The sequence below is a fragment of the Podarcis filfolensis genome (assembly GCF_964270895.1).
Source record: "Podarcis filfolensis genome assembly, chromosome: 3".
Classification (NCBI taxonomy): domain Eukaryota; kingdom Metazoa; phylum Chordata; class Lepidosauria; order Squamata; family Lacertidae; genus Podarcis; species Podarcis filfolensis.
In genome coordinates this window covers 60,297,348-60,585,705 of record NC_139606.1, presented here as the reverse complement: position 1 = coordinate 60,585,705, position 288,358 = coordinate 60,297,348, and the positions used below count along the sequence as shown (strand labels likewise).

Below are 288,358 nucleotides of genomic sequence, written 5' to 3'. Positions count from 1 at the left end.
TTGGAACCCGAATGTCCGACGCGTCTGATTGAGTGCAGGAAGCTCCTGCAGCCAATTGGAAGCCGTGCCTTGGTTGCTGAACGTTTTCAGAAGTCGGATGGACTTCCGGAATGGATTCCGTTCGACAACCAAAGTACAACTGTATGGTGCCCTGAACGAGAACAAAATTTGGCACCCCCTAAATATAATAAATATGTATTATTATAAGTATTAGTATTAGTATTATTTGTCACCCTCTCAACACAGCACTCTAAATCCGGAACTGACGACAGCCCAGCAGCATCACTGCCATTTTCACTCTGCACAGAGCACCTAAGAATATCTGTTGCACCGCAAAAGAGTTCTCTGTTTATATGCCTTTGAGGGTGCCTGCCCCAATAGTCTCCAGAATCCTGAAATGCTACTGAAGGCATCACTTGGTAGAGGAGAGTATTTATAACAACTGTAGCACTTAGGAAAGTGTTACTCTACCAGCAATCAGTTAATGGTACCATATTCACAGCCCAATACCATTGGTGTTATATTGATGCAGCACATTTTTATCACATCTCTTTATATGCTCAAATAACAAAATAAAAAATGGTGTCGAAGTTTTTTAAAACAGCAATTTAAAACAAAACAAAACAATTAAAATGATCCGCAACATCCCAAATACAAATTCAGTCCACATAGACTTTCTTGGCCATGACTCCTGGCCCAGTTTTAGTGTGGTGCTCTGTTTTGATGTCCACACATTTGAGCATGGATGTCTGCAAAGGGATGCCTATGTATGAGCAACTGCTCACACCTAAGTGTTCCACATTATCAGGATTCTTTAACGCCCTTTTTGAAAGGCTAGATGACTTCAAATGCTGTGTTACTAGCAGAAATCATCAGATGCAGTGATGTGGAAAGTTGGCCATAGTTGCTTCTAAATTCTCTGGAATTGTATCCTTTGCTTACTCGCTTTTTCTCAGACAACTTTGACGACATTGTTGACAAATGGCTGCATTCTAGTGTTTTCTTGTGTTGACCTTCCATGTTTTTCCAGTCTTGATTAGTAATGATTTTAAAATTGGGCTTGAACTTGCATCATACCTGACATTTGGCCATGCTGGCTGAGACTGATAGGAGCAGAAGTTGAATGTCTGAAGAGCCAGATGTGGGAAGCTTTTATTTCTCTTCAATATAGCTATTAATGAATGGATAGCAATGTTCTGTTTTGCAAATGTGCCTCACATACTCTGTTCTTTACCTCATCACAAGCATTCGTTACTGTATGTACCCACATGTTTGCCAACGGTTGTCTACGCAAAACCATAACTCCTGTTCTTGCTTTGTCACAACATTGTAATTTATGTTTCCCATCATCTAGCTATGCTACAAAGAGCACCACACATGAAAGTATTACAAAACCGTTCCTTGGTTTCTTACGCAAAACATGCCCTATCAAACTGGGGTCATAGCCTGAAACTAGTTCAAGCCTTGAAACATATTATTATTATTATTATTATTATTATTATTATTATTATTATTATTTACTCAGAGCCCTAAAAGCTGCTGCATGATTCCTGTAACAGCATGCACACACATACACAGACAACTTTGTCTGACTGGGCTTCTGTGTCTTTCATAAGTGCAGGCATTCAGAAATTGAAATATACCGTATTTTTCGCTCTATAAGACGCACCAGACCACAAGACTTTGGAGGAGGAAAACAAGAAAAAAAATATTCTGAATCTCAGAAGCCAGAACAGCAAGAGGGATCGCTGCGCAGTGAAAGCAGCAATTCCTCTTGCTGTTCTGGCTTTTGGGGTAGCTGCGCAGCCTGCATTCGCTCCATAAGACGCACACACATTTCCCCTTACTTTTTAGGAGGGAAAAGGTGAGTCCTATAGAGCAAAAAATACGGTATATAGGAAAAGTATATGAAAAGCTTTGAATGCAGATGTTCTCCTTGTCCCTGAGTTGTTAAATGGTCAAGTGCTTTGCCAGGAAAAGTTGGCAATGTTACTAAGCTGCCAGCACCGTTTAAAGCTTGAACAAATGTATGCACAAGAACAACTTTTTGTAAGTGATATCTCTGACATCACTTTTAACATCCCTATTAGCAAAATACAAAGCTTTCAGTTTCAGTTAGCAAATGATACGTGCATCTAACAATGTTTCATTTGATAACTTCCCTGTTCTACAAGATTTTCTTTTTCACGTGTGTGTGTGTGTGTGTGTGTGTGTGTGTGTGTACACCCTGACAGATTTCTTTTTGGGAAGGGTGGCAACCCTTTTTGGGGTAAGTAGAGGCCTTGACACCAGATGTTCTTCATAGTTAGTTCTGTTTTACATTGAATAAACAATGGAAACCTATTCTTCAGCATTTACATTGTAAACATCCTTGCCTGACAAGAACTCACATGCTGCACGTCTGCATTTATTTAGATGAGCCTGAGTGGAAGAATAGGAAGGACCAGCCTACTGAGGCAGCCTACTCTTTGGTCTTTTCTAACCAATCAATGAACACTGGGTGCGTCTGCCGTGTAAATCAATATAAGATAAGTCAGTAACATTAATGATCCTTGTAATAAGAAAAATAATTTAGGGGGTAATGTTGTTACTGTGGCTGTCTCAGTTAGCAGAAGCAGGCCTTCTGGTTGTGCCTAGTAAACCTAATTTACAGAAATATAACAGGAGGATTTAATGGTCCTTAATGTCCCAGAATCGCTCTCCAGACTTGGCCAATGTCACATCCAGGAGAACCTGAAGCAGGACAAAGAGACAGGATTAGTAAATGAGGCAGGATTGGTAGTTGTGATTCCTGGTACAGATGTCATTTGCTTACAATAGCCACTGTTTATATGTTTGTATATGAAACAGATATTGCAAAAGCACCAGCCCTATTACCCAAAACACACAATTGTCACTGAATAAGGCAGGAGATAGGGGCTGTGTGAACTAGCCTCCACTTGCCCTATTGTCCCATGATATCTGTAGTAGGGCAGCTGGCCAGATGCACAGAAGCTGTAACTCAGGGTTCCAGATCACAGGAACAGCTCATGCACATTTCTTTGTTGAAATCTTTATAGTTTAGAATATGCGCTTTAATATAGTATATCAAAGCAATATACAGCATACAATATATCATAAAACCAGTAGATTATCTGTAAAACCATAACTAAAAACATCAGTGAAACATCAGTAAATACTGGTTGTTTAAAGGGAGAAAATCATGTTGCTAATGACTCCCTACATAACATATTTCAGAAGACATCTAAAAGAAGATGGGGATGGTTCCTGCTGAACCTCTGCTGTTAGGGTGTTCCACAGGGCAGGGCCTGCCATACTAAAGGCTCAGTCCCTAGTTAAGTGTGACTCAGTGGGGCCAAGAATGGTTATTTTAGGGCACAGTTCTAGTCCTGAGGATAAGCCCCATGGAGCCTCAATGGGACTTACTTCTGAGTAAGCCTGCTTAGGGCTTCACTGCTAATTGCTTCACAAACTGTTCTGCCAATCCACCCAACTGCTGAAACTGCTTTCCTTGCAGAAACAATGTGCCGGCATAACAACTCAAAATGAATGTATGATTCTCACAAAGGAGAATTTCTCCCCAGAGAACTGTCTCAATTTTTTAAGCATTGCCAAATATAGGTCATGCTAATGAAGAAGTCGGCGAGGTTGCTATGGAAACCCAAATTGAATTCGTCTATTGAATTGTGATTTTAAAATGTTGAAATTAGAGTTGTAATTATTAATTTTTTAACCATTGTCTATGGAATGAGTTTCCAAATCACCCCAAAAGGTCTGGAAAAATGTGAAATACAAGACCATAGAATGATGTTGGACAGCCTCTGCTGAGTGTTGTGGGGTACCTCATGTGGTTTATGTTCTTGGACTATGTTAGCCCCAGCCAGCATGGCCAAAGGCCAGGGTTGATGGGAGTTGTAGCCTAGTAATGACTAGAGGGCACCAGATTGACTACCACTGGCCTAAAGTGCTGTGTTTGGATGTAGGAAATCCTGTTCTAATCCCTCCTCAGTTATGAAGTGCACTGGAGCGGATGGTCTTGGGCTGTTTCAAAGTCATGCAATTGTTATTGATACTCAGTGGGGTGGATGAGATACTATCCTTCATTTCAGGCCGAGTCTGGCCCACCTAATAATTCAACTTCCATTCTCTATCTCACTTCAGCCACTGGTTGTTATGAAGCTAATATCTCCGCTCTGAGCTCCATCGGAGGACAAGGATACTGTACAAAAATATAACCACTAATGATAAATGAGCCTGTCTCATGAATGTTGCAAATACATCCAACTTAATTACCAAGATCTTCAATGTTTATACTCTTTTAATCACAAATGCTGTAAGAATTACGTGCACAGAGGGCCCAATTATGAATTCAAAGTAGCAATTGCTATGCCCCTCATTGGGAGGACAACTTGGTAAACAGTCCAACAAAAATAGTGAAAACTGGCCCTGAACTGCAGAATGGCCAAATCTTGAAATGGAAGATTTTGGTCCCCGAGAGAGCCAGGGCCAAGGAGAGTGGAGGAGTCCAGCAGTTTTTGATGGCTCTGGTGGAAGAGTCCAGAACGAAAAGCTGTTCACTTAGGAGAGCTTGCAAAGAAAAAAATGGTTGGGCAATTGGCCCCTAAAGGAAACTATTAACAACAACAACAGGCAAGTTGGTTAGCACTCTTTCTGCATAAGAACTTCCAGAGTGAGAGAGACTAGAGTCCTAATAGGCTAGAGTAGATTGGATGCAAAGCAACCTCAAGACATAGAGGTAGATGGAGAATGGTTTCACATTGCTCTCATATGAGCTTACCCAGAGACCCTGTTTTTGGGTGTCCAAGCCAAGGAATGTGATGCAATTTTGGTTGTTGTGCCACCAAAATGTGGAACATTCTCTCCAGGAAAACGTGGCTGGCATTCTGTCAAAAACCATATTTGTTTCTTCCTCTAATAGGACCCCCGTGAAATCAGCAACCACATCTTAAAAAGCCTGATAATTCTTGGTAAACTCTTTTGTTTAGCCAGACACCCTTTATTCTTAATCCCACATATTTTGAGAAAAGGAATCAACCCTCCACCCTGTAAATGGCCTGTCAGATTATACCCTTTTTTAGCTTAATGAAGGGTGAGATTAAGTATGCTTGAGGCAATACACCACTGGAGTCTGATAACATGCCTGGCAAAACAGTTGCGTTTACCAAGAGTTCATGGGTTCATTAAGATTACTATGTGGTGGAAGATTTTATGGAAGTCCTATTATGAGATCTTTTGACAGACAAACAGTAGAATGAAACAGTGTTCTTCATAAACAGAAAGCCAGCCGCTTTTATGCAGATACAGCTAAAACACCACTGTATATATGCTAGGGTATGTGGTTGCTTTGAGGACTTTAATATTTCCACTCATGTGATCCTGCAGAAATCCTTTAGATAAACTGAAAGCATAGCAGTTGTTACTTAGGGGTATTGCTCAGCGGAACAGAATTATGCTGTGTTTTGAAAAAGTCCATGGCATTGCGCAAATTGATAGAAAACTATGTTAAGTGGAGCAGTGCATCAATAAAGGCCATAATGATCAGCTTAGATGCTACTGCAGATTTGTGGGGAACACTGAAGTGATAGACTAAACCAATAACTTATTTTATTGATTAGACTTCATACTGCCCTTCATTGTAAGATCTCAGGAACCAAGTGAATAGGGCTTTTATTAAGTGCAGACAAGGGTCAGAAATAACTTTTTACTGTGATTGTGTGAGGGAACATGAAGATAGAGGAGACCTGCCTGGGAGAATGAACTACCTTTCATGGGCAAGGCAGCTTCTGAAGTTGCACATCATGAAGTTTGCTGGACAGGCACCATTGGTTTCTCAGTCTTGCCCTTGCAAAATGCCTTTCTCCTATTTTCTCTCTACTGTGAATATATTTCCTGTGAATATATTTCTTTTAATGAACAGTTGCTCAAAGCCCCTCCACAAGATGCTCCCAAAGGATGCATTATGAATTATTATGCACTGCTTTGTCAACCTTGACCGCTGATGTCTGAATCATTATGTCTGCATCGTCATCACATTTCCCCCTCATGCTAAGACGTGTGGATGACTGAATAGGAACCTCAGAAAATGCAGGCAATATATCTGCTGTGGGTTGGTAAGGAGCTGCTGCTACAAATGACTGGGTTTTCATCAAGATGTTTGCTCAGTGCCACTTTGTTTCACATACAAAACAACAGAAGTCAAGCATAGCCAATGTGGCACCCTCCAGATGTTGGATGGCCCATCAGTCCCAGCAGAACTGCAGACTTGGATACGGCCCTTAGCAAGTCAAGTTACAGAAAGGGGTCAGAAGGAGGAGGAATAACGCTGTGACAGTGCCCCAGCCCCCCTTGTGCTACTTGGGGAGCAGAATTGATAGGAATCATAGTCCAAAACTCTTGGAAGACATCAGTTTGGTAGGCTACCCCAGAGGCCTTCTCAACTGTGAAACCCGTAAACAACATAATGGAATATGTATGTGAAAAAGCTTGTTTACCTTTAATTCTTTTATCAGTAGCAGGCTTAGCATGTTTAGCAAAGGTTTCAATTGCCAGCTTTAGACTGAAATGGCCACCTATGGCTTTTATTCCAAAAACTCAAAACCTGCTCTAAATTTCTTCCATTAACTGACTTCCATTCTATGGTTTTCCAGCCATGTCCCCTCCTGAACAGTCTGTGTGTCCTTCTGTTGCTCCTGGCTTCAAGTCATTTGTTGCACTGTTAAAAAGCCCTCATGAGTTAAACATTTGGCACAAGTACCAACCCCTTAAGAGCTGAGCAAATATTTCTTTTTGTGTATGTGTGTGAGAGCAAATGCCCATTGCCTTCATAGATATTTCAGTGTTAATAGAGAGAGGGTGCATTTTGACAGTCAGATAAAGACCAGATGCTTTAATGTCAGTTGCTCTGTGAAAAAAGCCTGCCAAAGAGAGGAAGAAAAAAGAAGGAATTTTTTTCCATAAGCTCACACAATTTAAGGCTTCTCTCGCAGGGAAACCATGCCTCTTTGCAATCAAGCTATTCCCTTGGGATCTGGATATTTTGAACCACGATTCCTTGTACATATGAACAAGGAATCATGGTTTAAAATATAGTTCCTTGAACAAGCCCACTTCATAACCCATGGTTTGAAGCTGACTTGCTTTGTAATTAACTGGAGTTTATTTTAAACCATGATTCCTGGTTTGCACATAACACTTAACAGCAAGCCAGAAATCGACAAGGGTGAAATTTAATCCTGATTTTTTCCTCTTCCTGGCCACAGGGGAGCAGTGAGCCTGCAACTTTGCTTGGGCTTGCAGATTCTCTTGCACGTAACACTAAACCATGGTTTAGCGTTACATGCAAAGCCTCCCAATGGGAATTTGGAAATCCCAGCTCCTCTCCTCAAGAAAAAGAAACAAATATTAGTCATAAGGTACACAATATTAGCTGCATCCACAAACAATCAAAGGGCAACTTTTCAAAGCTGAGTTGGAAATCCTAGTTGAGTGGATCTTGTCATTTGGCCACAACTTCTAAGATGCCAGAAGGATTAAAACTAGTAAATTGTGTCACAGTTGTGCAAATACCTTCAACTCCTTGACACTATGCATTGCTCCAGTCAATGACTCAAAAATGGTTTCAACTCAAAATGCAACTTAGGACATAGTGTTCTACCACTCAGGCTTCCACTTCACAATTTCATTGTAAATATCTTGCATAATAAAATATAGTATCATTTATTATGTAAAAGGTATATTTCTGTCAACAACATAAGGAAATTGGTGTGTATACATATGATGCTTCCCGAAACAAAGCATTAATGCTCTGCTGAAACCTGTCCTCCAGTTTCCTGAAACTTCCTTCCCCTCCCCCCACAAGAGACTTCTGTTCTTCTGCCTCATTCACAGGACATTTTAGAATTTCTTTAGAATTTTGATGGGTGCAGAGTTGAGCTTGTGGGAAGGTGGCTGAAGATGTTGTATGTTTTTGTCTTCCCATTAAACATTTCTCCAGTGCTCCGTGGCTGTCTAGACTTCTTGATCTGAAAAAGTGTTGTGAGGGGAATTACCTCATGACATTTCCCCCCTAACCTTTAATTGACAAGTGGGAAGCTAGGGAGACTGGCTGCCGAGTACCCGTGTTCAGTGCACCCACTGATTTTAGCTTCCTTCTTTAAAAGTAAAAATCTTTCATGTTAAAGAAAGATGAGCAGTTGTCAGAAGCATAGTAGATATCCCATCCACCCAGCTTCCTGACCTTACAGGAACTGAGGGTGTCATGGTGCTTTTTTTTGGGGGGGGGGCAACCACCTGAAGACTAAACCCCCAAGCCACCTTCCTTCTTCAGGATGAGAAGTAAGAGAAGCAGGAGCAGACCTGCCCTTTGATGTTCCATTCAATCCTCCTAGAATTTTGGGTTTGTAGTTGCCTTTCCTGAAATTAGGGGAGAAATGGCTTCCATGGACTTAGAATATGGATGACGCTCTTGATTTCTTCAGGCTATATCTTCATCCGGTTGTTTGGGTGAGGCTGATGTCTCACTCACACACATGACATCCACGTTGAATCTCTGCAATACAAACTACCAAGCCATATGATCAGCACAGCTGGCATAATCCCCAAGGGGAAACATGACTTCTGATACTGCTCCCTGCAAGTCTCATTTGCAGAGAAGAAAGTACTGAGGCAAACCTCAGTAAGTGTTAGTGGCTAGAATCTTGTGGAAAATACAACCACGTGATATCAGAGCAGAAGTTCTGACATGGAGCTATTGGAACGTCCACAAATTGACTTGTTTTCACCACATGCTATTAGAGTCTAATTCCTTTGTTTTTGCTTTGCTGTCTCAGTAGAAAGACACTGGCATTCCAATGACGATGTTATCTATAGTCACGTTCCAGACTCTCAAGTGTGAATTTCACATGTGTCGAAATACCTGGAGGTGGATTGTCATTGTTCGTGGAAAGAATTCTAATTGATTGGCTTAATTGATTCCACGAATCTATTTGACTGCCAGATTTCCTCACGGGATTTTCACCGTCTATAAGAGGGAAGTAGCAGTCACACAATCAAAACAGCCTCGCTGAACTTCTGCGACATAAACAACTATTACAGGATTGTGACATTCCATGCAACATTGCAAAATTTAAGAGCTGGCAGAGTGCAGAAAATGTTCAGGCTGCCAATGTGTATTTAATATGCATTTGTGCATTTTTACTGCTGCCAATGAGGGCAACTGTTCTTGTGCTTTGAGGATTTAAAAGCGTTTGAAGAGTCACCTTTCCCTCTTACTAGCAAACAAAGCAAATGTAATGCAGGAAAGCAATGATCAGATCACAAAATTGCTTTACTGCAAACCAGCCCCCAGGGGCTCCTGCTTAGAACAGAGCAGTAACACTGGGGGCCCCATCTGCAGTATACATTTAAAGTAGTACCATACAACTTTAAACAGCCATGAGATCCCTGGGAAGAGAAATTGATTGTCAAACCACTCCTATGGCTCTCTGAGGGGTTTAGGGTGCTCCTAATGACTATTGGCACCCTTACCAAACTACAGTTTCCAAAATTCTTTGGCTCTTTGAAGAGGTATGACAGATGTATAGTGCAGATGGGGCTAGGTTAGGCTGGATCAAGTTTACTCAATTTATGTATTGTTTCCCACTGGGAAAAACTTTTTGAAGTGATTTGCAACCAAGGAAAAAGAAACAGAATTATAAAATCACATAAACCTACCTATTAAAAATAGATTTAACAGTACAGTCATATCAGTAGTGGTGCCCACATGCCTGCAAACACAAAAACATATATGTGTGACACATGGAAATGTTGGCACTAGGTGGGCCTCTCTGGAGAGTCTTCTACGCCTTAAGAGAAAGCCCAGTACACCCACTTGAGAAGAATGAACCACAAAGCAGCCTTAGGAGAAGTTCCCATGACCGGAAGATGTGACACGCAGCCTGACAACAGTCGTCTCTACATTTTCCCCCTTAAGATTAGTGTGCTGCCCTGCTTTGCAGGCTGAGTGCTGATTTTAGAGCCAAAACATGGGGGCTGAAAGTTGCATCAATTTCCCCCTGTGATGTCACGGGTGCTGTGCTACAGTAACTATACAGTGATGGTCACTCACAGAATCACATGCTCACTCAGAAGGGCCCTCAGTGTAAATTTCCAGGGGGAAGTGAAAGATCTTCCCACACTTCGGTTCCTTGAGATGAAGAGTGTTTGAAGAAGTGACCCATAAGAGCCCTAGGTTTAAAGGGATATAAGGGTGTGGGGCAGGGCGCACCAGAATCCCAGTGCCTGATTCTGCTCTGGCACCCTGCAGGCCCACGTTGCTTTTTTGGGCAGCACGGAACCTGCAGGCACCCAAGCCACCGCTTCACTCCCAGGAGACACATGGCTCGGCCCCTGCTGTGTGGCACCCAGTGCCTCCCCCGGCCCCCCTAGCTACACCTCTGGGCTGGACATACTATAAGGCAGGATGAGGTGCTCCACCAAAGGTGAAAGATTTAAGGGTACCATTAAAGAGGTCAAACTGTGGCTTACTGTATTTATTTAGTAGCAACAGCAACTGTATTTGCCATTATTACAATGGGGGGGGGTTTGCATAGGGTTGCCTCTAGTGGCATTCATATTAAAAGAGGAACCCCCCCCCTCAGGCTTCACATTTATCCCAAGGGCTTTGCATGCAACACTGCCCCCATTCTGTATGCCAAAACAAGAATAAGGTGTTAAATGTTGCTCAATTGCCTTTTCCCACTCTTAATAGCAGCATTTTTTAATGCTGGAGTTATGCTGATGGCCACTTATCCGAGAGCATTTACTCTCTGTGAATTTACTATTTAACGAATGATTGATTGTTCTTCTAAGCTCTAAAACGGATACACACTGTTCAGGTTCAGTTGCAATCAGTGGATTCTTCTGGCCCAGTGCCTGCTGGAACAGTATTGATTGGATGGGAAGATCCAAAACCAAGAGCAATCCTTCCCTACCATTACAATTTGATGGTATTAATACAGAGTGGGTAACTCAGCTTCCTGTGTGTCCTACAGCAGACAGGCATGCTTCCAATTCATTCAGAGTATATCTTGAGAATAGAATTCTGAAATAAAACCCTACTGGCCATTTCCTTTTAATTAAAACAGGTCCAAATATTGACTGTGTCTGGATCTATTATTTGTGGTGAATAGAATCATAGGCTACCAGGTTTCAAACCCTTGTACAGCTGCCATGCATACTGGGTGGGAGGGCTGGTCCATTAGGGCACGTGGGGCACTACCCCACCAAACTTGGTCTGACCCCACCTGCTTACCTCCTTACTTACAAACAGTCTAGGGCATGGTACTGGCTGCCCATTTCCTCCTCTTCCTTAATCTCAGAGTGCTATTTTTGTAAAGCTCAGCTGGGAAGAGGATGGTGATAAACCCAAAATTGGTTGGCTCTACAACTGGCTCTGGTTCCATCTACTTTCTTTCTACCAGTCTTGATGCACACCAGGCTCCACAGATACTGGGTCTATCTTGGGGAAACTATCATCACCAAGGTTCGGTTAAACAGGGTTTGTGTACATACTCCTGTTCCCTCTGCATCCAGTGTGCTCCTCCTACCACTGCTTTGGGAATTGATGTACACATGATGCTACCCACCATCCATTTCTGTCCTGTTGCTTATGAAATTCTGTGCTTTGATGCATTTCCCCACAAAGCAACTTTTATCTGAATTGAGAAAGAGAATGCCATGGCTGCTTTTGAAGCCAGTAATGCGTACACAGCCTTAAGCTCTTCTCTTGCTCAGATAATGAACCAAGCCGGAGAAGAACTTGGCAGGGAGAAGGATGGGACTTAGTTTTGAATATAACATTGCAAAAAGCAGTGTCGTGTTAGGGGATGGAGCATCAGCAATTCCTTCCTGGTGTTGGTGTGGCATTGACTGGAATAGGGCAGGGCAGGGCTGGGGTGAGGTCAGGAGAGCTCTGAGTTGGTGGCAGAAGCAACTCACCAGGGTGCACAAACTTGCAGGACACTAACACAGGCTCAGCACTCCCATGACCCAGCTGCTGTATCACTTCACCCCACCCCACCCCACCCCAGCAAAGGGCTTGCTACTGATTCCAGGAGGACACCAGTTGTGCTCTGCATGCCCACACAGGGCTGCTTCTTTTAAGTGGTCCACATCCTGATCTGCCCTCCCCCTGAAATTTGACAGCTTCTCTAGCCACAGTAGTTGGTGGGTGCATTTGGCCTGCAAATGTGCCTTACTTAGAGATTTGAAATGTTACAGAGGTAACAAAATAAGGAAGTGGTGCCAGTCGTGGAGATTACAGAGGAGGTCACAGAGAATGAAGACATGGTAGTCAGTTCCTTATATTGCTTCCTGGATTAGCTCATCTGTTCCTTGGGATCATGTATAAGAGTGAAACACAGATCTCTCTTTTTATTTTCCATTCATACATTTAAGTCTCTGGCACCTACTCCAAAATCTATTCTTCATGCTCTACCATCATTTCAAATAATATTTTGAGGATACATTGCATCACCCCTCTTTCTTTCCTGTTACAAGCTAACCATTGTTTAGGCCGTTACACCTGGTGTTGATCTTTAAGCCCTGTGTTCCTCTATACCACCATTGCTAACACTTTCCCCTTCCCTAGGTCCCAAATCTAAAATATGTTATTCTCTCTGCTGGGGACAGAGGTAGGAACTCAGCAATAGAGTGATGTGACATCAACACCCCTCCCTTTTAATTCTGCTTCCTCTGTTTTCTCCATCCATTTTATTTTTATTTTTTGCTTTCAGGAGCATTTGAATTGTGGAACTGACATATACTTAGAGTCCTGTAGTGATTTCATGCTCTTTATTGCAGCTTGTAAAACAATGATTGAATTGCCCCCCAAACCTCAGGCTTTTATATACATTACTTACACAATGAGTCCCGTCTGATTGGCTGATTCTGCTCCCCTCCTGGAGCCTGATTGGTCTTTTCCTGCAGGCCAGTTGTTGCATTCTAGGATCCTACTTGCCTATTGTTCTAGGATCCAAGGTTAGTACATAACAGGAACCATGACAAGTACAGCTTCCATGCCTTTTAAAAGGAAGTGATTAGCTATTTGTACATGTATATTTCACCCTGAATTTATTACTCTTAAAAAATAATACTTTCCTGACACTTAAATGATCACAAGTTCTCCCCCTCAAAGCTCAACAACTTTTGTGTCTGGATTTTGAAATACAGCAACCCTCATTTAAAGTACGTTTCTCTCTGCCCTAAGAATCCTGGGAACTGTAGTTTTAACTGAGAATTCTAGTTCTGTGAAGGCTAAAATACAGTTCTTGGGATTCTTTGGGTGGGTTTGCTTTAAATGTATGGTGTGTAAGCAGCCAAATAATATTAACAACATCAACAATAACAGCAACAATCTCTTCTGATACTTACTATTTTCTGCTATTTTTCCAGCTTTCATTTTTTGTAAAGAACCATGCACATAAATGTATTGTAATGGTTGCTTTTGCTGTTAATAGCCATTATCAATCCTTCAAACCATGAAGAAATAAGGGAGATATTAATGCAGTTCTCTTCTTACATATGAGTTCCATCTGCACTTTTAGCAGAACAGAAGCATCATGAAGCTGGTAAAATCATTAGATCACTCTGCTCATGGACAAACTGGAGAGTTGCACCCACTCTCCTTTTGCCTTTTGCCTACTTTGATGCAAAGCATCCACACCATACATATAAAGGACATGACTTTCTCCAGAGAATCCTGAGAACTGTAGCTCATCCTTCACAAAGCTACAGTCCCCAGCACCCTTAACAAACTGCCATTCCCAGGGTTCTCTGGAAGAAGCCATGCGCTTTAGATGTGTGTTAAACATGCTTTAAGTGTGAGGTGCAGATGTGACCTCTTCCCCATGGTTGCTTTCTGTTTCTTCGAAGGTGACTGGGGCTTCACCTGTTGTTCTTGTAAACATTCCTTGGTTTATGAGAGAACAAAGAGAACCCTTTGTTCTCTTTCACAGGTATTTGATGTAGGGAGCCCAAAGGCACGCAAACAATCAGGTGCCCTATTACCACCACAAAACTTTTAGATTGGCCTGACATTTGCAAAACCATAATGACAGCGAGGGGGGGCACAACAACCCTGTACACTTGTTGTCTTGTGAAGGGTTGCACTTGTATTAAAAAGTGTGTGTCTGGGTGGGGGGAGATGTTTAAAAATAAAAAATTGCTTCATGTTTCCCACTTTGCTGAGCAATGAGAAGTTTCTGGGGCAGGCTTTCTTTGGATGAGAGAGAGCACTGGAGACATGGCATCGTTATAATATGAACTTTATTTACAAATCTGCATCCTGGACAACAGAAATGTAGGTCACGTGGCACTTCTGTAAAGCAAGAAGTCCCCAGAAATCTACTTGGGCAGCCTTTGCAGGTCTAAATTCAGCAAGAAGCTGCAGTATCTATATATCTATATAGGTATCACTTGCACTCTCTCTCTCTCTAACGCGTGTGTGCGCGCGCGCACACACACACACACACACACACACACACTTGACAAAGAGGGATGTCACCTTGTCCAAGCTATGAAACATATATAATCCCAACACATTTTTTCCACTTCCACACATATCAGGAAACCATCTCCGAATAATACGATCCCATGAAAGAACCATCAACCAAACTTCCAGGACTCTGAACAATCTTATTTATTTTTAATGCTTATTATTTATTACATTTATATCCCACCTTTCCGCCAAGGAGCTGAAGGTGGCATGCATAGTTCTGCTCCTCCCCCTTTATCTTCACAACCCCCCTGTGATGTAGGTTAGGCTGAGGGTGAGTGACTGGCTCAAGGTCCCCCAGTGAGCTTCATGGCTGAGTGGGGATTCAAACTGTGGTCTCCCAGGTCCTACTCTGACACTCTGACCACTATACCACACCAATCTGCCAACAAAGCTGTAACAATATATTCTAGCCAATGTAGAATTTAGCTAAATTTAAGCGGAGGGGGAAAAGCAAAAGCCTGTTTCAAGAATGACTTTTGCAAATAGCCTAACATTTGTTCTACATACTGTTTCTGACTGTGGTTGGTTGCCATTGCTTCAGAGGAAATGACTGCACAGGGCAGCAATCAGCTTCCTGTGATTCACGTCTAGCTTTTTGCAATCTAAAGTTATTAGGAAAGCACTTAGATGGCTGTCCTGATCTCTGTAGCAAACAGCTGTTTATAGTCTTGCCTTTGTCTAATGCTTTCCATGCCCATCACCACAATAGTCTCCATAGTCCAGAACCCTGTTCTACAGTGCATTTTGCCATTGGGTAAGTCTGCCCTCTAAACTGAGCTTGGTCAGTCAGAATGTGAGATGAGAAAAACAGTTTGGGCACCTTCCATACTGGGGGTTGTGAACTTCTGGACCTCCAGATGTTGTCTATTGGCTATGTTGGCTGGGACTGATGGAAGTGGTAGTCCTGCAACATCTGGAGTGCTATTTCTTGGACAGTGGGGAAAAAGTGACTCTTTCCTCATCCTAAGAAGGAGTTTAAGAATGGTCTTGCACAGAGGTGACACCGGTGTTCAAGGAGCAATGCGCTCCTTATATTTCTTGTAACACTCATTAACCTGCCTTCTACCTATTTTGCACTGGTAAAATAATATCACACGGTTCTGCTGCTCCTTTTTTTTCACATGGCAAGAGGAGCATGTAACCTTTACTAGGAGTGACTAAAAATCAAGTAACTGTGCTAGCTTTCTTGGCCTTGCCCCAAACACGCAGATCAGGGCCTTTACTTGTATGTAAGAAAGTGATCTTTATTCAAGCAAGTAATGGTACAGATGCATCAGCTCTGAATTTCGGAACTGGATGGAGGTAACAATGATGTTCCAGCAAGCTTCCCGCCCTCTCCTGCCTAGTTTTTAAAGACAACGCCTGGCATGCTCCCTTTCTTGCCTTGCAGTAATATCAGAATTGCAGGGGTCCACTCCACTGGGGTGTGTAGGTCTGCTCCTGCCTGTGAAGGCAGTGCCTAGTTCTAGACTTCACCTTCTTCTTGAGGCTTCTGCTCAGTTTCTGCCACCTCCTGTTCAGTCTCTCTCCTCAGCTGGCCAAAGCCCTCCTCAGTCTCCAATGAGGCTCTTCACTACACACCAAGGTTGTGGAAGGGTAGAAAAGGGAGATTTCCCTCCTCGAAACCCGAGTTGCCATGGTTCGGCCCCCCGCCCCTGTTTTTTCCTCCTCCTGTGTCAGAGCCTGTGACAGCACTGCAGGGCTCTTGAAAAATATTCTGCTGGCAAAGGGCCTTATATGACAAGGTGGTGATTCACCTGTAATATGTGACAGTTTTACGACGTTGATTCAGGAAGCTCTTTGCAAACAAAGACTGAAACCCTTACAAGCAAATGGATGATTCTCATTGAGCACAAAGGGACTTACTTATAGTAAATACATACAGAATTGTGCTGAGTTAGTGTGTGCAAAAGATTCCAGGCTGTACCACAGCTTACTGGAATAAAGAACCAATTCAATGGCCACTCTCATTTTTAAAATATAAAAGCTTGTAGTTACCTAAATCTATCTCAGTCCCTTAGAAACCAGATCCTTTGTAAGGAGGTTTCCCATAAACCTTTCAACGTGGTACAGAATATTATTGCATGGAGTTTCCTAGCAGGAATAAACATCTGACTCTACATAGCTTCAATAGCTATGTTCTGTCCCTGCTGTTGGAGACAGTGTGCCCCTGAATGCCAATCACAAGTGGGGAGGCTGTTGTTGTGCTCAGGCCCTGCTTGCAGGTTTCCTATAGGAGTTTGCTTGGCCAACAGGATTCTGAACTAGATGGGCCCTGGCATGATCCAACAGGACTCTTATGTTCTTAATAAAACAGAATTGTTGGACATATCACTGCTAAAAATATAAATGGATGTCCTCCTTGAGTAATACATGAAAGCAGCTTAGTAAAACACTGATATTTTCCTTGTCAGTGCCAATATGTCTTGGGGGGGGGGGGTGAAAAGAACATTGTTGCATTCAGATTAGAGCAGGGAGGTTAGGTTGGATTGTGTGTGTGAATGCCCAGAACAGGGAGAATGACACCTGTAGGTCATGCCTGGACCCTAGCTATTTTAACATCTGGAAACTAGAAGGGGAGGTGAGTAGTCAGGCACCAATTACACATCTGATTCAGTTGAACCCATGACAGGATTTCCTAGCTTCTCTGATGCCCTCAATCAGATGAGGGTACCTATCTGGAATCCCAGGCTAGAAAACAACTTTCTGACTGCGCTCTCAGGCTTCCAGTCCCTCCCATTTGGCTCTTTTCCCCCAAAGTGATCTGGGGATTTTCCATTTGTTTATGAAATCTGGGTCGTGACATAATTCCTTTCAGTGTGATTTGTTTATGGATCTCATTTGCTTTCATTACATCCTTATCCTTGCTGTGTGCTTCTTTTGAGTTTCACCTTCTGTAACCCCAATTAGAACTGGAAATAAAGTTCAACAATTCATGGAGAAAGACACAGCGTACGGGGTTTGGGGGGAATCCAGGACAGGGAAATCTTACTGCCATGATCCCAGGCAACAGCCCAACTATTTTCAGATCAGCAACAGAAAAAAATTAACTTGTTGGTTCATACAAGCTATTTAACCAAGCAAATGAACCAAGTTGCTGCATATTTTTCTTTTGACACATCTCAACAAAAGTCTGATAAAATGCTCTGGGATAATAAAGTTATTTTATTGGGAAATGGCAAACTCATTTTTCTCATTTCCCCCTCCAAATTCTCCAGCTCTTTTCTCCTTGACACAGTATGGATTAAAAAACAGTCTTGCCACAACAGTGGCCACAATTTGACAGGTCCTGAAAAAATATTGGGGGAGGCGGAGTTTTATTTTTATCCCAGAATCCTTACCCCACAGAGGCCCCAACAGCAGTTGAACTAGCCTGAGTCATACTACCAACTGAATACAACTTGAACCTTTCAGAATACCAGGTGATTATTTGAAACCCACCATCAACATCAATGGGTAACAAAATATCATGCCAATTGCACCTTCTAGCCAAGAGATCTGGAATAGTCTATCTACCAGTCCATTCATGGCCACTCATCATTGTTGAGCAACTGCCCATGGACCATGGATGTTTGATGAGCCTGCTTAACTGAGCCATGGACTGATGATAACAATTAACCTATGCTCATTTATGCTTTTCCTAATTCCTTTCCACTGTAGTTGAATGTAACCCAGTAGCTGAATGTTGTGATCTGAAATGAAAAAATAAAAAGACCTTTGTAGCCTCCACTCTAGATTCCAGCCTCATAGTGATGCTGACATAACCAGTCCTATGTGCATTCAACTTTAGGAGCACTGTTATGAGTATAACATGGTAACAGGTACATTAGTAGTAGTAGTAGTAGTAGTAGTAGTAGTAGTAGTAGTAGTACAGTATTAAAAAAAACAAAAATGCATGACATAATAGCAAACAAAAACATACCCACCCAGTTTAAAAGCCAAATATTGTTTAATTAGCCAAAGATATGTAATGAAGGTGGCAGGCATGCCACCCTGGGGAGAGCATGCCGCAAGCAGGGAGCCACCACAGAAAAGGCCCGTTCTCATGTTGCTGCCCTCTAGAGGGTAGGACCTGAACCAATGGCTTCAAATTACAAGAAAGGAGATTCTGACTACACATCAGTAGCAACTTTCTGATAGTAAGAGTTGTTCAAAAGTGGAATGGATTCCCTCAGGAGGCTGTGGATTCTCCTTCATTGTAAGTTTTTAAGCAGAGGTTGAATGGCCATCTGTCATGTCAGCTGAAATTCCTGCATTGCAGAGGTTGAACTAAATGACCTTTGGGGTCCCTTCCAACTCTACAGTTCTATAATATCAATGGTGTCAACAGTAGAAGCTGAAATCTTGTTCCCATTGATGCTTCTCCCCCGCCTTCTGTACGCTCTTTGTTGACACCATTGATATCTGATGAGAGATGAAGGTTTCTGCTAACTTTCATCAGCTTTTTACAAGCTTGAGTTCTATTTCAAATAACCAAAAGACAACCACCCTAGCAACATGGAGTACAAATAGTCACAACATTCCTGTCCAAAAATCATTGTTGATATTACGTAAATGATAGTTTGCTATAAATAATGTATTTGAATGTTCAGAGTGTGTTTGTTTTTACAAAGGGCTTAATTGGATGGGTGCTTTTTTTCTAATAAGTAAAGCATGATAGTCCGTCTGCTCCTGATGTATAATACGCTGAGATGTTCGTTGTTGATAACTGCTATTATATACACAATGAACTTTCTGAATATGTATTGTGATCACACTGGATGACGTACTTGGGTTACAATGTAACAAGTATGGCATGATGGTCCAGTGAGGTTCAAGTTGCACAGTCAACAGATTTGAGCATAATGAACTCAGGACCAGGTTACCCGAAATACTGCCTGTCCCTGTATTAAATTGTAAGGTCACTTATTATCTGTGGAAATTCTACTCATGGCACCACACCCAACAGAATATCTATATCTATCTATCATCTATCTATCTATCTATCTATCTATCTATCTATCTATCATCTATCTATCTATCTATATATCTATCATCTATCTATCATCTATCATCTATCATCTATCTATCTATCTATCTATCTATCTATCTATCTATCTATCTATCTATCTATCATCTATCTATCTATCTATCATCTATCTATCATCTATCTATCTATCTAATATTCCATGGATTATCAACGCTTTTAAACTAACTAACTAACTAACTAACTAACTAACTAACTAATTCTCAAAGTATTATCCTTTCCAACAATTCTAATTCCTAACGACAAGGCAGGTCCTACCATTAGGCAGTGGGACAGCTGCCTCAGACAGCATATCATGGGGAGTGGCAGGAAGTTTTTGAAGGACAGAGCTGTGACCTAGGCAACATCCTCCTCTAAGCTCGTCTCCTACCCTCCTCGGGTGCAAGTGAGTGTGCTGTCTTATTGCCAGTGTTGAAGTCAAATTCAGGTTAGATTCTATATGTGTAATGATGGGGGGAGGCTGCTGTCTTGGCATCAAGCAGCACAGTATCTTGGACTGGCCCTGTCTAATGAGTCTGCTGTTGCTCTGTTTGCCCCAGAGGATACCCAGCCAGCTGCAGCATCATCTCTGTCTCTGAATGCTTCAGCATGAATGGCTGCTAGCTATGTGGGTTTCAGGTGAAGCTAGATCCAGGCACGAGAGAGGCTTGCCTATTTCTATTACAACCTCTTCTCCCTCTGATGGCCTCAGTGATAAAAATTGTTAGCTGGGTCCTATATTTTGTCATATTTTTAAGTTACTGCAAGATGAGTTAAAAGTTACCCACTTTTCTTTTATATCAGCACAATGTTCTTAGAGATGGATGCTTGAAGCCAATCACCACATCTTATCATTCTAGTATGGCTCAACAGGAATAGTAGAAGCTAAATAAATTGTGGGTTAAGTGCTTACTCCCCAGCTTCTACCCACACCTCTAAGCTTCAGTACTTAGGGAATGTGTCTCCAGTGATGGATGAATGACTTTGTAGTTAGGTAGAGTGCAAGGACCAGATACTTTGACTATGAATAGCAAGTTGACAGAGAAAACAGAGACCTATCTTGTTGTTTTTTTGTATGTTGCATCACCTAGGAGGCACTTTCTGTGGTGACATTGGCTCAGAAATGGCACTGAAATCACCATCCTAAAGATTCCACTTTGGGTTTATAAGAAAACATTTTCTTAAGGTTTATGGGCAGATTAAGCTGTCATATACTGAATCAGACCACTGTTCTGCCTAGCTCAGTATTGTCTATTTTGGCCATTGGTTTTCTTTCCCAGCTCTGTAAGCGAGGTCTTTCCTATCAACAGCGCCCTAATCCATTTGGCCAGAAATGCCAGGGATATAGGAGACCACAATGCCTGTGTTTTCCCTCTTAGCTATGCCCGTTCTCCATAGATATACAGAAAATACCAAGATTTCTAGTTATGAGAAGAAACTACAGTACTCAGCATATCTAGCAAAAACAGAATAAATTGTGCAAAATTTGCATGCACGCATGCACACACCTACCTTGTGCAATATATACACAGCACTGATATTGCTCTTTGTCCTTGCATCATTGTTAAACTATGAACTATGAAATTCCTGGGCTAACAATTTTGGTGGACCCACCAGTTGTTCACCTTTCACCTATATAGGCACTCACCTTTACCTTATCAGGATAGATTCTATCAAGCTGCCAATTTCTTAGTGCTGCTCATTACTGCTTTGGGCTTAATAAGAAACTACAGGGAACTAAGTACAGCTTTAACAATCCTCTCCCCCCCCCCACCCCCAGTGTCTTAGTTATGGAGGAATCCCACAAATATTTCAGGAGGATAAAGCTTTTTAGCAGCCACCAGGACTCCCCATCCTTATATGATTGCTATTTTATAGATATGGGAAATGAGTCTCAGACACTCGTTTACAATTATTTCCTGACATGACTTCTGCTAGGAGCTGGGATATCAAACATGGAAGGCCTGTTACAAATCCTATGTTTTATGTTTTCATTGCTGTAAACTGCTTTATATCATTAATACATCCAAGATGTGTTTGGTTTCTCACTGGTGAAGAAGAAGCATATTGCATAGGTTTCAGGGCACCAACCCAAGCATCCATTTGCAGCCATCTCCATTTGAATCAAAAGGTGTATCCAGCCAAAAGATGCAACTGGATAAGCATTATAATGCAGGCAAAAATGAGCATCTAAATCAGAATCTACATCAGCATTCAGTACATAAATCTCTCTTGCTGAATGGATTGAGGTGGCTCTTTTCCCTACTTCTTCCAGAATTGACATAGAACATAAATTTCTGGATCTGAGTCCATAGTAAATTCTACAGCTATCATCTTCACATGTTCTCTTTGATGCAGAACTGGAAGAGGGTGGTGCAGGGAAATTATCATCGCTCTGATAACTATTAGGTTCAGGGCCAGCTCAGGTAGGATGAGGCAATCTCAGATGCTGGAGGGAAGCAGCCACAGCCCCTTCAACTCTGCTGGAGTACAGAGCTGGGTATCCCACATGGCCTATGCTGGGCCCCTAAACTAGTCTGAGTCCTTGGGAAACAGTGGAAGTCACTGTCCTGTCTCCAGAATTGAAATAAGATTCAGCGGCCCAATCAAGCTGATTGGGGCACAATTTTGTTACTCTTAGACAGCAAAATGTCTTGGCCTGTTCCTGATGGGGCCCTTTGTTGTATCACTTGAGGGCATCTCTGTGTGAAAATGGTTCTTTGATCTGCATCTCTCTGCAGAGATCCTTCAATATTCCTTACAGCCCAAATGGTAATGCACAGATCATGCCTGTTATGTCATTGGGTACTCCCAGACACAGAGTGAGCATTTGGCTTTTTGGTTGACTTCTAGGCAGCTGAATGCTTCTTTGGCATCTTAGTTGCAATGGAAAGTATGGTGTTCAGCCTGAAAGGGCCTCTCTCTGGGGTTAAAAGCATAGCTGTTTTTTTAGTAGGACCCTTCTACCTTTCAGGGTCAAGCCCAAAGTCCAACTTTCAGTGCTGGCCCTATCAGAGAAATAGATTACTTCTCTTTAAATAAGAATTGTCATTGTAAGAAAACACCATTGCAAGTAGGAGATAGGTTGGAAGTGCTGGGGCCTTTTTTTTTTTTTTTGGTAAAAGACTTTGGCTTGGTGAATGGATATAAAACATGACAACAGCCTTGATGATGAAAGTCCTCAAAATCTGTCAAATGGCACAGTGGTCATGGACTAATGGCTTTCATGTAATTACCAGTCAAGATGGGGTGGGAAAGAATAGAAAGCAATCACCAAAAAGGTATGATGTTTCCAGTGTAATTAGGACTGCTGGCTGTTGTTGTTGTTGTTCAGATTTCCCAGTTGTTGCAACCCATTCATTCTTCCCTGTGTGCTTTTGCATTATTTTGTAAACATGCTGGAGTTTACCTTAAATAATAGCTAGCCTGATTTCCTGGAAAGAAGGAGAAGGAATGAATTAAAAGGATTAAATGAGGGAAAGATCTAAATCATAATCTAGTAGCAAGCTGAGGATTGGCTGACATTCAGGAGTTTTCTGTTGTCCCTCGAGTGGTGTGGTGCAGTGACTTAAATCATCTTGTGCTGCTTCATTATCCAGAGCGCAGGGACTGCTGCTGCCTAACTTAATAGTGGTGTTCTGAGGATCAATGTGAAGGTTATAAATCACTTGGGTATGGTGGTGATAAGGGCAATTTAATCAGTTAAGGAATGACTTCCTCAATACTGGCACAACCTTTGCAAGCAAAGGCATGCTGCTGTCATGTCCTGAAGAACTGGGACATGCTTCAGGTGGAAAGGACTTCAGTCCTCAAGGATGTTGATTTGGCACCTTTGATTAGTGCTAAGTTCACTCAACTTCCAACTGGCTGATAGGAAACCAGAAATCAATTCTGCTTAGGTAGGCATGTGTACAGTTAAGTGATGAGTCTGCATCTTTGGAGTGAAGGGCAGGGGTCAGTGCTGGTTACTAGCTGTTTCTGCAAGACATTCTATCAGCAATACAATCATGCTTTTAAAAGATTATTCTTTTTTCCACTCCCTTGGCATTTGGTGTCTATGCCAGTATTTACCCAGCTAAGCAAGGTGTGGGCTATAAATATACTTTGCTTATGTACTGGAATGAAGTTCTTACCTGGAGGGTTCATGAGGACACAGTGCATGAGGCAAGCTGCCTTTGACCTTGGCTTTTGTATCCCTGTTGAGATGAGCATGCTGGCTGGGCAGACTGCCTCTGCATGCATTCCCAAGAGACTTGGTGCCATCTCAAAGAAATGGCACTTGTTGCAAAAGAATAAAGTGTTATCACCATGCTTAATGACATTTCCTTTCTCAGCTGACTTCCAGCCTGAGAATGGAGCAAAGGCAAGCGGGGATAAAGGGGTACACCACCAGGGCTGGCCCGTCCACTGCTGGCCATGCACCAGGCAGCTGCATGTCACATTTATTCTATTCTGTGCTCCACCTTGGCTAAGATTACTCAGGGCTGCAAGAGTTTGTTGCCTGTTGCTGTTGTGGTCCTTGCCAACAGCAAAGAGATGGGTGGCTGCCCCAGAGAAACAAGTGTGCCTTGTCTCACCACTGGGTGGGTTGCAGAAGCGGGGGGGGGGGGAGAGATTATACATGCTCATGTATTATTTTATAAGGGCATCAGTGTGTGCATTTGTGTCAAAATGGAAAATGCACAATGGTAAGAAAACTCTCCATGTGAATGCAAGCAGTTAGGTAGCCCGTCTTTCCCCTCACTTCTGAAGGTTTGGAAAGGTAATATGAATGTGAGGGTTGAGGAGGAAGTAATTGCAGATCAAGATTTCCAGGAGGTTATGCTTTCTCCTTCAAATATATCCCAAGCTAAATTCCCTCCAGTTAAGTTTGTCTCTGTTTTAGAACTCAGGTGGAGATATTAAAAGCTGCTAGGTAGAAAGCTTTTGTGGGGAAGAATCAGCAGAAGTGGAAAAGGTTAGGTACCTCCTCCCACTAGCTGCCTGTCTCTGAAAGTGTCGCAAACCTTAATGTTACAAGAGAAGCACAAGTTAAAGACTCATCTTCTCCTTATGCTGTGTACTTCTTTCCTAACAGGGCAAAGCATCCTCTTTCTGGTTACACCAAGGCAGAAATTCCAGTGCAATAGGTGCTGCACCTCCAAGAATGGCTTTGCTACAGCAGTCTCTGAAGCCTGTGTTTTGCTCAGGATGCAAGCAAGTCTGTGAAACAGATGGGCACTGTCCATTTCTATGCAAGAGGACTCTGTTGCAATTACTACAGTGCCCTTTCTCCCCTTCTGATCGAAAGGCAGCCTTGGAAGACATTGCATTGGCTCTACTCCATTAATCATTTAACATCACAGGTTGATCTCTGTCCTGATCAGAACCTCCCGGGACATAGTGAAGATAATGTCAGTTGACGTGGCCTGCTTTTGATTTTGCTCATTTCATGTACAGTATCTCCACTTCCCATATAAGGAGGTCAAGAAAGTGAGGAATAATGTGAAGGACAGAATTCTGTGTGCATGCAAGACATTTCCAAGAAGCACTGGAGCAGAGCTGGCTGAAGAAAAGAGCTGTGCTTTTAGCAGAGCTTTTTACTTTAGCCAAGCAAAGCAAACTGCAAACTGAAACAAAACAGAAATAAATATTATCCCTATATTTGCACTTCGATTTGCCCCCTTCCCTATCTATTCACCTATACAGTGGTACCTCAGGTTACATATGCTTCAGGTTACATATGCTTCAGGTTACAGACTCCGCTAACCCAGAAATAGTACCTCGGGTTAAGAACTTTGCTTCAGGATGAGAACAGAAATTGTGCTCTGGCAGCGCGGCAGCAGCAGGAAGCCCCATTAGCTAAAGAGGTGCTTGAGGTTAAGAACAGTTTCAGGTTAAGAATGGACCTCCGGAACGTATTAAGTACTTAACCTGAGGTATCACTGTACAACATGTTTGAAGCAGATCTCATTATTTAAGACAATCCCTTGACTTCTTAGGCCAAACTAGACACTACCTATGCTGGCTGAGACTGATGGGAATTGGAGCCCAACAACATCCTGTCAGCATTCTGCATGCTCTTATTTTGGTGTAGTTTATTATGTTAGTAAATTGGTGCTAAAGATTGTCAGCTGTCTCAAGCTTCTGTCTATCTGAAAGCTCACCCCCCCCCCCTGAAATAAACAGGAGTTAACTGTGTTCATATTTGGAAGGACTGTACTCATTGTTTAAGGAATGTACACACCTTCCTTTGAGACCTGAAACTTTGAAATCAGGTGAGCAATTAATTTTGCCTAACTTCCTTGTCTTTATGTAACACACTGTTCTGAAATTTGATACGTTATTGGCAGAAATGTGACACAGGGTTAGGGAGAGGACATTTGACTGTATTATAAGTGCCTTCCCCTCAGCAGCACAGTTGAAAACAAAATTACATAATATATATTTGGATGTGTCAGTCATGCACTCAGCTACTGTGAGCCTATTCGGAGTCATGCTGTCTTCTTTGCTTCTTGTTCCCTGAGAGGGCAATAAACACAGTCGCTATGTACAGTCTGAATCACAAGGTTATTTGCATGGCATAAATAACTATGTCAAGGCCATTCTCTCCACAGCCTTTCAGGTGTTTTGAAGATACAGAGTATCAAAGTTTTTTTTCTTTCTGCAACCTTTGAAGGCTTCAAGGCCTGTGGGGGTTAGGCTTTGTCCTACAAAATCCTTATTAATTCCTTGGTTGTGCCTGAGAATGTGGGATATTTATGTGCTCGTTTATGAAAAGGCAAGAATATGAGTTATCTTTTTGCTGCTAGTATCTCTAGCAAATCACATCACCTTTAAAAGTGGAGGCAGCAGGGGCTGAAATGAGGACATTCAGTACACAATGCATATGGCAGGGTTTCTCAAACTTGGATCTCTAGCTGTTTTTGGACTACAACTCCCATCATCCCTAGCTTGCAGGACCAGTGGTCAGGGATGATGGGAACTGTAGTCCAAAAACAGCTGAAGACCCAAGTTTGGGAAATGCTGACATATGGCATATTCTGGGGCGATGATCCATTTCCAGGGTCACCTACTTTCAACTTAACTCTCTGTCCCCAGTAACCCAGTTAACAGAAAATGGTCATTTTGTTAGTGCTTATGCAAGGTAATCTACTGGTATGCTGGATTCCCCTACATCAGAGTTCACCAACCCATTTCATTTTTGATAATGGAAAGGCACCCAGTGCAGAGCATGAGAATTTTAAAGAAGTCCAGCACAGAGTGTTGCTCACACCAGTTTGGTTGGCACCCTGTTCCACTGCATCTGTAGTATAATGTTTATCTAACTTGAACTACAACATCTTTTTTATGTTTGATCTGGCAACCTGCGTGGAACAGTTTTGTTTATGATCATTCTTTAAAAGGTGTTGATTTGGCTATAAGGGGCAACTTCCTGGATGATCACTGATGGTTACATAAGTCCTGGGTACACTGCTCTCAGCTAAGCTACTGTTCTGTTCTCTCTTCTGTTTGCCCTGCGCTCATTAATTTTTCTATACAAGACCCAAGGTTATGCTCGGATCTATAATGTTTGCTATGTGAAGCTTACACATAGAACAAACCAAGGTGAAATGGAAAAGTCTGTTCCTTGCTGACTCTATAGGATGCGATAACCTTATCATTGTTTGCTTCTGGAATTGGCTGTAATGTTATTGAAATGTAGATTGGCTGTAATGGTTATTAGCGGAAAGTGTGTATTTCCACCACACTAATAACTGCCTATTTTTTATTTTTTATTTTTTCAAACTACTTAGGAAAGCTATGCTGGATCAAGACAGTCCATTTTTTGGAGAATAAATTCCACAATTTTTCACTAAAGTGGGATTCTAGTGCATAATCTGAAGCATATTTGCTTGGGAATCAATTCAATGGGCTTACTGCCAAGTTGTACAGGATTGAACCCACAACTTAGCTACTATAGCATGAAACTACAATTGTCTTGTGTAGGCTAGGGCTGCAGGATAGCTCAGTTTAATACAGTAAGGGATAATGCTTAACATTGACTTGACAGATATTGCCCTTGAACAAGGTCATCATACATCTGAATTATGTCATAAGTATAAAAATTAGATACTCCAGCTGGATCAGTGGTCTGGACCTTGAGAAACCCAGATAACAGCCTTTCTACTTGCATAGTGTGATGTGTCAAGCTTGGCCTCTTTGCGACTAAGAGCAAATGTCATCTGTGATCAGCAGGGACCAGTCTTCTAGCTGCTTGTTTCAGAAAACAATCCTGACCCATAGATATATCCCAAAGGGTATCTCCTGACTTGCTCTGTTGTGGTGTTGGATGGAAATTTATTTATCTGGTGTGCTGGGTCACTCCATAACTAGATGGTGGCATAATGGCTGAAACCTTGCTTGACTAGTGATGTTGCTGAAATTTGTAAACAACAGGCTCAGAACTAGACTATGTATCTCAAAGTAAGCTTGATTGCCATGGAATTCTTCAGCTTTTTGGAATTAGGCATTCAAAGGTCATATTCACCATGCAATGAAAGCACTATGATACCCCTTTGAACAGTCACGGCTTCCCCAAAGAATTATGGGAGCTGTAGTTTTGTGGTTAGGAGATTATTTAAGGGTACTGAGAGTGGTTAGGAGGCCCCTGTTTCCCTCACAGAACTACAATTCCCAGAGTTCCCTGTGAAGAGGAATTGATTGTTAAACCACACAGAGAACTGTGAGGGGAATAAGGGCCTCCTAAACACACTCAGCTCTTAGAATTCTTTGGGGGAAGAAGCAATGACTGCTTACAGTGGTATTACAGTGCTTTGAATGTATGGTATGAATGTGGCCAAAGCCAATAGGTGCCAAAATTGATTTCACCAGCTTGCTGTTTAAAGTCCCCTGCTCTCCTTTCTTATGGACTTTTATATTTAAACTAGATTTGGACCAGAAAGTCCTTCTAACAAGCAACTCCAAACTGTAGACCACCATTATCAGCCTTTGAACAGTGGACTCTTCTCTGTAATGACCGGTGGCGCTGTGGGATAAGCTACAGAGTCTAGGACTTGCCGATCAGAAGGTCGGTGGTTCGAATCCCCACGAAGGGGTGAGCTCCCGTTGCTCGGTCCCTGCTCCTGCCTACCTAGCAGTTCGAAAGCATGTCAAAGTGCAAGTAGATAAATAGGTACCGCTCCGGCGGGAAGGTAAATGGCATTTCCATGCGCTGCTCTGGTTCACCAGAAGCAGCTTAGTCATGCTGGCCACATGACCTAGAAGCTGTACGCCGGCTCCCTCAGCCAATAAAGCTAGATGAGCGCCGCAACCCCAGAGTTGGTCATGTCTGGACCTAATGGTCAGGGGTCCCTTTACCTTTACCTATACATATGTGAGAATCAGCCCTTAACTCATTTTAGATGCTGTGCGGAGATTATCTCTAAAGACATGTTTTTGATGGCATTTTAGCACCATCTATAACCAAAATAAGCAGAGGTAGATGTACAGAATTTGTTAACATTAAGCTCTGCAGGACAGAACTGGGCAGGGAAATGAAAACAAAACATTCTGAAATGTATGTTATGGACTGGAACCTCAATTTCCTTGAATTACATGCAGTTATGTTACCAATCTTCTTGGTATTCAGAACCTAATATCTCCATTTCCTGACCATCATAGCAGCAATACTCTCTGCAATTGAAGACATTCAAGTCAGGTAATATGAGTTCTGGCCTTGCTATTTGTAATAAAAATTCATCTCAAGTTCTGAAACACATTGAACTGCTAAAATCAACAGAATGCTGACAGAGAATGTACTCCGAGGTTATTTTTAGATGGAATCAGCTTGGACATTTGACACCTTTTCAGCTATGTGCCTAAGCATGCAACAAACAATATTATCCCCAAAGCTAAAAGCATTGTGGCAGGTACCGGCTCATTCTCAAGGGGATGGGGTTGGGGAGTAAATGCATTTTCTTCCCAAACTATATCTGCCTTTTATTAGTAGCTTTTAAAAGACATCACTGCTTAGCCATGGTCATAGGCGGGAAGCAATGCCCTTGGAAGAGAAAAGCAAACTTGGGATCTAGGAATATGTCACTCTGTCAATGGCAGTTTGCAAAGTGGCATGTAGATAAAGCAGTATCCACGGTGATTTGTTTTACTTTTAATAAGCAGAAATAATTAGAATGTAGTTGGACCTTGGTTACAGTAGCTGCCTTTGGGCTTACCCAGACTTCCTTTTGCGCCATGTATCCCAGCACTTTCCCTGGGAAAACTCATGTTTTACTGCTGAATTGGAGCAAACAGTAATTGAGTTTTCCATGGAAGTCTAGATGGGCCCTTTGTTGCAACTCTGGGTGGAATCCAGTGCTGCCCTGACTTCCACTTTCGTATCTGAAATTTCCACCATTTCCTCCCCCTGTGCGGCCTAAATCTCTTCCAGGGATTCTTCCAACCCCCCAGAGCAGATTTGGGAAGAGTGCAGAGTATATAAGAGAGGAGGACAGAGGATGGGAAAGTTCCATTATGCAAGTGGGAATCCTTGCTCTGGTGGAAGCAGGGCTATGGATAACACTTCTGTCCCTGTCCCCAGGTATAAGCTGAAGGCACATGAGGCCAGCATCTTGTTGAAGCTCAACAAGCCTGGGTATGGTCAGTGTCTGAACATATGCTGCCTTGGAATATAAATGAAAGAGAGAAAAAAACAGTTCTCCTGCCTTGTTCAAAAACTTCCTTCAGTTTAACAAATGTGCTTCTGATCTTTAATGCTCTTAAATTCCTGCGCTGTTCAACTTGCAGTGCTGCTCTTTCCATACTTTTGAGTCCATGGTAACAATGCTTTATGTTAAGAGATGTGTGGTGTGGCAATGATGGATGCTGAACTCAGACTGAAAAGCTGCAGGTGTGATTGGGTACCACTATGTTGGGAGCACATTTGACACATACTGCCAGTTTTCCTAAGTATGGAGTAAACTTCACTGGAAATGGTTGTAGAATATTTTTGTGGCCAGCATTATATGGAGCTTGTTGTACCTGCTTTAGGCAGAATCATGCAGTCTGAAAGCTCCTGTCAGGTATGCTCCACCGAGCAGCTGTCTGGTAATTTGGCCTGCTCTCACCTCAAGCCTCTGTTATGACACAACCATGTCATTTCAGAGCACTTGTATGGGTGCCATGCCATGAGTCATGCAGTGAGAAAGAGACAAAATGGCAGAACAGGTTCAATCCCTGACACCTCCAAGGAGGGCTGAGAAAAACTCCTGTCTGAAATCCTGGAGAACCAATGTAGATCAGAGATGGGGATTTCTGTTGCACTCCAGATGTTGCTGGAGTCCACTTCCGTCATCCTCAACCATTATCCATGCTGGTGGGGACTGATGGGACTACAGGGATTACATCTGGTAGACTATAGGTTCCCCATCCTCGGTGGAGAGAATGCTAAACTAAATGGACCAATGGTCTGGCTCTGTGTAGGGCAGTTCCCTATGTTGCTGTGAATTGGGTCAGCTGGATGTTGCATGTGAAAGGAAACTCGGCATCATGGAAGTATTGGTGTTCTTGCCATCCAACAGAGCAGTCACCAAAAGTCTTTCTCTCACATCAGCTATCTTGTGAGAGCAAGCAGAATGTGCCAGATACAATCGATAGGGGGAAGCTAATCCCGCTGTGTTGGTGAATTTTCTGACTGTTCAGGCCCCAATCTTAATGGTTATTCAATAAACACTTTTACTGGTTAGAGTTGTTAGACTCAGTGTAAAGCATAGGGTCTGGAGAGACTCAGTTCATAAAGGAAATAATGAGCTAGGTAGACCGATGGCCTGGTTCAAAATAATACAACTCCCTATGTTCCTTCGGCAAGAAAAGTATTGTCTACTTGGCTATCTTAATGCAAATAAGAGAGAGAACTTTGTCCATAATTAGTTAGGCCTATATATTTGAGATAACTTTTCCTGTTTCCACAGTAACGCATTAATCTAAAGAAACATGTTTTCACCTCTGCTGTGTTAAGTACTTTAATAAATGTGGGGGTTAAATTCCAGCATTTCTGAATAATACCAACTTATTCTTATACAGCCTGGTGTTTCCTTTCTCCTTTCAGAGAAAGGCTAAAAGGCTTTTTGATTATTCTGCACTCGTGTGAGATATCATTCCAAAGTCCATGGCATGCATACAGTTTGGTACTGTCTGAGTTGGCCAAATTTGCCCATTAACCTCAGAATTATTATTTATCTATTATTTATCTATTATATTTATGCCTCACATGTGCTTAAGACAATGGTTCTGCCTGCCCCTATATTATTCTCACAACAATCTTTGAGGAAAGTTACACGAAGAGAAAGCAATTAGCTCAAGATCCCCAGTGAGCTTCATAGCTGAGGAGAGAACTGAATGTGAGTCTACCTAGTTCTTGTCCAAATACTCTAAACTCTGGCTTATTAGTTTTCCCTTTCCCTAAATACTAATATTAATGTTTTTGATAACTAAAAATTTAACATGAGAATATGGAACCTCAGCCTCTGGGCACAAATGTGGCCCTCCAGCCCCTCTCTCTGGCCCTTGGAACACTCTCTTAGGCTACCTGCCCTCTCCCCAGATCCCCCTCCTCACTAGTTCACCTCAAACCTGAAGTGTTCTTGCTTGATTTCAGTGTGTGCTAAAATTATAATAATATGCTTGTTTGGGTGGAAAGGGATGTGTCAGTGTGTATAAGCCTACTATACAAAGGTAAAATTTACAGTCAGTGTGCTGTCTGCTTTTGCCTCCGATCCTACCCTGCACTGGTGTGTGGCCCCTGGAAAGTTGTCCAGAAGCAGTCCTTGGCCCGAAAAAGGTTCCCCACCCCAGATTTATAAGGTAGGTTTTGCATTTACTTCATACTTCCATTACCCATAAGAACAAGCCCATTGATGGGGCAAGTGAGACATTTGCCCAGAGTAATTGGCTACATAAAATGCTAAGGAGCACTTATTCATATAAAATCATTGCATTATAAGGATCCTCAAATACCACCTAGTGACCTACTCCAATCTCCAGCCAATACTGGGATTCAACTACTACAGGACCTTTGACTGGTGGCCATCCTGTCTCTGCTTTAAAATTTCTAATGAAAGAAATTCCATGTCTTCCATCATTCCTGGATTTCACTGTCCCTGACTCTATCTAGACGTGCCCAGGTGCTTCCCCATCTGCTGATACTATGTTTTTGGGTGCAATTATACATCAGCTATGTCTGGTTGTTGACCAGCTGATTCAAAGGTGATTGGACATCATGCCTACCAGCAACCAACACTCACTTTCCCACCTTCTCCTTCATTCGTTGTGACAAGGCACTGTTACCGCTGGAAGAGAAAAGGGCAATGCGTTGGATGATTGTAACAGCTGAACTGGCCTTGCTCTCTTCAGGGCAGGCTACCCTAGTCCAAAGGTGAGGTTTCACCTTAGTAGACCAGACTTTTCATTTCTAAACTCCTTCTAGCTCTGGAACAAGAAAGCAGTCAGCACAGCCAAAGGCTGTAATCCTGAAGCCAGATAGTTCTGAGAATGAAAAGATGAAAATGCCTGGAAAGGGGCATAACTTTAGCATGCCATGTTTTTCATTTCCTGGACACGTGCCACCTTAAATTATCTCATCTATTCCAGCTGAGGCTCCTTGACACTGAAGCCCACTGTATTAACAAGAGTGTTCCCTGCCTAGCCTGGTTTGATTGACAGAGGCCTCAGTAGCCAAGTCCAGTTTGTCATTCAACCAAAGAGCAGGCAGTAATCAGCTCTTTTGCAGAGCTTCAGAATGCGACATCTCATTCTACAAATAAAATTGTGTTTTGTCTTAAATAATCTTATGTTGCAAATTTAGCAAACTACAGCCAAGTTAGCAGAAAGCAGCCCTCCAGGCATTATTCTTGTTTAAATCCCTTTGCAGTCTCAGCATATGCATACTAGTTGGTGTCTCTCATTCACTTCAATGATCCAAGGAGGGGGGTGAATGGGGCAATGCCCACAGAATATGTGCACTCGATGAGCAAATAGCTGGTTGAACTGAAACCGGAAGGCTGAGTAGCAATGATGACAGCAGTAGAGCTTCAAGCCCGTCACAGTCCAAGCACAGAAAAAGGTTGGTCTGGGACTGGGGATGGAGAGAAGTGAAGTTAATGAGACAAGGTGTGGATCAGGCAGTGAGGAGAATAGTATAGGGCAGCGGTTCTCAACCTGTGGGTCCCCAGATGTTGCTGGACTACAACTCCCATCATCCCTGAGCTCTGGCCTTGCTAGCTAGGGGTGATGGGAGTTGTAGTTCAGCAAGATCTGGGGACCCATAGGTTAAGAAAGGCTGGTATAGGGGCTGTTTGGTGGATGCAGGTGGTGCTGTGGTCTAAACCACTGAGCTTCTTGGGCTTGCCGATTGGAAGGTCAGCAGTTCGAATCCCTGTGACAGGGTGGGCTTCCATTGCTCTGTCCCGGCTCCTGCCAACCTAGCAGTTTGAAAGCATGCCAGTGCAAGTAGATAAATAGGTACCACTGTGGCGGGAAGGTAAACGATGTTTCCGTGCACTATGGTTTCCGCCACTGTTTTCCAATGCACCAGAAGTGGTTTAGTCATGCTGGCCACATGACCCAGAAATCTGTCTTTGGACAAACACCAGCTCCCTCAGCCCGAAAGCGAGATAAGTGTCGCAACCCTATAGTCGCCTTTGACTGGACTTAACTGTCCAGGGGTCCTTTACCTTTACCTTGGTGGTAACAGGGAGGTTGAGTAATAGGGGGAGCCATATCATCCAAGTGTCTTCTGCAGTAAGAAGGGTTTAAGGATTCGGGGGGGGGGGCGGAATAAAAGGTAGTACCAAAAAAATGAGCTGGGGGAGAAAATACGTCGATGTCTGATAGGAAGCAGTCAGACTTACATTATCATTAATATTGGATTGTTTTCTTTTTTGAGAATTCTGGAAAGCAAATTGTGTGGCACATTTGGACAGATGTGCATGCTGGTCAAAGAGAGGAGAAAAGATCTGGTTGAGTGGCAGTGGAGTTTCCTGGTACATATAAACAACAGCGGGATGGGGTGGACATTAAATAAGACTTTCAGAGTAGAGTGCAGAGTTCATGTGTTAAACGTGTATATTAATCATTAGGTAAAAACTCAATTATATCATCAGAAAACAAACTCTGACAACTTTTTGTGGATTGTAGCTATATCTAAATGTTCTGAGATTTTAGAGCTTTTAGATATAGCCACAATCCACAGAAAGTTGCCTGTGCTGAAGTCCTAATGAACAGGATGTTAGTTGCAGCTAGCAGGTCCCACTGATTGCCATGGGGCATATGCACAGTTATATTTCTCAGGACTAAACCCTTCACCTTTATATGTGTATTAAATTCATTTTTCAGGAAAAATAATAAAATTTGTGCTGGACCCCCCTTTTTTTATTTAAACCAAAGCAATTATCCACATCCTCCGTCATTAAGGAATTCTTTCAATCTGCCTATTTATAAAATTCAAAGGCAAAGTTACTGTTTAAGATTTGTCATTGTCATGGCTTTATCATCAGTGCTTACCAAGTAGGCTGAGTCCCTTTCTCTTCCCATGGCTATCAGTCTTCCTCTGTTCTTCTGAGAACAAGCTACTGAAATATGTTCTACAAGGCAGTACACCCTTGAACTATGTACAAACCACAGTTTTAGCAAACTAGACTCAGCAAACTGATTTGTGCCAAGAACGGATTGCACCTGCTATGCTTTATGATCTTAGCTGACTTCCAGTTTAGCTCTGAATGATGACCGGGCAACATTGTGTACATGACCTTGAGAACCCTAAATAAAAATGACACATCTTGACTTAGATACTCGTGAAACTTTCTTTTTCTCTCTTCTAATCTAATTGCGTACTGAGCAAATTCAGAACTGTCCCCGCACAAAACTAATTTGATACTTTAAGAAGTATCTATGTGTATGAATGCTGCTCAGTAGAATCAACCTAAATTTCCACTCTGAAACAAAGTGTGTTGCTACTCTATCAATGGTTGAGGACAGGTCCAAATCAAAGCATTTAAAATGTGTTAAAAAAACAGGGTAAAAACGTAACAAGTATTAACATCCTGCTCATTGGCAACTACTGCCAAAGTATTATCACCAAAAGAACATTGTGGTCCATACATGTCTACTCAGAAGTAAGTCCCATTGAGTTGAACAGGACGCAGGCCAGTTGGGATGGGGCTATAGCCTAGAAATCCTATAAAAATTATTCATATTCCATTGTAATTCTAATTCGCATTATAATTACTACTTATAATACCATCAGGGAATAAAGAAAAGCAAGTGTAATGACATTCTTATGTTATTCCTCCAGCACCCCAGAGTACAAGCTCATTTCACCAGTGCCTTCTGATGGAGGAAATCCTTCCCATACTTCATTTGGGCTTCTCAAAGCTATTTCACTGGAAAGGCTTTATGACTTTAGCAGCTGATTGCTTTGACCCTGAAGTCCTTTTCTGCAGGGTTGCTGAGTTGCTGGAGAGCAGGGGTGCATTCACTACCTTATATACCGAGTTATATATTATATACTGAGTGCCACACTTGCAAGATCAGCAATATGTAGGGAATAAATAAAATAAAGATATATATTACCTGCCATGCTCAAGTAAATATGAGCAGTTGTATAGTGCAAAACAAGAGCCCTGAGCAGGCAAACTAATAAGTTTGACTGCAGTCTCCCACACACTCAACCTGTGGGGTGTGAAGCAGGATAGCAGTGGCATCTACACATAGCCTTCAGGAATAGATTGTGTTTATTTGAGGCACTTAAATCTTGCCTTTATAAAGCTCATGAGGGCTAACACGAATAGGGGTGTGTGTGTGTGTGTGTGTGTGTGTGTGTGTGTGTGTTACAAACCTTGTAATTTCTTGTGCAGTGAAGCTTTGTGTGTACAAGCTGTATGTGTGTAGGTTCTGTACATTTAACCCAAAACCTGCATCCAGTACAGAGCCTATACATGTACAACTTGTGTACATGGGGGTCTTCTGCACAAGACATAATTCACCTATAAAGATCCAGGCTGAGGCCTCCCGTTGCAATCCCCTTTCTCTCCTCCTACTCCAACTTCCACATTACAAGTAATCTGAACTGAGCTCTTGAATCTTGTTCCTAAGTACATGCAGTGACAAATTTAACTCCCTATTTGATCCATGTTAGGAAAATAAATTATTTTGGACCAGGCCCACAGTCAGTATTTTGTCTTTGAGTGTTACAGGAGATGCTATGTAAGGACAGGAAGGAAGATTGAATCAGCTAAACTCTCCACTAAAAAGTCTAAAAGATGGATTTGCCATCTCCTTATAATGAGAGATGAATGACTTGGGGCATTTTTACAGCAACAGCAAAAGAAAGAAAGAAAGAAAGAAAGAAAGAGAAAGAGAGAGAGAGAGAGAGGGAGAGAGAGGAGGGTGCAAACCTAACCATGTCTCCTCAAAAGTAAGTCAATAAATTCAATGAGGCTATGTCTTTGATATGTGGAATTGCAGACTTCGTTGTTTTAATATGGTGCCCTCCAGATGTTGTTCAACTCCCATCAGCCCCAGCCAGTGTGGCCAACAATCAAGGATGATGGGAGTTGGAGTCCAACAAGATCTGAAAGGTTACTTTGACTGATAATAGAGGCCAGGTTATCTGTGTCCAGGTGGAATCACAGCCAGCGTAACAGCCTAAACATATGCATTTGTACTGAAGGTGCACGAACTAGAACAGGGGTAGGCAACCTAAGGCCTGGGGGCCGGATGTGCCCCAATCGCCTCCTCAATCCGGCCTGCAGACGGTCTGGGAATCACATGAGTAAAATGTGTGCTTTTATTTAAAATGCATCTCTGGGTTATTTGCGGGGCATAGGAATTCATTAATCCCCCCTCAAAAAATACATATAGTCTGGCCCACCACATGGTCTGAGGGACAGTGGACTGGCCCACGGCTGGAAAAGGTTGCTGACCCCTGAACTAGAGGGAAAGAGATGGGATTTTCCTTCTTTGACAGCTGTACCGTTCTGGCCTTCTCCCAGTAAGTACAACACGAGTGAACTAAATTTGCATTGGTTCCCAGCCCTTTGCATGCGCCGAGCCAGAGACGAGCTTTTGACAGCTGCCTTGCATAAAACCAATGCCTGGTTTTGATGGCTCATCCTCCCCAGTTTCTCCTCCTCCGCCCCAGCTTCTCTCAGGTATTTAGCTGCTTGCTACTGGCAACGGTCCCCAGTGTGAAGTAATGGCCTCCCCTTCTCCCCACTCCCCCTGGCACGCCGCCAGCCAGCTCAGAGTGCTGCAGCAGCACAGCAGGCAAGCCAGCTGCCAGGAATCTGCTGACACAGATCACTTCAGAGGGAGTGTGTGCTGTGCAGCGCTGCGCTTGGCTCTGGGTAGCAAAAGGCAGGAGCAAGCCATAGCAGGTTCTTCAGGCAAGACACCACCCTCCAGCAAATTGCTTTGCATTCTAATGAGCAAACCAATTAAGGAGTCCTTGTCGATTCTCAGGGGGAACAGAGTAAGAAACTTATCAGGCAGGACCTCAGTTTCCCCTCATGTTCACAAGCCGCTCTTTCCCTCCTCATAACTTATTTACCGTGATTTGGAAAGCCGGATGAAAAAGAAATGCAAAATCACGAGGGGCCTTTGCTATTCTGGTGCACACCTGAAGCAACAAATTGAGAGAGGCGTACTGCATGCCCCCTCACAAATGAGAGCACTAATGGAGTGTCACAGTTCAGCACAATTATCCAACTGCCGTACCGGCGTGCAGCCTCTGCTCAAGCCGCACCAATTTATAAATAGCATTATGAAATATTTGCAGAGCCTTGAGCGTGGAGCCCAAACCTGGGACTGAAATAATGTGGGGCTGCCTCACTTGCCAATCAGAATTGGTTGGGTAGCAGCAGCAGCAGCAGCAAATGTTTTGTTTTGACCTAAGCTGTGTGATGGAGGGGACTAGCCCATCCAAATGCTTAGGTTTTCAAGAGTGCGTCAAATCATAGAATTGTAGAGTTGGTAGGGACCCCAAGGATCATCCAGTCCAACCCTCTGCAATGCAGCAACATGCAACTGTCCTACACGGGGATCAAACCTGCAACCTTGGCATTATCAGCATCATGCTCTAACCAACTGAGCTATCCAGGCAATCCTTGCTATCAGAATTAATGTTGTAATGTTAAAATGTGATATAAGTCAGTAATTTGTTGTTGTGGGGGGGGGGGATGTGAGAAGAGAATGCCCAAATATTTCTATCTCCATTTTGCTCTGTTTTTAATTTTACCGGGTGTGCTGCTGTTGGAGAGATACAGTATGTGACAGCTCAAGGAGACACTGCAGCCAGGCATACACATCCCAGGAGTGTGTGAAGTGAGGTCAGCAAGGGGTGTGGCCTGGGGAGAGGGTGTGGTCTGTTGAGAGAGGGTGTGGCTAGGAAAGGTGTGTGGCCTGGGAAGAGTAATGAAGGCCAAGCATAGATACCTGGGGGCGGGGCTGAGGTTCCTGACTCCAGCTTTAGAATGCAATCTTTGTTTCTGGTGATGCAATGTAATACCACATGCCATAGTACTAGTGCATTATTATTATTTTTTACTTCATTTACGAATCGCTTCCCGTGAGGCGTCCCAAAGATATTTACAATATAACAATGTATATAAAACAGTTACATATATAAAAACAGTTAAAGCAGTTACATCTATGGAAACATTTTTAAAAACCAATGAGAAATTAAAAACAAAAAGAAAACTGCAGCATCAATTCAACATCAATTCAAATCCAAGACATATACCAACTGAGGTAAAAAATTTAGAAGGCTTCCTGAAAGCGGAATGTTTTTAGTAGGCACAGAAAAGACAACGGGGAATGGTGCTAAGAGAAATGATTGCAATGTCCTCTCATATTTTTTTGCAGTGAAACACAAAAGGAGTTTGGAAGATTAGCTAATCTTTTCTCCAGAAATAAGAGTTGAAGATCCTATCATCCTCTTTACACATACAGGCAAACAATATCCCTAAACTGGAATGGAATGGAAACCACAGAGAGATGTTCCAGAGCTATGAACTGGTACAAATGACTCACTAATCCATTAATGCTTCCGTTCATAATGAGTCTCGCATCTAACAGGCAGTGACATGATCCTTTTCAATCCCAGGGAAGCTGCCTGAATCATTTGCTCTGTTTTCCCTTCTGTTGTTTGTGTGTGTGTGAATGTTGAAAAAAAGAGTGTGTTGTTTGTTGCTGTGCACCCATTACCATTTTCTCCAACTCATTCCCACTGTTGGAGTTTGATGCCAAGTACACATGAGATTAGCCACAATCCACAGGTATCCTGTAGCTTCTTGAGAAATACTTGTGTTTGATGTGCATTCCCTCAAATCAGTTTCCATCCAATTTGAAAATGGTAGCCGCAATTAAGCTGAAGTGTGTACATTTCAGACAACCCTTGCATATACACAAACGGCAACACATGGAGATGACAGCTTCGGTGAACTTGAGTTTGGCACAGGGAAACAAATCAGGGAACTTGCATTGGGCAAAGACATCCCCGCCCCTCCTCTGATCTGTACAGTAACGTAAGAATGCAGCTTGAAATGCACTAAAGGGAAATGACCTTGCTACGTTTCAAGCTGCTAATATGTACATAGCCTGTGCTTTAAAAAAAGAAACATAACCCTTTGGAGAAGCAGTGAAGCGAGCGCTCAGTTTAGCCTGCCCTGCTTAGCAGGACACCAGCCCAGAATAAGGGAAGCTGATTAAAAATATACTTTGGGCACCATGACTCAACACAACTAATCAAAGGACTGTTATTGATCAGGTGGAAAAGACATAAGTGGCCTTCAAGCTCCTGGCGGTAATTAAGGGAAATCCTGCATCTAATTTTACACACCGAAGGAGCAAATGTTAAAGATGTATGCTAGAGCACGGGGAGCGCTGCACAGAACTGACATATGTTTCCTTAGTCTAGCTGCCAATATCAGTAATCAGGGCTGAAGGCAAAGGGTGCCAGCATGCCTAGGACTCAGGGTCAAATTGTTATACCTAATGCCAGAGGTGGCTGGTGCCCTTTGAGATGGGTAAGGCAGCAGGTGGGAAGCCAAAAGTGCAGGTGGTGCCAGAGCCAAAAAGAAGCAGAGCCAACTCATTCAAGTTTTGTCCCCATCCTTCTTCTTGCTGAGTAATACAAGGGCAACACTGAGACTAAGGAGGAGGAAGCTGACAGCCAGTATCACCACCTGGAATGGTTGTAAGAAGGCAGGCAGGGGAGGAAGGCAGACTGATGCTGGTAGGGCAGTTCCCCATTCACCCTAATGGACCAGCCTCCACTGCCTAGTGTATAATGGGCATGGGGGATATCTATTGTTTTTATTTAACTGGTTATGGTTGTGGGATGTATATACAGGGAGGTGAGGTTTATCTCCAGCCATGACACACACACACACAACACTCAAATGTTCCCCATCGGGTACAGCTGCGAAGTCCCTATTGAAACCAAGACAAGACTGATCATGTACTTTGTCACAAACTTTCCAGAGCAAATCAACATGTTCAATTATTTCTCTATTATTTATTTCTCTTTCTCTCCATGCTGTATTTGTTCTAGTCCACCATCATGCAGCCACCACTGGATTTGTAGTGCTCCCGTGCCACAGCCGTTCCTGTTGTACAGCCTGCTTTTGCTCCCATTCTCCACCCTGACAAATCTCAGATTGTGATGAGGCACTACAACTCCTCCATCGGGGGCTGCACTCTGACTTCATGTAAATGAAGCACTTTGAATTGGGACTGGAAACAGGTTGGAAGCCAATGTAGATGGCAAAGCCCTGACATAAGGAGAGGATCATATTGGCTTGTTCCAGTTTAACAATATTGCTGTCCTAAAGACCAGCTGCCCCATTTTAAGTGTCCTGTTTTGGAGTATGAATTACTGAAAACTGTCTCCTGGTCTGGAGAATTGTCTGAATGGTATACAAAATAAAAATCATGGGGGGTGGTGGACAGTGTTAAATGTACTTCCTTAAATCCTTGATTCAAACCTTTGCTTAGCCATGAAGCCCTTGAGCAAGTCACTATTTCAAACCCCAACCTACCTCAACAGGTTTGTTGTGAAGGCAAATATAACCCCGTGGTTGCCCTCAGAGCTGACGTAATGCCTTAGAAGCCAATCACAGTACCTTATCAATAGATAATTTTTCATGTTGCCTCCCACATTTATTCAACAAATCCTATCTCCAGAGTACTGCACCCCTTTGCACTAGTAATTTCAGCATAGGTTCAGTGTCCTCAATTCAGCTCTAAGCTGAAATGCCAACTTAAATTATAGCAGAAGATCCTATCATTATTTTCTTTCAGAAGTAGGGGGAAATGTTTCCTAATATTCACTCAGTCTGGCAGGAATGTAGATTGGTAAAGGCATTTGGGAGTATCAAATAAAAGTTAATCCCATACTGAAAAAATTCCAAAGCAGCTACCAGGATATGCTCTATTAGAGTAATTTCTCTGCCGGTGATAGGCAGGCACCTCTGAGATGGAAAGTTACAGGCCTTTAATAACATAGAATAATATTTTGCTGCCCTTTGGCCAAATGATCTATCGAGTTCAAGATGCTTTTGCAGTTCTCTTTCAGTTTTTTAAAATTAAAAAAGGCAAAAGCTTGTTACCTTTCATAGATCTTTCAAGGCTCTGAATTTGCAACTGCAGTTTGTCCAAGGAGAATTGCCTACAATATGATTGCAGTTTGTATGGGCATCTACATGTATGTATGTACATTCATGCATGCATGTGATTCCTCTAGGACACTGATGTCCCATCATAGGCTTCAGAAAAGTGGGGGGGGGGGAGAGAGATAAAAGCCACTAAGAAACCCTTGAGAATTGTGTGAGGAGCAATGGAGCACATCTCATCAGCGGACAACTGCTGGGGAAATAACACTTCATCATAGTTCAGCATTACATCTGAAGAATGCCTAAGCCATAGTGAAGGAGTAGATAAAAGATAAAACCATGATTTGAAATGAGTTTTAGTCCATAGTTTGTGTTTCTTAGAAGGAAGCAAAGTTTTAAGCCTATCTATATCAAAGAAACCACAGCTAAAGCAGTTTCCTCAAATGCAAGACAATAAGCTGATATCTTCCTTCACAAGCTCTGAAGGAGGAGAAGGCTCAGTTCATCAAGGTACGCTACAGTTTCAGCCTACACACTTGACAGCTTAATCAGAGTTAAGACAGCAAACCTCTAAAAGTGGAAACCATAGTTAAGCATTAAGTCTACACTATCCCAAAACGGTTGCAAGAGCCTTCAAAGCCCCTTCCAGAGGCTTGATGTGGCTCCCAGAGGGGCAAAATAAGTAAAACCAAAACCTTTTTGTTGAAATTGCCTAACAAGCATGAAGAACAATGGCACAGGGCTGAAATATTACTTTGAGTTGACATCCACATTTGTGTATATTTGGAGATTATCTTCCACTCTTTGCAATCTTGCAGTAGCCCTGCGAAAGCCTTTCCACATGGCTATTTTTGTATGCTTCGGTGAACCAAACACAGTGCAGCCAGCTCTGCTTAATTGAGTCCACAGAAAGGTTTAAAATAGCCATCTGGTAATACGATATCTCAGGGTCCGCACTTGAATCAATACATCGATCCAATTCATTTGTTCTGCCCGCCAGGTCACTGAACTGCAGTGCCTTGGGGCTGGCTCTTGGCTTGATTAATTGCACCAGCGTCCCGTTTCACATGTTTTCATCTGAAAAGTAAATGGGAAATGTATTAATGGCTTGAGCTATATAATGCTGTTGTACTTAGCTAGTTGGGACCTTTTACAAAGCGCGGCTATCACCGCAAATAACCCTTCCCAAGCTTGCTGCAGATAAGACCTTGGGAGGGCGGAGGCTAAAGCAAGAAAGTGGAGTACCATCTTATTTATGCAACTGTTTCCTTGCCGTAATTAGCCGTGTGACCTAAGCTTGGATGTTTTATTCTTGTTCTCCAGGGTGACACAGACACAGCAATTCCATCTTTAGCTGGAGAAGATTTACAGGTCTTCTCTTTGGAAGGAAACAAAGCTGCAAAGCTCCTTGCTTAGTAGCCCAGTTAGATTACTGCCAAAGGAACTGCTAATCTGTTCTTATTGGTGTCCAGAAATAACTTAGATCTGATGTCACCAAGGGCTTAAAAATAAAAGGCCTTTATCTTTTGAGCAAAGGCGAAACTGAAGTTCCCCCCATGAGAGGCCAGGGAATACCTTCTGACGTATCTTGTTTTCTCTCTAAATAGTGCAGTAAGGAGATCCCTTCGGCTGTACCTAGAAAAGTATACATCATGGCTGATCTGCCAGCACCACCGAGACAGAGGCTTGCTGCTCTTGGAATCCAGATCTCAGTAAGCACCAGAGAATCCCAGGCATCACATTTAACAAAACACAGATGAACGTGGGCGTTTAAAGCAAAGATAGAACACAATAAGAATCAGATTGCCACCAATTAACTAAGAATAACTGAACTGATCAGTTCTCCAGACCCAGCTCCTGAGAACAATTAATGACTGCACACCTTGCATTGGGATAAAGCAATTTTCATGCATAAAACCATAGATTGCAATAGACAAGTCACAACTTTGGTGATCGAGAAACTCCAAAGCAACTGCTATAAAGGTTGTGGCAATGACATTTATACATGGTATTGGAGGATGGGGCTGAGAAGAAAACCTAAGCAATATACAGCTAATTATTTGAAATAAGGCATGGCTGGATGCTCAGGATAATTCACACAGTATTCCTCATAATATGAGCTACAGGAGTTGTTTAAACACAACAAAGACAAACAAACAACCCAATACCCCTTGACACAAAACTTGGAATGCATATTAATTACAATGGGGGGAGAGCTGTCATTCTCTAGATTGTATAACCAGGAAATTCTTCAACAATGTTTAACACTCCTTACAGAAAGATTACTGGAGTAAGCTGTAGAACCACCAAACAAAAGAATAACAATAAGGAATAACTGAGGGTAGATGCACACCATACATTTAAAGCACATTCAATGCATACTTAAATCACATGGCTTCCCCCAAAGGTTCCTGGGAACTACTTTGCTAAGGGTGCTGGGAATTGTAGCTCTGTGAGAATGAAACTAGAGTTTCCATGATTCTTTGTGAGAAGTCAAGTACCTTCTGTGTCTGTTGAACGTGCTTTAAAAGTATGACACAGATTTGCCACAATTTTAATATTGTATTTTTATATGCTGAACCTGTCCTGGGACCTTATGCTGAAGGGCAGGTAAGAAATCCAGTTAACAACAACAACAACAACAACAACAACAACAACAACAACAACAACAACAACAACAACAGCCTGTCAGCAAAAAGGAAGCAGGAGTGAGCACCACTTACTCACATACAGTGCTACCTGATTACAAAGAAGAAAACTACATATTTTTATATTCTATGTGGCCTTGTGTTACTTTCTGATGTTGTCTTATGCTTTTCTGAACATACTTTCCCCCCTGAACATACTTTTTGTGGAAGAAGATTATTGTGTCTTCGTTCTGTAATTATTCTCCAATGCCACATAAGGGACGGGAAGGCAGAACTTTGCCTGCAAATTTCCTCTCCTGTAAGCTCCTCTCCTGCTTCTCTCTATGACTTTCTTCTTGTGGAGCACACAGCAGTGGGAAATAAAACTGCTCGTTCAGATGTTGGCATCAGCTGTGGGTGCAACATAATTATGCCTTCTTTGATCCTAAAATAGCAGGGCAACTCCAACACGAGGAGTCTGCAGAGGGCCAAGGCCAACTTTTAGAGTTCCTCTTGTGCCAATACTGCATGTACCAGACAGAGGCTCAGAGCGTCTGCCCTTTCAAAGCATGCAAAGTTGTTTACAGTCATGATTCTATTCATCAATACAGAAACAATGTTTTCCGGACTATCTCAATACTATCTGAAATCTGGGATTCCAGAGAAAACATAACCATAGGTGCTGTGAATGGTGGGGTGGGGTGGGGCGGGGGTGGGGGGAATCAGAGAAAGACCCTGAGTTTGAGCTCTGAGGGACTTCTGGTGGTTCCCTCACTGTGAGATGTGAAGCTACAAGGCATTAGGCAGAGGGCCTTCTCAGTAGTGGCACCTGCCCTGTGGAATGCCCTCCCCTTAGATGTCAAGGAGATAAACAACTACATGACTTTCCAAAGACATCTGTATCAGGAAGTTTTTAATATCTGATGTTTCATTGTACTTTTATATTCTGTTGGAAGCCACCTGAAGTGGCTGGGGCAACCCAGTCAGATGGGTGGGGTACAAATAATAAATGATTATTATTATTAGAAACACTTGCTGCTAAGTTTCAGCTGAGAGGGAGGAGAGCCCTGGGTATGTTGAATGCAGACATAGTGCAGTGCCAGGCAGACTACATGCAGCCTTTGGTGGGTTTGGGCTGAGAACATCACTGGCTTGTACCTATGCTGTTGGCCATTTATTAGCAGTGCCTGGTGAATCAGCAAGGCACATGCATGGTGCTGCATGATCTATTTCCCACGTCCTTATAATAACCTTGAGAAGTGGGGTTCTGGCTGTGGCTCTTTTACTTGTTATTGGTATTCCCATTTTACAAAATGGAGAGCAACAGAAAGCAAGGGAACAATGGCTTGTCTAAAATCACCTGGTCGTGACCAGCAACTACCCCACAATAACTTCCAAGGAGATGGGAGGTTCCAAAAAGATGATGGCTTTAGGCTCTCTAGACCAGCAGGTGGCTTTTATAGTTCTGCATGAATAGGAAAGCTATTTAGTTCGTCCTCTACATAATTCATAGATTCTACATTTATTCATTTCGGTTAAAAAGATGACTTTGTTTCCATTGCTTGTCTATGTGGTATAGAAAATAAATATTCATTCCCTTCTCCAGACCAGGGCACCTGTACAAACATTGCTATCTGTCTCCAGATAGGAAATAGAAGCCCATGGTTGTTAGGAACATGCTAGGTAATGCCAGCTCATAGAGAATTAAAGGAGAAAGACAGCCAAGAAAATGAGTCCATGTGGAGAAAGAGCAGGTTTGATCTTTGCTATTGACATGTTGCTTCAGGATCAATGTGGTGCTAGTGGCCACACACAACCTCAGCCGATGACATAGGTGAAATGGCTGAGGAGAGCCCTTGAGTTACAGAGGAAGATCTGCCACAGAATTAGAATTCTTGACCTTATGAGACAAGGAAATTTTTTAACTTGTTTGTAACCCTAATGGTAGCAAACAGGAGATTTGACAGCAGATGCCTTGTATTAAATCCATTTATATACACTCCTGATCTACGTCTTTATTCTTGACAGCACTGTCGCCAGCGCTGTGACCTAGTCACATTTCACAGAAGGGGAATTGAGGCTGAGGGACAGTGACTCACCCTTATCCTCATGGATAAGGCTGTCAATGGCTACTAGCCATGACAGCTGTGTTCTCTGTTCACTATGTGAACAGTTGCTGGGACTTGAAAGTTAGGAAAGCACTCTTGCCAGGGGGGTCTGCTTGTGGGCTTCCCATGTGAGAACAGAGCTCTGGACTAGATGAGCCCCTGGCCTGATCCAGCTGCTCTCTTATTATGCCCAAGGCAACCAAGGGATAGGATGACTGAAGTGGGATTTTGAAGATTCCTGAAGCCAGGCCAAGTCTCTGCCCCTTTGCTGAAGAAGCAGAAGAAGAGCTTGTGTCTGGGATGGTCATTTGTGAATTGTCAAAAAAGACAGTACGTGCACCATTAAAAGGGGACACAGATTTGAGAGAGGGGGAAAAGGAATGGCATATGCTCGTTTTTATGTGCTGATGCAAATTAAGAAAGAATTACGATAATTTTAATATAAATATAATACATAGGGACAAGGATGAGAACAGGGGAGCTGTGTGACTTCTCAGCATACACTTCAGCAGCTGCCATTGGTGGCTTCCCTCTTATGGGTCTTTCTTTTGAAATTGGGCATGGACTCTTCAAATAGAGAACTATCCTCTGTCACCTCTTCAAAGACAGGAGTGTCCCATTCTCTGGAAAACAGGACACATGGTCATTCTATGACCATCACAGCTTTCTTAAACCATGATTCAAACTATGATTGCAAGAAGGCATGATTCTAATATGAAATTGGAGATGGGAACATCCAAATGCAGTAAACCTAAGCAGCACATAATGGAGGACATAAAGATTGTTTGTAAGGCCAGCTGCACAGCTCCTTAATTCAGGTGGGAAAGAAAGCAAATGTTTACTTAATGTTCATATGGCGTGGGAGTTAAAAATAGCATTAAAGAGCTATCATTGCTCTTTAACCCAGCTCCAAAGTCCCTGAGAGTGCTTTTAAAAATAAGCAATTTAAATAATGATTTACAGTTGCTATCATCTCAGGATGCCCTCTTCCTTATATTAGTCAAAGTGCAACATTATATGGGAGCTTTAGAAAGGCATCTTGCCTTCTATAACTTTGGCCACAACAGTAAAGAGAAATATTGAGAAATAACAGAAAGAAATTGCAAATCTCCTTGAAGAGCCAATAAAGGACAATGTATTCCAGGATCCGAAAAAGAAATAAAAGAGGGTAGTAAGCACTTGATTTAGTTCTTCCCTTCTGATCTCTAGAAACAGTCAGTAGTTTGTACATGGATATATTTATATTATCTCTAGCAGGATTTCTAGAAGATGTCATAGGACTCCCAACACATACCAGTGTCATAATATATCATCACAAAGCCTCAAGCCAACTTAACCTCATATCAACTTGAGGTTATCATAGTTTAACAGACATTCTTACACAACTGCCAACAGCTGAGTGGGACGGATTCAGTACAAAAAAGGAAAGAGACACAACTTTGGACCAGCTGCTGTAAACACATAGAGCAGGACCAGCTTGTCTGAAGTACAGCATTAAAAGCATATCAGTGAACTATGGACATATTACAACAAAATATTATGGGTGCATTTAGATATGGGGATTATTAGTTTTCCATGCTAGTGATTCTGTCCCAGAATCTAATATTCCTTTAACACCATATCTCCTGCTGCATTGTGAACTGTGGCTTTTTGATAAATATACCACCATGCTGTGCAAAACTTCATTCACATCACAAAACCTTGGCCATATTGCCACCCTTTATGTGAATGCATGCTTCTGTTCTGTCATGATTCACCCATGAAAACAGAAGAAAAGAACTGGTTACTACTCCAAATTTGTGATCCATGAAAATAATGGAGAAATTGCAGTACAAAAGTCCAATGGTTTTCTGGGTTGCAAATCAGTATTTTTCTGTATGCAATTAACACAGAAATGAGCACTAAACTTCTGCTACTTTTCCAGAAGTGGCTTTTGCATTGTGTGAAAGTTCATATAAGAAGCTGAAATTATCCGCAATGAAATGCTGTCTGAAGGTAGCCTGTGTCAGGCAAATATAAACTACTGTGAAATGCAAACCACTGCTACTAGAACATCTTTTAAGTCTGATAACAATTGTAAAACAGATATAAGATCTGCCAGAGCGTTTCCTCAGTCAATTGGTAGTTCCCATATCTCCATCCATGTTTTTTGCAGCCAGCATTTCTCCACTATCACATTTCTTTTGTGCTGTGTAGAGACATATTTAATTCACAAATTATTTCCCAACAAAATGGAGCTTTCCCCGCCTAGAAAATATGAATCTCAGCACATTACCTTCACTTGAGGCTAAACTAGATGTGATGTTTAATAGGTGACTGGAGATTGCATTTGTAGCATTGATAGGGGGAAATTTCCATTGGAACCATGGCAAGTGGGGAAGGGGATTAACCCTTTCCTCCCCTGCTGTAGTCTCAAAGGAAATCATCCACAAAACTTTGAGCCCTAGGTCCACTGGAGGGACCTAACAGGAAGCTTTAGCACAGCCTTAGTTTTCAGAAGAAAAATACTTCTAAGCATGTTCCTCCCTGCCTCTTTATCCCAGCTATTCTCTGGTGCGGTCTTTTAAACCATCATGGAAGATGCTAGCACCAGAAAGTAGTACAGGTGAGGGTTAGTAGTTGCCTTGCCATCCCACTACAGCAGGAAATGCAAGGTACAGCATAGATCACTGGGTAAGCTGGCAGCTCTATAAATCCAGCAACGTTTTCCCACCACAGCTTCCCTGCTTTGCTATGTGGGCACAGAATGAGACTGATCGCAGCCATCGCTGCTTTACTGCAAATGGAAAATCTGCTTTTTTGGGTGGTCTCTGAAGGCCCAAGTTCTAACACATCCTTCATAGCTCCCCCCCCCCCCCCGCCGACATTTCCAAGAAGTCAAGGCAGAGAAAAGTGATCTTATGAAGAGCACAGATGACTGAATCTCCATGAAAAGCCTTTTGCAGAGTCTGGCAAGAGCTTTACATAAGAAGCTTCGCCACACGCTTTTAGCAGAGATTGGAAACTTCTATGTAGGGCAAGGGAATGAATATTTGCAAATGACATTTCCTCCTCCAAGTCATAACTTTGCCAGACAAGTCAGTGGAGCACTGGCAAGCAGGGGCTGGAATGGCAGGAATTGAAACGTATAAGGGAGAACCCCTTGAAGGGGATAGAAGAGGGACTGCACAGAGCTGATTTCACAATTGCCTAAGAACAAATCTTAGCCCTGGAGAGATGCTTCAAGTACAGGGAGAGCTGCACTAAGAGACAGGAGGCATCTAACCTGAGCCCTTTTCAGGGTCCCCACAATGCTGCTGGCATATGCAACACTCTCTCCTCCACCTGTAGACAGAAATAGAAGGAAGTCATAGCAAATGGTCGTGGCTGTAGGGAAGGCTTGTGGCTCAGTGGTGGAGCACCTGCTTTGCATCCAGAAGGTCCCAGGTTCAATTCCTGGCATCTCTAGGTAGGGCTTGGAAAATCCTAGAGTACCACCACCAGCCATTGTAGACAGTTTGGGTAGAAGGCAGCTCCCTGTGTTTTCATATAATAATAATAATAATTTATTATTTATCCCCCACCGATCAGGCTGGGTTTCCCCAGCCACTCTGGGCTGCTCCAAACAGAATATTAAAAACACAATAAAACATCAAACATTAAAAACGTCCCTAAACAGATGTCTTCTAAAAGTCAGATAGCTGTTTATTTCCTTGACATCTGATGGGAGGGCATTCCACAGGGTGGGTGCCACAACCAAGAAGGCCCTCTGCCTGGTTCTCTGTAACCTTACTTCTTGCAGTGAAAGAACAGCCAGAAAGTCCTCAGACGTGGACCTCAGTGTCTGGGCTGAATGATGGAGGTGGAGATGCTCCTTCAGGTATACTGGGCTGAGGCCAGCAATCATGCATCCATTATAGCTTCCAGTCCCAAATTAAATGATTTTGTTCATTAATATATTTTTATGCTACCCTTCAATAAAACATCCAGGACAGCTTACAACATGCTTTTAAAACAAAACAAAAAATAAGAATAATAAATAAGAAAAGCTAAGACATATCATCAGCAATGAAAAAAACAGTATTTTTTTGCTCACTAAATTTATAAAGCAAATGATCCTGCAAGATAGTAGCTAATATATATCCCTCTCTATAGAGAAGTGAAATTGTTTTGACCACTGGTGCACTTTACTCTGAAATTCAAGCACAGGTTCATTGTTTATCTGGGAAGAGTCCTGACATTGCTTTCAGCTCAGCTTATTAACCACCTTAATGCATTCATTAAAACCAGGGTGATTATCATACTGCTTAATAACATGAACTGTGATAACACTCCCAACAATCTCCCTTTGCTACAGTTCCTTCCTTGGTTTTTGGTGCATCCAAAACTCCCATTATCGCTGACCATTGCCCATGCTGGCTGCGGCTGAAGGGAGTTGCAGTCCAAAGTGTCTGGAGGGTGACAGGTTAGAAAAGGCATGCTTGCATGGCTCATAAGGACAGCAAAAGTCCTGGGGTTGGATCCAGAGTTCCCTTCAGCAGAGTTATTTTTATTTCTTTTACTGAATTTATATACCGCCCTATGCACAGAAGTCCCAGGGCGGTTCACCTGCTTCTCCAGCTGACAAAAGGAGGGAGAGGACCACAGTTTTCACTGATTTCCCCTGTGCACCCTGAAAAGCTGCTCTGGAAGATTGGGGAACCCTCTGGAATAGTGTGGGAGGCAGAAGGAGCTATGGGCATAGCCAGGGGGTGAAGGGGGGCAGCTGCCTCCTTAAATTAAGTAAATAAATAATATTTTACTAACTGACCAATTGTGTCCCAGATAACTTGGCTCAGCCCCCGCCCCCAATAAATCCTGGCTAAGCCAATGGAAAGGGCTGCAGAAAGTTTGAAGAATAAGTCAAAACCACTTCTTAACTTTCCTCCTGTGAGTCCCCTCCCCCGCTGGAACTCAGCCTCTCTTCTTTGAGAACAGAAAGAGCCCTTCCATTCATTGAAGGAGCACTCTGAAACCAACCCACAGATATATGAGAAACCAGCCAAGAAAAATATGTGTTGCCTCCCCCCCCCAAAAAAAAGTTATTCTTGCAGCTCCACCCCATGTATATTTTATAGGAGCTTCAATAAAAAAACATTACAGAAACATATTCAGTTCCCAGTGGACTTCCCCTCATCTACTTTCTAAAAATGATTACATAATGATAATCACTTCTGTTGAAGGTTTGTACCAGCCTGAGTGTCACTGCTGATGAGCATAAGCCGCTGTCCATGTCAGCTCAGCAGCATGAGACTCCATTATTCAGTTAGGCCATATGATGAAAACATTTCGCGATGGCTCAGTCTGGCTCGCCAATTTGCATGCAGTGAGGTAACACATTCAAATCACTGCCTCACATGTAGAAACTCCTCCAAGCTGGAAGGGAGATTGCAATGGATCTCTTCTGCCTGGGAAAGTGTAGAATTCTAAGAGATGCTGGCCCTTTTGGGGGATTACATGTTGGGAATGGGTCATGTGAGAGGAGGGGCAGTGTTGATGTGTACACTAGCTCCGCCCCCTGGTTCCATCCTCTTCCAAACTCATGGAAGGTGACTGTGTGAAGCAGGGGGGTGGTTTGTATCTGTGGAGGTCCCCTGCAAACCAGAGGTCCAAAATGCATGTGGAGCCTTCATCATATTGCATACAAAGTCTGCACACACCCCAAACCTAGGTGACACAAGTTGACCACCCAAAGAGCAGGAGTTGATGGAGTACCTGGGAGACCATGGACAAGCTAAGACTCACTGAGCCTAATGCTGGTCATTGTGGCACCCCTTCTTTCTTCTTATTATTAAAAATGTTGCACAGTCAAGGGATGGCAGACCAGCCTTTCCCAACCTTGCACCCTCCAGATTCTTCAGACTACAAATCCCATAATCTCCAGCCACCATGGCCAGCTTCAAGCTTTCCTTCGCTCCTTCCTTCAGAGCCTCCAGAAGCACCATCTCCTTTCTCTGTATAGTACCAAAACAAAAACAGCAACAGGAACCCACATTTCTAGCCATACACTTATAGCAATCATTTATTGGGTCTCATTACCATAGCAACTGATTGTAGCATCTCTGATAGTGATGTTGCTTGAGGGTAATTATCTGAGAGAGGAGTTAGAGTTGGATGCAGAAAAATAATGGATGGATAGTCGCCATGTGGTAGGAAATCAGCCGATACTGAGAGATACTCCTTACAATTGAGTATCTCTCTCTCTCTTCTGCTGCTCTCTCTCTTGCTCTGATTTCTGGAACATCTTGTGAGGTTTTTTCTTAGCCTAACCACACCCAAGAGCTGCATACTTTTCACACCTTAACACATGCAGGTCTAAGATTGCCAATCAGCCAGATAAAACATAAATATAGGTCTATCCAACATGTTCCACTTTCACTCAGATTAATCTGAATCAAACAAAGATCAACTCAGTTACATATCACACTATTCATGGAAGTTGCTCACTCTCTGCCTTTTTAGCTAGTGTGGAAAAGAGTTTCATTTTACAGTTTATTGTCAGTGACTGCTCCTCTCTTAGGTGGAAAGTGGATCACATATTTTATAAATTAATGTTAAAGGTTAGTCAAGCACCAAGGATGCCTTTCTTTGTGCACACATCAAATTCTTAGCAGGAATTTAAAAGTAGGTTTAAAAGCCATAAATACAGGTTGAAATTGTGTACCTTCTTTGTTGTTGTTTAGTCGTCCCCGACTCTTCGTGACCCCATGGACCAGAGCACGCCAGGCCCTCCTGTCTTCCACTGCCTCCCACAGCTTGGTCAAACTCATGTTTGTAGCTTCAAGAACATTGTCCAACCATCTTGTCCTTTGTCGTCCCCATCTCCTTGTGCCCTACATCTTTCCCAACATCAGGGTCTTCTCCAGGGAGTCTTCTCTTCTCATGAGATGGCCAAAGTACTGGAGCCTCAGCTTCAGGATCTGTCCTTCCAGTAAGCACTCAGGGCTGATTTCCTTAAGAATGGATAGGTTTGATCTTCTTGCAGTCCATGGGACTCCAGCACCATAATTCAAAAGCATCAATTCTTTGGCGATCTTTATGGTCCAGCTCTCACTTTCCATTCTGGGAAAACCATGGCTTTAACTATACGGACCTTTGTCGGCAAGGTGATTTCTCTGCTTAGGTTTGTCATCGCCTTTCTTCCAAGAAGCAGGCGTCTTTTACCTAGGGCTAAGCCTCACTGAACACAAATGGACATACTTCTAAGTAGATATGTACAGGGTTACGATGTTCAGTAAAAAGAGTAAGAGATGCTTCATACAAAGGTGCTGTGAGAAGAAACTGAGTGAAAGGCAAAAAAGTAGATTAGAATGGCATATACTGTACAGTTGAAAGACACAACTGGATGGCTTAAGAGAGCCTGCCAGTTTTAATTATAAGCAAATACCAACATTATAAATAACTGTCAGGGAACTGACATCGGAGCCAGGAGTGGAGGCAAGGCTCCCAAGCGATGCCGGAGAAGGGCCCAGCAGGGAGAGAGGGGACTCATCGGCTGGGGAAGGAAATCAGCGTAACACCAGGGATAAAGGGGGGCGGATGGGGGAATCGGTGAGGGGGCTCCAGGACTCTTCGCCGGAGACCAGCGGGGAGAGCACAGGTCCTCCGCTACCCATACCCACCCTGCGCAGAAGACTTCCGTGCAGGGAAAGTAGGCGTAGACTTGGCGTCAAAGAACTTCTTGGCTGGAAGAAGTTCAAGAAACGCCCACTGACGGATTCTGCTAGCGACTGAAACAGCCACGAAGTGAAGGGCTGTCCAGCCAGGAAAAGGTTTAACCAGGCAACCTCGCCAAGAGTGGCAGCAACTTACGCACGAGCAACCCCATATAACCATTACAATAACATTATAAAAAATCATGTCTGACCACGGAAGTTTTGCCTTGGAAAATTCGTTTGTGGCCTAAAAGTTGCTGCTGTCGATTGGCCATCTTATATATTGAAAAGAAGCTTTGAAAACTGCACAATATCTAATTTCATTTGTATTATTGACCTGTGTTCCAAAATCTCATTACATTACAAAATTGAAAAAAAGCTGCATACAGGTTTTAACAGAGACTTATTTGCTTTTAAGGATTATTTATAACCAAATAATTAAGAAATGCATTGATCTGAACAATAGGCATGATCCTCTTCATAAATCTGATACAAGAAAAGAATGTCCATGAAGAATATTTCATACATAATCACAAAAGAGCAGTTATTTAAAACTGACAGGGAATTTGGAGAAGGAAAAAATAAAGAAAGGAAACACTCTGGCATAGCCTACACCCCAGCTGCCAAGTTAGGAATGCCCTGCTATTAATTTGGGACCTGGCATTTACAAAATAACTTTATAGTTCTTGCTTTGTAATATTGGCATGACAAATAATTGCTGCATATGTCTGCACAGTTCCTTTTCCAACTGTGTGACAGGAAAGCAGTCTTGATGTTGTTAATTAAGGGATCCTTGTTATAAAACAGTGTGCATTACAAATAACAATAAAGACGCATCTTCCACACATGAAAAAGTGTGTTATGAACCCATAAAGAATAATGAATAGAATTTTGCACTCTCAGGTTCCCACCTGCTCTTTTTTTTTTAAAGTTTCTAGCCCTCATGCCCACAGAAAAAGCTTTTAAAATATGTGGGTCATCTGCCTGTCCATGTGACCACTGTACATGGGATGAGGGGCAAGCGCCATCTTGTTCTTTGCCTCAGGTAGCAAAACAGTTGGAAATGAGGAGGGGAGGCAATCCCTGAAGGCCAATTCACTCATTCCTGATGCAAGAGATGCAGCACATTTACACACAGTACATGGCAGGCATAGGCAAGCTCCGGCCCTCCAGATGTTTGGGACTACAATTTCCATCATCCCTGACCACTAGTTCTGTTGGCTAGGGATGATGGGAATTGTAGTCCCAAACATCTGGAGGGCCGGAGTTTGCCTATGCCTGGTATATGCCATAATGTGTGAGTCAAAACTGCACATTTTAACCACATATTTGTAGCTGTAGGTGTTTGCATATGGCCTTATCCTCTTCTTTTCTACCTCCTCTTAAGTAACAGTGAGTCCACCCACTGGGAAGGTAGTGCAGCAGCTCCATCCCACCTAGCAAGCCTCTTCTGGGTCAGGCACTTCATGAACACAAGATGAATACATGGCATGCCCACCCAACTAATATACACGGTATATATTAGTCCACCTAATATACACAGTAGCTTTAAAATGTATGGAGTGCTATGGGCACCATGTAGAGACTGGGGGAAGTGGGAAGGTTGAGAAAAGGAATGGAGGAATTTGTGTAAAGTTCAACAGGCCTCAGGGACAAGCAGATCAAGTGAAGTGTCTCTTAGGAAGGCTTTGAGGAGCATCACTTCAACATTGCTCCTGGAGGTAGACTTGAATTACTCAGAGGCCAAGGTAGCAGGGAAAATACCTTTCACGCGGCGTCCCACAAACAGTATCTTTGAATGCACCATATGAAATGCACAGATGCTGCTCATCAAGTATTGAAAGCAAAACAGTCCTATAGATGCTGTTGCCAGAGGCAGTGTGTGTGTATGTGATGGCTACCCTGCTGAGTCAGTATAGGGAAAGAGTGAGACCCCAATCCTAGTTAATGGTCTGTGTCTCTCATTTCATTTCAAAGTAATGAGAACTCTGCGAGCTGGACAGCTCTCCCCTAATGTGCTGTTGGAAGGACTTTGCTGTAGTGCTGCTAGCCATTCCAGATCACTGATGCATCGCTTGTGGTATGTAGTTAGAAGAAGCAGAAAAAGTGAAAGACATTCTGTGATAGGTTTTATAGGTATGGCTGTTACAAGTGTGTACCTGGACATATAAGGTGACACAGTAGATACTATAATAAGAGGCACTCAAAATACAAATGCTGTTACTTGCTTAAGTTTACTTACTACGATGGCTGTCAATAACAGACACGCTAATTGCTTAATCTATGGATTTTACAGAGCCTTCCTATACCTCAATTATGCAGGGGGCAGGCAGGTAAACCACCACAATATTGGTGCATAATCCAGTATATCCTTTAACAGGGGTGGGGAACTTTAAGCTCGGGGCCTGAAAATAGTTCTCCATGCATGCCTCTTTATTTCATCCTTGGTTCAATGTTATTTACTTTATTTAGGACGTTTAATTAACAGGCATAAAATTATTCGCATTTCAAGTAGTGGACATGAAACTATCCACAGAAAAGGGGATAATGAAACTATCCAATTTTTATCCATAGATGTGGAAGAACTTTTTTCTAACAAGTGAGCATTGACACTGACCCTTTAATACTGAAAACATGGGGAACTCCATCAAGGGGGCTTGATCTCACCACTCATCAGCTGCTGATGGGCATGGCTTGTGAGTAATGACCATGTGGGTGAAATTGCAACCCCTGCTGGGCCAAATCAAGCCTCTGATCCAGAGGTTCCCAATCCTTGCACTACACAAACTTCAGATATAAAGCCTTCTGAGTAGCAGAAGCTTAATGGTCTCGCATTGGAACTCGTGGTTGAAACAACTAATTAAATTTATCAGTCATGGCAAAATAAGAGCTAACATCTTCAGCACTTAGCAAGACTAATTTTAATCAGAGAACCTTTATGTAACTGGCTCTTAGGTATTTACCATGGGAGTCACAGGGGAAGAGTCTAAAGGTGATAATTGAAAGGGATTCTGTGGAAAGATATTACATTATTCCCCAGTGTTTGAGATCTGTTAGACAAACTGTCTCTTTTGAACTGCCATGGAAGTGGGGATTTGGCAAACTGTCTTGATTAATACATGCAAGGGTTTTGGTGTTTTTTTTGGTCAATATAGATATTTCTGTTTTCTAAACATTTTAAATCAAAGTACTATTGTTCAATCTTTTTTCATAGATTTAAAGTAATAAATCAAAATAAATATTTGGAGCAAGTGAATACAGTACGAGATGTCGTTTCATGGTGCATATAATGTAGAAGGTTTCTGGGTAAATTTTAGAGGCCAGAAAAAGAAAATTAGTCTTGCAAACATAAGGGGCGGAATTCAGCTAATGAGTCCTGTTAGCAGAAACCTTCTGCAATGGGTCTTTTCCTTCCTTCCTCCCCCTTTATACCCCCTCTCCAAATTGCCTCCAGTGTGAGTTAACAGAACTCCCGGAACAGAGACCGGGATCCTTCTTTCTGGCAAGCCCAAATGCTTGCTGTGACAGAACAAAAGCCTTAGTGCAACGTTGAATTCCTCTGAAAGATCTTAGCTTTCTTTCACAATTTAGATAATTTTTGGCTCCACCAGTGGTAATTCTGAAGCTACTGGTGGTAACCTTTGCATATAGCTCTTAGCAAAATAAATAGGTAAAAGTCCAAATCCTAAATCCTTTTACATAGAAATAAATAGAATGCTTTCAGGATCATGGTATACAGTGCTCTGTAAGAATCTGTGGATCAGCTGGCTGTTGACTGCCTGGTGGTGATCAGCCAATCTGTGCAACCTGCACCAGATTATGGATCAATTGGGTATCAGTCTACACCAGTGCAATAACTAGGGCATTCAAATTCCAGTGTAAGGCTGTTGTGTCACTGTATTCTGCACAAGCTCTTGAACAATGTCAACATAGGTTCTACCCACCCACACCTCACTTCCTGCAGTCCACACACCAAGCTCTCTTCCTGCTTCCTGCTATGTGCCATAGCAGTAACTGGTGGTGCAGGCATAGCCTAACTACTAGTTATTGTTGATATGACTTGATGTCACAGAGTAACTGTGTTTGGCTTTCTCCCTGTCTAGTACTTGTGATCATGTACAATGCAAGCATCATCTTGTAGCAGTTCAAGAGTTGTTATTCATCCCAAACCATTCTGATAGTCAAGGCTATAGCCAATAGTTATGCTATTACGCTTTCATGCTGTTTTGCTAAAGTTTTGTGCTGATTCTGTGTGCTTTCATGCTGTAGGTACAGACAGTGCTGGGTACTGTAATTGTAATTGTAGTGTATTTGTTTATTTCATTGATTTTTGTGGAAATGGTGCAAAGAAATAGAATAAAGAGCACACTACATAGTTGCACTGTCAAACTCAAGGGGACTTACTTCTGGGTACACATGCACATGGTTGGACTATAATTTGCAGTAGTGACTTTTCATTGGTGTTGTTTATTGCCCCACAGTAGTTACAGCTGTAGGTTGGGGAAACTAGTTTTGATCAGCAGTCACAACTGAGCACCAGCCACTTTAGATTATATAGTTGAACGTGAATTTTTCGTTCTTATAGCTGAACTCTTTTGATTTGGCTAGAATCCCTAAGTTCAGAGGCAAGGATAAGCAAGCAGGAGCAATTCAAGATGAGATTACAGATGCTTCCAAAGGAGCTTTGTAGCAATTGTGTATTATCTCATTCTAATGTACAAATTCTAAAAATTCTATTTCTGTTATTGTCTCTGGATTTGGGAGCATTACTGCTTGCTGAGGTCTCCGGGGAAGAACAGGCGATAAACTTCAAGAATTAAAAAGAAAGAAGCCCAGCTTTTGTTCTCACCAACTTTGGCGAGGAAAGTGGAATAAACTGAAAAGTGAATTTGGCTGCATTTGCACAGCATGCCAAGCCATGGTTTAGTGTGAATGTGCAAATAAGCTGACTTTCAAGGAGGAGATTGGAGCCATTTTGCTCCTCCATGGTTTTTTTAAGACAGCATAGCATAGCAGCTAAACCAAGGTTTGCCTTAATGTCTCATCTACCCATCCATGATATATGAACCGTTCCACTGCCTTTTACATGCACACACAATCTAGACTGCCTGAGCAGGGAGGAAGGCAGTAGCCAAAAAGGTGAGCTCAGGGCAGAAGAGGCAGCCAAAAGAGTAGGTTAAAAGAGGAGATGCAGTTCAATAGCACGTGCTTTGCATGCAAAAGATGGAAGGTTCAGTTCTTGGTATCTAGAGATAAGGCTGTGAAAGACTGTTAAGTATAATTGTTTAATTGGCACTGAAATGGAGAGTGCCTGTATATATTGCTGAAAACGCTTAACAGGGAAATTCCGCTGGAGTATACTTAGAACTCTCTGAGCTCCTTGATGGGTTGATAATAAACTGTTGTTCTCTAGTAGCTAACACGTGAGTGATTAACCTTGCATCATATGAGAGCTGTTAAATTGCAAATTTGCCATCTTGGAAAGGTGGTGGCCGAGTCTTTTGTTCTCAGGCTCTGTGGGAGTAAAGATGTGCCCCAGGCAAAATGGAGGCTGTAAGGTGAGAAACCTTTGCTTGCAGGTCTATTTGGAATAACCTTTTATTTCTAAGAAGGTGAACCTGTGCTGGACTTGTACACAGTATTGTATGGAATTATTTGGATGTATCTTTGATGTTTTTGTTCCGTTTTGAAGAAAGTTCCGCAAGTAAAGTTTTCAACAATCTAATGGGTCTGGACAGTGTTTCATTGCAAAAGGAGTCAGTTTTAATGCATCCAGTTGCTTCAAGCTGCACAATATGAATATCTGCAATAAGGACTGGTGCTTGAAACACTGAAAATCTGCTGCCCCTCAGCATCAGTGGTAGTAATATAGATGGACAGGCTGTGGCGGGTTACTGATTATGTGTCTGCACTTTCAGTTTTATGCCTCCAAACCCTATTTCATTGTTTCCCATCCGCAGTAGTGGATGGTGCTAGCTGGGACGTATTTGTGCCATGTGTTGTCCTTACCCCTCAGTTGGACATCCCAGTCCACCATAAATTCTGGAAACCTGAGGTCTGCTGTGAGTGTACATGTATTTTTTCAGAAGTGTAGGTGCACAGTGAACCACCAAGACCTGCCAATTTCAGTTTATTGCCAGTTTTATGAAAGAGCAAGAAGATGGGGGATGTTGAAGTTAATGGCATGGGGCAAATAATTCAGAAAAGCAATGTTACATGCTACTGACCCAACCAGGCAGTACAGTTGCACCAGTCAGTTCATACTGTAAAGGGCTGCAATGCAACTGTAGAAAATGTTTTCAGCATTTTTGGAGAAGGAGAGGAGGATGGCAGAAACACAGCAATTAAACTGTTCAGAAGGAACATAATGGGGAAACAAGAGCTAGAGTGGAGGTCATCTGTTAAAACTGCTCTGGCTAAACCATCAGAAAATAAAAGAAGCAACTTATTTTTATCATGCAGCACATTGCCTCTATAATCCCCACAATGTGTTCTCTAAATAGAACACGTTTCAAGAAAGAAAGAAAAACCCATCTGGTTAATATGCTTGTCCAATATTCTACAGACATTGAATATATAAAGCTGGGCGGTCTGGTGAGCCAGTGTCTGAATATGTCATTAGTGCAAACTTGCTTTAAGTGCTTGGGGGTGCTTAGCTCAAACGTCTATATGCAATCCCATTCTTACGTAATGCATAGACGTTCTGCTGACATATGATACCACTTTACCCAAGCTCACCCTCCCTGCCTGTCTCTGCGCTGATCAAATGATTCTCACAGTCTCAACACTTCTGTTCATGTGTTCCAAGCAATCTTCCATGGGAACAACAGCTTTTTACAGTAAGCCCCGAGTATATGTGTTAATAATCAGGCTGGCTACATCCATCTGGACATGCTGTAAGTCACAGCTGGCAAAGCAAAATTCACAGCATGCGTGCTCCATCTTGCTCTTGCATTGACGTGTCCCAACATCGACGGTGTTTTTCATAAGCAGTTCACTGCTTCCTGCTGGAATAGTCATGAATCCATTATTGGAGCTACTGCAGGAGTGGGAACATGAAATGGAACACATTTACATTCTGTTCTTATAACGTACAGGAACTAAATATAAAACAATTTATTGATTATTCTTTCTTTTGCCACAACTTGTACAGCGGTGAGTGTTGATTGTCTGACTGTCTGTCCATCAACTGTCCCCTCTTGAACTGCTTTGCAGAGAAATATATGGGGGATGGAAAGCATGGAAAGAGGTGAAAGCAATAGGATGCATTTGGCAAACCTGCAACCTGCCATGTGAGAGAGATACATCCATCTCAAAACCAACTTTTCCTAGGAATTTAATAGAAAATAGCAAAGTTTTTCCTTTCCTTATGGAGCCAGCTAGGAATACCTTAGTAGCATCAGTAGCTTTTATGCTAAGGCTGCGTGCATACCATAGATTTAAAGCAGATTATTTCCCCTCACGAATCCTGGGAACTGTAGTTTGATAAGCATGCTGAAAATTTCACTTCTCTGAGGGGTAAGCTATAGCCCCAGGATTTTGCAGGGGAAGTAATGTGCTTAAAATGTGCTTTAAATGTACATTGTGTGCACAGACTAACACCCACACTCATCTCATAGTGAGTCTGCAATCCTAAACACATAGGTCTACACAATGAGTAAAGCTGCAGTCCTAACTCCATCTAAATAGGAGTAAGCCCCGCTGAATTCAGTAGGACTTACTTCTGAGTAGACATGGTTGGGACTGTGCTGTAAATGTCACTGAGCACAGTGAGAAAACATGCATAAGATTGGACTGCCAGTTGAAGCAGGAGAGCACACATTGTTCAAAGAACTAAAAACTCAGAGAAAAGCAGAGGTTTTTGAGACACTAGGCATTGTAGAAAGGGAAGGGATAGTCTCACATGGGCTCTCCATGGTCTTTTAAAAAGTGTTTCACATAAGTACACCTGTGTGGTACTAGAGAGGATGATTTTTGATTTTTTATGTCTATATAACACTTTCCAAAATGGTAAAGGCAAGTGTGGTGTTTGATTTATTATGGGTTTTTTTTAAAAATAAAATATTTTCATCATGCAGGGTGGCTTACAATAACTTTAAAAGAGATGACAAAACTTGTCCAAATTTTAGTGTTATTATAGAACTTTACAGTGGTACCTCTGGTTACGAATGCTTCAGGTTACGAGCTCCGCTAACCTGGAAGTAGCTGCTCCTGATTGCGAACTTTGCCCCAGGATGTGAACGGAAATCACACGCCAGAGGCCCCATTAGCGAAAGCGTGCCTCAGGATAAGAATGGTTTCAGCTTAAGAACGGACCTCCAGAACGAATTAAGTTCATAACCAGAGGTACCACTGTACTATGCTTTAGGATTGGGTGACAATCTTGCATTTTACTTTTTGGTGCACCTGTTGAAAAATTAGGAGATCCAGGTAAGGTCAGGGAACTCCTCTTTCATATTTCTCTATTTCTCAACACATTTGCTTATTTTCTTTGGTACTGCCTCTAGACCTTCATGTGACAAATGGCTTGCCAGGGGAGAAGGCATGTCATTCCAGCTTCAGAGAACATACCGTATGCATATCTCAGCAGGCTAACTCCAGTCTGGCACAACCACCCTCCATTTTCTGATGACTGTAGGGATTCCTCATGCAGGTGTTGGTAGCTGGGTCCTAAGGAGGTCATTTCCCCCATCATGCTGTGCTAGTCTCACTTGGCTTGCAGCTATGTCAGGTATTCCAGATATCTGCTTGTCTTTGGTGCTGAAAGAAATGTGAGACAACAAGGGTACATGTAATTCTGCCCTCTCATTTTCTTGGTAGACATGACTATTTGCCGAGAATATTCCACAGATTGAGACTGTTTTTAGACCAAGCAAAACACAGCTGATGTTTTGTTTTTTTAAAAAAAGAAAAAATGTAAATTTTGATGAATGGTTTTGATAGCCAAATTTAAAACTTGAATACCATATATATATATATATATATATATATATATATATATATAGATATAATGTCACGAGTCAGATGGTATAAATCATCCAGCTGTTGATTGACATCAAAAGCTTTTGAAGACAAGAAATAATTTGTTGGTTCTATGTTCATAAAATTAAGGTTCCAGTAGGTCTCTCAAGTATCCAGACTACCACATTAGGAGACCACTGTTAGATTGAAATAAGGAACTTGTCTCCAATTATTGCTTCCAGCTATGTAGCAGTTGTGTCCCCCATTGTCATAAGAAGTCTTTACTTAATATAGTTCAGTGATTATCCAACATAAAAGGAGTGTTACACAGTACTCCTCTTTAGAACTTACATCTGTATGGTATTAATAAACAAACTGATCAGTCTGTGAGACTGCACCATTATAAGCAGATCCTTTTTAAGCCTTGGAGATTAAAAAATATATTGGAAACAAATGAACAAAAAAAGAACAGTACTACATGATTGCATTTATCTTATATTATTTATGCATCATGCCACTCAAACTGAACTAATGCTGAAACAAAATAAAGAAAACACTTCTAAGATTACACTAATTTTATGCATATGAAATTGTCAGATGTCAAACTTTCCACGTGCATGTCAAATCAAGCTGGACAAAATCTGAACTAGAGGACTGTGAAATGCCTTCTTATGAAACTCACATCTTTGAAATTCAAAACCTGCAAAACTCAAAATGTGTTTCTTTTTGGCAGGGAACATTATGGTTGCGGAAGTTAAAGAGACTGAATAAACCAAGGGCACCAAGACCATATAGAAAGGTGATGTGTAACTGGAGGTAAGCAGGAAGGAATGAGCTGCAGGCTGCCTGCCTCAAGCTATGAAACCTTTTATGGGCTTTCCCCCCTCAATTCAGAGCTTTTGTAAAAATGTGTTTCTCTTTTTTAAAATAAAATTAAATGGCAGCACTTGCAATGAGTTGGTTGCAGAAGCTCTTATGAATGGACTTTTCCTTGGTACACCCTGAAACTCTTAAGCTGTGTACACACACCGTACATTTAAAGCACACACACACACATCAGAGAATCCTGGGAACTATAGTTTACCCCTCACAGAGCTACAATTCCTGGTGACCTTAATTATAGCTCCTATGATTCTTAGGGAGGGAAATGAATGTGCTTTAGATGTATGGTGTGAGCACAGCCTTACTTGGATACGGCAATGACACCTCCACAATCATGAGGGGTAGAAATATTCTAATGCACAAAGATTCATACCAAGCACCAGAGTTTTCCCCAGTACCATATCTGCATTCATGGAATCTCAGATGACAAATTGCCTATTCACAACACCCTTCTTGTTTTCCATGGATTTTGAACTCCACCCACCCAGGATAATGACTGTGCTGTTGTTTACACTGACACGATAAAAACCAGAGAGGAGTAAAGTCCCAAATAGTTCTTGAGTTCCTTTTCCTTGCTTTCAGCTTACTTCTGCATCATGTAAGCACATCGGAAAGAAAATCCAGGGATGAGGTGATCTTGGAATAAAGGCCAGTGTTACCCCAAATGTTTTCCAAAGAGTCAAAGCCACTTATAGAGAAGTAATCATAACTGGAAAAACAATATTGGAATGCTAAACCCTACTCCCTTTCCACTGATTCCCATTCCAAATTGTACCCCTATTCCCAAATGCCTTTTCTGCCCACAATAATTAAATGCATGCCTCCCTTGTACAGTGGTATCTCAGGTTACAAGCACCTCGGTTACAAACACTTCAGGTTACAGACTCCGTTAACCCGGAAGTAGTACCTCGGGTTAAGAACTTTACCTCAGGATGAGAACAGAAATTGTGCGGCGGCATGGCGGCGGGAGGCCCCATTAGCTAAAGTGGTACCTCAGGTTAAGAACGGTTTCAGCTTAAGAACGGACCTCCGGAACAAATTAAGTTTGTAACCAGAGGTACAACTGTAGTTTCTTCTCCTGTCCTCCTACTCTTCCTTGGCAACAGAGCAATGTTGTAACTGTCCTTCAGGAAAGTCTACTTTGTAAGCCAGCCAGTTGTGAAAATCGAGAAGGGCATGGCTTCAGTTAAGCAGAGGCTAGGCTGTGGGTGCTGTTTATTGAGCGTTAATTCTGATTTGTTTGTGGCAGAGGGTGGTGAGTAGATGACCTTGCATCAAACCTAAGTATTACCCCACACTTTCCATTCTCTCATCACTTTCTGTATCACAAAATGTCTGATATTTTGGGGAAGTGGGGTTTGTGGTACAAGAGCTCCTGATCAATGATAATTTCACCACCTGAATATGCTGGCGTGTGACTGAATCTCACCTGAAGATAGGGACAGTCTGGAAATCCCCTTTCTGGGCAGAGTTCTACCAATCAAATTCTCTTACCCTGCCTAAAGGCCTCTGTTCTCTGCAGTGGCTGGAGTTTGTTTTCCATACGATGTGGTTCAATTCCTCCTGAGCCTGCTGTCAGTTTTCATATAGCACAATGGCAGTGAATCATCTGCAGTGTGTTTGAAATGCAAATTCTAACCTGGCATTGCTGTGACTTGCTCAGTGAATCACCCTGTCTTATAATTACCCAATGCAAATTTGAATGCAGGGCAATGAGTTCTTCTCTTAGGACTAAGGCAGCAGTTCAATCAGGGATGCACAGATGTAAATGAGGTCTAAATTTAGTTAAAGGTCCCAGGGGTAGCCCTTATGCTGCTTCCGCTGGTTTTATACCCTGCATCGTTCCACTTCTTTGTGCTTAATTATATACATATATACGTATACACACACACACACACACACACACACACACATTCTGCCTTTTGGGAGCCAATTTGCCTTAAAAAAAAATTACATGTAAAAATGACAACGATTTCAAAGCAACTATTATTTTTAAAAGAGCATCGGCCCGGCCCACCTACTTCTGCTTCCAGCCCCACCCACCACTGGCATGTGGTCCTCAAAAGATGGCACAGAACATAGGTGACCCTTGAGATGACAAGGGGTCCCCACTCCTGACATGGCAGGTTATCTTCCAATACATGAGTAAAGTTCACCTGCAAAAGAAATCCATAGCAAAAATATACCAAATGAAAACATACCCACTGGGTGAAAACCAACAAAATACAATACTCTATGTACTTAAGTGTCCTTTGACACCTAAATCATGGGCAGTGGTCACATCAAAATGCTCTTGACATTTTCATGAGCGGTGATCTGTTTTCTCTTGAATTTCAGGAAATGTTTATCCTTGCATTTCAGAGAGATAAAAACAAGGTTCCTGTTCACTTGGACTTCACATTAAACTTAGTGCTTTCTCTCATGATCCCAAAGAACCTCAGAGGTGTTCTGGATGCCTTTTGCAAAGTAATAATCAATGCACTTCACACGCCTCTCTAATCAGAATGAAGGAATCATCCTCTTGAAAGGTTCCTCCAGGGTACTTGTATGATGAAGACATGTCTGCATGCAGACATATATCCATACCGCTACTTTATTTTTAGATTGTGTTTATAGTGGAAGGTTCAAAAACCTAGAGGCTGAGGGCTTGAAAAAAGCACCGTATGTCCAAGCTATCATGTGCAAGGTCCACGGAGGTTGAAATATGAGCATCAGGATCAATCAAATGCACACAGGTGAACTAGATAGCATTAGGGAATGATCGCAGTGTGACAATGCATCCTGTTATAATAGATGCTTTACTTTCTGCTGATAGCAAAACGCAAAACATATTTAGGCTGGAGTCTGCTTTGCTACTTTACTTCTTCCAATTGGGCAGCTTCAAATACTTCTGTAACGTTCAGTGCTTGTCAGATGGAAATGTGGCAAGGCTTGTTTTCTATTATGTGAAAGAGCATCTTCATAATGGACCACAGAAGAAGCACTAGTCATGTTCATAAATCAAAGCTAGTCACGTTCACAGGGGTCCTGGAGCTCTGCATTTGAAATGTAAGGGACAGAGGACTGAGAGTTTACTACTCATAAATCGTAGAGCAGCAGATGGCATAGCTGTGGGCTAGAGATGTTAATTCAGAAGCAGGGATTTTAACTGTTCCACATTCATTTTATTCATTGTGGCTCACCATGCCTGGTTTAATACCAGAGCCACAAAGAATTGTAGGATTGCAAAGGTATAGAGTTCATCTACGCCTCAGATGGCCAAAGTTTGCATTCTGAGGAATTGCTCCATTTCCAAAGTGGTGGTCCGAAGACTAGAAGTCAATTTTCCCCTTTAAGGTTTGGCTTAGTCTACACTATAGTTGCACTAAAAAGGTAAAGGTAAAGGACCCCTGACAGTTAAGTCCAGTCACAAATGACTCTGGGGTTGCAGCACACATCTCACTTTACAGGCCAAGGGAGCTGACATTTGTCTGCAGACAGTTTTTCTGGGTCATGTGGCCAGCATGACTAAGCCACTTCTGGCAAAACCAGAGCAGTGCACGGAAACGCCATTTACCTTCCTGCCGGAATGGTACCTATTTATCTACTTGCACTTTGACGTGTTTTCGAACTGCTAGGTTGGCAGGAGCAGGGGCTGAGCAATGGGAGCTTACCCCGTTGTGGGGATTCAAACCGCCGACCTTCCTATCAGCAAGCCCAAGGCTCAGTGGTTTACACCACAATGCTGCAATAAAGGCTTACTGGATAAGAGAACTGCGAATTTGAGCAATGTGAGCTCATCTTCCAAGAGAGAGTCAGAAGAACAATTGCACTCCCCCAAAAATCCTCTCAAGAGGCAGGTTGGTAGTGTGCTTACCAGTGTGAGCACAAGGTAACAATTTAACATGAAATGTTCATGCTGACTATGTCTCATTGCTGAGGCATTCTTATAGACCAGTTGACCATCCATATAATTGCTAGAGAACAATTCCTATGAGAGGAGCACCTTTACTAAAACATCCCTAATGGAGTAATCAATATAAACCATGGAGGAATCAGTGGACTGGAAGAAATCATTGTATTCTCCTCTGTGCCCTAAGGCACGACTCTCCAAATGCAGAGGTGGTAATCTCTGAATGCCAGATGGTGAGAAGAAGAATGGACTATTGCTTTCATGTGGTGCTGATTTGCTTCCAAGAGGCAACTGGTTGGCCACTATTTGATACAGAACGTTGGACTGGTTCAGGGGTGGCCATGCTGCTCACCAGATGTTGTTGGATACCAGCTGCCATCAGCACCAGCCAATATGGCAAATGGTCAGGGAAGATGGGAGTTGTAGGCCAGCAACATCTGGAAATGCTTGATTTTGTTTATTTGTAGCGGTTGCAAAATGCTGGAAGAATTCTAAAGATCTATCAAAAGAAGCATGGTGTAAGGAAGTATGAAAATTGACAGTATTGGCAGCAATAATTACCTACTAAGTATAAAAAGTGATGGTCTTTATGCCGTGATTATTTCAGCTTGCATTATACAGTCACCCCTTACAGTTCCATATCTTAAATACGACCCTGCAATTGGCTCAATGAGGAAGCTCAGTCAAGCCTTGGAGACTAATGGAGCAGAAATGCCTTAAGCAACAGACAACCTATCGATTCCCTCAGGCATCTTTATAATGATTGTCTGTCATAAGTTATCAATATAATGAGCCCCTAAATGCCTTTCCTTTGACTTTACTGTCACAGGTCACCAAGGGTTACAGATGACCTTTCACAAAGGAGATGTCACGAAAGATTGGTAAATTGCTGCATGCAAGGCTTCTTGTTTCCCCTAAAAAGATTTAGATTTTTCACTATTCCAGTCTGAATATGCAGGTCAGGAAAATGAGCTGTCCCCTTTTAGGGAAATATAAAGAAACAACTCCAATTTACACTGTACCCCTGGATTCTGATCAGTGTCGGATCCTAATTGAAAGGACCCTCTTGAGCCTTTGGAAGCAGAATGGCTGAATTGGTCCTACTTGGGCCAGTGAGGAGGCCAGGGGAGAATTAGCTGTGGGGTCTCAGAGCGGGTGATCTTCATAAAAGGGGAGGGGGAGGGAAGAAAAGGGGAAAGGAAGGGAAAAGATCAGGCTGAATTCAAATTAAAGGCCAGGCGGAATAGCTCTGTCTTACAGGCCTGATGGAAGGAGGTTAAATCCTGAGTACATGACATTTCCCTTCCTGTTCTATTAAGTTAGCTCACTAATTAAAATATGGTACCTTCCTTTTCAGCATGTGTAAGTCAATTCCCAAACATCACTTAAAATACAGCAACAATCAAAATCTACTTGGAGAGCAACAGATCAGAAGAATAATAGCAGCACCAACAGTCAGCACAATTGAAACCCAGTTGAGACAATAAAACTGTGCCGGAGTTTTCTCAGAAGAGAAAGGAATTCTTCAGTTAAAATAAAAAGACTTCAGAGGCCCTAAAAGCACGAGCACACAACTGTGCTGTTCATAATTTCCACCTACCAGACACACCACTATATTTGAAAGGGAAGGCATTATTACAGCTATTATAGATCTCATTTTGTATAACCTGAGAGGTGAATAAATTGCACAGCCCTGGAAGCCTTTTCTGTAAATGACAAAAGCATGTGGCGGTGCCCCTTTTCGGCCCAGTGTTGCCAGCTGCATCATGCACGTGCTGTAATCCATTTTGTATACTAACCCTGCCTATTTCTACTGGAAACAGGGAATGAATGTGTCTGAAGACATCCGGTGCGTCTTTTACAGCCATATAGCCATAGATATTGCTTTATTGTTCAATGAATATTTATCAATATTGCAGTTATTTATATCCCACTTTGGAGGATACAAATCCTTCCATGGCAGCTTAAAAGTAACATTAAAATACTCGCTAGTGCTACTGCTGTGCTGTTGTTTTATTTAAAAAACCCCACAATAAATATCAACATATAAAAAGACTTGATGGTGGGTAGAGTGGCCATGTGACCTACTTAACAGAGGATAGTCCTCTGTTCCATGGGCTATCTGGTCCAAAGAGAAAGAATCATAAGAAAGGTGAGCAGCGGCCTTGAAGTTGCCCATCAGCAGTTCATTCCTAGGCAGCAGACTGAGAAGGCACACAGGCCACCGAGCTAGAGTCTTCCCCACAATGGTGATATGTATTTCTACATTTTGATGCCAATTTGTGTCCTCTTTTTTGGTGGTGCCACAGAACATTGGTGGCATAAGAGCTTGTTGTGGGTGGAGGGCAGGGAGAGGGAGCAGATAGTCCAGCTAGTGCAGTGCCTGAAATAATAGTAGTACAGTAGTACCTCTGGTTACGTACTTAATTCGTTCCGGAGGTCCGTTCTTAACCTGAAACTGTTCTTAACCTGAAGCACCACTTTAGCTAACGGGGCCTCCCGCTGCCGCCGTGCCGACGGAGCGCAATTTCTGTTCTCATCCTGAAGCGAAGTTTTTAACCCGAGGTACTGTTTCTGGGTTAGCGGAGTCTGTAACCTGAAGTGTATGTAACCTGAAGCATATGTAAGCCGAGGTACCACTGTAGTAGTAGTAGTAGTAGTAGTAGTAGTAGTAGTAGTAGTAATAATACCCCACCCATCTGGCTGGGCCACCCCAGCCACTTTGGGTGGCTTATAACACATATAAAAACATAATAAAATGTCAGACATTAAAAACTTCCCAATACAGGGCTGCCTTCTAAAGATGTCTTCGAAAAAAATTGTAGTTCTTTATCTCCTTCGCATCTGATGGGAGGGCATTCCACAGGGTGGGCGCCACTGCCGAGAAAGCCCTCTGCCTTGTTCCCTATAACTTCTCTTTTCAGTGTGGGAACTGCCAGAAGACCCTTAGAGGTGGATCTCAGTGTCCCTGCCTCCATCACTCTTCTTGGACCCTTCCCACAGGACAGTTTTATTAGATGGCCCTGTGTGAGAGGGAGCAGGGGCTAAGGTCTTCTGTCACTAGGATCCTTCCTGTTATTGGAACAAAATGGCTATCTACCTAGTAGAGAGCTTTGCACTAATGAGAGCTATCTATGAATAAGCGCAGGTGGAAATATTGTAGGAAGAAGGTTATCTCCATGGTAACTACTTAATACTACTTGAAATGCCCATGCATTATCTCATGCATGAAAGTGAGTTGTCTGGGGGCACAGCAAATGACATTTTAATAAGCACCAGTATAAGTGTGTCCACTGAGTATAATACGGTTTTCAAATATGGCTTGTATTGCATTGCAATACAGGATGTACTAACACATCAAACAGGATTTCCCAATTGTAACTTCTAGTTGGCCAGATTTGAAACTTCGAGATGAGCAACCTATTCCTACTTTTACACAAATACTCTGCAGATGTAGTGGACCATCAACTCATTATCTATGACCCAGATGTTAAAAATAAAAATAAAGAGGAACATTACTTTTGTGGAAACCAACTGATATTTTTCCAAGAGACAATCATACAATTTTTTAAAGGCCCATAAACCTTGCAATAAAAGATTTGGATAGCCTAAGGTATTTTCCTCCCTTATTTATGATATATATTCGTCTCCCAAATCAACTCCTTTCAACTTTCACCAGACAACACCTCAAGTGTTGTCTGGTGAAATGTCCACAGTTCATACTATTGCCAAATTAGAGGTCTTATAGCATTATCATTACAATCAAACAGTGTATAAATGTTGTGAAATGAATGAATGAATGAATGTTTTCTTGCAAACAGGGAATGCATGCAAGGAACATTTCGCGTCTGAGATATTATGATAGTTGTATTTTCAGAAGAGGAAGAAAACAACAAGAAAATTATGTTTATTCTGTGCTCTAATGTTCCATATTCTGGTGATTGGCTATCTGAAGAAAGTGCTGTGTAGGCAAGATTGATGGCAGACAGATCAATGGTGTCCCTGTGCAGTTCCCTGTGATTTTCTTCTGATTCTCCTGCATCCTGTATACCTTTTCATTTCCCCAGTTTTGCTCCCCGTGTGGAACCTGTCCAACTTTTGCTGACATCACTACCTTAGGCCTCACTTTCCTTGTCCTGCTTCCAGTCTATCCAAACTTGGAGTGGCTTTTGCACACTCAGACATACATTATTACACACCTAGCTCCAGTCTGCCCATTTGAGGAAGCCCTGTGTTTATCTGATCTCATTCCAAAAATGCTGCACTGGGAGAAAGCAATCTTAGACCTCTTTTTTCAACTCAGATCTCACACTCTAAAGCCTTAAATTATATTCCTTGCCATTGTGGGGACCATCCCATTTCACAGAAGCTGCTTTCACCTTGCTTAACTCTGCCAGGAAAGGTAGCATTTTAAAATGACTCACTGTGACTAAAGACAAACAATAATTTGAAAGAAAGATGAAAGTAGTTTGAGTGAGACATCTCTCCCCCCTCTCAAATTCCTTTTGTCCCACAGCCTGTTTGCCAGAGGTGAAACTGTGCACAGCCCCAACAGTGAGTCTCTTTTAACTTTTCAGTTTTTTGAAAAGCTATTGTCATTCTCCAGACTTACACATTTCAAGATTCAGAACCAGTCCACACGGACTCATTTCTGTGAAAGTGAAAGACATCCAATGGTGGTAGAGAGACTTCAATAAAAGAACATTGGCTTGAAAGGGAAAACAATGGAAAAGTGCATGGCCCAGAAATGCAAATTTTAAAACTATCGAAATTTGATGTATCCCATGGCATTTCACAAGGATTTGGCAAATGTGGAGAAAGCATTTAAAACATCAAATGTCTATTTATCTTTTGCTCTTCTGCCTTCATCTGTTGTACATGAGAGCATTTCCACTCTCCGTTTTTATACTGTGGGAGTCACACAGTACAAACACCAGTTCTGCAAAGGTTTGCAAAGGCTCTGTGGGGAAACATTTGGTAATTAAAATGGAAAGATATACAGCACCAAAGATGTGCACAGTATGAATACACAGCAGAAGCCTCTGATAGGAAAGTCATTTTTTTTCTGCTGGAACAATTACGCCACAATCAAAGCTTTGCTACAAATGAAACTGCAATTCCCTAATTGCAAATCTGAAACAATTAGTGACTTTCACTTTACTGCAGGAAAAATGGACTTTAGCACAAACGCTAAGGCAGGAAAATGGAGCAGCTCATTGAGAACGGAATAACATTGCCAAGTCTCACATGGCCATTTCACACACACACCCACCCTAAGAAATGTGACCTGAGCCATTCAGTTTAAAGAAGCTGGTTGTCAGCCAGGAATATAGCTCAGTTCTTATAGGTGGACATCTTCCATTGTTGTGTATAGCGGGGGTGCGGGGGTGGGAACTCTGGACTGTGTGCAGGGCTGTTTCTTCCTTAGCCAGTACTGGGAACCTCACATGTACAAAGCGCTTGGGAAGACAATCTATTAAACGTAGTCCATTTCTCCTTTTGGAACTCAACAATTTATGCTTGCCAAGCCAAATTTTCAGCAAAGGATGCCCAAGGTTTGCACATAAGCCATCACCAATGAATGAAGCATTGCCAGCATCATCTCATCTCACCTTGTCTTTCAAAGCAGGCGCTACAGGCATTTGTTCTCTTCAACAGACTCTTCAAGTGCTATTGCCTGATAGGAGGGAAGTTTGCATGGTCTCCCACCCCAGGTCATCCTTCGCATGTGAGTGAAACATCTTTATGCTGGAATTTGAGAGGACCCCCCAGTAAAGCAAAGGCAACAATGTTGTTTACCAGCCCTTCATATCACAGATAGTTCTTAAGAGCTGTGTGGTCGGTGATAATAAAGGGTCAAACGGTTTCCTCTGGGTAGGCAAATCCTCTCAATATGCATAAAAGATACTTTATGATGAACATACAGTATTCCCATAAACTATGTGATCTAGCCATATTTTACTGCGCCTGTGCATCGTGGGTGGGAAACATTGCGTGTGAATAAATCTGGGATTTATTCAATGCATTTGCCTCCATCTGGAATCACTATTCTATTTGTATTATGTTCCAGAAGATGCCAGCTAGCTGATCACCATCACTTACTCAATTGTATTCACACCTCTTCAATTGTGAATCTTTGTTACCAGTCTGTGTTATTCTTGCAATTTTGCTTCTCTTCCTCTGAGACAAATGTTTCTTAAAGCATTTTTGCCCGCTTTGGAATAATTTATGAGTAGTTTCCTTCCCCCCCAAAAAAATTCCCTGCATGTTCTTATTTAAATGATAATTGGAGAATGCTTGCAATGTTGATGACACTGAAAAACCATTTTTTTAAAAACCAATAAATTTTTAATCTGTGCAAGTATGCCTCTAATTTGGGGAAAACCCAAACTATCTCCCACATGGATATTTACTGAAGTTCCAGTTACTGATGTGAATTTTTTGTGAAAATTCATTTATGAGTGTCACAGTTCCCATAGATAAAGTCTCACCACTGGGTTTACAAACCCAGAACTAATTTATTATTCTTTCATCTCTCTCTTGCCCTCCTCATAGACTGACTCCTTTCTGTCTTCACTACCTCCCATTCCTCAGTCTGTAAGCCTTTTCTGGTGTGTATTATTTTCTCTATCCATATTTGTTCCCACTTCTCTAGCAGTGCCCTGGGACATTTCTCCAATGCTCTTTTGCCCCCCCCCCCTTTTATGCAGCACAAAGTTATAGGTATAGAAATACTGACACCATACTTAAATCAAATTGTTCCTAATATATTTTTGAATCGTTGTTCATTTGTTGTTCAGTTGACAAGTTCTGAGTCACTTTGGACACAATTTTGTGGGGAAATGGCATAGAAGTTAGCACATGATGAAGAAGATGTCTAAAGGAGGGCATCAACCAAGATGATGAAAATCGTGGAAACCAAGTCTCATAAAAGGATTGGCTGAAAGAGCTAAGTATGTTTACCTTGGAGAAGAGAAGATTAAGGAGAGGCATGATAGTAGTCTTCAAATACCTGGATGGCTGTAATGTAGATGATGGTATTGTTCTCTGTTGCTCCAGAGAGCAGGGTTAGACCCAATGGGTGGCAACGGCAGGAAAGCAAATTTCAGCTAAACATGAGAAACTTCCTAACAGTGGGGCCTTTTTGACAGTGGAGCAGAATGCACTGGAAAGTGGTAGGTTCTCCTCTCTTGGATGTGTTTCAGCAAAGGGTAGACAAGCATCTGTTAGAGATGCTCTAGCTGAATCTTGTACTGTAGACCCAGTACAAGACCTAAGCAAGGGCTTAGGTACATTCAAAGCACATACTTTCCCTCAAAGAATTATGGGCACGGTAGTTCAGCCCCCACAGGGTTATGGTTCCCACCAACTCTTAACAAACAGGGGAAATGTGCTTCAAATGTCCTTTAAGGGAACAGCGTATACCCTCACAACTCCATAATTCTATAGAGGTACTGTCATCTGCTCTTCATCTGTTTGAGGGTTAAGCTCCGGCTCTGAAAACAGATGCTGAGGTTAAGCCCTGGAGAGCACAGCCATAAATTAAGCCTGGAGATATATTTGTCCCTCTCAGCACGAGATGTTCAACAATGTTAGATCACTCCCCCCAGCATCCCCAACCCTGCTACCTGTAGCCAAACTATAAATGGATTTGGTTTGATTTCCTAGCTCTCATGTGGAAGACGATTAGCATCTAGATCAGTAACTATTATCCTGCAATAACAATAAAATGCTGCCTTATTATGCCTTGCTTCCTATCTCCTCAGTTACAGCCACCTGTTCTTTGGGGGGGGTTATACCCACCTGTGATTTGTTATCCACAATGAAAATCTCATTGATGCTCAACTGTGCAACACAGACTGATTGTGTACTCACAGTAGTAAACAAATGCAGTTGAACTGTAGGAGGCTGAACTGGGAGATAACTCATTTAACATCAGAATTGATAGCCTACAACCTGTATAAGGTAGGATCTAGTAATCTAATAGAACTGCTGTTCAATGAAGTTCCTTGTGTAAATGGATCTCAGAAACAAAAAGAAAAAGACTTCAGGAGAGTGGGATGGTGGGTGGGGGAGATTAATAAACTTTCTGAATAAATATCCGCTCCTGCTTTTACATTTATCCCCGGCTGATCAGTCTAGATAGAGCAAAGAAATGTAATTAGCAGCCTGAGATAATAATGACCTTTCATTACCTTGCCTCTCTAAGCAAGGCCATAGAGGATGTATTCAGACATAATTAGAACAGCACAACCCCCTGAGTTCCAGAGAAGCTTAATCTAGTCTTCTTCCCAGGATGCACTTGGCATTCTGCGCTTCAACATAAAATCCACATTTGGTGCCCATATAGAAGCCAAACTCATGCAATTGGTACAGCAGCTACAGATTGTGGGGGGTGGCTCGATTCAAACCATTTATCCCAAGGGCAGCATTTGAGCAGATGGTAAGAAATAGTGTGGCAACCAGAATGGTGGCAACCTCCACTGTCAGAGCCAAATTGCTGGGGATGTCATGCAGGGAGAGCGTTGTTGCTCTCTGAATCTGCTTAGGGGCTTCCTGTAGGTGGCTGGCTGGCTGGCTACTGTGAGAACAGGATGCTCGACTGCATGGGCCTTTGGACTGAACATGCAGGACTTTTCTTATGTTTTTCATTGATATAATACAACCTAAAATAAAGGGGGCAATAGGTTCAAAGGGTGCAAAAAGGATAGGCACACAGGAGCTGGACTTAGTGCTGGTTCCAGGCTTGGAGGAAACTTATGGCCTCTGGGCCACTCCTCCTCCTTGCTGATGTCACCTCTGCCCCTTTGCTTGTCCTCTCCCTTTGTACTTTATCCACACAGCCAGGAGAAGGCAAGCAGAGGTTATTCCTCCTCCTTTTTGCTCCTCTCACTGTTCACTTGCTTAGAGGAGTTGCACAGTGACAGCAATGAGGAGGAACTGCGAGGCTGAAGAGCACCAGCAGTTGACAGCAGGCCTCCTGTTGGGGTGAGAGCAAAGGAAGCTGCCAGAGATGCCAGCCTCTGTTGCTAGCCATGGCCAGACTTCCTAGCTCCTTGCAGTCCCCCTGTAGCTTCTGGGAATCCAACAAGTTGCTTACAGCATGAAAGTCTCTTCTCCCACGTATTGCATGATGCAGACCTGATTTCTACTAAAACTGGGACAGTTGAAGAATCGGACATCTTCAGGTGTGGAGAGATAGGATCAGTGACAATCCTCACAGCTCCCTACATCATCTTGCCATGTTGTGCAAGGGCTTTGTCCTTCCCCCCTTTCGTAAGTAAGGAACAAAGCTCTGCTGAAGCTCTTGCACAACATGGCAAGGTGATCTCTGACCCCACTTCACACAGCACGAAGGCTGCAGTCAAAGGAGCCCAATGTCGCTTTCGTTTGCTGCCCCCCCCCCCTTTCAGACATAAAAAAGCAGATGCTGGCAATCACAGTGAGGTGACTCTTGGCATTCATTGGCATCTTCCTGAGTTTGGGGGTGGAGAGCATGCACAAACATTATCTGAGATTGTTGGCCTTCCTGTATAAATGGCAACATGCAGCAAGTCTCAACGTTTACTGCAATGTACACATCTGCTCAATGTTCAGCGTGGGTGAATGAGTGGGTGCGTCAATGCAGATCGCTACATTGCACACACGCTGCACAATTTTAAATCAAGATGAAGCTCTGGAGAGAAGCCCTAGATCCCCTCTGGGCAAAGTTCATGTTTCATCATCACTACAGAAACAGGAAAAACCAGAGTCCTGAGGCTGCTCCACAACAACCCAGATTTTGCACATGGCAGCCCTTTCCTCTGCTAACCCCTCCGGACACAAAGCGGCCTCCAAGGCTTACAACTCTGGAAATTCCCTCCTGTTCCTCTTCCTCTTTGCTGAGAATGCTGAAGGAGTTGTCATTTCAAAATGGCACCACGCCTCTGTTTACCTCTGCCTGCCAACTTGATATGTTAAGTGACGCTTTCCAGAAATTTGTCAACATTGAAAGGGATGGGTGTTAAGAAGACATGCTTGCAAAATCACGAAAACGGCAGAGAACACCAGCAGGGAATGGCACAGTTTAATGGTCATCCTTCTAAGCTCTTTCATGCAAGCGCGCGCGCACACACACACACACACTCTGCAATGAAGACCCAAAAACAATATTATGGGAATAGGGCTGTTTTATAAGGCAATCACAAAAGGGGGTATGTGCAAGCATGGCGACTGGCTTGCCACCCCAGTGCTGACACAGTGCTATCCAAGTATCTATCATAGCTATCCAGCCATAAAGGCCAGCTGAGGGCAATGAGTTTTCAGCCTCCATTGACTCTAGCTGCTGTTCAATAAAGTCTTCCCCATCCCACAACCTCTTGAGCTGGCTGGCAAAAAAAGAGGTGGGGGTGAGCATTCCTTCACCCTGCAGGTGACTTGAGGTGCTCACCAAACTTAGCCAGTGGAGGCTGGTCCACCAGGGTGAATGCCACCCGCTCCTGCCTACTTTTTTATTTACAAGCAGCCCAAGTGATGGCACCACCCATCAACTTCCTCCTTGCTAGTGTCAGTATTGCTCTCATAGAACTTAGTAGGCAGGAGGATTGGGATGAAACTTTTGTCTGTCATTGGCTCTGGCTCCAGATGCACTTGCTGTCAGTCTCTCGGCCTTCTGCCCTGCAAGACCCAATGGGCATCAGGCACCACCGGTGATGTCCTTTGCCAAGAACGCTCAGGTGTTGTTGTAAGAATATTCTTACTGCTCCTCCATTGTAGAATTTCCAGGTGGGCAGAATGAGAGAGTGAATGGGGGAGGCTTTGGTGGAGACTTATGGACATTTTCTGACGATCTGCTTAGATATGTACAGGTTGAGCAGGTATGAGGAAAGCACATGTGTCAGCAGTGCTTGTTCCAATGCAGCATCAGTGATCCTGGAAACCAAAACCAGCTTGCCAGCTAAACTGCATCTCTAAATTCTTCTGCTTTTAACTTCTTTGCATACATCACCATCAAAAATGGCTCCCATGCCTACAGATTAACCACCAGGGAGAAAAATTAAATGTGGTAAATGTTTATGCCCCAAACACGAATAAAGCAGAATTTTTCAAAAAACTGGAACAAATATTACTGGATTTAGAGCCTCATAAATTGATCCTACTAGGTGATTTAAATGGAGTTCCAATACCAGAGTTAGACAGAAGTGCAAAAAAGAAAAAATTGAGTCAAGGGAAACTACCAAGATCATTTAAAAACCTTGAAGAAAACTTAGACTTGACGGACATTTGGAGACACAAAAACCCACTGACAAAACAATTTACATACTTCTCAGAGCCGCATCAGAGCTGGGGTAGAATAGACCAGATTTGGGTATCAAGAGAATTAGTAACAAGAGTTGAAAAATGTGAAATACAACCCAGAACCCTTTCTGATCATAACTCAATATCCTTGGAAATTAAGTGTGGAGTACAGGGTGTGTACAGATGGAGAATGAACGAATATCTATTTGAAAATGAGGAGGTAACTGAGAAGGCCAAAAAAAACCTTAAAAGGTTTCCTTGACTTAAACCTTAATAAAGAGACAAATATTGACACAGTTTGGGACGCCAGCAAGGCGGTGCTAAGAGGCTTTTTAATTCAACAAAATAGCCATAGGGAAAAAATAAGAGAACAAAAGAAAGATGAAATCCTGACCCATTTAAGAGATTGTGAGAAAAATTAATAATAAATCCTAGTGATGAACAGACCAAACAAACATCCAAATTGTTACAATCACAATATTCAATGCTAATTAACCAAGAAGTCGAATGGAGAATCAAATCAATGAGGCAAAAATTCTTCGAATCAGCAAACAAAACAGGGAAATTCCTGGCCTGGCAACTACGAAAAAGCAAAAAGCAAAATGTGATTAATAAGATAAAAATAGAAGAAAGGCTTGTGGAAGAACCAAATGAAATAAAGAAAAAATTCCTAAAATTCTTTGAAAAACTTTACCAGAAAGAAGAAGAAGACATAATAGAAATAGGAAAATATCTAGAAAATAACAGAATAACATCTATAACGGAGGAAGAGAAAACCCAACTGAATAAGTGCATAACAGTAGATGAAGTTCAGGAAGCAATAAAGAGAACGAAACTGGGGAAAGCACCAGGTCCAGATGGATTATCGGCCAAATACTATAAAGTTCTCAAAGAATACTTAGCCCCGGTGTTATGTGAGGTAATGAATAGTATTCTACAAGGAGGGAAGATACCGGACTCCTGGAAAGATGCTCACATAACGCTGATACCTAAAGCGGACTCAGACAAATTAAACATAAAAAATTACAGATCGATATCACTTCTTAAAAACGATTACAAAATATTTGCTGAGATAATGGCAAACAGACTTAAGAATTATCTAAAAAATGCAATACATACGGATCAAGCTGGATTCCTTCCTAATAGACAATTAAAAGACAATGTTAGGCATATAATAAATATCATCGAATACTTGGAAAAGAAGAATGAAATTCCTGCAGCACTGATTTTTATCAATGCAGAAAAAGCATTTGATAATGTATCATGGCGATTCCTATTAAAGTGTATGGAGACAGCAGGGATAGAAGGTGCTTTCATGGAGGGAATCAAAGCAATTTATTCAAATCAAAGAGCCAAACTGATTATTAATAACAACTTATCTGACACATTCGAAATTTCAAAGGGTACGAGACAAGGCTGCCCCTTGTCACCGCTTCTTTTCATAATGGTGTTGGAAGTAATTGCAAATAAGATAAGGAAAACATCTGAGATACGAGGAATTAGAATTGGGGTGAAAGAATTCAAACTGAAAGCATACGCGGATGACCTGGTAATATCAGTTGAGGAGAAGATCTAAGGAGGCAGCTAGAACTCCAATCGGGAATCAAAGAAGCAAAAAAGATAAAATATCTAGGAGTGTGGCTAACGATGAAAAATATAAACTTAATGGCTGATAACTATACAAACACCTGGAAGGAAATCCAAAAGGAACTAGATACTTGGAATAGGATAAAACTCTTCTGGTCAGGCAGAATGGCTGCAACCAAGATGTGTATACTACCGAAACTTTTTTTATTTACTTTTATTTTTATTCCAAAATGTCCCAGTGATTAGAGGAAGTGCAATATTTAAAAATTGGCAAAAAATTCTCTCTAAATTTATATGGCAAGGTAAAAGACCGAGAATTAGATTTAAACTGTTAACGGACAGAAAAGACAGAGGAGGATTCTCGGTCCCAAATCTGAGACTGTATTATGAAGCCTCGTGCCTTTGTTGGCTTAGAGAATGGGTCACTTTAAAAAACACAGATCTGCTAGATTTAGAAGACTTCGATTTAAGATTTGGTTGGCATGCTTATCTCTGGCAGAATAAGAAAAAGGTGCATAAAGGCTTCTCAAACCACATTATCAGAAGAACATTGTTAGAAGCGTGGGAAAAGAATAAAAAACTACTGGAAAAAAATACCCCCTGGTGGCTATCCCCTATTGACATATTAACTACCAAAAAAACAAACATGGAAGGTGAGAGATTGACCTATGAAGACCTCCTGGAAAGATCGGAAAGAGGATGGAAAATTAGATCTTATGAAGAGTTAAAAAGCAAATTAACAGGTTGGCTGCAGTATCATCAAATTAATGCCTTATGGAAGGAGGATAAAAAGATTGGAATAAATGAGAGAAAATCAAAGTTCCAGGTAGAGATAATAGAAAGTAAAACTAAACTGCTATCTAAAATGTATAATCAGCTATTAGATTGGGACACCAAGGACGAAGAGGTTAAAGAGGTTATGGTAAAATGGGCAATAGACATTGGATATAATTTGGATTTTGAAAAATGGACGAAGTTGTGGACTAAAGGAATGAAATTTACAGCCTGTACTGCCCTCAGAGAAAATATGGAAAAGATGATGTATCGTTGGTACATCACCGCTGTGAAATTGCAAAAAATGTATAAGACTGGCGACAAAAGGTGTTGGAAGTGTAAATCTAAAGAGGGAAGCTTCTACCACATGTGGTGGAAATGTGAAGAAGTTAAAAAAAACTGGGACTCCCTCTACAACAAACTAAAGAAAATACTTAAATACACCTTTGTCAAAAAGCCCGAAGCCTTCCTTCTGGGAATGATCGGAGAGGAGATTAAGAAAGAAGATTATATAATGTTTCAATATGCAACTGTAGCTGCCAGGATTCTGTTAGCACAAAATTGGAAAACCCCAAATACCCCGACCGTTAAAGATTGGCAAATAAAATTATTTGAGTATATGGATCTGGCAAAAATGACGCAGAACATTAGACAGCAAAAAGGTACAAGGTTTATCGACAATTGGTCTAAATTCATAACATATATGGAAACAAATTCTAGAGATATAAAAATCACAGTAGGTTTAATATAACCCTTGTGATGTGTTTACGTTAAAAAATGAAAAACTGCAGAATGGATTTAATATTCACATAACCCAAAACTGAGATGGAGGGAAGTCAAACGTTATTTATTGTTAATTAATGTTTGTTTTTTGGTTGGTTTAGGTGTTTTGTTTTGGTTGATGTTTTCTTTTTCTTTTCTTTTTTTTGGTATGTGTTGGCTATTTTTCTTTTTCTCTCTTTGCTGTTGTTTGGTTATAGAAAATGAATAAAAAGAAGTTTAAAAAAATGGCTCCCATGCCTTTTTCTAACCTGCCACATACTACAGAATGTGAAAAAACTGTGTTTCCCCACAATTTCTCAACTCTTTAATATTTAGGAGTCCTAACGATTGACCGTTCACAGTCATTACAATTTTCCCTTTTGTACTTGTTTTGTTTTTTCTTTTGAAAATCGGGTTCCCTCGCCTGCACAGGTTGGAACCACTTTCTGCTAAGCCAGTACTGGATACAATTTCTATATTTATTATATTCAAAAATAGGCCCAGCCGGATATAAATTGCTCCCCCTATACACATTGCAACAAAAACTTCCCTATAGTGTGCAAACTACACTGGGAGGGAGGAGACCTTATTTTCAGATATTTATATATAAATTATTACCCTCTCTATATATGTGCATTTGTATCCTACGTTTCTTCCAATGAGATCAAGTTGACTTAGTTTCTCCTCCTGCTGCCAGTTTTATCCTCATAACAATCCTGTGAGGTAGGTTGGACTGAGAAATGGTACCATGATGTCTGCTTGGCAGAAGCCCTATTCAAGCATTTCCGTACATGTAATGCTCTCTCCCTCCCCCCCATGTAGTTCCAATTTCATGAAGGGAAAAGAGAGGAGTTAGCCCCACCCCTCTGTGGTGTCACCATCAAGGGCTTTATTCCTCTCTACGTTGGGGACTGAACTTCTCCAATGAAACACAAGAGTTTATAAAGTTGTCTTATGCCAAGTCAGAAAGTGGCTTTCCAAGATTTCAGGCAGGAGACATTCCTCAACTACCTGGAGATGTTGGAGATTGAACCATGGACCTTCTGAGCACAAAGTGAGTGCTTTGCCACTGAGCTACAGCCTTTCCTCACTGAACTATGGTCTTCCTTGCTTGAGTCTGTCTCAGCTCCCCACATAATTTAGAACTCTGAAGCATTAGGAAGAACATCTGAATAGGACAATTGGGTGATTTCACATGTATCTCTTGTTTGTTTTTTAAACAAAATTTAGTGAAGCTTCTGTTGATGAAGTGATAAAACCAGGTTTGGTTGGGTTTCAGAAATGGGGGGGGAGGAGAAAAGACTGTGATATCAAAGCAAGAGGAAGTAGGGCAACAGCCATGGTGAGAGGCATGAACAAGGGGCATGATCAATAGGGTGTTAAATGCGGTATTAATTTTCTCAGGAACAGAGTGTGAAGTGAAAATTTATACTCCAGGCATGGGTCAATAGCAATTTGTCTAGTCAACTGTCAAAAGCAACAATTGCCTGCAGAAGACCAAACAAGGAAGATCGTGCAAAGAGGAAGAGGACTGGGTTTTTCTTCATTTCCAAATAGTTCATGTCCGACATATAATTGACCTGTGTGTTCAGACAAGCTGCCAAAAATTATTTGTGGACTTTGGTGGACTTATTTGCAAGGTCAACATTAGGACAGGTTATGCAACAAAGAACAAAGCTACACTTACCATTCACTTTATTTCAATGCGAAAATCACTTGGATCACTGTGCTGGTCTGGATATACCCTATTCAATGGGATGTGTGGAATTTTCCTAACCTTTCTGGTGATGCTTTCCCTCCAAGTCACTTCAGAATAGGTGTCTTCCAGTGGTGACATAGCTGGCCTGGCTGGCTAATAAAGTGTGGTAGTGTGTAGCAAAATATAGGGAAGAAATAAAAAGTAAGAATAAGTTTAACAGGCTTTTGTTGAAGAGGGGGATTGTTGTGGCATGTAGAGCAGATACTCATAAAATAGTAAGAAATGATACCACCACATCCATGAAGTATCACTAAAGATATGTGGTATACAATTAATATGCTAATAGGAGCAGTGAATCTGTTCAGGAAACAAGCAGAAGGAGTAAAGAAATTCTTCTAGAGAGGTACAGAATTATGTTAAGCTACAGGGGGAAATAACTGCAAGTGGCAGATCAAAGCTTTGTCTGACTCAGAACACATTAGAGATCTCAAAAATAACTGAAATTTTTTTTTTAAAAAAACCTTAAATTTTATGGGGGCAAGGGAGTAGTTAATTGTGCAATTTGGTCATAAGCACATATACTCAGAAATACATCCCACTGGCTTCAAACCGATGTGCTACTAAGTGTGCATGTTATTGCAGATTTGAGATAGGAGATATAAGCTGTGTGCACACCAAACCTTTAAAGCACATTTATCGAACACACACACACAAAATAATTATGGGAATTGTAGTTTACCCATCACACACCTACAGTTCCTAGAACTGTTAATCACAGTCCCCAAAATTCCCACAGTTTCCCCAAAAGGGGAGAAAAAGTGCTTAAAATGTGCTAAAGGTTTGGTGTGCACATGCATCACTGAGCGTGTTGACTGGGGCTGATGGGAATGGTTGTCCAAAACATCTGGAGGGCACCAGTTCTATAATAGGCTTTATTCAAAAGGATGCCCATGAATCACATTCTCCAAGTAGGGAAAATGTAACACCCTCAGAACAGAAGCATCTTATCTTGCACGATAAATATGCATTCACGATTAAAAAATGGACTATCCAAAAAGGTGCTGTGTGAGGGTACAGTCTGTTACTCAGTGAGGAGAGGAAAACCTTCTGCACATGCTTAGAGATTCTTAATTTCTTTGTGATCATTTCGTATATACTCTGTTTTGAGGTAGGGGTGGGTGGATGTTTACAATCAAGCGGTATATATATTTTTCTGAAATAAATAACATATTCCAGGACTACCTTAATGTTGATAAAGAACTTGGGGGCTTGTGAGAAATTAAGCCCAGCAGAAACACATCAGATGCATTAAGCATGTCTCTCCTGGTTCCTATCCCTGCAGAAAATGTGGCAGGGGGGGTGTATGATCATATTTTTCTTAGAGCATCCTATATGTACCCCTAGTAGTTTGCTCCCCTGTATTTTATCTTGCCACCACAAATCAAGCAAGCAAGAGCAAAACACCACCACTCTACCATCCTTTGAAAATTTAGATACGGTTTTGTTGTTGTTTCAAATTAATGTCGTCTATTGTGCTTACAAGGCTGGCATGTTCTCGTCGAAGATAGTCTCCTTCGCCTGTCTGTATTGAGACGGCTCTGTTGTAATGCGAGAGCTGCCAGTATCATTTTCCCCTGGGGGAAACAGATTGCCTTGTGCTCCTTCTGTGCCCTGAGCTCCCCCCCCTCCATCCTTTGCACTTATTTCTGCTCCGCTGCCGCTTCCTGTGCATCTCTCCCCCCCCCCCCACTCCACCCCGCTGCTGCTGTTGAACTGCATCTCCCTCTGGAACTTGCACAAACCATCTCTCTCCTCCCAAACAGCAGTGAATCACACCATCACCTGAAGAAGAGCAATCGCCTGCCTGCCTGCCTGTCTGCTTTTGCTTAGGAGGCTTTCAGGAACCACACCGCGTAAAGCGAAGCCAGGTCCTTCCCCCCCCGCCCCGCATCTCATCCCCAGCTGATTGGCTAACTGTCTCTGGATTCTATAGCGGCTCCTTTGATGTGCATGTATATGGAACGTTCTTTTTAAGCACAACTGGGGAGGGGGAAGAGCTAGTCAGCAACAGCTGCTGCCGAGGCTGCAGTAGCCAGTGCAGCAGAATGAATGTGTGAGAGGGGATAAGTCGCCTGAGCCCAGCCTGTGCTTCTCCTGCCCTGCTCTGTCTTCATTCACCGGCTCCAGGAGGGACGCTGAGCGAAACAGATGCGCTGCTAGCGAAAGGGAGTCCTGTCCTGGATCTATTGCTGTGTGTCTGCCTCCCTCGAGGAAAATGGTCAACAAAGACATGAATGGATTCCCAGTCAAGAAGTGTTCCGCTTTTCAGTTCTTTAAAAAGAGGGTAAGGATGCTCTCTGTTGGGTTTTTTTTTTTAATTGATGTGATCATTTACTGTGATGCCAAAAGAGAGAGAGACGCGGGAGCATTAGGAGCGTGTTTGTGTGTGTGTTTAAGAGCGAACCGCCAGTATGGATAGCATGCAAAACTATGGTCATTTTTTTTAACAGTGGCGTAATTGTACCAATTTCAAACAGAAAGTGCATTTTGGGCGATGATTGTGGCATTACGTAAATGCTGTTTGGTGAGGAATGTGTTGCTACTACTCACAGACCCAGAACAAGGCATTATCTGGAGGAAGATACCTAAAAAAAGGTGTGTGCATTAGCAGAGAAGGACCAGAGGTATAGTGAGAGAGAGAGAGAGCCAAGTGGTCTTGATTCTTGTTTTAGCCACAATAGCTAAAAGGAACTTCCATGTACAGGAGCAGTATATCTCTGAATACCAAATGCTGGGGACTAACAACAGGAGAGAACTGTTGTGCTCTTCCCAGGGGTATCTAGCTGTCCACTGATGGAAGCAAAGCACTAGGCTAGATAAACCATTGAGCTAACCTAGAGGGACTTTTCTGATATTCTGAAGTTGTCTAATTAACTGTTAACTCTCTTTGGCAAATCTGTTTGTTTTTTTCTCCTCCCTCTCAATTTCCCATCTTGGGGTGGTAGGGTGGTGGAAATGCTCTGCGACCTACTTTAATTCCTCTTTCTGTAAAATGGGGGCATATGCCCTGAAATGTAGAATTATAAAGGTGAGCTCTGACAGGTGAAAATATAGGAAAGCATTATGCACATCAACACAATACAACAATATGTGGCTATAACGATGAGAACTGAGTGCCAGTAGGATCCCAGTTCTGCAGTTCTCCCACTCTGTGTCTCCCTCTCTCTTGTCCACTTCACCTGCTGGCTCCAGCCCATTCATTCACACCTAGCAAAGTGCTGCATTATATCACCTCCATTCATTGCTTTGTGCTAAGATGTTTGCAGGTTCAGCAAAACTATGGCACCGCCTATAATCTACCCAGTAACCCACAGCCGACCGAATAGCAATAAGAGCAGAGGCAGAGAAGAAGCATCAGGCAGGCACTTGCTGTGTAAGACAATGACAGCATCCCTAGCGCCACTAAAATACTTGGGTTCTTCTTAGCCTGCTTGCCTGATTCAGTGTGTTCGAATAATTGCAATTAGTGTTTCATGAGATGAAAGGCTGCATATTGCAATGCATGTGGAAATCTCTGTGTGTATACATGCAATTATGTTCCCATATAGTTCCTTAGTAGTATGTTAACAGCACCCACCATCATTCAGGGATCTGATATTCCATCAAATTTTGCTAATACAGCAGGAACATTTTCCCCGTATGGTGGCAACACAGGAATTCTGAACAAACAAGACAAAAGCAAGACTGTGTTTTTCAAGCCAACACAGGTGGATAAGCTTCTACAGAGTTCCTTCTTGTAAGGATTTCTTTTGTTTTTCTGAATGATTAGGGCTGGGGATTCTCTTTAATGAGGCGGAGTAGTAAAACAAGGCAGACAGTTCCGTTCATTCATTCACCCATTCCCATTCACCTCCCGCCTGCCTTATATGGAGGAAGCTGTCACTTCATTTAGCCCACCAGTCAAACGCGGAGAACCTCTGCTCAGACACCCGTGCCCAGCTCCTCTTCATTTCTGTGGCATAAATTAGGACCTCTGAATGATAAGTCAAGAGCAACAGCCTCCATGCATCAGATAGAAAACTGGAGACATCTGCCCAGCAAGGAAGGACCATAACTCAATGCTAGAGCATCTGCATGAAGAAGGACCCAGGTTCAGTTTCTGACATATCCATGTAGGGCTGAAACAAACCCCTGCCTGAATCTCAAAGAGTCACTGCCAATGAGTTAGATGGACCAAAGGTCTGACTTAGAAGACAGCTTTCTATAAAGCTGGTATGGCAGTACTTGTCCTCACTGCGGCCATGAGCCCTGTTCAGGTGTTCATAATATGGCTTAAGACACAAGGAGGGGAGAGCATCCATGAGCATGCCAGCTCTGCCCCATCTGCATTGCTCCCTGCACATTCAAGGATGGCTGTCTGCATTGGGGAAGCCTCCTGAACTCAAGGAGGCTTCTGCACGTTTTGTAATCTGGGTTTTCCAAGGTTCTTAAATTCATGGTAACCTTCTGCAGACTTGAATTGGTGGAGCGCGATGTGCATGGAGGTGGAGCTAATGCACTTGCAGGTGCTCAGAGCTCCTCACATGTTCATTTAAGCCACATTATGAACATATGACTAGGTCTGCAATCTGTCACTAAGGATGCAATCTTAAATTCACTTACTTCTGGATTCATATACAGGATGGTGTTGTAAGTCCCATTAAGTTTCAGACCTATAATCTCTTACTCCCAGGTATAAGATGGTAGAATTGAAGCCCTGGTTGAGAGTAAAGTCCCACTGAAACTGGGCTTTACCTTTGATTAACTGTGCATAGGATTGGGCTTCAGGATAGAGATTGCAGGCAGAAAACCTAATGCAAGTGGTATATTTTTGACAAATTGCTTTGAGACATTTTGATCCCTCACTATCCTGAGTTCTTCCTGTGATCCAAAGCTACTGTGAACTATTTGCCACAGAATCCCTGATGTTTTAGACCTTGAGTGGCTATTTCTAATCAATAGCTGATCAATATCAACATGGAAAGGTTACTCAGCTCTTGTGTTTTATTTGCACAACAGTACCTTGTGTTACATTCAGTCTAAATTCATTGCAGAATTTTCTCCAAATAGATTTTAACCATCACCAAGGAATTCTTCTAGCTTCAGCCTCTGCCAAAAATCAGACAGGAAAAACACATTATGAATATTTGCCTGCTATGCTTTCCCTATGTTGAACTCATTTATGTGTGTTCTACTTAAAAGTGTGTGTGAATCGGTAACCACAGGTAAGATGCACCAACAGACTCATGAAATCCAGAGCCCCTTTTGGATGTCCAGATTTCAAGGATCTGCTGAAAAAGACTTTACCCTACCCTTGATTATAGCATCTCAGGGGTTGGGGGTGATTTTTATTGGAAACATGGCAGTGAGCAAAAGGGCGAAGTCCCACAGCTCACCCACCAAAATCTCAGTACTGGTCAGGAGGATGTTGTAGCTATTTACATTTTTAAAAAAGAAAGAAAAAATGGGCATGTTTAGTCTGGCCCTTAGCCATTGGCATAATACATAAGCCAACATATTTGGGAAATATGGAAAGAAATTTGATCTTTAAAGTTGCTGGAGATTTGGGTATCATGCTGAATGAACTTGTATGAATTAAGCAGGTTGGATTGCCATCTGTCATGGATGCTTTAATTGAGATTCCTGCATTGCAGGGGGTTGGACTAGATGACCAACTCTACCCTTCCAACTCTACAATTCTGTGATTCCAGGCAACATGAGAACCTTTCTAAATTTTGTTGCCTGCTTCCTTGGTGATCTGACCCCCACAACAATACTCTGTAGAAGTGCCTGCGAATGAGCTTATAACCAGTGTTTGTTTTCTTTTAAAAATGTTTAGGAGTACTCTCATTTTCCTACTCATATTGAAATACTGCCCCTCAATGAGGCCAAACTTAGATTCACAAAATGTTTAGGAGTATGCGTACCCCTGCGGCCCCCCCAGAAAAAAGTACTGGCTATAAGTAAGAAAATGTTATTTTGATGAACTGGATCCTGAAACCATAAAAAACCCAAAAAATGTTATTTTCAGCCACAAAATCCCAAACTGAGAGTACTTTGCTTATGACTTGAGGTTCTTCTGATGTTACACGCACTGCTGCAGTAGCCCACCAGTGTAGTCATTCTAACGCTGCACATATAGGAGGCAGTAACCTGATTTAAATGTTATAGCGATTGTATGAAACTTCACACTCTTAAGGATTATGTCCAATGCTAGCCCTACTCAGAATTAACCCATTGAAATCAATGGTCATGATTTAACACCATTAATTCCCAGTGGGTCTGCTTAAAGTAGGACCTGGTTGGCTACAGTCTAATGTTTATTACCAATACTCTGCATTCATTTAAATCAGGGGTGGGGGGTCTGTGGCTCTTCAGATGTTGGACTGCTTCTCCCCTGGTTCCTCACCACTGAACATGCTGGCTGAAGCTGACAGGACTTGGCACCTCACAACTCCTGAGGGAACACAGCCTGCCAATTCCTGACCGAAATCAAGCATTTAATTTTTCAGTCATAGAAGAAACGGAATAAGACAGTAAAAGTGTCTTCAGTAAGCAGACCGGAATTCTTGTTTCTTAAGGAGACAAACGTGTGCTTGTTCTTGTCTCTTGAAACCGTATTCATAAGAGAACAAAAGCAATAACACACAATTCATAATTTATATGCACCCTGAAGCAATAACCTGGAATGCATTCCATATCTTTCCAGCATTGTGGGGTTGCCCTCTCTTTCAAGTGTGTGTCTTAAAACATGGTGCAAACAGAGGCATGGGGGGGTGTTTCCTACAGGAGTTACCTGTTTCAGCATGCAAATGGCCCCCCTTCTGAAGGTCTGGACAATTATGCAATGCCAGGAAGTGGGTGTTTTAGACAAGCTATTTTTGTTTCTATTTTATTATAGTAAGGTAGGGATTTTCCTATAATTTCTTGCAGATATAATTTCTTAAGTTTTTGAGAAAAATCACACACGCGTTTATAGCTTAGGCTGATAGTGTGTGTATTCCTTCATTACCTTGCTGTTTTCAGTAGAGGAGAAAATAATTACTATCTGATACAGAGTGGCATCATTCTGGTGCATCAGTAGCCTAATCTACAAAGACCAAGGAAATAACTTCTTAAACTGCTCCAGGCTGTGTGTGTTTCTCCTTGCTGAGGTATAATTCCCCCTTGGTTGGCTTCACGCTGTCACACGCTGTCTCTTGACATTTCCGAACATTTTGGGGTCATCAGAATAGAAATATTTGAGTTTGCTAGATGGAGGTCAGAGGCACGATGATTCATGCTTAGAAACTTTTAAGTGATAGTTATTAGAAACATTGGTCCTGCTCAATGAGAAATCAGATGTCATCCCCATTTAAATCAACATGCCTTCTTTGGCATTACCACAGCAATTGTGCCTGGGAGGAAAGCTTGATCTTACATTGCACGCCACCCCAATCACCAAGCAGGGATAGATTTCAGGGGTTCCAGTCACTTACCTAGAGATCTGTGGTGTCTTTATGATGTATGGTTTATTTACATATACCGTATATACTACCTGAGCCTATGATGAAGGGGTTCATAGCATTAACACTCAAGAGAGTCTTGCTTCTCCCATAGCCCAGCCTTGGGTTTCAGCAGACATCAGGCATGGTTCTGTTTCCCAGATGTCCAGCTTGCCAACTTCTGGCTCACACACACAACACCCAGTTCTGGCCTTTGTCTTTCTAATTACAGTGGTATCTCAGGTTAAGAACTTAATTTGTTCTGGAGGTCTGTTCTTAACCTGAAACTGTTCTTAACCTGAGGTACCACTTTAGCTAATGGGGCCTCCCGCTGCCACCGTGGCACAATTTCTGTTCTCATCCTGAAGCAAAGTTCTTAACCTGAGGTACTATTTCTGGGTTAGCGGAGTCTGTAACCTGAAGCGTCTGTAACCCGAGGTACCACTGTACCAGTAAGCTGAGGAGGGGAGTGCCCTTCTTCTTCTTCTTTGATTACTCAAAGCCAAGTAAGATTGCCTTCCATGAACATGGTCTTAACAGTGAGTCTGTAAGTGACTGTGGAGGCCAATTCTGGATCCACACATCCTTCCACAGTGGGGACATAGGTTTCCAGGCAGGAGTTCATCACGGTGAGGTTTTGCCAAAGGTGCCTTCCTCTTAGCACATGTTTCCGTTTCATCCTGAGTTCAATTGTCTTCAAAGTCTATGACACCTTTGGTAAAGACTGTTCACCAATTGGAGCGCTCACAAGCCAGTGTTTCCCAATTGTCTTATACAACATTTTTTTAGATTTGCCTTGAGAGAGTCTTTAAACCTCTTTTGTTGATCACCAGCATTAAGCTTTCCATTTTTAAGTTTGGAATAGAGTAGTTGCATCCAAACAACATGACCGCACACAGCCAGTTCTTTTGTTACCTTAATGGCCCATACTTAGAGAAACTTGTGTGGCTATTTCATCAATTTGAATCTTTGCTTAGATTTTAGCACTTGCTGGATCCCAGAATTAGAAGGGGGCCCAGGCATACTGCCTACCCTGGAAAAAACCCACCCTCATAACACCACCGAAAGACAAGATTGTAATTCCAGATACTGTTCCAAGGGCCGCCCTAATGTGGACATCCATGCTTGCTCCACCCTCCTGCCCTCTGCACATTCAGTAGAAGGTCTGAAGGGGCAGGCAATGCACATTCCATTTTTCTTTGTATTAGTAATATAATTTTCAAAAACAAAACAAAACATAGTACTTTGTAGACTGGACTGGCAATTTGGGCTGCCATATTTTTAAAGTTTTGCCCAAAGTTGAGCTTTTGGGGCAAAATCACAAAAAGAAATGCCGTTTTTGAGCTATTTTTATGGAAAAACAGCCCAAACGGCACTGCTGATGTGGGCTGCCATGCATCCAGATTTTCCTGGACATTTTCCCAATTTCCACCTTGACACTGCTGCCGACAGCAGTATTCTGTATATGTCTGGGACAATCCAGACGTATGGCAACCCTGCTGGCGATATCCTGAGAGGATCTGATCAGTAAACCATGGGGTGGGGAATATTGAAATGCATTTTCTATGTCTCCTGGGATGTAGAGGTTACACTTCTTCCTATGCCTGCATATTTATATATGCCGAAATTGCTGCCAGATGGCTTTAATAAGAGCTGTTTCAAAGTGCACCGTTTTATTCTCCCCACTCTGTCTTTGATGCTCCTTCCCTTGAAAAAAAAAAGTTTATTGCTCAGCTTCTTAAGAGAGATCATCTTCAGCTTTCATGAAATAACATGGTGTGACATCTGATCAAATGGGATGAAGGAAAGAGAGCAGGGAGAAAGAAACATTTTGCGAGCACCAAAATGTCCGTCTTACTAAGTACAGTGGCAGATAAAGCAGTAACCTAGGCTTTTCCCAGTTTTATTAAGGGGAAGCTATTTGTCCGTTGAGAAAGGCTAAAAAGATAAATAAATGATGAATGGGAACAAGAATGTAACACTCTCCAAAAGGCAGCAAGAGAATGCAAGAAACGACTCTTCGTTGTTTATTTATACTCGGGTGGATTTAGGGTTCATTAATCAAAAGCCTGAGAAAAAGATTAAAGTCTTGTCAACTGGCTTATCCTAGAAAATGTTCAGTAATTAGCAACTTGGGCCAAGCTATGAAGACAACTCAGCCCAAGACAAGATGGCGCCTGTCGCCTGCTCACTCCATGTTCAGAAGCTGACTGGACTGGCAACTGAATCAACACTGGCAATAGGGCAGCCACTTCTATCACACTGGAGAAAAACAGGCTAGTTTAGGAGGCACAGAGAGGCTATGTGGCACACACAGCTCTGTCTACCAACAGAGGAGAATGGCTAGTAAGCTCAGGAAAAATGGCTCCCCCCCCCCATATTTGGGAAGGGCTGTAGCTCCACAGAAGAGCATCTATCTTGCATGTAGATGGTCCCAAATTCAATGCCCAGCATCTCTGGGAAGGGCTGGGTGGAGGGACCGCCCTTAAACTGTGGGGAGCTGCTGTCAGTCAGACACTACTGAGCCAGATGGAACAATGGTTTAAGGCACCTTCCTATGTTCCTAACTGCTTACTGAGGCTGCCACCTCACTCACTCTGGCTAATGGTAGGGCTGGACTTGTAAGGACAAAAGAGACATTTCCTGCTTCATGCTTTCATCCATTTCTCAAAACTTGTAAAAAGTGATATTCTGTGTTTTGGAAAATGCACTCACATCAGAATCAAGAGTGACCAGTTTCTGAACTGAATATGCCCTGGGCTTCAAGCCTACTTGGGCCATGCACTCCTATATATGTTCTTTGTCCTAATCCAGCACAGGTAAGGTTCGTTGTGGTGAGGTGGTAGACTCTGCACGTGCTCAAAGGCACTTCCTTATTACAGTTGCATTATCATAAAATACAAATGCACTGACTGACAGGATCACACCTAGCCTGGCAGGGGGCCAGCCAGACTGGACTGCCAAGGGCTGAGAAGCAGGACATGCAGGTGATGGCCATTCTCTCTCATTGGCTCCAGCATCTGGAATTCAGAGGTCTACTGCTACATGGAGGATCTATTTAGCTTTCCTGGCTACTATTTGCTGATAGACACATCCTTCATTTGTCTAACCCATGGTTGGCTAACTTCTGGCCCACTCGATGTTGTCGAGTGCCAGCTCCCATTAACCTTGGCCAGCATGGCCAATGGTCAGGGACAATGGGGAAGGGGAGAGGGCAGCAATATCTATTAGGGTACTGATCGGCACATTTTAGGTCTGATCTCCTGCACTGAAAACAATTTATGTAATTAGCATGCAAGTGAGATGGGGTAAAATGCTTTGCTTGCTCAAGGGGGGTAAGCTGCTGAGGAGGAGAGTGCATAATTATTTGCCTGTTTTCTAATTGCATATTAAGAGCCCTATAACAGTATTTAAGTCCCTTAAAAAGAAACATTTAGAGCTGACTGTATGTGGTTAAGTAGCATTTGTGGTATAATTCATGGGAAATATGCTTTATGCTCTGCTTCTTGCGACATTACTTTTGCAGAGCCAGGAATAGATCCAAGAAACCACTGCAAACTAGACTCTTTAGGATGATAATGGCTTTTCCCTCGGGAGACGGAAGGGGAAATCTTGAAAATGCCAGCTAGATCTGGGACAGTTGCCTATTTTTTAAAACTGTCTAATGCTTTAAAAAAAAAAAAGGTGGAGGCATTCTTTTTCCCCCTTTCTTCAACTGTTAGTAAGTAGCATTTAAAACAGATTTCAACAAAATAAGACTCTGGTGGGCTACAACCCAAATAAGAAGCAAATGTCTTTCCCATCATACTTTTCTTCCCTTGATACTGGGCAACTGAATCACTGAAGTTTAATTGCATCTAGTAAAAAAAAATACAGGTGCTCAGCTTCTCTTTGGAACAGACTTAGAATGTTTTTATCTCGTGCATTCAGCAGAGCAGACCCCCTCTGAGCATCCCATGTGCTAAGCAGATGGGGAAGAGGACAAGGTGAAATGAGAGAAATACTTCTGAGAAGATGACAATGCACAAAATTGGACATTTTCATGAAAGTTTATTATTATTATTATTATAAAAAAGGCTGCTCCTAAGGCCATGCAATGGTTTGCTTGAGCAAATCAAAAGAAGGAAAGAGAATGTCCAGTGCTTCTCAGACTCTCAGGTGAAACCTCAGTTTGGTAGGGACCAAGTAGGGTATATACAAGTTTATGAACTCTCATAATCCACGTGTAAATTTGAGAAGGATGAGCCCAACCAGCACCTTTTTTTTAAAATTACTACTGCAACAGCAATGCAAGAAAATATCCTTGATCACGAAGTACATAAATTATTTGTGGCCACAAAGATATCTCTTGGTGCTCTCACAAACTAAAACCACGAGGGAGATGGTCTTGAAACATTTGTGAGGTAGCAATATAAGCATGAAAAGGACAAAGGGAAACAGGCAAAGGGAAAAGGGAAATTGTGAGGATGAAGAGATCACCATATCTTCTCCATATCACTTCTCTGACTAAACATCAGGATGAACTTTCTGACAGTAAGAGCTGTTTGACAGTGGAACAGACTCCCACAAGAGGTGGTGGGCTCTCCTTCCTTGGAGGTTTTTAAGCAGATGTTGGATGGCCATCTGTCATGAATGCTTTAGTTAAGATTCTTCCATTTCAGCAGGTTAGACTAGATGACCCTTGGTCCCTTCCAGCTCTACAATTCTATTATTCTGTTATTCAACCCTTTGCCTTTGCTGGATCTCTTCTACAGTGTGGTACCTCTGTATCCATATGTATCCGTGTGTAGTAGATGTGGTGCAATACTGAGAGGAGAAAGGCAGAGAATAAAATCTATGGGATCTCCTTTCTAACATCATACATAGAGGAGACTTGAAGTGTCGGACATGCCAACTCTCCACATTTTTCAGTCCCTCTCCTGTAATGTCTATGATCTGTTGCTTGATCCAGACCAGGATTCCAAAGTGCTCTGAGCTAAGGATAAATTAGTCCACTTCAGGACTCACAGAAAATTCTGGAAGGGAAAGGATGAGTCTGCATGTTAAATGTGAGCAAGGAAAGTACTGTAAAATAAACCACTTCATCTAATAAGTATAGCCTTATTGCTGTCTCTGGCCTCTAAACACAACATCTGTAGATGCCTCTCACTCTGTTTTTGGAACATACAGCAAAAGTGTGAAAGGAGGCTTCATCCAGAAAAGAAGATCTGATTGGCATTAGATAGCTTTGGACATTTTAACATTACCTTGCTCTTCATACCATTCATGCCATTTGAATGACTGCAGACAAGAGGAATGATATGATATTCCCATCCCTCTCCTGTGCGTGTTGGATGTGCCTCTCTGAACATGTCTATATCTGTGCTCAGGGAAGGACAGGGAATTTGGAATGCAGTTCTTGGAAGCTGCTCATCTGCTGAGTATGATGACAGTTCTGCTATCATAACTCATCTCAACAGCCGTAACATCACTTACTGTAGGCTGCCCTCCTTAGACGATCCCAGCTGGCGCTAGACCAGTGCAAAGTCAGAAACTATGAGCACGTCTGGCGAGAAGAGAACAATACAGAAGTCTTGATCTCCTCGGTAGCTGATGCAGGAGGTTGCCAAATAGGCCATTGCATTGCTTTGGCAGACAAACAAGCTGCATAAGAGCTCCTGGGAAAATGAAATGAATGTCATAGTTTTGTCACACTGTGAAATCGACGAATGTCATCTGCAGGGAGTGAGTGTCAGTGCCTATTAAAACCATGATACTGAAACTGCACAGTTTCCTCAGGGGCTTAGAGAGAGCCCTTCTGGATCAGACCCAAGGCCCATGTAGTCCAGCATTCTGTTCTCACAGTAACTAACTAGATTCATGTGCAAGCCACACATGAGCGCATAGCTGTCTCCCGTTCATGATCCCCAGCTACCGGTATCTAGAGGCATATTGCCTCTGTTATTGGTGGTGGTGCACAGCCATCATGATGAGTAGCCATTGATAGCCTTTCACTTCTTCAAAGATACTACCTGGAATGCTTTTGCATTCTGCAGTGTACCACTTTCCCCTCCCACTGATATACCTTTCCCCTATCAGACTGGGAGATTAGACATTTGCCTTCCCCTTGTGGAATGCAGAATGACCAACATTTCCAAAGCTCTATCCACAGGGCAGCTCACATATCCCCTCCATCTGGCAATTCTGCCCAAAGGAAGACATTCAAGAATTTGAATTGTCCTCACTCCCAGATGCAATTAAGCCCTAAGTACGTGACTGAAACACTATATATCCCTCCCCTACCAACTGAAGGTAACCTTCATGCATTTGATGAACAAGGATACTCGGGCATAATGCATTATTGCTTGTTTTTAAAGTGCCTTAAAACTTTAAAGTTATTGTTCCTGCTGCAAGAGACCAGCAGAACTACCCTCAGGCTTGATGGTCTTCCCGTTAACCTTGCTTCACCCTTCAGTCAGCAAACAGGTTGAAAGGGGAATGGGATGCTATATTTAGTTTCTCCTGTCCTCCCCTTGATTGGTTCTGTTTGCACCACCTTACCAGGGCAACACATAAGTAGACATGGCTGTTGCATAAGCATATATTTGGATTAGGAGTGCAGCATTCTTCCCTCTCCTCATAGCTAATTCATCAGCTCAGACACCTTCTGACTGACATGAAGCATGTCTAAGGTCCATTGATTTCAACAGGAGAGACTGAAGGCTGTGCTCAGCACTGCCATTGAAATCTGCCAGACCTCAAAGTGCTTTGATTTGGGCCGGATTGGTTTGTTGGTGTTAGGACAGAGTTTCAGAGTGAGACAGATCGCATTTACTTCTACTGGAGACATTCATGAATAAATACTCAGAGATATCGGCTCGCCTTTGATGATGCCTCAGATCAAAGGGAATCCATAAAGAGCATCTCATGAATGCCAACGAGTATCTGGAGGGTGAGTGTGTTGGAGAGAAGTAGGAGCCAGACAAGCTCTGAGGCAAGGATTCCCTAATGAATCTTTTCAGGAAGTTATGAGCATCTTTGAGTCTGAATGCAGAAATATCTGATTGCTGCTCCTCCACCTTGCTGTAAATGTGCAAACAAACATGAGATCCCACAAGGAGTCTCTCTTCCCTCCCTTTCCTTCACTTGATCTCTGGCAGTGACACTGTTTCTAAAGCTATCAATATGTTTGAAAGTCCTCGCTATTTCTTCCTATAAACATAAACCTCCCTAATGACGCTTGCCTGAATAAATTGGCTCAGGTGCCTGCTTTCATCTGGATCAAGTCATTTTCAATCGCACCCAAGCCCAATTCAAAGGGAAACGGAAAGCAGCTTATGTAACTCCCCCCCCCCATCTTCCCCTGGCTGGGAAGCCTACTAAATATGTATAGCATTGGATTTCACTTTTAGGACTGCTCCATGTTCACTTTCTTTGGTGTCAAGCATCTCTCCAGGTGTGTTTTCCTAAAGATTTATTCTTTAACCAGAGATGGCCACTAATCAGTAGGTTCGCGTGTTTGTTCAGCAGTCTTGTCCCCACAGGAATGTGAAGCGAATGCATAGTTCTCCCTCAGGGCTGGTGCAAGGATAACATCGTTCCCTTTGGTGCTCATCCCCAGGCAAGAGCTCAGATTTCTTGCTACAAGGATATTTAGTTTCATGGTAATTTTAAAGAAACTTGGGATCCTGATGTTTACATTCTTTCCCTCAACGTAAGGGGTTCAGTCTGTCCGCTGTTTATATACTTCCCCAGTCTGCACTCTAGTCTGGTTTATTATTCCGACTTTTTCTCAGCAAAATCTTACTCCACTTCCCTTATTACTGTATTTACACAGTGGTGCAGTATTTGCTATGGCAATGCTCCTGTTTGTACACATACGAAGTTGCCTGGCACAGAGCCATGCCTCTGGCCAGCAGGGGCTTTCCAAGGACTCAGGCAGAGGGCCTTCAGATTGAAAATGCCAAAAAAAGAGAGGCCCAAAAGAGGTAGGACACAGATTTGCATAAAGTTGGCATATGACCATTCAAAGGAGCCGACTCCTAGGGGGTGAGGTCCCTTTGGGCTCCCCAATAAAATATTTGAGGGGGCTGGGGCCCCCAAAAGTGGATGGACATTGCCATTCAAATGGTGTGAATGCACTGTGTCATGTGATCAGTTATGCAGGGTGGGGCTTACACACACCCCCACACAATATTTTATTCAAGTTGGCACCCCTGTGCCCATTTATTTGTATAGATGCGCGTTGGAAAGAATTGCTATAATTCTAATAGAAATACACACCATAGAGGAGTGGCTTCTCCAGTCCAGAATGAAGCCCCGACTCAATACGAACCATATCAGATAGCAGAGAAGTTCAAGATGGGGAGATTCCCCAGAGCGGATCCCCTATAGTCCTCTTGCAAAACACTGAGAGCTATTAGATATGACTGAAATCCAACAGGAGCTTCCTCTACACCTCTACAAATCTGATTCAGTGCTGCAATAATCCCTATGCACCCTTCTTGAAATAGGCCTCATATGAATTGTCCATTAAGGCATACATAGTCAGGCCCTCCAAGTGTCCCTATTTTCCCAGGACGTCCCAGATTTACAGAAGCCATCCCAGTTTCTGATTAGATCCCAGAATGTCCCGCTTTTCCTTAGGACATCCCTATGGAGAAATGTTGGAGGGTATGGAGTTTTCCGACCCCTGCGCCATCTGAGCAGGGCTGTATAGGGAAGGGTTTTTTATGTTTAATGTTTTATTATGTGTTTATATGTGTTAGAAGCCACCCAGAGTGGCAACCCTGTCAGATGGGTGGGGTATAAATAGTAAAATTCTTCTTATTATTATGTGATAGGGCATCCCTATTTTCATCAGAGAAAAGTTGGAGGGTATGAATAGGATGGAGCTGAGTGGCTGCAAACAGAGTAAGGTGATTAAATGAGCCCTTTGACATTGGTGGGATTTAAGTAGCCTACCTGTGTGCAGGATTGCACTCTAGATCATGCATCTTCTATGATTTCAGTTTCCACTCTTCCAAGCTTTAGGATCCAGTGTAGGAAGTGGAGCTGTAAGCATGCATGAAAAGTCTCTCCACAGCCACTGGAGTGTTTGAAGAGCAATATTCTATCACCCTAAATGCATCCCTCAAGAGTAGGGGCACTATAATTTAGACAGTGCCTGTCTAAAACCTTGCAGAAAAGAAGCGGCAGAGTCCTCAGGAGGAACATAGGTATCTCAGCTCATTATTATTATTTTGAACCTGCTGTTTATCTCATAGTTTGTACGTTTTGTCTTGACAGTGGCTCATCTGTGAGTAATGTCACTGGTTATGTTCCCCCCGGGGTCCAAGTTGGATGGCTGCACTTTTAATAACTAGGTTTGCAGCTTTGATTTATTGTGTTGTTGAATAATTCCTTTAATGCTTTTAGTGCTGGTTCCTCCTTGAGTCTCTAGTTTATACACTCCATCCTTCCTCTAATCCTCTCAGGGGAGAAATATTTCTCTATTTTGGCTTTCTCTCTGGCAGGTGGATTTGCTCATCTTGTCCACCTTTTACTTTGGCTTGCAACCAGATTACTGAAGCAGCAAAAATGGCCTCAAGGATACCATTTATTGAAATTAACTTCTGAGCTGCCTGTGGATTATTGGCTGCTATCATCTCTCGGCCTGGCTTCCAGTTTTGGACTGCTTGCCTGAGGTGGTCAGAGGCAATGGTCTGTGGTGATTTAACAATGTTAAATGACAGCCATTTTGGAAGTTTAAGTTAATTTGCAATGTTCGAGGAAACAAAGTAACACCATTCTAACTGTGTTTTTGGCTGGGAGATAGCTGGCCCTGCAGATGTTGTTGGATTACAACACTCATCATACATGTAAACTGTCCATGCTGGCTCCGACTGTTGGGAGTGGGAGTCCAACAAGATTTGGAGGGTCACATATTTCCCATCCCTAAGGCAAGTCATTAGCAGCGCAATCCTACTCATGTCTACTAAGAAGCAAGTCCCATTGAGTTCAATAGGGTTTACTCTGAGGTACAGGGGTACACGGTCACAGCCTTCATTTGTATATTTCACTGCCACCACCAAAGTGACTGACAGAGTGGTTGGCCAAGTTGATTGAGAGGATGTTGGCAAGCCAGCTGCAATCAACCCTGACAGACCCTCCAAGTCTCCCTATTTTCCAGGGACGTCCCAGATTTACAGAAGCCACCCCGGTTTCTGATTTGATCCAAGAATGTCCTGCTTTTCCTTAGCATGTCCCTATGGAGAAATGTTGGAGGGTATGGAGTTTTCCCACCCATGTCAGATGGGTGGGGTATAAATAGTAAAATTATTATTATTATTATTATTATTATTATTATTATTATTATTATTATTGGATATCCCTATTTTCATCAGAGAAATATTGGAGGGTATACCCTGAAGGAAACAGGCTTTTTTGACTGATTTCAGTCTGGCTTCAGATCTCTTTACAGCACTTAAACAAACTTGGTCACACTGTTTGATGATCGTCTTTCAAAGAATGACAGAGATAGTGCTACCCTCCAGTGTCCTCCTGGGGTGACTCTAGCATCATGTTCTAGTTGGGCCTTTGGTCTGATCCAGAAGGGCTCTCTTTATGTTTTCTCAGCCCCTGTGATGCAATTCTGCAGAGAGTTTTAGCACCGCTGTTCACTGTTATTTTATATTATTTCTTGGTTTCAGAAATTGTTTTATTATGATCATGGCATTTTGTTATCATCATTGTTGTGAACCACCCTGGAAGACCAGACTATAAATCCATCAGATAAATAAGTAACTAAACAACAGCAGCAATGCAGATTGTTTACAAATCCCTGGTTGCGCTTTGTACGATTGCCACAGGTAAAAAATGTACTTTTAAAGGGAAGTGCGCTATCATCAGGATGAGCAATCGTAACAGGAAAAACAGACCTCAGACAGGGCTTGATGGTGTGTTGATAAAGACAAGTCCATCCTGGTATGTGTGTTTTTCATGTACCCACTTGCAAAATTATATGTTATCTAGCATCTGTTATTAGCCTTTATGCATTGCCTGCCTTCTTGTCTCTCCTGTCTGTGAATCACTTAGTTTTTAAGGAAATCTGAGCCACTTGTGTTCAGTCTGGGTCACATTGACCCAAACTCTGATGCTTTCAAATGAAGCTGTATGGACGCCAAAATGAAATCCCAGATGCTCTCCTACCTGGAGGGCTTTTCGCTTTAGATGATAACCCTCCCTTATGTAATGCATATTTTTAGTCTTATTAAAGCTGTACCCTGTCTGCGTGCCAGGGGAAGTTGTTTACCAGGAAAGGTCTTTGGAATCCTCTCACATATATTCATATACAAACAACTAGGCATGTGGAATAAGGAAATGAAAGCAAGCCATCTCAGACATAGATTTCCTAGTGCTCAAGCAGCTATGAGGAAGCCTCCAGCCCTGAGACTCCAACTGGTGAATCACTGTTGCTGGCTTCTCTTCATCATCTGTTTCCAAAACAAGGATTTGTGTTGCAGTGGTCCTAGCAAAGGATTTTTGCAAATCTATTAGAATTATTTGTTTTTTTAAAAAAAAACCTAAGGCAGGCAATATGTTTCTTGCACTTTGTAACCATGTGCTTGGAAGAATAGCAGACTGAGAAAAGATACAATGCAGTATAAATGTCTGAAATATTTTTGTTGTTGTCACTGCCCGTTTGATGTTTATGGATGATGACATGATACTCTTGTCCATTATGCTACTGTGGAATCATGTGCTCTTGTGCTAGCAAAGGATGGAGAGCTTGTGTAGAATTGCCCAGTCAAGCCTTGTTCTCTCCATCTGTCTCTCTCTGACCCTGGGGAGCAGAAAAACCTTTCTTAGACTGAGCCAGACCATTGGTCCATCTAGATTAGTATTCTCTACACTGACTAGCAACAGTTCTCCACGGTGTCAGTTTTCCCAGCTCTGCCTGCAGAAGCCAGGGAACAAACCTTGGAATGCAAAGCATGTGCTCTACAGCACTGAACAAGACAATGCAAGTCCAGGTCTGAATTGCTATTCAGACCTGGACTTGCATTGTCTTGTTCAGTGCTGGATCGACTATAGTCTAAAAGGTAAAGGGACCCCTGACCATTAGGTCCAGTCGTGACTGACTCTGGGGTTGCAGCGCTTGTCTCGCTTTATTGGCCAAGGCAGCCGGCGTACAGCTTCCGGGTCATGTGGCCAGCATGACTAAGCCGCTTCTGGCGAACCAGAGCAGCGCACGGAAACGCCATTTACCTTCCCGCCGGAGCAGTACCTATTTATCTACTTGCACTTTGACGTGCTTTTGAACTGCTAGGTTGGCAGGAGCAGGGACCAAGCAACGGGAGCTCACGCCGTCACAGGGATTCGAACCGCTGACCTTCTGATCAGCAAGTCCTAGGCTCTGTGGTTTAACCAACAGCGCTACCCTTCTCCGACTATAGTCTACTAGTGAACAATTGGATGGATTTCAGTCTGCCACTGAACATGCATTGATTTTGGCAGAGAATGTTGGGCTAGCTATAAATCTGAGTTTGCCATGTTCTTAAGACCTTTAGCCAGAGGTTTTCTTTTCTTCTTTTTTTTAAATATTTATTAAGTTTTCCAATTTTATGCAAACACAAAAAGAAAAAGAAAAAGAAAAATATTAAAAACAAATCAATTTCAATAACAATTTTTCAATAACATGTTTCTTTGACTTCCTCATACCTCCCCTTCTTGTTTTCTAGTTCAAATTGTTAATCCAGCAAATCCTAATCTCTTAACATTCCTTTTAATTAACACCTTATTTTCCAATCAACTTTTTAAATTTTATGACTTAAACAATTTTAATCCCTGTTATCTTTATCATAACAGCTAGAAACCACAAAAGTTCAATCCAGCATCTTTTCAAAGTTCATTAATTTTGTAATATTTCTGTAAATAATCCTTAAATTTCTTCCAATCTTCTTCTGCCGACTCTTCTCCCTGGTCGCGGATTCTGCCGGTCATTTCTGCCAGTCCCATACAGTCAATCAACTTCATCTGCCATTCTTCCAGAGTGGGTAGATCTTGAGTCTTCCAGTGCTTTGCTATAAGTATTCTTGCTGCCGTTGTAGCATACATAAAAAAAGTTCTGTCCTTCTTTGGCACCAAATGGCCGACTATGCCCAAGAGAAAAGCCTCTGGTTTTTTCAAGAAGGTATACTTAAATACCTTTTTCATTTCATTATAAATCATTTCCCAGAAAGCCTTAATCTTTGGGCACGTCCACCAAAGGTGAAAGAATGTACCTTCAACCTCCTTACATTTCCAACATTTATTATCGGGCAAATGATATATTTTTGCAAGCTTGACTGGGGTCATGTACCACCTGTATATCATTTTCATAATATTCTCTCTTAAGGCATTACATGCCATAAATTTCATACCTGTGGCCTTTAGCCAGAGGTTTTCAACCTTTTCGAATCCACAGCTCCACCAGCTACATTCTTTCTGGGACAACCCTGTGGGGCTCAGGAGCCCAGTTACATCACCCCTTGCCTGCAGAGCTGGCAGCCTCTCACTCTTTTTCGAATACCCTCTCTTGTGGAGTGTCCCTCAACCTCCTCTCTCCTCCCCTCTCCTTGGGAGTCCTCCAGGCAGCCTCTTCCGCTGCCCCTGGTCTCTGAGCTGCCCCTCCTGCCCCACAGGGGCCTGGGAAGAGAATGCCCCCAGTCTAGGTGGCCCAATGGAGATTGGCCAAAGGTGAACATGAGTCCAGCTTCGGAGACAGCTGTGGCAGCAGTGGGCACTGCCAGGCCTGCATGGTGGAAAGGCTTCCCTTCAGCACTGGGCATTCAGCTCCCAGGCAGGCTTTGCACACAGCAAGCACTAGAAAGGCCACCGCAGTGCCTGCCTGCCCACCTGCCTGACCTCCCACTTGTCTGCCCATTCCTAACAGCAAGGGCTGGTGGACCCACTTGCTTGCTTACTCTGATGCCACCTCAGTTACTGGCAACCAGAACCCCCTAGCCAACCCCAGAGGCAGCATTCTCCTGCTGAGCTTGTAGCCAGGGCTGCTGCAACTAACAGCTGTGCAAGCCTTTGGGAGGAAGAGGCGCGAGAGGGAAGGAAAGAGGACAGAGGCCATTGTTGCTTGCAGTACCCCTGACCATCATTCAAGGCCACGGCACACTGGTTGAAAACCACTGCCTTAAGCAATTGTGCATGCTTAGGATCTGTTTCGATTAGTAATCCCGTTACTGTTTAGGGATCCCAAGCCTGTGTTCTTGAGCTGTCAATGTGAAACACAGTGATGGACCATGGTGATTATTTTGGTAATAATAATAAAAAAATAGACTTGCAGCATAATCCAATACATTTCTTCTCAGAAGTAACCCCCTGCATTGGAACTTACTCCAAGGTAGGATTACAGTCTGAAATACCCCTGAGCCAAGCTCATGCCAGGCCTGCACAATTTCTCATCCTCCAAGTTGAAGTCAGTCCTGCACTGTGGCCTCCCAAACAGTCTCAGTGCTTTGTTGGTCCCTTGCAGGCTGCAAAAACAGGTGGTTTCTTGAGCCCTTTGTGAGCTCTACATGGTTGCATTTGGCTTGGTGGGCCATGAGTTGTGCAAGTCTGGCTTCTGGCCTGTCTGTACTGCCATTCTATGAAATAAGCTATAAGCAGGGTGACACAGGATCCATTCATTGTGCCTGCATTGTGTCTAGCACAGAAGCATTAAAAAAAAGAAAAAAAGCTTCTATCAGGAGGATATTTTGCTTGTGTCATGTACAATACAGCGTTTATCATCCGATACCCGTAATGCACACTGAGCGCATGTGCAGCGCATCAAAACAGACAGTGATTCTATTGAAAAGCAAGCACTCCGTTGCCTAAGATTCAGTCAACAACCCCACCGCAACCACCACTTGTGCTTGATTTCTTAGTTTATTTATTCATTTGTTTAGACAAGAACCATTTGGGGAACAATGTGAAGGCACTTTTGGCAAATAAGCAGACCAGTAGGGAGCTTTATAAGTCCCCTGGTACTTAAAGGATGCAGCTCTATATGCTCTACAGTGATATACATGATTCTTCCTTCCTCAACCTTATCTTCACAACAACCCTGTAAGGTAGATTAGGCTGGAAGAGAATTACTGACCCAAGGTCATCAGCTGCGCTTCCTGGCAGAGGGGGGACCAGAATCCAAGCTTACCCAAGGCCCGTGAAACACTATGCAATGCTTTCTTATACTGAAGAGGGACTTCCCAGCACAACAAAACACATGCGTGTACCCCAAATGCACTTCAACCTAGAAACTTCCCTCTTTAAAATAACTAAGTATAATACAGTGGATGCTCAGGTTGCAAGCATGATCCATGAGGGAGGCACGTTCGCAACCCGCAGTGTTCACAACCCACAGTGCTGCGTGTGCGCACGCGCGGGTCACGATTCGGCACTTCAGCACATGCGCAAAGCACAGTTTAGTGCTTCTGCACAGGCACGAGTGCCGAAACCCGGAAGTAACCTGTTCCAGTACTTCCGGGTTCAGAGGAGTGCGCAACCCGAAAACAGGCAACCTGAAGGGTCTGTAACCCAAGGTATGACTATATGCTTAATCTCCTCCATATGCTTAGAGGTGCATGATACCTTGGATATAATTCTGACACTCCATTCCCCCCCCTTAAATGTTTTCATGCATATGGTGTTTCTGGCATTGTGCTGGTTGTATAAGCTGATGTCTCTGCATATGAGGCCTAGGGCCCCAATGTGCATGAGTGCAGTGGCTTAAAAAAGAGTGGACATGGCACAGGAAGAACAGTCTGTATTTTAGGGGGAGGGGGGAACCCTGCAGCTGTGGAGTCTTACACCTCCACCAGCCAAGGGTGGTTAAACACCCTTTGGCAGAAGACCAATGTTCTTCAACGCTGGGTTGGTGGGAGTGGCTGCTTTCCCTCTGATCTAACAGGGCATCCTATCTTGATTTAAGAAGAGATCACTGCTGCTGCTTTGTCCCATTGGCATTCTCCTGGGTGTAGCTTTAGGAAAGGTTCAGACATATACTTCTTACATTTATATCTCACCTTTCTCCAGTGTGCTCATGGCAGCACACATGGTTCTTCCCTGTCTTTTCCCTTTCATCAGAACAATCCTGTGAAGTAGAGTGGGCAGAGAGAGAGAGAGAGAGTGGCTCAAGGTCACCCAATGTGTTCTGGGGATGTGAAGCTGAGTCTCCCCACTTCTAGCCTGACAGCCTAACCAAGAGGCAGCAAATGTGGTACCCATTGCAGTAACTCCAGATGTTGTTGGGCTACAGCTCCAATCATCCCTAGTCATCACAGTCAACAGTAGGGGTGATGGATGTTGCAGTCCAACAGCATCTGGAGGGTACCACTTTGGTTATCCCTGACTTAACCACTACACCACACTTTCCTTTCCTCTGCTAAAACCAGTGTTGGATTACTGGCCCTGTACACTGAACCTCCCATTCAGCAGAAGCTGTCAGCACTTTCACCAGTGAAAGAAATAGGCTGTGCTGGACTGTGGAACCGGAAAGGGGGTCAAAATAGTTTTGAGAAATGTTGAAATAATTCTGTCTCAAGACCAAAACTGCCACAGTGACCTCTGTCATTTAGTTTCATGCCATTTGCACACTCCTAGATCATTTCCAAGAGTGAACAAAATATTTAGGTGACTCATTTCCCACCTGAAATAATAGGTGCATTAAGCAAAATGACACACTGCGCAGTTTGGAATGAAACAGTAGCTGGTTGTTATCTGGCAAACTTGTTTTCTCACTGTATTACTTTTCCAGTGAGGCAAAACAGAACTAAATACCGAAGTCAAACCAGGGAGCAGCAATATAAACTGCCATTCTGGCATTAATCAACCTGCTTAATTAACCAACTGTACACAGCTCAGACAATGTATCTTTCATGCGGACAATCTGTTCCAGGGCCATATAAAGTGGATTTCCTGGAGGTTGCCCCTAAATTTCCTGGGAGATTATTTCCATGGGCTCTGCATACAATGTGCACCTTACATTTGCAAAAGTGGTCCGAGGTGCAATGAGATAATGCTGCAGGAAGGAGAGAGCAGATCAGATGGACTGCAGCTAGACCAGGAGGGGACAAGGAAACATTTGATATTGCTGAGACACAGAATACATGCAAACACATCAGCAGGCCTAGATCTCAAACACAGTATAAGTTACTGTCTGGAGGGGGAAATGAATATTCATTCAGGGAACAGTGGCTGCAGAGTAAGAAGTGGATGATTGAGAGCTTCGGAAAACAAATGGGTTGAGACAAAGAGAAACATGAATCAGTAGTGAGACTTTGTCAGCCTGCAATTCAATTTGACACTAGCATTCTGGGGACATCAAGAAAGCAGGATCTCCATCCTTGATTGACCAAGAAAACAAATTGTTAAGTGGCTATGAACTGGGTGTCAAAGCATCCAGGAGGATTTGCATGTCTGGGAATGTGCCAAGATTCGCCCTAATCTGACTTTCTAAAGTGAAAGCTGAGCTTTCGCTTTCATTTCAAAAATAATCTGTTTTGAGAGTCAAGGCTGGCCAAAGTACATTTTGTTTCAATGGTGCAAAAAGAGCACAAATATCTGAGCTGGAGGGAGTTCTTCTGCGGTCAAGGGTTGGGATTTTGGAATCTTGCTCAGCCCAGGCACCAAGGCTCTGTGCCCTGGAAGAGAAAAGCTCTGATCCTCAAAGTCCCAGCCGCCTGCTGGATCCCTGACATAACATTCAGGCTTTGTTGCACATTTTATGACTAGGATCTCGTCCACACTTCCACTTATGCCATGCCTTAAAAGCTTGGATCCAAGTGGTTTATCCCTTGCACCGCTTCTTTCCAAGCTAAAACTTGTTATTTAGTGATAGATCAGAACAAGTGACAATTTGGGGGGGAAGCTTGAATTGCCGTTTTCTCCAGGGAGGAGGCAGCGGGACAAGAGAAAGTGTGGATAAGCCCTAAGCCTGCAGTCAAGACATCTTTAACTGGAGGCAACCATGGAAGAGAGCGAGAGAAAGATGTGAGCATGCCATGGGAAAATTCAGCTTTCTTCAAAGCCCTGTCCAGATGTTCTCAGGATGCCTTGTAGAAAGGGGGGGGGACCAGGCCATGCCTGCTCATAATTATTAGTTCAGGCCTTACCCCAGAAGTAGCCAAAAAGCTGCGCCCCAGCCGTCCTTGTATTATACTCCTAACACTCCTCACCATTAGCCATGCTGGCGGGGGCTGATGTCCCAATCTGGAGGGTCCTACATTAGCTACCCCTCCCCTACCTCATAGGCAAGAACTTTCCAAACTTCTCATGTTGGTGACACACTTTTTAGACATGCATCATTTCATGACACAGTAATTTAGTTTTCCTAGCAAACCAGAGATTGAACTTATCCCTTTCCAGCCCTGGGAGGAGTGCAGGGAACATTCGCGCGACACATGCAGCCGACATACTAGTGTCTCAACACACACAAAGCTCTGGCCTACAGTTTGTGAGCATGTGCAGTCTGCAAGGTCTTAGGCTCTTTAAATTTTATTGAGGCGCTTCCTCTGAACATATGTATCCCACTTCCGAGTACACACATGTTCTGACAAATGTCTGAACAGTGCTGTTGACTGCCCCGGCCCTCAAATACAATCATATGCTCCTTTCTCCAAGATATGTTGTGAACAACATTATTTTTTACACCTTTACATAGCATTCAGTAGTTGTATACAGTGGTACCTCAGGTTAAGTACTTAATTCGTTCCAGAGGTCCGCTCTTAACCTGAAACTGTTCTTAACCTGAAGCACCACTTTAGCTAATGGGGCCTCCTGCTGCTACCGCGCCGCCGGAGCCCAATTTCTGTTCTTATCCTGAAGCAAAGTTCTTAACCTGAAGTACTATTTCTGGGTTAGCGGAGTGTGTAACCTGAAGCGTATGTAACCCAAGGTACCTTTGTATGAGGATTCCTCAAGTGCTTTGAGAGGGGGAAACCGCGTTGGTTGACCTTTGGAACTCACTGCTACCCATAATAGGATTGCCCAGTAGTGTAACTGAGTTTCAAAAAGGATGAGACAGACTCCTGGAAAGTCAGAATACCATTAAAAATATCTCAGGGACTCCATCATAATGCTTAAGCCTTTGGATACTGCTAATAAATATATAGAATCCAGAAGTCCAGTTACTCTTCTGAAAGGGACTTGCTTAGCAATCCTATGCATGTTTGCTTGGAAATAAGTCCTACAGAGTCCAGCAGAGCTTACTCTAAAGTAAGCATGCATAAATGCAAAGTCAGTGTGCAGCCTTCAGAACATACGCATAGCAACCGCTTTGTCTGGCTGATCAATTGTTTTCACTGACAGCAGTTGAAACATTGCAAAATTGTTCTCTCATGGGAAACATTGCTTGTGGTTACTATGAATGAGGTGGATTTATGAATTAAGGCTGACTGAGTTCCCAAGTGTGCTGAACTGACAGATGCCACTGCAAATGCCTGAAAAGCTATATCTGTATACTGTTATATAACAGGAAAAGCTGTGAACGGTGGAAAATAATAATCCTGTAATGACTCACCAAATCTTGCCCAATTGCACATTTGGCAATTTTCTAAGGAATTAACGGGATGGGATATCATGTTTTCAAAAAGTTTTTGTTTAGTAAAAAGCTCCAAGAAGCCTGAGAAAATAGCCCAACATTCTACAAATACATTAATACCTTTTAGCAAAATGAAAGGCCTATTTACAAAAGGTGTCAGTGGAACAGCTGCCTTGGGGGCAAATGAGTGTCTGTGCTTGTCACAATTCCAATGTGGATTAGGATTAATAACCGGCTTCTCTCCAACCCAGCCAGGTTGCAGATCAGATATTTACCTTATAAGCACTCCTCACCTGAACCATATCTGAACTATCTGTACTTGGATCACTTGGCATAGTTCTGGTCTTGCTCTTTTAAAGAAATATATATATTGTTTCTGGATCTCTGCCCAAACAGTAATGCTTCAAAAACAAATTTTGGCATGGCAGGATGGCATTTCCATCAAGCACATGAAGTACAAAGTAATTCCAGGGATAGTTTTTCAGCTTGGCAAACTGGGGCTGCAGCTTCCTGAAAGAAAACCCAGAACCAGAGTCCACTCTTTCTCCACTCCCGACACCCGTATATAGTCATCAATCAATTAGAGGTGCATATTGTCTCCTCTGTCTAAAAAGAGAGATCACAGAATCATAGAATCATAGAGTTGGAAGAGACCACAAGGGCCATCGAGTCCAACCCCCTGACAAGCAGGAAACACCATCAGAGCACTCCTGACATATGGTTGTCAAGCCTCTACTTAAAGACCTCCAAAGAAGGAGACTCCACCACACTCCTTGGCAGCAAATTCCACTGTCGAACAGCTCTTACTGTCAGGAAGTTCTTCCTAATGTTTAGGTGGAATCTTCTTTCTTGTAGTTTGGATCCATTGCTCCGTGTCCGCTTCTCTGGAGCAGCAGAAAACAACCTTTCTCCCTCCTCTATGTGACATCCTTTTATATATTTGAACATGGCTATCATATCACCCCTTAACCTCCTCTTCTCCAGGCTAAACACGCCCAGCTCCCTTAGCCGTTCCTCATAAGGCATCGTTTCCAGGCCTTTGACCATTTTGGTTGCCCTCCTCTGGACACGTTCCAGTTTGTCAGTGTCCTTCTTGAACTGTGGTGCCCAGAACTGGACACAGTACTCCAGGTGAGGTCTGACCAGAGCAGAATACAGTGGCACTATTACTTCCCTTGATCTAGATGCTATACTCCTATTGATGCAGCCCAGAATTGCATTGGCTTTTTTAGCTGCCGCGTCACACTGTTGGCTCATGTCAAGTTTGTGGTCAACCAAGACTCCTAGATCCTTTTCACATGTACTGCTCTCAAGCCAGGTGTCACCCATCTTGTATTTGTGCCTCTCATTTTTTTTGCCCAAGTGCAATACTCTACATTTCTCCCTGTTAAAATTCATTTTGTTTGTTTTGGCCCAGTTCTCTAATCTGTCAAGGTCGTTTTGAAGTGTGATCCTGTCCTCTGGGGTGTTAGCCACCCCTCCCAGTTTGGTGTCATCTGCAAATTTGATCAGGATGCCCTTGAGTCCATCATCCAAGTCGTTGATAAAGATGTTGAATAAGACCGGGCCCAAGACAGAACCCTGTGGCACCCCACTAGTCACTCTTCTCCAGGATGAAGAAGAACCATTGATGAGCACCCTTTGGGTTCGGTCAGTCAGCCAGTTACAAATCCACTGAGTGGTAGCATAGTCAAGACCGCATTTTACCAGCTTCTTTACAAGAATATCATGGGGCACCTTGTCAAATGCCTTGCTGAAATCAAGGTAGGCTACATCCACTGCGTTCCCTTCATCTACCAGGCTTGTAATTCTGTCAAAAAACGAGATCAGGTTAGTCTGACATGACTTATTTTTCAGAAATCCATGCTGACTATTGGTGATCACAGCATTCCTTTCTAGGTGCTCACAGACTGTTTGCTTAATGATCTGCTCCAGAATCTTCCCTGGTATTGATGTCAGACTGACTGGGCGGTAATTATTTGGGTCCTCTCTTTTCCCCTTTTTGAAAATAGGGACAACATTTGCCCTCCTCCAGTCTGCCGGGACTTCGCCTGTTCTCCAGGAATTCTCAAAGATGACTGCCAGTGGTTCTGAGATCACATCTGCCAGTTCTTTTAATACTCTTGGATGCAGTTCATCTGGCCCTGGAGACTTGAATACATCTAGACTAGCCAAGTATTCTTGTACTATCTCCTTAGTTATTCTGGGCTGTGTTTCCTCTGCTGAATCATTTGCTCCAAATTCTTCAGGTCGGGCATTGTTTTCTTTATCGGAGAAGACTGAGGCAAAGAAGGCATTGAGGAGTTCAGCCCTTTCTGTGTCCCCTGTTTGCATTTCACCATCTTCTCCTCTGAGTGACCCCACTGTTTCTTTGTTCTTCCTTTTGCTACGAACATACCCATAAAAGCCTTTTTTGTTGCTTTTAACCTCTCTAGCAAGCCTGAGTTCATTCTGTGCTTTAGCTTTTCTGACTTTGTGTCTACACGTGCTGGCTATTTGCTTGAATTCCTCTTTGGTGGTTTCCCCCCTTTTCCATTTTTTGTACACATCCTTTTTTAATCTTAACTCGGTTAAAAGTTCTTTAGACAGCCACCCTGGCTTCTTTAGGCACCTTCCATGTTTCCGTCTCATTGGTATTGCCTGAAGTTGTGCTTTTACTATCTCCCTCTTAACAAACTCCCAGCCATCATGAACTCCCTTTCCTTTTAGTATTACTGTCCATGGGATCTCACCCAGCACTTCCCTAAGTTTTATGAAGTCGGCTTTCTTAAAGACAAGAAATTGAGTCCTAGTATGCTTGGCTGCTCCTTTCCGCTGTATAGTAAACTTCAGAAGAGCATGATCACTCGTGCCTAATGATCCTCCCACTTCTACCCCACTAACCAGGTCATCAACATTGGTTAGGACCAGATCTAAAATGGCTGTTCCTCTTGTTGCTTCTCCCACTTTCTGGACAATGAAGTTGTCTGCAAGGCCAGTGAGGAATTTGTTTGACCTTATGCTCTTGGCTGAGTTTGACATCCAACAAATATCTGGGTAATTGAAGTCCCCCATTACTACTATCTCCCTTCCTTTTGCATGCTTGGCCATCTGTTCCAGGAAGGCATCATCTATGTCCTCCGTTTGGCTTGGGGATCTATAGTAAACTCCCACAATGAGGTCACTGTTATTCTTCTCTCCCTTAATTTTGACCCAAATGCTCTCACTTTGGCTTTGAGGTTCTAAATCTTGGATCTCTTCACAGGTATACACATCCCTGACATATAACGCCACTCCTCCTCCTTTCTTGTCTGGTCTGTTTTTCTGAAATAGATTGTATCCCTCCATTATTACATTCCAATCATGGGACTTATCCCACCAGGTTTCAGTGATGCCTATTATGTCATATTTAGTTTGCTGTACCAAGAGCTCAAGCTCATCTTGTTTATTTCCCATGCTTTGTGCATTAGTGTACAGACATTGAAGTCCATTAATCATTCCCCCGTGTCTCTTATTTAAGGATTTTTTCCTCCCACCACTAGGTCTGCGTGCTGTTTGCTCCATTTGGTCTATGACATTTGGATGATCATCTTCATCAATTGATAGACTCCTACCTTCAGGAGCACTGTCTCCCTCCCCACATTAGTCAGTTTAAAGCCCTCCTGATGAGGTTTCTGAGATTTTTGGCAAAAACATTCCTCCCAACCGTTGTGAGGTGCAGCCCATCGCTTGCCAGAAGTCCATCTTCAAGAAACTGCAGTCCGTGATCTAAGAATCCAAACCGTTCCTGTTTACACCATTTGCGAAGCCAGCTGTTCCACTATTTTTCCCTCTCTCTCTGGGCCACGTCGTTCAACTGGGAGGACAGATGAGATGACAATTTGTGCATTTAATTGCTTCAATTTCCTGCCCAGAGCCTTGTAGTCTCTTTTGATCTTCTGGAGGCTATTGCTTGCAGTGTCATTGGTTCCCACATGAACCAAGAGGAAGGGGTATTTGTCAGTGGGTTTTATGATTCCTTGCAGTCGTTCAGTTACATCTTGGATCTTAGCCCCGGGGAGACAGCACACTTCCCGAGACATCTTGTCAGGCCCACAGATCACTGCTTCTGTTCCCCTCAGTAGGGAATCCCCTATCACCACTACACGCCTCCTCTTAGGTCTGGTCGGGGTTCTTCCATGAGCTGTCTGTTCCAAGGTCACCTGCACATTCCCTGAGGACTGACTTTGCTGCTCGTCTTCATATACCTGATCGACTGTAATGAGGGAGAGATCCTCAAATGGAGTCTGCTCTTCGTCTTCCATGCTAGGGGAGAGGACCTCAAAGTGATTGTGTATTTCTAAACAATCAGAGCGAACCCTGGGCCTCCTACTTCTTTGAGTCATGTTTCTCCATATATCTGGCTCCTGTGTTGGTGAACTAGCCTCCTTCTCAGGGGAGTCCCCTTTCTCCTCCTTGGTGGAGACGGTGTGCTCTGTTGCTTCCAAGAAGAGCTCCAGCTCTCTAATTCTTTGGAGCGTAGCTACACGTTCCTCCAGTTGCTGGACTTTGTCTTCTAAGAGGGCAATCAGCATGCAATTGCTGCAGGTAAAGCTGCCTGCAACCTTTGGCAAGATGGCAAACATTGCGCAGGAACCGCAGGTGACTGCAGCTGTTCCCTCACCCTCCATCTTGAGAACGTGTCGTTGGGGGTGGCTACAGTGGTCCTCCATCATAAAAAGCATGAAGACAGGACAAATAACTCCCCCCAAAAAAAAACCTAGGTCTCCCCCAACAAACGTTTGAGACTAGCTCCCCTAAATCTAAAAGATGGATCAAACTGCGTGCGCCGCTAGAAACACACACACAAGAAAACCCTTTTTGCTCCTTCTTCAGCTGCTGCCCTGCAAGCTCTGATAAGCTCCTCCCACAGCTAATCACCTGCCTCAACAGAAACCCTGCCCCCTCTGACCTTTGCACAGGGAGAGCAGCTAATCAGCCACAAAGAAACACACACACAAGAAAACCCTTTTTGCTCCTTCTTCAGCTGCTGCCCTGCAAGCTCTGATAAGCTCCTCAAAGATGGAAGTACTTCTTTCCAGACTCATTAAAAATGGGAAGACAGGGAAGGAGGGAGAAGGAAAGAGAAAACTCTTCCAAATGGATTAAGAATGGCAAACCAAGTGAGGATGGTTACACCAGGTATGGGGAACTTTCTGGCCCTCCAGATGTTGCTGAACTACAACTGCCATTGTCCCTAGTCATTGGTTGTGCTTGCTGATGGGAGTTGTAGTTCAGCAACATCTGACAGGCCAAAGGTTCCCTACACCTGAAAGAAGGTGAGAGACCTTTCTGTTGTATGTATTGACCGGATGCAAAAGAGGACAGGACTCCTACATAGTTGTGTAGAGGAGGGAATTTTCAACCCTACTGCTAAAGGTACAGGAGCGCTGGTCTTTAAAAAGAATCTGGCCACCCTGAATACAAACTGCAAAGGAGAAGGATGGGGAGGAAACCAGAAATAGTTGGCTCTGTCTATTGCTACCTCTGGTTCCACCTACAATTAGCTGTCCTGCTCCCCACTCCACGAGCTCCAACTAGCACCAGTCACTATTGGCTGAACTTTTCACAGATCCACTCAACTTACATTTTCAATATGGCGTACTGGTTCTACGTCAATGAAATCAGACGTTGCTAGGACTTCCTTAGAGGGAAATGGGTAGCTTATTGCCACCACCGTTATGACCCTCATGAGAACCAACCCATTGTTTTCCAGTTGCCATATGTCCTCTTTTTCCAGGACATGTCCTCTTTTTCATGGGTAGAGCGATCCATAATTGAAAGTAGGAGTCGGCAAATGTACCCTCCTTTTTTGCTGTTCAAAACATGGCAACCCTACATCAGAGGACTTCCAGTCGCTGTTTCAGGAGTAAAATAACAGTATTCTCCCATGTGACCCACAAGCGAAATCAGCTCTTGGCATTGATGCAACAGAGTAAAAAGCCAGTCAGTTCTTTGTCTTTTGAGCTTTTTTCTTCTCCTTCAACATTTGAAATGCTTTGGGACCAATCTCAATATTAAATTACCCACTTTTTCCACTGTGTGTTCCAGTAATAATAGGTGCTTATTTTGCTGAATTGTTTAAAATAACTATAGCACAAGGTAGGGTTCATTTCTAAAAGCTGACGGGGCTGCTAACAAGGATACCAAGCGCTCATTATCTCTGCTGTCTAAAATGCAAGAGCTTTAAAAGCCTGCTCAGCTTCCAGGAACTTCCTGCCAAATCCAGCCTTCAGTTAATTGACCTCAGGAACTTTTTTTCAGTGGGTTATGGGGTTCATTTGGAGCAGCACACAGGACTGAAACCTAAACTGCTTCTATTAAGCTAACAAACCACATTGGGCTTGGCTGGACACATGTGAACCTGAACCTTGCCTAACCAAACATGATCAAATGGGGTTTAGCTGGTTCCAGCAGTAGAGTAGATGAATTAACATGGGCTGGATGTGATGGACATTTCTGCAGAGTCTTAAGAGCAACAGTAAGTGTTTGTGCTTATTTTCTAAAGTCACCAAGCTTTCCATTCATCTTGGCCTCCTTTAATCCGCCCAGCTGCAATAAAGATGTTCTTGGTCATTTTATTAGGAACACAGGAAGTTGCCTTACAGTGAGTCAGGCCAATGGTCCATCCAACTCAGTATTGTTTACACTGACAGTGGGACTCTCAGTTTTCAGACAAGGTGACATTCTCAGACCTACTGGGAGATGCAGGGAATCAAACCTGGGACCTTCTACATGGAAAGCAGATGCTCTACCACTGAGCTATGGCCCTTCGTTGCTTCAAGGACTCAACACACCTGCTAAAACTAGTTAACAATTCCACTTTTAAACTCACAAGAGTGTTTACAGCCTCCTGTGCCTGCCCATCTTTCAACATTTGCATCTTATGGGCTGTGGCCCCGAATGCTAGATGGACCAATAGTATCACTTGGTATAAGGCAAGTCATTTCTGCCCGTAAGTTTGGCTGTAAAACTATAGGGGAGTCAGTTGGGGACAGGAAATATTTGTAGGGGGTACTTGTCAGGTGTGGAAAGGCTTAAGCCTCCTCCATGGCAGATGTCTCTGTCCACATCTTGTCAGAAGTACAACTGGATCCATTATTTTCACTCTGCTCCCCTGCAGTACTTTAAAACTTCTTCAGCTTTTGGTATCAGATCTGCGCTTTAAAAATAAAATAAAATTCAGAAGCAGCACTAAACAGGAAGTGTTGTGGCTGCAAGGTAGCAGCCAGCACCTCTTGTAAGTTGCTAGGCTATTGCTTGGGAGACCAGGTGGTTGAAATCTCTCTTGGATCTAGTGGCTCAATTGTAACAGTAAACACAGAGACGCAACTCCAAGCTGGTCCCTAGAGATTGCAATAATGCTTCCACCCACATACTAGTTAACCACTAAACCTCAGCCATTGCCATTGAATCTGCCACTGTCCACAGCCATTTGACATCCTAGTGGTGCTACAACCACAACTCACTCTCCTGGATATGCCTACCTGGATGTGGTAGGCTCCCCCCACCCCATTGGAGTCAGAGAGGTGCCATCTTATATTTCCAAAAAATACAATTCCTGGTGTCAGTTAGAGGTGAGTGACTGGCTGCTGCACTGCTGGAATGGAGGAACTGAATCAACTGGTGGCAGTGAGGCCCACTAGTGAGGCAAGGTGAAGCAGGTGGCAGGATCCACAGGGGCAGCAGATGTGACCTCCAAGGAATGTAACCCTCACTGCAGCATTCTCCTTGGAGGCCAATCTGCCTCCTCCCCCATTCCACTTCTACAGTGTCTTCTTGATGAATACTGTGAATCTCTCCCTCTCCTGCTCCTGATGTAGATCTTTATTGCCCCCTTGTTCCTGATGTTCACTCACCCCTTCTTCTCTGGCTGGGGGAGGCACCATTTTGTGGTTCGCCTCAGGTGCCAAGATGTCTTTGACTAGCCCTGGTGGCCCTACAGTAAATGCCTGTTCTGGTGGCCCTTGCCTGGACACATGTGCCCTGTATGCTGTCCAAGGATGCTGGGCCTGACAAAAGCATTGTATTTATTTATAAGAGTTATTTATATCCCTCTTTTCAGCTCTCTGAAGGGCTTCCATGACTGCTTCCATTGCCCACTGGATCACTCATCGCATCCCAGCTTATCCCACTTAGCTAAGGAAGCCAGGAGTTATTCTCTGACTCGTCTAATCATAGTTTCCTCATGGTTTTGTAGTAAGCCAGGAACAAAGGGTGTATAGCTGCTGGGCTTAGGGAAGCAGTTATACTGAAGTGAGGAGCTCAAATGTACATTGTCCTGACTTGGCTTAACTTCTGATGGTCAAATTTGAGAAGCTCTAATTCTAAATAATTCACATACTTTTTCTTGACTTGGCTTGGCTTCTGATGGTCAAATTTGAGAAGTTCTCATTCTAAATAATTCACATCTTTCTACCGATGCCAAAACCCATAGTGAAAACATATTAAGAGAATGGCTAGTAAATGTTTCCAGGAGAAAGTTTCATCGGCTTTTGATGCAGATGTAATAAAGTTTAGATCCACTCCATCCATGCAAAGCCAAATAGACGTAGATACACCTAATGCAGTGCCTTTGATAGCATGACTGAGCTGAAAAAGAAACTGTCTGTTTGTCCAAGAAAATATAATGTTTCTTGTCACGATACCAAGCCCTGGTAAATAGGTCAAAACACACACTGATGATTTCAGATCTATGATGTGCTAAACAATCTCAGGCTATATGATCTTTGGCAAAATGAATGCCATGAAGACCTGCCAAACTAAAATAAGTGAATTAAATTTTAAAATCTTGAAACGAAAAGCTTTTTTTAATATATATATTTAAAAAAACAGTCTGGCAAAAAACCAAGACTAAAAAGAACAGACCATGTACCCTATTAAGGAATGTGGGAATTATAAAAACAGAAGAAGACAGATCAAAAACACATTTGGTTTTTGCATCATGGAAAAATGATTTCACTCGGCATTTTGCCCTGTGTGTGAGTGTGTGTGTGTTTTAAATCTTGGGCTTTGTTGGAAAAGCACAGACATTATATGAATCATGGACCCATCTGCAGGAGTTCTGGACTGTTGAAGGACGCAAAAGGATGGAGACCTCAAAGAAACATCAAAGGAGTTGCAATTTAAACTAATCAACAGAAACTAGTAGTCCTGGAGAGGGTGGAAGACACAGGCAGAGGAAACATAGGAAAATGACAGGCATATTCCCCCTTCCCCAGAAGATGAGTCTATTTATTTGTTTTTGTGTCCATAGAGAGGTATGTTTGTGTGATTTCCCCACAAACCAACACAACAGCACAAAATTCAGACTTAGCAACTCATCAGAGTCATTGTGTTTGTTTACCTGTGTCCTTGGTTACCAGATGCCAGGCTGTACTCTCACTGCTATGGCAGGAATGATGATTCATGAAACGGTTAATTTCCCCATTCAGAGCATGAGCCTGGATCTAATACAGAACATGCAAACAAACCACCCCAAATTCTATGCTGGGTTACACCACACACAACACAGGAAGCAGCAACAGATCTTTGAGCCATTCTGTGTTACTGTAACTGTAATCATTCAATGCGTTTCTCATTCATCAGCCGAGCAACCCTGTCAGAGAGGGCAAAGTTACTCCCACTTGACAGATACAGTCAACTGTGCACTATGTTCTGTTTTGTTTTTAGTTCAGGGGCTTTTTAAATAGTTGAATGGAGAGGGTCTTCTGAATCAGAAAGATAACAGAAACCTGACTGTTGCTATTTTGGAGGCAGGTTCAGTCACATATGGGCAAATTCAGCTTGCGTAGAGATAGATCTTGCACAACAAACCCACTTCCCCAAAAGACCCACAGTTGTTCTGTGAGAAACAAAGTGTTTCTCTTATTGCATTAATATCCCATCTTTTCCTCCAAGGATATAATGGACTGACTGGGTGCACAGGAATGGTGGAAGGCACCATCCAGGGAATCCCCAGGGGAAGAAGGCACAGAGCCAGGGGATTGGTGGTGGGACAGCAATGAGTGGACAGAGGGAAAAGACTGGGGGGAGGAGGAGGTGTTGGAAGCTGAAGAGGTAACAGGGTTTAGTGAGCAGGAAGAGTCTGTGGCAGGAAGCAGTCCAAAATCAGAGGCAGAAGCAAAGGCTGGACAGGAGTGTGGCCAAGAGGCAAACTGCTTAAGAAGCCAGGGAGTCTCCCCCTCCTGCTGTGACCAGCTCGCCTCCCCCCTGGTCTCCCAGAACACAAAGATTAGTGAAGAGGGCAGAGCAAAGAAAGACAAGATGAAGTTAGTAGTAGCAGTAGTAGTAGTAGTAGTAGTAGTAGTAGTAGTAATATTTATACTCCGCCCATCTGGCTGAGTTTCCCCAGCCACTCTGGGCAGCTCCCAACAGAATATTAAAAGCACAATAAAACATCAAACGTTAAAAACTTCCCTAAACAGGGCTGCCTTCTGATGTCTTCTAAAAGTCAGGTAGTTTTTTCATTTCCTTGACATCTGATGGGAGGGAGTTCCCCAGGGCAGGTGCCACTACTGAGAAGGCCCTCTGCCTGGTTCCCTGGTCCCTGCTTGGGAAGGATCTGGGGAGGAAAAGACTTAGGGAACTGTGGGAAGGTGGGAACCTTCAGTCTTCTCAACTGCCTCCTTGGGGCAAGGTCTACTGAGAAGAGTTGCTGTGCTCATTCAGCCTGAACTTCCCTTGTAAGTTTGTGACTGCCATTTGTTCCTCTGGGGGAAATGAAGCACTGCAACTTTTGATTCATTTGGTAGGGATAAAGCAGATTTGGAGTGAAGGTAACATTGGTTCAAGGGCCTGCAGGTTGCAAAATTAGAATGTAAATGAGATGAGATGTCTTGAAAATGCAATATAGTTTTTAAACTGGAGCACCCTATGCGTGGGATCTCAGAACAAAAAGCTACAGCAAAAAGGCAGAGAAGAGACCAAGGATGAGGACAGGCACTTCCTGATCTGACCATCACTGCTGCCAGGGTTGCGCTATCAACAGAATGGGAAGCAATGAGACCATTTAAGATAGCAGTTGAACATAAAAGTTGTTACTCTGTGAGCAGAGTGAGACTAAAATGTGTTGAACTCGTTTAACACTTGCAGTATGTCTATTCTTAATGCATGAAGTTTCTGTAGTGTTCTGGGTAGGATGGATTTGTGCATTCTCCCTCAAACAGACTTTCAGACTGTTTTTTAAATATAGATATTTTCTTCTGAGCCCAGTCCAAATGTTAGTCATCGCCATCTGATTATCCACATGTGGTTTGCATTAAACAGCCTGTGTCAGAAAATCCGCAGGGCAGATGTTAAACGGAGGATTTGTTTTATGTTTACAGGTACGAAGATGGATTAAGAGCCCTATGGTGAGCATGGAAAAACATCAGGCCAGCAGCCTCAAATACCCGGGGTCCACTGTGATGCATATACCTCAAGGGGAGCCTGACATTGAGGCTCCGTTATGTCAGATGTGCTTCAGTGATCACGCTTTTCCAAGAGGGATTGTCCCACAGGACACAGAGTCGTGTTCCTGGGAAGACCACAGAAGCTGCAAAGTAAGCAAGATTCTTCCTCGCTTCTCATGCCATGTCAGGTCTCCGCTGTGATAAGAACATATTACACCTAGCTTTCTATGGGGAAAGGGCTGCAATTCATACATTCAAGGGTCAAATGGGGTTCCGTCTAAAGTGGTATAAGCTAGAGGAGATGTGAGCTAAAAGCCCCATCTAGCTTGCTTTTGTGCACGTGTTGACTTTGCACAGAGGCAGGGGGCTGTATCCAATGGTTAGGTGAGTGGAAAAGAGCTAATGCAACCCATCTTGCCATTCCCTCCTCCCTCCTTTGTATCACCCCTGATTTGATTCAAGGGGGTTGGGAGCCTACCTGAACAGTGGAGGCTGTGCCCTGTGGAGCTGCAGTGACAAGGAGGAAATCACTTGGAATCAGGCCAAGGGATCTTGCTCCAGTAGCAGCTCCACTTGTGCAAGATCTCTCTGCTCAATGTTTGACAGTTCCCTCTTTCCACTGAAAACCCATGTGACAGAGCCCTCACTGTTTGGAGCCTTCTTCTGGTCCTCTGGGGAGGGTTTCTGCGGGGAGGCTTGGGTCTTCAGGAGAATGAAGAACAGGTTGAGCAAGTTGCCTTCCATCTGCACAATGTAAGAACCTAAGGGCCCTACTGAGTCAGGTCAACTGGAAGTCCACAAGCAGGACCTGAGTGGTCCAGAGCTCTCCTCACTTATGACTTTCAGCAACTAGTATACAGAGGCATACAATTTGAGAGTGGAGGGAGAACACCATGACTAGTAGCTATTGATATCCGTATCTCTTTCATGGATTTGTCTAATAAGAATATTGGCTATACAACCCATGGTGCCGAGCTCCTTGCAATGCCCCCTGTATCACCATCCATTATCAAAATAATAAGTGTGGATTTGTTGGATTAGTTTGGAAGGGATCATACTTCAGTGGTAGAGTACTTATCTGTCATAGAGAAGACCTTGTGTTCAATCCCTAACACCAGTAGCAGCCAGTGCAGTGGAGCCGAGCCCTCTTGAAGCCAACGTCCATACTGGACTGGGCAGGGCAGTGGTAAGGTCAGGGCTCCTCTGACACAGCAGTGGCATTGTCCTTGGCTGATGTGAATGGTGTCTGAGGTCCAGGAGAGCTGCTGCCAGGCAGAGTAGACAATACTGATCTGGATCGACAAATATTAGGACCTGGTTTAAGGCAGCTTCCAATGTTTCTAATGGAGAGAACTGAAGACGCCCATCACCCACTCTTACTTTGTTGATTCCACGGGGTTATTTTCCTGGCAATTTTGTAGTATGTCATGGGGCCTTATGGCAATCCTCCCTCATAGACAGTTGTGCCCCCTGTGTTTGGCAGAGCCAGCCAAATGGTTTCCATCATAAAACTGGTCTAAATATTCAGAAAAAGCAGCCCTCGCAGCACCATTCATTGTTAACACTGACTTGGTGAACTGACTGGGAGTGCTTGATTGATAGTAAAGTCCTGCTGGAGGCCCTTGGAAGACCCACTTTCCCATGTGCTTATTTATTACATTTATATATTGCCTTTCCTCCAAGGAGCAAAAGGCAATGTACATAGTGACACACATACCCCATTTATCCTCACAACCACCCAGGAAGAAAGGAGGGAAGGAAGGTTAGGATGAGAGAGAGTGGACTAGCCCAACTTTGCCCAGTCGGTTCCATAGCTGAGTGGGAATTTGAACCTGGCTCTCAGCAGTCTTAGTCCAACATTCTAACCACAACACCACATAAACGGCTCTGAGGTTTTTTAAAAAAAGGAAATGTGGCATTCAGTATAATAACATAACCTTAACAAATCCCTGTTTAATAAGAAGCTAGCAGGCAATATGCTGCAGCAGAAGCAGCCCCAGCAAAAAGAGGATTCCAATATAGCAAACCTAGCCAGATTATTAAAATTGCATCTGCTTCTGCACTGTGGATTTTGGCAGCTAAACAAATCCAGGTTTCTCAGACAGCCAAAATTCACATTGTGGACCATTCGAACCACGAAAGGGTTACAAATCTCCTGGTTTTGTTATGAGAGGAGTTTTTAAAAAGGTACTTGAAAACAGTAATAGCTCCACATTAGAAAAAGAAACAGCAATAGGTGAATAAAAATGTTGGCCATAATAATAATTTTAAAAATCTAATTATTCTTCAGAAGCTGAGTCATCCAGTGATGACTTTCCCCTAAAATATGAAGTTTGGACCAAATAATTAAAGAAATAAAAGACATTTGTGTAAATTATTATGCTAGCTCTAAGACTCAGGCATGTCAGAGCCTGCTGCACAAAAAAGGCCTCAGTAGCTGATTTCCATTACATTTGCACATTCATATGGAAAAGATTTAGCTGAATGGAGATTTTCTTCACCCCTCTTTCCTTTTGCTAAAGGCAGCCTAGAGATGCAGAGATGTTTCCTCAGCAGGAAAAAAGCACAAAGAGGAGATGCCATTCCACAATCTTGACACAGTTTGAAAAGGTCACTTAAAAGCGCACCATGTGCACATAGCAGGATATGCACATAGGACAACCCAGAGGATTTGCTCATGAAAGATTAGCAGGCAGGGAGCCTTTGACACCCAAGGACTAGCATTTTGACGTTAAGGATTTGCACACTCATCCAGAGGCATGGCAGCTGCTGCCATCGAAGCACAGTCCTGCACCAAAGCGGCAAGTGCAGACTCAAGAAAAGCAAGCGTGTCACTGCAACTAATGTCGTGGCTTTTCTGCACCAAATGGGCACCTTTCAGGGAGGGAGGGAGGGATGGCACTGATCACCAAAACCACAGTGTGTGTGAAGGGGCAAGGGAAAGGCACAACTGGATGGGAAAATTAAACAATCAGCCTTGCCCATATGTTTGGAAAATCACACACACTACCCAGTGGTGTAGGATTGCATTATGGGGAAAGTGGCTTCTGGGTGCGTTTGTGAGGAGGGTCTTCCTGAGATCTGCTGTGCTGGCAAATCCATTCTTGAGAAGTGGGGGACATGAAGGATGGCCGAATGAGATCATAACAGAGCATTCAGTGAGGGCCCTGTAGGATTGGTCCTCTGTCGTTTTCATCACTTACTATGAATATTGGCATACATTAGTGTCCATGTAAGTGTACACTAAGTGCATGTTAAATTGTCCTGAGGTTCCTTGTAAGTAGGGTTGCCATGTGTCCTCTTTTTCCAGGACACACCCTCTTTTTCAGGGGTAAAATTTGAGACAAATTGCATTTATTTGCTATGAATGGCTGTCATAGCGTCCTCTTTTTTGCTTTTCAAAATATGGCAACCTTACTTGTAATACAGAGTATAAATTCGAAATAAATGCAAGTGTTGGGGCTGTGTTTGAATAGGCAGTATTGCAGGGATCAAACTTGCAGCTTCAATGACTCTGATCTCTTGCCATCGGCTACAGAACAATCGTGTTTCAAGTCCAGCCCATCTGGAGTGCATTGTTGGATAGGAAGGGTCACAAGACCAGCATTTCTGGCACAGATAATTCACCTCCCTGAATTAAAATTGTTTTGCCTTCTCTGATACATCATCCTTGCTTTTGCTCTCATGTGCAGTTTTTAACCCTTAAGTGCTGAACTGGGAATGTGGGAGGTGCTCAAACAGACACACCTCTGACTAGGTTAAAAGGATTGTAATTTTTTTCTATTTTATTCCATGTGAACATTGCCAATTAAAGCATGTGCTGCCTCATTCGACGCTTGTAACCTTAACTTTCAAAACAAAGCCAAGCACACATTACATAACAAGGGCAACTGAAAATAACCTAGCTTTAAAAGAGCTGGCACAACAAGTTTAAATACCAGTTTTGCTTTTAGATGAATATTCCCTCCCCCACCTCTCTCTCTCTCTCAAAACTGGCTGTGCAACTCTTGGATTAACATGGAAAACACATAAGCCCTTCAATAAAATTTTCTCTGGCATAGTTGTGCTGTATTGATTTATTGATTTGCTTTGTCACCCACCACAGAAATATTAGTAAAAGCAGAGTAGTTTTAAATGATGTTGGCAGGAGAAAAAAGAAAATCAAGTGTGTTGTGTTTTAGTTCTGTTTTTAGATTAATTGACCTAAAGACTTCAAAAATAATGAATTCCAAATATTTTTCTGATACATCAAACATTTCTCTTACCCAATAAACAAGCTAAATCTGTTATCATCTGTCAAAAAGACTCTGATAGTACAACCCTGTTCATGTTTGCTAGAAAGTAAGTCCCGCTATGTTCATTTGTTCCCTAGTAAGGATGATTAGGATTGCAACTTTAATTGGTGTAACTCGTTAACACCTGTAAGGTGCAGCAGCAGCAGGTGAGGAGTCAGTGCAGCAGCAGTGCCCTCTCAGTGGCAGTGCTGCCAATATTGGGACAGAGATGTGGGGGGGTAAGGCCAAAAATGCCATGTTGGGTGATCTTGCTAATGCCCTCACCCCTTCCCTGCCCCAGTGAATGTAGCATGACTGCTGTGGAAAGGGTATCGCTGCTGCTCCAACCCTCTACTCATGTGCTACTGTTTGGTAAGGTGTCGTTTAAAAGCAGCATTCATAATCACCCAATCATATTTTTGGACTTAGCCCAAAGTTGCCTATAGATGAATGTTGGACCAAATGCTTCCTTGTTGCCCCAGATCTGTCAGCTATGTGGTCCAAAGCTATCTGCAGTGTCTCAGGCTGGGGCTTCCGAAAAGTTGAGCCTATGTCTGTTGGGCAACTCGGTCACTTTCAAGAGAAACACAGGCCTCTTGTGGGTCCAATGGAGACTGACATAGCATTTCAGATACCGAGGGGTGGGGACTGGACATGCAGCCTGCCCTGCACCATCCAAGCTAGACATGGGGCCCTCGGGAGCAGTAGTGGATGACGTGGCGTGGAGACACTTCTCACCTGGCCTTCATTTGGTTGCATCACTGCTGCCAACCCAGAGAGGCAGAGGGGACGTGGGAAGGCAATGGTGCAGGTGGTGTGGTGCTAATGCAGGGGTCAGCAACCTTTTTCAGCCGTGGGCCTGTCCCCCGTCCCTCAGACCATGTGGGGGACCGGACTATATTTTTTTTGGGGGGGGGGTGAACTAATTCCTATGCCCCACAAATAACCCAGAGATGCATTTTAATTAAAAGCACACATTCTACTCATGTAAAAACATGCTGATTCCTGGACCGTCCGTGGGTTGGATTGAGAAGGCGACTGGGCTGCATCCAGCCCATGGGCCTTAGGTTGCGTACCCCTGTGCTAATGCATTTGCAGACCGGAGCAGCGCATCCCTTTTTGCTGCCTGAGGTGACATGAGGCACCATCCCCACTACTGCTATTCCACCAAAGCCTTGCTTACTGGGGTCGACCAGCAGTGGCAGCTTCCAATGAGACCTCATAATAGTTCTGAGAGATCTAGCCAGACCCTGCCACTTTTCCTCACTTTTCCAGCAATGGCAGGGGCGGGTGGGGCACCTGTGGGGACACTTCACTCCACCTCATGGGTAGGCCAGAGGCAATACTGATTGGCTCTGCTGGTGTGCATTTGCAGCATGCCAGCCTCACCTCTCCCCCTCCAAGCAGAGGCCAGGTGAGGAGTCAGCTGTGCCCCACACCAGTATCTGCTGCTGTGCAGGAGCAGTGAATGATACTGGCCCTTCAGCCAGCATTGAAGTAAGCTCCAAGTGCACAGCTTCTGTAACAGGAATGGAGGAGATGGCATCTTGCCCTTTGCTTCAGGCACCAACAGATCTTGAACTGGCCCTGCATACAAATGCCTGTATCTATGGCCTGATTGCCCTTTTGTGAGGTTGAAAAGCTGCTTCAGGCAGAGGCCACGGAGAGCAAGGGAGGAGTTGTGAGGCCACCCAGTTTTTCCTGCTCTCGGTTGCCCCCTCTCAAAGTGGCTCTAAGAAAGGTTAATGGGGGGGGGGACTGCATTATGTAAGCATTCACATGAAACCTCACAGTGGATGGGCAAATGTAGCTCAGAAGCACGAAAGCAGCAGCTTCTGAAGCCATCGTCTGATCTTTGTCCACTTTATCTTCATACGGTTGGCATGATGAGTGACCTAGTAGAGCTTATGGAGGCTAATAAAATTTTTGACTATTTATACACATGTCATCCAGTCTTAAAACCCAAAAGCAGTTTTTAAAAATAACTAAATCTGCATTTGGGAGCAATTAGAGCATGGGTATTTCAGCATCCCTCATTTTAAAATCCAATAGCAGCTGGTTTGCAATGTGTTTGGTTTATGTGAGTTAGCAAAAACCAAAATCATCCCTCAAATTGTGAGCCAAAATTCTGAAATGGAAGCCATAGCTTTGGCCCATTTCCTAAACAGTCACTTCTCAATGACTAGGTTGACTGGCAATATAAATATTGTATTACAGTGGTACCTCAGGTTAAGAACTTAATTCGTTCCGGAGGTCCGTTCTTAACCTGAAACTGTTCTTAACCTGAGGTACCACTTTAGCTAATGGGTGATTTCTGTTCTCATCCTGAAGCAAAGTTCTTAACCCGAGGTACTATTTCTGGGTTAGCAGAGTCTGTAACTTGAAGCGTCTGTAACCCAAGGTACCACTGTACTGTGATTTCAGTGGAATCTACTGATACGGACTGCAATCTAATATCACTACTCTGTAGTAGCTTGTTGGATTTGAGTGGCTCTTCTAGAATAAGAGCCTGTTTACAAAAATAAAGAAATGTCCTGGCACATTATTTGATTTGATCAAATACAGATCAAATATTCATACCTTTCAAGCGGTGATTCAGAGGCTGAAATGGAAAGAGGCATTCTCTGATATCTTAGTCTTGGCCCAAGAAGTTCTGAAAAACTAAGAATCAGCATTTTAAATTTAACCCAGAAGCCCAATGCCCAGCTGGCACAAGAACATCTGAATATGCTCTTGGCTGCTAATGTGGCAACCTGCGTTAGTTGCAACATGTGATTCATCTTCAAGGGCCGCCCCATGCAGAATGCATGACAGTAGTCAGTCCTTGGTGTAACAAAGCGCACAGATAACTGTTGAGAGGTCTTGGCTATCCAGAAAGTGACATATCTGAGATATCAGATATAATTTATTTTTAAAACGAGTTTTTGGCCATTGCCTCTCCAAAAGCATCAGTGGATCTATTAGGCTGCCCAAGCTAAGTACCTACTTGGACAGAGCAGCAAATACAGTACAGAGATAGCAGGTATATTACTATGCCCAGTCTTTCTGCCATTCTAGCGTCTTATCATTCCTAAGAAGAAGATAAGGAGTTTTTATTGCAAAATCTGAGTAGTTTGGAGAGAGGATCTTCTGTGAGAGCAGGATGTTTGTTCTGATTATTAAATTGAAATACCATATCTGCTTCCATGGTTTCGTAATGGTTTGATATAGGGTTATTACGAAAGTTATTTAGATGCGTCAGAAGAACTGAGCACAAAGAGTTTTAAAAGGAGGCATGGGGAAGGAGAGCCAGCAAATGGGCAGGCTAAAATTATATGTAATTCCAATGAACACCATCAAACTGTGCGGCACGCAGCTGGTGCTCCTCCTCTTTCCCCCTCTCCTCCCCTTCCCCAATTCTTGATGACAGAACAAATGTCATTCCAAGGAAAGCTGGCAAATCTTTAGTATGACTCAGATCTGAGACATGATAGGTCAGGCGCCTGCTATGCAAATCAGCAGTGACTGCACTCAAGTATTATTAAATCCCACTTGAATCTGTTCAAGGGTTCTGAGGCATCATAGGCACAAGCAAATACCACTGGTATGGGTTGGATTGCTGCCTCTTCCCAAGTGGAAAAGTAAAGAGGGCAGCACTAATCTGGAGAGACAAATTTAAGCACGTGGGAATTAAGGGAAGTCCATTCCTAAACCCTGAATCTGAATTTGTATGGGGCCCTCAATGAGTGATTGTTTAGGGTGGTACACAGCGTTAGTCATAGTAAAAGCAGAGCCATTGAACTCAATGGAGTTGGGCAAGGGCATTAATATCAGTGGGTCTTCTCTGTGTGAGGCTTAGCTGGGCATCACCCATGCCTTTTATTGTGGGTTAATCACATCAAAACAACACACACACAGAGAGAGTGTTTGAAACTAATGAAGGAGAGAGCTTCTAATTAAAGTAACAATGGACCTTTGCTGATTTGGATTTACATCTAGCTAAATATTATAATGAAAGTTGTTGGCCATCAGGACAGGAACTAAGAGATAGTACAGTGGTACCTCAGGTTAAGTACTTAATTCGTTCTGGAGGTCCATTCTTAACCTGAAACTGTTCTTAACCTGAAGAACCACTTTAGCTAACGGCGCCTCCCGCTGCCACCACGCCGCCGGAGCACGATTTCTGTTCTCATCCTGAAGCAAAGTTCTTAACTGGAGGTACTATTTCTGAGTTAGCGGAGTCTGTAACCTGAAGCGTATGTAACCTGAAGCGTCTGTAACCCGAGGTACCACTGTTTCTATTGCCTATGTTTGACTCAAATGTCAATTCCTGACCAGGGTCTCAGGAGAAGGGGGGTGGCATTCTTCAGCTGCTGCTTTTCTCCAACAGCAACAGATCTATCCAAGAAACCCAGTGTTTGTGACACACAGGGGCGTAGGAAAGGGGGCGGTGGGGGCAGACGCCCTGGGTGCCCTCACTGAGGGGGGAGTGACATTCAGCGTGCTGCCCACCCATGACTCCCAAGCCTACCCCCAAGCTGTCGGGGTAAGGGGGGAGCTGCGCCGCTTTGCCGGCGGCATTCCCCCCTTTCCCCTTAGCTTTGACAGCTTGGGGAAGGCTTGGGAGTCGCGGGCGGGTGGCGCACCGAATGTCCGCCATGGGTGGTTCACTCTGCCCCCAGCTGCAGGGCCCGCACACTGCTCCAGGTACCTGAGTGGCTATCCCGTGCCTGGCAGGGCACCCTCCGCGCCATGCCCCCCTCGAGAGAGCGCCCACCCTGGGCAGCGCGGGCATATGCTCTGCTGCTGGTGACACATTCATGATTTGAAAAGCGAGTTCTATGTTATGCTCAACACACAGCAATTTAAATGACCATTCTCTCTTCACAAAATTGTGCCCATGGCCAGGTTCTTAATAATTTAATTATTAAGCACGAACAAAAAAAAATGTTAGGAAGCATTAGTTTGAAGGAGGGAGTGCTTTTCATGTGCCTCTTATTGTATCAGAAACGTGTTTCTGAGTTGCACAAGGCAATTCTTTTTGACATTTAATGTCAAAATGTCAACATGCCAAAGTTACATGAGATTGTGATCTGTTTTCTGTGAGTCACTGGTATGGCATTCTAGTTAAGTTGTGCAAGGACTGGAAGGGTGCAACACTGGATTCCACTCCATGACATTTCACATGGTGGTGCTGCTGCTGAGGATCAATTTGAGCTGATCAGCATATTATAGGACCAGTCATTGCAGAGTAAATAAATACAGAATACAGACAAGAACTTTCGGTAGTGTGTAACAAAGTGCCAGGGCCCTCAGGCAATGATTCTTGGACCTTGGTGTAAGAATAAGCATCCTAGAAGTGTCCCTGCATTCATCTGTGGAATTCTGGAGGCTGTAAGGAGTTATACCCATACTAGTACTATTACAGATTTGGGATACTAGAGTTTGGGGGTACAAAAGCGCCCATAATTCTGAAAAGTTTGTGAATGTTAGAAATTACTGAATGCTACAAATTACTAAATGCTTGGGGTCTTCCGGGGGGGGGGGGGGGGGAGAGACAGTTTAGCAGTGTAAAAATGCAGGCTAAGCTTGTTTTTCAGGGTATAGCCTGGGTTGTCATTAAGCATGACAAAGGTGTTGATAGCCATCAAATGAAGATGCTTGGGTCTATAGTAATGTGAATGTGATGTCACACATAAAAATGTGGTCCTTCTAAAAAGAGAGAGAGAGGTCTGGAGAAGGGGGGCAAGCGGAAGGGGGGCAAGCAGAAGGGGGGGTGTTGCATTTTGGCAAGGTGTTCTGGGAGGAAGGAGGGGAGCAAAAGAGAGAACTCCATGCAGTGCTGACTGGAGGGTGCTGCAAAGAGAGACCCGGGACCAAAACTGGCTGCCTCTTTGGACCTAAGCTTGCTGAAGCTATGAAAGGAGTAATGAGGGATACTCTTGGGGTGTAATGTTCTGCACCCCCTCCATTAAAGGTTTTAGGTGTAGATATGTGTAAAATAAACCATATTTCTTAAAGACACTTCTTTCAACTGTGCCTCGATTTTCCCAGCAGAAACACAACCCTGGATGAGCACTTGGAACCCCCTGGAATCTTGCTACCACTTCACAGATATTGGGGTGGTCTGTAACAATACAGAGCATCATTTACGGAAGCCAAATATCCTAAGCCCAACAGAAAAAATGTTGAAAAGCTTTTACTGGTTACTGCATGCTTACATCTCATTAGCCAGAGAAATGTTGAACGATGCCACTCTGCAAATATATGGCTAGAATAAGGGTCCACATGAGATGTGGACCCTTATTCTAGCCATATATTTGCAGACTCATGAGAGGTAGATTCTCTTAACTCTATTCAAACTTTTTCACACTCCTGGATTTTTCGTAGACTAAAGTGTTACATTTTGGGAAGGCAACTGACAATGGAGTACTTGTATGTAATATGGTGGAAAACTGAGTGATATCATGCCGCCGATCATTAAGTACTTCTGTCACTCGTCAAGCACTATGCAAATTGTGGAGCGATGCTAAAGCTAGCCCAAGGCCATCAGAGAGCCTGCTGGAAACAAGGTGTGTGCTACTCAACTGGCAGAGAGGGAGGCCTACCAGAAGAGCAGCACTTTCATTGCTGGACCCCACCCCCTGTACACCTGCAGAACGTTCTGCAGCAGAATGCTCTCTGGTGGGGTTCCAAAATGGGGTACGTTGGGGCAGCCAAGGCTTTGCAGGATCCAAAGTCCCCTTATTTCTTCGACTCCTGTCCAAAGTAGTTCCTGAATTATGCCAGCCCTGGAGTGGTGCAGTCAGCACACAGCTTCGTCTGTAAGGACTTAATTAGGCTTAGCGAGACCTGTAGCTCAGAATGAACTTTGAATGTGACCTTAACTTTTTCAGCCCTAGCAATTAACTTTTAGAAACTTTTCCACAGGTTTGATTAGCACATGCAACAACTGTGCAAAAGCTCCTGTGCTGTTTTATCTGTACACCTGCCTGAGGCCAGCTGCCTATACACTTGCATGGACATTGTCCTTTTCAAATGGAAGTCACTTAACTCAAGGAAGTTATCTCAGTGGAAAATCCCAGTGCATGTGAACTCGCTAAGGAGACTCCCACTTTGCAATAGTCTCATCTTTGCCAGGATTTTTGAAAAGATAACATAGTTTACCCATCAGTGATTGCCCCACTGTACTCAAAATGAAATGTCTGGGCAAATAAAAACATCTTAACGTGTTGCCAAAAAGAGTCCCGTGTCAGCACCAGTCTTTTACCTTTGGGAGGTCAATCACTGGGCAACAATCACTGCAAATGCCCTCAGTGAATCTATAAAACATATTTTCTACAGACGGAACTCAGAGAATGGCTCATCGGATGACCTTAATGCAAACATTATGTACAAACAATCTGAACAGTTAGCTTTATTATAGTACTCAGGGAGTGGGTAAAGACTTATCTATACAAGAACTAGCGCTGAGTCAATATGATAGGTCATTTCAACTCATTCAGAGACTCTGTAACCAGTATTACTTGGTCACTAAGAACATCAAGAGAGCCCTGCTGGACCAGGCCAAACACCCATCTAGACCAGCATCCTGTGCTGACAGTATCCAACCAGATGTGGCTCAGTTGGTTACAGCTTGGTGCTGATAACGCTAAGTTTTGCAGGTTCGATCCCCATATGGGACAGCTGCATATTCCTACACTGCAAGGGGTTGAATTAGATCAGAGCTTTCAAAATCCTCAGGGTCCAATCCAACTCTACAATTCTATGATTCTAGCCTATGGGAAGGCTGCAGGCTGGATCTGAATACAATAGCATTTTCCCCACCTATGATTCCCAGCAACTGACATTCAGAAGCATGCTACTTAACCAAGCAGAAATCCCTACAAAAACATTTCCCCCTCCAGTCAGGGCCCAGGGCTTGTATCTACATGGTTGACCAAAAATTGTCCTTCAGATGTTTATTCCTCAGTCTGTAGTGTACGGGTGCAGTGGCGTAGCGTGGGTTGTCAGCACCCGGGGCAAGGCAAGTAATTTGCACCCCCTAACCCGTGGATTTTAGTAGGGGCAGAGAGCTGCGAGTGCGAGCGCGCCCCCCCAGATGTTGCGCCCGGTGCGGCTGGCCCCCCCTGCACCCCCCACATTACGCCACTGTACGGGTGGGGCACCTGTGGCCTTCCCGTTGTTGCTAGACTCCCAATTTCCATCAGTCCCAGCCAGCATAGGAGCTGGAGCCAAACGACATCCAAAGAGCCACAGGATCCCCATTTCACAACAACAACAACAACAACAACCTCTTCCATCTATTAAGGATGCATATTTGGAAGCAAGACTGAAAATGTTCCTGGCAGCATCTGATGCTGATGGCTAAACATGTTGACATCCCTGAATAGGCTGCAGCCATGCAGAAATGTGGTGCTGGCTTCTAATAATATCAGGGTGGGGTGTTTTTTCCCCCTGAGAAAGTACCACTATGGTCACACACAATGCAGGTAGAGTAAAATCAGGTTTTGGTAGACATGCTGTGGAAAAGATTTCAGAAACTGGGTGGTGTTGTGGCACGCACTCTCACATACCCATGTCCCTCACTCCCTTGGTCAGTGTTCAGCCATTACATGGTTGGCACTGGCCCTCCTGGTTAAGTATGTCGGTTGAAGCATGAGATCGGAAGTGATGGTGCATAATTTCCAAGTCTTCTTCAAAGAGTGGTTCTCTGAGGCCCAGAGAACTGAGAATGCCTCTGCTTCTCTACCCAGGAGATGTGGAAACTTGTGTGAGATAGGAGAAACAGGAAGCGTGAGACAGCTGCACTTCCTGTTATCTCTGCAGCAACATCATCCATGAAGCCGCTCTCAGCTGCAGCTGTCTGAAAGAGGCTGAAGATGTTAAGGTTTTCTACTGGCTTTTCATTATCTGTCAAAGATTTATTATTATGTCAGCAGCTGTGGTATTCATTTGTTTGTTTATTTAGAAGATTTATATTCTGCCTTTCAAATTATTATCAAGGTGATTTACAAGCAACAGATAATAGTACCATTATCCCAAAACCCAGAAATATATACGCACAGAGACACGGAAACTCAGCAGCCCTTGGTCTTCCAGTCAGGGATTACCCAATTCTGCCCCCCCTTTTTTTTACCTGAGGCAAATGACAGGACAGTACTCACCATTCTACGTACAGAAACCAACCAAACTGGCAACTGAATCTTACTTCAGATTCAGTGGGGGTTAGAATTCAATGATGTGCTGTTACAAATGTTCTATCAGAGTAAATATTGCAGAACTATTTCCCCCACATGCTCTTCTGAGGGGTTCATGAGCCAATTAGGGGAGCATGGGGTGGGGGAAAGGGGGGAGCCCATTGCTCTAGTGGAAGTCCTTATGTGAGCAGGACCAGTTAGTTCAATCCGGCCCTAAGGATGGGACATCTGAAGGCAGCAGGCTAACTTTGAGGCCACAGAGCAGCTCTGTCCTCCAACACCTCACAACTGCTCCCTATCCCTCAGCATCTGTTGCCCGAGGTGCCCTGTTCACACTGCCTAAAGGTAGGGCCAGTCCTGCTTCCAGTTGATGGGTTGGGCCAGAGCACATTTTCCTCCTGTTCTTAAAGTCAGCCTGACAACATCCTGGGTCACGACACTGCCAGCACCCCACACATCTGCATTGATGACCACCTGCTTGAGATGTACATGATTTTGTCTCCCTGAGCTCCACCATAACTCATAACCTCTCCATTGATGTCGAGTTGTACAATAGTACTGGCAAGGCAGCTATGGCAATGGCTCGCCTCTCTGAAAGGCTATGGGAAAATGTGGTGCTAATGACCAATACCAAGATGAAGGTCTACTAGGCTGGTGTGTTGCGCATGCTGCTTTATGGTAGCGTGATGTGGGCAACTTACAACCGCCAGGAGCAATGCCTTGATGCCTTCCACATGCCCTGTGTCAGAAAGGTTTAGGGCATCACATGGCAGGACAGAGTCACACACCTGTCTCAAAGACACTGGTTGTAAGCTTCTTTGGGGAAACTTCTGGCAGCAAAATGCCCTATAATTTTAAATCCAATATAAAATATAAATACTGGTATGGAACTGGTAAGAATTTTCCATGAGTCACTGTATTCTGCCAAACATTTCTTATTCCTTAGGTAAGAATCATTAAGGCCGATCAAGTGAGTGCTTAAGCTCCGGTGTTCTATTTTTGTGGGTCAAAGTGCAACATACCTGGGAAACTGGAGACTCCGAGTTCAGTGTGTAATGATACGATAGCCTGCACAGGGCTTTTGTCTCCTCATCACCCATTGTCTTAACTGGTGTTTTAAAATATTTGACTACTTTCAGTAGTTATCTGCCAAAGCTTAAGTGTGCCAAACAATCAAAGAGACAAAAAGACCCAGCCATTCCTATTAAGCAATTTGTCTGATTGTCCAAATTGACTTAGACTAAGCAATATCAAGAGAAATCTAAGCAGGTACATTGGGAAATGCCATTTGAGTGCACGAAGAAGGCATGCAGAAAGCTCATGTTTTCTGGAGCAAAACTTTTCAAGGAACAAGAATCGAAAGAGCAGTAAATGCAACAAATAGGCAAGTTCAAGAGGACAAGACTTCCAGCCAGTTCATATGGTCTTCAGTTATTGGGATGGAAGAAAAGCATTCCCTGGTCATTTTCTGGTTTGGGGGCAGAATGTGGTGAGGGAAGAGTTAGCATTCGTGAATCAGTGCCTTTTTTCAACTTAGTCATAAGTAGACCACTGGACAAAATATTTCCTCACTATTTATGAAATTCATGTACTGTCCACAGAAAGAGTGCTGATATGGAGAGTGTTTGGTTTCATGTCTTGAAAGCACATAAATATGCTTCCCATCTGGAGGTTGATTGATATATATTGATATAAACAATATTTATGTCCAATTTTACACCATTGTAATTTAACAGTACTTTTCGTCCATGTGCTTTCCTAGCCTTGGTATTTAGAAGATGCCAGAATATCTAGATCTATCTTCCACAAATTTGCATATAATCTGACACAGGGAATTTCCAGATGCAGGTAAATAGGTTTAGGTCCCCCCCAAAACTCTTAAGTTTTGTGTGTGTATACACTTGTCTCTGGGAACCAGACTACACTGTCCCAACTCTTCAGAGCAGAGTGCAGGTACACCTTCTGAGGGTGTCGGATAAACTCTCCTTCACCACCACACAGCAGCAATACTCGTGGGGAAAGAAGGGGCTTCTCTGCCCTCAGTCATCACTGTGGTGGGGTGGGGGTGTGACCTACTTTATAGTCCTCTATTTGAAGACCATCCAAAGCTAGTCCTTTTGTTTGAATAGCTGTTTGGTCCAAGTCTGACTTAATGATAAGGAGCCACAAGAAGTGAGAGCAGAGACCTTGAGGTTGCCCATCAGTTGTTAGCACCTGGGTTGCATATTAAGCAGGCACACATTTTCCTAGCCTTCCCTGCCATGGCAAGATTTACCAGATTGCTATTTAAATTGTATAAATCATTTCTACATTTGCATCTATACATAGAAGTAGCATATGCACACCTAATGCATATCTGTGTCCCTGTTATGTTCCTATTTTTGGTGATGTGTATAATGACCACAACTGTCTTTCATTTACACTTTTCCTCCATGAGCAACTAATGGGAATTTTCCTTTGCCAGAAGGAGACCAGCTGGGCATGGGCAGGCAGTCTGACTGACAGGGCTGAGATAAGATTCTCCCTCAACACTGTGTAAAGCAATCTCATAAACTTTACATAGAAACTATATCACAAAATATAGAGTCCACACTTCAGTGCACAGCTGTATACAATACACCTGTATACAATACACCTGTGAATTTAAAAGGTTTCTTTGGAGTAGAAAAAAACTTTTAGATGTTTCAAGATACATTTTGTTCCTTCTGCTTTATAGGTGAAAGAACTTTACAGTAAAGAAGATCTGTTGGCTCAACCTGATCAGAGAACTTTCTGGACTAATGATGACTCAGGTAAGAATTTAGCAAGCAAAGGCATATCCTTCAGGATGCTGCAGTCAGTATTAATATTGCACTGTTTGGATTTTTTTATTTTAAAAACCTGTGCAGTAATATGCAGTAATATTTTCTTCTTCTTTTTAAGTGTGGTGGAAGGTTTGAGCCTGCAAAAGAGGGTTTGCATTGAGGGTTACACTACTTCAGAATAAGGATAGAAGAAAATCCCTACTGGATCAGACAAAGGGTGTATCTAGTGCAGGATCCAGTTTCTCACAGTGGCCAACCAAATGCCTATGGCAAACTCTGCCAATCTGAGGCCTCTTTCCATGTGCTCCCCAGTAATTGATATTCAGAGGCAGACTGCTTTAATATTGGAAGCAGTGCCCAACCACCATGACTATGAGCCATTGATAGCTTTATTCTCTGTAAATGTGTCTAGCCTCCTTTTAAGTTGGTGGCCATGCATTTTGTGGAAGAAAATTCCATACCTTAACATGCACTATGACCATTTGTATCGCCTATATTCTGTCTAGCCCCATGAACCCATTAAGTTTTGGGCCCAGTATCTGGGTAAGGCAGCCCGCTTAGATATTTAGCAGAACAGTTGGCTGGATGAATGGTCTGGTGGTTATGCAACCAATGGCAGGGTGCTCAACCCAAGCCAATAATATTTAAGGAAATCTGAAACTGAAATCTGCATAGGAGAGTGACTGGGAACACTACTTAAAGGGAATCTCTCGGACTGATAAGGCACAATAAGGCTACTGCTAACTTAAGCAATCCGAGAAGAGTCACTGTTTAATTGCCCATTTAGTTTATCATGCTCTAACCCTATTATGGCATTTTTACAAAAGTGCAGTAATCAACTTGAGGGCTCCAGCATTTGTTACTGTTCAGCTGATAGGCGCCAAAGTGGGTCAGTTCTAATGAACTGTATCTAATTGAAATGGTCAAGTTCACTTTAAGTCCTTAAGGCTTTGTTCATATGAGATAACTTCAGTCCTTTTTCTCCCTCTTTAGTCTGTCCCCCAGGTAGATTGCTTTACATAGGGCACCTGATTGGTGGTGGTGGTGGTGGAGTAATTCCGAGGGGGGGGGGGAATGGATTGGATCACAGCAGAGCAATATATTCATGTGAAAAAGGGTTGACGCTAAAGTCTTCTTCCCTAGCTGTATGATGGCTTTCCCCTAGATCAGGGGAGGGGATTTTTTTTTTCCAACTTGAGGACTACATTTCTTTCTGTGCAACCTTCTGGGGCCACATGCCAGTGGTGGTTGGCAAGGCCAGAAACAAGTCAGTGAAGCAACTAATGTTCATTTTAATTGGTACTATAGGCATGTTTCTACATACAGTGGTACCTCTGGTTGCGAACGGTATCCGTTCTGGAGGCCCGTTTGCAACATGAAAAGAGAGCAACCTGAAGCGCCGTATCTGCACAGGTGCGTGGCGTGATTTGGCGCTTGTGCACATGCGCGAAGCGCGATTGGCAAAACCCGGAAGTAACCCTTTCCGGTACTTTCAGGTCGCCGCAGGATGTAACCTGAAATAACGTAACATGAAGCAAACGTAACCTGAGGTTTGACTGTATTTTCACAGCCCTCTCTAACCTATGTCCAGGCAATGGCATGTTCCATCCACGAAAAAATGCTCAAGGAGGGTGCATGGCAGGACCAGTGAGGGGCTGTGAAGAGAGGAGGTGTGAAGCCTGGTCCTGAGGACCAGACAAAGAGGCCTGGGCAAAAGGCCTGGGCAATCACCTAGAGCAGGCATCCCCAAACTCGGCCCTCCTGCTGTTTTGGAACTACAATTCCCATCATCCCTGACCACTGGTCCTGTTAGCTAGGGATGATGGGAGTTGTAGTCCCAAAACATCTGGAGGGCCGAGTTTGGGGATGCCTGACCTAGAGGGACTACAGGCATCTTCATGGCACCATGTCTATGACGTAACAAAATATGCACAGATTTGGATATATGTGTCTTCACCTTTACTCCTGGGATGCGGCTGTTTGACTAAGGTCAAACACCAGGATGGTCCCGTGTGTGTGTCCTATTCAACCTCAGTAAGTCAGGTCATACTGCATCTGTGATTGTATAGGTTGCCAGATAGCCTTGGATTATCAGCTTCAGCTTCTGTTTTTTCTGGCTGCTCCATGGCTCCAGTTGAGTGTTTGCTCCCTTAGGCTCCTTGATAATGTTTCCATTTTAGTGCTTCCAGCTTGACTTTGAAGTTAACCTGTCCGCTGAATCATCCAGGGGACAGGCTTGTCCCTGAACTGTTGGCAGACAGTTTCACTCCTCAGGGTGTCTTTTCCACTGGAATGGCTGGAATGCAACTTTCAGGTGGAGAGTGTTTGGATTTCTGTGTAAAGCAGCAAATAGCTGGAGAATGGTCCTGGGAGGATTTGCTGTCAGTCTAGTACTTGTAATTTTCCACAGGCATGTTCTGTATTCTGCATGCATCTGTCACATGAACTGGCAGAGTCCCTGACATTGTCTGCAAGTTCCCCGTGACTGACTGCTGTTGAAAGTTTTTATTTTATAGCATTGGTGCATTCCCCGCCACATCTGAAAAGTTGCACCAGAAACGGCCATAGTTTGGTGGTAGGTCATATACTTGGAATGCAGATGATCCCAGATTCAATCCCTTGTGTCTCCAGTTAGGACTGGGGAGGTTGCTGCCAGGCAGTGTAGACAAGATGACACTGCACTAGATAGGCCAGTGATCCGGCTTACTGCAAGGCAATTTCCTCTGTTCCTACGTGATGGTCAGAATTGTCTTTGGCAATCCCAATATCCAGCCCCACCCCCAGACAATATCTAAACTCCAGAGCTATTTTCACTGAAGGCTTGTCCTGCTGCCTCTGCAGGACTCTGCATTTTAGTTGGCAAATCAACTGGAAAGATGCTTCATAGGCAGGATTATTTCCAGTACACAAAACTCTTGGCTTCATTGAGAGCCATTATATTTTTAGGCGGAGACAAATGATTATAGATGCATAGAATAATATAACCATGAGGCTCAAAGGAACTCCTCTGAATAGGAACTTGTCCAAAGCTCGGGGAGGAACAAGGAAAAAATATAGTTGTGCCATGCGACAGATAGTTTCCTTGACATCTGGTGGATTTAACAACCGCCTTTACTGATTGAAGGCTAAACTAGGCATGACATTAATAGTGCAAATGCAAAAATGTGTGAATGCCATTAATGGTCAGGAATCAGGATTTTTGTTGTTGTTATGTGAAGAGTAGCAGAGAGGAAACTTAAGCAGCCCCAGGTCCATGGAAAGTGCAGAGGAGAAGTTCAACTCTTTATCTTTCTTTCACAATCTTGTCGAGATTGCTTCTCCAAAGCTGCTTTTTGCATTTTAAGGGAATCCTCCAATGGCGCCTCTTTTTTTTTTTTCTTTTTTTGCTTCTGCATTCAGTTTGTGCCATGCGGTGTAATCTTGATGACATTAGGTTATCCATCTGGGGTGGGTGGATGTGTTGGGTTCCTCTTCCACCTTGCAATCCTGAGATTCTAAATACCACTCAGCAGTAAATGTTTGTTTTTGCGCCAGGTTGCAAGATGATCAGTGTAGTACTTAGGCAAATGAAAATCAAACGGCACGGTAATAATGAGATCCTCAAATAGTGGAAATCAATTTAGCTAACTGATAGTGGAAATCAATTTGCCATCCTTTTCATTTTGACTATCACATCCTGAGAAATATGATTGCAGGGAGATAATTGCTGTAGGAAGCCAGGCCCTTATGTGCATAGAACATAGGAGCATGTAATTACTTGCTGAGAATTAAATAGCAGCATGAATGATGCAGTGAATAATAATCTAAGACTTAACAACAGTATACCAAAAGCATGGCTACTAGGCTATAATGGTAACGACAAGTACAGGATGTTTTTCTGGCATACATCTCTTTGTCCAAAAAGACAAGATTTGTGTTGCCTTGTTTAAAATGGAATGTCACTGGAAGTTTCCCCTCCTTCTCTTTCTCTCTCTCTTAACTCTGCCCCTTCACTGTGACAGCTGTGTAATCGGGGTTGGGACCATGGCACATGTGGAGGAGGTGCTAATGCCCAACAAAGGGCAGACCCTGTCCCAAAGCTGCTTTCTGTTGGAGAGTAAAGACTCCACATGTGGTGGTGAGGATTCTCCTATACAGTTGGACAAATGATTTTTGTTGGGACTGTGGCATAGGAGGAAAGCTTTGCCTCCTGCCTTATCACTTATCATGGGCCCTGCGTGAGTTAAAGAAAGAGATAAGCAACTTCTACTGACGCATCTCATGCAGTTTGGCCCTGTGTTGATTAACGAGGTGCCATGTACTCAAGTAATCATTAAATATAATTAAACATGCAGATTTCCAAATGTGGGACCTTTTGAGATAAGGAAGGAAAGGGCAGGAAGGAAAGGAAACTTTACAATTTAATGAGCAAAAGCTCGTCAGCATTGCTTAAAGCAAAATGGCTAACTAGTAGACTTCCAGATTTTGCTGGATTTCAGTTCCCGCCATCCCTGTCCATTGACAAAGCCAGGCACCCCCCGACTCGGACCTCCAGATGTTTTGAGACTACAACTCCCATCATCCCTGACCACTGGTCCTGTGAGCTAGGGATGATGGGAGTTGTAGTCACAAAACATCTAGAGGGCCAAGTTTGGGGATACCTGGACTAAGCCAAGCTGGAATCCAACAACATCTGGAGAGCCACTCCTGTTTGAAACCAGGTGTCCATCTTTAACAAATTCTTCATTCCACCAAAACACAGTAAACACTCTTAGCAGAAATATGTTTGGCCTAGAGTACCACAGCTTCATCACAGACACTCCAGTAATGTCCGATTCCAGCTGCTCTCAGCACCTTCCAGCATGGCCAATGGTCAGGAATTATAGTAGTTGTGAGCCAGCAATATTTGGAGGGTCACAGGTTCCCCACTTGGCTACTGATGGAACATTTAAGACTTTCCTTAATTTGGTCCTCTCTATTTTCAGTGGAGCTTCTTTCAGTGCAGGCTACACTATTGCAGCAGCACATGGAATATGCATTGCCTTCTTCAGTTACAAGAATTAAATATGCGTGGTGATAACATTGCCAGTGATTTAATAACGGCACTTATCCTATCCTTGTCCTATGGCTGTAGTACTGCTGCGGTTACATTTTTCCACCAACCAGCTTGTCTTCAGCGGATCTGTGCTAATTGATGTGTGCACAGCTATTATGCGTGTGTGTTGATCCTTCTTAATAAACACTGACTAAGGTATGAATGGAAGCAATTGATGGGGGGGGGGGAATTGCTCCAGGTGCAGCCAAGGTAATTGGCCCAGAGAACTGTGACCATGTGGTTGCAACATCCAAAGGCAAACATTCCTCAAATAACTGGGTCAACACTTCAGGCATTGCCTGACTGCAAAGCTTTCGTCAGGATGACCTCAGACCGGCTGAAGCACAGTGGGCCTACGCATACTTTTCAAGTGGGAGCATGGTTTGACATACACATACATAATAAGCGTTTGTTAACAACAAAGTGGGGATCACCACAGTAGTTACAAAGGCTTATGTGAATGCTTATGGGGGTAATTTCAGATGAGATCTGAGTGCTTTAGAAAGGGACTTAAGCAATCTCGCTTTCAGATAAGGCTCAACACGTTTTTCTGTGTTTGCTTTACAACCCTCTTGCAAGCAGCAGAAGCATGGCTTCAAGTCTGGCTACATAAACAAATTAACTCCTTTGAGGCTATGACGTATTTCTTGCATTTTAAACCTGGGGCCCCATCTCAGAAACAGCTATCCACTTTTCACAGATACTTACACCAGTAATAACTACTTTCAGGATGAATTCAGTGATGAATTTAGAGATAGGCTACAACCATCTTTAAACACACACACACACTGCTAAACTGTTGCTAAACTACATGGCCTATCAACCCTGAGCATTGGCCACGGCCTTCTCGGTAGTGGCGCCCGCCCTTGTGGAACGCCCTCCCACCAGATGTCAAAGAGAAGAACAACTACCAGACTTTTAGAAGACATCTGAAGGCAGCCCTCTTTTGGGAAGCTTTTAATGTTTAACAGACTACTGTATTTTAATACTTTGTTGGAAGCCGCTCAGAGTGGCTGGGGAGGCCCAGCCAGATGGGCGAGGTATAAATAATAAATTGTTGTTGTTGTTGTTGTTGTTGTGGTTGATGCTGATGAAGTTCTCCACCTCTGGCTGAAAGGGTCCTACTATAGGTTGTGCATTCGCTCAGGGGACATGTACCTAAGGGCACACGTCTTCTGTCATCTAATCTGTTTCCCCATTTGGGTCCCCACAGATTCCCTTGGCTCCTGATGCTCAGCAGAATCATGAGGGCCTGTCTGCCTGCACAGCTCCCAGGCCTTTGTTTTGGCTGGGCTTTTGGTCCCACTTAAAAGGCTCTGAGACAGAGGTGGTAATGGAACAACTCTCTGTCAAGCAGATGGATAGATGAGATTAGCTTCCAGTTGCACATCATTAGAGCGTCCTGCTTGAGTAATGGAATAGGTTGAATGTTCTAGCGTATGTCATTATGAGTATTGTATTTATGTCATTTATGAAACGTTCATATCCTACCTTTCAAGCCGTAGATCCACAAAAAGCAGGAAACAAAAAGAGAGCAAAAAACTAGAATTCAGAAAGTATTAAAACTGCAATACAGCACAGCACAAAATGCTACAGTACACCCTGGATGTTGCACCAGGTATAAGGGCTACTTCGGTGTTTGAATGTGGAGTTTCCTATACAACGTAAATTAAGGTGGGGCAATATTCCTTCTCCATGCTGTTCCAATGAAGCCTAGCAATGGGGACTCCCTGTCTTGATCTAATCAACTACAAGGCAGACAGTCCCTATCTCTAGCCTTTATTTTCTGGGGGAGGGGAGGAACAGGCCCATATACCTAGACTTCCATTATGCTCTGTTCTCAATTACAAGCACCATACATTTCAGAGACTATAGACACTTCTTATATATCGTTCATGAGACTATTCACAATACTCGGCAATCACTAATCGGCAATGAATCAGAAAGTCCATTGTAACACAGAGAAAGCCTCTTTGCTAGAGCCAATTGCAAACCACATGGGCATTCCAGACCATTGTTTCCTCGTGTCCATTAATAACTTTTGACAGGGAGAGAAGCTTGCAAGTGTGGGTTTTCAAATGCAGGTCCAGTTGAGAGTGGCACTGATCCCCATTTCCCTTTTGAGTCTTCCATTGTTCGGTAAAAGATTCCTGCATTGCAGGGGGTTGGGCTAAATGATCCCTTATGGTCCCTTCCAACTCTACAATCCTATGATTTACAAAATTCTCCACTTGGAAGCCCCCTAAGGGCTGGGTCATGCAGGCAGCAAACAGACCATCACCTCTGGGAGTGCACCAGGTCACCACCAGGTCACAATTCTCTGATAACTGCAGCTAGTTTAACAACCAACAATAAGGGAATATTGGAGCAATGCTGAAAGTATCAGATACTTTTTAACTACAGGTCACGCCAGCTAAGAGATGCTGTAATTTTCCGTGTTGGGGAATTACTTTCTCCTAGTTCAGAGGCTCATCACTTTATGATCCTGCACTTCCAATCCCCTGGCATTAAAGCTTCTTATTGACAGTGCCATAAACCCACGATATAGCCAGCAACAAACTGAAATACTGTAAAATAGGTAGCAAATTTATCTTTAGCAAAATATTGCACTCAAATCAGATCCATAGAAGCTTTCCCAGCCAATAACAATCTCCTTGCTGGAGAAGTGTCCAGCAGTCTTTCGGCAGCCTCCTGCTATTGCAATAATTAAATTGATTATTATTAAATCTATTAAATGTGTCCTATTTATTGTCAACAGCTTACATGTACACTGCCAGATCCATTCTGCAGCTTAGGAAAAGCAGTGAAAACGAGGCCAGCAGTCGCAGTATGCTAAACAGGACTAGGAACCACAAACCACCCAGGCTGTTAGTTGAGATTAATTTTTTCCCATCGAAATCAATGGAACTTCACTTAGCTGTGTCACTGCTTTGTCACATTTATTTCAATGGGGTCAAAGCACAGCTAAATTATTCTGCATCCAAACCATGTTAGTTTGAGGCCATTACTTGCAAGTAGGCCCACTGATTCCAGGGGGGATTTATTTCCACACAAACACAAAAAAACATAGCCTAAGCCAAAGGACACTTAATGTGGAAACAAATTGCTTTCCGATCAGTGGGACTTGTTTACATGTAACGGGGTCTGATCCAAAAGAAACAAGAACAAAATCATAACTAAGATCCCTTGAGAGCAAATGTTTGGGACATTAGTCATGACTCTCTTTAAGTTGCTGGTTTGGACTGCTGGTGTCCTGGCAGACTTATCTGGAAGCAATACATTCTTCTGGAATTAATGGGTCTTACTTCTATGTAAACATTTTCAGATTGGGGATCTACTGGTGTAAACTCAGTGCTTTGGCTTAAATGGATATTTGGCTTGCAGAAGCATCAGTCCTCAGGCCTTTGAAAAGAGCTGTTGCATATGAAGCACGATTTGTGACATGACACAGACAGACCAGTTGGATGAAGCTATGTGTAGATACATTTATTCTAGGTGCTTTGTAACAACAAAAACCACCACCACCACAGACACACCTCAGAGTGATTTGCTGGGGCTAGCAGGAGCTTGCACCTCTGCCAGTGGTATATTTAGGTACCTGTCTTGCATCTACTTGGGGGGTTAACTGAGTCTAACCACAATACTGGCAAATCACCATTACCAGTTAAGCCTTGATTACTACATTGTCTCCTATAAGCACCTGTCATTGTTACCACCCATTGATCTATGCAATCCTAAGCATATTTTACTGAGAAGTAAATCTTGCTGTGTTTTACAGAGCTTATCCCCCAATAAATGTGGTTAGAATTGGAACATTACAGAAAATCAAGCCATAAAAAATAACCTGGAAATGTGGTCTTGCATGCAAAAGCTGTTAGTCTTAATACTTCTATGGTAACCATGAACCTTGCAGAGGGGGCTACTTCTACTGTACAGCACTGATCCTGCTGGCATATTTGGTCAGCACAGAGGTTCAGTGCAACACCGTGTTAGGCAGGCGCCACTGGTTTCAACCCCATACATTTCTACGAAATAATAGTGGGGCTGGGAGAAACATTAGCGAGCCACTTCTGGTCCGTGATGGGCCAGCAGTCTAACTCAGCATGTCTTGGGTTCATGCGATTACCCCGAGGAAGGCACGCAGCTAATGCAAACCATCGCTACGCTGGTGCACAGGCCGTATTGCAAGGCCAGTGAGGATGCTGAAGTCTCGGAAATAAATTGCCCTGCGCCTCCTTCCTTTGTAGCTTTATTTGGGGACGGAGGGAGGAGCACTTCCTGTGCTTCTGGGTCAGTTAGTCCCAGCAACAGCCTGGGAAGCTTCCGGACGCAGACATGTCCTAACTGTACTGTAGGCCGTAGTGCAAAGCGAGAACCTGAACCACCCCTCATCTCAGGGACACGGCCTGCCAACTGCAGGTGCCAAGAGTTTCAAAGTGTCTTTGATCTGCCGGCCGTAGCCTTTGTTCAGATAACAGCAGGGCTGCCGCGTTCTCGAATCGTAAGGGGGCAGGGGCTTTAAAACGAGGGGCGCGTCCGTCCCTTCCAAATGGGGACACGGCGTGGTTTCCTCGCTGCAGGGAGTCCACGGTGGGAGCTCATTAAAGCGCCCTTCCCCCTCCTCCACCACGAGAAAGGGAAGTGAGCTCGAGCGCCCCCTAGTCGCCGATTCCACACTTAAACTACAGGAGCTTAGGGACGACCGCCCCGTCGGAGGCTATTAACCCTTTGCTTTCTCTCTCTCTCTCTCCTGTGAGTTTGTGGAGCAGAGACGTCAGAGGGATGCAGGCGAGGCGCAGGCGGCGGGGAAAGCCCTGCCTGCAATAGCTGTCGCTTTCCTTTTCGGAAGCGCTTAGGTGCCAGGATCTGCGGGCGGGGGGTGGGGGCGCCGGCTCCAACCTCCACACGCCCCTCCGTTGGCCGGGCTGGGAGGAAAAGGCTGCCAGTCTCCGCGCAGCTTGCCTCCTTTCCTGCGCAAGCGACATGTGTGCAGCAGGAGCCCGGCTGTCTCCCGCCGCTGCTATATAGAGGAAAAGGGGGGAAGTGGAGCGGACGGCTGGGCGGGCGGGAAGGGAAGCGGAGAGGAACTCGGCCGGACGCCGCCTGATGCTGCCGTCGCCGTCCAGCGCAAATCTGACGCGGGGATAAAGCAGAAGAGGCAGGCGGGCAGGAGGGCGATGTCTCCCCGCATTGCCTTTGGCCTGCCCCCTCCTTAAGCCTTCAAGCTTACAGTGAGACGATACCCATCCCCCACCTACCCAACTCCTCAACCCATTTCAGCTCAAGTGGCCCGTGCATCTGGGGGGGTCGCCTGGCTGATTCTTCCTACAATGATCCACGACGGTTAAAAAAGCAAAACAAAACACCAGATTGCCTCCACATCCCCCATCCCCATCCTTGAACCCTTAGCCAGCGTTCCCAGACCACATCAGAGGTGGGGAACACAAGAAAGCCAGCGTGGGGAAGTGGTTCGAGTGTCAGGCTATGAAATTGAGAGACCAGGGTTCAAATCCCCACTGGGCCGTGGAGCTCACCGAGTGAGCTTCGGGCCAGTCACTGCCTCTCAGCCTAACCTGCCTCGCAGGGTTGTTGTAGAGCGGGCCAGGACAGAACCATGTACCACCTTTGGAGCAGAGGTGGGGTATATAAATGCAATTAAACAAGCAAGCAAGAGAATGGCCAATGGCCCATCTAGTCCAGTGTTTCTGTCCTCACAGTGGCCAACCAGATACCAGTGGGAAACCCTGCAAACTGAGATGTTGCTGGGCTGCAAATCTGTCTTGATGGTTTTTAACATCGCATGTAAATAGTTTGCTGTGAAGGGCTGGCAAAAGATCTTAATGATAACAAGAATGGCAAATGTTCAGGAGCCCGGCTGCCTCTACTCCTCCTATTCTTCTTCTTCCCATAATCTTATGGCCACTGGCTAGGGCTGGAGAGAACTGATGTCCAACCATACCTGGAGGGCACAGACAGGGACATTAAAGAAGTCACGCGGGCATTTCGGGATCGCAGACGCAGGCTCCTCCTCCCTCTGTGTTTTCTTCCCTCCTTCCTTCCCAAATTGTGTTTTGATTCAAGTCTCCTGCTGCATCAATTAAAAGAGACCGGCATTTCTAGTTGCCGCGCTGGGTGTGTGTTTGTGTGTGGGCATGTTTCTCTCTGTGTGTGTACACATACAGTATATATATAATAAGCAAGTGTTGACTTCAGTCAGTCTCAGGGTTTATGTTGCAACAACGTGGCTCTTGTTGAACTTTAGTTCTCTGGTATGTAAATCACCTTTAATACGAGGTTCATAAACTGGGCAGCCAGATCAGCTCGTTTCCTTTATTTCATCGCCCGCCTCCCTGCAAGCTGACGGAGAGCCGGACGGCCCAAAGAAGGAGACGCTTTTTGGTTGGGAATTACAATACAACAAAGCCCGAGGATTTAGAACAGGGTTGCCGAAACGGCGGCTCCTGGCACTTGTGGTGGGATCTTGAGGAGCAGGCAGAGAGGAAGAGACAAACACCATGAGAGGGAAAGAAGAAAAGTCTTCGCTGAAAGGTTGGTCGAATTAACATTATATATATATTTTCCGCGGTGGGAAACTTTCACAACAACAAGGGAAGGAAGAGAGCGCTTGAATCTCGAGTTGAGATGGACACTTTTAGATTGTCCCTCTCTTTAAATAGTCCTATCAGATGCGGCTGGAGATAAGGGCTAGAGGCTCAATTGTTTTTTGGGTGCGCTGATAAGCTTAGCTCCGAGGCAATCTCCCCTGAAAGAGCAGGAGGAGGGGGAGTGGATGGACAGAGCTGTGTAAAAACCATGGTTTTGTATGCTAGAGGCTTAAGTCTTACGGGAAAACTGCCTGTAGGTCATTCCTTGGCAAATCCATAGGAATGTTGCCTTGAACTCGCTTTGCTTGTGCGGGCTTCCCTGAAAGGTGGCTTGTCAAAGAGGACGAAGGAGTGGAACAATGGCTTGGATGTCTCAGTGCAACTTAAATGTTTGAGGGAGGTGGTTTTTGCGGAGTGGGGGCAGGTATTACAGCAGGGCTTCTTTCCAAGTGCATCCTTCCAAGGATGTAGTGAATACCATGGGATGTGTTCTCCCAAGGCCATTCGTGCATCAAAGCTCGGTATTGGCTGGCAGACCGCAGAAGCTCTCCAGGGATTCTGACAATTCCTCCCCAAACCCAACCCTACCGAGAGATGCTGCGGGGACGGAATCTGGGACCTTCTGAATGCAAATCTTGCGCTCTTGGTAGAGAAGGCTCACCAGAGCAGCTGGCTTGCTTCACCCAGACACCTGCCACAGGACTAATGTTGTGGGAGCACAAATGATGCTGAAGAATGTGGTGCTATGAGGATGAGAACGACCTTGGCTGGCTCAGTGACATTAGATGAGAAGCATCGTGGCTCATGCTGAGAACGCAGAATCTGGCTCCGGGTTCGATTCCTGGCATTTCCTACGAATGTAAAAAGCGCCCTTCCACCTCCGGCCACTGGCCTAGATCTAACCCGCCATCCATTTTCCCAGATTGGGGGAGCAGATGCCTATGCAAAGCCCCCACGGGGGGGCAAGCAGGGCCTGAGGAGGACGACAGCGATCCCAGCAACTGGTATCCGGAGGCGAGCTGCCTCCAACAGGGGAGGCAGAAGAGCTCAGCCATCGTGGCTAACGACCTCTAGTGAACTGGCCAAAACACCATCCCAGTTGGCAGGCATTTCCGGTTAAGCAGATCACATGGGCAGATTGACCGGGGGTCCCAAGCGGAGACCATGAGTCTGACCATATATATAAAAGCAGCTTCCTGTGTGGTCAAGCAGGCGAAAAGTGGCCAAGGCGGGGGGGGGGCACACAGAGGAGACTCTTCGGCATCATGTGCCACCTGATCGCTAGAGCAACATACGTGAATGAAGCCGCGAATGAATGGGGCTCCAAGGCTGAGTCTTGCAGCGGCTGCGGAGGAGCAGTTTCGCCGGGTTCAGGCAAGGAGGAGCCAAAGCGGGGACTTGAGCGCATGCGCGTTGCCGGAAGTCCCCAGGCGCCGCCGGCCCTTCGAGCTGCTGGCGATGCGAGGCTCGTAAAGTTTGCGAGAAAGGCTGTGTGTCGCCGGGGGCTCCCGGGAGCTGCCCTGCCGCTGCTGGCGGAGGAAAAGGCCGCGGGGAGACACGTGTAATGGAAAGGAGCGGAGGAAGCTGTAGTTCAGGGTTGAGTTCCCCGGGGGATCTCGTTATTATTATTATTGTTAATAATCAAAGCTGCGGTGTTATAAAGGAGGAATAAAGCAGGACTGGTCCCCGGCTTTTTCCTACAGCCCGAATTCTTGAAGGATTCGAGTCGAAAGGTTTTGTATGAGTGTTTTTTTAAAAAATAAAAAATAAATCAACGGATTAGCCAAAAGGCAACTTTTGCAGTCTTGCGTCAGCAAAGTCAACTGGCAGCCCGTGGGAGTCGCACAGGCCCGAGGCGCTTCCGCCCAGCCCTTTTGTTGGGGTGTTAATTCTAGATCCGGCGTGGAAGAGCCCTACTCGCCCGCCCCGCTTCCAACTCGTGCTTTCTGTTTAGGATTTTTGGGTTCTGCAAACCATCCGCCCCAGCTTTGAAGCAGGACAGTCGGGGAAAACAATGTTGTAGTGGGCGCGCAGAGGCGTGCGCAGGCAATCGTGCGCGAGCCGGAGGAGCTAGGAAAAGGGAAGGACGGAGGCGGGGCTTATGCAGAAAGTCCAATAAAAATCAAAACCGCTGAAAACTGAGCAGCGTTCAGGGACCAAGAAATAGTGGATTCCAGGGATCCAGTTGGTATCAATCAATTTAGTGTGTTCGATCCCCGAGAGTAGGGAGAGCAGGGGAACGATGATGGGAAGGCTACTACTTAAAAAATAATAATGAGCTAAATAAGCAGGCGAGCTCTTGATCAGAAGCTTGCCTCTCTCCCAGTGCCCAAAGGTGAATTATTATTATTATTATTATTATTATTATTATTATTATTATTATTTTATTTTATTATTTTGTGGGTGGGTCTTGAATTGATTCGTGTTGCATTTATCAGTGGGGTGGAATGTAACAACAATCGGGTCGGAAGGCAGTGCCCCCCTCTCGCCGCGACGTGGGAGGTGGTCTCGGCCCCAAGCTCGCCGCTCGCTCTCCGCGCCCCGTTCCCCTCCCCGCAATATGTTATGACTGCCGTCCGTTGCGTGCCGCCGCCGGTGCTTCAGGTCACCGGTGGGCGGCGTCCCGGCCAACTCCATTCATAAACACGCCTCACGTGTTCCGCAACGCTGCTGCGGAGACGGGCATAAATAAATAAACGGGCCATCCGGGCACAGAGTGTTCTCAAACAATTGTGCAAATGAAGAAAAAGAAATCGTTGCAGCCTGAGTCAGCTCCCACCCCCCCTTCCTCTTTCTCTCCCCGTTGCTTTTGTAAATGTGGAGATTTCCATCATCTCATTCCATGAGATGGCATTTCTCTTTCGTTTTTAAACATTATTATTACGCACGCACACGCGCCCAATATTTTTAAGGCGCTTTCAGCAATATCCCGGCCAATCGGTTTCTGGGGTCTCGCCTGGAAGGGGCGCTTGTTTGTGGGATTGAGGAAGCAGCGGCAGGAAACAAGAGTGTCCCCCCCCCCAAGTCACTCCCTGCGGAAAGGCCATTGCTTATCGGCCTTCACCCCAGACCTCAGAGGTTCTCCTTTAGATCCTCTCTGGGGGGCTCTCTCCGGTTCCCTTTGCTTCACATACTTGGAGCTCGGGGTGGGGAGGCTGCCATAAACTTAACATCTGCAGATGTGAGACGGAGAAGGAACCGCCGGTGTTGTAGGGAACGGAAAAGACCGGAGCTGTTCTGGCCGGGATCTGGGTAAGGAAGTCCTGCGCAGCGCCAGGGACCTTTACAGCTCTGCTTGCGTCTCTCTCCCTTCCTTGCGTTCGGGCTGCTTGCAGGGGAAGGGAGAGAGACTCTCTCTCCTCCCTGCTATGAGGCTTCGATGAGCTCCTGCTTGACTGGCAGCCGCCCCCGGACGCCTCCCTTCGGCCCAGGATTCCTTTGGAGCCGCGTGGTTGGAGCCTCCCGGCGCTTGCCAGCCAAGGCAGCCCCTGGACAGCCCCGTCCCGCCGCTCTCTGGCGATTAATAAATACCATCTGGTAAAAGCAGGAACCGTGTGACTCCAGCGGTTTCTGTTTCGCAGTCTGAACGGCAGTGGAGTTGCTTTGAGGTGGTTTTATAAAGAAAAGGGCAAGGGAGGGTGGAAACAGACAGAAGAAGTTCAGAGACTCCTCAAAAGCAGCCCTGTCTGCTCTCTGCGGCTCAGATCCGCAAGGCGTATTTTCTCAAGAGTAGGAAAAGTTTCTGCCTGCCTTGATGGAGGAATCCAGAGGCACAGGACCTTCCGACCCAATGGGATTCCTTCTTTGCTCTCATTGCCTTAGATTAAGGAGATTTCTTCCTATGTAGGTGTGCCATAAATAGCTAATGTTGGAGGGAATGCCGCCAGATTAATGCTAAGGAGGAGGGCAGGGCTGAACGTCTAAGGATGCCCCGGCCTGCCTGGGAGTCACAGCTCTCGGGAAACCCCGATGTCTAATTCTGTGTGTGTGTTTGTGTGTGTGGATTAGCTGTGGTTGTCCACTGATTCACAGAACATCTAAATATGTTCAAGGACACCCTTGGATACTGCTTTATATAATAACTGTACGGATACTATATAAAAAAGTAAGTTTCCGGGGGCTAAGTAAGGTCGCGAAGGGCATCCCTCTCGGTGTGGATTTAACCATAATAGATTAAAAATGGAAATTCCACGTCCAGGGGCTGTACCTTCCGATTATCAGGTTGGGAGGGGGGAACGACCTGGAGATGGCTCTCCCAATCCCCCCCCCCCCGCGCCCTCGGCGCCTCTTGTGGGAGACAGGGCTGAGTGTCGCAACGGAAATGCCTTTGTTCTTATCTCTGGAACAAATCGATCCTTGGATGAGGTCCATCTCGGACCTGGGGGTGTCTGAAAAACCAATGCTATCCTATCCCGCGGCGGGTCTCTCTGTGGAAGTGTAAAGAGTGGCAAAAATGGGACTTCCTTTGCGTGTTATGGTGGCCTTGAGGAACAAGGCAGGTACATTTAAAGGACAAAAAAAAAAGGCTGCTGGCCAAGGCTAATTTAGCGCCTTCGAGGGTCAGCGACCTCCTGGGCACATCTCTTTAACTCACACGGGTGGGCGAGTGCGGGAGGAGACCCCAGAAGGACGAAGCAAGTGCCCTGAGCGCCTTGGCAAGGCAAAGAGCGGAGTTCTAATTCTGCCGTGCAATAAATCAGTACATAAAAATAAGGCTGGCATCTCTCTCCAAGGTTTGTTTGCAACCCCAGAGCTTTGTTACATTGTCTTTCCCTCTCTAGAACTGCTGCCAATTAATCCCACTGCAATTTGCTGAGGGTGAAAAAGGATAAAAGGGGGGGCTGGTGCGTGGTAGCTGGCGGGCTTCTTCCTCTCCAGCCGGCTTGCGAGACTCCTTTCTAACGTCAAGGGAGGGGAATATGTCATGGGGAAGGGAAGGGCCGGGCGCCAGGCCTGCATGTCTCCCGGCAGCTCCGGGCGCCTGGGGCGGAGGGAGAGCGAGACTCTTCCTCATTGTTCCCCTCTGGCTCCGCCCCTCCTTCCTCTCCGCCTGGACTGTCGCCGAGGCCGCGCCTATATAAAGCCCCGGGGCGAGCGGCGGAGCGGCAGACGCGAGCTGACTCAACAGGGTGAACGATCTTGACACTGCGCGCTTTACCCCCGCTGCTAATTCCCTAACTCGGAAGCAGAGCAAGCAAGCAAGCAAGCAGCTAGGTGCCTGGAAAGGCGCTCGCGCATCCACTCTCTACCCCTCGCGCATCTGCTTGGATTATTATTCCTCCCAGCACTGAGAAACCTAGAAAGTCCGCAATGACGGTCAAAGCCGAAGCTTCGGGATCCACGCTAACTTATTCCAAGATGAGAGGGATGGTGGCAATATTGATCGGTGAGTGGGAACGACGAGGAGGAGATAGCGATAGAGAAAAAGAGCATAAAACAGCGTGCGCCCTCCTGATTGTAACCGTGTAGTAGAAGTGAGGCTCTCTGGTTGCATTCAAGGGATGGAGAGGGCGTGTGTGTGCATTAATTAAAGGAAAGGAAAGAAAATGGGGAATTAATCTGTAACAACCCCCTTCTCTCTTGTGATTGTTTGCAGCTTTCATGAAACAGAGACGAATGGGGCTGAATGACTTCATTCAGAAGATAGCCACCAACTCCTACGCATGCAAACAGTAAGTATTTTTTGTGGGTTGTGTTTTTTTCTTACTCTCTTCTGCAGAAATTGCCTGGGAAATGCATGGAACTTTGTTAACAGAAAATGAGAAATTATATAATTCCTTTCAGTGAGAGATTGTTGAAATTATTTTTTTGCAGTTTTATGTTAAATTGAAAAAAATGTTCACAGTATCATGCATGCTTACTCATATGTAAATTTCAGTAAGTTCAGTGGGACTTGCACTCCTAAGTCTACTTACTAGAAAGTAACTTTAGTTTAGTGACACCTGTGTGGTAGAAACGGGTGTCTGCAATCCTATATGCACTTTGGAATAGATCTTATTGGGCTCACTTTTGAGTAGATACACCTTATGCAAAAAAAAAAAAAAAAAAGACCAGCAATAGAGTAGATGCTGTAAAAAATTAGGAAACAGAATATAATTTTCTAGATTTAAAAATATCACAAGTTCTGAGTTAATTGCATTCAGCTAAGTTTTACTGTTTGGCTGAAGAATAGAAAACTGGAGAAAGGCACCTAGTTTAGATTTCCTGATCCCTCATTCCCTCCTCTGACCTTTAATTACAGAGGAAACTTAAGTCTCTTTGCTCAGAATGGTTTGTTCCTGTCTCCGGTTTCATCTTAGCCCTGAAACCTAGTCAGTCAGTTGTTTTTAGCAGCCTGCCAACCTGAAACTTTCCAGCTAGAATGTTACCATGCCCCCTGGTGGTGAAATGTTTTTAATGTTCTGTACCTTGTTCAGCTGCACTAATTATCCTGGCTTTAATCTCTTGCAGCCCTGAAGTTCAATCTATTTTGAAGATCTCCCAGCCTCAAGAGCCTGAACTTATGAATGCCAATCCTTCTCCTCCAGTAAGTAGCTTCTATAATGCACAGCCTATCTTGAGAAGACTTTAATGTGACAGTAATAGCAACAGGTTTTAAAGATAGATGTTCTGTCCGTTGGTAATCTGGCATGGGTTTTTCCATTCAGGACACATTGTAGTAATGCAACTTGGAAAGAAGTGTTTTGCAATAAAGATTTAGCATTTCCCTCTAGAGCAGATAAAACTCTTATTTTTAAATTGACATAGTCTTTCAAGCATATTATTTCCCCCATAGAAGAATGCAATGCAATTTATTGTGTTTTTTTAAAAAAGTAATAATCTGCACCCAAGTATTTCAGTACAAATGTTTGATTTTTCTCTATTTTTTTTTTGTTCACTGCAGCCCAGTCCATCCCAGCAGATCAACCTTGGCCCTTCTTCTAACCCACATGCTAAACCATCAGATTTCCATTTCCTGAAGGTCATTGGAAAAGGCAGCTTTGGGAAGGTAAGCATACATATTCATTTGGTCAATGGGTCTGTAATATTAAGGGTATCAAAATACTTGGGAGTGCCAGGGGGATTTAATAAGAAGTGAACTGGTGACTATGAAGGGGTGTGAGGTGGAGTATTCTTGAAAAGCAAGGTTCCATTAAAATTTATGTAAGATAATTTGCTATATGGATCATACGGCACAAAGGGGAAATGAAGGCTGTATTGTCCCATTCCCTGCCTTAAGGCAGTGGCACCCACCCATTATGTGGCATTTTACTGCCAGTCCATTGAGTTGTTCAGGGTTGCTCTATAGCTGTGCCTCATGATAGCAGAAAGGACATAGCTGAGTTGTGACTTGATAGTTCCCTTGCATCATGATCACATCTAAACAAAGGGGGTGTCTTGGTTTATTTCAGGTTCTTCTTGCAAGGCACAAGGCAGAAGAGCACTTCTATGCAGTAAAAGTCCTCCAGAAGAAAGCAATCCTGAAAAAGAAGGAGGTACGTAACTGAATTATACCTATTTCACGAGAAATGCCAATCAGCAAACTAATTATAATAGTTCTACTGTTCTGCTGCTCAGTCAATGAATGGTTTCCTACTCCCCTTCCTCCTAGGAGAAACACATAATGTCTGAACGCAACGTCCTACTGAAGAACGTGAAGCACCCTTTCCTGGTGGGACTCCACTTCTCCTTCCAGACTGCAGACAAGCTGTATTTTGTTCTAGACTACATCAATGGTGGAGAGGTAAGCAGAAAGAATGCACAGAACCATAAGGGGTGTGTGTCCAAAGATACACAGGGCTTGATCCAAAGATTATTCAAACTCCTCAAACTCCTTCTTGCTGAAAACAAAGCCAGTCCTGCCATGTGTACAAATAAGGCAGTGTTTTCTTCCTATTAAGTATGAAGAGGAGTCTTGGGGAGGAGTTACTAGATTCAGGGTCTCCTGCTTGCCAGCCTCTCACAGCAGGAAGCAGCCAGCGGATTACTAGGCTATTTCCTACCATTGTTCTCTCTAGCTATATATATATAGAGAGAGAGAGAGAGAGCTTAATTAAATGCATTGTTTTGAATGGTTTTGGGATCACTAACAGATTTCTCCCCCTCCTTCCTTGTCTCCTGCAGTTGTTCTACCATCTCCAGAGGGAACGTTGCTTCCTGGAGCCAAGAGCTCGTTTTTATGCTGCTGAAATCGCCAGTGCACTGGGCTACCTGCATTCACTGAATATAGTTTACCGGTAAGCAGGGCAGATGGTTTGCACACGTGCATGGTTTCTGTGAAAACTGTGGGAAGTAGGCTGTAATTGTAATAAGGGGAGGCCAGGAACCTTGTGGAATGGGCTCCCAAGACACTGGCCCTGGGTACTGGGATCAGTGCAGCACAAAATTTTTAGATTCGCTTCCAGGTTATGGGTTAGAACCAGTAAATAATGAACATAGACTAAATCCTGTTGGTAAATGACCTTTAGAAAGCGCTTGGGGGCTATCCATCAAACCTGTTTGTTTTCAAAGGGACAACACCCCCCCCCTTAAAAAATATAAACCTGATAAAATCCCATTGCTTATAATAAACATAAGAGTTGAGAGCCATTGGCTTACCTGTGTATTTTCCTTCCTTTGCCCTAGGGACTTGAAGCCAGAGAACATTTTGCTGGATTCTCAAGGCCACATTGTCTTGACTGACTTTGGACTCTGCAAAGAGAACATAGAACACAATGGCACAACTTCCACATTTTGTGGCACTCCTGAGGTAGGTCTGGGTTCTGCTTTCTTTATCTACATGGCAGTGATGCATGTGCCCAAAGAGTGCACAGGGAAGAGGAATTTCCCAGATGGGACAAAAGGGCATGTTGTGTTGTTTAGGTGAAGCAGTCAGACAGGCTTTGATTGATGAGCCCTGCTGACAAAGCTGCAGTGGGTGGGGGAGGGAGAGAAAGGTCAGAGGTTACAAATGCAAGGCTTTAAGGGCAAAAAGAAAGTTACCTAGGGACTCCTGCAGAACAAAGTTCTACAGATGCAAAGATTGGTGTGGTCATCTGTCCACAAGTACAGCCCCCACTCAATCAGGTCACTAAGGTTATTTTTAAGTGGAACATTTAAAAGAATGCAGACTGGCTACTTTATTCTAATGTTTCCTATCTTTTTGTTTTCGATAGTACCTTGCCCCCGAAGTCCTTCACAAGCAACCCTATGACCGAACTGTTGACTGGTGGTGCCTTGGGGCTGTTTTGTACGAGATGCTTTATGGACTGGTAAGCAAAAATAGTGAGCAACTGGCTAATTGCAAACACAGACCAGTCATGTTTCCATCTGTAGTAGTTACCAGCATAAGAAAGAACTGAATCTTGGTCCCACTGAATTTATAAATGTTGTGAACTTCAGTTGGAGCCAATATTTTGCATGTGGATCTCTAACATGGTGCACATATTTGTGGCCATAGCTCAGTGATGGATCATCTGCTTTGCATGCAGAAGGTCTTGGGGTTCAGTCCCTGGCTGGGAATTATTCCCTACTTGAGAAACCCTGGAGAGCCATGTAGCCAATACTGACTTAGATGGACCATTGGTCTGACCCGATATAAGCAGTTGCCTTATGGGTGGGACATGAGAAAGGGAAAGATGTAGTTACAGGTGTCATAGCCATTCCAGTGCCTCAAGATGGGTATCAAACTAAGTGTATTGTGATATTAGGCAGTACAGTAAGTTAGACTCTTGGGACTAAAAATCTGTTTCCCCTTCTCTCTCTCCAGCCCCCTTTCTATAGCAGAAACACAGCAGAAATGTATGACAACATCTTGAACAAACCTCTGCAGCTGAAGCCAAATATTACCAACTCTGCGAGACACCTTTTGGAAGGTCTTCTGCAAAAGGACAGGACCAAGAGGCTGGGTGCAAAGGAGGACTTTGTAAGTATAATCCTGTGAGTTGTGAGGGGTGGGTGGGGGAGTTTCGGAAGTTGGCTAGACGATAACAGTCTTTTCCAATTACTCTTGCCTGAACTGATCTGATTTCCATTTCCTCAACAGATGGAGATTAAGAACCACATCTTCTTCTCCCTAATTAACTGGGATGATCTCATTAATAAGAAGATTACACCCCCTTTCAACCCAAATGTGGTAAGTGTTGTCTTCTAATTATGGGAGAGACTTTTCTATTTATACTGGGGTACCCAGGGGTTGAAGATAAAAATAATGACAGGCTAGGTTTTAGAAGGTTCTAGTGTGTTTTCAATGTGAAGCAATCGGGCAGGTGTCTTAATTTTTAAATCCCGCCTTGAGTTTATACATAAGTGGATGGAATTGCCTCATGCAGTTCAGGTATGAGGTGAGGCAATCAGGTCAGGTGAACTCTATGAGCTTGGAGGTGCATGTTGACCTGTGAGACCGCTGCAGCCAATCCCGATCAGTCTCCAGTCCAACACACACACACACACACCATTAGATTTCTAGTTTTTGTTTGAAACGAGTTCGAGGGGGTGATTCAGTTTTGTTTTTTGTAATTGCCTTCCCATGAAGTGCCTAGATTGGTTTTACTTGAAAAAACACACACACACAAGAAAACACGTAGGCCCCACTCCCAGTTAAGGAAACATTTGAACATTTCTTCCCAGTCCGACATTAACAACAGAACCCTCTTTGTTTTCTCACAGAGTGGCCCCAATGACCTGCGGCACTTTGACCCTGAGTTTACAGATGAGCCTGTCCCGAACTCCATTGGCCAGTCTTCAGACAGCATCCTCATCACTGCCAGCGTCAAGGAAGCTGCTGAAGCATTTCTGGGCTTCTCCTATGCCCCTCCCATGGATTCTTTCTTGTGAATTTCTATTATAGTGATCTGTTTGTACTTTTTCTTTTTTTTCTTTTTTTTCATTTAATAATGACCCTTCTGTTGGCCTTCTGTGTGAGCTGCCAGTTTGTCCGGTCACCTTCAAAAAGGAGAGGGAATTTTTTTTTTTTTTGCACATCTTCTCACTGTGTGGCAGCTTTGCAGCCTTAATTTCAACTGCGTTTTTATTTTATTTTTCTGGAAGCTTTTGTTGTCGTCGTTCCTGCCGTTCATTTGGAAGAGCACATTCTAACTACTTTTAAATGAACTTGCAAAAACATTTCAACTTCCAGTTCTTCCCACCCACCAAAGTGGTGCTATCGCCTTTAGAAGGAAAGAAGGAAGAAGCTACTGCTGCCATAGACTGCCATAGATTGTAAGCTTAAGAACAACATCCTGTGTGCATCCCCCTTTCCCCCCTTTTTTTGAGAGTTTGTTCTGAAAAGCCTAGCTTGAAGATCTTTCTGGATATGATGGGGATGATTTTACGAAAACGTGCCTTTTTTCCCCTGAGATCTTGTGAGCTCCAAAGCTTTTCCTGTCACAAGAGTGTTTCCTGATTCACACGTGTGTTTCTTTTGTGTGTATGTGCAAGTTTGCTATGAGGACAATGGTGTCAGTGTGGTATGCACATTTTTCAGATGGACTTTGTTCAGAAGCATCAGTGCGACACTTGCAGGACTCTACAATGGGGGCATTGCTTGTTCCTTCCATATTTGGAAGACAATAAATTAATATGTGTAGATTTTTTTAAAGAAAAAAAAATGTAAAAATTAATGATGATGGGCTTCAATGACTTAGTACCCATAATGCTTGAAGAAAGCATTGCTGCTATGGAAAAATATATATAAATATATATATATAAATATTTCTATTTTTAGAATGGGTTTCTAGGGACCAAAATGCCCCAGCTGCAGCCTATCAAAGCTGTTGGTTTATTTCATTATCATTTTTTTGTTCATCTGTAAAACTGGGCATTATTTATGGTTTGTATTTTTTTTCATTCCTGGTTGTATGTATTTGTAAAAAGACTTGTACAGTTGGTTGCAATAGTAGATGTATATTTAAAAAGGAAAAAAACCTTTAAAGGCTTATAATGTTATACCACTATTATAATGTACTTTACATGGTTATTATACAATATGTATAATTTTTGTGACCAAACCCATTGGTTTGCAGTAAAATCTTGGACAATATTTCTATAAATGCTGTCAGTTCTTCTTTTTATGAGATCAATACATCGTTTCTTCTGAACCACCTTTTCATTAGCATTTTCCTTCACAAGACAAGAAATGCGTATGTTTTTAAACATCCAAGGGTCAAAAAACTACTATAGAAAGAGTAGTCTTTTCAGTATTGTAAAGTAGGGCTATTTGATAAAATGCTTGCCAGTGAGAAAATCAAGGACATAAGAAAGTCCTGCTGGATCAGGCCAAAGGCTCATGTGGTTCAGTGTCCTGTTCTCACAGTGGCCAACCAGATCCTGGTGAGAAACCCCTCAAGCAGCCCAGCACATCCACCAACCCAGCTAAGCCTTGGTAATAGGCTAGTGAAAACTCCTATCACAGAAACCTGCTTTGCGCAGAATTTGTTGACGCTATCACAGCCATCCGGCCACCTCTGGCTGGCACTTTTTCTGATTGCCAGCTGTCAAATCAACTTGGTGGGTAGGCATTTTCAGGCTGCCAGTAGCACATGCATGCTGGGGACAGCAGACTAAAGCAGTGATTTCCAGAGTAGTATCTAGAAACATGTGTAGATGCTGTGCAAAATCAAAACCCCACTAGTGTGTTCCCTGGTGGTTGAACCCACTTGTTCATGTTACTGCGGTAACAGCATTCTTACTACGAGTGTGAATCTGGAAGTTGGAGCTGGAATCATGAACCACAGGGTCTAAAGCAGTTTGCTCCTCACCTGTCACTACACATAGTGCTAAACATGCCTGTTGCATCATGTACGTATTTAGATTAGCAAAAGGACCTGGTGATTCGAACAAGTGAATCATCTCACATCTCTGCTAGAGGGGATGGTGTGCACAACTCCCTGCTCACCTTCCACCCACTGTTAACCAACCTGATCTGAGAGAAAATGCACACCCTATAGCAAGGAACCTTGTATTGAACATGTGCCTGTGCTTCTACAATGGGTGGTACCCAATTCTAAGTAGACCCCCTGAAATTCATGGTTGTGACTAAACTCTGCCTATTAATTTCAATGTGCCTACTAAGTTTGACTCATAGCTGAGAACCACCTAATATTTAAGGGCAAGCTCTGCTTTTTAAAAAAACTCTAAAGAGACTGGGGGGCTGGGATGATTTGCAGAGCAGATGTGGAAAATGCCAAATCTTTCATTCCTTTTTCTTTGCTCTTTCACAAAAGGCATATTTCACCCCATCGCAGAGTGGTTGGTCAGATGTGCATCCTCAGTTATCTGGGCATGAAATGACCAGCAGATGTGCAGAATATTCAGTCCCCACTCCTGGCTCTTGGGAGGCTCCAAAAGTATCACCACATACAACATGGGAGATGGGAGCGAGCCAGGTCCCCACTCCCCTTTGGGAAGGGATTATAGCTCAATGACAGAACATGTGCTTTGCACATGTTCCCAAATTCAGTTCCCAGCATCCTCAGTTAAAAAGATAGAGCAGGGCTGGGGGAGAACAACAAGTGGAATCCAGAAGAGATGCTACCACTCTCTGAAAGCAAGCCTGAGCTATGGTGTTAGTATAGAGCAACTGCCTCCTGTGTCCTTATAGGAAGGCAGCTTCTATTTTCTCTCATATCACCAACCCCCTCATCCTGTGAGCATGTCACTGAGCATCTTTTCAACCTTATTTTTCAGCCAGAAGATCTATAAACTTGCTCCCCCCTCCGTGTTCCCCCCCCCCAAACTGAACCACACCAGATTCCTTACCTGGCACCAAACATGTGGTATATGATGTTGTGACTGCAGGAATTCAGAATACACACAGCTCTGCTTCTCTTGTATATATTCATGACTTGCAAATGCTTATATGAAGTGAAATTAATTTGCCACAGAGGGAAGAGCTAATGTGGCCATCCGCCATGTCTCGCAGCCGAGTTCAGTCAGCTCAGCTGTGAGAGGTGGCTGATAGCCAATTTAAGGTCTTGCTTTGAAGCCAAATTATTTCCATAGCAGCAAATGGCCTTGTTTTGCACCTGCATGCCTGATGTAAGAGGAATGTAGTGGACTTGTTATATGCAATGATTCTGTTGACCATATCAGCAATAAAAGCCTTGTTTTATCACTAAAGTATAGGTGCAATACAGTTTTACACTAGGGTGAAAAGTACATGCACAAAGCAGCATGGATAAACAAACCATCCAGGCTCTGTCTCATTTACTGGAAGAGGGCTTGTCTGTGCTTGCCGAAAACATAGTTCCCCAACCCCCCTGGGTTGGCCTTCCGAGGGGAATTGATAAAGCAGAATTTCAGAGCCTGGAAAAGCACACAGAGCTGAAAGAGGAAGCGGGAAAGAGTGTGACTCTTCCAGTTTCCTCCCTCAGCTCTATTTACTTTTAAAGGGAGAAAAAGGTAATTGCCCTCCCCACTTCATGACCAAGGAGACTTAGAGGCTTCATGGGCATCAGAAGAAGTCTTGAGAGTGCAATGGTGCCACAGTGCCACATTGGCAGCCCCTGTATTCACCAAGTAGAAATGTTCTAGGAATCACAAACTGCATTCCATAGCTTTTATGGTCTGAAGATTGCAGTGCACATATATTTATTACTCTGCTTCTTTTGCGTACATTCAAGCTCCAGTTAAATGATCACAGATTGTACTTTTTGCATCCCGTTGCCATTTAACTCCCCACACCCTTACACCCATGTGTATATATGCCTGCCAACTGCAGCTTACACTTCATGCATTTGATGAAGCGGGTCTTAATTCACTAAAGTTTATCCCACATTAAATTTGTCAACCTTTAAGTTGTCACAAGGCTCCTTGTTTTTGCTGCAAGAGAACTAGCACAGTTATCTTTCTGGATTTTTTCCATCAGTACATTGACTATACTTTTGGCCTCTACAGCAAACAGTAGCAAGTGACAGGACAACGTTACCTGTTAGCATAAGTGCCAAGAGACCAAAGAAGGCTCAGAACACCTAGTTAACACTTGCCAGAGTTTTATTAGAGTCATGCTCTCTATAGAAACCTTTGGACTGCTAGCAGAATTTTCTACTGAACTATTTTGTTTTTAGAGTGAAATTTAGATGAACGATGCCACCATGTGGGCTGGAAAAGACATGCGGTCCAGGTTCTTGCTCAGTAAGAATAAATCAGTTTGCATATTTTAATTACAGCAATAATTCAAATAGTTATTATTAATAATATTTACTTACTTAGTTACTTAATTACTTACTTACTTACTTACTTGATTTGTATACCGGCCTTCACCCAAAAATCCCAGGGTGGTTCACAACAGAAAAATATAAAATGAGAACACAAAATACATAATAAAGCATAAACAAATCAATAACCCCCCTCCTACAAACACATTTAAAAAGCCATAGAATGTCAATCGGCTGAATGCCTGATTGAAGAGAAACCTTTTCACTAGGCGCCTAAAGATATGTAATGAAGGTGCCAGGCAAACCTCCCTGGGAAGAGCATCCCACACACAGGGAGCCACCACAGGAAAAGCCCTGTTCTTGTGCTGACACACAACAAAGGGCTTCAGACAATGATTGCAGGGTCTGGGTCAGTCCATCTGGCTAAATATTGTGAAAGCTAAGCTAATAATACAAAGCTTTGAAATAAGTCCATAAAGGTACAAAATCTATGCAGATACAGAAAGTGAGATGTTGTTCATTTCTAAGAAAGCAAAAGGCTGTGAGATAACCTCAGAATACTCATGTGATGGCTTATTTGGCTATTAGAAAAACTGACATTGACAGCAATTTCTTCTACCGAATTCAAAATCTTAAAAACCTGGTGAAAAAGGAAATTGCTTAATCACAATTAATGTGTGTCCAGATAATTCCTATATACCCAGAAACCTCATTGTGTTAAATGGAACTTACTTCCACATAGGTCTATAGCCCTAGACATTCCACTGGAAGGTGAGAGTAAAATGCAACCTTTGCGTCTATTGGCACAGCCTCCTATAGAAGGAGAATGCCTGACATTAACCGGTGCCTGTTATGCCCTCTTGGTACAATGCTTTCAGCTATCCTTCCTAAATACAGCCTGCATTGCAGGTTTAACTGCTCTGCTTATCTTCTCAGTACATCTAGTCACTTTTTCAATGGCATGAGACCATTTGTGAGGTGCTTTATAGCAGAAAAGATGACAGTTCTGGTATCCAAAAGAGTATTCATCACCTTCTGGATGCCAGTCAACGCACAATCTCCAGATAACTTCATGCTCTCTGAAAGGTCTGTTTCAATGTCAAAGCCTCTTATGTTTAGCAATCATTAACAGATGTCACTGAGCAATGTAACCATCTACCTGCTTGCCTTCTCCTCTGCAGATTATACCCTGTGTCTGATGAATGCAATGAACGGGAGAAAGATTGAACCCAACAGAACCCTCCCCTCACTCAAAGAAGCTCAAAGAGCCCTTTGTCAGTCGGGATGTAAGGAGCCTGAGGCCAAAGTATTTAAAGCAAGGCGGTTAGTAGACCTGATCTTTATTGAAGTACTGTTGCAACAGCGTTTCCCCTCCCCTCCCATGTCTGTGAGAGGCAGGTGAGAGAACCCAGAACAAAAAATAGGCCATGCTTTTATATCCTTCGGTGGTGATCTTACATTTCCCATGTCCTCCCTATTTGTGCCAGGCCTACATCATGTACATGTAAGAAAGTATGCCATGGGTTACCTGGGGCTTTGCGGATGGGTGGTGGGGTTAGGTGGAGTGGGGGAGATTGCTCCCTCTGAGCACGTCAAAAGGTAAGTATAGTCTAGGTGACTGAGTGAACACGCCGACCCTTTCTTTTCTCCAGTGCACAGAAGAAAGGATGACTGGTGGCTGATATTTAACCATAGATTTTCAAGATTTCACAGTTGCAGCAGATAGTCCATGGATGATTGGATACAGAGTAGTCCTTCATCCTCCCAAGAAACATAGTTTACATAAGGAAGTGACAATTACAGAGAAAGGTTGCAATTGCCATTTAGATATTCATTGAACACAAAGTAACAAGCATAAAGTAACACATACAATTTGAAACCTCCCGAGACCTTCAGAAAATGTTTCATAACTACATACAATGTTTTGACACCCAGAATACAGTTTTCATTTGTTACATAGCACATGCAGTTGCTTCTTTCTTTATCGGACGAGGCATTGCGGTTAATTGGGATTTTCTGCCGTCTTGCAGGATAGACCTTGCTACATAGTTCTTATGGTTGCAAACTCGCTTGGAGGGAGAAGCAGGGTTCCAGTCCAGGAACCTCAGGTGGCAAATTCCTATATCATGCCTAAAGGACTCTAAAATCAGAAACACGGAGACAGAGGAAAAATCCTCTGTTGGAAGGAGGGTCTCAGATTCCTGACCCAAAAGTCTATTGAATGTCAGATCAGGACCTAGGAAAGAGCTAGTCCTAGCTTGTTGTTGTTGTTGTTGTTACTGCTGCATACATACCATACTGTACATTTAAAGGATCCTGGGAACTGCGCTGTGTAATGGGGTAAACTACAGTTCCTGGTCTTCTTTGAGGGAAGTGGTGTGCTTTTAATGTCTTCTTCTTCTTTGGCGATCACTTGTAGCCGAGTAAGATTGTCTTCCATAAACATGGTTTTAACAATGAGTCCGTAAGTGACTGTGGAGGCCAATTCTGGATCCACATGTCCTTCCACAGTGGGGACATTGGTTCCTGGGCGGGAGTTGATCACGGTGCCTTCCTCTTAGCACGTTTCTCCCCTGACACAAGCTTGTGCTTGTCGTATTTGCAAATTGCATTTTTGGCACATTCTAATGGAGGCCAAACACCCCAGCCATTCCCTTATATCGCATTTCTCCTGCAGGCCTCGTTTTAACTTGGGAGAGAGTCCCGCAGTTTCCCCTCCTGTCAGCAGGGGCCACTCTAGCAGCTGAAAAGAGGCAGCCGTAGAAAGGTCGGCTGGCGTCTCCCTGCTTCTCCGCCTTCCTCCCGTCTCACAGCCTCAGGTCAGGGAGAGAAAGGAAACCCTGCAGAAGAGATTGCAGCCCTGCTGCCTGGCAACAGCAGGTAAGCTCACACACCTGGGCGAGCAAAGGGCAGGGGGAAAGGGAAGGCTGGGCTGGAGGGTAACTCTCGGACAACAGAGAGGACAGATTGTCATTCATTTGTTGGCTTCCAAAAACCCTTGTGGTTGGCATTCTTTTTTAAAAAGAAACCATGATTATGTAGAGCCCAAATATGAGAAAGCATCTTTCACCAGGGCTTTATCAGAAGAGGGGCCACTTCAACTCTGAGCTTGTTTTTAATGCCACAACTCAGTCCTGCCGGAAAATTTAAAGGAAGCTGTAAAAGCATATGCAGTGGTATCTTTCGTTAAAATAGAAAGGGGAAAGGATGTTTTCCAGTTTCCAGGTCGTTTTGTACCACTAAGAAGGTGGTAAAACTTAGTGGCTAAGACAAGAGTGTGAGTGAGGAAGCTGCTGCTTCAGGGTGCCACTTAGCTGTGGCCACATCCTTGGACCACTCTTTATAGAAGGGACCCTGATTATCTAGTCCAACCCCCTGCAATGCAGCTGTCCCATACATGGATTGAACCTGCAACCTTGGCATTATCAGCACCACACTCTAACCGAATGAGCTATTTTTCCTACTGCCCCAGGCTCCTCCACGATGGCTGTGTTTCCCCCCCCCCCCACTGTCGGAGGCCACATGCCTCTGAACACCAGTTGCTGTGAATCACAAGTGTGGAGAGCACTGCTGCCCTCAGTTCCTGGTTTTGGACTTCTCACAGGCATCTGGTTGGCAACTTTGAGAAAAGGATCCTTGACTAGATGGATCTTTGGCAGACCAAAGCTGCGCTTTATGTTCCTGTGTTAGCACCCCCTGTCAAAATGGGGGGGGGGGGTTGACAATGCCTCACAAGACCAAACTAGGGCTGTGTACACATCACTGGTTTAAAACTCAATGAGGTTGTTTTTCTCAGCTTGGACTGAAGCTGAGTTTTTTTTGGGGGGGGAGGAAATATTTCATTTTTAAAAATGACGCAGTACCTATGGACTGTGGTGAACTTTGTGTGTATGCTGCTTCGCAAACAAGCAGTGGGAGTGCTCTGGATGCAGAGCAAATGGGAGTGTGTTTACAGCCTAGATGTGACACCAGAAAACCTTTGACTGGTTGCCCTTTTTGTGTGTGTGTGTGTAATTTCAGTAGCCATCGCATGGGCCCCTGAATGTGATCAGGACTGCAATGGTGAGATAAGGGGGCGGGCTAACCCTTTTCTTCCATGCTCTTTGCCAGTGATAACCACCTGTCTACTGAAGCTGATATTTGCCCCATATGGGAAGACTAAGGGAATGGAATGAATAATGTTATGTACGCAAAGTCCTTTGGACACCTGACATGTGATATAACAGGGTTGGTGAGCCTGTGTCCCTCAAGAGGATGTTTGGGTTGGAGTGTTAGAACTCTCATCCACCAACCTCTTGGAGGGCCACAGGCCCTCTGGCCCTTCTATATGATGTTATTTTTGTGGGGATCTATAACTGGGAATGACCACATCCTGTAAACATAGCATAAGCCTTAGATAGACTAGGTGCTGAGGTAGTCACTTTTACAACCACCACCACCCCGAGATAGATAGATAGATAGATAGATAGATAGATAGATAGATAGATAGATGACATACATACATACATACATACATACATACATACATACATACTATGGCTCCCTAATTTCAGGTAGGAAATTTGTTTTAGAAGTCATTGTCAGGACCAGAAATGGTATTGAGGGTATTTTATCAGGCTGAGTGGAATTGAGCACCCAGCATGCATGCACAGAGTAATTCACTTTGTAACCACAAAAGCCAATCTTCACATGTCTGGCATCAAAATACAGGATTACTAGGTCAATTTGTATTTCAGAGTTCTGCCAAATATATTTATATTTATTTATGGAAAGCACATTTATCCCACTCTTCAGCTGACAAAAGGCTCACAGAGCATCTCACAAAGCATCTTAAGGGCTGTCACATGGAAGTGGGAACAAGCTTATTTTCTCCTACTCTGGAGGGTAGGACTCGAACCAATGGCTTCAAGTTACAAGAAAGGAGATTCCGACTAAACATCAGGGAGAACTTTCTAACAGTAAGAGCTGTTCAACAGCGGAATGGACTCGCTTGGAAGGTGATGGACTCTCCTTCATGGAAGGTTTTTAAGCAGAGGTTGGATGGCCATCTGTCATGGATGCTCCAGTTGAAATTTCTGCATTGCAGGGAGTTGAACTAGATGACCCTTGGGGTCCTTTCAACTCTATGATTCTGTATCATTGACAACAGTCCCTGCCTTAGGTTTACAAGGCATGGCACAAAAGGAAAAGAAATTGGGAGGTACGTAGGGAAAGAAAACAAACCTAGATGCTGCAGGTGTCCAGCTTAGCCAGTCCTTCAGCACCTGGGATCTGTTACAATCCTGTTGGAGTGCAGAGCCATGCAGCCTATGGCATAATTTGCATGGCAGATTAGCATGAGGTGATAAATAAGTTGCTGTTTTGTTTATTTTTACGCTTCAATTTCAGACGGAAGCTAAATCCAAGAGTGAAGTACCCATGAAGGGGTTGTGCTGGTGGCCAATGGCAGGATAACTGCAGGGCCCCGCCTCCTTCTTGAAGGTGCCTGCAGGAGCCAGTCGGTACTGTTCTGCTGCTTGTCAAATCGGTACCATATATAGTTATGAAGAAGGGGAGAGATTTGCATTGCAAAGCCTGTTTTATTGCCGTAACAACCTCAGGGTTTATGAGACATATTCACAAGTGCCTTAAGCAGGCATATGTAAAATAGCAAATAGCTCAGTGGCATTTTGAAGACCAATAAATACATTGTTGTGTGAGCTATCATGGGCAAGAGAGTCCTTCATCTGTGGACAGAGAACGTGATAGATGTTTATGAACACAGATTTGAGGAAGCAGAGAGCTCACCGCTGCACAAGAAGAGAAAAATGAAATATCCCCAAAGTTTGGGTACCTTACATTAATCTAACTCAATCACTAGTCATCAATAAAATTGTCTCAGGCATGCATCTTCTTTGCAGGCTGGTGCTGATAGGTTTAACCTATTTGAATGGTCTGCATCTTTGCTGTTTTCACTGCACAGCTACCCTTCTGGACTGTTAAATTCAAAGGTCAAAGGTGTATGCTTAATTTACTAAAGTCAACTCTGCACCTTATGATTGTAGAGACACTAGTGTTGTGCACCAGCAGTTTCTTCAGCAAAACTTGAAGTGTGGCTAATGCATGCTTGCACTTCTTTAAACTTCCTAATTGGGTTCAGGCTTCTAGACATATTTATGTCAGTGTTTAAAGAGACAGGTTTCCTCTCAAAATACCAGAATAAAAGCAGAATAAACTGTAACTTGTAGAGATGATGTACATAGCCTGCTGCTTTATAGACGTCAGTTCTCGGATATTGGACGGTACTAATGTTTGTTAACAAGACATTTTGCTCTGTGGGGAGTACATTGCTCATAAGGTCATATGTCTGTTGAATTCTGAACATAGCTAATTGTACTTACGATTCCCTCCCACAGAGAAAAAATCTGAAGCGATGTGACCTGCCTTTTGTTGACTGAATGCACGTACAGTGTGCATTCTGGGTTTATGATACATTCTCTCCAAAGGATTTTCTTTACTGAACAGTGTGGACTTGCCTGTGCTTCCTCTCTTTGTTTGTATGCATTCACTGCAGCCAGAGCCCTTTCCAGTTCCTTCCTACAGTAGATCGACAACTGTGCATGAATAATATTGATGTCTCAGCTTTTCACCCAACATGGCATGAATGGCTTCCCTCTGAGTTACAGATTATCTGCTGTTGTATGCAATACTAGTAATAAGGTCACAAAAACAATTCTTTTCTTTTGGTGACCATGAATTCATCAGTTTTAAGACAAATGAGCAGTTCCAGTTGCAGCATAGTAGATAGAAATCCATTCAATGTGACTTGTCCCCAATTTATACAAAGAACACCTCCTAATAGCTGTGAAAATTCATTTCAGTCAGACTTGGAGAAGCCATAAAAAACAACGAGACCAGAAAGAAGCAGAATTAAGTTCTTCTTCAACAGCTGCTCCTGATTTATTTTGGGGCCTGTTGACTTGACTGGTAATTCCATCACTCTCCTCATCCACTGCTTAATTTTACCAGGAGAGTGCTGCTGTCAACTCCCACATTCACTTCAGCAGCTGATGCTGGATAGCTGCTGGAACCAGAATCTACTGTGTTTAAGTGCAACTTTGGGAAAATCCTAACCCTTGATGATTCCCAGCTGCTTCGACCTGTCCCTAGCTAGCATTGTGTGCATGCAGTGCCACATTCTGAACTTGGTCATTACTAACTCAGATTGAAGGTAGCGGTAATAGCATACCATAATCAATATTCAGCAGATGACAGGCATGCACAGGACCTGCTCAACTTTCCTCACAAGTGAAATTTTCTTGAATGGTTGTGAGAATAGACCTCTAGTACCCCATTACTGTTGTTTGATGTGAGTATGGCTTCATGCTTTTTGTTGTATTTGCAATTGGGCTGGTAGAAAAGCATATCCCCATTTCTGCAAAAGAGATGGTGCTATTTTATACTGGATAGCAGAATGCTCATCATTATGACTGGCGGATGAGTGTGGAGAGAGGACCTGTATATTGCAGCACCCCCGGTATAGGAGGGGTAGGAAATGAATTTCTGTGTGTGGTGTTGTGCATAATGTTTTGCATAAAGCCCAACCTCAAGGAAATAGGGAGACATGTTTTTTGGGGGGACATAAAATGCCACATTCTATTTCAGCAAACTAAGGAAGAGGAAGGAGCAGAGCTGTTGCATCAGATACTTCGGGATGTTCCAAGTGGGTGCAGAGTTCTTGCCCATCTTGCAAAAATGTGCCATCTTCGGTCCAGACTCTTAGATCTTCATTGCTTCACTATCTGGGGATTAGTTGCTCAAGCCTCCTCCTTTCACACTCTGTCAGTCAACATATGGTCAGAGAGACTTTAGTCCTGCAATACTGGTGATCAGATATGTGTTGATCTTGAGTTCAGGGAGCATGGGCTGGCTGCATGCTATTCCTTTTAGTTCCAAGGAAATGAAGCACCTCGGTTTTTGATGTGCGTCTTTGTCCAGTTTTGTTTTGAAGTGTTGAAATACAAGCGTCTTGGATAAGTTTAATATTGCCTCTTCTTGCTGCTTCCCCAGTAGCAGTGTTATTTCTCTAAATCCAAACATTTGTTTCTCACTCGCACCGTTTACAACGGATTCTTACTGCACAGAGGTCATTAAAGACTAATATACTTAGAGGACACAATATTGTAGAAATGATGTAAAGGCTGTTTTTAAAGTAAGTACATACAAGGAGTACATTACATTACCTGACATTACTGTGAACTGCCCCAAGACCTCTGGGTATAGGGTGGTATATAAATTCAATAAATAAATTGACACATGCATCATGTGAACATACCTAAGATCCCTGTCAATAAGGTCTGGGGCATTGGCATTCAGTGTAAGGGATACTGAGCATGTTCTGTGTTCCCATGTTTCTGTAACTGTAAGTGAAAGGCATCAGCCACAACTGTGGAGGAGTGATGGAAATTTGAACCTGGATGTGTGTGTGTGTGTGTGTGTGTGTGTACACATACTAGGGGCTGTGCTATTGGTCACCCCAACACCCCCTACCACCCCCTGTTAACTCCCTAGAGCTTCCCCATCCCACCCCATGCAACTACTAAGCTTGCTTTTAACCTTCCCAGCCCCTTAGCTGGGAGCCACTTCTGGTCTTCTCTTCTGTAGCCCTCTTTGCACCCGTCTGCACTTTCATGCCTAGCTCCCCACCTCCTTGCCCTCCTTCCATGCAACCCTCCTCGCACACAAACCACCCACATGATAACCTCCGGCAGCTGCCTTCTCCTACACACTCCAACTACCAAGTACCCTTTTCAGCTTCTGCCCAATTATGAAGCCACCATCCCCGGCTTTTGGGGTCAACCCCATTCCCACACCTCCCCTTCATGCTCCCATGCCGTGGCCACTGCTGTTGTGAGGTGAGGAGCAGCCACACTAGGGCTCTCCACACATGGATCTCCTTCCACAGAAAGGCTTGTCTGGCTACGACTTGGCCATCTTTTTGAGGCAGGCACAGACATTTATTTTTTTTGAAGCTTTTGAGCTTCTCCAGTCTATGAGTATGCCTATTTTCCTCTCTCAGGTGGTGGTTCTGTTTTCTCTTTATTGTGGCACAGATGATTATTGTTATTGTTATTGTTGTTATTAAAACCTAATTCGTATGCTGAAAGTGATCATTTTTCTTACTTTATTTCTTAATTGCTCATAATGGCACAGTAATGAATACCATCTGTTCTGTGCTTGCTCAGTGCACCACTTCTTGCTGACACAGCAGCCTCTTTTAACTCTTTCTTTTTCTTTTTCACAGATTAAAAAAAAGGGAGAAGGGGGAATATGCAGCTTGGAGGAGCGGAAAGCTGTAAGCAAAACCTCTGAAACTCCTGTTGAGCTCTCTGCGCAACCCTCTAAGGTCTCCAGCTATTTGTTCAAAGGCAAAAACAATACCTCTGAGCAAAAACCCTCCCACTTGCTCATGATAGGCTTACCCAAAATAGCAACAGCCTGTGTCACCAAAAAGGGCAAAACCTGCTGGAAGAGAAAGAAAAAGTTGCTCCCGGATCCCTCAGTAACTTCCAGATTTCACTTTGCTCCAGTCCCACGCTGCCATGGACAGAAGAGCCAGAGGCACCAGATTTGACAGCAAGGGTGAAACGCTCTCGCTGTAGAGCCTCTCGTCATCGCTGAGAAGTAACCAAGTTGGGGAGCTGTTTTTCTACAGCCATGGTACCTGCGCAGGACACAGAGGACCTCAGCCAGCAATGTCAGAATATAGGAGAGGAATGCAGCAAATGCAGCCTGCACAAGCTTCCTGCTCAAACAGGTACAGCCACATAGTCTGAGTGACAATTGTGCCTGCAGGGTAATAGATGGTGATAGAATGTGACTAAGTCCCAGCAACAATAAATACAAGAGCCAAAGGGACAATCTTTTATTTTCTTTCTTTCTTTCTTTCTTTCTTTCTTTCTTTCTTTCTTTCTTTCTTTCTAAAATAATCCTTTAGTCTTTAGGCTTTCTAATTACAGTGGTACCTCAGGTTAAGAATTTAATTCATTCTGGAGGTCTGTTCTTAACCTGAAACTGTTCTTAACCTGAGGTACCACTTTAGCAAATGGGGCCTCCCGCTACCCCCACGCTGCCGCCATGCAATTTCCGTTCTCATCCTGAGGTAAAGTTCTCAACCCGAGGTACTACTTCTGGGTTAGCGGAGCCTGTAACCTGAAGTGTCTAACCCAAGGTGTCTGTAACCTGAGGTATCACTGTATTGATGTACAAGGAAGAGCTATTTTTGAACTAACAGTTTTATAATATGTTAGGTCTTCATCACATTTATATCTCTGCTTTCAGGGAGCTAGGGGAAGTAAACACACAGGACCCCAGTGATCTCATTTATTTTCTCAGCATCACTGAGGTGTACTTAAGAGATGGTGGCTAGTTGGGACTTTGAAAAGCCTTTTGGCTTCTGGCTTTTCTTATGGGGCTTGCAATTTTTACTTGTTTATTTATAAATTTCTATACCCTGATTTTGCAGTTCCGTCGCATTAAGCATTGGAGCACCACTGTTGCCTATGATGGCTGCTGGCTGGTTGGGTTGTGCTGTGAAAACAAGTCTATAGACCAACGTTTCCCAAACTTAGATCTCCAGCTGTTTTTGGACTACAGCTCCCATCATCCCTAGCTAGCATGACCAGTGGTCAGGGATGATGGGAACTGTAGTCCAACAGCTACAGACCCAAGTTTGGGCAACCCTGCTCTAGACTTTATAGAATATGCTTCTCTTCCATGTTTCACCAGTGATTTTGGCTTTGCTTTCTAAGCACGCCAAGAGCAGTGTAGCTATTTCTAGATTATTTATTTATTTATTTATTAAAAAAAGAACCTCAGTGTCAGTGTTGCTTCAGTTTGTTTATCCCACATGTTGTTCATTCTTGGTCTTTCACTGACTTCCAAGCTGTCGAGTTCCAAAAGTAACACAAAACAGCTACATGGGGTAAATGCATTCACACAGAATGTACTGGTGTTGAATAAGGAAAAGATTATACTTTAATCCACTGATCTTGGGGGCCTTTTCATTTGACAACTGAAAGTGAATTTTAAGTGCCAAACTTTTTCAGTGCCTGCTCACGCCTTTGTGTGTTTCTTATACATACAGAAAGTAGTTTTAAAACAAAATTAGCCGTGGATTTATAAAGTGCACTCTCTTAAAAGACATTTTACAATGCACACAATTGCTAATAGGAACATGGCTGAATGGCAGTCAACCTGTAAAATACTTTATGCAGTAAGAACACTGGGTGCTGCTTTTCACCAAGTCAGACAATTGGTACATCAAGTTCAGTACTGTCTATGTTGACTGGTAGTGACACCAGAATTTCAGACATGGGTCTTTTCCTGTTTCCGACCTGGAAATGCAAGCTATCTGCCCTGGGATCTACCACATGAAAAACGTGTTCTCTGGCTGAGCTACAGCCCTTTACCTGAAGGAGACCTATGTTACTTTGAACAAATCCATTGTGGTTGGAACAGAGTAGAGCAAAAGCACGGCTCGCTGACTAACTTGAACACGGAACAGCAACGCTCCCAGTCTGTTGCGGCTCCTACTTGTCAGTTATAATTCTTGTAGGAGTTTATGCACCAAGATGCATTTTAATTATAACATTGTGGTTTTGTAAGGAGGAAGTTTTAATGTTCCATTGAAAAGCTCAGGTGTGATGTTTTGTATGACCGTTAGCAGAGGTTTAGGTTTGTTGCATTAAGGTAAGTCCTTTACTTGTTTTTAAAAATCGGTTGTTTTGTTATAATTAGCGATTATGTGTATATTATCAGAATAAGTTCTTTTCTGTTTTGTTTTCCTTTTTAGTTTGTTATTTACTTAGTTTTATCCTGCATTTTATTCTGTGAACTGCCCTGAGCTCTTATAAGGAAGGGTGGTCTATAAATCTAATAAATAAATACTGGTAGGTTACTGTTAAATTGCTTTCTCTTCCCTTCTCCTTTTCACTACCACTTTGAGGCTTTGCCTTTTTCTTTTATCTTTTCTGCTTTCTTGTGATTGGTGCTGCCCCTACCCCCACCCCCTTTCCCTTTCACAACTTCTGACCCACCGATCCAAATGCAGCCCACCTGCTACGAGAAACAGCCCACCAGATATTCGGTAAATCTCTTCTTGTTGCCTGTCTGAGATTGCCAAAACAAGGAGTGTAAAGAGGTTGTCAGGCCACAGTGCACTGTTGTACACCTGATAGGCCACAATGTGTCCGCAGGGTGGTCCCACTTTGTGAGGTTGGGATCCGGGCAGGGCGACATGAGAAAGATGCAACAACTACATGCCCTTTGGTCCAAGCCCCTTGGGGAGGGGGAGGCTGTGATCAAAGGATGCACGGCGTCCTTCTCATGCCACCCTCCTCAAGCCGCTTTGTGAGGCTAGGATTTGATCAGATCCCAACCTCGCAAAGTGGTGCAGGGCTGGCTCAAAGAGGGGGACATGAGCATCTCTCCCCAGAAAATGCGCCTGAGGCAATTGCCCCAGCATTTCCACCCCCACCCCACCCCCGTTATCCTATCTAGTAGTCAGCCTACATTCCATGACCAGAGCATGCTCAATTCTCACAGCAACACCCCCCTCCCCAGAGGATTTTTTCCCTGAAGCTTTATATATAAAGTTATACACTTCTGCAAACCTTGGGTCCCCCCCCCCCAGTCTGCCAGTAGTCTTCTTATTGTATGCGTCTGGTGCCCTTTTGGCTGCGTTAGTTATGGCACTCACAGCCTGAATGTTGCAAACAGAGGGAGTGCTGTTTAATTAACCTGTGGAATTATCCAGCCCAAGACATGACCATGGCAACCAACAGGATTTAGGCATGTGATTCAGAACTATTAATCATGATAACTGAACTAAACCTGGCTTTTAGGAAGAAACAACATGAGATACATGATTTTTCAGAGCCACCTGACTTGAAACTGAATGTAGTTCTAAATGGGCCATGCTATGGCCCACAATGCAATTTTAATTTTATTTATTTATTATTTAAGCATTTATATCTTGCCTTCTTCGGTTTGGCATCAAGCCTGGCTTACAATGAAAATTAAAACACATGTGTGCAAAGTACAAAAACAAAACCATAAAAGCAGTAATTAAAAAACCATTGAGAAAACGAGCTGTCCGAGCGGATCTTAAAATTACAGTATGAGTACAAATTTAAACAAGTCAAGGATTACATGATCAGTTGGGCTCAGAACATGGGGAATAGCTACAAAAGCAAGCATGCAAGTATTTAGGGACACTCAGACATATACCCTCTTTTTAAAATATGAAGCTTAAGTAGTTATTATTAGTAAACTAACTATACAATTCTAATAACTGGAAGTATCAGAAACAAAGATCTGGGTGGTTGTTTTTTAATCATCTTGGATGGAAATTTCATCTCTGTTGGCTTAAGAATCTTGGGCAAAGATATACCGTACTTTCTGAAAATACTAAACTAAAACTGAATATTTCTATAAACTTTATTTCCAGGATTCGGAATGCTCACCCTTCTATCATCTGGCATTGCTGCTATCAGTGGCCTTCTGATGGGTTATGAATTTGGAGTTATCTCTGGAGCTCTTCTTCAGCTAACTAGCATCCTAGTCCTTTCATGCCGACAACAGGAGATAGTTGTAAGTGCTCTTCTCATTGGTGCCTTTCTTGCTTCGTTGACTGGTGGGATCCTGATCGACAAATATGGGAGGCGAGTTGCCATTATGCTGGCATCTGGGTTACTTGTACTGGGAAGTCTAGTGCTGATACTCTTCGCCTCATACGGACTCCTCATAATAGGGCGGATTGTGATAGGGGTTTCCATTGCACTCTCCTCAACCGCAACTTGTGTGTATATCGCAGAGATTGCCCCGCAGCACAGAAGAGGCTTGCTTGTGTCTTTGAATGAACTCATGATTGTAGTGGGCATACTTTTTGCCTATCTTTCAAATTATGCCTTTGCCAGTGTTTCCCATGGCTGGAAATATATGTTTGGCCTGGTCATTCCACTGGGGATTCTACAAGCCATTGCTTTGTATTTCCTTCTGCCAAGTCCTCGTTTTCTCGTTATGAAAGGCTTTGACGAAGCTGCCAGCCAAGTGCTTGGAAAACTCAGGACAACCACAGACACCACCAAAGAACTTGCTATGATCAAATCTTCCTTGAAAGATGAGCACCAGTACCGTTTTTGGGATCTGTTCCATTCAAAAGACAATATGAGGACTCGGATGCTGATCGGAATCACTCTAGTGTTTTTTGTACAAACAACAGGACAGCCTAACATCTTGTTTTATGCCTCCACTGTTTTGAAAGCAGTTGGGTTTCAGAGCAATCAGGCAGCTAGTTTGGCTTCTACTGGTGTTGGAGTGGTCAAAGTGATCAGTACAATCCCAGCCACCCTTTTCGTCGACCAGATAGGAAGCAAGACGTTTCTTATTATCGGCTCATCCCTCATGTCTGTGTCATTGCTCACCATGGGATTGATCACACTTAATATACATGTGAATGCCACTGCTGTCTGTAGAAACCAGTCCTGGGAAGATGCCACATTCCACGGAGTGGGACAATTGACCTCCACAAATGAAACTCTTGAGGAGCAATTTGCTAGCCTGGCTTCGTCCAGCACAGTTTCACAATGGAAGGCTGACATTTCTAATACGGAAAGGTGGAACAAGACCTTGTCAGTGGGGGGCAGAGCCCCCGACACAAGCCACACAGAGTCTCAGGTAGCAACAGAAGCAATGGAAGTTCGATCAGCTCTGAAATGGCTCTCTCTGGCCTGCTTGCTTGTTTACATTGCTGCTTTCTCCATAGGACTTGGACCAAGTAAGTGTTTTTCAATTTATTTATTGCAAGTTGATTTGACTGATAAGTAAGAAGAGACCACAGTGTCTATGGGCAGGAGTGGCTTGCTGGGTGGGACATGGGCTCTGTTAGACAGGCTCATCCACATGTCTTCTTGCCATACCACATTCCCCTGGGAAAACCCACTCTTTACTGCTGAATTGGAGTAAATGTCAATTTGGTTTACAGCAGATTGAGGTTTGCTCCAATTCAGTGGTAGAGAGCAGGTTTTCCTGGGGGGAAATGGCAGGGCAAACGGGATGGAACAAGCAGAAAACCTCTCAGACCAAGGTTTCCTAGGCACAGGGCAAGTGGAAGTGTAGGCAAGCCCACCCTGCTAGCTTCCTGGCAGGTGAGTTGCTCTTGCTTACTGGGAGGGAGAGGGGAAAGGGTACAAGCACAGCAGAGGAGCAAATCAGCCAAGCCCCTTCTGTGTATAGGATTTTCGTCTCAAGCATCTGTATGATGCCTGAAGTTTAAGAAATAAAGATGCTTATTCTGAGCTTTACTTTTCAGTGCCTTGTAGGCACAAGCTGGGTTTGCTTGGACAATCCTATATTTGTTTATTTATTTATTTGTTGGTTGGTTGCTTCAGGTGAGAAGGCAGAGAAAATATGTCCCTTTGAGTATCAGCTCTCCCAAGGATCAGATTCCTCTCAGGGCTTGTATCTCTGCTGAGAAAACTCATCAAATCATTCAGACAGCCCAATCATATGCATGTATAAATAGAAGTTCCACAGGACTGTGCTTAAGCCACACTGGGCTTCTTCCTAACATCATCTAAGTCATCAGCTGTACCTTCTGAGTCCCTTCTTCACAGAGCAGGGTTTTTTGCATTCAGTAGTCCATCTGTTGCTTTTGCAACATCATCCCTGACCACTGGTCCTGTTAGCAAGGGATGATGGGAGTTGTAGTCCCAAAACATCTGGAGGGCTGAGTTTGCCTATGCCCGTATTTGGCTCTCTTTTCCCCACCCCTATTGCTTGGGGAATAATCCCTTTTACTTATCATCCCTCAGCTTGCACCACTTCTTAATCATGCATTTCTTTCAGAGGCTTTCATATCCCATGCCTCATTCATTTCTAAGCTGTAAATCTGTCTGATCTCCACACACACCCACAATGCGTACCTTTGTAACCCAATAAACCATTTCAAGTACTTTGAACTCTACTTTTTAAAGAAACACACACACACACACACACACACACCACTTTCCTTTAATAGTCTTGAAGCTGCTAGACAGAGAAAAGTCAGAAAACCAAGTTAATTCTTTGCTATATTGTTTAGATTACAGCCACATAGCTGCACCTGTTACAGTGGCAAGGGTTAAGGTCAAAAAGGAAAGTTCTTAAATGAATTTCTCAGGTATATGTGCTCAGGAGAAAACAGTATGTATTGTCCCTTATCTGCAAACATGCATAACTCAGTGAAGTTAATGGAGCTGGGAAGTCTGGAGTCTTTAGCTCTGGCTCAGTGCCTGTTTCAGAGGTAGTCCTCTCCTCCAAGGTCAGAAGCACACTCTGCATAGGCCTGTTTGGAATATAGCTTGGATGCCCACAATAAGAAGCCAGAGGGTTTCACATAAGAGCTGAAACAGAGCAAGTTTTGTTCATCAGACCAAAGACTCTAAGCTACTTTATTTTCATATCATCAGCCACAACGAAAGCCTTCCATAACTCGCCTCCCAAAGAGGTTATTTCCTGCATTCCATCCATATTTAATCTGCCAGAGTACTATTATGTTAACTCTTTAACCCTTAAACCCAAATTTATCAATCATTATCAGCGATGAACTGCAACAAAATATTGGAATGTTGTCCGTAAAAGGCATTGGGTGCGTCAGTCTAATCCTATTCTGAAATGTAGCTTCTTCAATGAATGGGCATGGGAAGCTACCATAAGCACTGTGCCAGATAGAGTGCTTCAGATTCTTTAGTTGAGAAAAGAGAGATGGAGATTTGGAGATTTTCAGCTGCCAATTTAAAAAGCTGGCATCTGGATACTGGTATTGCCCAAGTGGAAATATCCCTTTGGGTTCTTGCTGCTTCCTGGCAGAAGGAAAATAGTTTTAAAGCAATGCAAGAAGATGCTGAAACAGAAGAACTGAAACTTTGGAACTATGTTATCTGAAAGACTGCTGCCTCCCTTACAAACCTGGCTGTCATTTATAGATCAGCTTCAGGGGCCCTGTACACAGGTCCACCATTGGCTCATCTGATGTGTTGTTCTAGGGAGCAAGCCTGTTCAGTGGCAGCCCCATATCTTTAGAATGGTCTCCCAGAGAAGCAGGGAGGTGGTGGATAGCTCAGTTGGTAGAGCATGAGACTCTTAATCTCAGGGTTGTGGGTTTGAGCCCCATGTGGGGCAAATGATTTTGGCGTTGCAGGGGGTTGGACTAGATGATCCCCTGGGTCCCTTCCAACTCTACAGTTCTACAATGCTAAGTACATATCCCCACTTTGGCCAGACATCTGAAACATTTGTATTTCAAACCGCATTTTCACAAAACAGTTATGTTGGGCTTTTAAATTGCTGCTGTTTTTCCGTTGTGGATTGCGGTAGATTAATAAAAAATTTAAAAATGTTTTCATTCTGCTTTGCTACTTCCTTGGGAGGGCTTTGCCGTCAAAGACAGCATACACATGTCTTAAGTAAATTTCCCAGCTACCTGAGGCCTTTTAATTAGAGACATTAGAAATGGAAGCTGTGGTTGCTTTCAGAATTGTTTATTGAGCATCCCTCCTGATCTGTTTGCATGAAGTCTGCATGGAGATTATACTTCTCTGGCTGTTTATTGAGCAGTGATTTGTGATGAGGTTATATAACAGTAGGTAAAATGACTGTTATCCCACTCTTCCCAGTACATTTTGCCTTCACTTTCCTTACCGCAAAAAGTCCAGTTTGGAAGAGCACCAAATCTGCTATAATTGTGCAACTATAATTTGCCACTTGTATCCCACCCACAACATATTGACAGTCTGGAAGCACCTGTGACCCTCGGAATGAAAATAATGTGTTCTTCCATGACTTTGAATTGCAGAATTGAAAAGTTGGAAGGGACCCTGAGGATAATCTAGTCCAAACCTTTGCAGTGCAGGAATACGCAGCTGTCCCATACGGAGATCGAACCTGCAACCTTGATGTTATCAGCACTACGCTCTAACCAACTGAGCTATCCAGACTTCCCCATCCATGGTCACATGCAGCCCCCTGGCCCAATACCTTTAAGGTGGTTTTGCTTTAGTATGCTGAACTAAGTGCAGCAAGAAGCTCAGTACTGTACTAGGGAGAGACAAACAGGAGTGTAGGCCTGATTCTGTATTGTGTGCTCTACAGCTTATATCAAGGAATACCCAAAACTCCCACTGGCTTTGCTGCTTCTGGCACCTGTGCCCCCCCCCCCCCCGCTGCCCAGTTTACTGGAACGAGGGAGAATAGGATCAGGACAGAGGTTTGCAAAGGTAGACTAGATGACCCTTACATAACACCCCACACTGTTACGTTTGTATTTTCAATTTCAGTGTCCTGGCTGGTACTGAGTGAAATATTTCCTGGTGGAATCAGAGGAAGAGCGATGGCTCTAACCTCCAGCATGAACTGGGGTGTTAATCTTCTAATCTCCTCAACCTTTTTGACTACAACAGGTAAGGCTGGTATGAGTAAGGGTGAGCATAATGGGTCACCGCAACTTAAAATGCAGCATTAAGAAGAGTGTGTAAATCACAAGAATAAGGTTGGCTTCAAATTTTGCATGTGTGTAAGACCAGGGGTTGTGCAAGTTTTCCCAATATATAGTGGTACCTCAGGTTAAGAACTTAATTCGTTCTGGAGGTCTGTTCTTAACCTGAAACTGTTCTTAACCTGAAGCACCACTTTAGTTAATGGGGCCTCCTGCTGTCACCGCACCACCGGACCACAATTTCTGTTCTCATCCTGAAGCAAAGTTCTTAACCCGAGGTACTATTTCTGGGTTAGCGGAGTCTGTAACCTAAAGCGTATGTAACCTGAAGCATATGTAACCCGAAGTACCACTGTACATGCAAAGTATATTTTCCCTAATATAATGTGTTTTTATATCTTATTTTCACATATATGCATTTAAAGGCACATTTTATGCATACATTACTTGGCTGGAGAACATTTATAAAGGACAAATTTTGTAGAATGGCTGTTTCTTCAGGTTCGCTTATTATTTCAGAAAGCACGAATTAGGTAGATTCATCTTTGATATGAACTGAATCTAGTTTCTCCCCCATCCCTAGTTAGGCTTTAGCTGACTATACTTACAATAATAATAATTAATAATAATAATAATAAAATTATTATTTATACCCCACACATCTGGCTGGGTTTCCCCAACCACTCCGGGCGGCTCCCAACAGAATATTAAAAACACAATAAAACATCAAACATTAAAAGCTGCCCTAAACAGGGTTGCCTTCAGATGTCTTCTAAAAGTCATATCTGAAATGTTCTTTTAAAATCTCCTCACAAACCATTGATAAACTCTCCCCTGAAGACTATTTTACAAAATGGCACCCCATTTTCACTGTTCGGGTGCAACTGTGAACCTAGTTCTCTTAATGTTGAAGGAAGCAATAGGTTTGGCTCCTTCCTGACCTCTAAGCCCTTGCTTCCTTCATCCACCGCTATAACATTGCTGCTTCTGCACTCAGAGAACCAACATTTCTTAGCTGACAATTTTTCTGAGGAAAAACTGTTGGGAGAATTTCAAAATCCCACCCTTTGGCCCATTTCTCTAAGGTTGTTGTGACTCAACCCTTGCATGAGAGACAATGTGTTCATGCACACGGCATGCCTGCGAAACGAAACTCATTTAATGAATGATTTTGTTGCTGCTGCTATTTATTCCTGCACCTTTATTTAAATAGTAACCTATGTAATACAGGGGGTAAGCAGAAGCACCAACTTGCACCAATGACTGAGGGGCCAGTTGCGTGTGTGAAGTCACATGTGTGACATGCAATGTCATGTGACATTTTGGGAGGAGGCAGGGGACTGAGCAGTGGCTGATGGCCCCTGTCCTTTCTGGCCATTGCCCATGCTTGCTGGAGCTGATGTTCAGCAACATCTGGAAAGCCACAGATCCCCCCCCCCCGCCGCCGCTCTGCTGACCTGGACTGAGAACAAGGTTCCTAAAATAACTAATTATTTATTTTTTAAAAAATTCTTAGATCTCATTGGTTTACCATGGGTCTATTTTGTTTATGCCATGATGAGCCTGGCAGCGTTGGCGTTTGTCGTCTTCTTCATCCCCGAGACAAAAGGATGTTCCCTAGAGCAGATATCTATGAAACTGGCAAAACAGTAAGTATGGATGTTACGGTGTTTTTAACAGAATTCTAGTAAATGGCAGTGTGAAAAATGGCACATCCTTCCTCATGAGGTTACAAATGCTCTTGGAAGTAAAAGCTGCCATCTAGTGGGCTTGTATTGTGTCACACTTGGCAGCAGCTGAAGGGAACCCAGAGCTCACTGACTCCATTCCCGGTGGTTTGTTTTCTTCATGAGCTCAGAACCTATATGCAAGTTTTCCATACAGCAGGGCAGTCTATACTGTGGCTTCATTATTAATAAATCCTACATGAAGAGGCCACACTGAGCCCAATTCTGTGAGCTTTAACAAAGCCAGGTAAGATATTGTTACATAGCTTGGGGGGTGCAGCTGCCCCCCTCATCAACAAAAATAAATAAAAATGCATAGCAAACTGAGGTTCTGCCCCTCCTGACAAAAATCCTGGCTGAATCAGTGCATTGTTTTAATAGCAGAATTCACACCTCAGCTGACGCTGATATATACTATTATTTATTCCTAACTCACTTGTAAGGTCAGCCAGGTAATATATCCATAGTAATTTTATGGCTGGGGTGGGAAGTTAGCATTGAAAAACATTCTTGCAGCCTTGTTTCTTTTACATTTTTTTACATTAAAAATACTATTATTTGTCTAAATTCCCTGTTCAGAATACAGTGGTACCTCAGGTTACATATGCTTCAGGTTACAGACTCCGCTAACCCAGAAATAGTACCTCAGATTAAGAACTTTGCTTCAGGATGAGAACAGAAATCGTGCGGCAGCAGCAGGAGGCCCCATTAGCTAAAGTGATACCTCAGGTTAAGAACAGTTTCAGGTTAAGAACGGACCTCCGGAACAAATTAAGTTCTTAACCTGAGGTACCACTGTAGGAGTTTGAGAAATTGCCTTTAAAAATATTTTCACCTGCTCTTTGTATATGGTATCTGTCTCTTCATCAGTGTGTTCTTTGCAAAAACTAGGAGAAATCCAAATTCTATATACTTTGGAACAATGCATATAAATTGATGTTATGCATGCAAAGAAAATGCAGCTTTGTACTATTTGCATGATTTATACACTTCAAATCAAGCTTCGCATTTCATCTTTTAACAAGCAGTTGTCTGTCACATGATGGTTGTCAGACCATATCTGATGACGAGTGTGAAGTTGACTAAATTCCATTTAATGTTAAAACTTAAAAAAATAAAAAATCTAAACCACACTGGCCTAAGATGGCAAAGACCCATGCCAACCACAATTCAGTCAGCTCCAAAAGCACAACTGCCAATGTTGCCTGTAAGGGATAGAAATTCTTATAGTAAAAATATATTGCTTTGATCCCACCTCCCTTTTCTTCCAGAAAGTATGCAACAAGTACTCAATGCTGGAGGGGCCGACGCCAGGATCAACTGATGCCTATAGAACTTCCCAGCAAAGAGACCCACGAACAATTCTACTAAGGCAGGATGGTGCACAAAACCCACATCAATATATTTTTTAAAGGTTGACAAAATGGTAGTATACTCAGAAATGCTGGCAGTACTTCCATATGCATATTCTTCTACTATAAATAAGCTTTTCTGTATTTTTTTTGTTCAATGGACTCTATAAAAGGTTTTTCACGATGTAACGCACAAATCTCTCAAATATCACATTATGGTGGGTGAACGGGATATAGAGAGAATCTTCCACCAGTGGTTTAGAGCTTGTGAATCTGACCAAAAAGTGGGCATTTGTTGTTATTATTATGGGACGGGTTGTTTTTATTTGTTTTTATGCTACAACTCACCCAGGAACCTTATGATGAAGGATGGGCAAAAATAGTAATGATCATGATAGTAATATACCAGGCATGGGCAAACTCGGCCCTCCAGATGTTTTGAGACTACAATCCCCACCATCCCTGACCACTGGTCCTGCTAGCTAGGGATCATGGGAGTTGTAGGCCAAAAACATCCGGAGGGCCGAGGCCGAGGAAGCCTGGTTTAGCATAATGACCAAACTAAAGCACAGCAGCCAAACCATGGTTTAGTGTTAAATGAATGAGCCTGCTCGACCACTTCTCTCTCCTCCAGCACATCAGTGAAGTGGGAAGCATCTGCTTTCTAGTTTGAACGCACCACAAACTAACCAGTGTGGCCCTGTTAGGTTGCAACAGGAAACTCTGATTAGTTTAAAGGAGAAAGCAGAAGCTTCCATAGCGCAGGAGGGGAGGAAATGCATAAGGACTAAAGTAGGAGGTCCTCAACAGGCCTTTCTGCTGTTTCTTGAAAGACTATGCACACTTGAATTTTAGCAAATCTCAGGCATAGGGGGTTACAGCAGGAATGGCTAGCCTGTGGCTTTGCAGTTCCCACCATAGCTGACCGTTGGGCAATTCTGCCTGGGGCTTATGGAAGTGATGAATCCAAAATGATCTGGAAGGTCACAGATTACTTACCCCTGGGCTACAACTTCTCTAGCAAATATCAAGAATGATAAAGTATACTTCCATGATGGCATAGGCAGATCACTCTTAAAATAATTAGTGATTACTCATAAAAGAATTATAGTTTAACAACTACTGTCGTGTTCAATGACTGCTGCATCAACCATTAAGCTGTATTTTCAAACTATTTTAAAAACTTCAGTAGGGAAACAACATCTATGGCCTAGCAGCCTTGAAAAACCTGATCCCCTTCTATCTTAAGTAGGAAGTAGCCAAAACAGATAGAAGTGCAGTATTGTAGAGTGCAGGAATATTTTGTCCGTGACCCTGAGATTAAGAGTCTCATGCTTTACTGACTGAGCTATCACAGCTGTTCAAATGTACTTGAAACACTACATGTTTAGCAGATATACAACATGACTCGGTAAATGTATGAATCAGCCTGTAATTGATTGCTGTCACTCACCATCCTTGTGCCTCCACCAATCTGCTAGTCCATGAAAGTTAATACTGTAAGCATAATTTGATTCAGAAGCATCTTCACCTGCCACATATATGTGGCTTCTTTGAAACAAGAATGCTTTTTTAAAAAACGCATGAAAGACCCTCTATTTTCATGACAAGTTTGGTTTCCCAGTGTTTTGTTTTCTTAACAGTTGTGTGCAGAAAAGGGTGACAGGAACTAATGTGGTTGGCTTGTAATGCCTTGGTTATTCAGTTGTTTTGAAAACGCAGTGACAGAATACCTCCAGCCTTCCTCCTAAAGTTGGAGCAGATGAGAGGGTGGCAACCACTCTATTCTACAGCTCCTCAACTCACCTCGCAAGCAGGCTGCTCATAGGCAGAAACTTTCTTTTTTATAAATTTTGGTACTTTTATTTAAGTCTGATTAGCATAACACATACCGTAAGGCTGCAAGTTGCACTCGCTTTGCTTATGAGATCGCAACTTTACATGGGGGTGGGGGGGGGGGGAATAAATAAATGGAAAGCCTGGAAAACCCACCATTCTCTGCTCTCCATTTATCTGGGCTTTCCTTGCTTAAGGGAGGGAGCAAGAGGGCTCTGGGGCAGCACCCCAGAGCCCTCACACTGCTTCCCCAAAGCCTGGCAAGTATGGTGGCAGCTTCCTTACCAGGCTCTAGGAAGGAGATGTGAGGGCTCTCATGGTCCCCCTGCAACCTTCCCAGACCCTGGTAAGTGGCCCTCTGCTTCTTGGGTGGGAGGAGTTTCTGGGATTCCTGATTTTGTGCGATTTGGCCTTTGTGCCACGTATCAAACTCTTACGTAAGTGGTTGGCCCACTGTCATGAAAGTCAACACATATCAAGTAAGTAATTAAGCTATCTCCCCTTATCAGACTTGCCAAATTGTCTCCCCTCCTATTTCACACACTTTTAAAAATGCAAATGGTCCCAAAGGTTCTCAGGCATGCACTTATGGTGTGTAACGTTCTATGTAAAACCGGCAGCCAAAGATAAAGGAATTCAACGCTACAGCAAAACAAATGTTCCATCAGCACAAGATTTTTTTGCACAATGAAACCACCTTCCCTTGCATACTGTTCTGGACATAGCAAAAACAGACAGACCTCAGCATAACACTCAAATCGGAAGCGTGGCACTCAAATTGGAAGCGTAACACTCAAAACAGAGCACATTCGGCTTCCAAAAAAGTTCGCAAACCAGAACACTTACTTCTGGGTTTGCAGTGTTTGGATTCCAAGGCGTTTGAGTACCAAGGCATTTGAGAACCAAGGTACCACTGTACTTTGTTGAATCCAGTCCATAGTAGCAGTTTCTGATTGTGGCAGCCCTTTCTCACCATCCATTAGAATTATGGCTATATTTCTCCTGATCACCTGGTTCATGTGTCACTATTTACATTTGAGTGCATGGCACTTGCTTGGAGAATACATTTTTAGAGAACTTTTAAGGGTTGGTTGGCATTGTGTGTCCCCCCCGCACCCCGCCGTTCATGAACAAGTTGATTCTTCTGTATCCATTTCCCCCTCAAAGATTCTCATTATATTTCGCAGTATTTTGCAAAAATAAAAAAGGGCAGGCTTTCAAAAGGATTTTATTTACAGTACTCCACTGAGTTTGTTTCAATGTGAAGTACAAATCTGGACAATGAATGCTTAGCACCTGCAGCAGTCATGCCCACATTCTGTTCACCTCGATACGGGAAAGAGACATAGATGCATTTTGACATATTTATTGTAGTTGGCAAGGGTACCATTTTCATTTGCCTTATGATTTACCACTCATCTGTTCCATATGCAGTTTCAATATTGGCTTTTCAAGTCCAAGATTACATGCCAAAGCCAAGCTTTCTTGTTTTGTTAGCATTTTTAAAAAAATAATTCTAACAGTGCTATAGCAACATTTGGCAAATATGTGCAGAGTTCTTTAGAAGTAGCATAGAACTGCATCCATGAAAAAATACACTTTTTCCTGAAAATTAAAATCAGTCACTAGCAGTAGTTCAAGGCAGGTTTCCTTTTAAAAACAACCCTGCATCTGGAAATAGGATAGCTGATTTGACTAACGCCAAATACTTCAGAACAGAAGCTTCTCTCATCACTCAAGCCTATTATGCTTAACCCTTGCTTAGACTGGCTGGAAAGAGATCCCCTAAATTCTGCATTTAGTTACAAATATATTACAATAAAACCAAATTCTGTCCTTAGAACACATACATATCTCTCATTCATGTCAACCTAGTCTGCTACAGTTCACTTTACAGGCGCACAAAAATTGGAATAAAATCAGAGCAGAAGATCACACTAACATTGCTGTAGTTACTTTGCCAATATACAATTGTTAATAGAAAAAGGAGAAGGAACGTAACCGAACAGGTATAAAGAAAAGTTTTGCAGACTTTTATTTGTGCACGTTTTATCAGGTGAAAAAGGGTAACGTCTACAGCTTCTTTGGTGCCCAACAGTCAGCGTACAAAAATGTAAAGAATATTCACAAATAAAAACACAAGCTCAACCTATAGAAGTGTTTTCAAATTTAGTGCATATCATGACAAATCTGCTTATGAACACACAGAAATTACTGCAGAAATAAATAGAATGTCTTGTAAAAAGCAGCAATTTCGTATCTTGTAAACGTTTGTTTTTACAATACAGCACTGTTCCAAATAAAATCCAAAAGGGACTGGAGTTTATCACCGCGGCCAAGAGTTTGAACCTCCTCAGCTGTGTTGGTCCAGTTGTCCTTTTCTTCCCCACCTTCTTTTTTTTTTGCTATTAGTCCAATGCGCAGCAGTCTTATAAAAGGTGCTTGGTTAGGTCGCCTAACCGTGAAGTGGCAACTTATAAAATTTCTTTCCTGCTTTCAAACACAAATGGATAAATTTGTTCCACTGCAGTGGCAACAGCCTTTACGTTTGGCCCTGAGGGTAGGACAAGATAAAACATTAGAATAAGGATACACACAAAAGCTAACCCTATGGCTTCAGTTCCTTGATCGTGAATATATTTTGAACTAAACTCTAACAAAACCTGAATCGACCAATAGTCTCAATATATATCAACATTGCTAGCATTACTTAAAACTGCTACATGGCAAAGTAGGAAGTAAATTCAGACTAACCTGAAAATGCTTGTTCAGCACATGCCACACCTCACCCATGTGCACACATCCCACATCACATCTGTGTACATTCTGGTCTGATCTCCATTGTCTCACACTGACAACCAGGAAACAGAGAGGCCAGAAATCCACACAGGAAGTGGAAGCACAAAACCCAGCAGAGATGCTTTCATTTTTCATTTTTTCATTTTTCAAAGAATGCTTCCTGCACTTAGTATTCTAAATTGTCTGGGACACTGCCATCGGCAAGTCCAGCAGTCCAACACATAACCCAGTTGTTATATTTTAGATTTAAGTTTTGAGCGCCCTGTTGGCTTTGAGATGAGACAGCTTAAATCAAAGTATCTCTTCTTAAATATGCGGCAATCCTATTTGCTAATGAGTTAGCTCAAGCAACCACCGAAATCTCCAAAACAAATCATAATCCAACTCTCGTTTTAATCTACAACAGGCACGCCCAACTCCCAAGAGAGTGCACTCTACTCACAGTAGAAAGAGACCGGCTGTGATCTACCCATTGTCATTGCCAGGAGTTGTTGAGCTTTTTGCGGGGGAGGGTTGGCCAAAGTTGTTGAGCTTTCTTTGGGGGAGGGGGTCCTAAAAGGAACACTAACACTAAGGAGATCACTGAACTGTATACTGCAATTGACCTGGGACACACCCACGACTGACCTGTTGGACATGCCTGATCTACAACAATAGTTATCAGATGGCACAGGTACACAGAAATTAGTGGGAAGTCATATACACATGCTGACCTTATCAAACACTTAATTACCTGAGCTACAACACGGAGAAAGTTACTTATTCACAAAAAGGTGAATACCTGTAACTGTGATACTTCCTGTTGAAAAAATCTGTAATGTAGCTCTGAGAGATTTTATTCTGTAGCACACTGCAGGATGAAGCTCCGGTTCATAACTAAGGAGAAATGCAAAGCTCGCTTTAAAAAATGAAAATGCAAAATAAAAAGAGAGAGAGAGAGAGAATAGATATAAAATCTACAATACCTGGCATGGGGTCTGTTGCTTTTTGTGAATTCCGGCAATCTGATTTCAAAGGGCATATTGCATACTGCTAAAACATTGACAACTTTAAAATCTGTAAAAATCACCTTTTAGAAAGAAAAAGAACACAAATGAAAATATTAGGAACTAATCTGAAAGCCAAGGACTTATACACATTTTGGCTTATTTTAACTAAAAGGCCAACAGTGGTTTAATACAACTTTGAACAAAAATACAACATAAAGGGCAATTAAAACTCTATAATGGTTAGAAATTTTTGACAGTTCTAGGGCAAGGTAAGTTTCTTTTCAGGTCTCATCACACCTAATTAAGTTAGTGTAATTTATACTAGAATTCTTTTGCGTACTAACAATGTATTAATATAGCTTTCAATTACCTGAAGGAGACCACAGACAACTATGAAAGGCTACATTTAGGCACAATAATTCCAAAGCTAAAGATAATAAGTCCTATTGATTTCAACGGGAGAGAATTAAGCACATTAAACCTAAAAGTGCTCAATTGTTGCTAGGGTGTGCCATTTACACCGTTTCAGAAAGGATGTCAACTTCCAGTTAACTGAAGTGCACTGACATCAGTTCAGTTAGCTTTGCATAGTTTATACTAGTGGCTACAATGGCTGTCAACAACCACAAATTCTGCTGAGTATTGGGAAATACAATCACTGTAATCATAATCATTCTTGTACAGTGGTGCCCCGCAAGACAAATGCCTCGCAAAACGAAAAATGCGCAAGACAAAAGGGTTTTTTGGTTTTTGCGTCGCTTCGCTAGACGATTTTCCCTATGGGCTTGCTTCGCAAGACGAAACGTCTTGCGAGTTCTTGCGAATTTGTTTCCTTTTTCTTAAAGCCGCTAAGCCGTTAATAGCCGCTAAGCACCGCTAATAGCCGTGCTTCGCAAGACGAAAAAACCGCAAGAAACAGAATTAATTTCTGAACAGATTAATTTCGTCTTGCGAGGCACCACTGTAATCATGTTCCTGCTTCATTTCAAACAAACCCTTTTATAGAAAATGTTGATGGACTCTAACTTTTAAAAGCAACAGTTCAGTTCTTCTGCAAGTGATCTCCCTTGACTTGGCAAAGGTTTGTGCCTGCCAGAGCAAATGAGAAACCAATGTCTTAAGATGTTTTTAGTGTTTTATACTTGTTTGCCCTGGGATCCTCTGAGAAGAAGGACAGGATATAAATTGAATAAATAAATAAATATATAATATTTATTTATATTTATTGTATATATTTATTATATATATTTATTATTATATTTATAATAAATAAATATAAATAAAAGGCCTGCTTTCTCCTTTCCCTTCCCCTTTTTATAAGGCAGCACCAGCAGAGAAAACATATGCAGAAAAAGAACAGAGCATCACCCCTTGTCTCCTTCCCACAAGTAGAAAGGTGTGGTTTATCTCCTATGTGTGTGGTTTTTTTATATAAGCACAAAACTCAGGGACTTGCAACGCAAAGGAAGAGAACTCATGATTGCCAAGCAAATTTCTGGAAATCTGCTCAGCAGTAAGCCTAATCAGCTGGTTTTCTAGAAACAGATCTCTTTAAAGAGCAATTCTCTGAATTAAAAACATTTTAAAAGGCCACAATTCATCAGTGATTGAAAGAATTACCTGAAAACCTAGTTTCTGCAGACTACGAGCTAATCGTCTGGCACCAAATTTAGCTTCTTCTTCACTAGATTGGAAAAAACCACACAAGCAATTGGTTAAGAAGTTAAGGGATCAAAGGTTAAAATACAACAACACAAAAGTGATTTTATGGATGATGAAAGAAACAAAAACAATATATACCTTGTAGCTCCTGTGCAAATTACTTTTCCTGAGGACCAAATTGTTGCTGTAATCCTTGGTTTCCGAAGCTTCATTAATACTTTCTGAAATCAGTCAGGAAAAAAATATACTTTAGACAAAGAAACTTAGCAAAAGAGAACAATGAATTACAGGTCCAAATGCTGCCATTTTTGCTAAAGCTCATACACTTATTGTTATGTTCGTGTTACAATTCCCATTATTTGTTAATTTCATCGTGGCTTCCTTCTAGATAACTTTAACCTTAGCCAAAGGGTAAACCTTTTAGATACTAATTTATTCTGTTTAATTAACATACTATACAGTATTTCTTGCAACTATCCTTTGCTATCTTTGCTTCTAACATGTAGACAGGCAGTTGTAACAGGACAAGAAATATTTTTTTATTGTTTTTCATGTATGCACTCCTGTTTTTTAAAGGCGTTAATGAACTCCAAAGTTTTGTTTTGTTTTTTAAAAACTATTTCAGCCCTTGAACTTCCTCAATAGTCATTATTTTAATGAAAGGGGAGTAAACTCATTTATTTCTTGCATTTATATTCCACATTTCCTCCATGGAGCACAAGGTGGTGTAAATAGTTCTCATTTCATCCTCGCAACAGCCCTGTGAGGTAGATTAGGCTGAGAGTCAGGCAACTGGTCCAAGGACATCCATCACCATCAGCTTCATGGCTGAGTGGGTACTTGAACCCTGGTGCTACAGGGTTCAACTACACCAAGCCAGCTCCTAATGGCACACATGGTAGTCACACTACCAAAAATAACATTTTCCTGCATGTTTGGTCACTGAAATATCTACTGCTTATTACTGGTTATAGTACAATGGTACCTCCAGTTATAGAATAATTGCAAATTATTAATTAATCCATTCTGGAGGTCCGTTCATAACCGGAAACCGCTCATAACATGAGGCGCGCTTTCTCTAATGGTGCCTGCCGCACTGCCGGAGCGCGATTTCCACTCGCATCCCGAGGCAAAGTTCGTAACAAGGGGCATCTACTTCCGGGTTAGCGGAGTGCGTAGCCCGCAGCATTCGTAAGGGGGATGGTTCGCAACACAAGGTACCACTGTAATGCACATTTTGCTTTGCTACAGGTTTTAATAACCGAATTTCAAGCTAATAAAAAGAAAGCACGCTGTCAAGAACTTCACATACATAGGCTACAATCTGACACTTAGCAAGCTTAGGTCTTTTTTAAAAAAATGTTTTCAAACACCACACACACCTCTGATCAAACAAATATGCTGTATATGTCAACACATGATGTTTCCTCAAAGCTGCTGTATCTGCAATATTGAAATGACCTTCACACAAATGACACAATACTTATTAAAAAAAAGGTGGGGTTAATGAAAATTCAGAATGTGTTGAATAGTGCACTGCTCAATAAACAGCTGCATTTTGTCACTTCAAATAAATAAATAAATAAATAAATAAATAAATGACACAATACACAGAAATGAAACTTATCAGATCACCCGACTTCAGAAGTCTTCAACGGCAGTATTTTGAAATCGGGTATGACGGTGTTAAATTCTGCAATTTCTTATTTAAAAGAAAAATGCCCCTGAAACACTAACAAAACTGCTGCATAGAGAATGAAAATCAACACATTGGTGTATATGTGTTGAATATGCCTTATTAGAATAAGTCAACGAGTGAACTAAAACTGAGAAGTAACTTACCCCAACATCACGCTTGTATATTACATTTGCTCCCTCTAACGCAATCTTTCGCAAGTTTAAATGACATCTTGTTCGGAAGACACAGACTACATTTGTGATTAAAATGTCCAAGGCAACATCACTCTCTGCATCCATTGGGGTGACTCAGATTAAAACCTCAAGATTCCAACACGACACCATGAAGATCACATCCTTTATTGTGGTGAAGGAGAAAAGGTATACAGGTCAGTTATCTAGAAAAAAGTCTGATTGCCTCAATATCCTACAAGTCCTGCTTTGAAAAGCATGACGTCTTTGCAAAACACCTAGGGATGAATTCAGGATAGCACCAAGGAGATAATTCTATAAGAGTTTCTATAGATAGTGTCACAAAGACGTGTCACTTTAAAAATATTATTATTTATTATTAGTACTAGTATTGGGTGGTATCCAACTAAATCATACTCAGAGGTGACCCACTGAAATCAACAGCCTTTCTAACTTAAGTCCATTGATTTCAATGGGTATAACAATGAATGCCACTCTGTTTTTATTTTTTGGGGGGGAATGCACTCTTTCCCTTGACCACTTATATTTGTGGAAGTTAACCAAGGAAATTTAATTTAAAACGGGAACACCAATTGCTTGCCTTTCTGCTTTGCATCATTGCTGACTGATGGGCATAAATTGCTACCAAGACCTACATAGTCAGTGATGAGCAATGATGGGCAAGGGTCAAGAGAACCAAATGGCTTAATCCCTGCAACCTGCCAGCATCCTCAGGCTGTGACAAGTGACGTTTATCTCAAATTTTGACCAGACGGTGCTCTAAAAGCCTCCACAGACAGCAGCAACTGCCATTTCAAGTTACGAATGGATGCAACTGACTTTGCTCTCAGTGTTTTGCTACTGAGTGGTTAGCAGTTTCTACTCCCAAATTGGACTTGACCAGCCTGCTCACCATCTGAGAAAGCTCTGCTGGGTGGTTCACTGATGGCACTGGTGTCACTGTGGCCATCTACCAGCCTGCTTCATTGCTTTCCAGGTCCTCGGAAAAACAAGGAACTTTCTGGGCTCCTCATGACTTTCTGGAATGATTGTGTTCGATAGCCCTGATCATCCTGCTGTTCCACAGTGAGACTGGAGCACCAGCAGTGCTGCCTGGAAAATCCCTTGGAGCAAGGGCTGAAAAACCCAGTGTGCTCAGGAATCCCTTAGGTACCATAAATCTTTGGAAAAGGGCCATCTTAATAGGTCCCTATCCCTTCAGGGAAAGTCAGCTACGATCACACCAAATATCACCAGGGAGTAGAGTCTGTCTATGACAATAGGGCAACATACACACGCCCCTTCCACTGGCTCACTCCTAATGCATACCCTGTAGTGAAAGCTAAAGATCATTTTCTGTCTCTCCAGCCAAACATCAGGTAGAAAGCCTCACAATCCAGCTCCCAAACAAGTTTTCGAGTAAGACAGATTGAAACTCTATGGATGAGCATACACATATTTGTTGGTGCTGCACAGAGTACCTGGGCTGGTAAAGCTGAGTCATAGCCAATCCACCCAGCTCACCCACCCAGGTATTTGTAGTACATACAAAGATATTACACTTTCTAGCTATTCAAGAGGCATTAATCCATTTCCCAAGCCTTGATACTTGTATACATACAAGTTTCTAGCCTTTAACCTTAACAATTGGCTCTGCAGGGCAACTGAACCACAGCAGTCTTATGTGATACCTCATAATAAAGGTATATATATTCCTAGAGGGATGCTTCTTTAGTAAGGCATTCCATATGAAGGCTCTACAGTCAAGACAATCTTCTCTCTGGTCATCAGTTGCCTAAACTCAGATGGTGGTGGCACCCAGAAGAAAGCCTCTGGTATGCACTGTAGTGTTTGGGCAGGTGGGCAGGCTTGAAGTCATTTAGGACATTATAGAAAACCAGGACTCGGAACTGTGCCCAGAAACAGAGCAGAAAACAAGTATAGCTGTTTAAGAACTGGCAAAATGATATGGTCTCTCTATAACCAACCCATGTTAGTAACCTTGTAGCTGTGGTTTGTACTAACTCAAATTTTTGAGAATCTTCAAAGGCAGTCCTATATATACAAGTGATTACAGTAATCCAGACTAGAAATTACAAAGGAGATGAACAACTCTGGCCAAGCTTTATCCAGAAGGGGTTGAATTAACCCTAACTTGTGAAGGGCGCTGCATGCCTGAGCGCTGCCACTTGGCCCCTTCCAGTGACAATCCTGGCTCTGTCGGCCACCCCAGAGTGCAAGCCCCGTCCTTTACATGAGCCGCAATCCAATCGAGAAGGAAAACATCTTTCTTGTCTGCACATAGGCTAATTTCACTGCCATGCCGATGTGGCACGGGAGTTCAGCGTTTGTCATTAGGAGAGATGGAGGTGGTGGGTAGGTGGTGCTGGGGGAAGAGAACTCGTGTTTTTTTAAAAAAGGCAATTCTCTCCTAAACCCTGTTGGCAGTGATCAGAGCAGGTCCCTATTCCTAAAGGCTCCTGGCTAATCTGAGTCACCCAGGGTTGCCAGGAGACAAACCAGAATCTGCGGACGAGGGTGGGGGGTGGGGGAGGGATGCTGGGTTACCTGCTCTGCTGCCTCCTCCTGCGCTTCTTCCCTTCCTACGGAGAAGGAGGGGGCTGTGCTTCACATGCAGCGGTATGCGCGGGGAAGAAGGAAGACGGGGGAAGCGGGGCGGGCGGAGGAGGGAGAGAAATTCCCCCGCCCCGGGTAGAAAAGCAGCTGCACAATTTTGCTTAGTTTTAGGACACACGAATCCCGCCTTCTTTTCGGTGCTCGGTTCCTTCTCAGGTGCAAGAAGGGGCGGTGGGAGCAGGGAAGCCCCCCGGATCTGCCCCTCCCCCCCTCTCCCCCCCCCCCCCGGCCCGGCGGAGGACGCCTTAGCGACGCGAGGACCGTTACTGCCGCGCAACGGCCGCTGATTCCTCTCCCCTTCTCTTCCTCACCGAAATCCTATAGGCTCCCGCGCAGCCCAGTTGCTGCGCGACCCGTCGCCGCCGCCGTTCCAACACGACGCCGCCGCCTCCTTCTCTAGCTGTTCCGGGTCTCGAGGCCACCGAATCCCCGCGACACAATAAAACATCACAAAGCGCGCGAACACCATAGACAGAGCCCGCATCCCCGCCGCCTAGAGCGGCAGCCGGATGTTCTCCCTGGAAGGTGTACTTCCGGATAACGGCCGCTGGGGCGAGGAGGGGGCGGGGCGAAAGGCAAGGCGGTGGGATTTATTCCACGGAAGGGGGGCGTGGCTAGCCCGGAGGCGCGGAATCTGTCTTCCGGCGCGAGTTCAAGGCCGGGGTGGGGTTGGTGGGTGGGTGGCGGCTGCTGCTGCTCCTCCTCCTCCCCACGCGCTGCACGTCTTAAATTGCGAGCCTTAAAATAGCGAGGGGTTTGCACGGCATGGAGAAACTGCAGCGATTGGTTGTTTAGCTTGCCATTCGCACTGGCGCTGCCTGATTGCCTGTGGAGCTGGAGTAAGCATTGTACGCCCGCCCTGCTCCAGGGATAAAAGGAGGGAAGGCAGAGCGCGCTAGCAGGTGAGGCTCCACGAGGTTCTTCTTGTTTGGCGTGCGACCGACCTTTTTGCTGCCTGTCTGAGGCTGGCGCAGGGCTTTATGCTGGGATGGAGTTCCTCCCAGTAATAAGAATAAGGTGATGTTTTATTTAAATTTAAAATTTTAATTTTTAAAAATATATTAAATGATGCTTTTGCTCGCTTGCCCTCCCTTTGATGGGCAGGGCCTTTCTCAGTCACAGTAGGGGGAAATGAAGGCAGGGGAGATTTAACAGTGGTAGCCTGATGCTGAAATGGGAGATTGGGTAGTTGTGAGGTGAGACAAATTGGGGGGGGGGGATGCTTCGTGCTTGTTGGTAAGTGGTGCAAGCAAATTCATGTCTACTCACAAGTAAGCCCTACTGAATGCAATTAAAATTATTCTTATTTAATCTTTTATATTTTATTAGGTTTTATAGGTTTTATATATGCTCAAAGCTGCCCAGAGTGGCTAGGGAAACCCAGCCAGATGGGTGGGGTATAAATAATAAAGTTATTACTACTAAAGTGGCTTACTCATAGGAAAGTAGTTAGTTGAACTGAGTGGGCCTTCTTCGTGCATAGAATTGCAGCTGGCCCTCTCAGTGAGGAAGCAAATGCAATTTGACACTAGTAAATTACTTAAATTAGTTGCAAATAGATTAAATTGTTAATCATATACAAGTTTAATTAATATTTTTACTAAATCTACCACTTCCTTAAATTTTGAATGTGCCCCCAAAACTCCATAGAACATTAATATATTGTCCAGGAATATTAATGGTTTCATTGAAGCATGCTATCATTGAGTTAAATTTCATATAATTATATGCATCAAATTTAGATTGTTGTTCATTTTGGCTATTGGCATCACTGCACAGTCTGCTTGTTCAGATGCATGTGTTCTGTTCTACTTTGCATGTATAGGAGCATCTGTCTCATGTACTGGGATTCTCGCCAGTACACACTTACTTGGGAGCCAGGCTTAAACATTTCTTTTGTCAAGTGTGTGAGAAGAACATTGTGGTGGCTTGGCAACAACCAAGCATTTGTTCAAGCTAGGTTGACTTTTATTGTTGTACCTGGCAGGATCACAGCAGGGCAGAGGATGCAGAACTAGATGCATCCCCCCCCCCCAATTCAGCAGGGCTCTTCTTGTTCTGTTAAATCTCCCAAATGCAGAAGGAAGGGCCATATAGCTCAGATACAGAATACCTTCCTTGCATGCAAACGGTCCTAGGTCCAGTCCTTGGCATCTCAGGCTGGGCGAGACTTCCTTTCCAGTGGTTCTTCGAGAACATTCCTGGAATGAAGTGACTCCTCTCTCAGCTGACTTCCCTGTCTCTTCATTGCTTAGACTGATACACCATGGATTGCACCAGTTTAGACTGAAACACCCTGTTTTACATCTTCCTCCTCCTCCTCACACTTCTTTCTCTTGGATTTCAGGAAATAAGTCACCTTCAAAATATCCTCTTGAGAGAACAAAGGAGCAGCAGCAGGCCAGCCAGAGCTCAGCTGACAAGGAGTTGCCTACTAGAAAAATTAACCAATAAACTGAAACTGACACGGGGACAAACAGAAGAAGATACCTTTATCACATACACAGCCCAACAAGACAATGACAATAATCCACCAACAGCATACAAATCAATACGGCTAACCTGATCCAAAACACCCACCTACCCCACTCACACGAAAACAAAGATCACCACAGCCAAACACAAACAAACAACCACACCCTAGGCCAACCCCAACCTCTCTCAGCACCAAAGGAACACAAGTGAACAGCACAAGCAACGCTGACACCAAGCCCTATATACATTAAGCATAATAGAAACATCGCCACCCGACCCCACCCCCACCCATCTTCCCTCCCTCCACCCCCTTTTTTCCCTCTCACCCTAATGTCTCAACAAATGAAACAGATTTGTAAAAATGTTACATGGAAAAAAATACGAGAGACATTACACTTACTTCTGTAAAACAAGAAAATCTTTAATAAAAAAAAGCTGGCAAGGAGCTGGAGGGCAGCACAGCACAGGTGGGCATGAGAGGCAGGCAGGCTGTGGCCTGTGGGGTAGGACCCAGGGTAGGAGAGGAGGGGGCGTTGTTACTGTTGTGATTCTTTAAATAAGAGAAACATAAGTATTTTCATTGTTTTCTCCATAGAGGATCCTTTGCTGTTCGTAAGTGTAGTCAGGATGTTTGCAGAACCCCAGAAGCAGAGGAGGCTGTCAGTGTATAGGGCAGAGTGTATCCAAGCTAATAAACAGCAAAATACACAGGTTTCAATTGCTACTTTTCTCATTCCTCCGACCTCCCTCGAAGCAGACCTGGTATATGGTTCAATTATTTGTGTTGCCAATGTAACATTGGCTATATTATAGCTTAATGTTGGCTATATTATACAGTCAGCAAAGATCTAGGCAGTTATCTGCAAATTGGTCCTGCTTATTTGAGGCACTTTCTTTGATTTTATTACAGTCTTCACCTATACCAATTTTATAGTTAAATAATATACATCTAAATATGTCAGTGTACAATACAGTGTGGCTAAATAACTACCAGCTTTTGCAATCCAAAAGCTTGCTGCATATTTCAAAATTGCTTTTATTTCCTAAGAATTAAAGCAACTAATCTTTTTCTATTTAATAGCTGAGTTCATATTTTGTGTACTACTAGGACTCCTTTTATGCAGGTTACAGCTGCGGAGTTGGTGCACACGTATCAGACCGTTAAACACAACTTCAGTTGTAACAGTGCTAATTGTGCATACGAACTGAACCAGAAGATACTGCAGGACTGAGCTATGGGAGAACAAAATATGAGACTTTAGTAAGGGATGTTCTTGAGCCAAAAGTTGTTGAAGATATGGTGAAAAAGTTGAAATCTGAAAGTTGAAATCTTTTTCTCCAGACAGATGCCTCCAACAAGGAAAACAGAAAAACCTTCCCTCGTGCAGTGCAGTTCTTCACTTCTGAAAGTGGAGTCATGAACAAGATGATTGATTTCATTGAGAATCCCAAGGGATTGTGGATTGCATACTGCACACTTTAAGAAAACTGGGATTGCTCAGTGTAAACTTCAGTATTCACAATTTGGTCTACACAGTGTTGAAGAAGAAGAAACAGAAACAGAAGAAGAAACAACCCTTTGTTGGTACCGCAAGGCTCATATTGTGCATAACATGGCTTTCAGTTGAACCATGTCTCTGCTCCTGCTTCATTGGGCTTGTTGAGGATTTTCCCAGATGACTACTCACTAGCTGAAGCTAGACATTAATGCAGAAGTGCAGGATGAGGAAGACAGTTATGTTGTGGAGGTTTATCTCCTTTTTTGCAATCACATTTTTTGTCCCTCGTTGTAGATACTGTTAAGCTTGAGGCCAATAACACCACCTGCATAGAGCTGTATGCCTGTATGCCATTTTGTATTCCTTTAGAGCCAAACTGGCACAGAGATGTGATGAACAGTTTGTTGGAGACCTGACCAAAGTCAAGCTGCAGCGCCTTTCTCCAGTTGATGCAAACAGGGCAATGGGAGAATTCATTTTATTCATTGAGACTGCCATTGCATTGAGAAATGGTTTGCTTTTTCAAATTGCAACTGGCTTTTCTACCTCCAGCCCCTCTCCCTCCAAGATGGCAAGTTCATCTACAGACACATTGAAAAGGTCTATGAAAATCTCAGCTTCACTACCAGAGTGGACATGGATAAGCTGTATGATGAAAGTGTAACAGCCAACTGCATTCTGGAGCAGCTTTTAAAGGCTGCTCAGTGAAAGAACAAAGTTGTGGCTGCAAAGTGGATGGCTATATTTACAGCATGTGATCTACCTACTTTGCCCTGTGGAGTGGATTTCCTCCATGATGTTGAACAAATGGAGTAATGTTCAGAACTGGTGCTCTGTGGAACTGATAAAAAGTGAGATCCTGATTTCTCTGAACTTTGAACTGCCATGTGCCGAATTCCACTCTTATTTTGAAGGACAAAGCACTGCTAAATGCAGCAAGGAGTGACAGTAGTCATGGAAGGTGAAGTGGAGAGAAAGACTATTGTCTCAAAACAGAGGGACTTCTGTGGCCCTTTCCACAGAAATAAAGATATTAAACATCATGTTAAATTGCTTCATGTTGGTTTGTGTCAAACCAATTACAAATCATAAAGCTTTTGTTTTTCTCCATTGAATAAAGCACTGTGTGCCATTGTAATGACCTTGAAGTCATTTCTGCACCATGTATGGCAATTTTTAGTGCCCCAATTCCCCTGCCCCATCCCATATTTTGCCTGACCAAAGGTCGCAACCCCAACATTAGTCCAAGATGCTCTGGTTCTATTAATTTTATGAAAGCTACATTTCTGACTGTTTCTTCAAACTCGGGAAGCAGGAATCCTGTAGGCTCTGATGACCCAGAACACTACAGACAATCCTAAAACCCTCTTTTGTGGGGGGGGGGCAGGGACTTCCATTGGCAGTTTGATTCTGCAGGTAGCCCAAGATATTCTGGCAGAGGGAACTGGTGTGGAGCTGAAAAGTGAGCCAGGTCAACTGCAGGGCAGGCACACACGGGAGGTATGGAATGCAATTAGCTTTTTATTAACAGAAAACAACACAGCAGAGTTCTCTGGTTTGCCTTAATCCAGTTGAGACATTGCTGAAACTGACCACTAGCTCCACCCTTATCCTCCCCAGTCTTTCACTCTGGATCCCTCCCATGCAAATGGAGGCTGCGTCGAGGGGGGTGAGCTCCTCTGTGCCTGTCTGGCCTGTACAGGACTCTATTCGATTGGGGGGTGGGGAGTAGAGCCAGTAGGACTGGGACTGTCCTGCTGCTGTGTAGCAGGGCCAACCTCTGACTCCTCTCTGAATCTGCACTCACACCATGACTCCAGGCCTCTAACCCTGTCCTGGAAGGCCCTCTTCCTGGCCTCCCCCCATCACTCAGACCCTGCTTCTAGCACCTCCCAGCTTGTCCATTCTGCAGACTGCTGTTTAGTGTACCACCACCAGGATCTGGGATCTGAGTCTTTTGTGTCCTCCCTGGGGGGCTCTTGGGCAGGCGGTTCCCACCACTCTTCCTAATCCAGGCAGCCCTTGACAACTGGGCAGACCATCCTTCTGATCGCAGCACGGAGCTGCCGGTTGGACTGCTCTGACTGTTGTGCCACCTGGCTGAAGGAGCAACTTGTGCAGAGTTTATTTCTGCTTTGTTGTGGAATGTACATATAGATATAAATAGTGAGGCCCGTTCAGTCTGTTGAGGCTGGGAGGAGGACTTCCCTGCCTGAGGGCCCTGTTTCGGCCAATCTCCACCTGGCCCAGGCCGGCTATAAGAACTGCGGCTGCGGCTGCTAACCAGCAAGGATGAGGGTATTTTGAGGGAAATGTTGTTGGGAGTTTTTGCTCTTGTTACTGATATTAACTGAGATTACTGATACTAACTTTTTGTATCTTTATGTGGAAATTGTTTAGTTTGGTTATGTAGTTTTTAATGTGCTTTATTTTTATGACTACTTTGTTATGTTTATAATTATGAAAATCTTTTCATCTTGTAAGCCGCCTTGAGCCTTGTTTTAACTGGAAAGGCAGCATACAAATAAAAAGTGGTGGTGGTGGTAATGGTAATTGCCAGTTTGGGCATCTGAGTTTTTGCTGTGGCAGCTATAAATTGAGAGAAGGGTTGAGGAAGGAAGGATGAGGAACTTGCAGGCCCCAAACAAAGATTTGGGGGCTGACAGAGAATTATCATGATATGAGCTTAGCAGAAGCAAGGCTGAAGGGCTTAACAAGAAGGTGTACAAGGGCAGAAGAGAGCTATAGCTCTTGAATACAGTTTTTGGAGTTCCTTTCTGCCAAGGATAAGCCCAAGCCAAGGTCTGTGCCAAGGTCTCCTTTTTGTAAACAATGGAGGGCTTACAATTAACTTTCCTCCGCTCTTTCAAACGTGGTCCACACATTAAAGCTCTGCATCTGAACTCTTATTTTTGTTTGCCTCAAACCTTTCCCTGTGAAAACCCATGCTTTATCAATCTGCAAAAATCCCAAGTTGAGGTTTTCAGCTTGAAAGAGTGCGATTTTGCAGGGAAAGCTGGGAGGGATTAAAGCTCAGACCTCTACCTGCAAAAAGCGGGGCAAAAGTTAAGTTGAAAAGTCCAGAGTCTATTTTATACTATATGTTTATTTTTGTATGTAGCATTACTGCCACCCTGTGGCATCTGAAAGTAGAATATTAAGTTACATGCAAGTGAAGTTGCTGACCCATGAATAAAAAAAAATGATGGAAATAATTTCCAGAAAGGTTGCTGTGTTCCCGTCTTTTTCAGCAAAAGTAACAAAGAATCTTGTGGCACCTTATATTTATTACGGCATGAACTTTCCTGGGTTAGAGTCCAGTTCCTCAAATATATGAAGTGTAATCCTCAGTTGGCAGTATGCATACACATGGTTATAAGGAAGGAAATGTAGAGGTCTGAGTTAAATGGCAACGAAATGTAGAAAGCATAGTCTGTGCCAATTCAGTTAGAGCTTAAATGTAGGAAAAACAAGCACAGTGATCCTTCAGAATGGTAGTTGTTGGTAATCACTTTAGCATTGCTAACAGTTGAGGAAATAGTTGTCTGTTTTAAAGTAGTTATGAAGGCATGTTGAGCTACACAACCCACAACTTGGTGCAAAGTTTTTTTAAAAAAAATATTTTTCCTTTGAGCATTTCCTCAAATTAACCTTTTAAAAGCCCCAAGTTGGCTGTTAATATATTCTGATTAGTTCCACTTCAATAAGCACCCAGTTGTAACCTGAGATTATAGCTTTTTATAAGAAGTTGTTTGGATTGTTCAATCATGCTTCTTCATAGTAGATTGTGTCTCCTGCATGCAGACCTACATTTGTGGATTCATTTGTTTATTAAAAGCATTTTTATTCTGCTTCTCAGCCAAGAAGTGGCTCCTTACAAATGTGAATGATAAAATAGTCTCTGCTCTCAGGAGGGGACTGCAGCCCAAAGCGCCTTTGCACGAAGCTTGGGAGTGGGGTTGGTTTGGATGAAGATGTCTGCTGGCACACAGATCTCCATTTCACACACCAAAGGGGCAGGAGGGTGGAAGTGCCACTGGCGGGATCTCTGCCACCTGCAGCTTCGAGAAGGACCTGAACCGGGGAACTGCAGGGGTGGGGAAGAGCAGAGCTAGTCTGGAATCTGCTGGCCTTCCTGCAAAATATGGATCTAATGAGCAACCCCACCCCACAGCAGCAGGGCTGTGGATATGGCAGTGCCCCCCACTGCTTTGTTAAGCCTTGCTGCTGCCAAAGCCAGGGCACTGGTTGCAGCCTTACAGTCTAAAACACATGACACATAAGAAAAAAGGCTCTGGAGGGAGGAGGGTGAAAAGGGAGAAAGTAGAAGAAGCATAATAATCCACAATACGTTTACAGTGGTACCTCGGGTTAAGAACTTAATTCGTTCCGGAGGTCCATTCTTAAGTGAAACTGTTCTTAACCTGAAGCACCACTTTAGCTAATGGGGCCTCCCGCTGCCGCCGTGCGATTTCTGTTCTCATCCTGAAGCAAAGTTCTTAATCTGAGGTACTATTTCTGGGTTAGCGGAGTCTGTAACCTGAAGCGTATGTAACCCGAGGTACCACTGTATATCAGAAAGGAACGCTGTGATGCAAACTCAGCTGATGTTCAACAAACAATTCCCAGGAAAGATTATAGAATCCAGAAGAAAGACTGGTTAACCTGCTTGAGCTGTCCCAATTTATGTGATTTCCAGGAGATACGTCAAATAACCAGAGGGGGTTCTGGCATTCTTCATTTACAACTTTTGTGTTTCCCATCACCATTGATCTAGTGCACTGTTTACACTGTGGCTGTGGGTTATGACCGTAACTACAGCTAAAGTGTGGGCGCCACAGAAAGTGGGAGTTATCTCCTCCTCTCTTCCCCATTTATGAAACGAATGGCATGCATCAGCTGTCAGGGTGGCCATGTGTCCTCTTACAGGGGACAGTTCTCTGCTTGACAGGTTATCAGAGGACAGCCCTCTCTTTGAAGGAGTCCTCTGTTTGAAGGGGTTTCCAGTCCACATCTGGTTTAAAGGTAAAGAACTCCAAGAAGGGAGCATGTGCAGGTGGGGTGGGTCTTAGCAATGCCCAGAAACAGCACCTGGAGATGAAATTCTGTTTCAATAATTGTCATTACAAAATTGCATCTATGCATACAATTTAGCATATTAAACTTATATGTATGCTCTTTGTGTTGAGGCATTTCCTTTTTCTTTGGCAATGCATAAGTGGCTACCCTGGGGGTGGAAGGATCAGTCAATTTCGCTTCTCTCAGTTTCTCTTTTTTCCAATGTAAAGGTCAGGTCTCCAATCCCAGAATACTGTTCCTGGCAAACCCGAGATCGCTAGATGGAAGAATGTTTTCTAACTGCGACTGCTTTTAGAATGTTTTTAAAACAGTAATTGTTTTTAGAATGCTGTTGCTTTGCTTCTCTTTTTAAATTGCAGATTTGTTTGAAACCCTGGGCTCCTTTGGGAGGAAAGGCAGGATGTAAATTCAATAAATACAAATAATCCCAATGCCAACATTTGACCAGTCACCATTCCCCACAAGTATCACAATCTAAAGTTGGGGTAGGCCATTCGGTACTTTCCTGATGTCATTGGACTGCAGCACATTTGGTCAAGGGAAGAGAAGCATTGTCGTCCAGCAACATGTGCAAAGCAGCACATTAGCTACTCCAGATCTAAAGTAGTATAGGGTAAGAATTTGAGTTTCAAGCCATATGCAAGGGCTGCCAGCAGTTAGGTATTTCATCACACCTATCAGTGAAATGTGTTGTTCATACTTCTGCTATTGGGGGCTGACTTCATTCACAATGTCAACTATTTCTACCTTATATATTGTCAGTGTGCCTTCTGCATGTCCAGGTTAATTGATAAAGGCTGCAAGCCTCTACTCTACTGTAAATATTACTTGTTTCCAGTTAATTCTAACCACTGCAATCCTAGCCTTTTAGCCGATTTTTCTCCAGTAAAAAGAAATTGGAGTAAAAACACAATACTTGCTGAATTTTGGGGTTTTCTGCCTCAAGCACCAAAATACCTAGTGCAGTGCACCTTGACTTGGATGGTGGGTTTTTGGTTCTTTGCTGTATTTATATCAGACCTTTTTCTCCAAGGAACTCAGGTGGCATGCAGGGTTCTGTCTCACCTCATTTAATCCCAACAACATCCCTATGGGGTAGGTTAGGCACAGAGGTAGTGCCTGGCCTATGGTCACCCACTGAACTTCATGGCCAAGGGGGGATTTGAACCCTGCTCTCCCACATCCTAATCAAACACTCTGATCTCCCCACTGTTGCTACTCTGCCTCAGACAGCAAAATGCCTTGGGCTGGCCCTGTATTTTGTTCCCCCAAATGTCAGCATTCTTAACATTCCATCACTTTGTATTGAAACACAACATTTAAATAGCCATTGTCATAGGTTGTGTTTTTTTAAAGTCTTTCTTCTTTGTGTAATCAACCCACTTATGAGACTATTTCATGCACTTGAAAAATGGGTTCTGGTTCACAAAATCTTCTGCCACAGGCAATGTCTTTGGACCCATGTAATTGCACACTCCCCCTGATTGGTTGGCACAAAGTTTGTGCGGCGGTTGTACACTGCCACTGTTTGCTAAGTTTCATTCTCATTTGTGCTGAGATGATGTGGACAGAGTCACCCTCCTCACAGTGACACTGCTTGCCTGGATGGATAACGGCAAGGTCAGGGCAGTGGGAGGGGGGATGATGGGACAGCGGATTGGCCGATGGTGGTCCTTTCATTGCAGCCGCACAGCCACAGCCTTACCTGCTCCAGCCCCATTCAGGTAAGCAGCAGTGAAGCAGGGTAGCTCCATGATTCTGCTCCACTACATACATTGCTACTATATAATAATAATAATAATAATAATAATAATAATAATAATAATAATAATTATTTATACCCCACCCATCTGGCTGGGTTTCCCCAGCCACTCTGGGTGGCTTCCAATCGAGTGTTAAAAACAATACAGCACCAAATATTAAAAAGTTCCCTAAACAGGGCTGCCTTCAGATGTGTTTTAAAGAGAAGATAGCTGCTTATTTCCTTCACATCTGAAGGGAGGGTGTTCCACAGGGCAGGCGCCACTACTGAGAAGGCCCTCTGTCTGGTTCCCTGTAACCTCACTTCTCTCAATTAGGGAACCACCAGAAGGCCCTTGGCGCTGGATCTCAGTGTCCGGGCTGAACGATGGGGGTGGAGACGCTCCTTCAGGTATACAGGACTGAGGCCGTTCAGGGCTTTAAAGGTCAGCACTGACAGCATCATTACACACCACTTTCCAGTGCATTTTCTTGCACTTTTCTTATCACATTTTTTAAAAGTGTGTTTGTTGAATGGGAGCACCACGTCCCCTTCAACTGTGCAACCTCAATTTGCTTGTGTATGATCATATCTCTCATGGATCTAGATATGCATCACATCTAGAAAACAGTGTCAGTTGGGAAGCAACTACTGCATGACTGTTATTTTGACCTATGTCCACTGGTTGGAGCTGATGGCAGCTGTAGTCAAAAGCAGCCAGTGGGCAACAGCTCTTAATGACATCTCTCCATGCTACCAAATCTCCTTTTGTTTACTTGCATACTTTCTACTGGGCGTTTCTACATTTCCAAATCATGCTTTTCCCCTGTGATAATGTTATGACATATTTCCCTTTCTTCCCAAAAGGAGAAGGGCAATAAAATCTCTAGGCTATTGAATTGAACAGAACAGAAATATATAGAAATATATATATATTGAAAGAGCAAGTGAAGCGGAAATTTAAAGCCCCTCTGCTGGGAAAAACAGTATAAATAACTGAAGACATCTTGTAAACAGTGCGGTCATAACCTTGAAACATTAAACAGCTCTCTGGGATCTGGCGCATCAGCTGCCTCTGGACTGAGCTTGTTCAGGGGAAAGAGACCAGCACTTTCTGTTTATCTCTCGACTTAATCTCCCACCGAGTAACAAATCAATTCAATTCAATAGAAAGAAAGTTGTTTAAGTTAAGAAGCCAGAAGGCACCATACAGCTGGGCCAAGCAGAGGTATACCCCTCCCCCAAATGCAAATCACTCTACTCCATCAGTATTCCTTAATTCTCCTTAGGTGCAGCCCCTGGCTCCACCACCTCATAATGTGATCATGTCTCTCCAGGGGCTTCCCAGTGGTATCTCTGAATCAGGCTTTTACCACTCGTGGGCAATGTTTCCTTCAAGCCACATCGCAAAGGGATTAGCACCAAACCTGTTTAGATAGCCAAGGCTCATATGAAGTAAAACAAAGATGAGAATTCATTTGAGAATATACCACAGCAGGGGCACCCAAACTGTGGTTCGTGCGTTTCCAGCAGTCCACAAGCAAAATTAATATGGTCTGTGGAGTGTCCGTATTAAATAATTCGTATTGGTTTTTAATCGTATTTTTACTGCGTCTTTTCTTCTGTTGTATTTTAATGTATTACAATTTGAATTCTATAGAATTCGGGTTGTAATACAATGAAATGAAATATAAAAAATGAAAGTAAAAATATAATTGAAAAGCATACTGCAACCAGCACCACTCATTGCAATTGTTAAAACAAACAGAAGAAAAAGCTTTAAGGAAAAGCATTAGGACTCCCAGCAATTTCCAAGTGGCTCAGTGGCAAAGGATTTTGGGAACCACTGTACTACAGAATGCTATGTGTTCACTTGAGAGCAATTACATTTTTTCTTCAATGGATTAGGAATGGAGGATGTCAAGTTTCACGAAGTTGAAAGAGATCCGAGCCAGCAAACCTCTTAAGAAATTAAGCATCGCTAATATTTTATACTGAGATTATCACTGAATCATCAGTGTATGTCTGTCCATATAACAAGGCTTCAGTGATTCAATCATCATGCACTGAACAACATTGTTTAAGTACCTTCTGCGATGCATAGAAGGCACAAATTTGGTATGTGTATTTGGGGGACATCCTGATTTTAGAAAATTCTGACAACACCTTTGCCCCCAAACTGTGATGCAATGTCTGTTAGTTAATTCTGGTCATCTGTCTGGCAGACAACAAAATGAGACACACCTCTGATAGACAGCAAGCATATGGGACGCTCTGTATCAACGTCAGTGAGCCTAGGATTGGAATAAGGAGGATGAAGAGTGGTAGCCAGTCAGGATTGTGTTAGTGCTTGCCAGGAAATATAAGTGTTCATGTAGATGCATGACCCATTCAACTCGATCCACATCAGGTGGATAACAGAGAAAGCAAACATGCATCCCAGCAAGTTTTCATCAGATTTATTAAAATTCCATCTCTTTCCTGAGCTTTAAAGAACATCTCACCCAGGTCACTTCCTCAACACTTCCTCAAGGTGCTGAAGCTTGAACTTGGGGGATTCAAGGTTTGGGAGTGGGGAGATTAAGGGTTTTGTGGGGGTTTTTTGCATTTTTATTCTACCTTTTTCTCTTGAGTTGGAGTACATGGTTCTCCCTCATTTAGTCCTCACAACAACCTTGTGAAGTAAGTTAGGCTGAGAAGCAGAAACTGGCTCTATTGACTGCATCCCCTGGAGTCTCACTGCCCCCCATTGTTTCTGGATGGTTGGGGGATCCTTCATAGAATATTTAGGAGTAAAGGTAAAGGTAAAGGGACCCCTGACCATTAGGTCCAATCGTGGCCGACTCTGGGGTTGTGGCGCTCATCTTGCTTTATTGGCCAAGGGAGCCGGCGTACAGTCATGTGGCCAGCATGACTAAGTCGCTTCTGGCAAACCAGAGCAGCGCACGGAAACGCCGTTTACCTTCCCGCCGGAGCAGTACCTATTTATCTACTTGCACTTTGACATGCTTTCAAACTGCTAGGTTGGCAGGAGCAGGGACTGAGCAATGGGAGCTCACCCCGTCATGGGGATTCGAACCGCCGACCTTCTGACCGGCAAGTCCTAGACTCTGTGGTTTAACCCACAGCGCCACCCGCGGCAGCTTAATTTGATACCCCCTATAATTTGGTTTTCCCAAAAGTAACGTATTCTACATAAAGGAAGGTCCACAGCTGAACGAGGATGTTAAAATGTAAACTCATAACTTTTCTCCACGTTGCACCCAGATCCTAAACACATTATGTGTATGTGCCATTGAAAGTGGAGCACATTTTCAAACAAAATGGCTTAAGAGCAATCCCACTGAAAGCAAACAAAGCCAGCAACCAAATTCTAGACACACATTGGGTATCAAATCCCTTTGAAACCACAGAACATATTTCCCAATAGGAAAAAACTTTTTTAATCCCGCAAGCACCTTCCTTACAGACAACTCCATTGAAATAAATGGTGCCTACTTCCAAGCAGTTCTCTTCCGCTTTCAATCTTTGCTTTGGCAACATTCAAAAGGGACACACTCTATACTAAAAGACATAGTTTGCATCTTCAGTAAAAAGTACTCCCTATAGTGTCTTCAGTACACGGGCACTGGCCCCCGGCCTCTTAAGTGAGATGGGCGCACAACCCTAGAGTCGGACACGACTGGCCCGTACGGGCAGGGGTACCTTTACCTTTACCTTTATAGTGTCTTCAGTACACGGGCAATTTAAAACTGTGTTTCCCACATCCATTGCCATATTAACTATGTTTGCATATGATAAATCCTAGTCTTAGGCTATAATCTTATATATATTTACCCGTTGAATTTACTTACTTATGCACAGGAGTCTGTTAAAGTTGTTAATAGTGAAAATGTTTCAGAATCTAGTTCCTACACCTTGATCAGTTTCTGGATTGAACTAACATCACAAAACATCTGATTCCACAACTAATATCACAATGCATCCACTTCCCAATCAAAACTCTCATTACATTTTGGAGGTGTGTGTGTGTGCTTTCTACAAGTTTGGCAGCCCCTGTGCTCTGTTTTTCTAGCCCTCCAAACCACCCACCCCGCAAGGACAGTGTCTAGCTCTTCTTAATTATAAAAATAAACATTTCGCAATCTAGGGTCAAACAATTTTGCATTGTGATGCATCACGCCATTTAAAGGTTTGCAGAGGAACTGATAATATTGTCCTGTTCAGCAATTTCTTTTTTAAAAATACTGTATCTTTTAAAAGAAACCCAAGCCACTATATGTGCTATTTTCCTTTCCAGCTAAGGACCAGTGTTTTTTTTTCTTTTTTAATTGAAACAAAACATAGCAAAGCCTGTCTGAAGAAAATATATCCATAGAATATCTTTAATGTGAATTCTTTGAGAGAGATGTGACTATCGAAATAATTGATTCTAGGAATCACAGTCTTTCACAAGAAAGGGGGGGGGCGCACAAAAACAGACAGTGGCAAAGTCTAGGAGGAGGAATCCAGAAAACAGCCCTTGAACCAGCAAGGCGTTGTTGCAGGATAGTCAAATATATACAAGTTAATAAAGTTAAATACGTGCACTGTGGGTTTTTTCCCCTTCTTCCTTTGGCATGGTGCATTTGGTCTCCACTTCAGATTTAGTGTGTGTTTTTATTCCTCACGGGGAAGCGATCTGGTCGGCTCCTTCCTTTCTCACTACCGCCAGTCCTGCACACGAGTAAGCCCACATACTTGCATGCACAGGCAGAACCTCCTGCATGCAAACAAGGTTGCTGTTCCCAGGCTTGGACATCTTGGGTCAGGATGCTGTAGGGCCACACAACCGAGTGGTGCTCCCTGTTTCTTTCAGCTCGTTCTCCGGTTTGCCAGCAACCATAAAGGGCCAAGTCTGGAGCCATAAAGGGGGGGGGGGGAGAGAGAGAAACAGAAAAACCAGAATAAGAGGGAAAGGAGAGATGAGAGAGGGAGAGAGGGAGAGAGAGATCAGTGTGCTTTAAATGGTGTAGCACTTGGACGGCGATAAAGCAAAGCCAACTGTCAGAATTTCATAGGCTACCCAGGTGTTCTTTCTAAACAATGAGAAGAAGTGGTTAGACTAGACAGTTTCAGCTACTGAGCGTAACCAGGTCTTTAAGATGGCTCCGCCGTATTGTCTGGAATCACAGCGCAAACACAAAACACTTGGTCCATAAAGCATCTCTCTCTCTCTTTGCGCGCGCGGGTGCGCCCTCTCCCCCTCTCCCCATAGCTCTCTGTAATCCTCTGGGTGGTCACGCTTTAGTTATCCTCGATAGCAAAATGTGCCACGTTCGATTAGAAATGATAATGTTTCCCTAAAGCATATTAATTGACACGGCTCACACAGGCAGATTGTGGTAGACAGATTTAAAACCTGTCCATTCTCTACTGGGTAACGTCAAGGCACGGCTGCTGCTTTGTTTTGAAAATGATAACAGCGTTATCTGGTTCTAAAAGCGTTTCAGAATTGACCATTTCGTTTCTCTTCCACGATATACTTGGCTTTTGGTTTCCAAAAAGTTCCTTTGAGGTGAAAAGCCCTTCAGTTGAACGCAGTGGGTGTGTAAATTTTAAAACTGCGAAAGCCCATTATATCCGCTGCATTTCTTTCCAAACATAAAGCGTTACAATTACTTGAGGTTGTTTTTTATTTTTTTAAAAATGTCAAATACTTATAATTTTAAAATCTGCCCAGCTTTTTATGCTTGTTACAGCAATCGCTGCACTACCATCTTATGGTTTAGAATAATATTAAACAATAATACAATACTGTAACAATGACCAAATTAACATAGTCCGGACATATTATATAACAAAAATCTTATCTTCAATCAGAACATATTTTGGAAACATTTTTTGTGCTTCGTTGCCTTCTGATTAATGGGGCATCTTTTTGCTAAAATAATTATACTCATATAAGTATGGACACCAATATTGTGTTAATTTTTGTTAATAACGAATACATTTTAATTCAAAAAGGATTCTGTTAATATTAACATATTTAATTGCTGCTGCTGTTTTTGTAATCGTTTTTGCTTATATAAAAAATGACTACTTTTTTAATTTTCCAGAACGACAATTTTTATGGAAAATAGAGAAAGGAATGCATTCCCCCCCCCCCCCGTGGTACTCATTCATTTAAAATAAAAAGTCTTGGACTTTTAAAACCTGGGGGATGGAGTTTGTTCCACTGAGCTGTAAGGATTTGCTTTTGTGTTTTAAAAATATAAACCATTTTAGTCGCTGCAGCAAGCTATTGAGTTTGCTACCCTGTCCCTTCCTACCTGGGACTAAGCCCCATGGAACTATATGGGATTTACATTTGAGTAACCACTAGACAGGCATTGGCTTGCGCTGTAAGAGATGCTAAATATCTCAATTCCTGGGGACATAACTGGTTACACACCCACTCTTGAAACGGGGTTTTAAATATATTTTTATGCCTGATGGTTGCCCCATTTAGAATCTCCCCCTGTCCTCTTAGTTATCTGGAGGTGGGATGCAGACGGTTCCCAAACATTCAAAGCCGCCCTATTCCTACTCCCCCTCCCCTTCCTGGACCCAGTGGTCAGAAATGTGAAGGTGTGTCATCGCCCGCGACCCCCGGACAACTGGAAGTGACAGAGACTCCTGACGACAGAACATGAAAATAATGGGGCAGCTGCACGCTGACCTTCAAAATTCGTTTGTTGTTGTTTCATCTTGAACTTCCAATAATAAAAGTTACGACGTAGGGTTGGAAATAGACACGGGAGGTCGCGCATTCCGACGTTCGACGCCCTTCAGTGAATTAATCGGGCGTCTCTCGCAGTTCAGTTAGTGTCCTCGGCGAGAGAAGCGCATCTCGCCGTTTGAATAAAACGAAGCGGGTGGCCCAAGTGCCTAACCTAATTCTGTGGCGCCCACCCAAGCCCCCAACTTCAATCCTGAGCGAGAGGGAGGTGAGAAAGGACTGGCTCTGAAAGAGCCTCGCTGTGTCTGAAGCAGGCTGCCACCCGGGGTCTAGTCACCAAAGGCGACTGGAGAGGACTTAATGCAAAGTAGCATCCCTCTCCCCTCCCTGCAGTTACCCCGGGGTGATCCAGCTCGGCTGGAATGACGAGGAAGGGAGGAAATTCCCAGCCCAACCGTTCCAGGCCGTATTCGACGAATTTTTTAAGCAGCAACAGCAAGGGTGGTTGGGGTTCCTTGGTTTTTTAGTTATGTATTTTGTGTTCTCTTTTTGTATTTTTCCTGGCGGTATACAAATTTAATAAATGACAACAGTAACAAAAAATGAGGTACAGAGAACTGAGCTCAGGGAATAACAGCTCCTCCGAATAAATAAAACAGCAGAGCAGCCAAGCGAGGTTTGCTAGGCGGGGTGTTACTCTCAGAACCCCTGGAGAGCAAGCGCGTCGAGGGATCTTTGGGGCGCCCCACAGCTCCTGCCCGGTTTGTGCCAAGTGGGGCGGGGGCTGCTCTCCCGTTTCCTCCCACGGACTCGGGGTCGTCTTTAGGTCAAACACGTCCGTGGTGGTGTGTGCTTTGAAAAAAGAGGCTTTCGTGCCGTCGGGGCAACACTGGGGGGGGGGGGAAGAGACCAGAGCCTCCACTCAGCGGAATGACCGGGGCTGATGGACCACGTTTCCAAGCAAGGACGATAACGTACCGTTGTTACTTAAAAAGCGACAGACGGGGAGGGCCGGGGATGGTAAAGTTTCTGCGTCTAAAAAGAAACCCCAGCTACCCGGAGCTGCCTGCAAGCCTGCAGCAACCGACGTGACCCCCTCCCTCCCAAGCGGAGGTGGTGGGAAAGGGGAGGAGGGCAGAGCTGGAGGTATGGGCTGCTTTGCGCGAAGGGGCCTGTCAGGACTCCGCGCTGGTCCCGGGCGCTGCCTCCCTGCCTCCCTTCCAGTCCGCTTACCAGGTTGACGGGGTGGATGTAGCCGTTCTCGTACTTGTCGCTGGCCAGGATCTGCCGGAGGTGCGCGATGTAGCTGGAGGCCAGGCGCAGCGTGTCCAGCTTGGAGAGCTTGGTGTCGGGCGGCACCCAGGGCAAGGTGGTCTTGAGGCGGGAGAAGGCTTTGCTCAGCACCCGCATGCGGGCGCGCTCGCGGGCGTTGGCCGCGTTCCGCTGGACCTGCTTGCCCTCGGGTCCCAGCACGCCCACGCCGCCCAGCGGGCTCTTCTTGCCCGGCGCCTTCTTCCGCTTGCCCGACGAGGGGGCGCCGCCTCGGCCCTTGGCAGGGGAGACCCGATCGCCGCCGCCTCCCCCGGAGCCCTCGTCGTTGCTCTCGTGGCAGCGGTGGGGAGCCGGAGGCGCCGGCAGCGGCCGCGGCGTCGGGGAGCAGTTGCGCATCTTCAGGCTGCCGTCGCATTCCAGCATCTCCCCCTCGGGAAGGTCTTCTGCATCGCTCAGGGAGCCCGTGGACATGGTGGTGGCCGGCAGATGCCACCTGGGAGGAGTGGGCAGCCGCAGGCGGGTGAGCCCGCCGCGCCTCGGATCCCCTCCTGGACCTCCCTCCCTCGCCCGCCTTCGGACGGTGAGAGGGAAGGCTGCGAGGAGTTCGACGAGGCGGACGCCGGAGTCATTTATCCTGGGGGGATGGATGGGGAGCCGGCCGGCCCAGGGGAGGGGCTTCCCCGGGGCTGGCCACGCCAGTCTCTCCCCACCCTCGTTCCTGGGTGAAGCAAGAGGGACTCCCGAAGTAGATCAGGGACAGGAGAACTTCTTAGCAGTGCTGCCACCTTCTTCACTTCCCTTGGATTTTATCTCTCTCTCCTTTGTCACCCAGTCTAGCTCCTTGGATGTCTCCCTAGAGGTGAGCCTTTCTAAGAACAGGCCTTGTTGCTTTCAGAACTGAATGGAGGTCTCCCATTTCAAATATCAGGACTCTCTCTCTCTCTCTCTCTCTCTCTCTCTCTCTCTTGCCAAATGGATCCAATGCCAAGCTTTCTCTCTCTCTTTCTACCAGCACACTTAGAGAAACTGTGATATTTTGCTCTTGAGCATTCAAGCAGTTTTCTGTCTTTACAGCGACCCATGGACCTGTGGAGCAAGGAGGCTTGTGAGGGAAGCAGAGAGAGGAACTTGTCTCAGTGGAGCTGAAATTGATGATGTGGACCTTGCACATCATTTGCCCTGCTGATTATACCAGCTTCTTCTTCCAGGCCAAAGATAGGTACAGCAGCACAACCCATTAAAGCACCAGCCATTTGCCCTAAAGATGGTGTAGACTTAAATTCATGTCTGCCCTAGTTTCTGTTGGGCTACAACCTGTATTCAGTTGTAATAATAATAATAATAATAATAATAATAATAATAATATACTCAGAAGTGCAGGGGTAGCTAACTTGGTGTCCTCCAGAGGTTGGAAAACTACAGTTCCCATCAGCTCCAGCCAGCATGGCCAAGGATAGAGAATGATGGAAATTGTAGTCCCCGCAACAGCGAATGATGCTGAAATGTTACACTGGTATTCTAGCGTTTTCAGGGTTTATTGTTATTTTTCAACTGACCCTGCCTACTCTCACCTCTGTCTGTGAAGTCAGTTCTAAAGTTAGTACACCTTACAAAAGGGTGCAACTCATTTACTTCTGAATAGTTCCATCATGGGAACTGTTTTCGTGTGTTGGAAATCATGGCTATTGTCTGAAGGAAAATTGTGGCTTCAGTCTGAGACTCCATACCTGGGATTTTGGGTCAACACGCAGAGGGTCAGTCTTGTGTGTCTGATTCTTGGAGGGTGCCACTTTTTTTGTTCACAAGTAAATTTGCAGGGAAGAGGCGTTTAAAACCCAGAAGCTGGCTTGAGTCGTGATTAAGACCTACAGTTTGGAGCCAAGGGATCTGGATATTGTTCAGCTCTGCTATGGACTTCCTGCACGACCTTTGGCAAGTCAGTTTAACCTCTCAGGGTTTGAGTTTCCCCATCTGTGAAATGGGAATGATAGATACTAGAGTTTCACTTATTCACAGCTGTGGTGTGAGATGTAATTCATCAATGTTTTGCTGGAAATCTAGAGCTCTTCCCCTGTGTACTGCTGACATAAATGTAGAATGAAGTGTTTTAAAAATATTTTCTTTGATGCTACATTTTTTAAACACACAAAGAAACCTTCCCTTTCCTATCCTAAAATAAAAAGTAAAATAAAAGCCTAAACAGATGATTACCTACTGTACATTTAAAAGATTGCATAACGAGTTGCCTTTAAACCAAAATGTCATGTCAAGTAACGACTTCCTTCTTCCAATATCTATATACTGGATTTATGGTTATATTTATCTGGCTCTTTTATATGCCTGGAAAAGATGTGTATAAGATCCACTTCCTGGGGGATGGCATTTGAATAAACAAATAGGGCTCAATCCAGTTCACTGTGAGTGCAGCATGCACTCCCACACAAAGGGATCTCCACAGGACAGGAATGTAGAATCTGTGGCCTTGCAGATGTTGCTGGATTACAGCTCCCATCATTCCTGACCACTGGCCATACTGGCTGGGGCTGATGGGACAGAAGTATAGTGTCCTGATCAAGGGAGGTAATGGTTCCACTCTATTCTGCCTTGGTCAGACCACACCTGGAGTCCTGTGTCCAGTTCTGGGCAATACAATTTAAGAAAGATGTTGACAAGCTGGAATGTGTGCAAAGAAGATGATCAAGGGTCTGGAAACCAAGCTTGATGAGGAATGGTTGAGGGGGTTTGGTATGTCTAATCTGATAAAGAGGAGACTGACAGGAGATATGAGAGACATATTCAAATGTGGTGGTAACATAAGATGGAAAAAGCTTATTTTCTCCTGCTCCAGAGGTTAGGATCTGAACCAATGGCATCAAGTTACAAAGGGAGATTCTGGCTTAACATCAGGAAGAACTTTTTGATTGTGAGAACTGTTTGACAGTGGATCAGACTCTCTTGGGAGGCTGTGAACTCTCCTTCACTGGAAGTTTTTAAGCTGAGGTTGGCTGGCCATCTGTCATGTATGATCTAGTTGAGGAGGCTGGATCTGCTGTCCCTGTGCATCTGTGTCCTGTATCTGCAGATGCTGAAGTTCTTGGATGTTATTTGGCCCTCAGCTTACGCTTTTCTGGTCACAAGATTGGATCCAGGGACTGAACCTTATCACATGCAGTATTTGAATCTTGCCAACTGTAAGATGTGGAACTGGATTCAGAGAATTAATCCCCCCCCCAAGAAAGATGTGATAATGATTAAGTGATAATAGAGAGTGCCCAAAGAACTCCCAAGAGGTGATGGTCTTCATCACACTTCATATAAACTAGATCCAGTGCTGTTTCTGAGGTTTGGTGAGCATACCAACAGAGGAGCCAGCTATACTTTGGCTGCTTCAGAAGACCCAGTTCAATGGAGACCTCAGCATTTAAAAGTGTGCTAAAGGTTGTTGCATGATATTGATCCTCCTCCTTAATAATGAGCAACAAAACTGTCTTACCTCTTTATCTGCATGTGCTTCATTCAGCCATGGAAAACACCAAAGAGCCAAGAGTGAAACTGAACCCCTTGCCATTTCACTGCAAACTAACACGCTCCATGCACTGGCTAACACCCTCCACGCTCCCCTTAGGCTCCAACCCTAGGCAGGCTTACCTGAGAGTAAGTCCTATTAAAATTAATGAGTCTTTCTTCTGAGTCAACACGTCTACAAGTGTTAGCTTCATGTGATGCAGTCTGTTTGTGTTTTCACTGTACTTTTAACTAAACAGACTGTCAGCATTTCGGGCTTAATTAATTATTAGGAATTGTTACTTTAGACCATCCCTTCTTCCAGCCTCCCCCCTTTAAATTACTAATCATCAGGTCTGAGATTTATGGTCTTTCTTATTTTACGTGCCTGATTGTTGTTTGTGCAGGTGGACCTCTAAATGGCCATTTTCCTCAGCCAAGATTTATGATCCAAGTGATTGATACCAGAAACTTGTACGAGGAGCCTCCCTCAGTTTGAGGATGACCAAAATATCAGGTAGACAGTCGCTCATGTCATTGAACATGAGCAGGCTGAAGTGATGGCACACAAAATGAAAGTTTCTTACCCAGAACTCTAGTGGACAGTGCAGGGTTAAGAGACAATGGAGTTCCTGGATACTTTCATGCATGGTTGTTTAAGCTGAGATAAAGGCTTGCAAGAGTCTGGATTCAAAGTAAAAGTTAACAACAGAGGTTTCTACCACTGGGGGCCCATGCCCTAAATCCTTTTAAGTACCAGTAGCATGTAATGGAGGAGGATGTAGCGTTGAAAATTCAAAAGCAGGAAATATGGAATGTCTTGAGCTGTCTCAAAACATGAATTTAGCATTATTTCACAACAACCCAGATTCATTACTGGTCAATATTCTGAAAGAGTCTGCCTGGACAAATTGCTAACATTCAGTTTATGCATCTTGAATGACCTTTTAAAATAAAATAATAATACAGTATTTTTTAACTCTATGATTGCTAGGGGTGTGTGTGTGTGTGTGTGGTTAAAAAAGGTACACATGTACTTTAAAATGTCCAGTTCAATGTGCACATGACTTGAATCCAAATGTGGTAGAAGTGCCACTGATATAAGCTAAAGTTTTAAAATTGCAGTGAGAATGCCAGCATTTTGCCAGCACTAGAATATCCAAGCAGCCATGGATTCAGTGAGTTGGCAGGTCCAGTTCAGAACTGCATTTATTAGTGATTCCATATCCTGACCTTTGCACTCTACTGCAATCTTGCTAATGTCACATCTGAAATTGATTACAATATTACATACCATATAATACATCTGGTTTTACAATTGGGCCACAACTAGGTTTCTCCACAACAAAGAATATGGCCTTATATCATGTGAAAGAATGGCCACACTGAGCTGTAGGCAATCTTAAAAATGCCCGGTGCAGATAAACGGTTTGACATGCTTTCCACACAGAGTCACAGTGATGTAATCGGAGCACAGCAGAGGCTGCAAGTTTCTTAAGTGTAATGCTGAATCTGGCCTTAGTGACGAGAAATGCATCAGTATAGCTCCGTCGGTAGAGCATGAGACTCTTAATCTCAGGGTCGTGGGTTTGAACCCCATGTTGGGCAAAAGATGCCTGCATTGCAGAGGGTTAAGTGGCCCTTGTGGTCCTTTCCAACTCCACAATTCTATGAAATATTTATAAAATGTTTTACCACACTAAATGTTGCAATTCCTTCTTCCAAATATTCAGAAATGCCTTAGAGTGTGTTTGGGGCAGGGGGGCGACTCCAGTGTTTCACGACAACTTATTACCCAAAGATTAAAAGTGTTTTGATTCCAAATCTCTCTTTACATGCTGTTTCTACGTTGGCTAATCCTTTACATTTTTGTGGTTTACGAGCATGATGAAACCCGTTGATAAGAAATCATTTGTTGGGTTTCCTTCCCAGCAATTAGACTTGGATATAGTTCTGAAAGATGATTCCAGCTTCTTAGAGACATAGAACTACAAATTTCAAACCCGGGTTCTGTCACCAGCTAAGGCAGAATGCCTCCCCTTAAATCAGTTGAGGACTACTACTTGGGGCCTGGCCGGATTGCTACCAAGTACATTCGCAGGAGGTGCATAAGAACACAAGAGACCTGCTGGTTCAGCGCAAAGGCCTAAAGTCTAGCATCCTGTTTCCCACACTGACCAGACAGATGCTTCTGGAAACTCACAAGCAGGGTCTGAAGACAATAGCTCTTCCCAGCTGTTGCTCCCCAGTAACTGCTGTTCACACATGAAGCAGCCACCTTGCTGAAGCTAAGCAGAACTGGGCCTGGTCAGTATCCAGACGGGAGATTGCCTGGGAACCCTATGGATGCTGCCTTGAATCCCAAGATAGGGAAAAATGCAAGAGATAGAAATGTACAAAATGAACACATAACATGGCGGTTTCTTCCCTGTAAGTATCCTTATCAGCCACTGATGATACACCTAGCCTCCATGAATACGTTAATCCCCTTTTAAAACTCTAAACTAGTAGCCATCAACACATCTTGTAGCTAGGAATCCCAGACATTAAGTATGTGTGCTGTGGGAAGAAATGCTGCATTTGGTCCATTCTGAATCTACTCCCATACAATTTACTGGGCGAACCTGCTACATTCTAGTATTACGTAGAGGCGAGAGGATTTTACTTGTTCCATTATTTTTCAGTAGATCCACTTGGTCTTGTCTTCTGCTGCTTATGTATGAACTCGCTACGACCTGAGTTAATGAGAAATTAAATTTTATTCTTGATGAGGCTTGGGGGCCAGCACAGAATAGTAACTAACTCTTCCAGCCACGCCACACCTCTGAGTCAGCTCTCTGGGAGCTGGCCTCCTGGGTCATAACTCGTTCTCATAAAGAGGCCACAAGCCAGGTATTTAGCTGATAATGCATACATTGCACACACTGCTTCAAGTCTCACTCATCATGAATTCTTGCTAGGCAAATCTGGTCTGGAATTAGAACACATGCAGTTTCTTGCAGCATTCATTTTCTTTGGCATATTTGTACACACACTGCCCTCAAACGTTACCAATGTTCATGTGTGCATTGATAAAACACAGCAACCTCCCTCGCCCCCCCATATCAATGTGATTGTGTGAAGAACTTTCTGACAGTAAGAGCTGTTTGATAGTGGAACGGACTCCTTCAGAAGTCATTGGAGGCTTTTAAGGAGGCATAGCCATCTGTCATGGAGGCTTTAGTTGAGATTCCTGCATTGCAAGGGGGTTGGACTCAATGACCCTCAGGGTCCTGTCCAACTTCCCTTCCAACTCTACAATTCTATGCTCCTAATATATATATATTTGTGCACTGTTTTTAATGGAATCTAGTAAAATAAGAACACAAGTACAGTCTACTCAAGTACAGTGTTAGGATTTCACAATGGCCTACATTACAAGATGCCTGTTGGACTCCCATGAAGAGGATATGTGTTCAGTTGCCTTCTCCCACTCATGATCTCCAGTGACTGGTATTCAGAGGCATACTGGAGACAATATAGCTATCATAACTAGTAACTATTTATAGCCTTTTTTTTGTAGGATTGTATCAATTCACACAACTAAACATCAGCAAAGCACTGCATGCAAAGAAACTTGAGGCAGCGGTATGTGTGATCACATCATGATATTGTGTGTGTGGTGGTTTTTTATATTTGGAATATTTAGCAATATATACAGCACACTATTCAGATTCATAATTCAGGTGACAGATTCTTAATGGATTGGGATTATGTTGGAAACAAGACTCTTCTGATATGCAGATGAAAACAAGTGAGTCAGGGTACATCCCTCTACCTAAATTATTGCCTAGGTAAATTTGGAGGTCCAAAAACTGGGCAAACAACTGGATCAGGACAATTTCAGAAGCATCCCTATGTGGATTTCCATAGGCTATCTAAACTTGCAAAAGTAGTTCATTCTATGCCTGAATCATAAGCCAGCACCACTCTGGCAACTTTCAAAATGCCAAAGCAATATAAATATCCCCAGCATGAAAAAAAAAACATTGTTAGTTAGAACCAGGTTAGTTTAAGCTAAATAGGCTTTAACTGAGGTGATGCAAAAAGAAAAGAAAAAGCCAGGGCTGGTAACATTATAGCAGAAATAGCAAATGACCTTAGTAAAGTACTCAGAAGTCCCTTGGCTCCCCAGGAAGGAAAATAAAGCACCATTTAAAAGTTTCCTGTAATCCTTCCGCTTGTGGATGACACTGGAGTCTCAGAGGAGATCTGTCATAGGTTAGACTAACCGTTAGAGTGTTTTATTACACCTTTGTTATAGCTGGACCTCCCCACAAAATAACTAATTCTGGTACTTTCTCCTGCATTTTAACAACTAATGCAATTCTACAGTACAATTCAAAGTTTGTGTACATGTTTCATTTTTAGTGGTAACTTATATGTTTATGTTTAAGTCTCCTCTACACAATGGCTGCTCAACATGATTCTTTAAAGTGAAGGTAAAGGAGAGTCAGCCAGTCTCCAGCATAGTGAGTTGGTAAAAACTGCAAGCTAAAATTAATTTAACCCTGAGGGAGTGATACTGAGATTGGGCATGGTATCTTGAGAGGTGGCTGAACCTTTGCCAGAAAGATGGGCAAAGTCATGCCAAAGTAATCTTTCAGTCCACCATTTTTATTCAGAATGGTGGCTGGCATCCAAATGTTGACAAAAACTGCTGCCCCCTCATGCTGAGTTTTGCAGCAATATCTCGAGAGGTGTCTGAACTCACAGAGAATAGATGGGCAGACAGATCTACAAACCACTCTCCAAAATACATTGTTGTGAGTTTGCGAGGAGGCAGGCTGTATACCTGAATCCCTTCTAATTCCTGGATCCAAGAAGTGCTGGGATAACCAGACAAGTTTCTTGGTAATGGCCCCCAAACTATGGGTGGTTAAGGTAATAAAGAAAGTGGCTTTGTGCCAGAAGAAAAATGAGTGCCCCCTCTTCCCCCAACTGTCTTTTAGTTAGAAAGACAAAGATCAGAGCTGAGCTAGCGGCAGGAGGCTGCTGGCTGGGCAGCAAGGAAACAGAGCCAGGCCTGATCTCTTGTGGAATCCCAGTCTGTGGCCTTGAGAGAATACCCTCTTGGGGTGTTAATGCTGTAAACCTCGCCATCGTAGGCTCAGGTTGTATATATGTGTAAATAAACCATATATCATAAAAACAACAACCCACAATCTCTGCTGTCCCTCATCCTGAGGAAACCAGACCCTGGATAAGTGCTTGAAACTCCTGGAAACTCACATCACTTGAAGACTGGGGTGGTGTGCAACACTTTCTTCATCGTAATTTGCTTGTGTAAAATTTATGTGGAAGTTATGTGATGTCCAATTTTTGTTGAGCTTTCTAATTTCTTTTGCAAGGAGATTTTGTTAGGTGCGATAAACATTTATCCTGATTAGCTTGCATGGTGGTCATGGGCATAACCACAATTTTTTTTTGGGGGGGGTGGACTTTGTTAGAGTGGGAGGACTTTTGTTGGGGGGGAATAACAGATGTGATTGGTCAGTTAGTCAAGTATTTCTATTGTTTTGCTTGATCTAGCTGCCCCCCTGCCCCCTGCCCCCTGCTCCCCTTGGCTAGGCCCATGATGGTGGTTATATGTCTTCTTGTTCATCAGTCATTTATTCCACACCTTTCAGTGCAGGTCCCCGATCACTTTACTAGCTGCAAATAGTCACTTACCATTACCACTCCCCCCCCCCCAGGTTTAATCCACTGTGCAAACCTAAATTTCCTGGATGTGATTGTACCCTCCCACAAAATAGTGACAGTCTGGAGGTGATTGTGTTACATGGAGTTTTGAAGGGGGTTTCTTCTGTTTCCTAACTTCCCAGAAACTTTACTCCCTTCATCGGAGAAATCAGAAAAAGTCACACGTAGGAAAAGAAAAAGAAAAAGAAAAAGAAAAAGAAAAAGAAAAAGAAAAAGAAAAAGAAAAAGAAAAAGAAAAAGAAAAAGAAAAAGAAAAAGAAAAGAAAAGAGATGATTCTTCTGAGAAGGCAGGAAAAGTTTGAACCTGGTGACTGTCTGGTTCTTTCAGTGGCACAGACAGAGCTTCCAACAGTTTGGATCTGATTAGAGCCTTTATAAGGTTAGCTTTTGCTGTAAATTCTCTGCAAGTAAATATTTCAGAAAGGGAGTGTATTGGAACTTGTGGCAAGAAGTTTTTATTTCATGACCTGGGAATTCTTAGTTCATTGTGCTTAAAGGAAACAATTCAAAAGTCCATCGGGGAATTTTTTAAATATTTTATAACTGTGGTGTTCCCCACCCACATTTTACAAAAGTAAGCATTCTTTAAAAAGAGGTTTTATCCAGAAGCAGAAACTTTCTAAGCTGTCCTCCTGGTGTTCTTGTGGAACCAGCTATTGATAGTATGATGTAGGTATTATTTTCTGAGTTAACTTGATGGAGGTAAGTAGGATGGCACACCACGCCTGCTCAGTGCTCCCCCCCAGGGGGTACTCAAGAGTACGTAGTACTGGCGCCTCTTTTTTGTTGTTAAAAAGTGTGGCACTTACTGTAAGAACTTCATGGTGAGTACCAACACCTATTTTTCTAGGGGGAGAAAGCACTGCACCTGCTTACTATGCACCTTTTGTAAACTTTTGAAAGAGCCTCTGTTATCATACATGGGGGTGTCAATGGGTACAACTCCACTCTCTCTACTCACAGATATTCAGCCTGCTCCAACGTCACGGCTGCATACATTCTTAAGGAATGCAATTTTTTAAATCTGCAGCCTTCACATGTCCTGTTACAATACTCAGTTTCTGTCGTTGTTAAATGTGTTTTTACTCTGTGGTATCTACAAGTTTGCTTTCTGATTAATATAGTTTTAGTTCCATTTTACACGCGCTTAATGCTGGTTTCATATTTGTTGTTGACTCTTCATGGCTGAGCATGTTATAATAGATCTTTCCCCACCCCCATGTCTTGGTAGGATGTCCAGAGAGCAATCTCTACCAAGTATCTAGTAAATAAAGGCAACAAATAGATAAATGCTTGCTTTGCATGCCGTGCCTCTTCCATGTTAAAAAATCTACTGAGGTGACCAAGGGTCACCACCAAATCCTGGATTTGGCTATTATGGCCACCAGCTATTGATAGACCTGTCCTCTATGAACCAAGCAGCTTTTAAGCAGAGGCTGGATGGACACCTGGAACAGATGTTCTCACAGTAGATTTCATGCGTTGGCAGAAGGCTAGACTAGATGATCAAAGTGCCTTTCAAGTCTTTGATTCTAACTCCTTGCACAGGGTGCTAGATGTGTGCATGTGTCATGTTTACAACAGGGTAGGCGGTGACTGGATACAGGATCCTGCTTATTTATATGAATAAATATCCCCACTGCTAGATCCAATCAGATTAATTTTATTCCCTCCTTAAATCTACTTCTGCTGACTGTTCATTTATGACATTTGTTAAAAAGCCCAGTTTACCGAAACAAACAGAACAACCTTGAAAACTTGAACGTAATACAGTGTACCTTGGGTTACATACACTTCAGGTTACATATGCTTCAGGTTACAGACTCTGCTAACCCAGAAATAGTGCTTCAGGTTAAGAACTTTGCTTCAGGATAAGAACAGAAATTGTGCTCCGGCGGCGGGGCAGCAGCAGGAGGCCCCATTAGCTAAAGTGGTGCTTCAGGTTAAGAACAGTTTCAGGTTAAGAACGGACCTCCAGAATGAATTAAGTACTTAACCCGAGGTACCACTGTAGCTGGAAGGAAATATAGCGCATGCAACATTCTATGATTTGGCACCTCGGTGTTTCACAGAGAAATAAAAGCCTCTAGAAGTTAACTATTGAGAAGAGCAGTTCCAAGGCCAAATTTGTACACAACATCAAAGGAGAATCACTCATTACAAACAATTGAACAACTGATGCACAGGGCCTCTGCGTGCAAGAAAATGATCAAAGTGTTACTCTACAAATGATGATTTTAGACTGATGTCCATCAGCACGTTTGACGATGCACTCTAGCCTTCTCACTTGTCTCAGGTTCTACACATCTAATTTCAAAACAATCTCACAACCACTGCTCACGTCCCTAAACCCTCAGCATGAAACTCCCCCCCTTGCCTATAAAGAAGCAAAACAGGTATTTTGATGGTGCCAAACTTAATGTAATGGTTTTGAACCTGGTTCAGCAATGTCTGGGAATCAATTACATGGACATGCTTACTTTGGCTGTGCTGATTTAATGAAAGTTTCTGAGCTGATACAATGGAGTAGATAGGCACTTAGCTAGATATAAGCAAGAGTGAAATTGATATAAGCAACGTTGACTTTACAAGGGAAGAAAGAACTTCAGCTATTTGAAGACATGCCCATTTGGTTTCCTAAATTGGCTGCTTGCTTTATTGATTCATCAGGATTTTTAATCTGTCCCATCACCAAAGACTCAGTATAATTGTTTTTCTTAAATGTGGATGTAATGCAATTTTAATATTTAAAGCACTGTGTGCATTGGTGGTGGTGTATAAGAAGCAGTACGACTTATAGCAGCAGCAAATAATCATAATAATGATCATTTATCTAAAACATTTCTATACTTCAATTCAAAGTTTCCAAGGTGATTTACAATAATTAATAAAAGGCAGTGCTAAAAGCAGTCACAGCAGGAACAAAAAACATATAAAGAGGTTAAAAGCCTTGGAGAATTTAAAAAGTCTGCTGGCTGACTAAAATTCATCATCATAATTATCATCATCATCATCATCATCATCATCTCAGCAATTTTTTTTACATGCTCCAGGATTTCAGACAGCTGACATTCATAGGATTACTGTTTCGAAAGTGGTCTTCTTAAAAAAAAAGCTCAACAACTTTTGGGGAGTTCTGGCAGCCCTATGGGGCCAGAATGGTAGAGCTGGAAGGGACCCAAGGATCATCTAATCGAAGGCCCTGTAATGCAGGAATCTCAGCTAAATCATCCATGTCAGATGGCCATCCAACCTTGGTTGATAAACCTCCAAGGAAAGAGAGTCCACCACCTCCCAAAGGAGACCATTCCACTGTTGAACAGCTTTTACTGTCAGAAAGTTCTGCATGGTGTTTAGTCAGAATCTCCTTTCTTGTAACTCGAATCCATTGGTTTGGGTCCTAACCTTCAGAGCAGGAGAAAACAAGTTTGCTCCACCTTCCATGTTACCAGCTCTTTAGATAGTTGAAGATGTCTCTTGTATCTCCTCTTAGTCTCCTCTTTATCAGGCTCAACCATTCCTCATTAGGCTTGGTTTTCAGACCCTTAATCATCTTGGTTTCCCTCCTCTGCAGACGTTTCAGCTTGTCAATAGCCTTCTTAAATTGTGGTGCCCAGAACTGGAGATAGTATTCCAGGTGGGATTGAACCTGGGATCTTCTGCGTGAAAAGCAAATGCTCTACCCTTCCCCATATGATTCCCCTTTGTTAGGGGCAGAATTTTACAAGTGAAACAAGTTTGGGAACTCGTGTCAGCTTTTCTCGTTCTAAATTTTCAGTTGTGATTGTCCTGCGCTGGCTTTATTCTAATTATTCTCCCCTTCCCACTTGTTTTTAAGGTAGAGCTTAACAGTTCCCAATCCTATTATGTCTGCTTAAAAGTATGTCCCATTGCATTAAATGAGTCTTACTCCCAGGTAAACGAGATAAGGATTACAGCCTAAATTGTTAAATCGCTTACTTCAAGTCTGCATTATTTAGGAAGATATGTTTAAAAATCTGTGTACCTTAATTTCTATTTGAAAAAACCACATACCCATTTAACCAATACAATTTAAGGTCAATCTGTGTGCAATTCTCTCACTAAATTCATTGCCAGTTTGAGTTCATCATGATCAGATTTTCAAAGAGGCCATTAATCAGAAATAGTTAACTGCACCCATAATGGTCTAGCCACACGTATTTATTTGCACAAGAGTTTCCAGGCAAAGTATATGCAAACTCTATTTTGGTTAGATTTAAATATAGCTTTTACTTCCAGAGGTCCATTACTTTTGTTTTTAGAAAATCCCAAATGTTTTACAAAGCAGTGCAGTCCACATTACCTTTCAAGAAGAGCACAGTTCTCAGCCACTGAAAAAGAAATGTTAAAAAATTACTTTGAGAGGGGGGAGGGAATACCTCCATTGTTTTTTCCTCTAGAATAAACACAATGTTTAAAAAGAAGCAGCAAAATGGCTCTGGGATGCATTATAGAAGTGTCAGGGGGCTGGGAGAGAAGTTCAATGATGGATGAGCCATCATTTGAGTGTTTTCTTTCTTTTCCTAAATCAGTTACAGGGTACAGTTCAGTTTCCCCTTGATTTTAGGAATAGAGATAAGGTAGGAAGTTTCCCAAGGCAAAATGTTTAAAGATATCGAGTTGGTATAATAAAATGCTCACTGTGGAAACCACTCATTATAACTTTCACAGAAACGAGTTCAATTCATTGACTCTGAAGCAACCGCTTATTCATTTGGAAAGGCACTGCATTAATTAAAAGCCTCCAAAGGATATTTATGGAGAGTTCTGTGCCCTTTGCTGACTTTGAACAAGGCATGTGGAACACCCTTCAGATGTTGTTGGACTCCAACTTCCATTAGCCCCAGTCAGCATGGCCAACAGGGAGGGATGAAGGACAGAGACTGATATGAGAGAGACAGGTTTTGTTGCAGCTGGGGCAGATGAAGGCGTCCAATTTTGCTGCTACAGAAACACCATGGCATTTCTTCTTTCATCACTTCTCCTAGTGATCATTCCTCCTCTGGTCACTGCTGTGGATACATGATCTGACTGGGTCTCTAAGCACTGTGGTCATCTGCAAGGGATTCCCGCACGGAGGGGTCTAATGTCGCCAGCCTTCATGTTATGCTTGCAGACATCTTTGCAGTGCAGACTTGGTCTGCCAATGGGCCTGGTGCCTGAAGCCAGCTCCCCATAGAGCACGTCCTCGGGGATCCTGCCATCTTCCATTCTGTGGACATGACCAAGCCAGTGTAGATGTCGTTGAGACAAGAATGTGAACATGGTGGGATTGTGGGCTTGGAAGAATGCAGCTTTCTTTGACACTCTGTCCTGCCACGTGATGCCCAAAATCTTCCTGATGCAGCACATGTGGGAGGCATTGAGGCATCGCTCCTGACAGTTGTAATGGACATAGCTGTCAACTTTTCCCTTTTCTTGTGAGGAATCCTATTCGGAATAAGGGAATTTCCCTTTAAAAAAGGGAAGCGTTGACAGCTATAGTAATGGGGATGAACACAGAATGTGCTGAAATCCTAATAATTCATTCTCACCTTGAGAAATGGAAATCAAATGAGTTTGATTATAGAGTTTGGGCTCTATATGGCCATTGCGAACTAAGAGTGCTTCCATGCTAGAGTTTTTTTTAGTTGGTGCTGAAGCATTACTGTTGAAGGATGAGGTGGTAGGAGAACCAGTGCTGTGGTTCTACACTACATTTTATATGGTGATTTAACCTCATTGCTGGTTCCCATGATTATGATTATCATTATTAATTGACTTTATAAACCGCCCTATACCCTGAGGTCTCAGGGCAGTTCACAGAAAAGATCACAACATATATAATCAGAATAAAAACAACAACCCACTAACACCCCCCCCCAAAAGAGCCACATTTTAAAAGGGTACAGGATGTCAAACAGATCAACCAAAGGCCTGGTTAAAAAGGAACGTTTTTGCCTAGTGTCTAAAGGTGTATAATGAAGGCACCAAGCAAACTTCCCTGGGGAGAGCATTCCACAGATGAGGAGCCACTGCAGAGAAGGCCCATTTATGTTGCCACCCTCTGGACCTCTCGAGGAGGAGGCACACGAAGGAGGGCCTCAGAAGATGATTTCAGTGTCTGGGTAGGTTCATATGGAAAGAGGCGGTTCTTGAGGTATTGTGGTCCTGAGCCATTGCTCTGTCCCCACTGCATAGACAAACGTGGGTGAGCATTACTTAGTTGGCTTAGTTGGCCTAGAGTGAGATAGTACGTATGTTTATTCTGGAACAATTTCCATTCTGTTCAATGAGGGCTATGCCCTAGAAAGCGTACACAGTTGATGCATTTTAACGTGGCTCCTGCTTCTCCTGCCATTGTTGACACGGACTCTTCAATTAATAATTTCCTGAAGTGATTTCCTCTCACCTGCCCTTAACCTCACCATTTCCTTTAAACACACACACAATCTGCATCCATAAACTTTAATAAAGCAGATTGATGATGACTTAAGTACAGTTGTGTGAATTTTTAAGTTTTTAAAAAATATAGTGATTGACTCTTTTGTGATAAACTGGAGAACCCAGTTACAATATTAAGCTCCTGTATGGAAGCCACCATAGATAGATACCATGTAAAAAGTTGGTGACCAAAGAGCAGAAGGCGTTTCCCATAGTGGAAGGTAGAGGGCCCAGTTCAAATGAAGAGGGATCCTCCCAGTCTTTGCCATTTGCTTGTGGCAATGAACACACTCACACCAGTTATTTGCATGAGGGGGAAAGCTTCCATTAGTAACAATGGAACTGCAGCAAGGGCCACAGGGTTAAATTTCCCATAACTGTAACCCAATCTGGATCTTGCCATCTGCCATCTGCCATCTACACAAACAAACAAACAAACAAACAAACAAACAAACAAACAAACACATAGTCACACAATTGCTAAAACTTGGCTCTAAGTGCTAGCTTACTGGAACCTATTTTTTTAAAAATAGTTGAAAGTGGGGGGAAGCTAGCTACCGTATTTTTCGCTCCATAACACGCAGATTTTTCCTCCTAGAAAGTAGGGGGAAATGTCTGTGCGTGTTATGGAGCGAATGCCTACAGATGGTGGGGGAATCTGCTGCAGTTGTGAGCAGTCCGTGGCTCGCTTTGAAACAGTAAGCGGCTCCTGTCAGCTAGCGGAGCCGGGGAGGAGGGAGAGAAGCAGAGCGGGGTTGGCTGCTTTAAAACAACCCCGTCCTCTATGTTCCTCTCTCCTCCCCACTGAGCTGCTAAGTAGCAGCAAAGCTTTTCAGCCAGCCTAGCCGGGAGGAGGGAGAGAAGCAGAGCGGGGTTGGCTGCTTTAAAACAACCCCATGCTCTCTGTCCCTGCCTGCAGTTTTTTGCTGTCCGATTTTGGATTAGCCACTGTAGGGGCTGTGTGTGTGTGTGTGCTTGAGCTATCGTTCTCCTCCTCCTGCTTCCCGTTCACTCTCCCTGCGCCCCTGCGCTCTCCCTCCGACTTTAGGATTGACACTCTGTGTGTCTGTGTGTGTGTGAGAGGGCTCCTTCTCTTGCTTCTGTTCACTCTCCCTGCGCCCCTGCGACTTTAGAATTGACACTCTGTGTGTCTGTGTGTGTGTGAGGGCTCCTTCTCCTTCTCTTGCTTCCCGTTCACTCTCCCTGCGCCCCTGCGCTCTCCCTCCGACTTTAGGATTGACACTCTGTGTGTCTGTGTGTGTGTGAGAGGGCTCCTTCTCTTGCTTCTGTTCACTCTCCCTGCGCCCCTGCGACTTTAGAATTGACACTCTGTGTGTCTGTGTCTGTGTGAGGGCTCCTTCTCCTTCTCTTGCTTCTGTTCACTCTCCCTGCGCCCCTGCGACTTTAGAATTGACACTCTGTGTGTCTGTGTGTGAGAGAGGGCTCCTTCTCCTTCTCTTGCTTCCCGTTCACTCTCCCTGCGCCCCTGCGACTTTAGAATTGACACTCTGTGTGTCTGTGTCTGTGTGAGGGCTCCTTCTCCTTCTCTTGCTTCCCGTTCACTCTCCCTGCGCCCCTGCGCTCTCCCTGCGCCCCTGCGACTTTAGAATTGACACTCTGTGTGTCTGTGTCTGTGTGAGGGCTCCTTCTCCTTCTCTTGCTTCCCGTTCACTCTCCCTGCGCCCCTGCGCTCTCCCTGCGCCCCTGCGACTTTAGATAGAATTGACACTCTGTGTGTCTGTGTCTGTGTGAGGGCTCCTTCTCCTTCTCTTGCTTCCGTTCACTCTCCCTGCGCCCCTGCGACTTTAGAATGACACTCTGTGTGTCTCTCTCTGTGTGAGGGCTCCTTCTCCTTTTCTTGCTTCCCGTTCACTCCCCCAGCACCCCTGTGACTTTAGGGCCAGTTCTCTCTCTGCGTGTGTGTGTGTGCTTTGACCTCACTGCGCTTGTTGGGGGAGAGTGTTGGTCGCAATTTTTCTTGATTTGTCTCAGAGTGGTTACTATCATGGTTTCCTTGCCGGGGAGGAGGGAGAGACGCAGAGCCTGCTTGTTCTAAAGGAGCAAAGCCAGAGAGGAGCCTCTCCTGCATTATTAGCAGCATCCTTCTCCACACACCCCACGCGTGCTCCTTGTCCCTTGAGTTCTTTTCCTTCCCTCCCCACTTAAAACGTGGTTACAAAGCACGGATCCACATGGATCCTCAGGATTTTTGCATTGGGCTACCCCAAACTCACCGTCAGATCACATGTCTGTGGCCACAGCATGAACCACAAAAATCATACATCCACTGTTTCGTTTAGAATATTTTTTTTCTTGTTTTCCTCCTCTAAAAACTACGTGCGTGTTATGGTCAGGTGCGTGTTATAGAGCGAAAAATACGGTAAGTGAAATATGGGCTTTGCACATGGTGGTAACTAATTTCTAGGAAGGGCTTTTTTCAGCTAGAACTCACCCAAACTCAGTTCTGGCACCTCTCAGGTGGGCTCCATTGCTATTATAAGAGAACAAGAGAGTTGTTCATGGTGAGTTTTTCTAGAAAAATAGCACTGAGTGGAGGCTTTGTGGATGAGCTTTATTATTTTCCTTTTGCTCTTGAGCAGGTAGAGAATACGTTTTTACCTGTTTATTATTTATTTATTTATTTCGTAAAATTTATGCATCGCTTGATTGTTAAAAACTCCTCAAAGTGGTATTCTTCTCAAGTGGTACTATGTGGGATAACCCTTCCTGGGTTCTGTCCAGATCCTCAGGACCAATTAGTCAAGTATCCTATCAGATAAATAACTGTCTCCCAAGACCTTTATAGTGGCAAACCCAAATAAATCTGAGACACACTTTCGCTAAGCGCTTCAGCAGACAGCTGCCTAATGAATTGGCCTTCAGACCTCCAATGAAGTTATATCACATCAAGTCTACAGAGATGAAAGGCTGGCTAAAAAACCACACATTTTATAGTGAAACCAATTTGATACCACCTGTTTACTGCTTGATAATGAAATGTGTACTATATTAAGAAATATATTCCAGTACTACTGCCTACATCCAAATAGTATCTTTCAGTAGAATGGGAATGAATTTGCTCTCCAAACTTGTCCTCTGTAAATAAATGTTGATGAAGGATATTCAATTATTCTAGACATTTCCCCAATATTCAGTGAATTTTTGCTATTGGTATTTGACGTCAAATTATATTATATATAGTTTATCTCAGTATTTAATATTTGATATGATATTTGTCAACTGATGTTCAAGGGCATTTGGTATTTGACTGAACTGGGTTGCTGGGTTCCAATCTTATTGCCTACAGGATTTCCTATTTGACAGTGTCAAAATAAAAAACAACTCAGATGGCTAACTTTGCCGTAACGTTTCCAATTCAAAATTAAGATTTCATATTGAATTTCCGTTTTGGGTCAGAGCAACCCTAATCTGCAGCTGCCATGGCTCTGGAAAGCCACACAGCCACTGTTTCATCCACAGTCTGGCCCCTCATGTCAGCAACACCAGAAGGTGTTGTGGGCAGATGTGGGGTCAGTCCTTGAGCCAGCTCTAAGCTGGTGCCAGTTGAGAAAGTCCTACCCTCTGAACTCCCCATTTCAGTGCTTTCCCCGGGGTCCACCGGTGGGGATACAGCTGGTGGCGCACCTGCTTGCCTGTTTTGTGGGCAGAAGGGGGAGATGTGGACTGACAGAGTGCCACTTGCATAGTTGGCAGAAGTGACCCTAGGGATGTCTCTGTTCAGTTCAAACCCCCACACCCTGGCAGAACTGGGGCTGGAATGCAGCCTAAATTTGCCAGAAAAATCTAAATTCTGTAACACCTTAAATTTGTGCAAGGCTGAAAAAATTAATTAAGGTTTTCTTATAGCTCAGAATATTTATGTCACTGACCAATATATGGGCCCTTCAGTATTTAATTTGCATGAAGGGGAAAGCTTCCAAAACTGCAAAACCGGACACCTTCATCTTCCCCAGCTGCAACAAAACTTGTCTCTCTCATATCAGTCTCTGTCCTTCATCCCTCCCTGTTGGCCATGCCGACTGCGGCTAATGGAAGTTGGAGTCCAGCAATGTCTGAAGGGTGTTCCACATGCCTTGTTCAAAATGAGCAAAGGGCAGAAAACTGTCCATAAATACCTTTCGGAGGCTTTTAATTAATGCCGTGCCTTTCCAAATGAATAAGCAGTTGCTTCAGAGTCAATGAATTGAACTCGTTTTTGCGCAAGCTATAATCTGTTTTAGAATGACATTTTAACAAAAAAGCTTTGTCTGTGGTGGGTTAGGGAAGCACTTTACGCTGGTGTATTTGTGGCTTTAATGTCCTGATCCCCACAGCCCCAAAATCCCATCTTAGTTTTACCCCCACTGGGATCCATCCAGATGCCTACTCAAATACCTGATGGCGCCGGAGGAAATTCTCTTGTAACAGATACCCTACAGTGTAAAACCAATATTTTGTTTCCAAGGTTATCTCCCTGTTTACCCTGCCTCACCAACCTACTCCTTGGCCAAGCCAAAACATTCCCAGTTATTATCAATCCTAATAGGGGGAGGTTTCGAAGAGCCGAGTTTAGTGAGTGCTATAACTCACATATTTCTCCAATTGTAATCCCTTTCCCTAATATCCTATGTTCTAAACATAAATCAGAAAAGAAAATTGTGGTGAGACTTATATTGATATGTTATATTGATATGTTATTTAAGGCTGAATTGAGACTGGACGCCTGTTCTCATTCGTTTCACAGAATGTAAGGAAGAAAATTCCCATGGAGGCTGCTGCAAGCCTTCTCCATTTTATTTAGTCGTCATCAGGTAGTTGTGAGAACTTTCCATCAGTGTTATATACATCTGTCTTCTGAGGGGAGCAAGTCATTCAGTAGGCGAAATCGCTTTAGCTGAAACTATGAGGTGAGTATATATGGGTATGGTGTGTCTGTTGTAATTTAGAAATGTTGTAAGCCACTTTGAGGGGACTAGTTGAAAACTGGAATATACTTACAGTATAATCCTAACTGGGTCTACTCAGAAGTGAGTCCTATTAAATTCAGTGGGGCTTACTCCCAGCTAAGGGAGGTTAAGACTGCAGCCTTACTTACAAGACGGGCAGAGATATTGTCCCTTGGAGAAAACTGCAAGTAAATTAAAGGTCTTTGATTTAAGGTGCTTTGGGCTGAGGGCAAATATCCAGAGTGCCTGACACCCATTCGGCCATCAATTATATGTCTCTCATTCCACTAAATATACTTGTCAGCAGCGCTAAAAAAATGTTTGAGGGTACTCTCATTTTCCTAATATTGAAATACTGCCCCTAAGTGAGGCTAAACTTAGATTCACAAAATGTTCAGGGTTATGCGTCCCCCTGCGTCCTCCCAGGAAAAAAGCACTGCTTGTCGGGCAGACACTCAAGTAGCAAGAGGCAAATTGGTCAGTTTCTGTTTCTTATTTTTTCCAATCTTAAATTCAGTTATCCACATTTCCATACAAGTACTATTAAAAAAAACAAATCCTCAGCATTATAGTGTGAATTTCTCCTAATACTGTATTGGCCCGAATATAAGCTGCACCTGAATATAAGCCGCACCTGTAAAACTGGAGGAGAAAAAAGAAAAGAAACCCGCCCCCGAATATAAACCACTCCATTCCTCCCTGCTCCTGCTCCTTTCCTCTCTGGCCTTGGGGGAGAGGATGGGGGACTACGCACGGGCTGGGCACCGCTTTGCTGCACTCCTGGCACTGTTTGCCCCGTGTTCCTGGCTGCATACCGTAAGGTAGATAATATAAGCCGCACTTTAACTTTTCATGGTTGGAATTTGGGAAAAAAGTGAGGCTTACTGTATATTCAGGCCAATACAGTATACACATTTTTGTATGCAATTGTCCTTAATATACTCAAGTTCTCAAAGCATTTTTGCCTAGTATAATGCATTTGTATTTGTTTTTCTCACTAATATCTGCATTTTTATGAAAACCTGGCCCTAAAATATGCATTTTTGTACAAGTTACTTGGCTGGAGAGCAGCACTGCAAAATTTGGAGAAGGGTAAATCAGGTCAGTTCACCTTTAAATGTGAACCAAACTGATCCGCCTCTACACTCCCATGATGTGGGAAGGTATACTTTATTTCAAAGAGCTCCTCAAGAGGTACAGTTACATATATAAAGCAAAAATGAAAAAGCTTCACTGCTCTTAACAGAAAGCTAACAATTAAACACCTTATCTCTCCAGCCAGAGGATATTAAAAGTTTCCCTTAATTGCTTTAGCAACATAAAACATTATTCTCTCTCTGTAAGGACAAGACACACACAGAGAGAAGGGGCTTGAAATTAAGCTTGGGCAATAATTAGCTCAGGAAATAAGAGATGGGCATTGAGGTTGCAATTGTTCTATCATAGTCTTATTTTTTTGAAAGTGTAAGGGAGTTGTTTATAATAACCAGCTTAGATTTCCAAACTGGTGGTTTAGCCATTCATCAGAGGTTCACGTGAAAAGGGGAAGGGTAGGGTGATTCTCTATGATCCTTCCCCCACCCTGTCTGTGGACCGTTCTGGAGGGTGACAGAGCATAGCCGTGTGTTGGGTTTGACATTATTAGGTTATCCTGAGAATAAATCACTCTGGAGAGCCTTAAAGGGTAAATAATTGAACACAGATTAACGCTGACAAGTGAGAAGGAGGTATATTGTGACTGTAGCCCAGAGGCCACCAACATATAAAAGAGGCAAAAGTCTTCTCTCAACTTGTTCTCTGGCCAGTTAGCATCACAAGCGGATTTATATTTGTTGTTCTTAAACCTTAATTCGACCCAGAAAAGGACTCGGTTTGTAAACTCCACCAAAAAAGAGATACTGCTTCCTAAGGAAATTACTAAACAGTCAGTTTAGAATGGGTAGAAGCAACTCATCAATCCCATTCTCTCTCCTCAAGCATTTGGATAATTTGTTGAGCTCATTGTCACAGATAACCACTTTTTTTTTTAAGTGTTGCCTTAATTTGTGACTATTAGCAATGTCTGCCACCGACCAAATATAGATATTAGGGTAAAATTAACCCACCCCAATCAGATCTGTGATATTGTACAGGAATAGTTTAGCTTCCCCCCAATCCTTCACATGACATCTTTCTAAATTTCACAATTTTGCTCTGGAATGATCCATCCACAATAGCTGTCAAACTTCTATTAGTATATGAGAGCTAAACAACCAACACATTAAAAAAATTGTGGTTCTTTTTATCTTTGGTTTTAGATTTATTTTGCATGCCCCACTTTGAGAGGATCCCCCTCCCCTTGATTTAATGGTATAGAAATTTCAGCATAAATAGAGAAGATGGTTTTTTAATAAATAAATAAATAAATAGAAATGTTCATTGAATTCCATTGGCTTTGCTCCTAACATAGGGTGATTTCTACAACAACCAAATGCAACACCTAAACAGGGATCCAGGCCTGATTTCCCCTAGGGTGGTTTCATGGAAGTAATTTTGATGGCTACATTTTTTAGGTTAAAAAATAACACCATTGCTCCTGACATTTTAAAGACAAATTGTTTCCAGAGAATGCACAAAAAGGATGGATGGTGTCCAGCGCTAGTCAGATTGAAATTAATGGACTTAAATGATTCCATTGCTTTTAATAGGTCTACTGTTAGTTGGATAGCACCCAAAGCATTTAATGGAAATCCAGACCTCATAGACTTCAATCTTATCAGCGTTTTACAATGGGCATTTAGCCTTCCATTAGAAGGCTAAACTTAGCCTAACCTTAACATTAGATAATGGAAACTGAAAAAAGAAAATTTTGATCCATGTGTAAATGAAAACTATAAATTTATATCAGCGTAAGATCATCTTAAAGCTGGCCTTCTGAGAGAAAGAATGCATATGCATTCATTCATTGAACAAGACCTCTGTAGTTATCAGGATTGCTAGCTGTTTGTTTTCTTTTGCTGCTGCCAAGTAGGTTCCGTTAAGACAAAACAGATCATTACCCACTGTGGTCACTGACAAGATACAATGCAAAGAAGATGCCATGCCAGAGATGCACAAATGTTGCTTGAGAATCTTCACTATATGTTTCACTTAGTTAAATGAGGCCATCTTGGTCTTCATTCTCAATATTTCAAGTAAACCAAAGAGGGAGAAGATACTTGCTGTGTGCCCCAAACTAATGGGTTTAAGGTGTTGTCATTAAATAAAAAATCAGTCAAAACTTTAACCTCATACAAGTAACACAAGTATCATGAAGTATGCTTTCTGTTCCAAAACCTTGCAATAATAATAATAATAATAATAATAATAATAATAATAATAATAGTAACAAATTATTTATACCCTGCCCATCTGGCTGGGTTTCCCCAGCCACTCTGGGCGGCTTCCAACAAAGGATTAAAAATACATTAAAACACCAGTCACTAAAACTTCCCTAAACAGGGCTGCCTTCAGATGTCTTCTAAACATCAGGTAGTTGTTTATTTCCTTGACATCTGATGGGAGTTCCACAGGGCGGGTGCCACTACTGAGAAGGCCCTCTGCCTGGTTCCCTGTAACTTTGCTTCTTGCAATGAGGGAACCACCAGAAGGCCCTCAGAACTGGACCTCAGGTTCCGGGTTGAAAGATGGGGGTGGAGATGCTCCTTCAGGTATACCAGGCCGAGGCCGTTTAGTTTTGCAAACCACAGAACCTAAAGAGATAACCAAACTACTCTAGAAAAAGTTTTGCTATTCTAGGATAGCTTGGTGATCTGCATAATCCCACCAAAGAATAAGGAGGATTTTACTACAATCAGGTGCAAATGTGTGGGAGGCTGTGACAGAATAATAACCTGTATGAGCTTTCCCAAGCAGGAGAATTAGATATGCCTCAGCCCCACTGAAATAAATGCTTCATGTGAATTGACCTGTTAGGAAATTGACCAACACCTTAATCCCATTACTTGGTTTCAACTGGGCATGAACACAACTAGATTTCAGAGTGACTGTATTCCCTTGCTGGTCTAGTCCCTCGTACTTGTCTGTTGAATGTGTTGCTCAAAAGCTTGCTTGCAGAGGACTAGTTGCCAACATCTGACCATTAATGATATCAGCAGCAACATCCCTATGTATTATTTATTTATACTACAAAATTAAAAGTAATTGGATGGTTCCTGCATTATTTGTGATTTCATTTCTAATTCTGCTGTGATTCGAAAGAAAGGTGCTAAGTAGCTTTTTGGCTTAGGAAGATACGTATGAGCTTCCACTCCTGGATTTCTGTCAACAGCTATATTGCCATTTGCACACTGGTTGCGGGATGCTCTCTTTGAAAACTAATGCTCAGCACTGCATTTCCTTCTTATCCTCAGGGTTCATATAAAAACCTGCCTCATAGTTTAATTTAAAGCAGAGCAATGCACTATCACTCAAATGTTAAACTAGTTAAATGGACATTGTTTTATCTCTTTAGGACTCTCCCGCCACCCTACAAACTTATGTCTGCTCTTTGAACTTTTGAAACGCTGAAGCAACCTGGGTCAAGTTGACTGGGTCAGTCTCGCTTTCCAACAGAGTAAACACTGGAGGAACATTTAAAAAAAAAGAACATTGAACTGTTATTCCCAGTGGGCCAACTTATAGACTTAACCAGCTCAAGATATACTATGTTGCCGAAGAATTGATGATCGCCGAAGAATTGATGCTTTTGAATTATGGTGCTGGAGGAGACTTTTGAGAGTCCCATGGACTGCAAGAAGATCAAACCTATCCATTCTTAAGGAAATCAGCCCTGAGTGCTCACTGGAAGGACAGATCCTGAAGCTGAGACTCCAATACTTTGGCCACCTCATGAGAAGAGAAGACTCCCTGGAAAAGACCCTGATGTTGGGAAAGATGGAGGGCACAAGGAGAAGGGGACGACAGAGGACGAGATGGTTGGATAGTGTTCTCAAAGCTACCAGCATGAGTTTAACTAAACTGCAGGAGGCAGTGGAAGACAGAAGTGCCTGGCGTGCTCTGGTCCATGGGGTCACGAAGAGTCGGACATGACTAAACCACTAAACAACAACAATAGCAAGAGTAGATCATATCACCCCATCCTCTGGGCACCAGATACCTGTGAGAACAAGTCAAGGTGTTAATACTAGTGTACAAAGCCCTAAAGGATTTAAATGACTTCGTACCCATGTACTAGAAATATCACATTCTGCAGTACAAGCCACCCTCAAATCTGCAATCTGAGGGAGAGGCTTCTCATGGTTACCCCAGCAGGAATAATACAAAGACATGGCATTCTCAGTGGTGGCATCTCAGTTATGAAACTTGACCCCAAGGGGAATCAAACAGTCACCCTCCTTCCCTGCATTCAGAAAACATGTGAATACTTAAAAAAAAAAAAAATCCAGGCTTTTGCCTGATACTGTAGTTTTATGAAGCTTTTATACTGCTGATTTTAACTCTGGTCTGTAATAGATTGTAGCAATGCTTTGTATGGTTTTATGTGCTTGGTAAGCCTCCTTGAGCTCCCCTTGGTGAGGAAGGGTAGGCTATCAATCTGAAATAATAAATAAGTAATATTGCCACTGAGCCCATTTCACAGAAGGCAATTCCAGTGCAACTTCTTTGAAGTCCATAAGTTGATATAAACTCACAGGTAAATGTTTTTCAAGAGTCTCTCGGGAGGTGGGAACAACCGTGCGGTTCTGCAGAGTGCTGTCATTTTGCAATAATAGGATAGTTTTGATTAAGATCAAGCCAAGGCGCAGGTCACAGCAAGGGAACACTGGCCTTTGATAGAAGGGAGTTGACAAGTGATGAAGTCAGGAATGTGCTGATGTCCTTGAGCTGAAGCGAGGGGGCAAAGTGTGGGAAGCTGCAGAGCATCAAGATGAAATCTCTGTTGGGTTAATTAATTAGGGTGGGATGCCTGCACATTAAGAGGAGGAAAGGGGCTTGGACTGCCCTGAATCTAAATCTTGAGGAGCAGCTACAAAGGATTCTGGAGTGGCAGGAAGCATGGAAGTGTTGGGCACTGCTTAAACTGGCTGCGATCCAAAGGAGCAATGTCAAATATTAGTGAAAACAGGCTCCAGCTGCTGTGTGCAAGAGTGCTTCCCTTTGGAGCCTGCACTTACCATTCTAATACTTCCTAGGTGAAATTTCACTCATGTACAAATTACATCATGGCATAACCACTGGTGGGCACCAAGGGGATGTATTTGAGCCAGGCAAGTGGGACTTCTTGGCTGGTTGAGGGAAGGACCATAGCTCAGTGGTAGATCCTCGGCTTTGTATGCAGGAGGTGTCCTTGGCATCTGCATTTAGGGCTGGAAATGCCTCCAAACAGAAACCCTGGGGAGCTATTGACAGTAGACAATACTGAGCTAGAATATGCTCAATATTGAGTGCAAAGTCTGATGCACAATTGTGCCACCAGGACAGAATGTTGGGGCAGAAGAGAAGCCCTACACCAGCAGAAAAAGTAGGCTTCCCAAATGCAACAGTGTTGGCACGCTTTGAAGTCAGTGGATGAATACACGTCACCATCTAAAGAGGGCCTGCCCATGTAAGACCATTTAGTCCGGAGTCTGAAATTTCTTCAGTGCACCACTGCTGATGCAAGCAAGCTATCTGCACTGTGGCAAATTGGTATAGCTCAGCTGCACCTTGGCTACACACCAACCAAGCCAGAAGATCCTCTACACTGCAAACAAAAACAGCTACAGAATGAGTAAAATTCAGTACACACGCCACCACCCTGCTGCCCCGGGTCCAAACATTTGGGAAATGGGAAAAAATTATTCTGTTGAAATATTTTAAGGGAGTTGTACAAGCAGCATACTCAGGATGTACTTATTAAAATCTTGCACTATTTCCTGTAGCTTCCTTCCTTTTCTTCCTGGAAGGTTAGATAGGGTGAAAGGAGAAGAAAGCCAGGAATGACCGAAGGGGTAATAATTACAGCCATCATATCAGAAGAAAGCTCAGAGAAGTTCTGGTCTTCCTTGGATTTGCTAGGAATTTTATAGTATTTGTCAAAAATATCTCTGTAACTGTCATTCTTTTAAAGGGCTTTCATCCTCCTAATTCTGCTGACTGTAGTGCTCCATCCTTTGCAATTGATACCTGGCTGCTCTGTTATGAAGCAGCAATTCTAGCAAGATTTAGGGTATTTAGGTCCTTAGTAAGACTTAGGTCCTGTTTATTAAACATTTGTTCAGATTTGGTTTGCAGGGAGATTAGGCAACATTGGCTTCCTAATAAGCATTTATTCTGAATTATTTGTGGGGAGGTTAGATGATGTTGTGTCAAATATCTCACACTTTCCAGTGTATTTTCCGGTCACTTTTCTTATTGCAAAAAGTCTGATCTTTTGAGGAGGTAGCTTTGTTGCACAAGACCTCCCAATCAACTCTAGTTGTGCAACCAGAATTGACTAGTATGAGATTAAATCCCACAAATTGTGATAGTCTGGAAGTGCCCGATAATATGCTGATTGCAGCAGTGTAGTGGCAAATTCAGGGTGCAGCCTCTCCATGCCCTCTCACAGCCACTGTCCCTTCTAAGATATAATAATGATAATAGATGCATTGTAATGATCAATGCTGATCTTCATGTGTTGCCTTACAGCTAGATCTACTACTTTCTGTACACATACATGGGCAAATGATTTGGGGTGTATGTGTGTCCAATATTTTCTTTCAGAGTGACTTAAGTTGTGTTTTTCTTGAAGTTCCATTATACGCAGCAGAACTTGCACACTTCTGTTTTCAGTGTTTCAAAATACTTACACCGGAGCATACAGAATCACAATTTCTCAGAGTTTTTGCTGCACACCTTCCCCAGAATGACCCTAGTAGCCAATCCTCAGTGGCTGACCCACCTTCTTTCACTCTTATTGGCTCCAATCATCACAAAGGGTGAGAAGATGCCTTACTAGTGGCTAAAAAGTTCCCCTTCCATGCTGATTGGACAGCTCTAAGACACTGGAGACAGGGTCCCTGCTAGGAAACTGCTGCAGAAATAGTAATGGTTCTTCAAGCCAGTGCTGGATTTACGTATAAGCTAAACAAGCTATAGCTTAGGGCCCCACTCTCTTGGGGGCCCCCAAAAAAAATTAAAGGGAAAAAAAACCTGGATGTACATTTCCAAAATATAAGAGAAAAAAACAAATAAAAGCTACATACAGCAACAGTGTTTTGTGTTGTGTAGGCTCCTATGATGTAAGTAATGGGCTCTGCCTGCTAGCTGGCTCTCTAAAATATCACTGGTTTGCTCATTTCTATATACAGGGTGCCTACATTCTGCATATGCAAATGGCTTTAGATAATAGCTGTCAACGTTTTCCTTTTTTAAAGGGAAATTCCCTTATTCCGAATAGGATTGCTCGCAAGAAAAGGGAAAAGTTGACAGCTATGCTTTAGATACCTATTAGGTCCATAAATTACAATATAGCATATATTCAACACTAAAAACAGCGACAATTTGTTGCTGACAAAGGACAGCTGGACATATAAAGGGTCCCATTACCTTCAGTAGTTTAGGGCCTCATCAAACCTAAATCCAGCCCTGCTTCAAGCTCCTGCAACCCTCTGGTTGATTGACTGTACTATCCCAACTCATTACTGCAAAACTGGAGAAAGGGGATTGATTACATACCCATAATAGCTTGAAACAGTTATGCCAGGGTTTTAATAACATAAAAAGAGCTCTGCTGGGGGCCAAAGACGTATCTCATTCGCACAATGACCAACCAGCTGGCTATGGGCAGCCCAGAAGCAGGACCCAACTGCAACTCTCTCCACTTGTAGTCCCTGGCAAGTAGCATTCAGTATCATATACTGCTTGTGATGCTGGACGTAATATATAGCCATCACAAACTAGTAGCCATTGACAGCCTTCCTTTATTTTGACAAAGTTTTGTTCAAATGGAACCATTTGTGTAAACTTAATTTTAGCTCTGGAATAGCACATTACTGATACTGTATTTTATTTTCAGGGTTTTGAACTAGAGAAAGGCCATTCCCTGTCCTGCTTTTCAGGGTATGTGACCTATTCTTGAGCCAGACTTGCTTACTGAAAGAAAGATAACAGACTTGATGAAGTTCAGAAATACAAATGTGGCCAACAGCATAAACAAGTTTATCATGTTTTCTGAGGAGGAGCAGAGAGAGTCTGTAAACAACTGCCATTCATATTTATTTGTCATTCCTTCCCATAACATGTTAAGACGCAAAAATAGTTTTAAAGGATCCAACATCTTCTTTTGCTCGCTTGACTTCCACCCACCCCACCCCATTTGCAACCATTTTTAATGCTTTCTAATCAGGAGCTGTCTGTCTGCTTATTAGCAAATATGGCACAATTCATCAAGGTTTGCTGGTTTATTTCAGAACTGCCAAAACCATGCGAGTATAACAAGCCTCAATTGCATGCAACTTCCTACATTTAATTCATCTTTTTAATGAAGATTTAAGACAATGTTTTTACATGTCCTTTGGGAGGTGAAGTTTATGCATGCAAAACCAATGCAAATTCAGTGCACTTTTTATATCTTTCTGGGGAAGTCATCAAAGCTTTACCATATACTGTGAGATCTGAGATATTTTCCCGTCTTTCTTTCTAAAACTCTCTTATGTGTCAAACAAACATGACAACTGTTTGCTCTGACATGGTTAAAACTTAATGATGTCTCCCTTTTCATTTCTATCTGGCTTTAGCAATCTCCGTATGTCCACACAAATACTGCAAGAGAGGACTAACAGTCACTTCCAAGGCTATAATGAAGTATGGTTTCTTCTGGGAACTGTGGTTTGTTAAGGGTGTGAGAGTTGTTGCAAGACCTCTGTTCCCCTCACAGTGCTATAATTCTCAGAGTGGATTTACAGCCAGTCCCTCTTCCCAGGGAACTCTATATTCTTAGGGAAGTACATTTTGACACTACAGCATACCGTCCAACATTTTTTCCACCGAATCCAGGACACTCCATTTTTGTTCCTGAGCTTTCACACATGTGCGAGAGCATGAAACCAAAAGACGCTTGTGCATATCAGCTCCCATGACAACATGGATAGAGGTGTGTGTAGGTGTAGAAAATAGTGTACCATAAAAGACAAAATTTACATTGCTATTTCTGGCTTCACCCACCAGTGGTGCAAGGTTGTCTAAAAGAGAATGCAGCCTTTTGACTGGAAAAGGTTCCTCCCCTCTGCATTAGGGCTTCTTTTCATGTGGCTGCAGTGTGATGTCTACCACCAGTATGACAGAGTTGGGCTTCAGTAACTCCTACTGTGTTCAGTGGGGGTATATTCCTAGGTACATGTGCATTGGATCACAGTTGTAGCCACTATATGGCATCGTATTTAAGGTACTACTCCCTTCCCCTTGATTACATCCGTTTGTCTGGGTTACGAAAACTGTAATATTTATTTGATATCCGCTCCTGCCTACTGATGCCCCCTCTTTAAGCCCTTGAAGCTTCCAGCTTCTGAAGACAATTTTATTTCCATTTCCAGAAGTTACTGACCTGCAAAGGCAGCTAGAGGTCTCACTAGAACAAACCGAAGAGCAAACTGCTCTCGCTTTTTAAAAGCAGCCAGCAAGGATCCTGCCAAAACTGCAGTCGCAGCCTTCCTGTGCTTCAGTTCCTTGGACTTTAGAAAGCTGCTCTCGGTTGAGCTCCAAGAAAAACATCGCAGAGATAACACCGACTGTAATGTTCAACATGCTGAAAGTTAAGTAATGCTCTCCCACTTACGTGTCTGATTTGCCCTGTCAAAAAGATCTGATTTGAACATGACCCAATATTATGCATAACACACACTGAAGTTGTGTCTGTTTGCACGTGACTGAGCCAGGCCACAGCACTACAATGGACGAGAGGCAACCTAGCAGTGTTTCTCAAACTTTGGTTCCTCAGCTGTTGTTGGACTACAACTCCCATCATCCCTAGGTAGCAGAACCAGTGGTCAGGGACGATGGGAGCTGTAGTCCTACAACAGCTGGGGAACCAAAGTTTGAGAAACACTGCTCAGATCCTGTGTGCTCTGAGACTATGCCAGAGGTCACCAGCCTTTTTGATCCAGAGAGCCAGAAAACTGTCATGGGCATCACACACACAGCAACCTATTCTATTGGCTGCAGCACAATGCTACTTCACACCTAATTTCAGCAGGGAGGCTGAAGAACCCTCTTGGAGCAGGCCAAAGGCTTGTCTAGTCCAGCATTTTGTACTCACAGTGGTTCACATGATTCCCCTAGGAAGCCTGTAAGCAAAATCTGCATGCATTAGCACTCTTCCCAACTCGTATTCAGAAGTTCAGAAATGTTCTACTTTTGTATTTGTATTTCTCAGAAGCACCGCACTGATATTCTCTTGGGAAACAAAGAAACTCAGCCCCCTTCTACATTAGTCATTTTTCTCTGGAATTCACATCATTATAAAAATCCACATGATATGACTGAGGCACCATTGCAGCTCAGTATTTTCCCCGCTTAGCTCCTCAACTTGGCTTTTGGCAATTTTTCAGACTTCCAATGCAACCGCAGTGCTTTCCTTGTGGACCAGCCAAGTGCTATTGATTCACCTAGCAAGAACTTGGTATTGGTATTCTATTACAGCATTGCCATGATGGGTGTTGGAGATGCAATTTATTTGTCAGCATTGTGCAGCTGGCTTTGGGATATGTGAAAAAGAATAATGGAGCTCGTATGTCCACAAGGCTATCAATCTCGAGGGCAACTTCACATGCAGGAAGGGATTGATGCTGTTGCCACAACCCAGAGAAGGAAGTCGATGTGTGGAATCAGGTTTCTTGCTCAAGCAGCAGATGCAATGCACAGAGGTGTGCAATTGCATCATGATGCTGAATTGACTGCTGTGTCAATGCGTCTTTCAGTGGGGGTGTCTATTCTTATCTGGCTTGCTAGTTATTTCACACAAAAAGCCTTAGAGTTGGATCAAGAGTACTGAGATGCTCTGTTTGGGGAAAGGAGTGGAGAAGGTCTTTGCACAGGAGCTCAGACTCTACCTCAGAATCCTTTGCTTTCTTGTAAAGTGTTGATGTCCGAGGAATTACTGGAACTCCAAAAGTGTGATGTTTCAGGCTCAAATGAACCCATGAGTCTAGCCAATTTAGCCTGCATAGCTTCAACCTGGCAAACCCCATCCCTAAATACTCTTCCGTTCTTGCACTTTGGGACACAGCTGGAACACACAGTCCTAAATTTATTTACTCCAAAGGAAGTGCCATTCATCTCAATGGAGCTTCCATGTCTGGATGCTTAGGGTTGCCTCCTAAGTCTTTCCCATGGCTTCTGTCTGGGTAGTAATATATTCCTAAAGCAAAATGTATAGAACACGCACATAATCTTTTCAGATCCCAAAGTAAATGTTTTCACATAGCTGTGGATTGAATCCAAGCCAATGTCTATAAGATGACATTTCTGGAAGCATTTGCATCTTTACATTATATTTAGTTTACACAATATGCTACACAACTGGAGGAAACAGCCCTGCAAGCCAGCCCAGCATTTGACCTCTTACAGAGCTGCCTTTGAGAAACAGCTATTCCATTCACCTCCCCCTGCACTAGCACCTTTTACATCAGACAATTTCAAAAACTGGGAACGACTTTGAAGTCTGTGGCCGTTCTTATATAGTTTACTTAAAAACATCACAACGCAAGTGAAACACTTTATTCATGCACTGCTTCACCCCATCCCCTCCCTCCTCTCCAGTTTTCAGCACTTGAGCACAGGCTTGGATGACTTGCCTTGCTATATATTCCCCCCCCCCAGTACCTTTATCAGAAACAAGACTGATTTATGGTACAGTTTGCTTGGGGATCTAAGTGTCAGTTCAGCACATCAGAGTTCTGAACATGTCTGAATCGGGTTTCTTAGCTTCATTGGGTTGAGACCTGAGGCATATGTTGTGTCCTGCTCACCACTTTCCTTGGCAAGCATCAGGCTGTTGATTTTAGCACCATGTCTCATTCAAGAATTTACCATGTATGGTGGACATGCCCAGTGATTGAGGGCTTTTAGAAGAAGGCTTTTCATGAGCTCCAAATGATTACATGGCAGCCGGTGACCCCAGATCCATTTATGCACTATTGTCTAGTTTTAATGACAGAGGCAAAAAATACTTTACAAACTTATTGGTTTCCTTTTCTGTTGTGGCTACCCTATGGTGGTAGCCTCAACTGGAAATTAGTAGCAACCAATCTGATGGAAGAGTGGCATTCTCAGATTTGGTTGGTGGCCCTTATGGAAAAACTTACTTGCCAATTGTGGGAAAGGAACACCACAAAGAGAATGTATGTTTTATGTGAAATGTTTTTGTTTTATTAAGTATTTTTTGGTCAAAGAGCATGACTGGTTTCTTACATCGGCTCATGGAATGATATTACAGGCTGATTGCGTTAATTTCTTCTTCTCTTTATGCTTGGCTAGTTGATTACTTCCATGATGCTTGTCTGATTGTTTCATTTAAGTGTTTGTTTGTTTGTTTGTTTGTTTGTTTGTTTGTTATGGATTGTATATTTGTGGGAGATTTTCTGTTGTCTACTTGTTTTGCTCTTGTGTTTGCTGCAACCAAAAGGTGTATGTGCTCTGAGTTTTTATTGCTTCTTTGCTTCTTTTTCTCTGACATGGAAAGACTTAATAAACTGTTGAAGAGGCAGCAGAAGAAGATCCAGCCAAAGTTATGTACATTGTTGAGCTTAACTGGTTTCTAGAAGAGACCATAGCCATTTTCAGATACAGTGGTACTTCGGGTTAAGAACTTAATTCGTTCTGGAGGTCAGTTCTTATCCTGAAACTGTTCTTAACCTGAGGTACCACTTTAGATAATAGGGCCTTCCCCCTACCGCTGTGCCGCCGGAGAACGATTTCTGTTCTCATCCTGAAGCAAAGTTCTTAACCTGAGGTTGAATTTCTCGGTTAGCGGAGTCTGTAACCTGAAGCGTCTGTAACCTGAAGCGTCTGTAACCCGAGGTACCACTGTACTTGTTACCTGCAATACATTGCCTATGTTGAAATGCATCTCTACATTTTCATTTGAGTTCCATCTTGCACACTTAACGAAGCCCAAATTTGATGTAGATGCAGCAGCACATCCCTGTTGTGCACAGAAAGGACTGTATCTCAGTGGAAAGACACATGCATCGGAAAAATTCCAGGTTTAATCCCTGCTAAATCCAATTAAACCAACAAAAAAGGATTAGGCAGAAGGAAATGTGAAAGACCGATTCCTAAAGACCTTGGAGAGATGCCGCAGGATAAGATGCGCACAGAATAAGTTCGCTTCCTCCATTCTATGTTATATCCTTTGCTAATATTTCTCTCTGTGTGGTGCTTAACCTTCTACCTGACTTTTCAGAAGCAAACTAACGGTAAAGCTAGCAGGCCATACAAGTTTATGCACCATTTATTGTTCCTTGAGCAAAGTGGGAAATGAAAAGCTTCCCATCACAAAATGCTTCAGTGCAAGGAAATGGCTAACCAGAGGATAAAATAACTGACCTGTATGAAACGAAAACAAATAAAAAGCCGATTTGTCAAATAACAGCATTTTAAATGCACAAACGCACAAAACACCAATTCTTGGGACTTGTATGGGAAACAGAATACAAAGCAGTTTGGATCAGCGTCAAAAAGATTCCAGGCAATACTCTCAAGGAATGACACATTTCAAGAGAATTTGTAACCAGAAGAACACTGTGATAAATTGTAATCACAGCAGGATCCAGCTTTGTGGGAGGTGCCCAATACACAGACATCATTTATAGGTTCCCAGTATGACCTACGTCTAAAAGACATTTTAATGATAACAGGGGAAAGTAGATGGATTGTCTGTGCAGAGTGTTGAAGGCCCTGCTTGTTGTCATCTTCAGCTCCTATAAAGACCAGAGATTTTCAGAGGTATTCATCCGTCTTGCTATCAGCCCACAATAGCAAAAGGACGGAACTATCTCAGATAAAACATGCCAGAGAGAGACATTCACGCCTCAGCATTTCCTGTGGGAGTCTGACCCAAATAAAGCCATATTAATAAATATAAATTCTGGACCATTATCGCCTCCAGAAATGACTGTGCAAGGAAGTTTTACCCTTCGGTTCATATAACCTCCAGAGGTTTTCTTTGGGAGTTCAAACATTCTTCACGGCAACTGGTCAGAGTGTCAGGCCTTCCCACGGGGACAATTGTGTTTAAATTACATTAAAGACTCAAAGGCTCAGACAGATATCTAAAGCAAGGAGTATACTTTGTTAAATATTTTAACTAATATGCAATCTGGGAGTCCCATGTACACAGAGACTTTGAAAATGCTTGACAAATAGAGGCAAGTTGGGAGTATTTGCTGTTGTGTCCCCATTTGAATACACAAAGTTGTACTTTCTGATTTTTAAGAATGAACTAGGCAAGGTCTGTTCATAAGAGAAGAAGACATGGACTAAGACAGCTGTGTGCATGTTCTAATGAAAATATACTCTGATTTCTCTATTCTTGCGATCTGTGATAATCAAAAAGAAATGTGTCCTTTTCCTTAGGAAAAAAAAGAGCAAGCATACATGAACTTGAGCAAGAATGTTTTCCATTAGTATGATTCCCATTGAAGGGAATGACCTTGATCCAAAGTTCAGAAAGTATACTACAGTACACACAAGCAGCTACTGGGATTTGTCCCTCCTTTAAGGTCGGCCTGGGTGGTTGTTTCTTACAACCACACTCCTATCATAATGTTTTTAATGCCGAGTGCATGTGCAGAATTGCAAGGAAAATGTACTAGAGATGAACCTCTGAGTTACCTTCTCAGCTTCTTGTGAAAAAAGAAGATTCCTGTTCTTGCTCTTCTTTTATTAAAAAAAAAACTTTGGCATTACTATAACCTTATTCAGGTCACATTTAGCCATTTCCCTTGGGGGCACAGTCTAATTGCTTCTCAACTGACCCTCCACCTTGTCCCAACAACTTTGCCCCAGAGGTCACTTTGCTAATCCATTATTTTTGTAGTAGAAAAAAAGTGCTTCCTAAGAGTAAGCTTCTGTTCCTATTGGTGCTCAAGTGAGAGTTGATTAAAAGGGAAGGATTCGTAGACAACCTACTCCAGTCTTACTTAAGGAAACCCAACTTTTATAATATGTACAGACAGGATTTAGATATTGGAAAATAAATATAAAATAAAATGTGCATATGTCTTCACTGTCTTCTTTTGAAGAAGACAACCAGTTGGAGAATCCAGGCATCCATGGCCCTCCTGCCCCCCCTACCCCCGGCATCTCCAGATCCCTACCAAGTGAGAATGGGCTGGAGAGAGTTCAAACCAAGTAGGACTAGGAGAAGGAAAGAGCAGAAGACTTTCTCTGCTGGTGCATCTACCCACTGACACTGCTTTGTAAAGCCATTTGTCTCCTGAGAGTGCTCTGTGACTCAGTAGAATCCTCGCTGAGAAAGAAACTGCAGGGCTTCATTTCTGCATCACACAAGTTGAAGAAGTGTGGAATTTGAAGGACAGCTGCATTTCAGCTTGTGCAATGAAAAATGTTATGTACTGACTTGAATAGGATCCAGAATGCAGCAGTCCGATTGGTCTGCAGGAGCCACCCAATCCAACTCCGGGTGGAAGTGAATCTGCAACCTGATTGGCCTACAGGAGAATCCCAGAATTAGCCAATCACGTGGGGCCCATTGTGTAAATAAAGCAGACATTTAGGGGGAACTTCCATTCCTCACTACTCTGAGCTGAATAAAGAGCATGAAATCCACACTCGACTCAGAGTATATTTCAAAAATGCAAACCTTGCTGAATTACTCCCCCCCTCGCAATCTGCAGTTTATCCAAGGAAGCGTTCCGTCATTTCTTAATTTGTGTCCTAGCAATGTCAGGGTGTGGTGGTTTTTTTGGGAGGGGGCAGTTTGCAGGGGAGTTTTCCCTTCCATTTTCTCAGTCACACAATGCATCTTCAGGGAAATGTTTGCAGCCTGACATTCAGAATCATAGCAGGAAGCAAAAGAAGTAACATTAAGAATTTGATAAGGAAAAAGCAGAACCATAGCTCCCCTGGGAAGTGTGTCCTCGTAGCACCAAGTACATCACACAGTGATCACAATGTGAAAGGGCACTTCCATTTTGGTTGCACTGTAAAAAGAGGTGTGCCTCCCATATCTGAGAGCTGAGAGACTAAAAGAAACCCTAAGTGGGTATGATCAAGCCTATATAAAGATAAGGTAAAAGACCCTTGGACAGTTAAGTCCAGTCAAAGGTGACTATAGGGTTGCAGTGCTCATCTCGCTTTCAGACCAAGGGAACTGGTGTTTGTCCACAGGCAGCTTTCCAGGTCATGTGGCCAGCATGACTAAACAGCTCCTGGTGCAACAGGACACTGTGACCGAAGCCAGAGTGCATGGAAACCCCATTTACCTTCCCACCACAGTGGTACCTATTTATTTACTTGCACTGGTATGCTTTGGAACTGCTAGGTTGGCAGAAGATGGGACAGAGCTCACCCTGTCGTGTGGATTCAAACCGCTGACCTTCTGATCGGCAAGCCCAAGATGCTCAGTGGTTTAGACCACAGCGCTACCCGCGTCCCTCAAGCCTATGTATGTTTTCAAGCCTATGTGTAGCCCTTCAGGCCATGCTTCCCATTCAGGTGCTAAACACTTTCCTTCATCCTGTGCACAAACCCTGCTTCAGCATCATTCTGCCCCATTCATGCAATGAAAGTGGATATAGTCTTGCTCCAGGGGAATAGCTCTGCTTCTGCTGGTTGCTTTCTTGTCTACTCTTTCTTTTAATGAAGAATATATGCATTTGAGTTGCAAAGGGAAAGTGCATGGCTTTCACAAATGAGTTTCACATGTTCAGCCTTTGTAGAGGGCAAAGGGGGAGGATTTACTTACTAAGTTAATTACATATTGATTTTCTCACTGCTACACAAATGCAACCAGGGACGCGGGTGGCGCTGTGGGTTAAGCCACAGAGCCTAGGACTTGCTGATCAGAAGGTCGGCAGTTCGAATCCCTGTGACGGGGTGAGCTCCTGTTGCTCGGTCCCTGCTCCTGCCAACCTAGCAGTTCGAAAGCATGTCAAAGTGCAAGTAGATAAATAGGTACCACTCCAGCGGGAAGGTAAACGGCATTTCCGTGCGCTGCTCTGGTTCGCCAGAAGCGGCTTAGTCATGCTGGCCACATGACCTGGAAGCTGCACACCGGTTCCCTCAGCCAATAAAGCGAGATGAGAGCTGTAACCCCAGAGTTGGCCACAACTGGACCTAATGGTCAGGGGTCCCTTTACCTTTTTTCACAAATGCAACAGTCAAGCGGCATTTATCACTAATGTCACATAGGAAGCAATAAAATGGATGGGATTTTTAAACAGGAAACATTTAATTAAATGCACAGGGCCCCCTCAAAATCACAATAGTGCTTTGCCTGTCCCAGGTAAGTACTGCAATTATATTTCATTGCAATTTCTAAAAATAAAATAAAATAAAAATTCACCACAAGATGGTAACAAAGAAAGTAGTGGTCTGCAATCATGTGACAAGCACCTTGCCTGAATTCTCCATGAAATTCTCCACGGAAAAAGGGCTTTGCCTTTGGAGGTGAAGTCAAACTGTTGGAAGGTTACAGCGCCTGCCGTGGCTGTATAGAGATATGTTACTTACTGATGAGACAGGTATGACATTTGCAAAACCACAATAGTTGGGGATGATAAAATAACATTTTTCTAATTTTTTTAGATTTAAATTTCCCCAGTAGCAGCACGTTGTGCTTTGAATTCCAGGAAAATACAATGTTTTCATAATGGAAATGCAACCTGGAAGAAAGATACACGAATTCTTCTTCGGATATAACAAATAAGCAACTATTGGGCATTTATTGTGCTAAAATGATGGGTGTGGAAAAGGGCTGAGGTGGTAGAGGAAACGAGGGAGAGGCTCCAATTTCTTTGAGGGAGGAAGTCCCCACCCGCCTTCTTGTGAACAAGCGAAGAGGCAGGAGAATGCAGCTAAAGCAAACAACTAAACAGGGTCCTATGTTGTACATGCTGACAAGAGGCTAGGCACTGGGATGAAAATGTTTCATCCCAAGTATCCAATATCTGTCCCAATGGACATCTAGTAGGAGGAAGGAGGAAGCATGAGGTTAAGAATTCAGAAAGATTGGACAGATAGTCAAAGAGCCCGGCTAGATTAGATAGCCTGCAATTCATTTACCAAGAGCAAGTCCCTGGGGAGTTTCACAATCACAAACATCCTACAAGCATTAGAGAGTTTCAACCATTTAGAAGCCAGTGATAATTGGTAGAACAATGTGTTATTTTATATGCATTTATAGTGATAGCAAACCAACCATTAGAATGCCTGTGTTTGGGCAAGACTTTGGTTCCTAGACTTTGGTACAGTACCTATTGCCTTTTAGACTTTGGTACCACGTTGCTGCTGCTGCTTCATCATTAACGTCAGTATTCAGATCCTTCCTGGATATTAAAACTGTCCTCACAAATGAACAATCTGAAACAGAGGTGAAGATAGGAGGCAATGATGAATGAGGTATTATGTCAAGGCAGATGGTGATGATTTCAATGTGAACATGGCTTTTCTGCATAAATGTGCTCCAGGAGTGGGCAATTTAAATGGCCAGGGTGTGGACACAAGAAAAGCCTTCCTAATCCATTGGCTCCACCCCCCAACCCAGCCCATGTCCAAGCCTGTAGCCCCATTTGCCAATTCTGGGTGCAGTCTAGCATCCTGCTCCTGATAGGTGGCACAGGATCATGCCCATGCCACTTATCCATAGAGGAAGCTGAACCCAGGATTCCCACATTAGGGTCTTAGAGGGGGCTCCACCATCCTGCACCCAAAGGGGTGAGGCACTTGCAATACAACAGCAAGAATACATGCCAATTCATCATTACAATAAACTGATTCCAATTCATTTCAAAACTTAATAAGATTGTCCAAAATAACAGCAAAATCAAAACAGATCACTTTAATTTCAGAGCACTTTAAAATTTGTGGCAATAATCAACTGACCATATTATTATTATTTATTAAATTTGTGTACTGCCTTTCATCCAAAGATGCCAGGGCAGTTCACAGCAGAAATCTCATATCTCAGTGGATGGAAACACTCAGAGAAATGCCACAGTTGATGACCTCAAGGCTTGGCTCCTGAACCCTTAAGTGCTCCCTCAAAAAGTTTCCCAAGTTCTGTTTTTATATATATAATATTTTATTAAATTTTCTGTTTTACAATTTCAAATACTCATTGTACATCCTTAGGATATCAATGACTTCCCTTCTTCTCTTTCCATGGTTCATTTTACATATCATAAATCCCTGCATATTTTACAAAAACTATACCATTCAGTACTCCATTACTGCATCCATCAAAACTTATTTAATGTACACTGTTGAATTTATCTTAATGCTGCCAGCGTTTTCAGCTGTACACAATTATTTCACATGTATTCAATAAACATTTTCCAATCTTCTTTAAACGTATGTTCTTCTTGCTCTCTTATTCTATATGTTAAGTCTGCAAATTGTGCATATTCTGTCAACTTAAGTTGCCATTCTTCTTTGGTTGGGACCTCACTCACTTTCCATTTTGGGGCTAACAAAACAAGGGCCGCAGTAGTAACATACAACCACTCCCTCTTTTTTTTTGACACCTGGGAATTTCAGTCTGTATTATCCCCAACAGAAAGGACTCTGGTTTTGGGGGGGGGGGAAGTACTTTTAAACATTTTCTTCCAATTCATTATGGATCATTTCCCAATACTCTTCCACCCTTTTACAAGTCGACCACATATAAAATGTTCCCAAGTTCTGACTCTGTCTCCTATAGTCCCTCAGCCATGCACCTTCTGACCAGTCAGGTTTCTTAAAGTCAGGTCTTTTGTCCTCATCTGCAATCACCATCTGGATAAAGCTATCAATGCCTGCAATTGCTCGTGCTTACAATTTGCATTGTGGGATGAGGGAGGGATTCCTTTGCAACAAAATGGCATTGACCATACTTTCCTGCCTTGAGCACCATGGCCCTGCAGCTGGTTTTTGTTTTGTTTTTTTAAAGAAAACACCCGGAAATTTTAGCACAGATCTTCTGAATGTTGTCTCCTTCAGCCCAACTGCACCTGGCTGCTTTCCTGCAGAGGAATTTACACCCGCTTCAGAGCACAGACATGACCAGGATTAAACACAACTGTTCAACATATAGAATTATGTGCAATTAGACAAAAGAACTGCACACTTGAAGGCATGTTCAAAGATCTGTGAGATTATAATCTTGGACATGTCTTCTTTAAGTAAATTGAAAAGCCCCTTTAAACCTTGTGTCCTTAATTTTTCTTCTTCATGCATTAGCTGTTGAGTTGTCACATAGCTTTGTTCATAGAACTATGTCTGTTCAAGTTCTTCATGTAAAAAATACAAGATGTGAAACCTAGCACAAATATATACATGTAAAAGGCACATTAAGTAATCAGGGAAAAATGCAACTCTGCCCATGTATTCTTTCAAAAGAGATATAAATATTTACAAATGACAGAGTTAAATCCAACTTGTGGAAATGACATGTACGCAGGAACTGGAAGAGGAATTGCTGAATTCCAGACAGCATGAGAATGACATATCAGATTCTTTCTGATGGAAATCTTACACAGTTTTAAAACCGTAGGGCAGGAGCAGCAGAAGACAGATGAAATCTGGTTGATTGTAGACTAGCAAGACGTTCTTGCTCTTAATGGCTTAACAACAATGACCAAAAGCCCTCCTTTTCCTTACAAATTAAGACACTGATATCAAGGATGCTTGAAAAAGCAAGAGTAGATTTTCCTTTTAAAGGAGTTGTGTGGGAAGTCCAGTTCTGGTACTGAAAACAAATTCCTAGGCTCAACATATGCTCAAACCACCTCCTTCTGTGGGCTGCAGCTCAGAGGCAGAACATTGGCCTTGCATGCAGCATGCCCCAGGTTCAATCCCTGCCTTCTCCAGGCTAGGATAGACCCATGCCTGAAACCCTGGCAAGACACTGCCACTCAGTGTAGACAAAACTGAACTAGATAGGCCAGTTCAGTACAAGGCAGCTTCCTTTCTTCTATGTCTGCTTTCCCAAGACCCTATTTTGTACCTGGCTCCGGTGGGTGGACCTCTGGGTCCTAGTGGAAAACAAAGTAGAACCTGCAGCTCAAAAGTCTGCTAGTGCCTGCAGAAGGAAGCCTAAATTATAATTTGCACAGTGGTTTTATATTCATGCTTTACGCGCAGGAGAAATTCTTCCTGGAAGTATAATAGTACTGCCTTTAAGGGCCCATCTGCAGCACAGGCAATAAAACTCAGCCATTAATTAATTATTAAGAGCTCAGGCGACCCAAAAATTTGGCTGTATTGTTAGTGCATGATTCACAGTTCATGATCCTTCGTTTCTACGTTCCAAAGAACTCAGTTGCTGCTCCTCCTTTCCAGCTTCTCTTCTTCCTGCACTCACATACTCCTGCGCCAAGAATAAAAAAAGGTCATTCTTCACTTAAGGGTGGAACACGGCCAGTTCATAGTCAGCAGCACAAAGCAACCGCCAAGCCATTCTCTCTCTCTGCAGTTTTCAGTGGACTTGCGATGAGGCCGGACTAGTGTAGCTGGGCCAGGATTGGCGTTATATACTCAAACCATCTTGCCCCGGTGAGCAACCTGGCCGCTGAATTCTGTACCAGCTGAAGTTTCTGAACTGTCTTCAGAGGCAGCCCCTTATATATGCAGTAATCTAACCTAGAGGTTACCAGAGCATAGACAACAGGAATTAGGTTATCCCTGTTCATATAGGGGTGCAGCTGGGCCACCACCAAAACTGATGGAAGGGACTCTGTGCCACTGAGGCCATCTGAGTCTCACATGACAGCAATGGGTCCAGAAGTACCCCCAAGCTACATACCTGCTTCTTCAGAGGTAGTTTAACCCCATCATGAGTAGGCCACCACCCATCCATCTGTTCTCATTCTAATCTGGATTGATCTGCAGTTGAGCTTCAGTTTGATGGCTCTCTTAATAGCAGTTAATAGCAGGAAGCTATGGGACTAACTGGACATTAAGCAGGATGAGCTCTCCAAAACTTTTGCAGGCACAGTGATGAAAACAGGATGGTTCCAGTGCCATCATGAGCACAATACCATCATGCTCCAATACCACCATGAGCAAAAGTCATAAAGAATATGCAATAAAAAGGCTACCTGGAGGTAGCCCTCAAAATCAGCTGGTTGAGGCAACTGCTTCATTCTGCCAATGGTAGGCCAAGCCTGGAATCTGAAAATGTTCTTCTTAATCATCCCTATTACTGTACTCTTAGGGTTCAAGAAACTGTTCAGAATAACATAGGCAAATATGTCTTTGCCCTATTAAACTTACAGTCTGTTTCAACAGTGCAGAGACAGAAGCAAGAGTCCAGGGGAGATGAGATGGAAGAGAAGGACAACTTTCAGAGATTAGACACCCTGAAAGTTTTTGAGAAACAACAAGAAAACCACCAGAAGTTGTCGAGCGATTTTTTTTATTGACTTGCCTAAGATCCAGTACAAAGCACCACCTTTCATAAATTCCCCCCAGGTGTCAATTCCACCTTTGAGATCCCGGCAATGTCCAGGAAAATCTGGATGTATGGCAGCCCTAGATAAAACATCTGGTTCTCAGAAGTGGTTCTTTTTTGTGGGAGGTTTGCTGGACAGTTAGGAAACTTCACGTTATAGGTTTCACAAAAATTCTTCATTTAAAATAAAAACAAACCGATTAAAAGGCAAATACAAAACAAAGACACAATAATCTAAGCAGGCCCATATCATACTTGAATGACACATCTTCCTTAACACACATGCACAACTATGTTTACGCTAGAACACACAAGAAGGTCTATCTGAAATTTAAAAAAATACCTGACTGCTCCAAGATTACTGACCGAAAGAAAAATGTTGTGGCTGGGCGGGTTGCACCTCTAACCTCCAACCCTTCAACAACAAATGGCCAACTTCTAAGTTAGAGCTTTGACACACTCCCCTTATGCATCTTTCCTAAAGATTTATTTCCTCTGAGGGACTTCATAAAAGACAAAATATTTCTCCTTTCTTTTTGTTTAGTGTTGTTTTATCAAATTTCCTGGCATTTCCTAGATATAATGGAAACCTCCTCCTAGGCTTGCAGTTGCTTTCTTCTCTTGTAGCCTCTTCCTGCAAAACATTCCTTTACCCCATGGGATGATCAGATACGTGAACTCAGAGTCTGCATTTTGCTTTGCAGGTCCCCACATGAGCTTTTCGATACAAGGATGCATACACGGCACTTCCAGCTGACCAGTTTTCTGAGCATCCATCTTGATTTGTTTACAGGGAGGTTAGACTCAGGCTGTGTCCACATTGCCAGCTTAAAATCCTGCTAAGTCATTATTTTTCTCAACTTGGATCGAAGTCACTTTGGGCAAAAACATAGCAAGATGCTATATTTCATCCGAAATAACAGGATAGATATACGGTGGTACCTCAGGTTACAGATGCTTTAGGTTACAGACGCTTCAGGTTACAGACTCTGCTAACCCAGAAATAGTACCTCATGTTAAGAACTTTGCTTCAGGATCAGAACAGAAATCACACGGTGGTGGTGCGCCGGCAGCTGTAGGCCCCATTAGCTAAAGTGGTACCTTAGGTTAAGAAACGTTTCAGGTTAAGAACTGACCTCCAGAACAAATTAAGTTCTTAACCGGAGGTACATGGAAGATATAGATTGGGGTTAACATCATGTGTACACCACTTCCCAAACCAGTGGTGGGAGCCCACTGGGTGTGGAGCAAATGGGAGTTGAAAATAGTAAGTCTGAAAGTGCCATGACAGTTATATTTTGTATTCATTTTTTAAAAAGAAAGCTTCTGTCTCAATTGTATTTTACACATATCCATCAAATCCCCATAAGGCAAAATGGGTAATCTTTGGTCAGTGACTCTCTCTACCTAATCGACATTGTTGTGGCAATAAAACACAGCAATAAAACATAGAAAAGGAGAGCTACATACTCTACCTTGACCTTCTTGGAGGAAAGGTGATATATAAAGTGTAGCAAGGCTGCAGTCCTATACACATTTACCTGGAAGTTCCATTGGAATCAAACCAAGCCTTATGAGGAATGTTTGAAGGAGCTAGGTATGTTTAGCCTGGAAAAGAGGAGACTGAGAGGGGATAAGATAGCCATCTTCAAATATATAAAGGTCTGTCACATGGAAGATGGAGCAAGCTTGTTTTCTCCTACTCTGGAAGGTAGGACTCAAACCAATGGCTTCAAGTTACAAGAAAGGAGATTCCGACTAAACACACGAAAAAACTTTCTGGCAGTAAAAGCTGTTTGACAGTGGAACAGTCTCGCTTGGGAGCTGGTGGACTCTTCTTCCTTGGAGGCTTTTAAGCAGAAGTTGGATGGTCATCTATCTTGGATGCTCTGGTTTAGATTCCTGCATTGCAGAGGGTTGGAGTAGTTGACCCTTGAGGTCCCTTCCAACTCTAAGAGTCTGTGATTCTATTAGCTAAATAAAGCATTCAGGTTTTCTTACTATTTAGAATCTTACCATTCTGTTGTTAAATCAAGATGACTTCTATCAATCAGCAAAGTACTGCTGCACAATAAACCCCTTCATTAAAAATATGGTGTAACAAACAAAACACCCCACAAAGAAATATAACCTTCTATTCCTGCAACAACAGTGATGCCAAATAATTTGGTGCAATTGGGAGATTGTTCTCAGTGGCCCTGAATCAGTGCTCCCCACCAACAGCTCCCCCCTCCCTGAGATGAAAGAGCATGCCACCAATTATATGATATACAGTGATATCCATGGCTGATGGATAAGGTTGGGAAATGGAAGCCTAATTCAGCACACATACTGTCCCAAGCTGGATCAAGACAAAAGAAGCATCATTAGCTGTGGCGTTGACACACTGATTGCTTCTGTCCCATTGTCTCTGGCCAAACGTATTGGTTTAAGGAACGCCAACTGAAAAAATTGCAATATATATTTGTCCAAGAGTAATGGGGGAACTGTGGGTGTATGTACCTTCAACTCTATGGATTTTTGTTTTTTTTTAAAAAATGAGTCTGTGCCATTACTTCCATGCTGCTCAAATATTGTTTATGAATGCCAAGGCAATACTTTACAGGAGGAACATAGCACAGCTTCCTATGCTACATAGTGCAAGATGAAAAGAAAAAGATTGTTTTTCAGGAGTTTCATTTCTCAATTGCCAGTTGCTAATTCTTGAAGTTCCTTGCTGCTCTGAATGGATTTCAAAACAAATCAACAGACACATGAGAGACCCGGATTATTTTTGGCTAGTGTTGAATAAATGAATAGCCCCAAATGTTTCTGACATTGTGCCAAGTATCTATGTGCATGAAGCTTAAGAGCAGCGTTTTTCAAGAAACCTTGAAGTCTGGCTGAGATTTATGGTTCTGATACTGTCATCCATTACTGTATTCAAAGGAGCTGCCTGCATAAAGGTTGGTAGAGGGCAGTCAAACCTTTTGCACCGCTCAAAATTATATCATTAGGTGTCTGCCTATGGGCTGACTTGTTCTCAAGCCCTTAAAGCTAAACACAGCTGAGATCTAAATCCCATGACAAATGAAGGAAATGTGCAAGGATCATGAATAACACATGGCAAATGGAATTTCTAAACATCACTCTGCCATGCAGTGTAGTACACCTGATAAATGACTGTCTGTAATAATGCTGTTGAAAAGACACTGGAGGCAGGGCTCATGTACGACAGGAAAACCCTTAACATAAAAGTGTAATGCGCATTTTAAAGCTGGCAATGATACTCCACTGCCCTACTTCCCTCAGTCATGTAAGGATGGCATTCTTGAATATGTACATTATCATAAGGCTGGGAAAGTTTTGGGGAAAGTATACATAATACTAATAATAAAAAGGTCACCCAAATCAAATGTTGCATCAAAGGCCATCAAATTTTCTAGCTGAAAAAACTGTGCAAAATATGAGTTTATTTTGCACAGTTTAATTTGTTGTACTACCCACAGAATTGTGTAAGGCCCCCTCCTGGATCCCTGGTTTACTTGATGTCTTCTCAGAGGTTCAGAGACATCCAATAATAATAAAACGATGAGCCAAGAAAGCAAAAGAAGGCACTCCAAAAACTACTACCGGTGCCCCATAATACTCATTCCACATTTCTCCCTAGTTGCAAAGGGCGGTTTGCCAAGCTCTTCGCATTGTGAGGTGATGCCAGCTACAAAATTGCCTGCATTTGCTAGACTCTTGCATGGAAGTTTGAACTCAGGAGCCCAGTGGACATACTTTAAGAGGTTGCAGACTTGTCTATATATTTTATTTTTGGCTGGTTTCTGGTTTTGTCCACTCACCACAGCTCCTTAACAGGAAGTACCTATGTTAAACACATCTCTGTCAATTCCAAGATGAAAGAAACATCCAAGCATTACAAGAAAGCTCCTCTCCCTCTCCCCCTCTCTTCTCTTGCCATGGGTTTCTTGCTGAGGGTCCACTCTCTTTGTTCGTTTTGCCTTCCAGTGTGTAATTGCTATCAGGAAGATAAGGTCTTGGAAGCAGAATCTTCCCAGCTGTTGCGACCGGGCCTTATTGAAGAGCAGCAGCAGCAGCAGCAGGCTCCTGTCCGTAGACAGCAGAACGATCCAGAGCACCCGCAGGCATGGCAGGGTCAGGAGAGAGCATATGTTCTCTGTACACAGTAGCAGGAGTCCAATAGACAGCAATTAGCACCAGCCGAATGAAGATGAACGGTCATATACGTAACCTTCATAAAAATGTCACGGAAAGGGGAAAATCCTACACCATATGAATCCAAGTGATGTGTCCTCCTTGGTAGAAAGGAAAAGGCTGTGGCGTGCCTTCTCCCTTGCTCGTTCTTGCTACCAGGAATGTCAAAGCAGCCTTTTTATTGCAAAGCCCTTTCTTCCCCTAAGGATTTATAGTCATACGCAGGTTGTAGCTCAAGTCATATGTAATGTCTGGGCAGTGCAGAGAGTGAGTTTGGCTCAACTTTTTTTTTTTTTTTAAAAAGCATTTTCATCCTTCCCTCACCCAAATTGGGTCTCAGAGCAGGAACAGATCAATAAAAACCAAGACCTTCCCCGCCCCTAGGATTACAATAAAAAAGACATGCAGCAAAACGAAAAAAGGATGAGAGAGAGGAGGAAAAGAACAAACTTGGCATTTTGGGTTTAGTATGCCAATCAGTGGGATTGGTATCAGTCCTTGTTTCATTATTAAATCATGTCTAGGAAAACCATTTCCCAAAATATATGGAAAGATTCTCGCCAGGTAGCTCCTGAATTACGACAAGTGCTATGTAGACTGTGGTAGCATGATCCTGCATATCTAGTACTATGACAGAGAAAATAAAACCATCTCTGTCCCCTTTCTTCTCACTGCAATCCTCAATTGCGTCCCACCACCACAATCACTTCCCTTTTTTCTAAACAAAAAAAGCCTTTAATAGATAGGCACACCAAGTAAAAATAAATAAAACTAGGAACTTTCTATTTGTAGCAATTAAGTTTGTAGTAAAGTATTTGTAACAGCTATATTTTTTGAGAGCTTCTGATAAGGCAGGAGTGTCATACACTTGGCAGCTTTTGGGGAGATGGTGTTCCTAGACATAATTTAATAACGAAACAAGGACTGATACCAATCCCTTTGTTAGGATTACTTAGGATATGAGCTGGGCCAAATGGAGGCTGTTTGAGTAAAGAATTTACTTTATATTTTTTGTTAGATGCCAGGATGGTTCTAAGGAAATTGAACTTTCTTGAGAAGTTAAATAAGTTTTTGTGGTATTGTTAAGCTAGAGGACAAATATAACAAGATACATTTTTTAAAAAAATATAATCCATTTATTAATTTGAGTTATTATATTTCTATGCTGCTTTTCATTCACGTGAATTGCAAAGCAGCTTGCAAAAAATAAATAGCAATAATGAAATGGAACGTCACGAATACAATACAAATCATAGAGAATATTTTTTTTAAGAAACCGTATTTTTTATTAAAGATTTCTTGGTTTACAAAACTATGTGTAATGTCTCTTTTTTCAAGTTACATTTTCTACAGATCAGTTTCATTTGTTGAGACAGTGTTACATTAGGAAGAAAAGGGGGGAAGAGGTGGAGGGGGGCATGGTGGATGGGGGTGGAGTCGGGTGGCAATGATTATGTTTTACTTAATGTATGTTTTGTGTCAGCTTCGCTTGTGTTCCTTTGGTGGTGGGAGAGGTTGGGGTTGGCCTAGGGTGTGGTTGTTTGTGATTGGCTGTGCTGAACTTTGTTTTCATGTGTGAGTGGGGTGGGTGGGTGTTTTTGAATCAGGTTAGCCATATTGATTTGTATGCTGTTGGTGGATTTTTGTCATTATCTTGTTGGGCTGTGTATGTGATAAAGGGGAGCCATACCAGGGTGAAGATGTCTTCTTCCATTTGTCCCCATGTCACTTTCAGTTTATTGGTTAGTTTTTCTAATAAGGCTGTTTCCCATACTATTTGATACCATTGGTCCATGCTTACTCCTGACAGGTCTTACAACATACATTTTCAATTATGTGGCAAAAAGTATTTTGTATATAAATGTTGAGAACCATGTTCAAATGCCTCCTGTGAAATATGCTACTATTTGGAATTATTTCAAGTGAAAATGTCATAAGGATCTTAGGGACAACTTGACATTTATCAACATAGTAATATCAATAATAATAGTCTTTCCTAGGGTTTGTGAATGCAACAACCAAAATTTGTTTTAGTGTGCATGTTTTTAATTTCAGTTTTCATGCAATGGTATTGTTTCCTATTCATATTTTTTTTTTGTATGCTATTGAACTTTACGTTAGTGGTTAAATAAATAAAAAGATTTATAAATGAGCAGTCAGAAATAAGCATAGGAGCCCATAATATCCTCAGGCTAACAAAGCAAAAATTCAATTTTGTTGGGGGGAGGGGAGAGGAAACCCTCTTCTTAAGAAATTAAAACACTATTATCTTTTCAAAGACAGCTTCTAGCTGCACAGACATATGCCTTGCAATGCCATCCTATCTTCCTGCTAACTTGCTAGGGTGCTGACAGCGTTCTGCCTGCAGAATGCATTTAACCCTGAAGGCCCTCTTAAAAGGGCATGGCGTATTTCTTCACAAAACTTCATGCTCCTAGAAAGCGAAAAGAAATATGTGACTGCAAAAATAGCATTTGAACGTGTTACCTTTGCAGAGCAATGAATTGTGTTTGGACAGAGGGAAACTGACCCCCTCCTCCTCTCTTATCCATCTCCTCACCCCTACCTCCAAGTACATCTGGTTTTGAAATATTAACTCATAAGGACTATTGACTTAAGATGATTAAATGAGGCAACTGTTTTCCATCAATAGTCCTAAAATCCTTTTTATTATCTTCCCCATGTCAGACTTTGATAAGGAGCAAGAAAGATGAAGCTATTTATATTGCGGACGACTGCTACCAAAAGTATTTAAAACCAGCTACGCAGCTAAGTCAAGAGTGTGAGTCTAAATCAGCCAAAATGAAAGACTTCGCTTTCAAAGAAGTTATTAAAACTGACAAAACCAGTTTTGACCTTACAATCTTTTCGGCGTCAAAATCATTCTTCCTTTTATTATAAGGAGACACTTGAACCGTTCTCTGTAAAGGTTGGTTGGAAATTTGCTTCAAAGCAAACGTGCATTCTTTTGTCTTCACTTTGGACGAATGTAGGCAATTATTTAAGAGTAGCAGTTTAGCATGGAGTGAATAGAACCAACTTCTTGAACTGGTCAGCTGCCTGAGTAACTATCCCTCTAAGGCAATAAAGAGTGTTGCTTCTGCTGCAATGGATTAACATGGGCACCTTTCTGCATATCCTACCAAGAGCCTTTCTACCACCTCCTTGCTTCCCCAGCTTTCTATCTGAGCACAAGGACAGCGTAAAATTATTTTCGGCACTTTTCTAGAAAAGCAGCTGATCCAATGGGAAAATAGTACCTGAGCTGCTTTCTTTGAAATCAGTTTTTATTAAAGATTTTCTTTTGTTACAAAACAAACAAATAAACAAGAAGTACATATAGCACCCCTGCTTTCATGTCATAGTCTTTTGAGTTACTGGTGGAGGATTGCAGGACTGAACATCTCTTAGGAGAAACATTAGGAGGCAGAGCCGCAGCAAGGCTCCTGCTTACTGAGAGGGAAAATAGCCTCTTTGATTGCAGGGAGCCAGGGGTGCTAACTTGAATAAAATATAGAGGGTGGGGGTGGCAGGTAAGCCCCGCCCCACATAATCAATCACAAGACATAGTGCACACATGCCATTTGAATGGCAACTTTGGGGGGCCCTCAAATAGCTACTCGGGTGCCTGGTGCGGGGGGTTTCCTGCCTCTGGGGGTGGGGCAATCGGCCCATCGGGGTCGGGTGATCCTCTGTGCCACTCTGCCGCCTCCCCCTCAGCTTTAGGGTGGCTGAGAGAGAGGCAGTAGGCAGACACAAGTCCCATGCTGCCGTTTCAGGCAGCACAGAACCTGCAGGCACCTAAGCCACCACATCACTCCTAAAAAGTTTCGCGAGCCTAATTTTTTTAAAAACTCATTTTTTCACCCCCCCTCTGTGATGACACCCGGGGTGGACTGTATCCCCTGCACCCTCTTCCTCTGCCACTGGGGGGGGGGCGAAGGCCCCTTGGCCCCTAGGAGTTGGCTCCTTTGCTGGGAGGAGAGAGGTTGAGCGGAGCCAGGCAGCAACTCCTGCTAGTGCACCTGCACAGTCTCAGGGCAGATGTATGGTACACCCCCTAGGGATGAATGTCAATTTCAGTTCTCCACGTTTCTACAAAAAATAGTATTTCTTTTTAAAAAAAAATCTTCATGAGAATTCACCAGCATTTTACTGCACATTTCTTTGAGTAAACACATTTTTGTATGCATTTGGTATGATCCATCAGGGCTGTTCCTTATGTTTTTATCCAAGCACAATGTTAATAACAGTGGGGATCACAGGTGAAATGCTGACCTCATTGGACAGAGGAAAGAAGCAGGGAAATAGCCAGAAAGATGCAAAGCACCACTTGGTCCCATCTAGCCCTAGACACTTGCTGCCCACTTCTATATGGAGCAGATGACACTCCAACATTAAGTGCCTTATGGACAGTTTAGCTAACCAAGTTCTATAAGTAAAAACCAACCGTAATATTAGAAATGGTGTTTATTTTATAGCCTAGAAACTGCATCTTAAATGTTAGTGCAGGTTTATATGACAGTTCTATTTAATATAAAATAGACCTATTACAGAGAAAACCCTTTTTGCCTGTTTTTATCTGTGTTTAAATGGCACAGCCAGCCCTGCAACTCTTCAAATAAGACATTTTAAAAACCTTATTTATATTACAGCCATAACAAACTCGCAACTAGAAAATTATAATGGGCACAAACAGCTAATAAAAATGAGATTGTTGAGAAATACTTCTTAATAGCGGCTTACGAGGGATCCTGATAAAGCAGAGCCGAGGCTCTCTCTGCTTGGAAAAAGGCCACTGCTTCTAAGCAGAGCCATTTGGCAGAAGGCACTGCTCTCTACCTTTCCAATCCCTGCGTGACCAACTTTCTCCAGGGCTGCTGAAGAACAGGTTTGGGGGAAAGTGTCTTCCCCACTGTTCTTGAAAGTGCCTTGCTGCCTCCAAGTCATTGCTGGGTTGGCGGATGTTTTCTTTTGCTAATATCAACAGGAACAACTTCAAAATGAAACCAACAGACAGTGGGAAACCATGAACCAATTGACCATGGGACATGGGTGGATGGGATAAAGGAGCTAGAAAATCTCAGGCAGCTGCAGGGATATAAGAAGCAGACAGGTACCTCTGTGGGACTGCTGGTCCATGCAGTGCTCTTTCTGACAGGCTATAGTACTGCATTACAGTGGTACCTCGGGTTACAAACACTTCGGGTTACAGACTCCGCTAACCCAGAAATAATACCCCGGGTTAAGAACTTTACCTCAGGATGAGAACAGAAATCTCATGGTGGCGGCGTGGCGGGCCCCATTAGCGAAAGTGGTGCCTTAGGTTAAGAACTGTTTCAGGTTAAGAACAGACCTCCGGAATAAATTAAGTTCGTAACCAGAGGTACCACTGTATTGTGGGTTTGCCTGCGTAGCTCCTTCCAGCATTTTCTGTCAGGAGGTTGTATCTAGCATTTGAACCTGGGACCTTATGTGTTCTAGAACTGTGCTGTCCCAGTTCTTCCCACTCCCTAAGTCCTGTCTGGGTCCCAATGGCATTACAAGCATTCAGTTACATCTCTTTCTTAGAGACATGAAGGCCCTGAAAAACAAAGAAAAGTTTGGAGGACGTGATTAGTTTTCTTGATTTTTTTTTTTTAAGTAACTGAAGAAAAGAGAACTGGGAGGGTCCAGACTTTCTTCTTGCTGTGGTTTGTGGTTAGCAAGTTGTGCTGCAGAATGGGTGTTCCAGAGTCTAGCCTTTTTTCTTCCACCCACTTTGCACTCTGTCATAAACGTTGCTCACCAAGCTATGAACAGAACTTGAAACCCCCTTTGCAGTTCCTCATCCGAGTGCTCTTTCTTGTGTAGATAACCAGAGGGGTGCTGGCCTTTCTTGGCTTCCTGTCGTGGGTCTCACTGTTTCTTGAGCACTTGGCCCACACCCTTAGAAAAAATGTTTGTATTCATGCTGTAAGGCAGGGGTCGGCAAGGCTTACCAGGCATGGGCCAGATCACTCCCATGGAGATCCTCCGTGGGCCGGACCGGCGCAGCACAATGCCAGAAATTGCTTCTGCACATGCCCAGACACCGAAAATCACGCCTGCACAGAAGCGATTTTCAGCGTCTGGGCATGTGCAGAAGCGATTTCCGGCACGGCAGACATGCGTAGATGCAATTTCCGGAGCCACGGAAGAGTTTCCGTGCTACGCAGTGCTGGTTTATCACGGCGCGCGGGGACTCGCCAAGCGGGCAGCTCATTTTGGTTCGGGGGCGGCTCATGGGCCGGTTAAGCAACCCTCATGGGCTGCTTTCAGCCCATGGACCTTAGGTTGCCGACCTCTGCTGTGAGGCGACTTGTGTAATTGTCATACATGGCTTGGTTCTGAGTGGCTAATGAGGGGAAATCGCCTGTGCACAATGGCACGACTGGTGATCATGGCAGCGTTGCTATGGATGCTGTGAAACTGCTGTGTTGCATATGGACTTGCAGCTAACTGAGCTCCATTCTAATCTGCTTCTTTTGCCTGACCTTTCTTGACTCCTGTGTCTGGCCTAGTAATATTGGGGAAGCAGTGCAGAACAACTTAGAGGGACAAATGGCATGTGGATGCTCCAATCTAAGTCAATCACCAATGAATTATCATTGTGCCAATGACACCAGCAAAGAGACCACCACGCTGAAGGGGTCTTTCCTTTATTTTATCCACTCCCGCCCCCAAAACAAGATGTATATAACTGGAACAGAAATCTGTTATGCTTCCAAATTTATCCCACAAACTTGGGTGTGTGCATGTGCGAGTGCAGGCATTGTTTTATAAAATTGTTTTATGTAAAGTCCTATTGTTAGTATAAAAGGTAAAGGTACCCCTGCCCGTACGGGCCAGTCTTGACAGACTCTAGGGTTGTGCGCCCATCTCACTTAAGAGGCCGGGGGCCAGCGCTGTCCGAAGACACTTCCGGGTCACGTGGCCAGCGTGACAAAGCTGCATCTGGCGAGCCAGCGCAGCACATGGAAACGCCATTTACCTTCCCGCCAGTAAGCGGTCCCTATTTATCTACTTGCACCTGGGGGTGCTTTCGAACTGCTAGGTTGGCAGGCGCTGGGACCGAGCAACGGGAGCGCACCCCGCCGCGGGGATTCGAACCGCCGACCTTTCGATCGGCAAGCCCTAGGCGCTGAGGCTTTTACCCACAGCGCCACCCGCGTCCCTATTGTTAGTATAGTAAGCACTAAATAACTTTGAGCCAGACCTGAGGGGTTGCCTTTCTCCAGACATTTCTGTCCCTACCCATGGAGAGTGGCTGGAGTGGTGCTTTTCACTGTGCCTCATGCAATTCATCTGGCAGCTTCTATGAAAGGAGCATTTTTTGTGTGATTGCACCAGTTCTGTAGAATGCTTTGCCAGTGCATTCTGCCTCTGGGTTTGTATTCATAAAAATTTACTTTCTATATGTGGGGTGGTGGGATAAGACAGGTGATTTATTATCTGCACAAGGAATCATGTCTTGGGTTTGAATATGATGCATTATCATCCACTGCCCCCCCCTTTTTTTGCTTTTTGGCATCTGGCAAACTGAGAAAGAGAGCTATTAACAGGATATGCTGAACAATCCTATGTATGTCAACTCAGAGGAAAGTTCTGCTGAGTTAATTGGGACTTTCTCCTGTGTAATTATGCATAGAATTTCAGCCTGCACTCAGTTTCATAGGCAGATTGGTTACCTCTGTGCACCACCACTTTCCTTTCTGTGAAATGGGTTGTCCAAACTGATTTGTTACACTAGCAAACGCCATGGCTCTGTTTTACAGTGATCTGCTGCACGTTCCACTTCAACAGGCCGAATGGGCACCATACGCCATTGACAGTTGCTACATTCTTTCTTTATGGAACTAATAATCATAGCATTGCAGAGCTGGAAGGGACCATGAGGATCATCTAGTCCAACCCCTCAATCTCTTGCTCAACCTGGGACTTGAACCCATGATCCTGAGATTAAGAGGATTCACACTGTGAATATGCTGTACAGTATAGTTTGTTGCTGAGGATGCATAGGATCTCAACTACTTTACCCAAACCCATTTTAGTGGCGGCTGCTGCTGGACCCCAGAGGACTGCCCTGTTAAGGGAGTTAGGTTTGCCCCAACTGACAGTGAATCTGACCATTTCCCATAAGCTGGAAATAGATTGGAGCTATTAACATGTTTTTTAAGCTATGCTAATGAGATTTGCCTTTACTTGCATAGTTGCCCTTCTTAACATGAGTGCCTTAATAGAGTAAAATGTTTATCCTGGTAAGACATCAAAGGCAGTGATTTTAGAAATTGGATTTTATATAACGCAGGACCCCCTGAACTTTCTCCGAAGGTTCACTGCATCAGTTATCACTAATCATCTGAGAGTCTGGTGTTCTACCAACGAAAACATAACATGATGAATAATGGAATCCTCCACATTTGAAGTGAAATATGGATAAAAAGTCTGAAAGAAAAGTAAGGTAATGTGTTACAGGGGGCTAGCGTCTGAAATAGCAACAGTGTGTGTTAACCATGTTTGAACTTTAACTTTTTAAAATAAAATTAAAGGGAACAGTACTTAAACTACAGTAAGATCTGCAGATTCAGAAACACATTTAGCTACAATCCACACAGGAGTTTGCGATGCTTAATTAATTCCATTCAGAGCTCAGATGGGGAAACACAAGCAAAGAGTTAAAATGTCACTCCTTTTGAGTTTGCTACAGATCTTGTATTTGCTGACACAAATTAAGAGGTAAGTGGATCACAAGGAAACATTTTCTTCTCTTTGAAGTAAGGTAGAAGCAGGAAGAGGGTCAAGCTAGATTTCCCAGGAGGAAAATTAAGGTCCCCTCCCTGGCTCGCCAAGCCTATATACACCCACACATTCACTGAGCAGAGGTTTTAAAAAGTGAGAGGAAGAAGGTTTCGGAGAAAGAGTATGGGAATGGCCAGGCATACTAGGGGGTGTGCACAGGGTAGTGGTGGAGTAGATGTTGTGCAGGCAACCGGTCTAAATATATTAATTCAAATGTGAGCTATAATATGCATTGCAAAAGTAGACTCCTTGCCTAGGAATCCTGCAAGGTTGCACCAAAAGGTTAAGTAAGTGGCATGATGAGAATAACTGTGCAGGATTGTTTGGTCCAAGTTTTATTCAAAAGTTGTAGCGTCTAAACAAATACCTGCATAGGTGCAGCTTCCTCACCTACCCTGACATGTGTCCTCCAAGTACTTACAGCTGATTTGTAGAATCTTTCAAGGCACAAGGGCCATATCACACATTACTTTATGAGTTCAGCATATGGGTTCTGCATACTCCTACTGTTCCAGAACATCTACTGCTGTGTGTAGAAGCCAGCAATGATTCGCAGGGTAAATTCTTGATTTGCTTGCTTTCTTCAGTTGTGGATACAGTGATTTACTTACATGGCTCCCCTCCCCTCAGTGGCAAAGGAGCATAGCTCAGTGGAAGAGAGCATGCTTGGCACGCAGAAGGTCCCAGATTTAATCTCAGGCACTTTGACTTTTAAAAAATAATAGTAGCAGGTGATGAGCATCACCTCCCAGCCTGAGAGTTTGAGATCTGCTGCTGCTCCTCAGAGAAGACAGTGCAAGGAAAACAAGACAAGTATGATGGTTCAGGTCAATGGCATATCTAGTCCAGCATCCTTTTTTTCACAGTGGCCAACTAGACCCAAGCATAAGAGCACTCTCCCCTCCTGTGCTTTCCAGCAACTAGTATTTGGAAGCGTTTTGGCTTCCAGCTGTGAAGCAGAGCATGGCCACCATGGCTAATAGCCACGATAGTCCTCTCCATGAATTTGTCTAATCCTCTTTCAAAGTCATCTAGGCTGGTGGCAATCCCTGCCTCCTGTGGACAGCTGCTTCCAGCCAGAGTAAACAATGCTGGTCTAGATAGATACATAAGGGAGATGGTCCAATGACTTGATGGTATACAAGGCAGATTCATATGGTGATTGAGAACTCCATTTGTCAAGGTCCTGAGTGGCAATGGATGCCTTGAAAGGTGAGGTCTCTGCCACTGATAAAAGTGCCTCACCACAGCCCTCTCCAGCACTGAGAGGGATCAAAATGACTTGTTACTTCTTAAACTGGGGGAGCTAGTTTCTGCTCCCCAACCCTTATTTCAGTTCAAGGTTTCAGTGCCATTACTGCTGGTGACATCTTAAAAACGACAACAACCCCAGGAGATATTTAATATTTAGGACAGGAGGTATTTAATATTTCGGACAGAACAATTTCAATTCAGGGAGCTGCTCATTAAGCCTACAAAAGATGCAAGAATCCATGGACAATCTCTACGACGAATTCTTTCTATTTGCTACTATTCGGAGTTCAACCTCTACTGGCCAAAAAGACTTTCTATGAAAATCTACATGCCATTATCTTTCATTATCTGGCCAAGTTTTCCCTGGTGCCAAAACACCTCTTCCTGAACATTAGAACTGGGGGCATTTTCACTTTCCAGACCATTGTGAACTAGAAAGGGGAATAATGACCATGGGGAAGGGGAACTATAGCTCCCATCATCCCTGACCACTGATCATGCTTGCTAAGACTGATGGGAGATGGAGTCCAACAGGTCAGCAGAGAAAACCTACATTCGTTTCATCACATCCCAATGGACAAGAAAGAAAACATGCTCCTAATTTCAATAGAAAAACAAAAGCAAAGACGAATTTCTTCCATCTTCCTCTAGACATCCTGCCCCCCATCAACTGCAGTCCTTTAAAAATAACCAGCAGCCCTGACGGTCATTTAATAATTGTGAATGAACTATAGCTTTATTGTAGAGGGCTCACCTAGTGATGAATTTCTTTTTACCCCAGGGACGGAGTACAAAGTAGGGAAATTATCGCAGCGATACTTTTAATAACTTCCTGTGGGAATGCAAATGCCATCCGGAGCTGTCTCTGCCAAAGAGTTAAATCATGTAATTTCACAGATTAGACAACATAGGGTTACTAATGAGAAACTGTGTTTCAGTGATAAACTTTTTTTCCCCCTTCAAGAATATTTTGAGAGGCCTGTAACCTTTGGCTGACACCCAAGGAGGCTATTAGTTTAAGCATGGGATGCACCAGTAAATGTTCAACAGTCAGCAGAACCCCTCTCCTTTTCAGAGAGTGGCTTGTAACCTTCTCCGCAAAGGCTTTGAAAACCCAGGAGGAGTCGATAGGAGGGAGAAAAGGCACAGAAAATAGGGGTCGGCATTATCAGCTTCCGATAGCTACGTCGCTTCGGCTTCCAATTTCTTTTCAACAACATTGGTTCACCATAGCAGCTCCAGATCCCATTTAAAATGTCATGCTGCCCTCTGTTCTATAAACATGTATCATCCATCACTAAATATTTAGATCTGAATTGTTGGAGCTGCGTTCTGTGCCAGGGGTAGGGGGATTAATTCTTTTCAAGGTCCTCACATGATGGATTTCTTGCTGAAGTAAACATCCGAGAAAGAGCATAGACCGTGGCCATAAAACACAGAAATGCAGTTGAAAGTTTAATGAAGACAACACTATTTAAAGCGTTTTGTCATACTTTACAGCATACTTTTCATTTGTTAATTTGCATGACTAGTCATAAATAGGTTCCTCCCCCGTTAGACGAAAGTTGCTGTTGGGTTAAAGGCTTCACGCTTGCTACAGGAAGGCATGTGCCCCCCCCCCAAATACACACACATCAGGCTTTGGGGGTTCCCAAACACAATGCATCATGGCCCTTTTGCTATCTCACATCTGCCTAATGAACTGAGATGTTTTACAGACACAGGAAAACCATGTCAGCGTTTACAGAAGAGGTGACACCGGAAAGTTCTTTGAGTGAGTTGCTGGGTTCTCCAGTTAGACCTTCTGAATTAAAAGTGCCTATTTGGAGCGCAGGAGTTCCTCCAAAGAATTCTGAGAACTGTAGGTGATCTCTCACTGAACTACAATTCCCAGCACCCATAACAAACTACAGTTCTCATGATTCTTTGAAGAAAGCCATGCGCTTTAATGTATGGCATAATCTCACAACCCCCTTTTCCTAATGCTTCTGGAGTGAGGAGGTAGGGGTGGGGGAGATACATACTAGTCAGAGGGTATTTAATTTGGAAGTAACTTTAGATAACACAGTGCAAAGAAATCCAAGACACAGGAAAATACAGATTTATCCATCTAGGGTATGCTTGAGTAGTCAGAGTCTGAAATGTGTGTAAATCACCAAACAATTCTTGTAAGCTATGTCAGAAAGAATTAGTGTGTAAAAGGGTTCTTCCACATTCATTATGTAACATAATGCTGATAAAGACTCTCCAAAATCTTTAACATTAGATAACAAGTTTTGCCTCTAGGTAGTTTTGAAATTTAATGAGACCTTAATCATCATGACAGCCTAAAAGCTAAGGAAGTCTCTAAGGTTACATGTTATTTCAAACATAATGCAATCAAATATTTTTGATAAGATACAAGGAGGCCCCCCTAGGAGGAATGTTCTAACATTCCGACTCAAGGTGAAAGTGAAACTAACATAGAACCTTTTTCATATGAGCTTCCACCACACAGTAGAGAAGTCAGTGGAAAGGATGGTGTACAGGCATAATTTAAATTCCAGCACATATGTTTCCAAATATTGGAAGAATGGTACTTGTGGGGGCGAAGCAAAGGTTGAGTCTTCACAGTGATGGGCAAATCTATTAAATCTGGTTTCTCGGTTTCTCATTTCCCCCCCAATATTAAGGTCAGCTCTCTGCATAAGTTTCTGATTTTATTTTATTTTTTTAAGTTGTCATGAAAATTAATCAGTGAATTTCTTCTAATAGACAGATGTTTCTTTGCAATTTTGCCTAATATGAACAGTTTTGCAAAGCAGTTTTGTCTAATACAATGCATTTTTCTTGTTGCTGGCAAGGTAAAAAATAAGTATAAAAGGAGAATTTTCTGGATGGCAAGATCCAGGTTTGGGGCAAGTACGCTTTGGTAAAGGAACCCCAGCAGAGATTTAAAATCGCAAAATATGCAGCAAAATAAAGCATGAAAATAGACTGTTAAGCCTTTAAAATAAGCCCTAAGTTGCTTCCAAAGTTCCCCTCTCCCTCTTGCATAGAAAAAGACCACACATTTTTTCAAGTTAAAAATGGTTTATAACTCTCCAAAGGTCAGATTAATATGCTTTTCCATACAGCAGTCAGAAAACACACAGTAAAACTTGGCCTAGTTCCTAAATTATTGCTATAATTTAGGTTCAGACCTCTTTACACACTGAGCTTCTTGGGTAGACTGAGGTGAGCAAAAGGCTTGGCTTAATTACCTTCCTTCCAAAGTGAAGCAGAGTGACCTAGCTAAGCCTGGAAGGACAGTTTATTCTGTAGCAATAACCCCTTCATGCATTTATGAGACTTGAGAATGTTAGTTATATGAGGCTGGTTATCCCACATTTTAAATGTTAACAATTTTTAACTTGAAACATGCCCAATTGCTGTCTGGCTTGACAGTTAAATTGATGTGCTGTCTTTCAGCCTCACAAACTGAGGATATGGGTGGCCTTACCTGTGACTCAGCTACACAGCTGCAAATAAAACACTGTTAATGTGTTGTAAAGTGCAATTTACAAATGTGACACTAGATGGCAAAAGAGAGCTATGCAAAATTCAATGTATTTTTCAAACCATTTTTTAAAAAAGGCATTTTCACAGAATTTATTACATGTGTGTAGATTCCATCTAGATTAGACATTAGAGTTTTATGCCAAAGTTGTGGTCAGGAACATAGAAGGTATTTCTCTGTTGACCAGGTGACAGGAGCTGACAAGGCTAGAACCAGTAACCTTCCATTCTGCATGCAGCTGCCCCATGTGGCGAGCTATCAGAATTGCAGTTTGGAACATCTTGCCGGCGAAGCATGTTGCATCCACATAATACACTCAATGGCGTTTTCAACCACTTGAATAGCCATGCCCCCCCCCCCGTAAAGAATCCTGGGAACTCTAATTTCTTAAGGGTGCTGAGACACCCCTCACAGAGAACTCCTCATAATGAACTACAGTTCCCAGGATTCTTGCAGAGGAGGGACACCATGGCTGCTAAAGTGGTATAATAGAGCTTTAAATGTACAGGGTAGATGTGGCCATACTCTCTGGTTACAGTGACTACATCTCTCCAAGCTTCCCATTGGTCTTGTGCTAAAACGTTTCTTGTTTGTGGGACTGGTATCTTAATTGAACAAGATCTTTCTGGATGTGGCTCCCTGGCTCATCTCTGACAGCTGCCATTGTGCTCGGGCAGGTGAACAGCATCAAGACGTGGTAACGTCTAATCCTGATAGGATTTATAACACAGCCCTGTATGTCCCTAAGAAATCAGAAATAAGTTGTGCTGTGTTCAGTGGAGCTTACTCCCATGTAAGTGTGGCTAGGATTGCAGACTGGAGCATTGTAAAAGCTGGGAGCTTGTTCCACACTCACAAGCAACACATGTGCTAAGGGTGTGTGATCAGGATCCTAAATCATACAGAACAAGCTGCCCTCTTCAGACCTTCACTGCAAACACAGAAAGTGCAGCGGGGCCAGTCAACTGGGATGCGATGAACACTATCCTACTCTCCCCTTTACACAAGGGATTGTATACCTGAACAGGGCTTTGAACATTTACCCTTCTGGCTATGAATGGAAGGTACTGGCTGAGATGATGCAAACGACAACTGTATCTAAAATGGCTACAAAGATGAACACTCATGCCTGGGTAGCTCAGTTGGTTAGAGCGTGGTGCTGATAATGCCAAGGTTGCAAGTTCGATCCCCGTGTAGGACAGCTGCGCATTTACCTGCATTGCAGGAGGTTGGACTAGATGATCCTTAAGATCCTGTCGAACTCTACAGTTCTATGATTCCTATGATTTCCCGGTGCCTCTTGGCTCAGAGTCATAGAAATTGCCCTGGGCTGAATGTGTACGCTGCCGATTCTAGTCTATTGGCTTTGTATGCAGCAGTATCTTCTGCACGTGGATTTCAGAGCAAATGTTTTCCCCTAATAGGATTACATGAGGAGGCAAGCCATTATTTTCCCTGTGTGAACAGCCCTAAGGACTTTAGATTATTTAGGTTTAGATAATGAGGGGCCTGCTTTTTATCTTCCTTTCTTTCCAAATATGATAAACAGCGACAGAAAGAGAGAGGGAGAGAGACCGTAACATTTTAAAAAGGATCTTTGATTCTGATTAAGAGTCATAACCATAAACAAAACTTGATAAGTGTTTTACCTAGCAATGGTTGGCTGTGGTACCACTGGCATACCTGCCAATCTTTGAAAGCTTAAAAGATGAAGGCTTAGCCCCCAGCCTCAACTTTTCAGTCCCCCTCCCCACTCCTCCAGCCTGACCCATCCTGAATTAAAACTAGTAAAACCTAGGTGAGGTGTTTTAACAGTTGCATCGCATCAGATCATATTCCTGTTCCAGCGTTCCATATATCTGGGGTGCCTCGTATAAAAATGTTGAAGATGACTGTAAGAGTTTTACAAGACATTGCTGCTCATATTCCACAGTGACCAATAAATCCTCAAGGAGATCTTTAATATAAACATTAATAGTTTCCCACATCTTTGTTTAGAGAACAGGCCAAGGATTTCTAAACTTGAAGATCTAACTCTTTCCAGAGAAATGGTTCCACTTATAAGCACCTAATTCTTGACTTTCCTAAAATCTGGCTTATTAGAAAGCTCATCAGGAATTTGCAGGTTATTGCATTTCACTGTCTGGAATTTCTGATTCTCATATACTCCCCATTAACTAATCCCAATTGACTCAATCTAGGTAGAAAGTGCAGGAAACGTTTTCTTTTTCTATGCTGTAGGATCTGAATGCCTTGCAGTGTCAAAATATTCACTTGGCCTGCTGTGGGTGTCCTTAACATGGACTAAAGAAACTCAAGAGAGATTATTTTATTTTATTAATTACATTTCTATCCCATCATTCCTCCTAAAGGAATCCAAAACAGAAAACAACAAAAGCTATGTTTACAGTCAAATATCCTCTCAACCATTAATTCCTCCTCAGTTACTAAAATGTGCAGAATCAATAACTTCATGCTGCTCTGGCAGGTTATCAGTTCTTAATCATTTATGGGATGGGGATGATATTTGAAGAAGTATGAAGCAAATACATACTTATTTTGCTCTGGGATCAGGTGCTTAAAAAACAGGCAGCTTATCAAACATGAACCAAACTAAGAATAGAGAGGATAACTTCTGTAGATCTCTGAGGGTGCAGGGGCAAAAAGCAAGTGGGCGGGGGGAGAGGATGAAAGAAAGGAGTTATGGATCCCCTCTCATCTACATTGGGGGGGGTGACAGTTAGGATATAAATGAGCCCAAACCATAGGCAGGAGTCAACTAACAAATCCCATCAGTTTAAGTCCTGAGCAAGATCTTCCACTTGCACATTGGGGCTTTTAACCCCTCTCTTCCCTCTGCACCACCCCAAAATTTGCTCTGGGGGTGTTGGGAGAACTTCTAGAAGAGCACACAGGGGGAGCAGATGGGATTATTCCATTTGGCAAGCCATAAATATTTGTCCTGATGGAACAACTGCTATAGTGTGATGTTTAATTCCTCCCTATCAGTTTCTTTATCCTGATGTTGTACTGTCATTGTCCAGCTTTTGCTTTTACAGTGGTACCTCAGGTTACATATGCTTCAGGCTACAAACTCTGCTAACCCAGAAATAGTACCTCGGGTTAAGAATTTTGCTTCAGGATGAGAACAGAAATCATGCTCCGGTGGCGCAGCGGCAGCAGGAGGCCCCATTAGCTAAAGTGGTGCTTCAGGTTAAGAACAGTTTCAGGTTAAGAATGGACCTCCGGAACGAATTAAGTACTTAACTGTATTTTGATTGCAGCTATTCCTTATTGGTGTTTGGATTTGTTTGTTTGAACCATTAAGAGTTGAATTATGTGGATCATCATCTGTCACCCACTGCCTTTGTGTGGCTGAGTGGCAGTCTATAAATGTAGGTAGCATAAGTAACTTGGAATCAGGTTACTTAAGAGAACATAATTTCCTATATAGCCTTACCTGTTCACTCAGATCATTAGAAGGGTGGTACATAAATAAACACAATAGACTTGAATACCAAGTGTATATTGGTATTGACTTGAATACCAAGGTGCAAAGCCATTCAACTAGCTGTGTGACCTTGGGCAAGTTCTAATCTCTTTTCTTATCTTACTTCATGGTTGTCATGGTGGATAACATAAAATGGAATAAGCACCCACCCCACACATTCTCTTAAGATTTCCCAATGCTATAATCCTATACAGTCTTTCTTCTGAGTAGACTCAGGTAGAAATCTTACTGTATGCTGTCTGAAATGGCAGCATACAAATGTATACTTTTATTTTAGCCCACACATAGACGAATAAGAGCATTCATCCAATGAAAAAGGAAATATGAGCCCACCTGCACATGAATTACTACATTGTCATTAGAGTTGCAAAATCACTTCCATGCTCTCACCTTGGACCAGAAGAGCTAGGACAGCAGTTGCCAACTTCAGAAGACATGAAGGTACTTGCTACCTTCAGTGGAGATGACATTAGAGAAAGAGAATTGCAGCCTAGAGATGAAAAGCTGGGATGAAGGAGTAGGAAGTACTCAAACCATATGTTTCCGGCCTTTGTAACTTATCCCAACAATATCAGTATAAGCTTCAATAAACAAGAGGGGGAAGATTTGAGAACAACAGACCTCAGAACACTCCAAGCAGCCTTTGGAAGGCACACCCCACAGAATGAGTCCTGCTACTCCCCAGAGAAGGAGGAGACAAGTGGTGGTGATAGGTGACGCCCTACTGAGGGGAACAGAGGCAGTAGTGTGTGGAAGAAACAGGATGTCTTCCAGGTGCAAAGATTCACAATGTGATGGAGAAGTTGCCAAGTCTTATAAAGCTCACTGACCACTACCCCTTTTTCTGATTCACATGGGTACAAATAATACTGCCACACATAGCCTGTAACACATAGCAAGGGACTATGAGACACTGGGCAAGGAGCTGAAGAGGCTTGGGGCACAGGTAGTCTTTTCACCACTCCTTCCTCTTAAAAGTCGTGGCCCAAGAAGAGAGGAAAATATTTGAGGTAAACTACTGGCTGTGCAGGTGGCATTGTCCGGAAGGATTTGGCTTCTTTGAAGATGGCCTTCACTTCCTTGAGGTAGGACTTCTGGCAAGAAATGGGCTGCACCTCACAGCAGTTGGCAAGAATGTGTTTGCCAAGAGTCTTGAGAATCTGTTCAGGAGAGCTTTAACCTGGATCTTGAGGGGGAGGGAGAAAACAATACAAACGACAAAAGAGCACCTGGCACTGGAGATAATAGCTTCATTGATGCTCAGGAAACCGAGGTGGTGCTCCAGAAACCTGCTAAAGGGCAAGAAACTACTGGAACGTGTGCAGAGGAAGGCAACCAAGATGATCAAAGGTCTGGAAACTAAGACTTATGAGGAGTGCTTGAAGGAACTGGGTATGTTTAGCCTGGAAAAGAGGAGTCTGAGAGGAGATACGAGAGACATCTTCAAATATATTAAGGGCTGTCACATGGAGGAGAGAGCATGCTTGTTTTCTCCTACTCTGGAGGATAGGATTTGAACCAATGGTTTCAAGATGCAAAAAAGGAGAATCCAAATAAACATTCAGAAAAACTTTCTGGCAGTAAGAGCTGTTCAGCAGTGGAAGAGTCTCCCTTGGGAGGTGGTGGACTCTCCTTCCTTGGAGGTTCTGAAGCAGAGGTTGGATGTCCACCTGTCATGGATGCTTTAGCTGAGATTCCTGCATTGAAGGGGGTTGGACTAGATGACCCTTGGGGTACCTTCCAGCTCTAAGATTCTATGATACTAACAATCCCAATGACTGAAACACAGAAGGTGACTGAAAGGGGGTGTGTGGCAGCAATTATCAAGCTATCAGCAATGAGAATTAAGAAAAGTTATTCCTTGTAAACTAAATTTTGGTAGGTATTATTGGCTCCTCAATTTTTAATTACAGTTATTTTATCTACTACTTTAAAAAGCCCTCCATTTATATTTATGGTTTGCCTCTAAAATAACATACATTTTAAAGGAGTACAGGATTTTTTTTTAGGGCCTGGAAACAAAAATTGAAATGAAAGACTAAAGAGCCTTTATCAGAGGTAAACTGGCAATCTCTAATGGGACATTTATAATTTAATTGTGTCATGGAGCAACTATAAATTTCTTCCAGAGCTCATATCCATGTTGTTTTTATAATGAAGATAAAGTAGCACACATACCAACAATCACTTGAAATATGTAGGCTGCAGCTTCTTCCAAAAAGATAGCAAGGACCTATGTCCTGTTTATGGCATTTTCATTTTATTGCACAACAATGTTTGCAGCGGAATTGTGTGATGTGCTTAACAGCTCATTCTGTAGGCATCCAATAATTCAACATTTACTTATTTATTTTTTGTAATCGGGGTCTAATCTTTTGGAACCAGATCAATAAAAATAAGGAGGGGGAAGAAACTCTACCAAGCTACACATGGATGCCTTATAGAAACTTTATGAGGAGCCTGTGCAATGTTTGATGTTTTCCCCGGAGAAGGAAATGTTCTAACCTCCTGCAACAAAGCCACATGTGGGTGGAATTCGTAAAGCCTCTCAACGAATATGGATATCAGAATTAAAAACCTGATTCAACACAAAAACGAAGAAGGCAACATCTTCCTGACTTTCTTATAGCTGCTAAGATTGAGCATTGATTCTGTGGAATGTCTGCCTGCTTCAGCAGAGCTAGGACTTAATAGATCTTTCACTTTAATGTCTAATACCAGGTGTGGAAAACATTAAGCTGCAATGATTAAGTAAAGTCTTGCCTTTCCAAATCTAGCTAATGTTTTCATGAAAATGTTAGAATATTTTTAGAATGTAATGAAGTTCAATGTTAAAGCACATGCACAGCTACTTGTGCTAGGATTGGGAAAGAAACCCCAGAGAGCCACTAACAGCCAACACGGAGCAGGGATGAGGATGGCTAGTGTTGGATTCCATCAGTCTCAGTCTTTGGAGGGCCACAGATTTTACCAGCCTTGGTGCAAACAATCCTGAACTACATGGACTGTGCTCCTTAAAAAGAAGATAGATGTGATATACTTGGACATTCAGAAAGCTATTTGTGAAGAACCTCACTGTAGGTTTCTGCATAAATGTATCAAGTCACAGGAAAGAGGGTCTTGGGTAGGATTCATAAATGGTTAAAGAACAGGAGGAAGGAGCTAGGAAGAAATGAGCAAGAGGCAGAAAGTAAGTAATGGGCTTCCTCGATCTGTACTGGGAGGACTGATGCTATTTAACATTTATAAATGATCCGGAGTCAAGGGTGAACAGTGAAGCAGCCAAGTTCATAGATGACACCAAGTTACTGAGGATGGTAAACATACAAGCAGACTGGGAAGAGCTCCAAAGGGGCCTCTCCAAAAAGGATGAATAGAATGGGAAACTAAATGTAAATGTGGTCCAGTGCAAGCAAGTCTAAAGGGATGCTTTTTGGAGGTTCCTTCCCACAAAACATATGCAATAGTAGGGCCTGAAAGGGGAGAGATGGACCAGGAAGGAGATCTTGGCATTGTGGAAGAGAGATCAAATTATACCATTGTTATGTACTGAGTTGAATAGGATCCAAACTGCAGCAGTCTGATTGGTCCTAGAACAATGCAGCAGTATGATTGGTTGGCAGGAACCACCCAATCATGCTCCAGATAGAAGTGAATCCACAACCTGATTGGCTTACAGTAGAATTCCGGAATTAGCCAATCATGTGCAGCCCATTGTGTAAATAATGTATATAAAGCAGATACTTTGAGGGGACTTTCATTCATTCCTCCTCACCACTATGAGCTGAATAAAGAGCATGAAATCACTTTGCGACTCTGAGTATATTTCAACCATCTAGTCAGCGTGTGAAGGTGATGGAAAAGTTGAATTCAGAGATATTGGTTATTGGGAAAGGTATGTAAAATAACATGGCCAGTGTCATAATGCTTTGATATCTCAGTATCAAAAAGGGATATCATACCTTGGAGATGCCTTTTTCCAGCTTCAGCTGGATCACCAATCACAACCCTTCCATACAAGATTGACTTTGACCCTAGTGGCCATTTACAGATTGGACTACCGTCATGCACCATATCTGGACCTGTCCTTGAAAAGTGCCCAGAAACAGCAAGGAGTACAAAAAGAGGCTGCCAATTTATTGATGGATGACAGGTGCTTTTACTTCACTGAACTCATTCTGCATGGCCTCTACTGTCACTTTTGTTTCCAGGCTCAATTCAAAGTGCTGGTGTTAACCTTTGAAGCCCGGGGCTTGGCTACTTTGAGGACTCTTCCATATGCTGCTCTCTGTATGGTCTTATCATCATCTGAAGCCCAGTTCAAAGGCACTGCTGATGGCAACTGTGAGTAGGACATTCTCTGTGGCGGGATGCCTTGTCAAGGGAGATGCATCAGGCTCCATCGCAAATGGCATAGGCCACTAAGTTTCATGACCTGGTGGCATATTTGCAAGCCTGAGATACTGTGGTGGGCTCCACACCACCATACAACCAGGCACACATGCAACCTAGTCTGCTGGCAACACTAAAAATGCTTGATTCAAAATATCAAGAAGAGTCCCACCCCTCTCTTCTTCCTGTGAAATAAAAATGTTCTCCCATGACTATAAGAAGGCAAGTAGGCTAAAAATTGCATTTACAGCTCCACTTGGATGGAAATGTTTATACTTTGTTTCTGAAAATAT

General features: G+C 43.2%; 4 protein-coding genes and 2 long non-coding RNA genes across 13 annotated transcripts; 3 read left to right on the top strand and 3 right to left on the bottom strand.

Moving 5' to 3' along the window:
• Positions 1-60,765: 60,765 nt before the first annotated feature.
• On the bottom strand, positions 60,766-66,071 carry LOC310758232. The gene is made up of 3 exons (XR_014545657.1): positions 65,933-66,071; positions 63,167-63,355; positions 60,766-61,634 (listed from the first exon to the last, which is right to left on the bottom strand). It is a non-coding gene; the product is annotated as an uncharacterized lncRNA (long non-coding RNA).
• Positions 66,072-86,592: 20,521 nt separating this feature from the next.
• SGK1 (serum/glucocorticoid regulated kinase 1) lies at positions 86,593-162,841 on the top strand. 3 transcript variants are annotated; one of them, XM_083607808.1, is made up of 14 exons: positions 86,593-86,773; positions 122,832-123,047; positions 139,067-139,142; positions 156,430-156,505; positions 157,284-157,359; positions 157,717-157,821; positions 158,225-158,308; positions 158,425-158,556; positions 158,937-159,049; positions 159,438-159,561; positions 159,968-160,063; positions 160,561-160,716; positions 160,837-160,926; positions 161,460-162,841. In XM_083607808.1, the coding sequence occupies exons 1-14, from the start codon at positions 86,705-86,707 to the stop codon at positions 161,625-161,627; spliced, it is 1,581 nt and encodes a 526-aa protein (XP_083463934.1). In that variant the 5' UTR covers positions 86,593-86,704; the 3' UTR covers positions 161,628-162,841. The 3 variants fall into 3 exon arrangements, with proteins under 3 accessions (XP_083463934.1, XP_083463933.1, XP_083463932.1); XM_083607807.1 differs by lacking the exons at positions 86,593-86,773; positions 122,832-123,047; positions 139,067-139,142 and adding an exon at positions 150,576-150,777; XM_083607806.1 differs by lacking the exons at positions 86,593-86,773; positions 122,832-123,047; positions 139,067-139,142 and adding an exon at positions 155,932-156,219.
• Positions 162,842-168,701: 5,860 nt separating this feature from the next.
• Positions 168,702-189,530, top strand: SLC2A12 (solute carrier family 2 member 12). 3 transcript variants are annotated; one of them, XM_083607779.1, is made up of 7 exons: positions 168,720-168,826; positions 171,335-171,427; positions 175,230-175,742; positions 179,436-180,764; positions 184,303-184,425; positions 185,977-186,109; positions 187,459-189,530. In XM_083607779.1, exons 3-7 carry the CDS (start codon positions 175,643-175,645, stop codon positions 187,556-187,558), a joined length of 1,785 nt encoding a protein of 594 aa, XP_083463905.1. In that variant the 5' UTR covers positions 168,720-168,826; positions 171,335-171,427; positions 175,230-175,642; the 3' UTR covers positions 187,559-189,530. The 3 variants fall into 3 exon arrangements, with proteins under 3 accessions (XP_083463903.1, XP_083463905.1, XP_083463904.1); XM_083607778.1 differs by having other exon boundaries at positions 171,335-171,473; XM_083607777.1 differs by lacking the exon at positions 171,335-171,427 and having other exon boundaries at positions 168,702-168,826.
• Positions 189,531-190,725: 1,195 nt separating this feature from the next.
• Positions 190,726-199,837, bottom strand: TBPL1 (TATA-box binding protein like 1). 4 transcript variants are annotated; one of them, XM_083607851.1, is made up of 7 exons: positions 199,643-199,837; positions 196,668-196,859; positions 194,964-195,046; positions 194,784-194,847; positions 193,140-193,243; positions 192,956-193,050; positions 190,726-191,929 (listed from the first exon to the last, which is right to left on the bottom strand). In XM_083607851.1, exons 2-7 carry the CDS (start codon positions 196,800-196,802, stop codon positions 191,850-191,852), a joined length of 561 nt encoding a protein of 186 aa, XP_083463977.1. In that variant the 5' UTR covers positions 196,803-196,859; positions 199,643-199,837; the 3' UTR covers positions 190,726-191,849. The 4 variants fall into 4 exon arrangements, with proteins under 4 accessions (XP_083463977.1, XP_083463979.1, XP_083463980.1 ...); XM_083607853.1 differs by having other exon boundaries at positions 192,908-193,050; positions 199,643-199,814; XM_083607854.1 differs by having other exon boundaries at positions 192,908-193,050; positions 199,263-199,698.
• A 114-nt stretch (positions 199,838-199,951) lies between these two features.
• LOC310760014 lies at positions 199,952-204,438 on the top strand. The gene is made up of 2 exons (XR_014546684.1): positions 199,952-200,233; positions 202,402-204,438. It is a non-coding gene; the product is annotated as an uncharacterized lncRNA (long non-coding RNA).
• Positions 204,439-214,483: 10,045 nt separating this feature from the next.
• On the bottom strand, positions 214,484-218,772 carry TCF21 (transcription factor 21). Its single transcript, XM_083607848.1, has 2 exons — positions 218,059-218,772; positions 214,484-215,022 (listed from the first exon to the last, which is right to left on the bottom strand). Exons 1-2 carry the CDS (start codon positions 218,566-218,568, stop codon positions 214,933-214,935), a joined length of 600 nt encoding a protein of 199 aa, XP_083463974.1. The 5' UTR covers positions 218,569-218,772; the 3' UTR covers positions 214,484-214,932.
• Positions 218,773-288,358: the final 69,586 nt, after the last annotated feature.

Coding starts and splice junctions, on each gene's coding strand:
- TCF21 (XM_083607848.1), bottom strand. CDS start 218,568: ATGTCCACGGGCTCCCTGAGCGATGCAGAAGACCTTCCCGAGGGGGAG. Junction 215,023..218,058: donor ACATCCACCCCGTCAACCTG/GTAAGCGGACTG, acceptor TTATGGCTCCAG/ACTTGGCCCTTTATGGTTGC.
- SLC2A12 (XM_083607777.1), top strand. CDS start 175,643: ATGGTACCTGCGCAGGACACAGAGGACCTCAGCCAGCAATGTCAGAAT. Junction 180,765..184,302: donor CTCCATAGGACTTGGACCAA/GTAAGTGTTTTT, acceptor TTTCAATTTCAG/TGTCCTGGCTGGTACTGAGT. Junction 184,426..185,976: donor AACCTTTTTGACTACAACAG/GTAAGGCTGGTA, acceptor AAAAATTCTTAG/ATCTCATTGGTTTACCATGG.
- TBPL1 (XM_083607851.1), bottom strand. CDS start 196,802: ATGGATGCAGAGAGTGATGTTGCCTTGGACATTTTAATCACAAATGTA. Junction 194,848..194,963: donor ATTTGCACAGGAGCTACAAG/GTATATATTGTT, acceptor TTTCCAATCTAG/TGAAGAAGAAGCTAAATTTG. Junction 193,244..194,783: donor TGCAGAAACTAGGTTTTCAG/GTAATTCTTTCA, acceptor TCTTTCTAAAAG/GTGATTTTTACAGATTTTAA.
- SGK1 (XM_083607808.1), top strand. CDS start 86,705: ATGGTCAACAAAGACATGAATGGATTCCCAGTCAAGAAGTGTTCCGCT. Junction 157,360..157,716: donor ATGCCAATCCTTCTCCTCCA/GTAAGTAGCTTC, acceptor TGTTCACTGCAG/CCCAGTCCATCCCAGCAGAT. Junction 159,050..159,437: donor TCACTGAATATAGTTTACCG/GTAAGCAGGGCA, acceptor CCTTTGCCCTAG/GGACTTGAAGCCAGAGAACA.